This window comes from Thunnus thynnus, chromosome 12, assembly GCF_963924715.1.
Source record: "Thunnus thynnus chromosome 12, fThuThy2.1, whole genome shotgun sequence".
Lineage (NCBI taxonomy): Eukaryota > Metazoa > Chordata > Actinopteri > Scombriformes > Scombridae > Thunnus > Thunnus thynnus.
In genome coordinates, this window is record NC_089528.1 from 2,740,826 (window position 1) to 3,029,183 (window position 288,358).

The 288,358-nt window shown below is 38.4% G+C and overlaps 2 protein-coding genes and 1 long non-coding RNA gene across 4 annotated transcripts in view; all 3 read right to left on the minus strand.

Annotated features, from left to right (window-relative positions):
• Nucleotides 1–22,473, minus strand: part of LOC137193593 (cadherin-18-like) — a 206,713-nt gene extending 184,240 nt beyond the window's left edge. Inside the window, exon 1 of the mRNA XM_067604822.1 lies at nucleotides 22,283–22,473. The gene's annotated coding sequence lies outside the window, so the exon portion shown is untranslated. The remainder of the gene's footprint in view (nucleotides 1–22,282) is intronic.
• Nucleotides 22,474–44,499: 22,026 nt separating this feature from the next.
• On the minus strand, nucleotides 44,500–45,558 carry LOC137193382 (uncharacterized). Its single transcript, XR_010930800.1, has 3 exons — nucleotides 45,403–45,558; nucleotides 44,723–44,802; nucleotides 44,500–44,603 (listed from the first exon to the last, which is right to left on the minus strand). It is a non-coding gene; the product is annotated as an uncharacterized lncRNA (long non-coding RNA).
• Nucleotides 45,559–100,343: 54,785 nt separating this feature from the next.
• On the minus strand, nucleotides 100,344–230,678 carry LOC137193594 (cadherin-12-like). 2 transcript variants are annotated; one of them, XM_067604823.1, is made up of 14 exons: nucleotides 230,565–230,678; nucleotides 218,961–219,008; nucleotides 191,485–192,106; nucleotides 165,961–166,085; nucleotides 162,481–162,650; nucleotides 155,672–155,791; nucleotides 152,538–152,705; nucleotides 152,189–152,376; nucleotides 140,457–140,710; nucleotides 139,360–139,496; nucleotides 131,687–131,808; nucleotides 128,611–128,725; nucleotides 123,139–123,390; nucleotides 100,344–101,232 (listed from the first exon to the last, which is right to left on the minus strand). In XM_067604823.1, exons 3-14 carry the CDS (start codon nucleotides 191,788–191,790, stop codon nucleotides 100,619–100,621), a joined length of 2,571 nt encoding a protein of 856 aa, XP_067460924.1. In that variant the 5' UTR covers nucleotides 191,791–192,106; nucleotides 218,961–219,008; nucleotides 230,565–230,678; the 3' UTR covers nucleotides 100,344–100,618. The 2 variants fall into 2 exon arrangements, with proteins under 2 accessions (XP_067460924.1, XP_067460925.1); XM_067604824.1 differs by lacking the exon at nucleotides 230,565–230,678 and adding an exon at nucleotides 227,138–227,299.
• Nucleotides 230,679–288,358: the final 57,680 nt, after the last annotated feature.

Here is a 288,358-nt window from a genome sequence, read left to right on the forward strand (position 1 = left end):
TTTTTGAACCAAACAATAAATGTGTTCATTGTTTCTAACAATTAAAATTAAAGTATATAAATGAATTAGAACTACATCAAATATTAAAATGTGCTTCTTTATCCCTTGAACAGTGGGTGAACACATTAACTGCAAAAGATAATACTGCTTTCAACATGTTATGTTACTTTACCTTTAATGGCAGCCATTCTGTCCGATCTTATTATACATTCTCTCCTTGTGAACTGCTGTATTACTGCAATTACGTGAATGAATTTGACAGTTCAGGGGCCAAACTGCCTTATCTGTACATGAGGTTCAATGTGAAGCTTCAAGGGTCTAATGAGGTGTAATAAAAGAATAAGCCATGTATACTTAGTGTCCATGGATAATTAATTTAATATGAGAATGGACTGAAAAAATGAGTAACCCTAGTGCTATGAGTACACACAGAGCGCCATAAAAGCACCTTAAAGTCTCTATGGGATTTCAGACATGTTGGATAAGTAAGAGTGGCGGTGTGGATGGGCATTTGGCATGTCATGTTGTATCAGCTCTCAAATGTATGTCACTTTGGATAAAAGCGTGTGCTAAATAAAATTGTAAATTGTAATTGCAAATTGTAAATGTCTCTCCTGCATGCATTAATGGTTGCATTTTGATTAATCATTAGCACAGTACTAATCATTAGCACTACTCCCTAATCCTTAAAATTTTCATGCAATCAAACACCATTTTTAAACTATTATTGGTTGACATTTTTTCATCCATAGTTATTCAATGTTTTTACACATTTGTCATTTCTTCTCTATACAGTAGTTTTTATTGGTAGTTTTTATTCCTGTGCTTATTCCTTTTTACAATAGTTTTTATTCCTGTGCTGGATTCAGATACACAGCAGGGATTCATAGAGTTACTGGAGTTATCCAGTATTACTGTTTGTAATTTTATCTCACTGATATCAGCATCATTGTTTACTGTTCACTCTACTACTGTTGTATTAAGCTACTGCTAATGCCAATCCAGCATCTCCTACTGCTGCTGCCTCACATTAGAAGCATTCAGCTGGTGAAATGCGGGGTGCCTTTTATTGTGTAGCAGTTACAGGAAACACAATGCATTTGTGAGTCAGCACTGGCGGTGGATTCCTCATCAAAATAGCTTCTACAAGACAGAACAGTTATTTTCTGCATTTTTTAATCAGTGGATTTAACAACACATGCTGAATCAAAAATGGAGCTTAGCGCAAATTCAGACAGGAAGACTATCTTTAACCATTCATTCATTTCCCACTCCTCTCTCTCTCCCCTGCTCCTCCCGCTTTCACATCAGCTGTTTAGGAGCGTCACTCCTAGTTATCAAATTTGATTCCTCCATGATCTCTAACCACCAATCATGGCTCAGCTGTCAAACTGTAAAATTTGTTTCCCTCTCTGTCGTTGTCAGCTGTCATTCCAGAGCAATCATCGCAACCCTCTTCCGCCCCATCCACCTCCATGGCTGTGTCCCGGAAGCTCGCTCCTCTCCTCTTCATCGCAGATCACCATCTTGCCTTCTCCACTCTCTTACTTCGGCACCAGGCCCGAGTTCACCAGAAGCCGCTACCACACCATCAAGATCTACGCCTTTTCATCACCACCACCAGTGTCTAGACTCCATCGTGGGGTTATCCTATACTACTCTTGCATTCATCTCCCCCTTTCATATCCAGTGACATCACGATGGGGTCTAATCACCAAAGACTTTTCCACCGTCATCTATCATGCTTGTTCAATAAATATAATTTACTTTATAAAGAAACTGAGTGTCTCCTGATTGAAATATCTGCTACTGTGATGCTGTACTCCATGCACAGTGTGCTCTAAGCAGCACTGAGGGGCCTGGCCTGCTAACCTGTAGGCTTCTGTTTCTTCATAGAGCAAATGTGTGAACACTAGGGATGAAATGAATAGTTGAACAATTGCAGGTGATGTACTCAGCTCAGGCCTAGTTACCTGAAACCCTTCATTCCAACAGTCCAATAGCTGCGGGATCATGGTGTCAAGGGTAAGATTAACAAAAAGTTGCAGTACTCAAGCAGTGCAAGCCTTCCTCTTTCTGTAACTAAAATGTAATTGAAATTAAATAGCATTTTTTGTCTGATACAGCTACACATAAGCTCTGTAAATCACTTGCCCTGTCACCTTTGAGAAAAAAAACTCAGAAACCAAAAGGGAGAAATTTATATTTTATATTTTTTGGTTTCATGATGGTGCTCCCTAGTTTTTCATTGATTCAAAGAATACCGTTTACGTAGATGGAGACCTTGTTTCCATAAAGCCAGTCAAATGTTGCATAAAGCAATTATGTCAGCATTCTATCATAGGCAGGGCAGACGGTCACACTGAGCCTGATTGCATCCTGATACAAAACACAAGAGCCACAGACTGAACAACAATCCACATTTGCTCTCCTGCTAAAGTCTCCTTCTTATCTAACTTTCAAACATGAACATATCTTATCCCGCAGCTTAGCTTGTTGAACTAACATCAGTTAGCAAGTTAGATATTATTATATTCTACTGGATCAGATTATTCTACAGCCTTCTGGACCGGAAACAATTATCACAGCCAAAGAGCTTGGAAATGCCTCGTCCCAAAGTGGAGCTGCAGGGCATGGAAGGGCAATCTGTGTGACTGTGTGTGTCTTTATGCTGTGCATTACAGAGAGAGACAGAGCAAAGGTTTCTCACGGGTACATATTTAGGTATGTCATATTCAGAATTAATATGAAATTACTCAGAAATTAAAAAATTAAACTGGGCATCTGTAGATTTCAGCAAGCTTTAAAACGTTTTTAACAAAGCCTGATGTTCTTTAATGTAATGTTGAAATAGGTTGAATGCCTGAAAACAAATCAATGAACGAATGAAATAATTTTAAACAGATAAAACCATTTAATCAACTGTGACCTCTTGCCATGCACTGTATAGTATTTGAAGGGATGGGTTCCATCGAACTGTTTAAACAGCCAGATACAAAAGTGTAACTAACTGCCCTTCTGCTGCAGTCCAAGGGCAGAGGCTGCACTACAATTTCTTTTGGTTTCTGGAGATCTATCAAAACCAATTAGCCATGGATTAGCATTCAATGTTGCTAATTATAATGCTAATTGGAGGGGAACATAGGGAACACAGCGGACCTCTAAAGGGAGGCTGAGACTATGACTTGGATGCTGACAAGGTTTCTGACTTCCGTTTGTAATATTCTGTTTATATGTTGGTGCATCTATCTATCTATCTGTCTATCTATCTATCTGTCTATCTATCACTGTATTTGTTTCATACACACAGCAAAGGTATAAGGAGGTAAAAAGTTAAAGGAGATGCATTGTTAGTCAAGAACATGTTATGGTTTGATGGTGATAATAGTGGTGCCAGGGATGGTGATCATCATGGTTGTGATGGTAACATCTGTATGATTTCAGCATAAGGCTGAAGGAAAATCTACATGGTAATAACTAATTTTTTCAGGTTTTGACAGTAAACTAACAAGTGGCATGTGAATATGCTGCAGCATGTTTACAAAAATAAACAAATGTTTCATATCTCTGCTCAAAAAATTAAGTTCATTACGAAACCTTATGTAGAATATATCCCACTAAAGGTGTTTTTAGACAGCGAATGGTTGCAGTGGCACGCAGAAGGTGGGACTACTCTCGTGAACACACACAGCTCTTGTATGTGACCATGGCAACTACAGAAGCTACAGTGATGGAAACACATTTGGAAAACGATAAAGGAGCTGATTTTACTGGCAGCTATCTGAGTTTCCTGAGTAATACATCTCTTCACCAAACAGACAGGTCAATAACAGGAATAATGATATGAATAAACATTTATGTTACTATGTTAGCAAAACTTACTGTGTATTGCTCACCATTTTGTCCATTTTAAGTCACAACCCGCTCTATTTAGCAACATTACGACATTGCACTGGGTGGATAGCAGCAGCCTGTGGTGTACAGGCTGGTTGGAGATTCAAAATACAGAACATCAATTTTGCCGGGTGGCGGCTGCGATGGCAACCACTCACTGTCTGAAAGCACCTTAGTTATATATATTAAGACAGAGTTGCCCTCTGAAATTTGAATTCTCAAAAACACATCAATTTAATTTCATAAAGGTAAGTTGGAAGCCAGAAATGTTAACTTCTCAAGCTTATTAGATATAGGAAATATGTATATGTTACTTAAATTGATTTTTTATTGGAGGACTTAATTGGGCGATTTGTATTGTCTTTCTTTTAAATGTATGCTGTATTCTTCTTTATTGACATTTTATGTGCTCACTTACCCAATGTACAATATGAATACTGTGTACTTGTTTTATACATAATAATAATGCAGTGGGTTTCTTAATAAAAGACTTCCATTTTGGGGATCTATGCAGCTGCTTGCAGGTTCTAGCAAATCATAATTGTTGACCATGTATTTTACAAGAGCAATAGGCAATATACTGACTGGCAAGCACATAGATGATTCAAATTCAAAGCTGACAGTAAAACATTGTAGCATATAATGAGCCTTATTCATTTATATTTTGTTTCATGTTTAAGCATATTTCTAAAGTTCAACTAAGCTTTCTTTTCATGAACGTTTACCGAGTAAACTGCTGGTGCTTAAGCACCACATTTACACACCTTCTTGTATTCAAACACTAAACTGCCAATATTTTCACAGCCCTGGTGTCTGTCTGCCTATCTTAAGTCTTTTCAGCTAGCCCTGGGTGTCTCTACTTTCTAGTGATATATTTTAAAGATACAGCATTTAGCTTGTAGGTTTCAATCTTTTTTCTGTGGCTGAATGACAATCCCTGGTGCAGCATGATTCTGGTATCTGTTGTAATTTTAAATTATATAAGTCAGCTAGAAAAGACTGAATAAATGATTTAGTGACAGGGTGGGGGGTAAATCTAAAACAGCTGGCAACCCCACAGTTTCACAGTTAGAGGTACACCCCAACACTGAAGCATCTATAACTGATTTGAAGTCTGATGTTCTGTAGTCCTGCATAGTCTTGCGTTTATATTTTCTGGACTTCAGTTACAGTGGAGAAAAAGTGGTTAACTGTAACAAACAGAGAAAAAATCACAGCTAACACTACACAGTTGTGTGAAACGGAGGAAAAGCCTGCAAACTAACAGGACAAAAAGCCATATATTTGCAGTGTTTTGGATTTTCTAAGCAAAGCGGCTTGCTTCCCCACAGCAGCCTGTCCACTTCCCTGACTCGCGTTGCTGGGTGACTCAAATGCCCAGATAACACAATCAAGGTAACAACTCCACAGTTATGAACTTTACAAAAGTTACAGCGCCAGTTAAAGTTTGAACATAACATTGACTTTAGAAGGTTACAACACCTGCTTAAGGTAAAACACTATAATTTTAAGAAGTTACACTGCCAGCTAAAGTTTAAACACTAACAATAACTTAAACTTGGCTGGCATCATTAAGCAACTCAGACATACATTTTCAAATGCTTCCTTACATCTGTTGGGACGGGCAGTAGTGCGTTTGGTTATTAGCAATAATTCATAATTATCATAGATAATTATGAATTATGAAAATAAGATATTGTTAACCTTAATCAATAATTCGGGCACCAACTCTTGGATCTGTGAGGAACACAGTTGAGTATTTGCTATAATTATCAATTATCAAGGATAATTAAATAATTATGACAATTAATAGAATTATTAATATGAATTAACAAATACGGGGCACCACCCGGAAACCGGGACCAATAACCAAACAAGGTAGTCTCATAAAAGGGAGTTCACCTAGAATGTTAATATCTGAGAGATATCAAAATTCAAGGGTGAACAAAGAAGGGTGAATTCGAGCTCTGACTCCTTCAATCAGCCACTTTTCACAATATTACACACAATAATGACAGAAGAACTTCTCTTTAAAGATATAACAGTGTTTATTAAACTTAGCAAAATTAACAAACAAAACACAAACAGCTATGTACAGGGTTGGACACATGCAGGGGAATGCATGTGCGTGTGTGCATGTGTGCGTGTGTGTGTGTGTGTGTGTGTGTGAGCGTGCGTGTGTGCGACAAGATGGTGACGAGGCCTGACGTTATGACGTCGTCGGTCTGCGAGAACCGGATGGCAGAAATGTGGCGGTGTCTTGGTTAGACAGAAGCAAGACGGCGCCGCCTGGTGGACGGCGTCTCGCACTCACCCACTTCTGTGAAAAACACACGTGTCTGAAGGCGGATAAGGAAAGACAAAGCAAAGCTTTGTCCGACCATCAGATGTGCAAAAAGACGTTGGTGCGTGTATGTGTGTGTGTGCGCGTGTATGTGTTAGTCAGAAGAGAAAGGGAAGAAGGAGAGAAAGCGATCGTAAGGGGAAAAGAAGCGGCTTTGTCCACAGACAGCGTATGTACGGACGGCAGTCTGTAACGCACGTTGTCTGGTTTCTGACCGACAAAGCAACTTACTTTCTCACTCACGATGGCACAAACACAGCGGTGGTCCCGAGCGGGACAAACACAAAAAAGTCTAACGTGGTGAACACAACTAAACATTCAGCAAACTTAAAATACTCCTAAGAGTAAACAGAGAAAACTGGACTCGGCGGTCCGTCAACAACACAACAAACAATAGCAAAAGCTAAGAGCTAAATGCTAATCAACAGCAACTGATGCTGATAAGAACACACAATTAACACTGCCTCTGCCCAGACTTATGCCTCTTACTTGGTCGCTTCAGAAAGCGAGCAGGGTGTGTGTGTAGTCCGTCGTTATGTCCGGCTTTGTCCTGGGCTGGGATGCAGACGGTGGCCGTTCTCGCACGGTTGGCGAAAAGCACGGCAGCTGGCTCTCGGCGGCGTGGCGGAGAGAACAGCAGAGTCAACTCGGTGAAGAAGTTTCTTCCGTCTCGAGGGAATTTGAGGACGCTGGTTGCAGCAGCGGTCTCTCTCGGATCCAGGAATGTATTCGAGTGAACACGGGCGAAGTCTCGTCTCGTCCGGCGAGGGGAGTCTTCGATGAGGGGAAAACACGTGCGTGGGGAACCCCGTTTAGTCAGCTGACTCACAGAGGAACAGAAGTTACCCCTAGCTCAGTGACATGGGAAAGGTGTGTGCTTCAGGGCATGTTCAATTTTTAAAGGGGCAGTGATGTCATGGCTGCGTCATCAGGATGCTCCGCTGTGCAGGAGCGTCTCTGCCAATGAGACTGTATGTTGACTGTTCCCTGCTGAGGTGTGAAAATCGCAAAGCATCCTTGGAAATGGAGTTTGCAATGGACTCCCATTGTCTGTAAGCAGCATTTTGGCGCTATTCCTTTGTCTCGGGGGAAACAAAGGAACAAGCACCTCGTGGTCAGGCCTCACAGGTTACATGTAGGCCCTCGCTGTGTGACCTCATGGTTTGAGGCCCAACACATCTCACGTGTTACCTGTTTTGAAGCATCTAAACTACCTGTGCGCAGTATTGACTCACACAAGTCTGTTACGAGGCTGTTAAATTAATAAAGGGGGCACACTGAATTAGTGCGCCTAGTTAAACACAATGATAAGCAGTACCAGTATTGATACAGGCATTGTTAAAATCAGAAATAGTTTCTTTTTTTCACAACTTAAAACTGCAGGAATGAAAACCATTACCCTAAAGCTGAAAAAGATGTTTAAAATAAACCATGATGTACGCCATAATGACTCTTAATCTAATGGAATTGTGTGACTTGTCTAAAGCCTGATGATAACTAAACCCTGAACCCAACAACACAAACTATACTGCTCAAGCAGTCAAGAAAGGTGGTTGCCTGCATTAAAAACTCTTGAATCACTGCTCTCATCTCATTTTTTTCAGGGAGCCAGTGTTGTGCTCATTGACGACTGTCTCCCTAATTTGAAAAACAACTAAGTCAATGGGGGGAGCTTTGTAGGCAGGGTTAAGAATGGGGAAGTCATCTTATTGTGTGAGAATGCATTCCAAACAAAAAGGCTGACAAGTGTGGATGAGATCAGTGCACCTATCAGTTTGTTGTGAGTCAACTTGTACCGACCATGACAACACTTAAATAGACGGGCTTATTTGATCATCATGACAAACTTGTGCAACAGGGCTGATATGACAGTTACTTAAACAGGAACAGAAAATGGCAAACAAAATGTCAGACTGAATAATGAACCAAAAACAAAAAAACAAAATGGTAATTCAAGCTGAGTACCAGGCAAGAAAAGTGTTGAGGTAGCATTAATTTAAGTCAAGTCAAATACATTTTATTTATATAGCACCAAATCACATCTCAGGGCACTTTTCACATAGAATAGGATCTAGACTGTACTCTTTTACATTTCCAATTTAAATGTTCTCCAGTGTCCTTGAGATGAATTCCTCCCTTCAGAAGTTCTCCTAAAACAAAATGTTTCTCTACTAGTGCTGTTGCCACTTCATTGCTATTCAGTCTTATTGCAATATAAGGGCTTTGATCATCTTTTCTCACACAGAATAGTGTGGATCAGGGTGAGTCACCAAAAACAGGCCTCAGAAAAAAAAGGTAGCCAAGCAGAACCAACACAGAGATGAACCTTTATTTTGTTTTAAGTGACACTTTTTGACAGTGAAAATGTAGCAAATGCTCATTTGCTAAAAAGCTCATATCTGATTCCAGCAGTAGGGCTACATTAGAAAGAGGCTTTCATCTCTATAGCCCTCTATCACAATTAGCTACTGTCTTTGAACTATTTGGTGGTGGAGATTGGTTGTCTCATTTTGTAGAAACCTCTACCATGTTACAGAGGAAATACAGACTGTATAAGACTGTACAAGATCCCCATTCCCTGCTGGAGGATAAGTTCTAAGCTGCTGGACTTTTTTAAAAACTTATCAGGGCAAGTTAATGAGACATGTAGTGCAGAGTAACTTTTCTATCACATTTTCACATATCCTTTGTACATTAAGATGGTAGAATTCCATGCCAAAGGCTAATAAAATAAAAATCAAACACCAAAGACCACCTTTGAACTGAGATAGGGGTTACAGGATAATGGCACATTTCCCAAGATTCTTATAGGTCAGCTTTTTCCCAGGATTCACCATCAGTAGGTAACCTGAGTGAGTGAGTGGAATGGTGAAATTTTCTATAGTTTGCTTTTTGTTTTACTTTTGTTATAAGACCACTGAAATTATGTATGACATGCCTAAAAGTGTACTGAAACTAGAACACAAGTTGAGAAGAGTAATACAGTCGGCAAACTGACTCAGTGATGTCAGTTACACAGTCAACATAAGCCACTGGTCATACAATAGCATGTAAGGTCGTAGCCACAAACCCCTTGGGGTTGGTGGGAAAAAAAATGATTCAGATAAAAATCACGATTCTCATCTTCTATGATGAATCGATAAAATGGACACATTTATCGTCCTGCAGTCAGGTGACCGGTGACCATAGAAACACTACTTTGTGCCAGATACGTTTCTTGCTTGCTCACATTTTACAAGATGTTCTGTTTGGTAGGCGACTTTCCTCAGTTCGGTATGCTCCATGAACCAAACAACTTAGCTGTAGCATGCTAATGGATGTATGCTAGCCAGCTTAGCCAAGTTAGGCTGGTTACCTTGGTTACTCATGCTCATGTAGTGTCACTGCCGTTGAAATGACAAAAAAGAGACTCTAGCTGGATGATCCTCCCATGACAATGACAGAATGTAGCACTATGACTGCCTTTAGGAGAGGCTGTCTTAAAATATGTGCCATTATCCCCATATTTAAATGATGTCAAATCTCCCCTGCCCCCCTCCCCTCTCTGTGACAGTCAGCTTCGCACTCCACCTTTGAGTGAAGTTGTTCAGAATGACTATAAACCCATTTGATTTCCGATGTGGTCAGACAGCACGTCGAAAGAACCAGTTCTGAGTGACCATAAATCAGCATAAAACATCTGTCAGCAGGTGTCGTGACTCCTTGCAGAAAGGTTGTTTTCCTTTTCCATTGCAGCAATTAAACTGTCAGTAATAGTTTCCACTGCAGCAATTAAACTGTTTCAGTAATAGTTTCCACTGCAACACAACTAAACTGTTTCAGTAAAAGTTTTAGTCAATGAGCCATTGTTGGACGTTTACATTTTTCAAAATAAAGGTCCAAAATTTTATTTTTTAGTGTACTGATAATGAACCAAACCATGACCCCAAAACCGAGGTACATTACAAACGTTTGACAGGACATATAGGTCATGTTGCAAAATTCCAATGCTACCCGCTGTACCAAAACAACCACTGGAAAGCTGTAAACACCCAACCAGCACTAATTTACTCAATAGGATCAAATGTGGGCTAGCCAGTACCAGACAAGTATATGAAAGCATTCATTACAGCTAACGCCCAGGGTGAGTATGTGCAGAGACGGGGCTACACATGTTCAGATGCCTTGCTCAAGGGCACATCACAAGTAGTCGTTGCAGTTCGAGGACACGTGTTGCCAGTGGGTTTGCTTACTCAGTTTGGTGAGCTTTCACTCATAACCTCACTCTTAAGCAAAAAAGCTGCTGCAGTCTACACTTCAGAGACTTAAACCTACAGGGGCCTCTAATGCACTACCTCTGCTGTTAGAAGAAGCACGCACTTTCACAGTTAGTGAGCAATTTCAACATCTCTATTTGCTGCTAAGATGTCCCTTAATACTATACTTGCATTTGAGCAGAAGTCATATGTAAACCATTCTATATTCACAGAGAAATTCATACACAAACTGCTGCATCACCCACGTGAAAATAAAGACTCATATATTTTTTAAGATGTCACATGTAAGTACTGTCACATCACAGAAAGATCTGAGTTTGAACCCCACTGGGGCTGGCTGTGGGATATATTGAGAGGACTTTGTATGTTGCATCTATGTCTCTGTGGGTTTCCTCTCACAGCCCAAAGACATGCAGGGCTCCAACCTGCCCAGAGGAGTGAAAGAGACTGTGAACGTGTTTCTCTGTCTATATGTGTCAGCTGTTGCACATATAGATGTGGTGACCTGAGTATACAATGTATACCACCCAATGCATGCTGGGAAACATTACAGCCCCCTTAATCCTGAAAAATGTTTAAAAGATACATGAGATGGATGTTGGAATATGAATGATGTATATCCTTTGTAAACATGCTCTTTGAGTGTGAAAGACCTTGGAATAGTAGTAATTTGACCAAAACAATCTTAACTAAAGGTCCACCTACGGTACTAGCTTCTTCTGTGGCTCTCAACCCCGTCTCATGGTCTTCATCAGCAAATGGAGTTCAGTTGTCATATCATGTCACTTAAAAGTCATTTATTTTGCCTTTTGTCTTCAATAGGTATGACCCCTTTCATATAGACTTTATAATTACACCACCCAGTTTCATACCATATTGCATGTTTTGTGTATGGTGATTTAAAATGAAAGTGTAATAAACTACATGATCACAAACTATGTGGACGCCTGGACAGTACAACACATAACACTGCAATAATTTGCCATTCGATCCAATTCATCCCAGAGGCGTTGGATGGGACTGATGCCAGTCAAGTAACTTCCACACCAAACTGGGATGACCATTTCTTTATGGAGCTGGCTTTGTGTACAGGGGCTTTGTCATGTTGGAAGAACACTATTGTATCATAATATGCTCTAGCAATGAGGTTCCCTTTCATTGGATCTAAGGGTCCTTGGCCAGACTATGGAAAATAGCCCCAAACCAAAATTAGAGAAGGCCACATACTTTTGGTTGTATGGTGTATACAAATTATTTTTTTGACCCACACATAACTTTAAAATTTTCAAAGTAAATTCTTAAAGGGGCCATATTAATAAAAAGTCATTTGGGTCTTTAACATGCCTACTAACACAAACTGTGGAGTAAGATCACCCAGTCAGCTTGGTGTGGGCTGGCTTGCTCTGTAATCTTGTGATTCAACAAGCCATTCAGATTTGATGCCCCTTCTTACATCACATGGGGCTTCATCAAGATTGTACCATCCCCACATCCATGTCTCTAACTCAGTCTCCACCCAATAAATTTCCACCATGTTGTTCTTGTGTGCTGGCCAGGACCCGGCTAAGCTAAACTAAGCTAAACTAATGGTTAAAATTTTGTGTGTATCACGGGGCTGTACCAGGGAACAGAGCTGCTGCTTGCTGACAGACAGCTGCAGAGCACTGGCGAGCTCTGGAGGACAGAGCTGGGGAGCAGAGCTTGAGAGTCCTGCGTTGCTGCTGCTGCTGTCTCTGGAGGAATAAACAGCTGATTCTGCTCTGATACGGAGCAGTTTACCGTCGGGAGGATTTTATTTTTTAAACTTTTGGGATTAAGTTGATTTGTCTTCAAACTGGCTTCCTAGCCAGAGCAAAGTTAACACCGGAGTCACACACCACCTCAGCTGCTGTCATCAATAATAAACGAGTAAATGAGTTTATATAATTTTAAAGTTACACAGTATGTAGATAGCTATGTGTATAAACAGTAACTTGTCTGCCATATTTATCCCTTTAGATGACATTATTTTGAGTGTGGATGGAGCAGCTATAATGTTAGCATAGCTCTGATTGATCTGAACTTAATTCAAAAAACAAGCATTTTAAAATTTAATAATTTAATTTAATTTAATTTTTTAATTTGTTTGCTTGTCGTTTTGCAGACAGACCTGACAAAGGATGAATCCAGGCTTTTTACAAATCTGCATCATGATGTAGTTATTTCCGCATCCATTTGATCTGTTTATTGCAATTAAATCACAGCAAAATCTAAGTTTATTTTGGGTTAATTCAGGCTGAGCTTCAGTAACATCACCATGCTGGTTGGGGATCAGTCGATGCTTGCTGTTGCTCGCTGGCTGTTTGGGGTGAATAAACACAAAAGATCCTGTGGTCAAATTCGCATGAGTAACGTGAGGCATTTGGTGCGTTTGCTGCACCACTCATGTTTTCTCCAGCAGTCATACTTCTCCAGGGTCAACACTCAACAGTTGCCATGGTAGCCGTTTTTTATTGAAAACAAACTATTTACTTTGCACTCAGTATTTTTCACCAGAACACATTGTGTGAGTGTGTCCTTAAAGCCAGCATGTGAAGAATTTGATACGATTAATATGACAGCTCCTGTGACAACTGGTGCAATCTGTGTGTTACTTTCAGCCAGTTCATCTTCATCACCGGAAGGCATTTTAAATGTTACACAGAGTGACTTTAAACACACAATATGTAATTTCAGTCGCTAGGGGTCTCTCAATCAAAACAATAACAAAAGATGGAGTTTGATGACGTTGTAAAGTAGCGTGGGATCATTGGAGTTGTTGTCTTCATTCATTCAGTGTTCATTGTTAAGGAGATTTTTACTGGAAGCCGAATTATCCACAGAGGTCTCCTCTCCAAAACAAACAGATCTGGTGATTAAAACAGGTAAAAACACTGAATGAAGCAGTTTCACGTGAAAAAAAATCATTGTTTCTCCAATGCTGTTCAGTGGACACAGGACGTCCAAGAGGGGCTTTGTGTGTGCTGAGCTGCTGCTAACGCTTGCTCAGCTTGTTTCTCTGATAACTTAAGATCCACATGTCTGATGACTAAAAAGTTTATCATAAAATGTGGCTTAAAACTGAATAAAAGTCAATGTATGACAGTTTCTGGCAGACAGCCACAACGCTGACATATTATCTTGTATGTGTATACTCTTTGGTAGATGCCATTGTGGTGAACAACCACAACGCCAATGCATGTGCTCAAGATGATTATCATCTTGTATGTGTATACTCTTTGGTAGAAGGGTATGATGCTATTGACAGGTGAACAAAAAAACAGACTGGTACCTTGATTAAAATTACAGATTTCTCTGGGTTTGAAAATTGGAAACATTTGGGATAATGTAAGCACATAACTCAACAAAATATATAACATAGGTCTAGTTGTTTTTAGACATTTTAATGCTGAATAGTTATATATTATGCATATTTGAGGCCTAAAAATCATGTTGATTGCATTTTCCTACATCATAAAGTCTTTGCAAAGCCTTTTTGACTGCTGTGAAATCTATTGTTTGCATCAGCCGGCTGTCTTCCTCTTCATTTATAGGCACGCTGCTAACTTTTAGAGCTCATTACTGCAACTAACTGTCATCTCCATCTGCAGTGCATAAAAATATGTATCATATCAAATCATATTTTTGGTTAGCATGTGCACATTTGTGGGAATAAAAAAAAAAGCAAGGACCTGCTCATCAGAACAATGTTATACCACAACAAATAGTGGTCAAAAATCCCACAGGATACTATTGCATGTTGCCAACAGGATCTTATAATAAGAAATGTGTCCATGATTATTCACAACACACACACACATAAACACACACAATCGATTTTCTGATACGTTGAGACCTCATTATTCTAAACCCAGCTCTTCCCACTCACCTTCCATCTTTTTCTGTCCTCACTATTCACTTTTACAGTCAGTGGTGACAAAACAATCATAGATAATAAATGGATTTATAAAAAATGTAATCAAGTAAATGTAAGCAAGAGACAGGGTGCATCTTAAACTGCTCTCTATTTTGTACACATATGATTTGGTTCAATGTTGAGTCAGTGTGCATGATATAGTATTGAAAATTCTAAAAAGCAACAGAAAAAAACTATTATTTATTACTATGCTTGCTAATTGCCACACCTAATAAGAGATATTGATTTTATTTGTTGCAGCTGCTGTGAAAGTGTAGAGAAGAGGCAGTACAGCAGCATCACTTCTGCTCAGTGAACATACTGAAGTGAGTTTTCTGGGGAGCTCTTAGTCCAGTGAACTACAATAGTTTTGGGAGTTGACATATTAGAAAATACTGGACTCTCTGGGCAGATCAGCACCCACTGGAGAAAGGAGCACTTTGAGACACCACCACACTTTTAAATTTACAACCTGTAACTTTCCATATGCTTTCACCCTCTGCACTGATGAGAAATATACAGCAAAGTTTTCACTGTCAGCCGGGACAAAATGTCTTTACAGCAGACATTAATCACAGTGAATGTGTTAGTTTGTTTATTTAACAATCCTTCACAACACATAGGAATATATGAAGGATTAACATTACAGATGCCAGCTTTAAAGCAAGACTGTGACACTTTAGAAACAATGAATTCTTCCTATTACAAATGAATAGTAAAACTTATTAGCAATTAAAAACACCCTTGCTAAATTCCAGGGGTTTTGCTGTTACAACCTTACTTGGTCTGGTATGACCAGTAGCTTGTGGTGGCTTATGTTAGCTAAAGTTAGTAAGCTTTAAATGTTGCTGTGACATTGCTGAGTCATTTTTCTAACTTTATGACTATTTGTGCTACTGCTACACTATGTTATACCACTATAAGCATTTATCGCTATCCTGTATTTTCAAATGGCCACAGTAGCTGCTGGATTACAAAAGGTAAAACAAGTGATAATTTGTTTAAATGCAAGTCTTTGTTATTCCTTATTAATTATTGACAGATAGAGCCCACTGTCAATGGCTTGTAAGCCAAAATCAATTTATGTTCCAATAAGTTAATGAAGCAATAGTGTGGGATAAAGGATAAACTGTTGGGTTAATTTATTAATCTTTTGATTTCAACAGGTTGTTGGGCCTCATGTAATTTCCCCTGTCAGTGGGTTGATTCACTAATTCAACATATGTTATGTTGTGGTCATAAATAGCTTTTCCCTTTACCGAAAAAGCTTTACATGTGGTAAAGTGCAAGTCAGACGCACACAAAATGAATGGTCACATTTTATGTAATTTCTTTATGTTTTTGTTTCGAGAATGTTATTTCTGTGAGAAGAATATTCTAATTTGAGCCATAACGGTCAATTATTGCCTCTTGGAAAAACTACAAGGCTTCCTTATAATACACTCTGAGCATTTCAGTGTTGCCAGCAGGAGGCAGTGTGGTGCTTTGCTTCTCCCATTGACTCTCTCTGTGAACGAACTCTCATTGCTTCCTCATTCTGCTGCCAAGCTGCACTGAACAGAAGCACCTGTCACCTGTCTCAGTCATCGTCCTGTTTTTGCAGATTTGTGAGGTTTTAAAATGTGTATAACTACATACACGTTACTTAACATTTAAATTAAATGTTAGATGGATTTTGTAAGGGTAATAACTACATTTATATGGTTTTGCGAACAAGTAGAGAAAATACGGTTTTCCTTTGTGTCACATGTGACCCAAGATGGCACCGGCTGTAAACTTTTTGTTGCGATCAGAGCATGGATGTATATAAACAGAGCTGGACACAGCGTCGGAGGTGGGGCCCCATTCATTCCTATGAAAGTTGCTCAGTGGTGCATGAAGCTAAAAAAGTTCGACTTCTGCATATAAAATTACCCAGATCTTCTGGGATCATTGGGCCCAAAGAGCAAGCACACTAGTGACTTTCGCTGGCTGAGACGGCTACTTCCGGTTTAGCCCTCTGGCTAACTTGAATGGTGATAAAACAATTCAGTCGTGGGGCTCTTTTAGGCTTTCGAAATGTGATTGGACCAAACGGATCAAATTCTGATAGTGAGACGAGTCATTTCGCGGGGGTTGCTCAAAAAAATGTATCCGCTGATTTACGGAAGTCTCTTTCACAATGTAAGTCTATGGGAAAAAAGTCTTTTTGGGCCCAATAGCGTCACGTGACGTTGTAAGTACACAGTTTGGCCACTATGTCAAATTGGCTTCACAACCCGGCGCTGTTCCTGGGGGCTCGGATCAGAGTAAGATCCAACCATGTTCTAGTTTTTGGCTCCAGCACATTTCATTTTGGGTTAAATACTATTTTTCTTGGGAGAACAGCTTGTTCTAAATAAGAACAAATATATTATTGGTGTTACAGTTTGATGTATACATTGTTGAACATTACAAGCACTTTGAAAAGTTAGACGGTTTAAGTCTCCATGTCTCATGCATTCTTACCGAACTGACATAGTCATTAGTTGCAATGTGCTATTTTTTTGAATTTATTTATTTTTTTAATTTGCACTATGAGTGAGGTTAAAATAACGGAACATGTGAGAACCTAGAAATTCCACATTTATTTGTAATGTTTCCTTTTAGGTAGTTGTGAACTAAATGGAAACACTAGCTCAGTTAATGGACTGAATGAGGATTCATTAATGCGGTAGTACACTGAACTGAGGATTATTTTAATGGTAAATGGAGAAATGGAAAATGTGTTTTATTTGAAAACAAGTTTGTAACTAGCCTATGTATTTTGTTTTATTTTTGATAATATAGATCTAAAAAAACAAAATAATACTGGAATACGGAAAACAAAATACAGAAAGAGATAAAAAAAAGATAAATTTTGCATATTGGAAAATAAATTCTGCTGAGTGAAGCCGCACTAAACAGAAGCACCTGTTGTCTGTCTCATTCTTTCTCCTGTTTTTACAAGGAATCTTATCTGTTTATGGGTTCTCAGTCTGAGACCTGTTACACAAGGTACAAGCTTAATGATATGTTGACATCAGGTGGGATGGAAGATAGCTATTCCCATGTTTATGGCATGAGTGTACAAGTCATTGGACATGTCAAAGATGGCTATATGATTGAAAAGTTGGTGTGAAGTTGTATGTATTTATGTATGTATGTATGCTTCTCCATTAAATTACCGGTTTAAATACATTAAAAATCTGACTTGTTTGTCTTTTGACTTCTGTATTATTAAGCACATTTGAACTTTCACAAAAAATCTGAGACAGTCTGACATGACATGACATGTATATTCCATTAGGTTATGCCTGTACTTGCAGTAACTGACCGCTCTGGCCAGCTTTTAATCATCAGCTGGTTCAAGTCAGTCAGTTAGTTAATTAGTCCATCCACATAAATACATATATATATTTACAACATGAAATAAAGAAACCTTATGTGCCATTATCAGCTCTGACTTTATGTGTCAGAGCTGACACGTTAATTCAGTGCTACTGTGTCCACTGGGCACAGAGTGTGAGCTGGATGGGAGCCACATGACAGTTTTTGTCATTTTTACATGCGTAAGTCAGCTGATGTAAACAGACAAGTCAGTCCACTAGATCTAAATCTGCTCTTAGAAATGTGTGGTACCGAGTTTCATGCATTCTGTTTTACTACCAAAAAGAACAGCAGTGGATTATTTGTCTTCTCAACACTTTAAATGAATCTCAGCACAAAGTGCTGTCATTTAAATGCTGAAGTAGACGCATAATTATTTCATGTTGTAAACCTCTGGTGTCCAGCTTTTGTTCAACCTAATAAACGGTCCTTGTTCCAAGTAATTCCTATCATCTTGAAGCCACAGTAGGGGCCTGGCTCTAGGGAGAGCAATGTTGGTCAGTTGGACAGTCCACCACTTTGAGCAAACTTAATATTTTTGATGAATGCCATGGAATGCTGTAACAAACTTTCATGGTCCTCAGAGAATCCTTATGACTTGCCTCTGACTTTTCATCTAATGGTCTCGGAGGTCAAAGTTTTCACTTGTCCAGTGAAATACTTCCAAATTTACTGGATGAATTGACATGATTGGCAAAGACACTCATATTTGCTAAATTATATATAATAACATTGGCTGACTTCTCATCTAGAACCAGGTGATCATTTGAATTTGTCCAATACTTTGGTTGATGACCAAATACATACAAATATTTTAAAAAATTATTTGTTTTTGGGAAGAAAAAAAAACCATATCAAATACCAGCGTGCAGGTCGGTTAAATTGCTATCTCAGTCTCTCCTCTGCTCCATTGTTACATCTATCAGCAGGTCTCAATGAAGGGAGCCACATCTACCTGCTACATGAAGCACATTTCCTAATTTGGACATCACTCCTGGCGTTGGTGGTGTTCCCTAAGATAAAGCTGAGCTACTGACACACGCTAAGTGCTCCCAAGGAACTCTAAGTGAACACTTATTGTTACACTTTAATTTTCTAAAATTAAAAGCATAATAAAAACAGAAAGCCTCTTTCCACTTTTATTCAAATACAAATACAAATAATTTTCCTGCCTCAACAAATACAAATATTGGGCCCTCTGCACATCCATAATACGTATCTAGTCTATTTTTGATGGAAGCCGTGTCAAGCTGCACAAAGCAGATTGAGCCGGGCAGGAAGTCAGACACAGGAATGGCATAGAGCGTTTGGTCAATTTTCAAAATAATCAGAGGATATTTGTCACCATGGATGACGAGACGTTCATCTTGAAAGTGGATAATCACAAGATTTTATGACACCGCTGCTGCCATGACTGCCCCGGTGCCTTGCTTCCTCTCCAGGTAGAGGGGTGGCTGTCTTCTCTCTGCCTCTGCCGAAGCAAAACACTCCACTTCTAGAATGCTCCTGGTGGGGTACAACACTGCAACCGGAATGAGACACGGTGGAATCAAGGTGTAAAGTGTTGTTAACTGCAGTCCAGTTCACTTTGAGTCACCAGCAGAGCAGCTGAGGGCCCCCACAGGTGGTCTCTCCCTAATGTCCCTCAAAACTCTAGGAAATGCCAGGCCATAACCAGTCACTTTTAAATAAATGTATTAATTAAGTACAACAACTTTTTTCTGACTTCCATTGCTCTACATCTCTCATGTATTAACACTTTAAATACAGAACCTGTAATTATTATGCCTGAACTTATTTCAGATTTCTACATTAAATTTGAAAAAAAAAAAGAAATGAGATAACATGTTCTCAAAATGCCAAGCTGGTCACAGCAAATCATGAATAGCCTGACAACTTGTTCTGCCATCTCCATATTGCGTCATCATTTCATATCACTTGACCTTTACCTTGTTCTGAGGCTTAGTGGATTCTTATTTGAAATTATAATGTTGAAAGTATTTAATTCAATGCAACAATCAAAAATGTTGGTCATGTATCAGTTCGAAGTCATGAGTTTAGTGTCTGCAGCTTGGTGACCAAGAGCTGAACTGGCTGTACCTAGCTTCTTACTTAGTGCATTCTGGGTCCCCATGAACGTCACTGGTCTGTGAGGCATTTTTGCAGCAGTGGCCAAAGTTGGAATTGCAGGCCACATGACACCCACTGGCCCAGGAACACTAATTTCTATATACAATGATTACAAAAACTGCTGTAAAACAACCAAAACATTTTTCTGTGCATTATATTACAAACCATGAGCAGGGCAGAAATGATCTGTAACCTGCTAGGATAGCTCACAAATCAATTCTAGTTGTTTGTTCTTTACAGTTCTTTACAGACTATTATTCTTAGTCAGTGTACTTCTGTTAATCTTGTCTTGAGCTTTTAGGGGAAGTCTTTGTATAAACTTTTAGTTGTCTACCTCTCCCACACAAGCATTTGTTTACTTCAAAGATCCCCTCCAGATTTATTAAGGCATATAAAAATATTTTATTTGCACTAAGAAAGTGTGTCTGAAATGGTTTTTCCACAAGAAAAAGTGTAATTACCACATTAAAATGGCATCATTAAAAATTACAATTAATCTATGAATATGCAAATATTGTTCATTTCCAAAGTGTAAGTGCTGGATATATGTCTCCAACTTCACTGTAAAGTTCATTATCAGTGTATGTGCACTGGAGGCTTTAAGTTTCCACATCACACTTGTGTAAGTTGAATATTGGATCATCACTGGCTCCAAACTAGTTGTGATGTCACAAATCATGCTCATAGGCCCACCGCTTAAAATCAGATTTTTAATGAGCACAGAGAAACTTTCCACTTTCAACAGATGATGTGAAAACAGCCTTCTAGTGTCCAACTCTGCACATACATCATTCTGTACAATGAAGCTCAAACATCCAAGTGAAGTAAGAGAAGAACAAAAACTGAATGGAGGGGGACTTTGCCTGGGTATATGTGGGTTAGGGTAATTAGTGTATGTGGGTGTATGTTTTTTAATGTGCAAATACATATATAAAAAATAAAGCTGATCACCTAGAAATAAAAGAAAGATTAAAAAGAGAAAGAGAGAGAGAGAGCAGAGGTGCTGATGGTATTAAAGCTGTGGACATTTACGTCATAATGAATTTATCAAGACAGCAGGAGGTGTTTGGTTTGCATTTAGCGCAAATTAAAACAGGGGGAGATCAGAAAACATGGAGGCTTCTTAGGAAAATATGAAGAAAGTATATATATATACAGTATAAAAACAGGGGGAATGGAAATATAAAGGCTATATATAAATATATATATATATATATAATATAAATGTCTCTAATGTGTACCTGTTTCAAATAAAGGCCTGATTAATTATACCATTGAGATAAATGGAGAACCTGGCCACTATTTGAGAATTCACAGTAGCAGGTATTGGATGGATGGATATATGGATGTATGGAATACACAGAATAATAACTATCAGTTAAAATAGTAGTTACAAAGACCAAAAACAACTTTAACAGCTGAGCAAACACAGAGAACAGTGCCACCTAGAGAAACTCAAAAACTTTCCCCAACTGCAAATCTAAAAACACGACAGACATGAGCCAAAGATGGAGGGAAAACATAAAGCAAATGGAGATCATGACGTTAACAAGAATATCGCTGCTTAGCTCTATGAAACTTTCTAGTTGCTCTAAATTAGCTGCATTAACATGACAGGCCAAACCAAGGGATTTACACATTTTACTGTTTTGCATCACTGTGAAAGGTCCCATCTCTGTCAAAAAAAGCTGAAAAAAGATCACATTCCAATGGGCTTGTGAACATGTGGAGTTCAGAGTAAATGTTCTAAAAATCTGCATTCATCCAGCCACCTGGTCTACATGCAAGGCTGCAGAGAATTGATCACAGTCCACTGTGCAAATGATTTCCACTAAGCTCTGCTCTGCCTGGAGTCAAACACTACCAATATACTGGCTGATAGGGCTATAGGAGTGTGTGTGAGGGTGTGTGAATGTGTGTGTGTGTGTGTGTTTAACGCCGACCATATGTGCAGTCATATAAAGAATATTCTCCACAGCCCAAACCAGAAGCTTCACATAGGGAGTGTGAAGCTTCTCTTGACACAATTGTTATGCATTTATATACATACACATGTTCTATAATAACACACACACAATCGACATATTATCTCTCTCTCTCTCTCGCACACACACAAACACAAAAGTAGACGACATACTGTACCAATTGCAGACACTTTTTCTATCATACACATACACACAACAGAAACAGCTGCAGAAGCTAAATCGCTATTCCTCAGCAGTGAAGCAGGAGTGAAAGAAAGATAAAAACGGAGAGAGAGAAAGAAAGAAAGAAAGAAAGAAAGAGGGGGGGAAGAAGGGAAAGAGAGGTAGAGATGAATGGAGTGATGGTCTTTACCTCACGCAGATGGATAAGAGGATGTGTTCGGACTCCCCCTCCTCATGCTCTCATCTGTCTGTTTTCCTCTCTCTCTATCCCGCTTGCTTGCTCTACATCTGCCCGCCACTGTGGACAAGCAAGTCTATCTCTCTCTCTCTCTCTCTTTGCTCTCTCCCTCTGGCTCTCTCTCTCTCTCTCTCTCTCTCTCTCTCTCTGTGGCTGTGGCACTGAGGAGAATAAAAGACCGCCTTCACTCTGCCTCTGTTTAGTCCGTCCCCACCTCTCTCTCTTTTCACTCTCTCTCCCCTCCTTCTCTGTTCTGTTTCTTAATATCTCTCTCTCTCTCTGTCTCTCTCTCTCTCTCTCTCTCTCTCTCTCTCTCTCTCTCTCCCTCTCACACACACACTCAGTTCCATCCAGCTCCTTGGTTTGATCTCTCTTTCTCTCTTATGGTCTGTATGTATGGTTCTGCATATGCAAAGTGAGACCACGATTGGCTACTGCACACATGAACATCGTAAACCACTGGCTGCACACAGAAACACATACAGGTGACATTTTGTTTGGCTCCAAGCACTTTTCTACAGCAGTGGTATTGCTCCCACCATGACAAAAAAATTTGCTCAGTTTCGATATAAGGAGAAAGTTATCTTGTTATAATGACAAAGTATTACGTTAAAATGTGGATTTTCTCTTTTTCTCTCATTTGTTAAATGAGATAATTGTTTTCATTATAACACGATGCCTATTCCCGTCAAAACAAGAACATTTTCTCATTAAAATGGGAATAAATACTCGTTATAATGAGTGTTATTATATGACTGTATCTGCATCTCATTAAAAAAAAAACAGCAGTGTTGCTGCTGCTGAAATGGATGTGCATGAATACTTGAATGAATCAAGTCTTACTATCTTTTAGAGCTAAAAGATAATGAAATTCTGCTTTTACTAAGCAACCTAGATGGAGTTGTTATCAGAATGAGGACACTCTGCATTTCATACTGGAGAAAAAAAACAAAGTGATATTCTGGATGGGTTTCAGAAAGCCAATGGGATGTTTGTCACAATAAAAGCACAGATCATGACAAAAGTTTATCATCATAAAGAGGAAGGTATTTCATAATTATGAAATTCATTTTTTCAGTATAACAAGAAAAGTTATCTTGTTAAGATAAGAAAGTTTTCCTAATAAAACGAGGGGTGGCAGTTCTGCACCTACACATTTCTTGTCAAGTTTCAATCCAAAATATGACACGAATGTTTACCAAATTATCAGAAAATCTATCCACTACTTTTGTGTCAGTGTTAGGAGTTGGTTCATCAGGATAAACTTAATGGCCAAGTTCTCCAGTCGGTGCCATTAAACCATTGGTGAAGAAGAGGGCACAATGGGATGACATCATTGAAAGAGCAGCAGTCAAAGCTCAAATGATGTAAAACCATGTGGAAAATATGAAATTTGTTTGTTTCATGTATTCATTTGAGGAATATTACAGTCTCCTCATCGCTCCATACAGATCTGATCTTTTCATCTCTTCAGTGACATTTAAGTCACATGGTTTATATAGGTAATTTATTCACCAAGTCTGTTTACATTTCCTTTTTATCCACACGTCAACTTTTACACCTCACTCCAGCATAACTGTTGTGCAATATTATGACTTTTAAAAATATATGTCTCAGACGTTGTCACTCAGGCTTTTTTATGGGCAAATTGAAAATGTGCATAAAAATCAGTGAATTGTCTCCTCCTCCTTCCTCTTCATTACGGTACGTCAATGCACAAAGCACTTCAGCCATGTTTTTCAGCTGTCCGTCTCATGGAACTGATATGCTTCTATTTAATGAATACAGCTGTCTACATGGGCCAAGTAACACCCAATGCTTCACTTGCACTATACGCATGTAAACCAACCAACCGGGAACACAGCAAGATGACAGGAGACAGGAAAACGCACAAGTGCAATAGGTCAAACCTCATAGTTTAACCTCAAACTCTGTCTTCAAACTCTAATGGATGTTTACAATGGACAACCCTAACCCTTTGTCTTTTTTCCCTTCAAAAGAAGTTTCTTAAAAACAGTAACAGCAACAAAACAAGTGTTCTCAAGACAGGACACAAGCCATAGAGTGCAACAGGGAACAGCAATACAGAAACAACAAACACCATTTTGACAAATATGGCTATGCAAGCAACACAAAGAAACAAAACACAGCCAAGCAATACTGACCACAACCATTAACAGCAGACATAAATAAAATACAATAATAATTAGGCTATGTTGATCTTAATACAAAGTTAAAAGATACAGTTATGGTATGTTATGGTATTATTAGTAAAATGGTACAATACACCTAACACACAAGCCATGCAACAGAGTTGTAAGTTAATGGTAGATATTCCATACATACCCAAGCCATGCAAAGCTGGCCACCTTGTATTGGGTGAAGGACATGGGACAACTTAGTAGCAGGTTAGCCAGTGATAACAACGATAATAATGAAATGAGCAATGTACTATGTAGATTAGAAATGTCTGACTTTTCAAAAGCCAGGCCTTGAGTCTTTGTGTGAAGGTGTGGTAGGTGGTACAGTTTCATTTGGTGGAGTGTTCCACAATTGAGAGACCCTTACAGAAAAGCATGATTGGCTAAAGGAGCTGGACCTGAAATGAACTACACAGTCACCTCTCAGAGCAGATCTTGTAGATCTGTTGTTTGAATTTTTCTGTTTAATAACAGTACTAAGTGGTGGAGGAGTCTTGCCATATAGGATCTTAAACATCAGGCAAGTGTCAGTGTATTTTATTAGATTTTCCCAGCTAATGATGTCATATTTGCCAAGAATACAGCAGTGATGGTAAGTATTGGGTTTTCTGTCTAACACTTTGAGAGCCTGCTTGTACAGAGAGAGAGTGGCTTTCACTGCTGTTGTCATACAGTATGTTAAGTGGGGGGTGATCATTTTTGCTGCTGTAGTCGTTAGGCAGTTTCTTATAAATTGAAGATTAGTCAGGTTGTATTTTGTTATTTGGATTACTTTCTTCACATGTTTTTTGAAGGATAAATGAGGAGTTGAGATACTTAACATAAGAGACTACTTGGATGATCTCTCCAGACACTTAGACTTTGGGATCACTGTCAGTTTCAGAGTGTGTCTTTGTAATAAACAACAGTCTTGTTAACATTAGGAAAAAGTTGTGAATCATCAAGTCATTTGTTTACGTTTACATTTATCATTGTTGCACTGACTTTAGAAGCTGCTTGTTCTTGGATGTTGCATGAACATGAACTGAACTTCACACCCTGTGCAGATCATTAATTTATAAGCTGAACAGGAGAGGTGCTAGGACAGATCCCTGGGGCACACCCATTTCATTGCTCAGGAAGGGTGATGTTTCATGACCCACCCTTACACACTGAACTCTGCCTGCAAGACCCAATTCAGTGCATTTGAGGATATATTACAGTTTGCTATATCACAGATGAGTATTTGGTGGTTGAGAGTATCAAATGCCTTCTTTAAGTCTAAAAATATGGCCCCAACAACACATCCTTTGTCCATTTTTAGTCCAAAAGGAAGCAATTTGTTGTCTCAGTGGAATGGTTGGCTCGAAAGCCAAATTGCACTGAGTGCAGTGTGTAAGGGCTACTGTTGAGATGAGTGGTCAGCTGTTCAGCAACACATTTCACTGCGATTTTGGAGATGACGGGTAAAATGTTGATAAACCTGTACTTGCTCATATCAGTCGGGTCTCCTGATTTATGAACTGGCACAATGATGGCTGACTTCCAGTCCTTTGGAAACTTCCCTTCTTCAATAGAGGAAGGTAATTATCTTTGTCGTTTGTCAAGTGAGTGGATTTTTACAGTATGCCTTTTTAGAAAGAGGGAGTCCAGTCCAAACATGTCTTTGGATTGATAGTTTTAAAAAGAGTTCAGAATTGTATTGACTTTAGGTTCAGAGACCTCCATCAGAGACTGGTTGAGAGATATCTATCGGTGATGGATCTAGAGGTCCAGTTTGATTGATGTGTACTGTCATCTTAATAGAATTCACAAAGTAGGAGTTGAGGAGAGTTGAAGTTTATACTGCCCCTTTAATCAGGGAGCCATTGTCTTTAATCTCTCGCTTTAGCTACTCAGATATGCTTCGTTACCTTGTTTCTTAGAGAAGTGAAAATTTGTCTGTCAGTCAATAGCTTAGTCTTAAGAAATGTTTGCAGGGTATGGTCTCTCTCCTTCATTAGTTTCTGTCAACTCAATCTTACGGCAGTGACAAATAGTCATGAAATTTAATATATACATTTGTGTACATGGACACAAATTTTCCATTATTTCATGACACTCAGCATGACTTTCAAACTAATGTATTTCAAATTGGAAGTATGTTTTGTGCCTGCATCACGTTTTTTTTTTCTTTCAGTCAGGACTCGGTAGCACAGAAGCCATATTGTTTTGTCTCATTTGTTATTCTTTTTTTTTATCTATTACTGCTATATTACTCAACATTTAATAACAAGATTTTATCATTGTTCTTATTTCTTTATTTTAATTTTATCAGTAGCCTACAGTCAATGGTCCGCATCAGTCCAGTGTGCAGACCAGAGTACTCGCTGCCCAGAAGTATTTTCGTCACCATCTTAACGTTTTCTTTTAATGATATCTATAACATTTCTCAACACAAAAACTCAACAGTGTCCTTAATAACTCAACAATACAATTAAAGTTGATGTTAAGGCCATCAGTTTGAATTGTTTCTCCTTCGATTCTGAGAAATAAAGTTTTTTTGTCAGAAGAGCATTGTGTTGTGGGCAAAGTTGTGGGCGCGTTTGACCAATGTAGAGAAGAACTTCAAAGGCAATTCTTGCGATGCACTTTTCATTTATTGCCTATTTTTTACAACTTAACTTTGTGGAAAGGAGAAGTGGAACAACAGGTTATGGAGAGTCCCTTGTAAACACTTTTGTCAGCAGCTCAGCTTTATCTCTGGGGAACACCCCCAACTCCGGGAGCGAAGTACAAATAAGGAAATGTGCATCATGTAGCAGGTTGATGTGACTCCCCTAGTTGAGACCTGCTGATAGACATAACAGCAGAACAGAGGAGAGAGACTGAGATAGAGATTTGACCGACCTGCGCGCTGGTATTTGACATGTTTTTTTTATTCCCGAAAACAAATAATTTTTAAAATATTTGTATGAAATAAATGTTTGTAAAAAAAACACTATTTGTGCTTTTCTAAAATTAAATCAAGTTTATCAAATCAATTGACATTTAATCACTCTATTTTTCAATTCACATACATTTCGTCACTGCCATTATTAATTTGTGAGCATTTTCATCACTTTAATTTTTTTCAATTATTTTTTGTTACTCCCAACCTTGAGGCCACTTTCCTTAAATGATAAATGGCAATTTGGTATTATGAATGGTGAATGATGGATATAAGACAAGGAAATGATGAAACATGGCTCTGTTTTCATCATATCACAACTGTTTTAATCAAATTGGCTTTAAATTAATCAAATCACTTGATAAATTATCACTATTTTTCGGATAATATCCATTTTTACCCCTCTATTTTTCAATTCACATGCATTTTCATCACCTCCATTTTTATCAATTAATTTGTGTTACTTCAACCCCTCATACTACAGAGTTTGCCTAAAGGAAAAGGACAAAACAGAGCAACTCCCAACATTGTTGGGAGTTACAGCTTACTGATACCACCAACAACAACTTATCATAGCTGTCACTAAACTATAGCCCTACCAATGCTGGGCTTTTGAGGTGGATAGTGATATTGATATTTGAGAATAGATCTGATCATGACATATGGGCCAGTATTTGTTATAAAAGATAAACAAACACTTGTCATAAGGGTCCCTTAAATTTGATGATAAATATTAGTAGCAAAAAAATGTTGAGGATATTTTACAGTTTAAAATAGACCTGTAACTATGATCGTCCCTTAACCTTAACCCTGTGGTTATTATTGTTGCCATAACAATGAAGGTGGCCTAAATTTAAGGAAATAGTAACTTTGACCCATAACACGTTTCTCTAACATTAACAAAGTGATCATTTTAACCGAAATCATCATCTTTCCCTCAGCCTAACCAAGTGGGCTAAACCTAACTAGCCCTTAACCGCAGTGTTATCACATCATAAAACATCATTATTTTTTAACAGTAATTTGGAACGGTTTTGGGAAGCACAGACAAATGATGCTATCTTGCTGACAGGTGCGCCAGCTTAGAAAAGTACTCCTGTGTCATTCTGGAGTCATATGGTCAAACCACATATTTGGTCTTTTAATTAGAAGGACTTGTTATACTGATAAATTGTACTTGTGATAAGCTAAAATCATGGCCATGCTGATGTATCAGTCACCTTCTAGTTACTACAAATCCAATTATGACAATTATTTTCTCAATTAAGTGATTAATATTTTGGTATTAAAAAATGTTAGAAAATAGTGAAAAATGCCCATCAGAACTTCCTGAAGCTCAAGGTTACGTCTTCATAATGCTTGTTTTGTCTGACCTAAAACTGTCTAAAACAGTCTTTTATATTTAGAGAAATAGTTTACTTGAAAATGGACTTGAAATGACCTGTCTCATCAATCATGTTCTGTTTTACTTTTTAATGTGTGTCAGTCAAGACTATCTGATGTGTATCTGATACATTTTCAAAATAATGAATATACTGTAGGTAAGGTAATCATTGACCATAGTCCTACTAGTTTCTGTGAGAACCCAAGTCTCTGGAATCGCTACTCTGAAATTGTTTAGTATAAAAGTCAAGTGTGTGGTCCTGCATCTTCACTGAATCATCTGGTGTGTGTGTTCTTACAATTAAAATATTAAAAATTGGTTAAATCTGACGTTATGTCTATGTTCTCCCACATTTTTAAAATCAGTTAAGATTTGAAAATCCTCTATTGTGCACCAGGCATTAAGAACAAATCTGTTCTTACGAGTGGTTCTTGCATGAGGCCCATTGTGAATGTGACTCAGTGGGGGGTATCAAGGCTCCATCAGCTACTAAACAGGAAGATGACAGCACTGGAACTCAGGCCATTCTCCTGTCTATTTCAACAACTCTGTTATCTGTATTATTTTTGCTATTTTTGGTACACACCAAATACATTCTGACCACACACTGAACCATCACAGGAGAGACCAAAATTGAGACCTGATCTTCACTGAAAGTGAACATGGGGTGAATGTCTATTTTAGAAATATACCCTCCCTCTGAAGGTCTAAAATAAATTGGTTTGCATAAGGATACAAGAACTGCAAGAACAAAAACACACACACATGCACGTATGCACACATACACAACTCAAGGATGCAGAGTAATTTATCTCTATCTAAACAGTTATTTATACAGCCACGTTGAATAGACCTGCTGGAAATATAAGTGTGTGTGCTTGTGCATAAATGTGTATGTGTGTGTGTGTGTGTGTTTGTCACACATGTCTGAGTGTCCAAGGTTGTTATATAATAATGCAAATTTGAGAGGTCGTCTGGTAAATTATATCTACTACACTGAACTATTTAGCATTTTCCAGTATCATGGCTGCTTTTAAAAGCACAAAAACCTGCTTGAGCAGTTATTCACAAAAGACTGGAGGATTCACATAGGTTCATTATAATGCACAAAGCAAAACAGAAACACACACAAAAATGCTCCAGTTTCACTATGTTCAAGAAGTTACCCAAAGCTCACCTTTTTTAAAGTGCTTTTAATATTTGATTTTATGTCCTCTGACTCTGAGCTTGTGTTGTTTTAGTTTTCCAGATGATGTAAGTTAAACTGAAAATACATACAGTTGAATCTAATGTCTGCACATAGAAGACGATTACATACAGTATGTATCATATTAACCTGACATATTCCCCTTAAATGTGGCTATTGTGACTCTATGGATCATGCTAACTTTGTAGTTGCTAAACAGCGTATATACCGCGGTAAGTTGCATGAGCCTCCAGCTTTTCAAATACATTTCAAACACAAAGTAAACACAGAAAATAGCCTTCTGGAGATCTAGAACTTGCTGGCTGTCCTAACCACACTGCACGACGGTTTGTTTACATGTATGAGACAGACCTTTACTGTGGTTAGACTATCTTCTAAGGAAATGGCAATCGGCTGGTAAGTCAATCAGTCCACCACTTTGGTCCAGACTGAAATAATGTGACAACTGTTGGATGGATTGCCATGAAGTTTAGTTTTTACTTCCATGGTTCTCAGACAATGAATTCTACTGACTTTGTTGATCCCTTGACTTTTCCTCCAGTGCCAGTGATATTCATGTTTCCCTCAGGATGAATTGCAATCACTTGGTGAGCTAGCAGCATCATCATGACAAATTTTTACTTCTAATCTAATACTTTGGTTATTGAAAAAATACCAGTAAAACTAATGACATCCCATCAGCTTCAGCTGTACTTCGTGTTTAGTGGTAAATAGGAAGTGTTAACATGCTAACATGCTAAACTAAAATGGTGAACATGTTAAAAGTTATCTGCAAAACATCAGCATATCAACATTACGAGCTCACACACAACAGTTTGTAAGTGTAGCCTCACAGAGCCGTTTCATGCATGTCAAACAGAGCAGATATTGTTTGTGCAACCATGACCTGAAATGTCTTTTATAGGCCTCAAGTCTTCATTATAGCCAGATACACAATCAGTGCCAAACTGTGGGTGACCTACACAGTGTACTGCCTTAACACACCCAGTGTAGACACTGACTGAGGAAGCTGCTGCACTGCTGATGTTCAAGGTATACAAGGTATTAGTCTTGTTATTCAAAAAATGACAACCATCATTTAAAAAACATTTATGCCCAAAATCAAAAATCCCTAAGAAGAGAGGGCTTGCAAAAGTCTTGGATAATAATATGCAGATACTCACATTTTCCATTTGCGGAGAGAAGAGAGAAAACTGTTCCATGCGTGCATAACAACCAGCAGCTAAACACAGCTCAGTTCAAAGAAAAGCTAACATTCACAACTACTCTTTCTTGTATTTTGTAACATTTTCAAAACATTGCAGAGTGCTTCATGAATCCTGAGACATGGCCTTAAAAAAGATGTGTAGTCCAAAACTATGGCTCCACTACTACTACTATACTATAAAACTATGCCATGGTCTGCTGACACATCCTTCCGTTATTTGAAATGTTTTTTGTTACTCAGTGTGCACAGTATAGATAGCCACTGTATGTACCCAGGCCGCCTGGCTGCCAAGATCCCTGCATAACATGAGTGTGTGCTCATGCTCCAGGGATTCAAAACAGGAGAATATAATGGACTATATAGTATTGTACTAAGTAATGCCTCGATCGTGCGTCTGCGTCGCGTTCCGGCTCAGATGCAGTTTTCTTCTGTGTGCCACACAGTGTCATACCCCACCGGGAGTGTTTCAGAAGCAGAGCATTTTGACTGTGGTCAAGCCATCTGCCTTTTAAATTCAGTTGTGATGATACAGTAATTACGGCAGTCTAGTCAAAGCCAAATGAGCGCCTTCAGGCTACCTTAATTCCTGCAGTAGCAGTGTAACTTTACTGCCTGATTTTGTTGACTTGCTCATATTTTGTTGATTTGGTCATTTTCCCTGATTTTCATGCTTCTACTATGGGTGAGTAGGCTACGCAGTTAAATGGTTTCTTTATTTGTCTGTTTTAATTGTGTTTATTGCTGATATGTGATCAGTTGTCTGCATGAGTTGTTTTATTTTGAAAATTGACTGGATGTTCTATGCTGTTTCTGTGTCTGACTTCCTGCCCAGCTCAATCTGCTCTGTGCAGCTTGACGCGGCTTTGATGCAGCTTCTGTCAAAAATAGACTGGGCGCATATGTTAAGGAGAGCAGAGCAGAGAGCTGTTTCTGGGACGCTTCAGAAACGCACTGTGGCACGACTGGTGGGATCACAGGCATTGACTAGAGTGGCTGCGATCAGCTCTGGCGGCCGCATCGCAGCCGAAAAGTGACACAGCCACGCCCACCTGGATCAAGCCGTAATCACACAGTGATTATCTGACTGAAAAAGCTGCATTCACAAATTCATTTCCATCTGCTTATTCTATTCATGTCATGGAAGAAGGGCTGGAGTCACCAACATGTATTAAGCAAAGCAGGGTCAATGTAAAATATTTTTACATTGACATATGAAAGTCCCTGACTGTAATCATTCTGCTACCAAAGTACTTCTGGGGAATGTGCCAGTTACTCCTTATGTCCATAGGATCTTGCTGTGCCACTGCTCACTCGTGGCTCCTTCACTGATTTAATGTCCACTGGAAACGTTTCAAGTGGAGCATCTGTTCTTCAGCAGCCACATTTCTAATATGGTTCAGAGCTGTTTTAACGACATTTGTCTTGTTTTACGGCATATTGAATGCACGTTTCCAGCTCATTTAGATGGTAACAGATGCTTTGTGGCTGTATTTGAATATGACAATCCTTCATTGCTTCTAACTTTCTCTGTGATCACTTATTTTATATGTCACTACAACCGATGTCACAGCTGCTGTCATTAACTGGGATTTTGGTTCATTTTGTCAGACGATGTAGTGATCATACAATGATGATTTTATCTGCAGCAACAGCTTGGTAATGACTGCTGGTTAACAGGTAGTATTTATGAGCTGTGGTCAAATTTCACACTACTTCCAATGTTTGAAATATAAAAATATATGAGAGTGATGCGATATTGTGAGGCTGCATTAAAACAGTGTATGTGATCAGAGAGAGGAGACTAAACAGAGGTTTGAACTAAACTTTCTCTCTCTTCCTAATTATAAACATATTTTGTTGTATATGTGATATGACTGACAGTAACAAATGGATGTATAATTAAAAATTTAATTTAACTCAACTGTCAATGAATACAGGCATGTACTGTATAACCATTCACAAGTGAATTTTACACTTCCGTCTGCCCAACAATAGACCCGGTGCTTGAAGATGGCGGAGCAGGGAAAATAGTAAGTGATACAATAAAGTAATATAAGTAAGCAAGTCTGTGAGTGCAAGTCTGAACATTTGAATCCAGCCTTTATGCCAATCATGTAAACAAGGGGAAAAATATGGAGTTGACAGGACCATGGCTGAGGTTTGAACTTCAGACCTTCTTGGTGCAACATAAATGTGCTACCACTAGGCTCCTAATGAGTGGTTTAATTCATAAAAAAAAGAAAAGAAAAAAAAAGGATTGAAATCAAAATATTCTATTCAGTGACTTCCTTGGTTATGTCAACACTGAGTTGAGCATGATTTCTCTGATACTTGCTTTAATGGATGGTACTAGACTGACTTTGTCTCAAACCTTGATTACCCTGAAGTTTCTGATTTGTGTTTTAGTTTTCAATGACAGGATTAAAATGAGGACTGACTAGCAGTATTTCTATGACCACACTCATTAGATGATTCAGATATGTGCATATACAAGTTGCAAAATATGAACATAATATCCACACATCACATAAATAATTCCTGCTAATATTTATATATTCCAGCTCTGGTACTGTGCATGCTTACTCATTGACATGGCTTACTGGGACACTTGCAATGGGGCCAGTGTTGATGTAATTATTTACACTTGTGCTTTCCCTGCTTTGTCAACCCAAAGTGTCTGTGAAAAGGGTCTATTAGCTGAATATTAAAAGATATAGAGAAGTTAATAGGCAAAAAATTACTTATATGTGCACACTTCATATTTACTTATGCTGTCAGGAACAACAGTATAACGATGGCTGAAGAGCAAAACCTCCTATCTAAAAAATGCACTTTTTTGAGAAAACTAAAAAAAACTTGTTTTCTTGCAGAATGCTATTTGTTAAGGACACCCAATACCTAAAACACTGTTTTGGGACTATATTATTATATTATGTGTTAACAATACCGACTAGATATCAGTGCCTCGCAAAGTGCAGATAGGAACTTTTGCACTTGGTGCAAGTTGGAAGAGGTTCTACAAAACGATGCTCTAAATTAAGTTAATAATTAAAATTAAAGGTCCAGTGCGTAATATGTGTATTTAGCGGCCTCTAACAGTGAGGTTTTACATTGAAGCTCACTGCTCACCCCTCCCATCTCTAAGATTTTGGAGAGGTTCCAGAAGCTACGGTGGCCTTCAAGGACAAGAAGCTATTTGCTGAAGATGTCATCGTCCACGACAACTTTGAGCATTTCTAACAAGTCAAGTGATAAGGTGAAGATGTATTTAATTATTTAGTCTATAATACTATAGGTTATAGCTCACAAGTAAGATAGCAATTATGAGTGTTTTATTGTTTTGGTAATACAAGCTAACATTAGCAACGTCATGCTAAACAAAACTTACGTTATTTTATTCTAACGTTAGGCATTATTGATAGCGAGATAGCGTTGGCAGGATAACGTTACATATTTTATTATCCGTTTGTAGAGTCAAGTACCGGAGGTTAGAGGGAGAGGAAGAGGGCGAGAAAGCGGGCGAGTTAGCGGTGCTGCTGTAGACAGGGCCAGGCAAGGGAGGAGAGCAAACACTCGCACCGCAGAAGCAGGGGAAGAGGCTGGAAACCCTCCGAAGGGACTGAAGCGACTGAGGTTTGTGACATTATTTATACAATTATTTTATCATATTCCTACCTGTTCTGCACGATATTAAAAATGCCAATACAACACAAAGTGGTATTTACATAGTAGCTCTGTGCTTTACATTACTGTAGTCTATATAGTTTGATGTGTTATCAGTGTAATGTGAGTCAGTAGCCCCTTTTACAAAGCCCGTTCAAGATGGGAATACTGTGCCTGTAATCCGCCTCGCTGTTCTGTTTAGCCCGTATTCAGACAAAATCAGGCGGCGCAGCGCACAGCTGCAGAGTTGAAGAGGTGTGTGGGTGTGTTTGCTTTAGAAGCTAACCGCTGTGAAACAATCAGAAAATAACGTTTATCGATCTGGTTCACCGGCTTTCTCACTAACATTATTAGCGCTCCCTCTCTTCATTCACCCTCTAGCTCACTCAACCACAGCTGCTCTCTCTCTATTTCTCTCGTCTTTTTAAAATGAGTCGACAGAAAAGTCTAACTTTACTTTTAACGTTATCAAACGAAGAGAAATGTCTTCCCCTTGGATCCTCTTAACAGCTATAATGTGGGTTCTCTGTATAAAGGAGGCAATTGAAAACATCAGCAACACTACTGAATAATTATATAAATATTATATAGGAACAGTATCGAGCAGCAATATTTTGACCCTTTAAAAAAATCATGTTATTGTTGTAGACATGTTTTGGAACACTGGACAGCCTACAATCCATATTCTGCACTACCATTACCATATTTCCAACATATCATGAAACTTATAACCTATTAAGCCTTATCTGTGTTTTTCCTGTGTTTTATTTTTTCAGAAACTTCTTGAAGAGATATACTTGGAGGAGCACAGACAGCTCACCAGTGAACTGCTTCAGAGGCAGCCAGGGTTCATTTTTGATGCCTTGATGATGCATCAGTGCAGGCATGGTGTCCCACCATTTGCTGGAGTGCCAGGAATACCATGGTGTACTTGTAGTAACTGTACAGACATGCCTACGGACTGGGAGAGGGAATGCTGTGGCCAGTACCCTGCAGATTGTGTAATAATAATACCACACTTGTCCCAGTACTGTCTTGAAAATGCTTTTTATGCATTCACAGGCGGTACTGGGAGGACATTATGGTATTAGGCCAAACCAGGAAGCCTGGGAATGACAACCGGGAGTACCGTTATGCTGCCTATAGACATTTCATCTATTGACAGCATGGCTCTTTAGGCCAGGGAAACCGACTTGTCATCCCCAGTTGCTGTGTTTGGAGGATCAGGGACAAGTTCCCTGGTCTTCCGAAGACATCACCCTGGTTTCACACCTGGCCTCTGAGTTTCCCTCCAGGTCCTCTGGAACGTCCACACAGTATCTCAGGTACTCACACACCTGCCTGTTCATCATCAAGGCATCAAATCATCTCATATTTATTTGTTACATTTCTGATATTTTACTTATTTTATACTTGTTCTATACATCAAATCATTACTCTGTTTCAACACTAAACACAGTGTGATTAAACTTATCTGATCCCCTTCCAGCAGTCAAATTGCTGCACATATAATAGCTGACAAGTGTCAGACCAAAACCACACCAAAGGTATTCAATTTACTGCTCTGGATGAAGATGCTCTCATGGCAGGAACAACACCCATGATTCACTGGCACTGCTATTCCTCATCTGTTCCAGGAGCTGTGTGTCGAGCAGCAACTGCATGGAAAACTGCTTCTGTGGAAGACAGTACCATTACACATAGAGATAATTTACTATTTCATACATTTCATACAGTTGTACATGTGAAAATAGTGCTATTTAACCGAGAGTAGGACTCACAGGGTAAGTTAATATGCTACATAGGCAAACAAATGTGTATCACTTACCTAGACCTCTCCTGACTTGGTCTGCAATACTTCTGATATGGCAAGTGTGAATGTCACAGACATGGTGAATAGTGCCAACCCATAGTGCCTGAGAAAAATAAAACAGCACAAATGAATGAACTTACTATTATAAATCATCTATCTATCTATCTATCTATCTATCTATCTATCTATCTATCTATTTATCTAATGTGCTCACCAGAAACTGTTCAACCTTATTCCATGCAGATTTTCATCTCAACAACAGAGTAGATCAGATTATTTAATTGATTAACACACTTTCAGTCAGAGACAAGTAGCTTTTCAGTGAAATCAACTTTTGTTGTCTTTGGTTGTAATGAAAACCAACATACTCCCAGCCATCAATGGCACATGGTGAAATACCCCTGACCTATTACATAGTCACTTTAGGATGAAGATAAAGGCAATACCATGCATCAATGCTACAGGACCTCTCTCATAGCTGGAGAAACAACAGCAACATCAAGAAAATAAGTGCTTTATGACACAATCACAAACCCTTGTAATACATTATGTTACGTCCTAAGATGCTGGGAGCCTTGGCTGGCCTGGATAAACACACCAAAAGAAATAACAGAAAAATTCTACTTCTGACTGATAAATGTAAAATTAAAACTCTGGTAGCAATTACATGTTTTTCAACATTGTGAAACAGGGAAAACGTTACTTGTGTTGGACTATAAGCTAATTTTGCCCCCCAATGTGTACATGTGCTCCTAAATGACAAATTAGGAGCAAACAATGAAATCATGGAGCACTGTGAAAAATATAAATATAAATTCACAGGATGTATTAACTCGGTGATGAGCAGACTTCTCCTCAGTTTATCTTTCACACTAACTCATTACTCTGACTTACTGTCTTTAGCACATCACCAGTGCTAAATATCTTAGTTATCAGTCAATGTGTTGTCTTACTGCCACAGAAAATGAATAAATCTTTGGGTTATTAGCACGACGACGCCTCCCTGTTGTCTCTTATCAGACCGCCAGCTCCATGAGAGGCACAAACTGAGGCTAAAGTGTGCTAATATTTAACGTTACGTGGCAGCGTTTCTTTTCAGGGAAACTAATATACTGCTAATAAACATTGTACATCATCTAGGTTTTGAACCATTACCAGCGGGGCAAAATAAATATACATTACACTCTTGCCTTTCCAGCAGTAAACAGGAAACTTCAGCGTCAGTCTGCAAACATTTCTCTCATCAGGGATTTCCATCTGAGTTTATCCTCGTTTTATGCCGTTGCTTGTCCCGATTTCGTTTAGCTTCTTTGTGTTTTCATTCCTTTGACGACAACAATTCACGCTCCTGTGATTTTCTAAATAAGTATGATCAAAAACTTCTCACAATACAATATATTTCGTCTGTTCTTCTTCTATGTTTTTAAACCGGTGCATTTCTGGTAGTCACCCACTGAATCTAGAACTCGTAAGGCCCTCACTGGAACCAGTGTTAGGTTTGTCCGTTCTGTGCTACTGTAGAAACATGGCGATGCAACATGGCGGCCACCGTGGAGGGGGACCCGCTCCCATGTAGATATAAAGGGCTTATTTCTAAGGTAACCAAAACACAATTATTATTTTCAGCTGATTAGACACTAATTAAGATATACTTATAAATAATCTATTCTATTTTTAACCAAGTCTGTTCTTTTAGATGTTACTAAATACTACACACCCTTTAAATTAAAAATAAAATTAAGTTTGTTTTCAGGTAAAAAGATGTAGTAAATGTAATAGTTACTACTCTGAGCTCTAGTATACTAGGATACTAGGGTCAGAATTCCTTAAATTCAGTGTGTTTGCTTCCTTGTCCACTGGAAATGAATGTTCAGTGATTGTGTAACCCACTCATGCTGTACCCTCTCTACACATCCAGGGACTCTGCGTTGTGTTTTTGTTTTGTTGTGTGACTTTGTCACAAGGAAGGGTGGGATTATCTGTCTATAATCAGACTGAATATGAGCAAAACCTTCCTTGTTTTCATCATCCAAAGTGAAATCCGCCAATCAGAAAATTTTGCAGATAGGAGGTTTTGCGCTTTGGCCATCGTAGTATGATGTTTAAGCTCTGTAAAAGCTTTGTAGAGTGGAGGTCAGGGTGGATGGTGGGGTCAACAAACCAACTGAGATGGGGACAGGTCCTCCAGGCATGTCAGAAGATCACTCTTGTGTCCCAGGTTGTAATCTTCCTCCATCAAAGAGCACTGATGGTCATGCTTGATTCTCATGCTGAAAGACGTCTGTTGTGAGAACAGCTCAACATCACATTTCATTGGTGTCAGCTGTTGCTTCTCCTTACTTGTTGTCTTTCTCATTGGGCCAAAAAACAGTTTCAACCAGTTGCGGTGGAGTGGCATCACTGTCACTGTCTCATTCACCTGCCTTGGTCAGGGTTGCACCAGTGTCATCCAAGAATGCAAGAAGGACATCCTGCCCCTGGCTGTGAGCTTGCAGGTCTGGGATCTGAGCCAAGAGTCTTTCCTTTAATCTTGTAGTGTTGACTCTAGCATCAAGCTTAATGCAAAGCTGCTACATCCTCGATCTTTACAGATGAGCCAGATCAGCCAGCTTGAAGACTGGTGCATTGCTTTCATCAAGGTGTGCTTCCCTCGATTTACATGACAACTTCAGCAAAAGTGATTCCTGATAGCACTTTTTCCTCATCAGTTCCCCACATCTCTCGAGTTTTGTGTTTTCTGGCACGTTTGCAGAGGCCCACCAAGCATTTATTGTGATACATGGATTCAAGTGCAACCATATTTCCTGCACTAAGTCGAGCCAGCAGTTCTGTGTCTTCTAAGAGCTCTGCACATGTCCAATCCTGATTGTCTAGCTGAAACTTTGCTTGCCTCATGTAAACCATCAGTGCCAGCTGGCTTGCAGCAGAACTGGTTTCTCAGTGCTAGAAGTACATCCCCTGGTGCGTTTACTTGGGCCTGCAATGGTGTCATTGTCGCCTGTACTGCTAGATTTCTTCAGAGCTCTCTTCTCGGCCCGTTGAACCTTTGTCTTGTTGAAGGCCAGCCAAAATGATTGATGCCACTGAGCTTTGCTGACAACCAGAGTAGGTTCAAGCCCCTCATGTTCATCTAGTTTCTCTGTATATTTCTGGGTAGTTCATTCACTTTGTCAGCATTAGGTCAGTTAGCATCTCATTACGGTCTTGTTGGCAGATGACAGGCAGTTCCAAGTTTATCTTGTTTGCATGCTGTGAATTGGAAGATGTGAAGGGTGTCAGACACCCTGTGTCTTTTAGCAAAAACCTTTATGACATAGTCAATTAGTCACCACCACCACCACCACCATCTTGATTATTATGTGACCTGCAATAATACAAACACCACAGATCTAGTCCAACATTAATAAGAATGTCTTGTATTTTAGAACTAATATATTCTACTAGAACAACTAGTACTACTCATTCTGGTACAACTTGTACTAGTATTAATACTCTAATACTACTACTACTAGTAGTAGTAGTGGTAGTTCTATTATAATTATCAATGAGACATCAACATTCAACATAATTATAGGTATGTTACGTGCTTCTGTATTTTTCTAAATAAGAAAAAAAGATGCTCTAGTATCCACCATCTGACAAGATAATACTACAAGAACTGTTTTTATTGATTCATGGCACCTTATAATAAAATTATAATAATGCAATGACCAATGCTTTGTAAATCTCCATAGAATTGTGACTGAGCATTTTATTTGGTTCTCAGGGTTACTAGGATCAAGATTATGTCTGTTATTGCATGTAGGTCCAATGAGATAGGAAGGTTTGACCAACTGGCAGCCATGTTGAAAAATGGCTGTCATGGCCACCAGGGGGTGAGTTTGTGATGACCCAATATCCAGTTTCATTCCCAATATGTCTATCAACACATCTGCCAAATTTGGTGCTTTTATCACAAAATAACATTCCCCCTGTTCATACCATGACCATTAGAAGATCTCTTCATAATGCACTTACAATGTAAGTGATGAGGGCCAAAATCTGCAGTCCTCCTCCTGCACAAAAAATGTATTTAAGTTTGTCTAAAGCTAATATGAAGCTTCAGCTGTCCAAATAAGTCAAATCAAGTAATTATCTTTCAACATTACAGTCTTTTCAGTGCTGAAATCCCTCTTTTTGTTACTATGCTTCCACCGCAGCTCATCAGGGAAACACTGTCCGAGGAAACACAAAGAGATAATTTGATGCTAAACAGACTGTAAATGTGGCAGATACCCACTTGATATGGTTAACTCAGACTGCTGAAGCCTCATTTAAGCACTAAATGACTGTGTGGACACACTGGATTTTAGCCCCCATAACTTACATTGAAAACACATTTGAAAGGGATCTTTTAATAGCCAGTATGAACAGGAGGAATGATCACAGTGAGGAAAACCTCTTTCACTGTTCATATGGGCACCTGACTGTTGTTTTTAAGACACACTTTAAAAAAAATTGTGAACCTGTCCTTTAATTATAGTGATGGCAGATCAGAAAATTCTGGCATATATAAGTCTCTTGGAAGGCACAAACAGTGGTGGCCTGCTGAAAGAAGTGTCAGATGAAAACACCTGTGTTCAGTCACAAGGACTTGTTGGATAAGGAACAGATCTGGTAAGGATGAAATCTGAAAATGTGATAGACTACTATTGTTCACCATCAGTAATAGTCTATTTTGTGGAATTTTAAGTCTTCCATTTTTCTTCAACCATTCTCTTTGTAAAGAAATTACATCAGTAGGGAACTGGGCATGCAGATTGGCTGATAATGGCAACGAAGTAAAGTGGATGTCAAGAGCCCTTTAGATTGTGTTGCTCACAGTAGGAACATGCTGTGTATTGTTCACTTATAGCGACAGCCACTCACTGTTAAATCAAACATTAAGTTGCCAGCACAAAATGAAGTTGAGGAGCAGCTTTTGCTGGTGAAAAAAACAAAAGCAAGTGTATTAGCTTTTCCAAATATGAATCTGATGCACTCATCAAACAAAATTATCTTTGACTGCAGAGAGATATTATGTACTCACTTGAGTTTAATAGACCTCAAACTTGCTCCAATTCCTCTTCTAACTTTCATCAAGCACATTTTCTATTTGGTGAGGCAACATTCCTTCCCCTGAACTCTTTTGTTCATGGTCACTGTCACTCCTTCCTTTCCTCTCTTTCTTATCTAAAGCTTTTCTCAGTCCCTGTCATCCCTCTCTCTGCTTTAATGTGCACACATGTCAGTTGCATTAGAAATTGAGACCTAGCTTCTTACACAAACTTGACATCCCTTCTCCACATTTCATTTTCATTCTTCGTTTTTGTGCTTCTCCAGTATTATGTTGTCTTCAAGACTTTACTGAAACTCCAAAATGATTCAGACACCACCCCAAAAATGATTTTATCAGGAGAGCCATTTATTAACTGTGACAATGACTCCAAATGTAGGGGAGAGCAAGGAAGGGAATAAAAGAATGGTTTTAAGAAGAAGTGTATTTCTCTTTCATATCACAGAGCACATCAGACTACATGCATAATTTATTGTAAGAATAAACATGATTGGCATAGATATGTTTAGAAGGCCCCAGGTGGACAGATTTAAAATGTATGCTTTCCACAAAAGAATGAATGACAACTCTCCTTTAGGGTGCCAGCACCAGGAAAATATGACAGCTTCCCTCTCAGTGCTCTCCTTTTACTTTCATCCTGATACTATGGTGTCAGGCGCATTAGGGAATGATGGATGGGATCTTCCTCAAACCTGATAGTCACCCTATTCTTTTCCATCCCTCTGTCCTCATATCTCTCTTATTCTAACTCTGTCATTCCAAGTCCAGCATTGTTGTAGATGCTGCCTGACAACAGCAGTGATGTGATACCATACCATATGCCGGGTCAATACTGGCGTTTTATTAAAACTAGGATATGGTACTATCCAAACTCTAAAATTCAGTATTGTACAAGTTAATTATTTTTTATTGCTGAAACATATTTTCTTAAATTTATAATTAATACATCCTTTACTCCAAAAAATGCTGTTTAGCACCAGTCTTATGTGTAAAGGGGACATATTATGTGCGTTCCCAGGTCTATATTTTTAATTGGGGTTTGGATATCATGTTTAACATAGTTATCCAACATCATAACAGGATATAAGTAACAGAAAATTACAAAAAGCATAATATGTTCCCTTTGAAGGGTAAGACTGGCACTATATGAAATGAAAAGTCTCAATACTAATGAAATGTTCGTGTTTCATAAAAATAAAATAAAATGATTTACAAATGTGTACTGTAACGGTTTGACTCATTTTTTTATTCTTAATACTAGGATGCCAGTCAGAACAGAGCCTGACAATAAACTACTTAAAATAAAAAGAATATTCAGACTGTATGTCCCATGACTACAAGGGATGTATGCAATGAAACACAATCACATGTGAGTTCCACAAGATTTACTCCAGTGGACTCATGGAGTTAAGAGTGAACCGCAAGTCTGGAAGATACTCATCCCAGCACTTGAGGTTTTCCCTCACTTAAGAAGCAATCATAGTCTTAAGTGTGTCGTTTCAGTGAAATAATAATAATAATAGTTAATGGGGATTTAATTATTTAATGCATTTTCTGAGCTGTGCACTTTTGGGTGCACAGGGCCAAAAAATTCTGATGAAATTGAAAACAACAAGCATCAGGTATAAAGGCTGTCTCACTGGAATGTCTTATGGAAATCCTGAGCTGGTTAGTTCAGAGCTTTGGATGTATTTAAGCACAAGAATGTATTGACAAGTTGATCAATCAAGGAGACATCTGGTACAATTCAAAGTGCATTATTCACACTCAAAAATAGGGGTACCAGTATGCACCTAAAAGGGTACAAATGCTTGTCGCTGGGGGGGTACCCTTTTGAGAGACAGTTGTGTACCCTTCATTGGCGGTCCATTTTTGTACCTTATCAAATTGTGCCTGTTAAAGTACAATTGTGTACCCTTCATGACATAAAAGTACCTTTAAACTACAGTACAACAATGTATCCATTGAAAGGGTACAGTGCTGCACTCTGAAAGGGTACTACCCCAGCGACAAGCTATTCTGGACTTTAAGGAGACAAAAATGTACTAGAATTGTCCACACAATAATTGCTTCTTGACTGTTTATTGTCATCAATGAGAAGATCATCTTTCAAATAAACATTACAGCATTTATGGTGTGATAAAAAAATAATTAATTGCAAATATAGTTACAAATAAAATGTATCCATGTCAATGTATAAAACAAGTGTAAAGATTGCCTAAATGAGGATTGTGGGCATGTACAAGTTCAATATGCTGAATCAGTTTCCCAAGGCAAGGCAAAGCAAGGCAAGGCAAGTTTATTTGTATAGCACATTTCAACAACAAGGCAATTCAAAGTGCTTTATGTAGAGCATAAAAGGCATCAAGATAGAATATAAAAGCAACACAAGTAAAAAGACATTTGAATACAATTAAAAAGTGTTAAATTTGGAAATCAAAAAAAGCTAAATAACAATAAGACAGATAAAACAGGAGAATAAAAGTTACAGAGAGTAAAGGTCCTCTTTTTTTGAACGTTGATACAGTCCAGGCAAGAACAGTAAAGAAGGTAAACCACTTAATTTACAGTTACCAGCAGGGGTTTTTCCCCATCCTCAATGATGTTTGCGATGTACCACTGGAGAAAGTTCAGTTTCTTTTTAAAATATGCAGAATATATCTTGTTGAAGACATAGTACATGCAGAGCACATGATTCCTTCAACTTTAACGACAATCTGACACTTTCTGGCAAAGGTAATTTTCCAGTCTTGGTCTTTCAGTTGAACAGCTGGATAGGGAGTTAGAGGATTATTCTACATAAGAGAAAAAAAATGTTAGCATACATAACAAGATGGATCTGATAAGCCATGCACAGTGATCCAAAGGAACACTAACTTATGACTAGTGGCTATGCACAACACCAGGTATTTACCTCTCCAAGAATAATGAATTCCTCAATCTTCTCCTTGAAGATGGATGGCAAGAGGAGGAGTCCACCCCTGAAATCAATTCCTAGGTCATACAGATGGTACAATTTTAAGTGCAAATTCATTTCAACAAATTTTGGCTGATACTAATATGCAAATTCCCATAGACAGGCAATCGCATTAGAGTCGTTATGTTACTTCAGATACAGTAAATTAATGAACTGCTACTTCAAATTAAAACTTATGTAAGAAATAACCTGAATGGCATTAAGATAATGTTGCATGGTGTGCATAGGTGTAACAAACAGATAAATGCACTGGACAGGTAATACAGCCATCTAGCAGTGTCTATGGTGTGGAAGGGGTTAAGCAAATATTTCATGTGTGAGAAAATGGTGCCTAATTTGAACTATTTTTTAAACCTGAGAGACTAAGCCCATACAAGCCATTGTTTGTTAACACAAAATCCAGGCTGTGGAAGAATGTGGATGCAATAGTTAAATTAAACTGAAACTTAAATTTAACATGGTAACATCTCAAAAATGAAATAAATATATATGTATCATGCCAATACCAGTTCTACCATAGTTCAATGCAACTGTGCCCATTCTCTTTAGAAGGGACTGCACACAAATGGCACAATTGTGTAGCAAAATTGACTATTTGTATGCGCTCAAATCAGTACCTGTAATATCCTCAGGCAAGGTGTCCTCTCTTGTCTCCATATAGAGTTTTTTCAGTGGCAGTGAAGTTCTCACTGAAGCGGCAGCGTATGTTGACTGCAGAGGGGTGCACAGCATCAACCTCATCACACAATTAAGATTTCAAAAAGAAAAACAGGAGAAAGAAAGACATATTTTATTTGAAGTATTTTAACAACCTTTAACATTAGTTAGGTTAATCAGGTAATCATCAACATTAATCAGGTTTAGGCATCATTTAGGACAGCAGTGTGTGATAGAGGGTATGCCACCTTATCCCAGCTGACATTGCTACAACACTTGGGTGTTTCTGAAGAAAACTGTAGTGGTAGCCAAGACAGTTGCGGTAAAAATCTAAAAAAATAAAAGGGAGTTAATTACAACTGTAATAGAAGTCTATATGAACCCTTTTCAAAGTTTCTGTTAGGTGTTAATATATAGACTGGAGACCAATTTAAAGTGCTTTAATTTGTCCCCTGTCTGTAGCTCAACTTGGCATCAGCTTTACTGTTCTTACCCCCTGAGGATGTTCTTAGGAATAGGGTCATTTTGTTGCAGTCTGGAGCCCTGAGATACAAATGAAACTATATACATTTAAAGTCTGTGTAAAGCAATAATAAATATGTGTTCTGAGTTTTTCCACACCACATAAAAATGTGTTATTAACCAAACCAGCCAAATTTGACTGATTAAAAAAGTTGCCAAGTATATAAATTAGGTTTCAAAATCATGGAAAAACAACCATTACTCTCCGCTCTGAAACGCTTGGGGCAAGTCCGCTGAGGGCGTTGATAATATTATTCAATAAATAATAATAGCTCTAAATACCTTAACTATAACTATACTAACACTACTACTGCTACTACTACTACTACTAATAATAATAGTTATAACGATAATAATAATAACGATTATAATTATTATCTATCTATGAGCTACATTTGTATTTCAATGCTCCAGGTACAAATGGTACAAATTTGTTCTTTCTTTTGTTTTAAATTACTTTGTACCCTTTCTGTTAGTTAAAAGGTGCACTTCTGGCCTCTTAAAGACCAATATTATACTTTTGAGTGTATCTGTGAGTACAGAACTGTTCTTGTCTCTTACCTCCATTTTTGAGTGTGTATAAGAGAGTTTACTATAGCGCCTTGGTTCTCATAGCAACGACCACAAGGAGATGTTGGCCTGACCCAAGAGGAGACAGTTGGACTTATAGAAAATTCCTTCACAGCATGTCCTATGTAATATTTAAATTTATTAATGTATTTCTTATACATTGAAAAGCCATATATTATATATTCATAATGCCTTCATATAGCCCAACAATGTTAAAAATAATTTCAACATACCAGCTGCCAGTTTCAGTCCAACCACTGCTCCTGAAAATCCATTTCAGCCTGACTCTAATGTAGCTTCTGTCATTGAGACACCTCATCTTACTGCTGTTGACAACTAGCGACCAGACATTTATAAAGTGGTGGAAAGAGACACTAACTGTCAGCACACATCAACATCTATCCTCCATGTTGTTGTTGACTGGGCTCACATGGGGACAACGGTACCTGAGCCAACTATTGTAAAATGAATGGCATAATTGAATACAAATTTAAAAAGGGCTCCATAAATAAAGCAGACATATTATAAAGAATGCTCAACACGCATAGTCACTGTGAAGCTATGTAGAATCAAAAGAAATAGCAAACTACAGTACGATCTCTTCTGATCACTTCTAAGCAATAACCATTTATGCAGATCAATAGACAATGGTACTGATATTCAAGACAGCCTGTGTTGTCCACATATACCTAAAGGCTTTTTACCTTTTGGAGGCTGTCAATTAACTGTTAACAGAGCTCAAAGCTGAACATATTTGAGACAAAAAAAGGGAAAAAAACATACAGAAACATACTGTCCTTTGCTTAAAAAAGGCAATATATTCTTTGTTCTCTGGAGATAACGACACAGCTGTGAAAGTTGAACTGAGGGCACAATAGTTGGCCCCCAGAAAGCGTTCAAAAAGATTTAACAGGGATGAAAAAGCCTTCCACAGTTTAGGAAGAACTCTGTGTTACATGTGTTGATTGAGGCCATAGAGAATCTTTGGCACTTCAATCACAGTTACACTGGAACAGCTTCTACAAAAAAGTGTGGAAAAAAGACCAACATTTGGATGAGAGTGAAAAGCACTACAAATGTGACATGAAGAGGCTTAAAGTATAAATTTCAAAAAAATGTGATGTGAAGACTGCAGTAATGAAATCAGTGGAGCCTCCGCAGGGTTCAGCAATGTAAAAACCATCTTTGAAATGTTTATGTCGCTAAGCTCATCAGCTGAGGCTGGAAAAAGCTTTTATGGCTTTAATAACTACCTTTGTAATTTCTTGTCACAGCAAATCCTGAATCCCTGAAGGCCAGACTGACCTGAACAACATCATCAAAGTGTGTCAAAGTGCCGGTTGACATCTTGGTAAGGTCGGTCTGAATAACCGTAAAATACTTAGCTCTTTAGCTCTACTTGTCGCATTATGCATGGTCATGGTCGTTTAATCTTTTGTAAATGAAAACAAAACAAAAAAAACCTCAGTTGAAGGTTTAAAATAAATCTTTCCAAGACCAAAATCTCAAGCATTTTTCTTGGGTTTCCTTTTCATTTCCCTTCCCTTCACCCTCTCACCACCAATGGACATTACCCAGACAATAACTGTATACATCCAAGCACTTAAACAAGGTATTGGCAAAGGGGAGTCTGAATGATCCAGAGGGCTCTCAGATGGACAAAGATCCCAGAGCATCAGAATCAACTTTATTGGCCAAGTACAGTATGTTTCATATAAATATATAAGGAATTTTAATCTGGGTTTCACTAGCTGTGAGTGTACTAAAGACATCAATATTTCTCAAACAAAGTGCTTGTTGGATTGATTAACAGCGTATGAAACCCCAGAATTGGGAGGGATGCATCCAACATTTTTTGTAATGTTCCTAAACAGGAAATTCGAAAAGCCAACACACGTAACACAGTGATCGGCTAGGTGTGTGGAGGTGAGAATGGCTTGAACTCTCTGAAGCCCTCTCTGTCTTTTTTTTTTTGTTCTTTATACAACTACTCTCCTCACTTTCCGTGTGAACAACTGAATGCCTTCAAGGAGAGACTGTCTGAATGAGTGCTCTGTTATCCCTGTTTGTGGAATTCAATGTGTCAAGACTATAAAGACATGCAAAATACAGTACACGCAAAAGAGTTATTGGAGAGAGCTTGGGGAGGCAACCAGGAGGAGGCTACAAAACAATGTGATCATTACATAACATTATAGTACATAAGAACAGTAAGATGTTGAGCTAATACAGGGTTATGGTGCAGGAGTAGTTTTTAAACATCACATGGATTAATTGCTCTTTGAATGTGATACTGTGTGGAAAGAAACAGTTGTTGTGCCTGGTTATTTTGGCATACAGTAGTCTATAGTGCCTACCAGAGGTCAGGTGCTGAAATTGGTTAGCCTGGTTCCAGACCTTGCAATCATCAAACACATCTGATTTGCTCAGTGATTCAAACAGGTGTAGTGTTGTGCATGCTGATTGTTTATTCCAAACATTGGAGAAACAACTGACTAATCAGAGCTCTGTAAGTAAGTTTAAAAATAGGGACATCATCATTCAAAAAAACACTCCAAAATTATTTGCGACTGGACTGCGACCACTTCCTCTAAAGGGTCTCAGTGCGGGTGATTTGGTGCGCATCCGAGTATGACTGCACTGTTCAGATCTAACCAAATTAATCATACCAAGAGGGAAATGAGTCCAACACTGTATATAAAAATTAAAAAATTGTAAATGGTAAAAAGTCCAGCATCAAAAGTTGCCAAGCACTGACTATGAAATGACAGTAAAAAACCTTTAGTTATTCTACAGAGATTTTTTTTAAATACAGATATTTACTGTAGATATTCTCTGTGTTTCTATAGTCCAACTATTGTAGAATTTAAAAAAAAAATCTCATTATAAAACATATCTAGAATGTTAAAGCTGGAGTGCAGGACTTTTGTCTCCCCCTTCTGGTAGTGAGAGTAATTACAAAAGCACAGTCGACATGTGCTTACGTCATAGCAAGCAAAGCAAGACAAGTAAGTCATCGCTCAGGTCAAGCAAGTCACCAGTCAAGTCACCATGAAAGAAGTGCTTAAAACAAGAGAGAAGCCAACACTGGGCCTGTCCCCTCCTTTGCTGTCTCCCTTTTAGCTTCCAGGGCAGCAGCTTTGGCCTATGCTTGGGTGTTGGCCTTATTATTATGGCCCCTAGCTCCTTCTTGCTCTGAGCTATCCTGTTCTCAGCCATCTGCTGCACCAGTGGAGGAAACTATACCCTCTTTCTGAAGCCAGGCTATTCAGGCTGTAGAGCAGGTTCTGAAGCTGTCTGTGAGAGAGCTGTCTGGTCTGTTGGTTCAGCCTTCAAAACCTGGTCTTTGTCCTCTTGATCCTTGCCAAACTGGACACAGAATGAGAGTGATGACATCGGAGACAAACATGTGGTAAGGTACAGTTGATTAGGTATGATATTGTATGGTAGACATCTCCTTACTTTAGCTTTCATTATCTCCTTGATCTTTTTATTCTTGGTATCCTCTTTTCTTCAGTCTTGCCTAAATAGGAATTATAAAATTAGGGTGAGATTTGAACATAACAGTATAGTGTTTCCCATACATTGATTTATTTGTGACAGCCCGCCACAATGTCAGCACTGACCACCACATTTTTTGAATTTGCAGCCAAATTGAAACTTCAAATACATATGCAATAACAGGCTGAGTACCATTTTCTGGAGGAAGAAACGTTCATAGGTAGACCAGGTATATCTTACATTTCTGAGTTTGTTTGTTTCCCTGTGTCTGTTGATTTTATGTGGAAAGCAAGAATGGAAATGTTCTCTCTGGAAAGTGAGAATGGTAACGTTATGTTTAATTTATACTCACATGTGAGTCGCCCTGATGTAGGCCAAGGAGCCTACTGGTGGAGCCTATTGGCGGAGCCTATGTGCATCTCTCCCAAAATGTAAGGTGACATAGGGCGATGCAGCACCACAAGTGCTGTGATTGGCCCACTTGCCTTGAGTTGCACATTTCTGCATATATCTTGCTCTCATGTGGAGGACAGATTAGCAAAATAAATGCTCATAACCCCATAACCACCGCAGAACCTAAGACAGACTTTCCACTGAAGTTTTAACAGATTGGACCATTTCAACAACTTCAGGGTGAGTGTTTGACAAATAATTGGCCTGAATTTAATATTTAGGTACTATATAATGCGTCTGAGTAAGAAAAATTAAATTATATCATATACCGTCACCCAAGGGGTCTGAAGTTCATCTCACTACCTGTTCATTTGACTGGCTATGATATAGTGTTATAGACATTACATATTACTATCAGGGACCAGCAAGTCTCCTCCAGTCGGAATCCACTCACCCTTCACCTCCAGTCACTCCAGTTTGGCATCAGCCCTCCTGAGCAGGTCAACCACCTTAGGCTGGGAGGGCTGCCAGGGTGGAGAATCCTCTCCTTCAGGCCATGGACTCTTCATGTCTTCTCTATTTGCTTTTGAAGATTGACCGTGCCAACTGGTGATGGCCATGATCCACTGCTGAGGATTCTGTGGACTGGATGAATTGGGAACCTGTGCCTTTAGAGAGGAACAACACCTAGGAAAGTGTAATCAATATTTGGGGACATGAGCTACTCTCTCCCAAACTAGAAACTAGAGAAATAAAACTCAAACTTGTGATGTCACCAGGTATAACGTCTGGAGCTCCTCCATTGACAATGAATGGGAGAGTGATTTTGTGGACTCACAGAATGTTTGTTTTCTTTTTAATACTCAAATGAGCTTTATTCTATTGTAGTGTTCTCAGTTCTGAAAATATACCCATATGCTCAGAACATTCCCCCGGGTACTCAGTGTCACCTTTAACAGTGACACAGTTTTAGCAACACATTGTTTGGACATCTTCTTCCTTCATTAATTGAATCATTACCATTGCTTTGGATTTCTGTTCCCTCTTTTTGTGGAGTATTGTTTTGGCATGATATATCAAGGCAGGATTATCAAAGACCCCAGCAACCCCAAACACAGATTGTTTCAGCTGCTGCTGTCTGGCAAACAGTGCAGCCTCAAAGCCTGGACCAGCAGGCTCCAAGACAGTTTTTTTCCACCAGACAACCAGGCTTATGAACAGTGAACACTAATTGCCTGTCTGCACATCCCAAACACACACTCACACAGTCGCAACCAAGCACACATAAACACACACAAACATATATCCACAACATCCACATGTACATCTACTTGACTGGTGGTTGAATTTCTACTCATAACTTATTATACTCAATACAATAAGTTGTGTCATAAGTTTGATTTTCACTACTGCCCTGACCTTATGTTGTGCCAACTAATCTATGCTGCTGATTATATAGTCTACTGTTTTACTGTCATGTTGTACATTTGCAAATCCTATAACTCAAGCTGGGGTAAATTTGTTTCTTACACACTGCCCAGTCTGGTTCATTGTTCATAAAGGAGAACAAACTTAGAAAGCTGAGATAGTTAAAATGGAGCCATATATAGATTGTGTCTAACTAGTTGGTAGGCGGCAGGTTATAGTAACGTATTTAACTTCTAGCAGTTAGAAGGAGCAATGGAGCATTCTAACGTTTCTTTAATTAGTAGTATTAGTATCGAGCTAACTGGCTAAACTTGCTAACGCTAGTATACTAGCTGCCAGGACTGATATGTTGATAAATCCGCAGCTTCTGATCAATGCTAGAGTGCAGTGCTGTTACACACAGCCGTTCAATGTGTTTACCATCATTAAACCATCTGATGACACCAGACTGCTATAGTAAAACCACACACACACATCAGACTTGTTGGTTATAATGCGATATTCTGCTTTTTATGAGGGAGATGTCCGGTTAGCAGGGCTCATCAGCCTCTTTTCCAACTTTCTTTTTAGTAAAAGTAGCATCTCCTGTTTTATACTTGAGTCACTCAACAATACGATAGGTTAATGTTAAGGCCATCAGTTTAAATTATTTCTCCTTCGATTCTGAGAAATATAGGTTTTTTTGTCAGGTTTGGATAGCGGAAGGCTAGGGAAGAGCATGTTGACTATTTTTTTGGGTTGTCTGGAGGGGAGTGGGCTTCATTCCATTTTCAATTGCCACCGGTCGGCTGCAGTAGTCACAACTAGTAGTGACTACTAGTAGTCACAACTATCTAACGCCACTATCTCTGTAAAGAAAAGGCATTTTAGAGCATGTGATTTTAAAATGTGAAGTTGCTCATTTAATTTTATATTTCCAAGAATATGTGAGGATGTTGAGGATATTTAATATGAAGTTATCTTACTTAAAACATAGTCTTCCTCAATTAATATTGAGCCACGTCATCCAGTACAGCACTCCAACATTGTGTGTGTGTGTGTGCGCGCATCAAATCTTGTACCATGGCCACATAAACAGGATGAGACCTAGTTATCAAACTGGACTTTACATTTCACATCCCTGACTTAAATCCCTGCACTCGTCACTTTCATATGTTTCATCAAACTGGACTTTACATTTTGCAATGCCTGCAACCTGTTGAATAATCTAATTATTTATGCACTTATCACATTTAATTTTTTTTAGTTTTTTGTCACCTTCATATATTTCATACACTTCATTTCTTTGTCCATAGCACAGTCCATATTTTCTTTGTACAGTCAATATTTCATTTTAAGTTTTATATCCCATTTCCAAAATATTACTATTCAGTTCTGTAAATAGATTTTAAAATTTTAATTTTAATAATACTTTGTTTATTTAATTATTATTATTATTACCTTACTTATGTCTGTGTTTATTTTTCTGTGTTTCATTTTTGGGGAGAAAATGCCAAGACACATTCTTTCTACGCTTGCATTGGCTAATAAAACAGATTCTGATTGAATGGGCAACTGTAGGTCATGCTGACATAAAATCCCAAAACCAAGAATCATATAGATACAGAAAAATCTCCAGGGTTGTGTAAATAGTAGCCTATGCATGTATCAGTATTTGACAACCTGAGAATGAAAATGGGTTGGTCTTTTCAGCCCTAACCCTAACCCTAACCCTAACCCTAACCCAAGAACTTCAGGCTTTCCTCCAAGCCTGTACTAATGCCCTCAATTGTCAGCAGTATTATAATTTCTGAAGGTGAGTCATTTTGCTCAGATATAATAGTAAATAAAAGTTTTGTAGTGTAAAGCAAAGTGGACTGTTTTCGTCTCCATAGTAACGGTCTATGAGGCTCATGGGTAATGTAGCAGCTACCGCAATCAACAACTGACAAAAACAACTTTTTTTCTAAGAATTGAAGGTGAAATACTTAAAACTGATGGCCTTGACCTCAACTTATCATATTATTGAGTTATCAAGTTTTTGTGTTTTTGTGTTGATAAATGTTGAGGATATCATTAAAAGAAAACCTTCATGAGAAACCCTAAGAAAACACAGGAATTGACAGTGAGGAAAATACTTTGGGCAGTAGGTCATCTGGTCCACCCACCAGACTGATGCTCACAGCTTCATATAGTGCAGCCAGAGGGTTAATATTAAGGTGAATGGACGGCTTTGCATATAGAAAAATTATGCTAAAGGTGTACTAAGTGCATTAAAAATTGACGCCAAGAGGTCCCGACAAATCATCTGTATGTTGACAAGTTGGGAGTGAGAACGTGTTGGTGTTTGTGTATGCACAGCTATGTCTGTGTGAGCATGTGTGTGTAGCGGGCAGGAGGGCAACAGTCCGTTAGTGTCTATTATTCATGAGCCTGGGTGTCTTGTGGAAAAAGTGTCCTGGAGTCTGCTGGTTTGGGCTTTGAGGCTGCTTTACCACTTGCCAGACAGCAGCAGCTGGAACAGTCCGTGGTTGGAGTGACTGGGGTGGCTCGGGTCTTTGATAATCCTATGGGCCTTGCTGACACTCTGTCCATTGTAAATATCCTGGATGGAAGGAAGCTCACATCCACTGATGCTCTGGGCTGTCTGCACGACATAGCCGGGAACAGACATAGCCAGAGTGGACACAGTATAAGACATGATAGCAGACACCAGCAAAGTAGGCAGTCACTGGAAAAAGATCCCTGGGCAAGCATCTGGAATAGGCTGCAGACTCAGGGGCTCATGGGCCCATGGCCTCGAAGAAAGTAGATGAAGCTCGACAAGTAGGGTAAATGAAAATGCATGTTTCATCAGTGATGGTGATTATTGTTGTGATCATCAGTTGGACTTCATAGTTTCCCTAACTTTCATTTTATCACTGCATCACTGGCTTATTGGGGAAACTGGGCTTGAAGTGATATAGTGACATTTTCACTAGGAAGTCATATTTTCTTATTTAGAAAAATCTGTGCACATTAAAATTCAAAGTGGTTCAAAGAATCTGTCTTATGTTGTGATGTGTTCATTTTTCGTCGTCCACATGCAGTTTGCTTAAGATGTTTTTTAAGCATCTGTGCTGCCAAGTTGTTTTAACTGTCAACTTTCTGTGCCATTTTGAAAGGGTTAGGTGTTTACCCTTGTTTTTGAAAACCATAATAATAGCCATGATTGGAACAGTGCCTGACATCTGGTAACATATCAACCAAAAAGTGAGTTTTGGGAGGTGTATGTTAGAAATATTATGCAAGAGTCCAGGACTCGCAGGAAGGTTCTGTTCTGGGAAAAATGTTTTGGGAGCTCTCCATTTCTATGAGGAAATTAGTCCAATCAGTCCAGGTGTTCTAGTTTGTTGTTGTATTTTTTTTGGTGGGGGGGGGGGGTTCCTGAATGTTTATGTGCTCGTTAACTGGTTAATAGGAATGTGAACTATAGTAGGTGACCTAATAGAAGCACCAGATTCTTGTGTGCAGTTTATAATTATGTGAGGTGATTTTAAAATACATTTAGGTGTAAATGTGATCTTTTTTTGCACCATTTTATTTAAATGTCTGAACATTTCAAAATAAAAAATGTGTCATTGTGCAAAAACTGTTCTTGTGAAAGAGGCACTTAGTTTTCAAAGGAAATGTTTGCTGTGCCTTAAAAAAAAGATTCTACAGCATTTTTTTAAAATGTTGTATGTTTTATCCTTTTATGCATTCATACCTTCAATCATGCATTCATTCCTAATGTTTTGTATTCTTTTATGCATTCATACTATTGGAATATTGTTATTATTACTATAAATATACTTGCAAAAGATTCCAGTATTGTAGTTTTTACTAGAATGTGTTTTTGTACACACAACACTTTTAAGACATTAACTGTACTAGTACATGATATTTTTAAAGGTATATCAACTTTGTATAAACTATCACAATTATTACATTGACTGATCCAACTGTACGTAGAAGAGCACTTGCTTGTGGGTTGTCTAGTTAAGCTGTGGAGTGGCTGAGGACATGCAGTGAGGGTTCATGTTCAGGCTAGTTGAAAGGCTCATACAGCGCTTTTACGGATATGGGTGGTCTACTTTATATATTCATATAAAGTAAACCCCAGACATTAATGGGAAGTCTGTAGATATATTGGATAGTTGCTTGTAATTACTGTCAAATAATGTTTATATAAAGTAAACCCTATACATCAATGGAAAAAGTATGCAGCTATCTTGGTTTTCTGTTAACCGGTAATTACTTTTTTCCCCCAACATATTTAAATCTCTCCTGTCAAAATGTCCCGTGACAATAATTCCCTCTAAGCACAATTTGAATTGTATAATACAACAGTTAATTCAATTCGACCGTTTAATTTGGTCGCCTGTCAGTGGTGTCATACCCCTCTACCAAAGAGTATACGTGCACAACGTGCATGCCTCAGTGTTGTGTTTGTCCACTACAATTTCTTCTACCAAAGAGTAACTTACACACATACGAGATAATACATCGGCGTAGTGGCTGTTTTCCACAGTGGTGTCTACCGAAGAGTAACTTACGCACATACAAGATAATACATCAGCATTGTGGCTGTTTGCCACAAAGCCAAAGAGTAACTTACACACATTGGCGTTGTGGTTGTTCGACAGAAACTGTTATAAATTGACTTTTATTCAGTTTTAAGCCACATTTTTATGATAAAGTTTGGTCGTTTTTAACTATATCTTTTAACTGGATGAAGGAATTTAGTCATTGGACGTCTGGATCTTAAGTTATCAGTGAAATAAACTGGAAAAATGTTAGCAGCAGCCCAGCTAACAGCCCCTGCAGGAAGTCCGGTGCTCATCTAACATCGTCTGAGAAACATTGATTTTTTACGTGAAACTGGTTTATTCAGTATTTTTACGGTTTAAATCGCTGTGTACTTTTGTTTTAGGAGAGGAAGAGACCTCTGCAGATAATTCGGATGCAGGTAAAAACCTGCTCAACGTCTGGATCTTAAGTTATCAAGAAAAACAATGTGTGCAAATATTAGCAGCAGCTCAGGTAACAGCCCCTACCGGATGTCCTGTGCCCACTGGACAGCGTCAGAGAAACTGACGGGCGTCATGAAACTGTTTTATTCAGCGTTTTTACCAGTAATCACTGGGTCTGTTTGTTTTGGAGAGGAAGAGACCTCTGCGGATAATTTGGCTCCCGGTAACAACATCCTGAACGATGAACACTGGAGTAATCCGATCCCGGAGAAGCCGGTTGTTTAACAATGAAGACAACAACTCCCATGATCCCATGGTACTTCACTGCGTCATCACACTCCGTCTTTTGTTATTGTTTTGATTGAGAGACCCCTTGCAGCTGAAATTACATATTGTGCATTTCAATATTTATATTAAGTAATCACTGTTAAAATTATGTTCCTGTTAGGTATTATCACATGATCTTATTTTTCTGTACAGTATAAAACCAATATTTTAGAATAATTTACTGTAAGTATATTGGATAATCACATAAAATAAAAGCCTAAAGCTGTCAACACACTGTTAATGGGCTTTAAAGGAGGGTCATTTAAATGTAATTTCACATATTTTTTTGTGTTTTACATCCAGAAATCTGTACCTTGATGGGGAGTCCTTATGGATGGATTGGGTAATCCTATGAATTTACCAAAGAATATTGTATGAAAGCAACAGTCTTCATTTAAATTAAGTAATTTTAAGGTATTTCTGCAATATTTTTCATTTTTTGTGCAGATTCATACATTTGTTTAATATTCTAGAGATGTTTTATACTGAGAATTCTTTTTTATTCTACAGTGGTTGGACTGTAAAAACGCAGAAAATTTATACAGTAAATATCTGTATTTAAAAAAAAGTCTCTGTAGAATAAAGGTTTTTTTTGCTGTCATTTGACAGTAAGTGTTTGGCAACTTTTGCTGCCAGACTTTTATCCATTTCTTTAATAGTATTTGATCTTTTCTTTTCACTCTTTTTTTTTTTTTTTTTTTACATTTTTTATATTAAATATAAAATTTTACTGTAAAAAAGCAGAAATTTGGCTTAATTTTACATTTAGCAATAGGATGTATTTTTTTAATTTTTACATAGAACTCAATGTGATTTTAACATTGAAGACCATCATGCAATAGAATAATCATTTTAAAAATCTATAATTTCCCATTATATTAATTTACAGATTACCTCTTTATTTTATGTTTAATCTTTTTAATAAAAGTATTTTACTGTATTTTTATGGCATTTACACTTACCGTAGAAAAACAAAAGAAAGTGAAATAATACGCTGAATTTCTGTGAAATATCTTTTTTTGTTGTTGTTGTTGTTTTTGTTTACAGTGTTTACAACCGGACTAAACACTGCAGGTTTGAAAACGCCCTTAAATAGACATTTCCCTGAATAATGTGAAAAACATGAACTGGTCCTTGCAAAAGTTAGCCCTGCTTTTGTGTTGACTGAAAATAAGATTGGTGGGACAGATATGCCAAATCATGAACACGATGTGAAGCTGAATAATGATGTGAAACAAAATGGAAATTCAATCTGATTAACAGGTTAGAAGTGTCCAGGATGTGAGGGCTCTGCAATGATTCAACGCTGTAAATAGTAAGTGCAGGAATTATTTTCATATCGGAGGATTCTTCAGTGCACAATGTACATCAAATGGCAATGTTCAGTGCTGATGCAGGAAGTAGTAGTAGTGCCTTAACTAGTGGAGTAAGGGCGCGAAGGTCGGGGTGGTGGTTTTCACAAACCTTAAATACTGTGTATGTTGAATACTTTATACAGGAGAAATAAATAATTAATTAAATGTAATCATTGTATTTAATGCAGGGTTTTGCAGAATTGTCCTACATCAACATTCTGCCTTCTGATAGGTTTGATATATTTTGTGTTTCAAGGCCTTAAGTGAGCTGTTTTCAGTCTGCCTGTAATTTCTGGCAGCATTACCGGCGGACTGCATTTATATTCAAGCAGACACACACAATCCACCTTAGCTCTGTGTAAATGCTACAAATACCATCAAATGCCTCTTTTGTAATCAGCGAGGAGTGCTGAACATTATTTCCCATCACAACTGCTGTTAACCATCCTCCCAAATCATTGCAAATATCATGCCAAACACCATTTTTCCTGCTGTTGCTGAAGCAGCAAGATACTGTAAGTCTGCACAAGATTCAATATATAGAGGTGCTCTGTGGATTCAGATTTTATGCTGAGTGCACTGTCACAGTAATTGGCCGAGTGACTCCTGAGACAGAAAGAAAAACTTATAAATAAATAAATAAAGAAACCGATAAATAAATAAATAACTGCCAACAGTGGTGCCAAGACATGCTCAGAGGGCAGATGCAGTGCTGCTAGGGACAGAAGCAGCTCTGTGTAGACATTCTCTCATGCTGTATCATTATTTCAAATAAGCACACACTCTAACAGATTACATGATGTGGACACGAATCTGTAAATATTACATTTGCTTTGTATATATCAGGAAATTTCACAACACCATAAATTAGACATCATCTTCATATCATATCTAATTACCACTAACTGTTTTTGTTTTTTGTTCTACGAGGGCTGTATCACTTTCACTCATTAAAACCATCCTAAATCTGCAACAGTTACATTATACTGCAGTAACACCAGTTCCGAGTAACTTGCTACTCAACATTCCCAACAAAACTATTATCAAAAGATCTGTTCTAATATTAGTATATTTGACATGTGGCTAAAACCATAGTCTCATGGACACTGGAGACAGATCATTGCCTGCATCTTCCAGCCATCCGTGGTTCCAATTTTTTTCACTTTTTCCTCTGTTCATAGTAGAATTGCACAAAGTAACGCTGCCTTTTTCTCTTTTTTTCAACATTGTTGAGGACATGGTCATCGTGTTTGCATAAACTTTTTTAGAATTGTCACTGGACAAAAGCGACCAGGATTTCTGTGCTTATGTTCAGTGTGAGTGCCACATCATGGACGCTTAACCGTTCTGTACAGTGTGAGCATAAAAGTTGCAGGTTCTGGCTCTGCAGGCAGGAATATTAAAACATGTAGTGTAAATTAACACAACATACAATACAAACACATTATCTGCCTTGCTTGGCCCATCTTTGCATGCTTCTTAAGCACCCTGTTAACCTAATTATTTATCAACCATTAACAATATTTGGGAATTTAGCAACGAAATGAGCCACATTGTATATTATTTTAATGAAAAATTATCAAGAAAATGAACTCCATGTTTCCTTTTACCTTTACATGAGTTACTGTTGCACAAATGAAAACTGATGGAATTTTAGACATAAAATACACAAGGCTTGTGGTCTTTACTGTCCCCAGAGTCAAAACTTGAAGTAGCACATTCAAAAGTAGCATTCGGTTAGGGTTAGGAATTGGACTTGCAGTTCTTTTACATTGAGTCTTAAAATGTTTCTGTTTACCCTTGCCTTTTATTACATTTTATTATCAATTTTCTCACAGCACTGTAGTTGCTATTTGTCTTGTGTTTCTTTTACATATTGTCTTAATGCCTTTTCATATCTTTTAAATAACTTTAAAATGCCTTGTTGTTGAAAGGTGCAGTACAAATAAACTCGTCCTGCTGTTTAAAATAACTTGTGCCAACCTGAATCTTGAAAGCCTCTGGATAGCCTATAGATTCTAGCATGGAAGCACTCTTGTGTTTTTCATTCAATTTTAGTTCCACTCCACAGTTTCTCCCCAGTCATTCATGGCCCCTCTGCAATGCCTCTATGCTTCCCTAGAGGGGACCACTCCTCTGTTTAAGAACTACAGCAGTTAAGTGAAGGAATACTCAAACTGTGTATGTAGCAAATAACGGGTGTTAAATAAAAACATTTAACCTATGTAAACACTTGATTCTTTTTACTCAGTCTTTACTCCCTTTGCTTACATGCCAATTAGAGCTGAAACAAATAGTCAATTAATGGATTAGTCTTTCATTCATCATTAATTGCCAACAATCTTGAAAGTCATTTTCTGGTTTGAGTTTCTCAAATGTGAGGATTTGTTCCTTTTCTCTGTCTTCTATCATTGTAAATGATGTCTTTGGGTTAGGGATGTGCAGAGAGCCCAGTATATGTATTTGCATATATTTGCTGAGGCAGTAAATTTATTTACATTTCTATTTGTATTCGAATAAAAGTGGGAAAAGCATAAAAATCCAGTTTTTGTTTTTATTATGCTTTTAATTTTAGGATATTAAAGTGTGAAAATAAGTGTTCATGAATAAACTGTCTTACGTAGAAGGTCCCCACACCAGGTCTCAAACCCAAGTCTCCCGTATCATAGATGACTGCGCTGACTACTGAGCTAAACCGAGTGCATTGCCAACAGACAGATAGACCGCTACTTATTTATATACCCATAGCACAGAGATAGCACAGCGTGTAACATGTAGAGAAGAATGTCAAAGGCGATATTACTTTGGGTATTATTGTTATTCTCAGAATAAGTTAGACAACTCAGTAAAGTGGGCACCTGTAGTAATTTGAGAGCCCTAGGCAAGATCCCTAGGCTTATTCCCTTGTGTTTTTCCTCTGCTTCTCTTGCATGAAGTGCTTTATGTTTACTCGTAAAACATAGCCATTTCCATTACATTCGCAAGATAATTTTAAGCAAACTTTTGTAATGTTGCAAAAAGGAAAATGTGAATTAGGTGTGCCTCCATCAACTGGTTTTAAGTGAATAAGCTAAGCTACATAACACATAAACTTAGCACAAAAAGTAAGGAAATTTGTGTTTGGTAGATTATTTCTTTGTTGTAACAATGCTTCTTGGCAATAAATCTTAAACCATTGGAAAGCCTGTTTATTTCTTTTTTAAATGGTGCCACATTTGTAAGGAACATGCATTTGTGGGATGAGCAGCATCCATTGACTGCCATTGACTCGTGTGGTGTTTGGTGGATTTGATGATTGAAGTTTGAAGAAACAAGACATATCGGCAATTTAACAATTTATTCATTTAACAAACAGGAGCCTCAGTAGCATGTGGAAGAACCATACACAGCCACAACAGCCTGGCTCCTCCTCCTGCTGTGGGGTGGCATCCCATTCTTCAATCAGCATTTGTCGCAAGTCAGCCAACGTGGTTGTGTTGGTCACTCTGGCACGAAGAGCACGCCCAAGCTGATAACACAAGTGCTCAATGGGGTTGAGGTCAGGACTACTGGCAGGCCACTCCATCCTCTCCACTCCCTAATTCTGGAGGTAGTCTCTGATAAACTCCACAAACCGACAAATGCTGGTATATAATGTAAGAAAATTAACTCTTAACTATTCATCAGGTTTGACCCTATGTATGTTGGAGGCCTTGTGATTTGTGGTGTTTTTTCCATTATTTTTGGGGTAGGGCTGTGCGATATGATGATATATATCGTGTGATGATAGAAAAATGTCTATCGTTTCGTATTATGCTCTATCGTTCATGTCGTTGTATCACAAATCACTCTTTATGACAATAGTTTTTGTCATTTGGACTCTGTCCATCTTTTGTGCAGATTACATTAATTAATTACTCTTCTTGGCTTTTTACTCATGAAGCTTTCATTTAACATACAGAGAACAAGGTGAAGTACTCGAGTTGACAACAACACTTGATACGTTACTGTAAGTGCAATAATAGCTTTGTGAGTAAAAAGCCAAGAAGAGTAATCTAATGTAATCAGCACAAAGGGTGGACAGACTGGGGAGGTGTATCGTTATCAGGATATGAACTGACCTATATTGTGACGATGATGATGATGAGATTTTGGTCATATCGCACAGCCCTATTTTTGGGTAGTCACGCCTAGCCATGCTGGAAGTACTCGAGCTGGCACACTGCCAGTGTTTTTCCTTTACACAGCATGATGAGGTAAAAGAAGTTTTTTTACCTGTTGGATGTGTGCTGCTTGCAGAAAATGCAGTAAGAGTCTGTTGTCTGCAGCTCTTCATCAAACATCTCAATTTGGCTGTTTGTGCTTGTACTGTTCCTGATAACATTTATAAACTGATTCGCTGAACAAATAGTTTCAAATATTTCCCCATCTTGTTGTGTTGACCTGTTTTTATTGTAGAATAACACCACTAACAAAGCTCTGCCAGCTCGGTGATATACACATTTCATTTCATATAAATTCTTCACAATAAAATCATGACATGGGGTATGTCTGACAGAAGCTCTGTCATAAATTGTCATTTCATTTAAGCCAAAATTATATATGTTTTTTAGATCCTTGTCATTTCATCTACATGTTTTAACCGGGCCAGAGGTTTTAGCCCGATGCCGTTCCTGAAGCTTTGATTGTGGATTTTGGGGTTTCCAGTCCTGGGGTTTTCATCCATTGCCACTGCCCAAGCCAAACATTTCTCCACATTGGGCCCCTCCTGCGTCAGCAATGGAGGCGCCAGTCCTGTCACACAGATACCAGCCCCTGTCACACCCAAATATGCTGCTCATCCCTAGTTCGGCTCTGTCACCACCGGATGAGAGCCAATCCTTTCAACTGGCTCTGAATGATGACATGTGGCTTATCCTTCCCTTCACTGGCTGGCTTTCTGTTTTAGAGTTGATCTTAAAATTTTAGTCTTGACTTTTAAGGCCTGCATGGCATCGAGGTACCTGGCTGAGCTTCTAAATCATTACTCACCAGCCTGTAGCTTGAGATCCTCTGATAAGGCCCTGTGAGCTATTTCCAGGTCAAGGCTGAAGATGAAGGGTGACACGGCTTTTGTTCTTAGGGCTCCAACCATTTGGAATAGCTTCAAAATTCACTGTGAAGCACTTTGTAATGGTAGTTTTTAAAGGTGCTATATAAATTATTATTATTGTTATTATTATTATTATTATTATTATTATTATTATTATTATTATTAAAAGTCTCAAGTAGCCAATGAGTAGGACTGCAGCAGCTCAGCTCACCACGGTTCGTCACTGCTGTGAGACTGTAGTGGAGATGTGTTTCATTGTGGGTTGCAAGGCTCAGCACAGCTAAAGTAGACTAACCTGGGCTAATGGGAAAAACCGTGTTAGTGGGCCTGAGCTCCAAGTGGGTGGTATCCACCCCTGGCTAATGCTGTGTTTATGTCATGTGGGACTAATGGTGTTGATGAGAAAGATTCCTGTCGTCCGACCAAATAACATTAAATTTGGCTATTCAGTCAAGGTCAGAAAATCATAATTATAACTCCAATATGACATGAATGCATAAACATATGGTTATGATTCTGGAAAGAAGGAGTGTGATTTCTCATGCAGAATGTGTCGGTAAGGGTTCTTTTTTTCAGATTGTTTTCTTTTTTGGTTGGAATGTTTTATGTAAAATAGTTCTTTATTATAAGGCCTGAATCGGCAGCCTTAAGGACAAACCACAAAACAACAATTGTCCAGGACAGCATGAAACAGATATTCCTTTTTGTGCAATATCTGTATAAGCATCAGACTTTAGGAGGAAACTTGATTGACCCTACATAAACCTGACTAGCTGGCCGCTGTATGGATCTAAGCTCTGTAGGGCTTGATCTCAGTTCAGATAAAACACTGAAGAGGGCTCCAGCTTCTGCTTGAAATCCTTTTATACTTGAATTCTGCAAGTCAGACTGGCCCAGATACAAAGAGGATCAAATCAAAAGAAAGGCTCAAACATTTACAGCTTTTTCACCCCCCCCCCCCCCCCCCCAAAAAAAAAAAAAAAAAAATACAGGAAGAAGGAGCAAGAAGTGGATAAAAGATGAAGAAGGAGAGCAGAGCAAGAGGCAGGAGAGTAGTGGAGAAAAAGAAGAGGGAGAAAAGATGCCCCACTGAGAGAGAGAAGAGAGGTTGGGAAATGAGTGAGAAATGAGAGAGAGATGAGTGATGAGAGCAAAATGCAGAGAGATGGAGGCAGAGAGAGAGAGATGAAAGAAACTCGAAGAGAGAGAGAGCCAGGCAGTGAGAGAAAGAGAGAGGGAAGGTGACTGGGATTGAGAAACAGGAAGTGAAATGCAGGCATGTTCTAAAACTCAAACTGTTATTAATTAAATTATCTTGGTTCTGTCTGCATTGAGATCATATCTCAATGTGCAAATTAGGCAGGCAGAGCTTGTCAACAAACATGGTACATATCAGGGCAAAAGACTCAATGTGGGTTACTGCTACTACTTACTACAACGACGAAGGCAAGAGTCTTGTGACATCAGCTCAGTATTCCAGAAATTACATACATATTGGACAATTCTGCACTTTGAGATTTACGCCCAGTGCCAACTTTCAGTGTCAGTGCAGGACGTATTGTGTCCTTCATGTAGCGAGGTGGAGAGTAAGGATGTGAAGGTTAGTGTGATGGATGAGCATGGGCCACATCTAACTTTCACAGAAGATAAAGTTTGTGTCCCGTCACAGACCTGCAATTAACATTTGTTTTTATTACCATTAATTCTCCAACAGTAGCTGGGGCCTTTATTTACCTCATTGGCAGAGAGAACCAGGGGCCTCATTTATCTCCTCTGTGTGTGCACAGTTTTGTGTCTAAACCATGTATACACTCATTTCTACACATAGGACCCAAGTAATCATTTTCTTCTCGTGCTTGAAAATGTGCACATATTTACAACCACTCCTTACCAACAAACCCACAGTGGCACACGGTTATAATTGTGGGAAAAACCTGATTCCTAAATCAGAGAAACACAAACCAACTCTACATTGAATCACGTATTAATGGATAGATTGTAAACCTCCAAACTAACTGTCAGGAGGGAAACTGACAACAAATAATTAAAATAACAACACTAAATCTCCATCTAGAAGCAGATGAAACAACAGACAGGAATCCCAGTTTTAACTAATATCACAGAAAGCGAGCAGGAGTGGAGAAAATAAGTTCTGTGTGTCACCGACTCTCTGTGCTGGAGTTCCCCATCAGAGAGGCTCCCTGCCCTGGTGTGCACCACGCAGACTGAGCTGCAGTGGTGACTGTATTTTTTTCATGTCTGTGATATATTCTACAGATATAGACATTCAAACTATAGTGAAAAGTGTAATGTTGCTGATATTTTGTCAATATGTCTATCAACAGATCACATCTATTTTTGCTGAGAACTGTGTGCGTCAAAAATAGGCTAGACCCTGAATCTCTAGATGATGTGTCGCAGCAGACACTGTCATGACTCATCCTGTCTTTAGGTTATGTTTTGTTTTTTCTCTTTCCCATTTAGTTCTGCATTTCCTGTTTTATTTTGGTTGCTAATTCTCCTCTCGTTTCAGATCCACTTCCTGCCCTTGTGTGTTTCCCGCTCCTGTCCTTGTCATCATCCCCTAATGTCCTCCACCTGTGTCTCATTACCCTCACTCCTCTTGTGTATTTAGTCTGTGTGATCCCTGCTCCCTGTGCCAGTTTGTCTTAGCTCTTAGTCGCAAGTGTTCCAGCATTATCTTCTTTGTTATAGTCTCTAGTGTTTTTTTACCCAGGATCTGCTTTTTTGACTCTGCCTCTGCCTAGCCCTTTTGGTCTTGTTGCCTTCTCTGACTGCCTGCCCATGTACCAAACCTGCAATTAAAAGACTTTGTTTTCTGGAACTGTTGTTCGAGTTGTGCGTTTGGGTCTAGCCCTGGTGTACCAGACAACCTTGTCCTACACGTGGCCCACGTGAGCTGTGTGGATGTTCTAACCTGTTAACATGGGCACTGAAATGAAATGCAAGAGATTCCGCAATTCACACGTGCTGCTCACGCAGGCTGCGTGTCCCAACCATTAAAGTAAAGCATCTGTCAGTCACCTGTCTCCATACTGTATCTTTATTTATCTTTGCATGGTAGAAAGATACTAATGAATCACTTGCAGTTTGACTGCATTCACTTGTAAAAACTAAACATATGAAAATAGATGAAATGTGTAGATAGTGAAAATGTTCCAGAGTGCACCTGGCTTTTAAAGGGAATGTGAGATGACACTCTGATTGGTTTATTGCATGTTATGCCCAAAACACACCCATGATTAATTAACAGACTAAGGACAACCCCTTTGAACCATGCGACTGGTGCTGTGACCATTTTTTCCTCCGTTGAACTAGACAAAGTGGATTTGGACATGCCTTAAATGCATTTACGCCATGCACTTCAGACCATGCGCTTTAAATTGTTAAAATAGGGCCCTATGTTCATTAATGTTATTTACCTAATTTATGTGTACTTGTTTCATTTCAGCAGTGTGAGGCTCTCTACTGTGTTTTGCTGTCAGTTATGGTCGTGCTGAGTTTCTGCTATCTCCTCTGTTTCACCATGGGCGGGGCTGCCACTCCACACACGTGGAGCTCTGCGGAGCAGAGGAGAAACAGTGAAGTAGCCACTTTGTTCAAGACGATCATTGTATCTCTCCATCTTTCAGGCCCTTGGCACTTTTGGCTAATTGTGAGGGACGGTGGCTCACCTCAGTCAGGAGGGGAGCACTCGTTTTACAGATTTTTAGCATCATCTGTTGTTGTGAATGAAAATCAACATTTAAAACTCTAGATCCCAAATATAAGACAACCTCACTTTTCAAGGGAAAAAAAACGTATATATATAACTGGTCTTATAATCAGACCAATACAGTAATAGCCAGAGCCCTGTCACATGGAAGTTCAGCATATTAAATAATTTCTTCAAAGGTGATTCTGGAAAACCAGTCACACAACCCTGCCCATCATGATGTTACTAAATTTAAATGACTAGTCCTGTATTATTTTATGAAAAAAGAATGAAACAAGAAGATCACATTGCCTTTTTTCATATATTTGTTTAGCTGGAATTAAAGTAAAATATCTCGAATAATCATTAGCTACTGTTCAACAACTAAAGATGGGTCCAATGCTAATCCAATGTTTATGTGTTTATTTGAGCATAAACATACTTGAATTTCCATGTAGATTTAATATCTCTCTGCTAGAAGTAAAGGCAGCAATGCCATACAAACAAGTTCAATGTAGATATCACATGTGTCATACTGACCAGCCAACACCTCCTGAGGTGAAATGAGAAAAAGCACAAGCTCTTTGTAAACTATGTTCAGCTTTTTTTCACTGGCCTTACTTAAGCCATTTATAACCATTGCATGTCAATTGCATTAAAACTAGAGATGAAAATTGTAGGTTTACAGTATACTTCTTATAACTTGACTTCTTCCCCAGAGTTCTTTGTGCTTTCTCATCTGCAGGAACCCCAAAGGACTAGGCTCTGGCCCGTGGCCGTGGGGACGTCCTTCTCCTGCTGTCACTGCTGTTTGTCACTGCCGTTTGTTGTTGCTAGTCATGTATCTATTGTTGTTCTCTTTCTTTCTCTCTGAACCCAACTGGTCAAAGCAGATGGCCGCCCACCAAGAGCTGGGTTCTGCTTGAGGTTTCTTCCTGTTAAAGGTGCTGCTCACGGGGGAAATGTTGGGTCTCTGTAAATTAAAGAGTATGGTCTATATCTACTCTATGTGAAAAGTGCCCTGAGATGACTTTTGTTGTGATTTGGCACTATATAAATAAAATTGAATTGAATTGAATTGAATAACTTGCATAGAAAACTGTGACTATCAAATGATAAAAATTAATGATAAATTTATCCATTTCATACTGACTTCTGTGCCTGAACACTGCAATACCCAACATCAATTCAAACACAGCAAAAGTCAAGACACAAAATTGAACAAAAGTCAACCTAAAATTAGATTTACAGTTTTAACTATACAAATGCTCACAGACTGACAATGCTCACAATGAGACAAGTTAACAACCAGCAACTTATGAAGCAATCAAAAACGACTTTCTGTTTCCTAATGGTAAGTGAAGCCATCATGGAAAGTTTGGAGTTTGGAGCATATATTTTCAGAAACATCTTCAACCAAATATAGTGCGGTTTTCTTGTCAAATTTTGCCCTTAATAGGGCAACAAGTAAATTAATGTTTCTTGTTCAGCAGAGAAATGGAACTGGGAATTACTGGGTTAGTGAGTTACCGATCCTTGTCGTTCTGTCATCGCTTTTTTCCCTCGCTCACTCATTGACTACTTTCATGGGTTGCTTATCCACTAAGTATTGTCCCGCCCACAACTCAACAAAATGTGATTGGCTAAGACAACTGTCAAAATCAAATTCATGCCCACATTAACTTGAATTACACAGACATTTGTAACAGCTACTGAAGGTCCTGAAGGTGGGAGTCGCTGATTCACCCAGATACCATCGGAAGAAAGATTGTGATTGGTCCATTTCCCGTTAACCCACTGTTTGCCAAGACATATTAGTCCAAGTTTATACCAATGATGTAGAAATTAGTACTATTATTTCAGTGAATACAAATAATTAAAAAGTAATAATTAAAATACTTCGAAGGCCCAAAGGGTTCCCCTCTGATAATACAATAACACAAGTAACAAAGCATGAAAACATAAAACAGGACTAAGCGCTGTTGCCATGGTGCGTGCTTAGAAGCTTTTCTTCATGTCTGCTCCCAGGATGTTACAGCATATTGAACCCGTTTTCATCTTTATCTCACGTTCTGCTTTTGTCCACTATAAGTAATTCTGCATTAATGCAACTGGGACTTTCAGCAGGAAATGCTGACCATATTTGGAAACACTTCACACACATGGTTTACATTTAGAAATCATTTTAAATAGGCTTTGATTATGAGGCCCCACAACCCAGAACCTTCCCTATATTTCCACCTTTGCACGCCCGGCCCTATATGCTTTAAATATTAATTGATATTCTCTGGACAGGTGAGACAGCTACAGTTGCAATGAACTTTGTAGACTGGGATCATAATCAATTTATTGTAGGCTATACTAATGTGACTGTGAAAGTGCTCACTCAAAAAAGTATATTTAGTTATACTCTAGGGTTATATTCTAATCAAGGCTCAGGTACATGATGCAAAATGATATGGCCTCATGGATGGATTCATTGGTTTATCATTGACCTACTGTTAATCTCTCCACTGTACTGCAGTGACTTCACCACAAATACAAATACAACTACCACTAAATGCATCATCAAAACTGACTTAAGCATTATTTGAGATTTTCATGAGTCTAGCTAAACTATAGTGAGTTGAGTTAAAAGCTGGAAAATGTGCTGTAACTTCTTGCTGACAACTTTACACTCTCTTTGATTCTGTGCCCAGTGGGTTCATTGACATTTCAATAAACACTATGACATACCAAAAATACCCACTGGAGACAAGTGTCCTGCTCCTTCTTAGTTCTATACATCACAGAAGAACAATACATACCTTTCAAAACTGTACGTTTATAGTCAGTCAGAGTAGATGACAGTCCTTTAGACCTGTCTTGGTGAATTCTTACCAGTGGCCCAGTGGAGAAACTGAAAGCCTGATCAGTGGTAGAACAGAGAACAGTCTGTTTCATCATAATCAGTCTGTCAGTCGCTTGAGATATGTGAGTATGAGCCAGAGCTGTGGTACATTTGCTTTTTTCGTTTCAGTGCACTCTCTTTATTTTTAAGACTTTGGAGATGCCTCTTACACCAAAGCTTTCAAAACAATCTGATTTTAATAAAACCTTAGGAAACTGTATACCATGATTCTGGTTTATTACACCTTGGTTCTTGTATGTTTGGCTATTACATGATGAAAATTGCTAGAAACACATGCACAAACTTTACACAGTTTTCCTCTGCACTCTAGTTTCTACAACTCTATAACACACTCCATCAAGCTAGCAATGTAGGGTTGTTATCATTACTGCACCATTGCATTGTGTAGCCCAGATCCTCTTAGGCCAAGTTATGATAGCTTGAGTCAACAATAGAGCACATGGGTTTTAGCATACTAATATAGCTAACAATTGTACATGTCTGGTATTTTCAGAATGCATGCTGACATCATGTGCATCTGCTAATGAAGTCACTACATATTTGATACACACACATTCATTTATTGCTTATATTTAAAGTTACCCATTAAACCCACCAGGTTAAAGGTCCAGACTTCCAAACAGGAAAAGTTATGTTTAGACATTTCTCTTTTTGTTTCTACATGGAAATGTTGGTTATATGGATTAATCAACTTTGGTTTGCAGAGCACAGTAACATCTTGTGGTTTGCAGAATTTATAGGAGCTCTTCTATACTACAGCTAAAGCACTACAACACAGCTGAGTTGTCACTGAGTTTAAAATTTCAGTCTCATATATGTGTATAATAAAAGTCCAAGAAGTGTACATGTTATTCATGAAATCTGTAATGTTCTTGTTCAGAAGCGCTACATAATATTGTGCATCATATCTATCTTTTTTTTTGTTGATCTGTATGTTAATAGGCGTGGGGTGTGTTCCAGAAACCAGGTTTAGTGAAAACACAGTTTGTTAGGCCTGACATTAGGGGAAATTCTGAGTTTTCCAGGAAGAGAGGTAACTTAAACTCTGGGTCAGTTACCATGGTAACTGATTCTGTGAACCTAACCCGCTCGCGGGCAGGTTTTCTCTCTGTCTCCTCCTGCAGAGCCTGAAGCAGCTGTCAGACACAATGTTTAATTTCCTCATTCATTAAGTCCTTATCAATGCATGTATCAAAGGTTTATATCAGATTCAATCAATCAATTCATTTGTTACACAAGGATTATCTAAAGTTACTGCTTTTATGCATATTATCAGTAGGCACGTACATAGATAGACCTCAAAGGGGGCTTGAGCACCTTCCCATTTAACCTCCTCGGGAGAAAGTGCCCTATTATGGGGTGTTTTCTTAAGTAAATAAATAAATTCCTGTTATTCCTGCTACATCCAGCATGACACAATACACTCAGTACCTCATCTTGTTTCTGAGTGTAGCTGACAAAGAATTTATATTAGTATATGTTAGTGTTAATAGTGAAGTGACTGTAGTTGATGGAACTAATTGACATGGAAATAACGTTTGGGGGGACTATTATTATCATGGCACATCACATGCAAAGCGAGTATGGATACTGTCACGTAACATGTTTCTCCAAGTTGTTTAAGTTAGATATAAAGTTGTGAAAAAGGTTTGCATCCTTACCCCCAAAAACTACAAGACTATATGATGCATTTAAGAAACACAATGAAATTAAGGACGTTTTCCTTCCTTCTGTAACCAAGTAGCCAATGAGGTGCGTTCAGTGTTAGCTAAGTTAATCTGAGTTTTTAGCGTCAAATTGATCTGCATTAACTAGAGTCAGGAGTAATGCTGTCATTGTGTTTGTGTTATTAGTGTCAGACATTAAAGTAATGCCTAACATATGCTTATATGTACAGTAAGCATACATATTTCCTTTCTTTGTATTTTATGTTGTGTTTGCTCAACAGGTGAATATGTGTATAAGAACAATGAATGCAGCTACATTTACATGAATGTTGAATATTAACTGTTTATTAAATGTCATTAATAAACAGGGAGGGAGAGATGGAAGGGGTAAAGGAATATAACTCTTAAAATCTTTTATAAACCAGTGTCTAATACACCTTATCTAAAGCTTATGTGTTGCTTTTTAGAATTTTGGCTTAAATGCATGCCTCAGTATTATGGATATGTGAATTATATTAAACTAATTTGTTAGCACATAGTAATAGTGTCTTAGCCATACAGTATCAGTATCTTCTTATTGCCCGTTATTACTGAAGCAATTATTCCTTCTATGGAGAGGTGGTAAGAGACAAATATGGAGGAAAGAGAGGCAGCTATGCAGCCAGAGGAAGTGCATCTTTGTCAGCATTATTAAGCTGAGCTTCTGAAAGTGAGTATGTCAGTCAGAGGGCTACAGTAGGTAAGACTTGGGCTGGTTAACATGTGAGGAGAATTTATTGAAATACACTTCATTTTTTGCATGTATCATTAATTAATTGTCATGTAGCAGTGTTTGAACCAACCTCAGTCACATTTTAATGTCCCTTTAACAGTGTCGCAAAAGTAGTCATTCCAGGCATATATTTATTTAATTTTTTGTAAAAATTGGCTTTTATGAATTTGGGCCCCTGCCCCTCTAACATCCTCTGCATGTCCCTGGCAATCAGTCATTACTTTGAACAGTGATTTTTGCCCTCATATTCAAATGTGACACAGCATGAGTTCACCCTCAGCTCAGAATGAAAAGTCCTTTGCGAGTGGAAGTTTTTTTTAACAACAGTGCACATAATCTGATAATCTTTTTTTTTTTTTTTTTTTTTAAATAGATACATAGGATAAATGATTAATCATCTCATATATCTGATGGTGTGATTGGCATCAACGATGGAACACTCCGATCACAGTTTTCATTTCACATTGGAAATTATATGTTAATATTTCTGAATGAGCAGGATTGTGGTGCAGCTGCAGACTTCAAGATTTTAAAACTAAATGTAGTCTCAAAGTGAGTTTTTTTTAGGTTGCATATAGTCTGAACATATTTCAACAGCATTTCAGTGACTTAAATTTACTATATTTCTTGAAATACTTGAAATACCATCACTGAATGCTGTTGGGCCAAGATCCAAACAGACATCTAAAAAACAATGCTCAGTTTGAACCTCGACACCTTTTCAAGTGCAAATCACCAAACTCATTATTACTGGATCAGACTGTGGGCTTACAATCACATGTCTCTCTGTAAAATAGGCTTATGTATTATATGGTTGATCGGTATATTTTCAAAAGATAAATTCTATATTTTTCTACAATATTTTATTTTTAACTATATTTTTTAACTGTTTTGTCCCTGTTAAAGCTGAATTTAAAGTGTAATATAAAGCCTATATATAATACATAGCCTAATATATAGCCAGTAAGACACACTTACAGTAACATTCCACCACTTTATCATCCATTAAGGAAATTCAAGTCTGGTAAATGATGAAATAATGGACTACGCTGAATAAAACTTTATTGTGTTAACTTATTATCTCTTTTCCCTGCTCTCAGCCTACTCAGCCTCTTACATGCTTAAAGATAAAACAGACAGACGTTAATGTTTCTACCTCCACTGGATTCAAATGGAGGTTCTGCCTTTTATTTACCTGTTGCCATGGTGAATCAGTAATCAGATAAGTATTGTCTGTTGTGTCCTTCCTCCACCAAATGGCCAATCCTTACAGGGTTTGTTATTGATATTTCAGGTGTGCTCACACTTACAGTTTGACCTCCAAATAAAGTGGTTTAGATAATCTGGTAAAGAAGCCTATCCAGAGTGTTAAGAAAGGTGGTAGGAGGCAGACTAGACTTGCTCAATGACTAAAAAAGGTGATTTATTTAAACCATAAATCTCCCATGACTGACAAAGCACAACTCACTTAAATATGTCCTTCAATCCACTGAATAATCAGACACATTAATGTCAGTCTCTCACACCTAAACAAGGTCAATGAAAATGTTACTTATTTCAGTAAACATCTACAGAGCAAACACGACTTGAAACATCCCTCTCCATTTTGCAAGTAAACTCTATTCAAACAAATTCTAATCAGCATAAAATTGCCTCCAATGACATTGACCCCTATACTTAATATAACCCATGACATCATTGATGACATCAGCAAGAGCATAAAAGCAAGAAGTGTTTGGTTGCCACCCCCTTAACAGCTGTGTGTCAGACAGAGTGGGGAAATAAAAAGAAGGGCCATGATTACTTCTCCATACAGAAGAGATTAAAGAAAGAACACTGTTATTTAGACATAACAGACGCTGGAATAGGCAAGAATAGGCAAACATGAGAATGGACTGTGTGGAACTGTGAAACCCCTTCTCATGGAATGAAACCTTTACATAGAACAAAGAGCAAGGTCATACGCTGCATGATCACTCATGATCACAAAGACAGTCATAATGAAGAGACTGCTCAATCCCACCAAGAACCAGTCAAAGATTGTGAGCGCAGTCCTTGAATTCATCACCATGACAGGATTTTTTCTTTAGCAATAGACACACACCAAACAGAGACCTCATTTCAACCTGTGAGTGGCAGCAATGTGCCACAAGATCTAGTCTGCTGAAAATCCATAAAGGAGAAAAAGGATGCCACCCCCTTTAACTCCTGGAAAGCACGGTGATGTTCAAACTCAGATTATGTCAATAAGCAATAACTGAGTTTAAAAGGGCCATATTATGCTTTTTGTGATTTTCTGTTATTTATATATTTATATCTATGCTAAATGTTCAAAGTTCCAAAACTTGAGGTGAACAGTCTTGACTTTTCTTGCTCTCTGCAAGTCAAGTCAAAAGCCAGGGCTTCAACCTGCTCTGAACACTTCGTTTGCAATGGTTTTTTCTATCTCGCTGATGAGCTGACATCAGATTGGCGCACATGCCCAAAAATGGTCATCTGTTCTGTAGCCTCTGTTGCTAAGGTTCTTGCTAAGGTTTTTCCATGTGTTGTTTGCGTTGTCCACTCTCATATTTCAGATCCAATTTTGGTTTTCATTTTCAGTAAAGAACCAGAAGAAGTAGTGAAATCCTGCTGCTATAGTTTGTTTCATGGTTTCATGGTCCCAATCAGCCGGAAGTCCGCTGTGATGCAGCTTCTAGCTAACCAATTAGAACAGAGTGGGCTCATTGGGTTGAGAGGAGGGCCTTAAAGAGACAGGAGCTAAAACAGCCCGTTTCAGACATTGTGCAGTTTGCAACTGTAGGCTGTCCATTGCCAGGAAAAATGGAATGATGATCTACAACAGTCAGAAACACTGTTACAAACATTGAGTAAAAATACCTTATTCATAAGTATATTACTTTCAATCCAAATTATATAACCTCCTTACAGCATGTAAGGTCTTAACAGGTCATTTACAAGTGATAACAATGTGTGCACACCACATTGGTGGTCTTGCATCAATTTAGTATAAATCTCCATTGTTGGATGTTGTTACCCTGTACAGGCTCCCAACGGTTCGGTGTAAAACACGGTATCTATAAACAGCTAGTTAGCTATCCAGAGATAAAAGCCAAACCTACCATAAAACTTTGTGAGCTACAGCTAATGCTACCCACCACTGGTGTACCTTTCAGATAGCCTAGAATAGTTAAGGTGATTTAGATTTAGGCAAACTGATAACCTCAGCTATTTCAACAATACAACCAGTAATGAGCAACCTACTGTTGTCACCATGTGCAGACTCTGAACATGCATCCCGTCTTCTTCTACACTTTTTGTAAAGAGTGTAAAGAGCACAGCCTCCACCAGAAGGGTCTCCACAGCGGAGGCTTTCAGGCCCTGCTCTCTGGCAAGTATTCAAACCGGCCCTGACCATGTTGGTGCCCTAGGTGAGATTTCAGATTTTTCCTTGCTTTTCAATTAAGCTTGAATTTAATAAATACGATAATTAGAGATTCAGTTAAATAAGTAAATGTAATAATTACACAATTATGCTTACAACAACAAGAGCAACAAGAAATAGTTTACCAAATTAACTATAATTATCAGGGAAACTGACATGGCATTTTTAAGATGAAAAATAGTCAAATTGACAAGAACTGCACTCAAGGATTCAACAAAATGTGACAATAGTAACTCCAGTCCCAGAACTTCAAATGTGGATTCACACTAAAATGAAGTGCATCAATGGTACCTCCTTGTAGGGCTGCATGATAATAGCCAAAATGATAAATTATTTTAGATTATTTTAGATTATTTAAATAGATTATCGCCCCACCCCACCCCACCCACTCCTACCCACTCCAAAAGAAAATCGGATTGTCAGACCTAAATATTGACAGATATGGTTTAAAAATGAATAAAAAGAAGAAGAAGAAGTCCCACTCATTTGGCGCCATTCCCCTCATTTGGCATCCTAGGCAATTGCTTATGTGGCCTATGCTACAGGCCGCCCCTGCCAAACAGTAACATTTCCTGAGAGGGTGGCTTGGTTTTAGTTCTATCCTCAGCACACAAACTACACAAAACACTGAATACGCCCAGCACACATGGTGATGCAAATTTGACAGGATCTGCCAATCAGCCAGATGGAGATGAATTCCACAGTGTGTACATCCACCCACGGGGTAGGAATGTCATTGTCATAAAAATATTGGCAGTTAGAAATGCTGCTGTTAGTGCTGGTAGGAAATTCATAATTATGGACGTAGATGTCATCACCTCAGCGTTTACTTTTAGATGAATGTAGTATTTTGTTAATGGTGAATTGTTGTGGATTGGTTTTCCTAATGCACCTCAATGCTACCATGCTTTCACTGTAACAGACCTGTAACCTCTCTAGTTGAGAGTTGGAAACATTCATCTGTAGTGAATGATAACCAAGCACCCAGAGATCACACCCTATTATAGTGTACATCTTGATGTATGTTTTAGCTCATATGCTTACATATACTTTATGAAACCATCTCAGTGTCGCTTTACCTCAACACCAGTGTTCTCTTCAATCCCTGAGGTTGACTGCCATGCAGAGAAACATCCTATGGAGTGATTGTGTCTTAATTTTTTCACTCTCCTGATCTTGTGAGCTTATGACTACAACTATCATGTAGCATTGCCTCATTTGACATTGTTAGCACACACCAGACAAGCCTTACTGACAGAAATAGGCAGGTATGGTATCTGGGATGTGCCAATCAGGTGAATGAATGTGATAAAAGTCCAAAATCTCCTATAGGTGTTCAGTTCGGTAGAGATTTCGGGATAGAAATGCTTCATCATAGGATAAAGGTGATGACTAAGAACAACTTTGTATCGATTTGCAGTGACCCTTCCCTCTAAGGGGACAAGTTGACCCAGCCCATGTCAGCAAAATGCACCCCATGCTTGACCTCAGTGTAGAGGTCAAGCATTCAGACCTGTACCGGTTTTTCCTTTAATTTGTCACCCATCTGTATGACCGGGGTGTATACTGGCACCATTGGTATGTGGGTTTACATAGAAAACAATGGGTGCAAGTGCTTTTATGTGTTTTTATGGTGTGTGTGTGTTGCCCTTAACTTGGGTTGGGTCTGGTGATTTGGGATTGACATTGTAAATTGTTACTTCATGCAAATCAAATCATTCAGTAATCACTAAATCTTGATTTATGGTTATATGGTGTAGCTATGGTGACTATGAGTATAGGCTCTGTAGCCATGCAGTAGGCCAAGACATAGCTAGTCTACATCTCTGTTGTGGTGGTGATATCAGGTGAAATCTGTGTGACTGTGGCAGCTCCCTCCTTACCAGAGCTCCTATGTCTGCCAGCAGTTCCCTGAAGCTTTCTGAGAATGCTGCTGCCAATCTGGTGTTGTTTAACCATGCCAAGTTTCCCCACACCACTCTGATTCTCTATTGCAGCTCACATCCAGATCAAGCTCTGGTGCTGGCACAGAGCTTGAGCTTGATAGTAATGTAAGACAATGTGGCCCTTTGGTCTTCGTCCTTTATTCTGCAGAAAAGAGGTAGCTCTTTAACACCAGTGCAGTGGGACAGCAGAGAGAAAGAGAAGTTAAGTGACTGTGGGTTTTATTGATAAATTTACATCATGGATCACTGTGTTACTATACCAATGGCATACTGTAAAGGCTGAGTCTGTGGGATGTTCAGGCAGGAAGTTGAGGAATAATAAGAATTATGGGAATGCATGTTGAGGTACGTGAATCCCATCTCATCAGAACGGTGCAACCATTGTGCTCTTCTACCTCTGGATGATTGGCCACCTTGTCACTCTGAAGACCGTGTGGTCACTCATCTTGGCATCATGTAACACTATGCTGTTAGTTGTTTATTTGGGAGGGATGTGCTTCCATTTTTGATTCCACGCAGCTCTTGTTGAGTTTGAATGCACTTATTCTAAGTCATGTTGGACAGTCAAAGTGTCTGCTGAATGACTGCACTGTAATGTAATGCCTGTGAGTTTTTATAGCTGATACACTTCAATTAAGGACTAAAATGCTTTAAGATACATTTTATCACTCAGAATATTGCACAATAATTTGTACAGACCCTGCCATCTAAAGGGCGTCAACAGAATATTGAAATCTTCACTATGGGAAACACACTCTTAAGACCTATATATTATATATATTTTCACTTTCCCCAAATAGCCTACATGCAGCATATGCAAACTGCACATATATGTTGTTTGATTTGCTTCAAAGACTTTTTGAGTTATGTAAGCCTTCATACAGACATGAGAGGAGCCATCTTTTGGCCTCATCAGAGTTATATTGCGTGCTTCACTTCACTGGAGTGACTGTTGTTTGATGCAGAGCTGCATACTGTCAGCTGAATCTGTTTAAATATGAAAATTATCCCTCAGTCTTTTTCCACAATCCTTTGAGAATTGCCTGTGTTAAAGAGCCAAATCCATGAACCAAATACATATCCTGATCTTAAATCCTTAATAAATATATCTTGTTAATATTCAATACAGTATTTCCTGTTAATATTCATAAAACAATACTGATGTAACCAATATTGCATTGCATAGATACTGTACATCTCATGCAACCAACCTTGCAGACAAGCACAGAGATACATTCTCACATAAAGGTTCTGAAATGGTTCTTTGTTGAACTGCGGCCCTGGTTTTCTTCAAGAGAGGCTCTTAGAAAGGAATAAGGAATATTTTTATTGCAAAAATCAAACAAAATAAAGAACTTACTGTCTTTTTTGAACATGTGGATTGCGTCTTTAATTAGTGCATACACACAGAGATCTCCACAATCACAAACCAACTTTCATGTATTTTGCTTCTTTTACTTTTCTAGTATTTCACATCTACAACATAATCAACTGAAATGTCCATCAAAATAAGCTACAGCTATTAATGTGACTCAGGCAAACGTGTTAGATTAATGTCTGAATTTTACAATAATGTTGTTCAGGTGTCACTGAATGTATCCGGGATTTCACAGAAACATCAGTACCAATGTTCTGTTTGTTGCCCACAGCTGGCTGTGTGTCACAGCTGGCTGCAGCTGGAATGATGAATGCATCTCCAAACTGAGAGAGTGGCTGTGTGCATTTACGCACACAGCACAGCAGCAGTTACTTCATTAACACTAGATTGGTCAGGATCTGATGGTAATTAAAGCTCACACAGATTTCAGGTTTATACAGTGGAATTCTTTGTAGTGAAGCAGCACTTATGGATGAATCCTGAGCTCCATCAGAGCTGTCAGGACATTCTTATTTTTAAGTAGCTGAAAGTCCGAGATAAGCCTGCCACCCCATACTCACCTGATCCCCTCAATGTATGACTGAAGATTTTGTCCTTGATATCATTCAATATCAATCCAATATCATTCAAGCCTCACAAGCTTAAAGATTTGAAGAGAGAGAGAGTGAGTGAGGAGTGAGTGTGTGTGCGGTTAACACCAACTATCTGAAGACACTAATAACTCCACCCTAATTGCATGTGTCAATTAGCGCTGGTCTTTGCGAATTAGACTGTTTTTGCACAAGGCTTATTTGCATAGAAAAGGGCCAATTTTGAATGATGCTATTTGCTTGACAGCACAGTTTGTGGTGCATTTCACCCTTTGTGGCTGCTTTGTGAATTACACACTATCTTTTTATCTCATTTGCACAGGTTTAGTGTTTGCAAAAGCTGCACAATCCTTTTGTGGATTTGGCCCTTACCGTATTTCAAAACTCCTGTCCCAGCCCTTTGAATCCCTCACGGTTTAGCCAGGTGTTTCCTTGCAACACAAAAGGCAGGAATTCTGACACCCAGGAACTATTTTTTATGATATTTACAACAGCAAAGGGAGATCAAAGTTAGTTAACAAATATATGAGCAAATTCTATTACTAATTTAATGGTAAAATGGTATGGATACGTTCCCTGACTGTAATTGATTCCTCATAGGCACCACTCCGCCATCAATTATATGCTTGAAATTTTCATCTTGTCGGGTGTTAACCCTTACATAATGTCTTCATTAGCAAGTTTTAGTTTTTTGTGCCATGGCTTGGTGTGGGACTAGGACTAAGACTGTCATCAGGCAAGAATCAGAACAAAATCAAATCAAGAGCCTTTGCAAGGGGGTTTACTCTGGCCTAGTTGTCTAATACTAAACAATCCTCACCAGAAATGACAGCATTGGTTGTTTATTCAAACACTTATAATAACCTACATGTTTCCTGACAAGTGACCTCTTTTGGTTGTTTTCTTCACTGAGGTGGGAGTAAAACACACACAACGTATCTTACATAGGAAGTCGGGGTGGATGGTTTGGCAGTGAAAATATTTGACAGTGGAGAACACTGTTGCAGTCAGTGTTGATTTCTTTTAAACATGACAACCATTTTTCCATAACCTTAACCAAGTATGGCATTCTATTCTTGACCTTGGAAATAGGAGTTTGATAAAATAACCTTAACCTAAGGGCCATTTAAAAGGTTTTTATGGGGCTTTCAGCCCCATTTCATGGTCTTCGTCAGTGGACAGAGTTGGACCAGTTGTCATCACATTATTATTATAAGTTCCAAGATAACAGGTGGTCATATAACTCTAACTTCCACTTAGAACATCAATATCAGAGGTGAGGACTCTTCTATTACTGAGGAGAAGGATAGACAGAGGAAGTGAAGCAGATCTAAAGGGCACTGTGCCCAGGACAGGCACTGCTAATTCAGCTGGGTCCACCAGAAGCATCTCAATGGCACTGTCTGATGTGGCTGGGCTTACAGAGCATCTAGTCCATAACCATTCAACACCTTGACGTATCTGCTGGTACATGTTGTCGTAATTGCCTGCAAACACTCAACACTCATAAAATAACACACAAAACACATTAGTGTAGTTGATTATATATTGTGACAATATATGGAGGCATTACCATCAACACAGTGGTAATAAATTAATTGTCTCCAAGGAGGGAGGGGTACAGTAGTTTGTTTTATAGTTTTCAGCAGAACAAAGAAGTCTTACAGCATTGGCTTCCTGGTGCTTATCTAAAGACAATCATCCTATAGAAAACTCATGCATACAGAAATATCTAAATTCCAACAAAGGTTAGAGTTCGACACAGGCATTCCTCTTATAGAAACACAGGAAATTGGAAGCACCAGACACAGGGCCCATTGAAGACTCCCCCAGGCTATGAATCTCATGACTGCACATGACTTTCTCTCGAGGCATTTATGATCAACGTTACAACAAAGGCATATGGTAATAAAGAAACATCTACATAAATGAGTAATAAATGAATAAATGATAAGTCTTAGTGTTTCATGGTAATTTACTTTCACATACACTCAAAAGACATAATCCACCCTGACAGGAATACTGGAGTGGTGTATTACATCATCATGACATCACATGTAACAGTGGGGATATGCTGCACCAGTAAAACAGCAAGGACACCTAAACAAGACTGAACAAATATCAGCTGTCTGTGAACACCAGACCAAACCCACTCACAGCATCTACAGGGAAAAAGTCAAAGGTCACCCACTAGAACTCAGTGTAAATTGTATAAAAGCTCAAGGAGGACACCACAGACCATCTTTAAGAAATAGGGGTTACCATCTCCCCCATGCAAGCTTTTACTTCTTAGGATGGTGACGGAATGTTCTGTGAAGACCCATGCCTACTCTACCTCTGACTGGCTCTGATCCTGACATTTTTGCCCTAACCCTAATCATCTCACTCCTCATGCCTAAACCTAACCAACCTAACACCGAAGGCAACAAGAACTAGGCAATCAGAGGCAGAGTAGGGTGGATCTTCGCAGATCATTCCGTCACCATCCTAAGAAACAAAAATCTGCCTGCCCCATGTGCAACCTGTTATCAGGTGACTCAAATTCCATATTTGACAACTGAACCACACTAAGGACAATTGAGAAAACTCCATCCCCTGATGAAAAGCATGAGATGCAGTTAAAAGCTCTTGAGAAAGTTAGAAAACTTTGAGTTAATATTATCTTATCAAACTAAATCAAGAGCTTTTACTGTGGCAAAATACTCTATGAGACATTTTTGAAACTGTCATGTTTGCTTTTTTGGAAGGCAGCAACCTAATTTGTCCTTTAGGTGCAAACCTCTTTTCTGATAAACATACTCACTTAACTAATGTTCCCAGTTAAATCTCAGCTATGTCTTAGCCAAGTCTGAATTAATGTCAATCAAGTAAATTAATGAAATTGAAGTGAATTGAAACGAAATTGAAATAATGTTACTCAGCATATGTTTTCCTGAAGAATGGTCTATCTTTGATACCTGTACGATGAACAATGGATGAATTACTTAAATCCAGAGGTAACACATTCTGCACCACATGGCAACACTGCCATCTATTGACTATGGATAGCGAAATCTAAAATATGAAAGTAAGTTCTATGAGAGACTATATTCTATATTTCATATATTGTGTGATCACCTCACTGTTGCTTTAAGCTTTTGTGCATTTATCATAGTATTAGACATTTATATTTTTGGTGCTTAAAATGGTGTTTAATGCTAGGCCACTAATTTGGTGATGTTTGAGACATTAATGTTCACGCCATATGTTTTCCTGAATGTTTTATAGAATACACAGCATCGTCTACAATTTTTTGTTTAAAATCACCACTGACCGACCATAGTGATGTTTGAAGTGTGTGACTTGTTGCGTGTAAAAGCCACTGGATTAACTCAATAGTTTCAAAAATTATGAAACGCCATCTTAAGTCACAGAAAATCTGCTGCCATCTTATCAACACCACATTTTTCCCTTGAGAACAAAGACAATTAATATGCATTTGAGGTTGTGGTGCAAAACACCTTATCCACACCCAAAACATGCCCAAAACTTTGCAAATTGATAAAGCCTGATGGGACCTCTTTCCGCTAGGCTGGCCCTCACTGATCTGAGGAAACATTGCCTATCTTATCTCAGTTTTCTAGACATCTTTATTTAATATTCTTTTGTTCTTAGCCTAAAGTATGCACACATTTTAACCTTTCTCTGAAACAAGCCTCAGAGTACCTCAGTATCAACCGAAGAACTGTTTTCATTTAGTCTTTTTAGCCCTCAGCAAGTGACGCCTTGGCCAGGACCTCTGTCAGTCAGCCCATGAAGGGAAGCTGCCAGACCGACTGGTAGGCCTCACTGTCGGGCCCTCATCCGTTCACTGCATCTGGAATCACCTGGGAGCTGAGCCAGCAGCAAAGGCTCCTTCATGACGGAGCCATGCAGGCAGACCGGCCTGCACCTCACTGCAAGCCTGCTCACCAACTTCAGAACCAGCTGAAACAGATTCATCCCTGTGCAAACAGGTCTTCTTCAAGTAGGTGTAATCTGCACCTTTCTGTGATGAGTTGATGTCAAATAAGAAATAGTTTCCTTAGGGAAGTTCATTTTCCCCTAGTTTCCTGCTGTTTTCTTTGATAATTCTGAGTCACATACTCCACTTCACCATTGCCCACTGAGTTAAGGATCACCTTATCATTTAAATCACTTATTCCTTTATTTGATTGTTTTCTTCATCATGTATTCTTCAGACATTTAGCTATAAATAAAATGTCATCATTTATTAGTAAGAAGTTGTCTGTTTGTGTTCTTTGGAAGCTTAAGACAGATAACTTCAATTCTTGGATATGAGACTGATTAATTTAACAATATTTGTTTCCTCCTAATGGAGGTGGTGCCCCATCAATAGATGCAAGATTTAATTTCTAAAAGTAAATGTTACTCCTACAACAAGAATAATAAAAAATAAAAGCTAAATCAAGTGCTTTATAAACATTGTATCTGCTGTTTCTGACCATGAAAACAAAAAATACTTTCTATTTACATTTTTCATTTTGGGATTTTGAAATGAAAATTAAATCGTTAAATCATTTCTCATTTGTTGATTTCTGCTTCTGAAAAGAAAATAGAATGAGCAAAGTTCAAATATTTTAAATTCTAATCATTGTCTTTATCATTTGGTGCCCCCGGGCACTCGCCTGATGCCATATATGGTTAATCTGGTCCAGTCTACCACCATCCTCTGTTCAGTATTTAAATTTGTCGAATAATTTGCTGAACTATCACATGACGTTTTTGCCAGAAAAGATTCTAAAAAAAGAATCTTTGAAAAGTCAAAATAATGAGCCTAAGATTTTTACAAATGACTTTTTCTGTACATTTCTTTGCATATTGCAGCTGGCATAATAATAATGTTGAGAACTTGTGCAAATGTAGGCAAACATTGACTTTAACTGAAGTTAAATATGTATGGTGCATTGCTTTTATCCTGAGCTACAGTATAGAAACACTTTGACATAAAGCTGTAATTGTCTCAGCCATTTAAGCTTCAAAAGTATAAGAAAACTCAAGGCCCTGCCTTTGCTCACTTTGGCAAAGCAGCTTTTCAGAATGCAGCCTTCAGTCTGCTTTTGTCGTGTCAAATGAATTCCAGCTTTGTAGTATCTTATCATCTCCCACCTCTTGTTAGAATAACACTGAGAAGTATGGGCATCTATTATAGATAATCTTATAGCTAAGATTCTCACTGTGTCACAAAGCAGATTGTGGATCTGGGGCTCGACAGTTTAATATAATTATTCCACATGAGAATTAAACCCATAACCCTGCAACCATACAGCTAGATTATTGGTTTAAATGGCTCCTATATTGCATTTTTTCCTATAACTGATGCTTTTGAAGTCTGCTTCAGAGTTTTGGATGCGGTGCTCAAGAGAGCGATAGAAAGGAAATATACATGCAATATACCAGGAGGACTCAGGTCAGGGTAGTGCAGCTCCTGTGTAGTCAACTTCCACCAAATGTCTGTACTGCTGTACAGACATAGTGCTGGTCTGAGTGTTGATCAGTTATCACCTAAAAAAATCTACATTTTTCAAAAATGCAATTTTCGGTAACAGTTTAAAATAAAGTACACCAAATTTTGAGTAGTTATCAGGGAATAAATGAGGAATGAATGAGGAACTAAGTGCTCATGAACCATTGGTTAACAGGCTTGAGTAACTCCTAACCAAAGTTAGTTAGTTAAGAGTAATGATGAGTTAATGATGTAAGTAATGATGGATTACTAGTAAAAATGCTGTACGTGAGGGTAAAATGATAACCTATGAAATGATCAATCATTAAGTATTGATGAATTTCTTGTAATACATAAGTAGTTATTTGTCAGTAAGGATGATGCAGCACTACACTTAGAGGGAGGAAAGGGAGACTAATGGAGGTAAGTAATGGACAGGTACTCATGAAGTAAAGATTTAGTCCTCAGTTAACACTCACTTTACTTGAGGGGGCACAAATCTGGTAACTAATGGACAGGTAATCATGAAGTAATGGTTCAGTACTTAGTTACAATTCAGTATGATGCACCACTCTAGTGGACACAAACTTGGTAAGTAACAAGTAATGATTCAGGGCACAATAACAACACTGTGTGGTACACACACTTTACTTGAGGAGACACAAACATAGAAACTAAAAGGCAGGTAATAAAGAAGTAATAATTTGTTATTGGTTAAGTGCTGTTTAGCACATCATTTGAAAGTAATCATACACTATGCATTAAGTAAAGAACCATTATAAGGATTAATAGATACCTGTCACAATTAATTACATATTGGTTCATTAACATAATATCTAACAGTCGTTCTCAATTAACTAATCATTGACTAATTATTAGCTACTCTATAAAATTTGATCAGGATTTACTCAGGAACTGCCTGTGAACTAATGTTTTATTAGCAGTTACTTCCTCATTCGGTCCTCATTTGTTCCCTGCAAACTACTCAAAATTTTGAGTACCTTATTGTAAAGTGTAACTTAATTTTCTCCTGAGTTCTATATTCCCAAGCATCCCTAATTAATTTTGTTCCAAGCAGTAAGGGAGAACTGAATTCTTACAATGAGGACGGAAATAAATGCTTGTGGCTGTAAAAAGAGAAAAGTAGATGCACCAGAGTCTCTTTGAATAATTAAAAGAAACAATAACCTTAGCACATGGAACTTTAAAAATCAGATTTTTTTCAGTGTTTTGTACTATTGTAGAAAAAGCTCTGGCAGTCCACTGATAGCATGCCAATTAATTACCATAGCAACAGCAGCCCTGGCAGGTTCCAGAAATCCCCTGTGCCATGCAGCAGGCAGTCTTTCTCTTTTGATTTACTCAGATTTACTCAGTTTGAGTGAAATTTCACAACTGATAACTACTGACAGTGTGCTTATTCCCTTATCACTATTTGTATTTATTGCAAGTCCCCCTTCACTCAAAAGTGTGTTTTTCTTCTCGTTCCTTAATTTGGATGTTTGTTTCATCTGCTGAAGGAGGAAAGTTTCACTGTACTCATCAAAAGTATGTATCTACGAGCATGATTTGTGAAATCGCAGCTAGTTTGGAGCCAATCATGGTTGTGGTCTGGAAACTTGAAGCATCCAGCACACATACACCAAGAATGGACTTGTGAGGTCGGAGACATCTTGAATTTTTAAATGATGCAATTTTAAGGATTTTAACAAGGCAATTAAAATCTTTCGTAAAAAGTAGATATTTTTTATATATCTTAAATCATGACATTAACTGCATTAGTAATGGCGTTTGCTCTCCTGTTTTAGTCCACACATAAACACACACATACACAAAACAAATAAAATTTCTGGATTCTTCTTATTCTTCATGATGGTGGATATACAGTAGCCTTTACAGCCCTTTATGCTCTGCTTTTATTATGCTGATAATCTTTCACCTATAATGAGAAAGTACATGTAATTGACACAGTCTGAGTTTGAACCTGACACATATACATTAATCCCCTGTGCTGAAGGTCGCATACAGCTGGAGGCATTCAACATTTTATTATACATATTATCTGAGTGGCAAATACCTGATCAGAGCTGAAATATTTCCTGCTGTGTAGGTGTAGCTGGACAGCTTTGAACACCCTGGCTGCTTGTGCAAAAATCTAGTGGATATATATTAAGTTTAAATTGCTCTTCAAGTTCTTTTATTTTTCTTTCTTTCACTGTTAGATTTTATTTTTCCTGTTGGATATTTATGTTTTGAATCGAAATGTATTCTGCCATTTAAAAATCTTCCCATAAATTGAAAATTATTATTTGTAAACATAAAAGAAATATTAGTAAATCACAAGTATAGGCAAGTGTAGATTCATATTTGTATGTCCTCTTATCAGATTTTCAACCACATCTCACTATTTTAAATTGGATTTATTTTGGTTGGCATTCATTGAGGAACGTCCTCAGTTGTTATTATTTTGGAATGATCAGAAAAACAGAAGAACAGAAAACTGACCTAACATTTTTTGATGAACTCTTGAATAATTTCTTTCTATAACAGGTATGTAAAATAAAAACATGGTAGTTATCGCTTAGAAGAAGAGTTTTTTTTTAAAGAAAATATTTATTTTCAGAAAAGGAAAGAACTTTTTATGCAAAATCATGATTTGACTAAATTTGAGAATAAAGTGAGACATTCTGTTAAGGCAGGGATACACATTATGAAACAATATTCTCATGACCATATCATACGTATGTTGGAAGAATAATTTTTCGCTGTGATTATTCCTTCACTCTATACAGACCGTGAAGCAACCTCTTCTTGATGTGATCCCAAAGTTAGATGGGGGACAAAATCTGCAGTCTTCATTCTGTGAATTTCAACTGGAGATAATATGAGGCTTCAGCAGACTGAGTTTGACAAATCTAGTAGGTATCTTCCAAGGTTAATCTTTTTACTACAAAGTTCCCTCTTACATTGCCAATGTGAGAATTTGTAAATATAAAGTTCCCTCTCTCTTACATTGTATTCATGGGGAAACAATCTCTTAATGGAAGGAGAAACAATTCCAGTGACCAATATCTTCATGCATATGTTTAAAAATGTGAACCTGTCCTTTAAACATGGGAAAAAGTAGGCTTTCCTCAGTAAACATAACATAACATATACACAGTATTGTCTTTCTTTGAATATCTGCCTATCTGTCTATCTTTGAATAGAGTAGTACATGGGAGTGTGGGTGCAGAGAGGAGGCTGATTTGTAAAGAAATTTAGATCACCCCATCAGATACCACCTGGTTCTGTCACTAAATGAAGTTTCTGAACTTGATGAGCTGGAGGAATTCAAGCATATGTGACTTGTTTAATGCAAAGAAATGCTGCATCTCAGTGTTCTCCAGTTACACACTTGATTAAGGGATACATTATGGAAGCAGCTGTCCCTGACAGTTAGAAAACTGCTCTTATCAAACCAATTTATAAGGCTGGGGATCATGCAGAGTTCACTAAATATAGACCTATTAAAGTCCTCCCTATAATATTTAAAATGCCAGAGGCTGTGGTTGCAGTTTCAACGAAAAAACCACTTGAATTCTGGTCACCACCCTCTACATCAGTGCAATTCAGAGCTCATCAGTCAAGAGGACACACATACACACATCAATTTTCTTTCTTTTGTAGAAGAAATGGTAATCATGCTGTTCACAGGGAGGTTGTTGCTGCCATAGTCATATATTAGGGAAAAAATAGACAAAAAAATTTGACATAGTCAGTCACAACGTACTAAGATGGTGCTTTGCGGTATGCAGAGGGGAACCCTCTGGGTATTCAGTGAAGGCCTAAGAAAAAAAAACAATTTTTGTACTCCTAATATTTTTTTTTAAATGAACTCTAATCACTGAAATAATTGTAATAATTTCTGGATCATCATTATAAACTTGGACTAATATGTCTTGAACGGTAAATGGACCAATCACAATATTTCTTCTGATGGTATCTGAGTGAATCAGCGACTCCCCCCTCCAGGACCTTCAGTAGCTGTAACAAATGTCTGTGTAGTTCAAGTCAATGTGGGCATGAATTTGATTTTGACAGTTGTCATAGCCAATCACATTTTGTTGAGATGTGGGCGGGACAATGTCCCAACATCTTCCGTATTTTACTTAGTGGATAAGCAACCCATGGAAGAAAAAAATGAGTGAGTGAGGGAAAAAAGTGATGACAGAACGACAAGGAATGGTAACTCGCTAACCCAGTAATTCCCAGTTCCATTTCTCTGCTGAATGAGAAACATGAGCTCACTTTTTGCCTTATTCCAGGCAAAATTTGACAAGAAAACCGCATTATATTTGGTTGAAGATGTTTCTGAAAATATATGCTAACTCCAAACTTTCCATGACGGCTTCAATTAATACACCACAACTTTGTTGTGGTGTATTAAGTTCTAGGACAGTGTTGTGGTTGTTTGCTGCCTTCACATACATCACATGCATTCCGTTTTAATTATGCTGAGAGCTGACCGCACCGCTATTTTTGACTTTTCACTCACATCACCACCAGCTCTTCCAATTATACCCTGATGCTAACTCATGTAGCATCAGTTTTTACATTCACCTTTGACACAAGATGCTTTTACATATCTACCATAGTAACTCCACTTTGCTCTGCCTTTTAATTAGTGTTGCATACATTGTAATCTATGCATCTGTGATTTTCTTTTGAGTTGGTTTAATGACCCCTATCACAATAAAAACACTGTAGGGTAAAGTCCCCTCATGTTTTGAATGCAGACAGCACAAACCCTCAAACAACAGGACCAGCTCCTTCTTCAGCCCCTCAGGAATGCTGGCCAACAAGACAGCAGTGAGATTTTCAAACTTCTGTCACTAGACCATACACAACATCCTGCAAACAGCAATGATTGAGATAAGAAAACTTCATCTCCTGCATGGCCACTAAACCAGACCACTGACCCTGCCACCTTTGACTCTTCAAGATCTCCAAGAGCTCGCAACATGAAAGGAGCAATTCACACCCCAGTGTGAGCTGATAGCACAACTTGGATAAACATCCCCCACCACTGGCTCCATCATAACTCACCTCTAAGAACCAGTCATCCACAGAGACTAGGCACCAACTTTAATCTTACTGTGAACTCTGATTCACAGTAACCAACCTCTGATAACCAACCAACCAGCTGATCACCGGGCAAACCGGCATAAGCGCACCAGACAGCTTGCAAGTCATCACCACCAACAACAAGGACAACCATGACTTGCTGCCAAGTCATTGTCTTTGTGTATTCCTTTAAAGCAGAAATTAGAGGTCCCTATATCAAGAGTGCACAACTTCCGATTATAAGACTAATTCATTTGGTTTATTTTCCTTCAATTGAAGGTGTTCCCCAATTATTAGCAAGTGCAAAATTTAGATTCAAATGTAGTGATCACTTTATAATTTAATTTACGTATTTAATTTACGTCTATCAGCAGGTCTCAACGACCTCTCCACCTCCTGGGTTTTTTATTCATGAACACTTATTGTACACTTTGATTTTCTAAACTTAAAAGTGTAATAAAAAACAAAAACAGGATTTTTAAGCCTCTTTTGACTTTTCTTTGAATACAAATACAAATAATTTTGCTGCCTCAACAAATACAGATACAAATACAAATACTGGGCTCTCTGCACATCCCTGCTGTTTACAACAGTGATATGCAGACCATAAATGAAATATGTAGTTACAGCTTATAGTTTTCTAAAATACACTTGAAACTAAATTGAAATGTAGCAGCTGTTAAATATGCATGTGGGTTCAAGTGTACAATACTTAAAATTAAATGTGAAGTAGCTGAAGCTCCCTGTGTAATAATACTTTTGAATTTTGTTACATTCTCTAATAACAGCTCAGTACATGCATTAAGAGTGAAAGGGGAAAATGCATCTGTCGTTTTTTTTCTGTTTGCTTTCTCCCTCAAAGCTCCCCTCTCTTTCTCCCTCAGGCACTATCATCTTTGTATGTGTGTCCTACATTTGTTATTCATCCATTGTTCATTGGCCCAAATTCCTCCAGAGTAGTCTTCCTTCCTTCCTTGTAGTCGTCTCCTAACAAGCTCTCTAGCTCCCTTCTGCAGCATAACACCCCCCCCTCAATCACACTCACACACGTTTATCAATCCCTCTCTACTTTTCCAGCAGCAAACCCCCGAAGCATTTGTTTAATAATCTTATCTTATTGTTAGCAGTTGCCTCCAAGGCTGAAAAAGTAAACCACATGCAAGCTGAAGGGTGAATAAAGACAGGAAGAAAGGGCTTTAATCACAGAAGGGAGGAGAGAGAGAGAGAGAGAGACAGAGAGAGAGAGAGAGTGAGTGAATGAAGATGCAGTGTGGCAGCAGCTGGAAATGCATTCAGGCTTCTCCAGTGATAAGTGTGTATCCAGAGACAGGAGCAGTGTTAGCAATGGCCTTCAGTCACCCAGCAGACATGGGGAAGTGGTATGTCCTCATTTGGACAGACACAGACCAGCTGCAAGGAAACAATGTCCAACTGAAAAGAAAAAAGGGATCAACACTACCAAAAAAAAAAAAAAAAAAGACAAAAGCAGATCATCCTCTCTTCCCATTTGGAAAACAAGCAGGTGTTTGTGTCCTCTGCTGGGCCTTTGTCCTGTCTACTGCCATGTGATCAATGAGGGGAGAGAACTGCCCTGTGAGACCTCTTCTATCTGGAAATGCCATGGCTGCTGCTATTAATTGGAATGCACTACAGCCCTATCACACATTTAGAAATAGATGCTGTTGTCTTCTATAAGCTACAGTAATCATATACACTCAAAGCTGGCCAAACATATGTGAAAACACATGCTCACACACATTCAGTGGTATGAAATTACACTGTGGTACTCTCTTGGTCTTCAGTATGTTGCTGGCTGACCTACATTTCACTGGACAGCCACAGTTTCAGTCTGTGTGGATCCATCAAGCCAAATGACAAAAACTATGCAACATACCCCTCTTTTCTTTAATAGGATTACATGTTCATATATCTAAACGGCAAAAGAGGCAATGCCTTCTAAAAGCCATATTTGTGATCACATTTAAAGTCATTGAGGCTACAAATGACTGAAATCAAACTTGTAAATGTCCACTAAGTGCGGGTGTTAATTATAGAATATAAACTATACCACCAGATTGCTTAAAAGAACCCACATTCCCAGTAAAATATTGAGGATGTGTCATCAGTGGTAGCTACAGCCCTGCTCAACAAGATAAGATTCAGAATCAGAAAATCTTTATTGTCCATCACTAGGCAATGAAAATATTGTGTTGTGTCATTTAGCTCTTTATACTCTTGGGTTTGGTTGTCGAGGAGTTTATAGCTTGCATCATGATGCTGTTTTCCAATGAAATATTGTCCAGTTTGGTTCATTTTGTTACCAATTATTAATGGTGGATGAAAATGGATGGTGGTCAAGTTTCCATCCCAATGTAGCACAAAACTGTAAAAGTAATTTCCAGAAATCTGGCGAAGGAAAATGTGAATTAATGCATGTTTCCATACATCACTGTTGGTGGCGCTAATTCTCCAATCAGTGCCATTAAACCGTTTCAGACACAACAAGATGACTTTATTGAAAGCACAGCAGTCATGGATGGAAATATGACATTTTCATTTGTTTCATGTATTAATTTGAGGAACATTAGTCTCCTCATCACTCCACACAGATCCGATGTTTTCATCTCTTCAGTGGAAGCCTGAGTAACGTTTAAGTCACATACTTCTGTAAGTTTCCATTTTCTTTTTATCCAGACACCAGTTTTCCTACCTAAAATCCTTTTTGTGATCTTTCATCTTTTTTTTCTTATATTCCCATACAGATATAAAGAAGACCTTTGTTCAGTGGATCAGTTAGAAATAATGCAGGGAGGAAGAGTACAAGCAGCCACAGTGAGATGTTTTATGAAGAGCTGCAGACAACCAGCACACCTCCAACAGGTAAGATATTTTTACTTTTATTTTACTTTGCTGTGCTGTGGCTACTCCTGGAACGGAGAGCGAACTTGCACGCTGTGCACGTAGCAGATGTCCATATAAAGAAATCCGTCACGAACTGACGTCAGCTTGGGCTGAAAGCAGAAAAAACCGTTGGAAACTTAGAGCAGTCTGAAGCTGCTGCTTTTTGCTCACAGGGATTACTACTACATACATTATTTGACACATTGGCCACTTTTAACATGAACATATGACATTGTGACATTATATGTATATGTCTGAAAATAATGAAAAGCATAATACCTCCCCTTTAAGGGCATACAGTATTTAAGTGTTTATTAATGTCTTTGTTAACAGCTCCTAATTTGTTATATTGGGCTATGTAAATAAAACTGACTTGACTTGTGATGTTCCTGTGGCAGTAGGTTGGTGTGACTCCTCAGAGGGTTTGCTTGTCTTGCAGTTTATGCAGAGCTGAGGCTTTTTTTTTTTAATAAGCTCTGCAGCAGCATCTCACTTCATGAAAGACATCTTCAATAAGCCGCATATTAAATGCTTTGGAACTTTTTTTAATGTAGTTTTTTTTTTTTTTTTACAGAACAGAAGAATCAACATTGTAAAACATGTTGATCTCCTGGTAAACCCCCGCACAGCATTGATAACAATGCAGTAGTTTTGCTCTGCTGTCCCCCTCTTCATCAAATTGTGCCTTGTGCTTCATCTACCTCTTAATTAAGTGAGCTGGGGAATAGATTTTCCTTTTTCAACATATATCCAAAGGCATTTCACATTCCATATATCAATCTTTCCCCCATCCTGGCATGTTCTGATTGGAACGATCATACCACAGCTGTAATTTACCTTCTAAATCAAAATGAACTCGGGGTGAATTGACCCTGTCCTGCCGAGCCGAGTGTTATCCATTGTCACAGCTGAGATCAAGGCTTGATAAAGTGAAGGTCATCCCCACTGTCTGAGGCTATCTGTTACGCCGTAGCAATCAACAAAATCTATTTTCCATCACAGGCGCTGCACAGGAGAAGATGGATTTGATGCACATAGACGGGTATTGATTTGGCAATTTCCGAGGGACAAACAAAATGGTCTCCCAACTGTTTAACTGTTTTTATTTGCCTGAGAGAAACGTCTGGGCCCCGGCGGGAGTTCCACACACTCTTTAAGCACAAATGAATCCTCCTGACAGTCTTTTCACACTTTTTAGATAAATAACAGCATCTAAAGACTGTAAGCTGGAGTATTAGTGTGAGAAAGTAGAGGACATATTTTTCTGGAATTGCAATTCAAATGATTTAAAGGTTAGACAAGTGTAAGCCAGCTGTCTACTCAGACTAATCCACAACAGGCAACACAGGAAATTTCCATTTCATTATCACTGTAGTGCTGTTTGTTCCTGTTCTTTGTTAAATATCATATGTAATGTACAGCTCTTTATTTAGTTTACCTTGATATCATAATGAGATAGAGCAGGGGCAGGTGTACTTCTGTCTATAAGTTCAACAATGAGAGATCAATTGAAAATGAATAACAATATTTATTGTGAATTTCAACACAGAGATTTTGGCGATTAGATTCCATCGATGTGAGACATCTCATAAGTGTAGGCACTTATCAAGATAGGAGACAGGACAGGATCCCCTGGAGACACTGGTGGTGGTGGAATGAGCCAGCAGGAGGTTGATGGACCTTTAGTTGGGTCCCTCTGGACAGCATGGAGGACATGGTGGTGATGGGGAGGAAGTGGGTTGCACAATAGTAGTTCTGAAAGACAGAGTGCAGAATTGCAACGATATTTAAAGAGCAGCACTAAGGGTCTGACTGATTAGAGGAACGCGGGTAGAAAGCCTGGTTAGGTATGGTGTCATCAGAATTGAGAATGAAAGAATATTGACAATGTGGGAAAGTGGAAGTGACAGAGAAATAGAACGGAAGGAAATAGCAATGTTCACACACGATATTTAAAGGAAGAGTGTGATGACAGAGATCTTCCTTGTTGAACTTTGTGCCAAATCTTCATTACATGCAGTGGTTAGCATGTCAAACATGTTGCATAAATGCTACAGTCATACACAGCTAATCTGCAAGAGCAAATACATTTTGTAATGCCAGACAACTATGATTTTATGAACATTATGAGGTTCAGTATGAATATTAATATCTGCTGCTGGCAACAAAGGCATGATTGATGTTTTAAGGTCATGTTTAGGTAATTCTAAGCAAAAGTGTGCTGATCTATGAGACCCACACACACTGTAACACTACACACTCATAAAACATTATCTTCTTTTAAGAAACACTTAAGTTCACACAAAACTCATGAGATAAAATTATGCACAATTTGTTATATTGCCAAGATCATTAAAATGATCAACACAGCGTGAAAGATAAAAGAACCATCAGAGAAAATTATAATATAATTATCACATAATTTAGAGTGTAAAAGAACATGAGAATTATTCTCAGTGAATTCATTAATACATGTATGAGCTGCATCAGAACATGCACCCTGCAGGGTTCTTATTCAGCAGTCATTTTCAGAAATTCTGTTCATAGATACATGTTTAGTATGTATAATGTATATATTAGGGATGTGCAGAGAGCCCAGTATTTGTATTTGTATCTGTATTTGTATTTGTATTCGAATAAAAGTGGAAAGAGGTTTAAAAATCCTGTTTTTGTTTTTATTACACTTTTAATTTTAGAAAATTAATTAAAAGTGTTACAGTAAGTGTTCATAAAAAAACTACCTTATGAAGGAGGTCCCCACACTGGGTCTTGAACTGGAGTCTCCCAGATCATAGACAACTGTGCTGACTACTGAGTCAGAACCCACTAAAGTTCATTGAATAAAGAGGTAACAAAGTACTTTAAGGATAGGTTCAAGTTTTTTTTTTCTCAAAACTTTCTTAATACAATACTGATGCGCCGTTATGTACATGCAAGTGGGTATCAGTGACTCTAACAATTTCTCTCCGTACTGACCCTGAAGCTAATCTCAAAACTTAAAAAACATGGAAAAACAGTGGACAAAATCCACAGCCCTCACTTTGTGCAATAATGCATTCCAAAGTTCATCTGACACTGATATGAGGCTACAGCAGCATCAATTAGCTAAATCCAGTTAATACACGTATTCCAAAGTTACAGCTTGTTTAGAATGAAATGCTGTTTTGTTTTCATTTTTTTCCACAGACTGAAGTTCCTCGCTGAGCTGTAGCACAAGCAGGGCTGGAGCAGCGATTTTAAAAGTGTGGGAGTTCTAGGAGTGGGACATAAGCACTGCAACCCCCCCTGCCTTTGGTTCCCGTCCAGTCTCCACAACATGCGAAATCAAAATAAATGCCTTTCTAATAAATTTCTACATTTTCTTTACCACCATGTGCAAATAATGAGTTTAAATTGTTTATTAGAGCACCACGCCCTCTACCCCAAGTCTGTTAAAAAAACATACTTTTCACAAAAATATAAAGAGTAAAACTTTAATTCTCTTTTTTCTCATTTCATCCATGATACACAACAAGATGAAAACTGAGCTACATTGTCCAACTTGACCATACCCATAACTCAAAACCAGTGTCAGTGGGTGAAACTGGCAAGAACACAGCAGCTTTCATGTTACAAAATCAGAACTCTACTCAAAACCCGTGTCAGAAATAACAGAGGGCAAAATTGTCCTTATTCCCTGGTATTAGAGAGCTGTTTCATACCTCTGGCTGGTTATTCGCTAATCTGTTATCACAGCCAGTGGCGAGTGACAGAAGCACCGTTTCTGAGTGCACACATGTAACTTAACTTTATTTCAACACCCACGGCTGCTACGTGCCTGGGCAGAGGGATACTGGTTGCCAACCGCCAATAAAACTCAAAGATGAAGATTTTGAAGTGTTTTTTTTTCTTTGTAGATTTGATAGCTGGAGTATTTTTGGAATGGAATATGGTTCACATCTGTGTTCATCTGATGTCCTGTGAAAGAAACAAGCATGCAGAAAATGCTTACCAGTGATTTCTTTTGAGAGATCCTGAAACGAACAAGTTATGGCTAATAGCTGGCAAAATGAACATAAATACATGAAAATCTTAAAGATTCCCCTCAGACATTTTTAAGATACATATAAATACTCTGCTTTGAATAAAAATTTCTGTCTAATATTTTTTTTTCCACAAAGAAAGGTTCAATTAAAAGCCTTAAAATGACATCCATTCCTTTTCCCTCATTTCATATCTATGAATATGCAAAAATGATTTGTTTCAAAAGTGGAGCTGCTGGACACAAGATGTCTCCTACTGAGAATAGACTTTTCAGTGTTTGTGCACTTGAGGCTTCAAGTTTCCACATTATGTTAGTTGCATACTCACCCATAATTGGCTCCAAACATCATTCTACACATTGAGGAGAACAACATCCATCTGAAGGAACAATAAGAAACACATGTTTTTGAGTGGAGGAGGACTTTAAAATGAATTATCAAATCTGCTTTTCTCCTTCATTGAAAAATCCAGAATGTATGAAAATGCAAACATTGTTCAGTTCAAAAGTTCTCCATTCAGACCATTCTCAGTGTTTGTGCACTGGAGGCTTCAAGTTTCCACATCACACTTGTGTTGGACCAAGATTGGCCCCAAACTAGTTGTAATGGCACAAATCCTGCTCATGTTAAATTTAGATTTAAGGTTTTTGCACAGTGCAGTTCAAACATCCAATGGAAGGAACAAGAAGCAAAACTCATTTTTGGACTGGAGGAGGAAAATTAAAGAATTGTAATTTTTATCACTGTGCATCATAGCAGCTGGATGGCACATCAGTCATGTCTTCTTTCTGCAGTCTGCAATGGCAGACATAACTATTTCCAGTAAGGCTTTGACTGACTTTATTTATATACACAAGCAAGCAGTGTTGCTGATGGTTGAAGCCACACAGCAGGGTTAGACCCACAACGTTAACATTTAACCGTTCACATGAAAAACAATATAGTTCACACTCCAGTTTTACGAGTTGTTATGTCAAATATAGAGCATCGCTAGATGATCCAGATTAAACTGTCGGCTCAGATTGCTGAATCAATATGGATGTTATGAATGACTGCAGCTCTACATCACGTCTTACAGGACAGAAAAAAACAATGTCAGCAAGCTATTCAAATGTGTTTGAGACATGAAAGATAACTGAATAAATGCTCAATGGGCTTGTGATAGTGAACTGATATTGCTCTATTCATTTCTAATCAAATGTCTGTGAAGACGTGATAGCCATGAGTGCCTTGCCAGCGAGGTGACGCTCAGTGCTGTTGTGAAAATCTCTACTCTATGTTGCTGACATACAGACACAGGCATGTGACACAATCCAGTGAAGCTGATATTTTCATCAGTCTCACCTGAAGTTGAGCAGTGAGTTAAAGAGGTCACTTTCCCAGCGTAATATTTTCATTTTCATGGTCTATTTACAAAGATTTGCATGTTTTCATGGTCATAAAGCACCTAGTTACAGCTGTACAGGCCATGGATGCAGCCTCTGTCTCACTCAGCCTGAAACAGGCTGTTTTGTGTCTGCTCAGTGCCCCTCTCTTCTGATTTATCTGGTGACAATTTGGAGGGAGCCTGACCCCTAGGTTGGGAACCACTGGACTAAACTAGCTAACTGTATATAAAGTAGTTGAAACTAGCTCCACGTCCAGTAGCTACAACAGTAGCATGCTGCTCTAACACTGATGCTTCAGTAATTTCATTTAATGATATAATAATGTAATTTAATTACAATATTAAAATATAATATTTAGCATACAGTACCAGTCAAACGTTTGGACACACCTTCCCATTCACTCAAATAAGAAAGTGTGTCCAAACGTTTGACTGGTACTGTATATAGGGACTGATTTTGTGGAAAATGGGTTACTTTTAGTACTTAAATTTTACTTAAGTAAATTTAGCTGATAATACTTACATACTTTTACTTAGGACTTTTGCTTGTAATGGAGTATCTTTATACAGTAGTATTGGTACTTTTACTTTACTAAAGGATCTGAATTCTTCTTCCACCATTGTCCAGTTTAAAATCAGTTCAAATGAACATATTTGGAAGGTGAATGGAGGTATGATGAAGGGGCATTTGAGTTCATCTGACAGGGCTGTGGGGTACATCAGACAAACAAGGTCAGGAACCACTGGCCTAGTGGTTAAGAGGCCTTGCTGTATATTTCAGTAATGTTTTGTAGTTGACCTTGTAATATTAATGTAATGTGGTAACTTATCTGTGATAGAAAGAGTCATTTGGTCTCTCATATCTTTCTCTTTAGCTACTGAATGCTTCGTTATGTTCACCAGCTAGTCTCTAACTATGTGTTTGGTGCTGAGCAAATAAAGTGTAGTGAGAGTATTAAGTGTATATATCAGTTTTTGAAAAGATAATTTTATCTCTAAATGTCTTTGAGTTAGTTTTTGTTTGTGTCCTCCGCTGGTGTGAAATAAGACACAAGTCTAAGCCAGGCTAGCAGCTCTGTGAGGCTAAAGCCAGCATGCTAATATTCTCATGATGACAATGCTAACATGCTGATGTTTAGTGGGTTTAATGCTAAGATTACTAATTAGCACTAAACACAAAGTAAAGCTGGTGGGAATGTTATTCGTTTATCAGATATCTAGTAAAATTTTGACCTGATGATGACATTTAAGGCCATGACAATCCATCCAATGGTTGTAAAGAACTGAACTAAAAAAGTGACACATCTAAAGAGATGAACCAACAGACAACATTGCCAACACAAGTGTAGCTAAAAAGAATGATTGAATCTTCTGGTTGAATCGCTGTCAGGAGAAATGCTTTGATAAAAAAAGAATATGATATCAAAATCAAACTGTCAGTTGAAGATGTTTTTATTAAGTAACATGAATTAAAACACATGTAAACATATAGTACCTCAGGCACTTTGAGGAGCTATCGAGTTTACCTTTCTTGGTTCTGTAGCTAGATTCTATGCTCTCCAGCTAACCAGTCCACAGCTCTACCTCACTTTCCTAAAAAAGTCCTCACATCATTCTAGCCAGTGCCTGTCACAGTAAAAACAGGTCTAGAAATATAAACTACGTTCCACGTGGCCACCCAAAGTCTCTCTGCTGTCTGTCCAACTTCCTCTCAGCTCTGCTCAGACAGATTAGGCGGCTGTCTGTCAAGGATGCTAGCCAGTGTTTTGAATGGCTGTCCCCAATCTCCAAGGGAACTAAAATCCCCTGTATTGTCAATTACCCATGACTCCTCTATAGAGCTGAGCGAGCCAGCCACTGAGCCGTCGCCTTCGTAGGCGTACGTGGCCAGCGAATCATAGGGCGGCACCGTGTAACCCTGCTGGCTCTCCTCCAGCCGCTGTTCGATGAACTCCCTGATCATTTCAGCATCACCTTCAGTCACCCTGTGACGGTGAGCAGGTGGCAGCTCGTTTTTCACGGTGGCAATGACACTGGCTGTTTGACGATGGATGTCAGGTGACCTGATGTCATCATAGCGACTGTTGAGATGCAACAGAACCCCATCGCCGTAGCCGTTTTTCTCCTTCTTGGAGGTGCTGCTGTGAATGCTGGTGCGCTGTGAATGTGTGTTGCGCAGGGTGCCCATGTCGAAGGCGTGAGTGTCCTCCTCGCCGCCGCCCTCATCATCATAGTGAATGACATTATCACGGATGTCCTCTTTCGATGTCATCAGAGTCTCTTTCTCTTTGTGGCGCCTCTGGCTCATGTATAATGCAGCCATAACTGTAAGACATAAAGATAATAAGGTGATGGATTAGTCCAGTCTCTTTCTCTTCTTTCTTATTTTCACTCTGACTTGTCTTTGTGTCAGATCCAACTGGATGTTTATCAAAGCTATGTAAAATTTGTTATGTAATGATATCATATTTTAAAAGGTTCTGATTACAACAAGGACAATTAGCACATGGACTGCTTGGGCGTCTCCAAGCGCTCCTGCTATTTAGGTCCATGCATGCGTGGCAGTGCAAAGTGCAAAAGGGCTGTGTGAAGGTGAATATAGATCAGAGGGTGTGGTGATTAATAAATACACTCTCAGCCAATCATGTCATTTTTCTAAAAATTCTGAAACAGCTGAGCCAATCACACTGAAGAATGACCACAATCGTTCAACAAATGGAAACAATTCTTCACAAAATCATATTGTTGTCTGGAGATGCAGAGTACACAATGTGAACACGCAGCAGCACACATTTGCAGCCAGAGGCAGATAGTGGGGTTTTTATTTTACTTTTTTATTAAAACAATGGTGATAAAAAAAACAAAAAAACATTGTGTAAATTGTCATTTTAAAAATGTGGTGAATTGATATGATTGCATTGATCTCACGCTATTTCAGCACCAATTCTATTGTATTTCACATCATTTAACACTAATTGATGTTATACAAGAGTGTTTGCGCCCAAATATATTTCAAGAATAATGATTTTCTGATGTTCTTTTTTGACATGACTACTGTGGGACACTGGTGTCATTAATATTTAAATCCTATAAACAGTGACTCTAAAATTCTCCCTCCCTGTAATGAGTTTTGCATTAATCTCAACCTTGTTCACCTTTCTTTTTTGTTCTCCCCACAGCTCTACAAGTTTATTAATAATGTTAGTAAGCCTGTCTTAATAAAACACTCACTCATATGTAAGCTGAAAGATTTATTGGTTGCTGTTATCATTCCTTCTCTCCCTGCTATCTGTGCAGTGATCCCTTTCTAACAGAGCTTCTCTGATGGGGGACAGAATCCACAATTATCTCAAAAGGTGAACAGTGACTGTGGATTTTGTTGGTAACAAAATTGTGTAACATCACAGTGGAATAGTAAATGTTTGCAAGCTAGTGAGTAGCGTGTTCTTTGGCAAACATTGTGTAAACAAGTAACCGACCACTTTCTCAATAAATATGTACCTTTTGTGATCAGTATGACAGCACACAGGGAAAGGTTCCGGAGTGCAAAAGCAGAAAACAACACTTGATTTTGTGTGTCAAACAGTGCTCTCAGTTTTCTCAAGTTCTTTTGGCAGGCTGAGGACTTGACACTGAGAATGTTGGTTCGCTAACAATGTTGGGTTAACACTTTCTGATTGAAAAGGAACACCTGGTTAAATCCAGTGGTTGTATAATGTGTTTTATGTCAGTAGACAAATGAAAAAGCTGATGTCGTGAAGTATCCTGATGCCAGGGTCTAACAGGATGACACCTCACTCCCAGGTCAGATGCAGGGTAATTTGCTCTGCTCTCAGTTGAAGTCTGCATGTGAGAGATATAAACTGCCAAAACTGAGTGATAGCAGCTTTGAAGATGGTGAGCAGAGGAAACCCTGCTGTTCTCTCAAATCTACAGACACAAAACATTGAGAACACTCACACTCCTGTCCTGGTTTGCTCACCAAAGGCCTGCTGTGTTTAGTTACCTGTCAATGCATGCTCATTCTGACATTAATACACAGCAGATAGCTAAATCTTCATATTTCTGAACAGTTTAATTCTTAGCAGAATTCTTGTAGTCATGCTATTTTCCCACAGACACCATATACACAAACATATCCTGTCATCAAGCGACTGGGTTATGTAATGTAAAGTGATGAAGTTAGCTGCTGGCATTTTCCACCAAACAGATGTGACAAAACTCTCTAAAATATACATATGGAGAGGTTGAATGAGTATAATGAATATAATGATGATTCATTTATTTAAACACATTACCAAACTTAGCTTTGAAGAAAAAATGTTTTTTGTTTTTACTCTCCAGTATAATTATGTGCACATAAATGATCGAGAAAAAGCATCTGCAGGAATAATAGTAAAAAATAATAATTTTGAAAAATCAAAGGGATTCAAGTATAGTTTGTTAGGTCAAATAATAAATTAAACAACAGAAACCCTTGTTTTTTTTAGTTTAGTTTTGTCTTTTAATGTGTTTAATTAAATGCAGTGTAATTTTGCTTTGGGCTTTACTTGTCAGTGGAACAGTGGCTGCCAGCCCATACAGCCCTGGCATGGGTGGTGCTCCACCAGCCACAGGGCTATATTCACATTCAACAAGCTTAATAAATTATTTCTGAATATTTCAAATGAGGAAATAAATTTGTTTTTATTTTTTAAGTCTGATATTGCTTCATATGAAGTCATAGAGTCATGCAACACATATTGATTCAACACAGTAGTTCCTCCTCCCCTAGATGAATATACAAATCACCCCCAAACCAATAAAAGAATGGAACTGATGAGTAATCATGATTGGCTACTGAACCTGATTCATGATTTTAGTCAATTAAAGGTTTTCAGATATTTTTCTCTCATTATGTTCATTAGCTAGTGTCTAACTGTGCCTGTCAGATGCTTGGTGCTTCAGGTAGTGTGGGTACAGCGGGGTTTATCAGAGCTTTTTCTGGTGAAAATTGCTGGAGATGAGGCAAATGAGAGCTGTGAGTATAAATCAAACTGTAAAGTTTCTTGAGTTTAAGAAACTCAATGAGTTTAAGGACATTAAAACACTTGAGCTGAGGGGAGTTGGTAATAATTATCTGTGGGTTCATCACTACAAGTGAATCAATTAATCTATTATTCATATAAAAGTATTGATTAGTGCAGCTTTAAATTGTTAGGAAATGGCAAGTAACATGTTCTCATCATAAAATGTAGTAAAAGAAAATCAATAGTAACTGGAAGTCAGTAGTAAGGTCTAAAACAATCTTATTATCCACTGATCTCTTAGAACACTTTGGTACTTAAAGGGGATGTATTCTGCACATTCCCAGGTCTTTATTTATATTCTGGGGCTCAACTGGAATATCTTTGCATGATTTACAGTTCAAAAACTCTTATATTTATCTTATACTGACCCCTTATGCAGCCTCTCAGTTCAGCCTCTGTCTGAAACAGGCCATTTTAGCTCCTGTGTGTTTAAGGCCCACCTCCCAATGAGCCCACTCTATTCTGATAGGCCAGCTCTTGGAAGCTGCCCCCCAGAGACTACATCAACAAACAAAGAAATAAACTATAGTAGTAGGATTTCAAAACCTTTTCTCGTTCTTTACCCAAAATGTCAACTTCTCAAATCTATCCATACATGTTCAAGCAGAAATCCGATCCAACATATGGGAGTAGACAATGCAAACATTACATGGAAAAACCTTAGCAACAACCAAGGCTATGGAACGGACAGCTGTTAATAGGCATGCATGACGAGCTAACGTCAGCTTGTCAGCAAGATAGAAAAAAGGTTGCAAATGAAGTGTTCAGAGCAGATGGAGGCTTTTGACTCACAAGAAGCATTTCTACATATGTTCACCTCACATTTTGGAACTTTGACCATGTTTAACATCTGACATCATAACAGGATATGAAAACAGAATTTTTTGGGGCATTTTTGCCCTTGTTGGATAGAGGATTGTGAAGAGGCAGACAGGAAACAAGGGCAGAGAGATGGGTATGACATGCCACAAGGGTCATTGCCTGGAACTGAACCAGGGACATTATGGTTAGGGGGCATGCACAGTAACCATTTGGCTAACAGGCGCTCCCTTGAGTAAAGGATCTGTATACTTCTTCCACCAGTGCATTTGGATGAATACAATTGGTTGTGTTTATTGGTGGGAAGATAGTTGTGGAGTTTGTTCTTGCTACACTAGTGACATCTAGTTGTTCACCCTGGCAAAGATGGCCAAACATGTCACTTAGCAAATGTTGGACCAAACCTCCCCTTTGGTCAATAGTAGGTTAGGTGTCTAGGGAATTAGATTTTCCATATTGTGTGCAAAAGGGGTCAAAATTGCGTAAAACAAACAAACAAAAAAAAGTTCCTGTGCAATGTGAATGTTTCTGCTTTGCTTTACTGAACTTTTCTGTTCCCCTCGCAGGACAACACAAACCAGCTTCTGTGTTGTGTCTCAGGCCGATTTTTGAACCAGCCATCAAAGAAAAGGCACACAAATGGATTAGCGAGAACAGAGGGCTGCTTTAGAGACTGCTGTGTGTGTCAGATGCAGAGTGCAGAGCAACACACAACACACAGAGCTGTGGATTAGTTTCAAAACTACCACATCAGTGAACTGCTCATCTTCTTCTCATCAAGCCTGTGCTGCATGGATTTAAAGGTCAGTATATAAACCAATACACAGCAAGTCTATATGACAAAAGTAGGCTTTTCATTCAGCTACCAGGAATGTATAAGGACAACGTTGTGAGAATAAAAGTATATATACTGCATGTTGGTCACATATTAAACTATTGTAGAAATATAGTTGTCTTTAATAATGGTGGGGATTAGTCACAGAAATTAGAATGTTTTTATACCACTGCAAAAATACACCTGCTCCACAAATAAAGGAGTGGATAACATTAATGACAAACAAATTATGTTTTTGGTTCTGTCAGTTTGGTATGACAAAAAGCTCTTCATATTACAATACCCATGAGTCTCAGTTGCTGCATCTATGGAGAAAAAGCCGGTCTCGAATCAAAACTAGCAAAGTCAAAATGTTCTGTCTTGTGTACAACCCACTCTACAGTAGCAGAATACATCTTAAATGGACCCAAACTTCAAAGTGAACTGATTTAAGCTGCTGAATGTTTTACTGAGGGTTTTGCCTTCAGTTCACTGTTAATAGTGCACACAACTACAGCTTGATGATTTGACATTTTGTACCAAAATGAAATTGGAAGTCGTTTTCTCTGCAAGTTTTTAAGTCCGCAAGTTTTATTAAACCAAACCAGACATTTTATGATGCATTTGCTTATTTTCTGTACTGATGAATCAACCAGGAGAAACTCCAACTGTCAGTCACCTGACATTGTCATCAAGTCCTCCAAATTAAAAGACAATATAAGTTGTTGGTCCACGCACTCCAGAATGACACATAGAAGTGTTTTCTGATTTGACACACCCATCAGCAGGACTACATCATTTGTCTCTGCCTTCCAAAAGCCTTACAAATTGTACTGTAGATTGCACTGAAGAAAAATAGTATTGTTTTATGATGTGACAACATTATGGTTAAACGTACAATATGTAATTTCTGCCGCCAGGGGTCTCTCAATCAAAACAATAACAAACGATGGAGTTTAATGATGCTGTGAAGTAACGTGGGATCATGGGAGTTGTTGTCTTTATTGTTAAACAACCAGCTTCTCCGGGTTAGGATTACTCCAGTGTTCATCGCTACTGCTCACCTTTCTCAGCTTCTTTCTCTGAAAACTTAAAATACAGACGTCCAAGTCCAAAAGTTCTAGAATCTAAAAAGTTCATCATAAAAATGTGGCTTAAAACTGAATAAAATTCATTCAATTCATAACAGTATCTGGTGGAAAACCACAAAACTGACACATGCATCTTGTGCACATATACTCTTTGGTAGAGATTAAAATTACAGATTTCTGGGGGTTTGAAAATTATTGGGAACATTTGGCATAATGTAAGTACACAACTCAACAAAACATATAACATAGGTCTAGTTGTTTTAAGACATTTTAATGTGGAATAATTACATATTATAGCTTTAAAGGGGACGTATTCTGCACATTTCGAGGTCTATATTCATATTCTGGGGCTCTACTGGAATATCTTTGCATGATTTACAGTGCAAAAACTCTAATATTTATCTTATTTATCTTATTTATCTTATGCAGCCTCTCAGTTCACCCTCTGTCTGAAACAGGCCATTTTAGCTCCTGTGTGTTTAAGGCCCCCCTCCCAATGAGCTCACTCTGTTCTGATAGGCCAGCTCTTGGAAGCTGCCCACCGGCGACTTCGGCTGACTCCAGACACTACATCAACAAACAAAGAAATAAACTATAGTAGTAGGATTTCAAAACCTTTTGGGAATGAGTCACAGTAGTAGTACATTTTCTGCCAGGCCTTTACAGTATAGTTATTTTAATGTAACAGAGCGGGGAATGGAGTGTTGGAGGAAAGGGAAGAAATATGGTGCTGCACATAACAAGACACATACAGGCAATGGATGTATTATGAGATCAGTAGTTATTTTTACAGTGAGTGGAGCAGTTTCTGTGGCTGTCTCCAGTGTTTATAATGATAAGTGCATCTTTAAATTGAGAGTGATGTGCACCACCCGTGTAGCCATGGGTGTGCCCGGATGTGCCTGTGCCATCTAAATCTCAAGCTGGCACACCCAGCATAACCATAGAAGCCTGTCACAGGCTGTCAGACAGGCTGTGTTGCTCAAGTGATCATTGTGATGTGACTCAGCCAACGCACTTTCTATGTTAACGCTACAGCCATGACTACACAAAGTTTTTCCTTTAATTTGTCACCACAAATAGTGGGTTTTTTTTACAAATATTTGTTTCATACAAATTTTTTTAAAAATATTTGTTAGTTACAGGTCTGTCTGCAATGAGGTGGTGAGTAAAGTTGTAGCTCAGTAGTCAGCATAGTTGTCTATGATCTGGGAGAATCCAGTTCAAGACCTGATGTGGGGACCTTCTTCGTAAGGTATATATATATATAAGGTTTATTTATGAACACTTATTGTAACACTTTAATTTTCTAAAATTAAAAGCGTAATCAAAGCAAAAATAGGATTTTTAAGCCTCTTTCCATTTTTATTCAAATACAAATACAAATACAAATAATTGTGCTGCCTCAACAAATACAGATACAAATACAAATACCGGGCTTTCTGCACATCCCTATTGTGTATATATGAGCAACTGATCCTGATGTTTTTCTTGGGAGGACAGTCTAGTTATTGCTTTTTTGCCACTTTTTGTAGATTCTTTAAACTTTTGTGGCCCAAATTGGTAGTATCAAAACAGCCATTGTTGCAGACAGAAAAAAATGCAAATACTGCACCAATTTCACCAAGACAAAAACCTCTGCCTTCAACATAATTTGAATAATCACTTACAAATTTTACACATGGGGATTTAATTATGTCCACCCAGACCACAAAGGCTGCTGGAGGTGTATTAAGTCTACATCCTTTTGTCTGTCCTGATTTATTTCTTCACCTTTAATTTGTTCACTCACTCATCCTCTCTTCCACTTTTGATAACAACCAAATTTATTTGTACACTGCTTATCCTGTCTCCTGCTATATAATCAATAGCAGCAGGAAAACAAAGGCAGCTGCTTTAACCAGATAATCAATGAGTTTAAACTGCCCTGCGAGGCCTCCTCTGTTCCACATGGCTGACACCACCACTGCTGTTGCTGACTGGAATACACATCAGCCCTATCAGACATTTAAAAACAGAGAAACTGCATTTGATATGCTAACCTGATATTCTGTTGTAACCTCCTGCATTTTTAAGAGTAGATGTATCTTGAGTAATTACATAGTTTGTGCTTTCTTGGTCATTTTAGTCAATATTTTTAGCACACAGCGTTTTCTCCTTGTTGATATGCATAATTTCTATCTTCTTCCTGTCATAAGAAATGCAGAGAGCAGAGGAATACTCAGAAAAAAAAGAATCTGCAAGTGGGTGCAGAAGTTGAAGGCTGGCAGTGCTAAATCATTAAATGAGAAATTCTTAAATCTTGACCTCATTCAATCAAACTAACGGCCGACAAACATATGAGCTGATTGAGGGCTAATAACTGCTCACCAGTTGCAGTTACAGTGGTGAAACATGCATCAGACATGAGTGTAACATCTTATGTCTATTAAACAGCAAACAAAGAACTTCTGTCTCTTTTCTGTCCAAAGCTTTACAAATTCCTAAAACACAATTCAAATCTTTAGTGATCATCCAAGTAGGGGAACTTATCAGAAATGAAAGAAAACGTACATCCCTTGAATTATCATGAGCAATTTAACTTCAATCACTCAACAAACACACAAAGCCTTTTCTCTTTAGGGAGACCTGAACATTGAACTTGCCTGTTTCTATTTGGACTTTTGATGAAATTCTGCTTTACATAAGGCTCTACTCTGTATTTACTCTGCACCAAATGTCAACAGACCAACTTTCCCTATACACCAGCAAGCATTTGCAACAGGCATAATGAATATTACAATTAACATGTTCTGCTTTGAGTTGCTAATAAGATGTTCACATGTCTGGAGGTTCCTGTTCCATATCATGACGGGTGAAAGCTTATGAACTCCCACAATCCACTGAATAGCTGTGTAATGGACTGTGTTACAATTCACATGTTCATGGACAGGACAGGACACACACATGACTTATATAGTTGTATGTAAGTGTGGAATCCTACATTCTGACATAGTCTGACTTTGCTCAGCTCTGATCCAAACTAAAACACTAATACTTTCCTTAAAAGTTACATGCTTATCTAATATAAAATCTAACCACTTAGATTGGTCAGTACATGACAACATTTACAAGTCTTGAGCACATTGGAGATCTCTAAAAAGCTCAGAGTAAATGCATCAGAGAAGCATTCAAGCCAGATTGAAATCTGCTCTGGGGATGGTTTGAAAACATTCTAACCAGATGTTAAAAAGGTGTAAATGCATTCATCTGCCCTAGATACATACGTAATCTTTACTCCTTCCAACTATAACATCATCAGCGCTCTTTGAAAGTAGCCTGTAAAGGATCTTTCCCCTGTGATAATGGCAGCTGAGGTCACATTGAAATTACACTTGAATCCTCCACTGTTCCTCTTCTCTTCTTAAAGCAACAAGAGAAAAGCAGCTCCAGTGATTTCAACTACACAGTCATAGCTAACTGTTGAAACTAAAATGCAAAGTGCAGAAGTTATTCTTCTTTGGATGTTTTGGCAGTTACCAAACAGCTTCAGGTACATTACCACCCTCCTCTGGACTGGAGTAGAACTGACCCTGATTTACACAGTCCAGGGAAAACGAGATGGATTGCAATCAGGTTTGTGATCTGGCCAACAGAGACATATACATATGTGTCTGAGTTAATAAAAGTGTCTAAACTCTTTATGTAAATGTTGTAAATGGGGCAACAAGTCCTCCAAATTAAACAACCAAATATGTCATTTGACCATGTGACTCCAGAACATGAAGAAGACACATAGGAGCGTTTTCTAATCTGGTGCCTTTATGACCATCAAATCTGTTACACAAAATGATGTTTTATGGTGTGACAACTATGCTTATGGTCCGGTAGGTTTATGCAGAAAAAACACCTGGCTAGGTTTAGGGAAAGATAGCCGCAGGATTTGGTTTCAAATGATCACTTTGTTAAGGTTAGACAAGCAGGTGTGGTGTGGGTTAAAGTTACTACTTCCTTAAAGTTAGGCCATCTTCACCTTCATGGCTACAGTAATACCAAAGAGCCAAGGTTAGGGGACGATAGTAGTTATGTTTTTTGACTGGACTGCAACAGCAGGGCCAGCTCTACACACGCGAAAGTCTGGCACTGATTGAATGAGTGAGTCAATGACTGAGTGATGAAGTTAGATCATTAATCAGCTGAAGGCTGCTGAAGCTAAGTATTCCAGAATGTATTTCGCACCAACCAACGGCAAGCAGCAATAGCAGAGATTAAGCTGTTGTATTTTTTGCTGTATCCCTGGACTGTTAATATGTCACTTTATTAAGTTTTAATATTTTTCTTCACATGAGAATAGTGCCACCATTACTTACTGAAGGAGACTGTTGTGTGACATTTACATGCTGTTGCCAGGGTTACATACTGTCAATGTCCATGTTACATGCATCTAGTATCTTTTCAAAATAAAACACTTCCGTGTTTATGGTAAATAAAATAAAACCAATATAACAAATACATTTACGAATGCAAACTTTACACATATCAAACACAGTGTGTTGGGGTCAATTACACTCAGCATTAATGATTAACTTGATAGTTCCTAGTTACTGCATTACAGGACTGGACTGGGACAAAAATTCAGGCCGGGAATCTTATCTAGACCAGGGATACTTGATAGGCAGACTCCGGTCCGGATCCGGACTCAAACAGAAATGAATCTGGACCAAGACATAAATCTGCATGATTATTATTTATCTTCATAATATGTATAATATGACTGTTTTTTTAAATAAATGCACACAATTAAGTTTCTGCACAGCTTCACAAAGGTGCCCTCATTTCATCTCCCATTCACAGCAGCATTAACACCACAACTACAGCATTAAACTGACTGAAATCATCAAATTAGGTTACAAGCAGAATAATAGTCAGCAATACAGCAAGAGAAAATTTGATTTGACTAAAAATTATGCATTTTCTCATCATTTTGGACTATTATTTCAATATTTATAAAAGAATTAAATTTTATGGTGCACTGTGTGCCTGACACCTATAGTCAGTGTGAAGTCACTAACCAGCTGTAGGAACACGTATGGTTATCTTATCTATACTCTTATCGGTCCAGTTCTTTATCAATACTCTTTTTCATTACTAATCACTTGAGTTTTTAAAAAATGATTTAAAAATATGTTTTAAATATAACAAAACATTGTTTCTAGAGCAGCAACAGTAACATTTACAACAGTCACTATGTTAACTCAATAATATCTCAATGGAAAGAAATCAAACATGTCAGTAGAATAAATAATATCACTGACAGCAAAATACTGAGTGAAGTTGAGAGAGAATGAAGAACATCCTGTCTGTTCTCCTCCCTCTTCTGCTGATGTGATTCACTGCATGCAGGTACAGCTGGTAGAGGGAGGAGGGGCTGGTTTGTCTCAGCCAATAGCTCAGTTTACAAGAATTTGACTAGTTTTAATATAACATTAAGTTACAAACTGCTCAGTTCGGGTTCATACAGACAGCTTTTGTTTTAGCTTGTTCTTAACAATTCACTATTTGCCTAACCAGTGCACTGTTGTTGTGTAAAACATACCAGTGGTAGATGGGAGTCTGAGAGCAAAGCAGATGAAAATAAGTTCTTATTGGCTTTTTAATCGCAAAGGTTTTATTGCATTTGTCAAGTGTCAAGTTATAATTAACTTGAGTTACACGTTATCTTCACTTCACCTAGTTCACTGCATCCACCTCTCTGCTGTCCGCTGTGTATGTGTGTGTGTGTGTGTGTGTTTGTGTGTGTTTGTGTGTGTCTGTGTGTGTGTGTGTGTGAGGAGCTGAGCCCCAGGGAGCAGAGAAGAGGACAGAGAAGCTAATGGGACCGTAAATGACACCAAAACGTGTGGTAGAGATGCATAGTGTTTTTTTCTGTTCATTCAGCTTAGGTGCTGCGTCTTATAATGACAGGAAAACCCTGCATAATTGTGTGTTGTGCATAGACTTATTGATGCAGGAGGGTAAGTGCTTTGGACCAATCAGATGTCACGATAGGCACGGATCTTACCATCAGGTCAAAAGCAATGAAAGGGAAGGAGGGACTGCATTCCTACAGATCTGAATGGATGTGGCTGTGCTGTGTTGTTTTTGCTGTGATTTACCTAAATAATTTTGCATTTTGACACTGGCCTGACACCACTGGCCAATCAGCAGACGAATCAGGCAAGCCACCGGGAATTGTCCCAGTATCCCAATGGCCAGTCCAGGCCTGCTGCATTAAAACTATATTAGGGTTGTGTGTAAGTGAAATAATATGTAAAACATATAAAAAATACCCTAAATCTTAACCCAAACCTTCTTACAACAGCACCATATAGTCTACATCCAAAATGTTATTTTAAGTATTTGTTTTTCTTATGTGTACCACACCTTGAGTTACAACTACTATATGAGAAGTGCTATACAAATAAATAAACATAAACTTACATAAAGACAAACATCTTAAAAATGCTGCGATGTTAATGTCTGATGTTAATCAGGCAACATACAAATTAAAAGTGCTCTAGTGTTTAATACACAGTCCAGCCATATTCTAAATTTTGACCTGGTCTTGTTAAAAAACTGCCCCAACTAGCAGTTGGAAACAGGAAACGAACAGTGGTGTCCACTGGCAAGGTCCACTGTTGGGTAAATGCCTCCATCCACCTCTCCTCCTCCTCTGAATGAAGAAAATGATCAACTTTTATATAAGTCATCTGAACTGCACCACTGCTCTGGCTCATAATTAGAATGTTGTTTTTGGGCGACTGACATTATGACCTATTGTGTCATTTTTCTTGGGAGGACAGTCTCAAATGGGGCCTTTGACAGCACTGTTAAACAAAAATTAACAGTAAAAGTTGTAGTAATTAAATCGTACTGTTTGTGTTTTATCCTGGTTAACACTTACCATTCACCAAAGATATTGAGCATATTTAAAAGATCTTTTTCATGCTTCACAAGTAAGATTATGTCATGTGAGTATGACAAGGTTGCTATAGTGAATTGAGTACCCTAGAATACATTTTGCTTCCATCTTAAAGTATGACTATGGCAACACAAATTGAAGAAGAATGTGTATTGGACTGAAGCCAGATGGTCAATAATCAAAGATTCTTACAATCCGTATACGATATCTTCCCCCATCTGCTGCTGAAAGTCCTTATTGGAAGCTCTGCATGCAGATGTGGTGTAATGGCGACCACATACCAGAACTGCCACCCTCCCTCCCCCCACCCGCACTCCATTAGAAAACCAATCGTCTGATCTGTGAAGCAGATCAGTGCACAGAGAAGGAAAAACAACATCCCCTGGGGTATGTGCTATAGAAACTAAACAAGGTCATAGTGTAGGCTAGGGGCCGGGTTAATGGGGGCTGCTGGTATGTACTGCAGTGCATTGATGTTTCAGCATGTTCAGCTCTTTGGGAGACTTAATAGAAAACCATCTTGTGTCTGCATCAGGGTTTTTTTTTGTGTGTGAAATGCTCGCTGCTGGAGGAGAGAAAAACTTACAGTATGGTACAACTGAGGATAGTGAAAAGGAAAGAACATGGTTCCAGAAATAATAACAGAGGCGCTACAGTGGGTCAGAGGGGAATTCAAAGGGAGAGAGGACACACGGTCTGCAATCTGTCAGTGAAAAATCCATGCTCTGAAAACCTGTGCTGTTTATTGGCTTCCTTTGTGACTCAGGTTAAAGCCAGCATTCAGTTTGTTGGAGCGTGTCACTAAATAGTTTTACAAGTGCAAGACATTTACACAAAAGGGACAATATAGACAAACTTGCCAAAATCATATATTTGGTTGCGATTTAGCAGGATCAGCAGCAATACTGTACCCTAGTGCAGGTGGGAGAATAACGCTGTGTAAGCATTAGAGGAGGATTTATTTAGAGTTGAGAGAAGAGGAGTAGGAGGTGGAGTTGTTGGCTTGGTAAATTACTGAAATCTCTCCAGGCTGTAATGTAGCAGAGAACTACTTTTTGACACAAGAGACAAACATACAGCACCTTCCTTCCTAGCCAAATTGAAGTGAGAAATAGGGCAGACTATGAAACAGAACTGATCTGCAGCTTACCGTGAATCAAATGCAGCAATGTTGAAACACTTCCAGCATTGCCCAAAATACAGTTTATCAAGTAAAGCCTCCTGTTTTTGTGAAGTAGTAACGGGTTAAATCAATTTTCTATATATAATTCTTGGATTCATGCTGGGACCATAGAGAGTAGAATCTGCACCTCCCACTCACCCTTTTCACAGCTCCACTCAGGTCTTGACTTGACCTGGGACTCAAGTCTGGCAGGTCCCAAAATATATGCACTCTAATTGGTTCCAGTACAGTATGTCTGCTACCTGAGTGGATCCAGATGAACTCTCAAGAAAAATGACATGATTGCTGCTCTTCTCTTCTGCAGCACCGGGTCTATTTGGACCAACTCTGTCTCCTAGAAATTATGTTTATATACTACTAAATTGTTTTCCTAATTACGTTGCGTTAGCAAATGTAATTGCTGCCTGGATTATGTTTACAGGCCGAATGTTTTGAATGAATGTAATGCTACATTTATATACTGCGGTAAGTTGCAAGGAGAAGGTCAAGATGGATAGCGGGCGTACAAAACACTGCACCTTGAGGACTGAAGACCAAGGTTCACATCTTGAGTCCTGTGTGTGCTTGGTTTGGGCAACAAAAAAACTTTTTTTTTTGTATTAAACCCTAACCACGTTAAAACTTAAAGGACGGGTTCAAAGTTTTTCAAGTCCGTCTTAAAACAATAGTCAGATGCCCAAATGAACATTGAAATAGGATTTTCTTGCCGAAATAAACACATTTGTGTAATCAGACTTTACTAGTTGTTAAATAGGTGAAAATTAATTGTAACCATATTTTACCCATATCTGACAGCGCACCCCATTGTTTACTATACTCACATGATAGCTGAGGTCAAGAGCTCTCTACAACAGTTGGTCCCATGTCTGTAGCCCCTTTTGTTATGAAGAGTTATTAAGGACACTTTCATGTTTTTGTGTTGAGAAATGTTAAAGATATCACAAAAAAAAACCTTAACATGGTGACAGTGACGGGTCCTCCAGTCAGCTAATTGCAAAGCTTCAAATTCTGGATTTCAAATTCAATTCATCCCTGGGGCTCTAAAATCTATGTTTTTATTGAAAGAGCATCATCAAACAGCTACATAAAATAACACAAATAACATAGCAGCTCAGATAACTACACAATGCAAAAACAGCCGTTCAAACAACATGCAAGTACATGGTTTCAAGGATATTAGCGTCCTTACCAACCACAGAAACGATAGAAAGCTTGAAAAAATATTTGTAATAACTGACAAACTAAACATCATATACATTCACTGAGCGAAGCTTATGAAAATAAAATGCACATTTCTCGCTAGAAATGTTATCAAAATACATTTTAATGCAGAAACTTTCTTAAAATATTGCATTTTCCACTGAGCATAGTCACATGATGTGGATGCAGGCTAGTAGAAAAAAATAGTCCAAAAAAATGTTGGCATCTCACTATTTTAGAGCCGTTATTGTGAAACTAATATGCTTTGCGCTGTGCGCTGAACAGGGAAACACTGTCCGAGGAAACACAAAGAGGGAATTTGATGCTAAAAAGCAGAGCTGTGCAGAGACGTTTAGACGGGCAGGTGCTCAAAGTTAAAAAGGAGCACGTGGACCAAGATTTTAAAACACTATACGCCAACATAACCTGGTGAATTATAGCAACCCACATTCAAACAGAATGTAACATGGAATCTTAGAACACACCACATTATATTGTTTCATTGTCCCCCATGTGATGAAATTGGAGGGAGACATTGTGTGTGTGTGTGTGTGTGCTCTGTTGGCACCTATTAAACATCACACAGCCAAAGGCAACATTCTCTGCAGGCTGGATGAGGCACACTGAGAGCTGAGAACCATAATGGCCACAGTATGGACTACAAACTGTAAGGACTGAGGTTTTTTCATTGTAAGGGTTAATGAATGGCAGCATCACCTCAAGGCTTCAAGTATTTTTGGCTGAAGGACTCAGTTCATAATGTTTGACTGAACAGCATATAAAACAACTTGCGTTCAAAAACAAACAAACCCAGAGTGGTGAAAAGGCTGCTCCTTTAAAAGACATGTAGCTCTTCAAATCCCATAATTACAAAGAAATTTGGTAGAACTACAAGGCATACAACAACTGGGATGGGAAGGGGAGAATCTCTAAAGACTATAAAATACGGCTAAAAATAATGAAGAGGCAGAGTTCAAAAGTAGTGCAAGAGACAGTTTGAGAAAACCACACAGCTATATAGTCTTGTCTTAAAAGAAACCACACAAGTTAGGTGCAAGCAGCACATGGCTGCCATTTCTTCATTTATTCTAATTTAGATCTTTGTTTCTGCAAAAGTAAGAAAACATTCTGAGATCTATATTTAATGGCTCCAAGCAACACAGTAGCATAATATGTATAAATCCTTGGACACCATTTGTTATATTTTAGATCATGTTTTGGCTGAAATACTTTATTGGATGTTGGATTTTTAAATTGATTCTTTAATATACACTTCCCCAACCAAAATGAGAACAAAATGAATTGTGATTATTTCCCACTGGATTTTTACTGATATATACAGGATTTTTCTGTTACTTCTACTTTTCCTTAAAAGAAGATGTTCTTCAAGGTTTTAAACAACAAGAAACATCCACTGAGCTGGGATGTGTCATTTTCACTTGTTTCCAAACATACTTTTTTATCAGGAATGGGAAAATAATAGAAATAGATTTAGGTTTTTTTGTTGGTGTCTCATGTATTTTGTGAAGGTACAGTTATTGAGGTCAACAGCCTTTTAACAGCTGAAGAAAACATTGTGTCACATCTTGCCTGGACTTTGGGTGTTTTTTGGTCTTATGTTGTGTTCTGTGGGGTCTCCTGGTTTTGCACGTCTGTTTAGTCCCTCGGTTCATAAGGGTTTTCTTGTATGATTTGGGTGGTGGGTTTTAGAGGACTGCATCATTAGTTTGTTGGGTTGTGTGCTTGGGTTTGTGTTTGTGGTTGGTTTTGGATGGGTTAGTGTAGATGGCATTGAGTTTGTTTTCTGGGTTTTTGTTCTGTTTCCCTTGTGTGTTCATGTACCCCTCCACACCTGCCCTGCATTTGGACTCGTTAGCCCTGCCCTGCTGTCTTCCCCACACCTGCCCTGTGTTAGCCTCGTCAGCCCTGCCCCACTCCCTGTGTGTCCTCCGCCAATCAGCTCCCTGTATGTTCATTCCCCTCTCGAGTTCTCCACCCATCTCCCCACCTGCACCTCATCTCCTTGTTAGTTCAGTTTCTTTAAGTTCTGGTTTTCTGTTCAGTCCTTGTTGGATCATTTTGTGTTGTTTCTTCTGCCAGTTCTGTTCAGCTCTGTTTGCCTGTCCATGACCATCCACAATTAAAGGAGTTTTTCATCATATCTGCATTCTGGCCTCTGCGTTTGGGTCCACTCCTGCTTCCCGAAGCAGGAGTGGACCCAAAGTCCAGGCAAGATGTGACAACATTGTGTCAATAGAGTCGTTGTATAGTGTTAGTACCTGTATTAACATAGATCAAGTCTAAACCGTACTCTTTAATTTCTTCCTTAAACTTTTTCTTTCAATCTTGAATCAGTTCTTTACTTCTCCTTGTTTTTCTTTCAACGTCATTACATCTTGCGATTCTTCCTCACTTCTGTCTCCTCTCTCCTGATTCCTTCACTCACTGAAAATATAAAAAGCCTTCCTTTAAAAAGTCTGACAGAGCATGAAGCAGAACTTGAACTTGTATAGTGTTCATTACAGCAGTTGTGGACAAACAACACAGTGAGAATGCATCAGCAGTCAAGCTATCCAAACTATCAAGTTACATTAACATAACTGTGAAGTAAAGCAGCAGCAGATGAACTGGACAGTTAAAACAACACTTATGTCAATTTAATAAACTTTAGCTCCACTGAAGAGTTTTTTAGCTAATTACTTTGTTGTCTCTTGTCAAACACATTATTATTTGATGCCGCACATGTCAGTTAATGTCATATATGATCCTCTGAACTCTGATTCGTCCGTCTGTCTCATGAAAGCGGCTCCAGTCTGCCTGCTGGCTTCAGCATGGACGATTCATTTCTTTTAACACCAGTGTAGCAGCAGCTGATGGTGGATTGTTGGTCGCACGTTGTTAACAGTAACAGCTGTCTCCGTGTCTCATACAAGGATACAATGTTCAAACAGAAAACAAAAAGAGCGCTCCTAGAAGATACGACAGATAGTGCAATAGGAAGTGAGTCTGAGCCACTAACAGCTGTAAAGGGATGGACAGTCTGCGTGAAACTAAACATAAAATACAAAAGGGCACGTTAGACATCAAGGGGCAAAGGACAGGTGCTCGGGCACCCTCAGCAACCCCACCGCTATACAGACTATAAATGTGTCAGATATCCACTTGATATGACTAACTCAGACTGCTGAAGCCTCATATAAGCTTCACATCAACTTTTAAATGACTGTGTGGACACACTGTGGATTTTGGCCTCCATCACTCACATTGAAAGCACAGTGTGCATATGGACAGTGAAAGAGGTTTTCACTGTCCATATGGACACTTGACTGTTGCTTTAGGACAGGCTTTTTTGTGAACCTATCCTTTAACCTTTAACCTTAAGTACTGCTAGCAAGCAAACATAACCATGAAAACATTTAATGATGTTCTATGAATAGATATATTACCATATCGGATATTTTGCTAAAAAATTTTTTTTGAAGTCTGTCTGATTTACATTTTCTCCTTATTTTGAGAGAGCTACATTTTCTTTCCTTCAAAATGTATTTGCCGTTGCTATTTAGAAGTATGTAAACATGATTCTAAAAGAAAGGCTTGATTTGGAACTAGTCTGACTGTCTTCAGGTCATTTTTGGATTAGGTCAGTTTTGATTCAGATCAAAAACTTTTATCTTTAAGATTGTGTGTAACCATTCATATTGTATTTCTACTCTATATGACTGCCTGAATGTGTATCCAAAAACCCAGGTAACTTCTTTACCATCAATGTCTGGCATCCATAAAGGTTTAATGTTATTGTTCATTTCACTTTATGTATCACTATTGACCATCATTCCTCAGTAAAAGTAAGATTTGTTGTAGTTAATTCCTGATATCAGGAAACCAAAATGCAACAACAAACAAAACAGGAGCACTCAGACAATCAGACTTATTTAGAAGAAAGGTGAAAAGTGAAGTTATGACCCAAACGGTTGTAAAACATTCATCACCATTCACTTCCTGCCTTACATTTGACTTTCTATCATTGCTGTATTGTTGTGTATGCACAGTTTTACTGCCTTATTACTGACTTTCAGCTTTAGCTGTCTTAAATGAGGGCCAACGCTATTAAAATATGACCCAAGCTGTAGTGAACCAAGTATAAAAAGTCATGTTACCTCAAGCTAATAAAGACCATCGAAAATTCAACTTCGCCTCATCTCTGTTGATCTGGAAAAGGTCATGTATGCCTCAGTTCTTTACTCTTGGATTATTGTAACTCCAACAGCTGTCACTGAAGGAGCTGCAGCCATTTTAACCAACATTATTAGACAGAAACAGAAAGTTACCAACGCTTTCCTGATAACTTTGCCATTGCTTATAATACCATGCTGCTAGTCCTTGAGGGTCTGCAAATTTTGGCCCCAAAGACCTTTTGAGCCTTTATAAGCCTGAGATTCTTGGAGAGCACCTTTCTAAATCCAGGCAAAAAACAAAGGTGACTTAATCGGCTTTTATCCTCAGCTTTAACTGCCAGCCTGAGGAGTTTCTTAAATCCTTCCTTTAAACATTATTTTCAATTCTTTTATGTCATTTTTGACCAAGTTAAATCTTTTGTGTTCAACAGTTGTGGATTTTAGCACATATAACAATAATTCCACTCTTATGGAGACACTGAGCATGTCAAAACTTTATTCTAGTGCTGACATAATTAGTTGATTAATAGATTAATTGAGTGCCAGAAAATAAGTCAACAACAATTATCAAACAAGTTTGATAATTGGATTATTGTAACTTCAACAGCTGTCACTGAAAAAGCTGCAGCCATTTTAACCAGCATTATACGACAGAAACATTTATCAAATTAGTTTGATAATTGTTGTTGTTAATCATCTTTTTAGGTCTGTTGTATATCACTGCAAACTGAATATATTTTTGTTTTGGACTATTGGAACAAGCAATTTGAATATATTATTGTGGGCTCTGGGAATTGGGATGGCATTTGTCTCTGTTTTCTGACATTTTCTTGACTAAACAATTAATTAGTCATAAAAAAAAAACATTCAACAGATTAAAGGGGATCTCCAATGATTTTACACATCAAAGTCAGTTTGAGTACTACTGCATGAAAGTTGCAGAATATAAAGCCTTTTATGTCTCCTGAGGGAGCTGTATGAAATCTGATATATTGCCTCAAGTGATGTCACTTGCATCAGCATCAGTTGGGGCTGAAGACTACAAGTTTGAAAATGAATAAAATCTGTGTGGAGTTAGAAAGGAGTGAGGTTACCAGACCTCGATAGGTCGCTCCTAACACATAACATAAGCATAACACACCCTAATCTGTACATTTGAGTTAATTTAGTCAGGCTCCATTGTAGGTAATAATCTTTGACAAAACATACTCATTTTAAACATGCAATTTTTACACACAACGTGAGATTAGATAGTAATATTAGATTAATTAATAACATGTCAGGATGCCTTCACAGCTGCGTCCAAGCCTCTACAGCAAAGTGCTACATTGCCATCATGACGTATATGTGGAAGTCTCTCTCTGGCATGAGAAAAAGGTGGATGTTATGTGTTAGCAGCTATTAGCCCATCCTCCCAGCTTTTCCTTTATGTCTTCTTTCAGCTATCCTCCCTCTTTACAGAGGACACCAATAAAGAAGGCACAATGCCCTCAGGAGGCTGCGATTCTTCCCTGACATGCTATCAGTCACACAAACACACACACACACACACACACACACACATAGACAAAGACCTACATGCATCTCTCTTGATTGGGGATGAGTCAGTTCTGAGGGCAGGATAAACAGCTCCTTTCATACAGCTTTCATTTCATTTCTGCTTTATCTGTAATGTTACACACGTACACACGTGCCTTATGAGATACACACACACACTCAGACACACAATGAGATCTGTATGCATGTTGCATTGCTTGTTTTCTCCATGCATGGACAGGTGGTTATGTAACTATAATTCTCTGTAAAAGGAGCAGAAATGAAATGAAATGATAGGAGGGGGGAAAAAGAAGTAAGCGAGGACCAGCCTCTCTGAGTGTACTTCAGCACCTCCCTGTGAGAATTCGACTCTTGTCATAGGTTGCTGGTGCCCTCTAGTGTTGCATCACAAACACTCATTCATTGACAAAGTGCATCTCCTTATCATCATCAGCTGCAGGCTTATATTAAGAGTGTATTACATTTATGACTGACTGTGGGAGACAATATCAGGCTTGTGCATGTGTGCACAAGTTCACAATCATTGATCGTTGTCATAAGAAGTGTGCTGTTTTGCACCTGTAACATCCAACAGTGATGTCATGGTGTACTGACACATAATGGAGTACACGGAAGCAAGGTGAGAAGTTAAACCTTCAAAGTCAGCAAAAACAAGATGTTCAGAAGGTGTTTTGAGAAGCTGGGTTCTGGGTTGAAGCAGTGATTTGTGGGATTATGAGTGAAGTTTAAATATGTCTCAACTTGTGTTGAAGATGTGCCTTTGAAAGCAGGCATGAACCACAAGCCTGGTAGAACCCAGATACAGTGCTGAAATGATGAAGTTGATAATCAAAAGAAATTTTTTAACAATTTTATAATCAATTAGGCTTTTTTTGTTGTGGTTGTTTTTGTAATTTTTTTTTTGTTTGTTGTTTGATATCATTTAAAACTGAATATCTTTGGGTTTTAAAGTGTTGGTCAGACAAAACAAGACATTTGATGACACCACCTTGTGCTGTGGGAAACTCTGACAGGCATTTTTCACCATTTTTGAGAGATTAATCATCGATGGAAAATTGCTATTGAAAACATGTTGTTAGTTGCATCCCTAACAGGCTTTTTCTAAAGCTTTTTAGTGGGTCTCCATAACCAGAAGATGATTTTATTAGCACAGACATGACCAGAATGCTTTATGACCCATTCACAGCCAGGCTAGCAGTCTGCAGGGAAATATACTCATTAATACTATAGAAATCACTATTATGCTTGTTGGAATAAAGCTCAGTTGTTATTTCGAAATGTGCAAAACTGCCAAATGTATAAAATACTGGGCTGGCTGTGAGAGTGTTTTGGTTGTTTCTATATATCACTATGTTGCAGCCATGTCATATATGGAAGACGTACCTATCAGCAGAGCTACACAGAGCAGAATAGCCATCAAGGCTCCAGTGCTGAGACCCACAGGCAGGAAGATGGCCTCGGCAGAGCAGGTGAGCAGCGAGCCTCCAGCCTCGCAGGAACACACTCGGATGGTGAGGGTAGCTGTGCTGCTCTGGGCGGGATAACCACTGTCTTCAACCAGAACAGGAAGAACATAGATGTCCTGCAGCCGTCGCTGGAAGCCTGAGCGCCGGGTCACTATGCCGGCGGTGTTGTCTGGAAAGCGACAGAAAATGGCATCACATCAATGACAATATACTAAATACATTCAGTGACTGGCTGCCATCATGCCAACATTTGAGAAACCTGATCAAACCTCAAATATTTTCCAACAAAATGCATACACAGAATGCTGAATGCAAGTAACAGAGACATAAATGAAGTCTTTTCACCTTCAAAAATACATTACAAATTGCATTGGAAGAAACTGAAGGACAAGGCTGGCATTATTCTATTTTTTTCTTACTGTTAACACACCCCATTAAAAGATCAACAGTTAGTGTTAGTCCATCCCATGGATGTATTATAAGAGTTGGATACAAGACTAAAAATGGCGCATATGCCAAAAACGTTTCTAACTTCTGAGTTTGCTTCTGCGTTGTGCAGCCCACTGAATATGCACAGTAGTGTTTCCCCCCGCCTGCGAGTTCCTGCTCGGCCCCTAGACTTTACATTGTGATGATGTTACGGATGTTTAAATTGCTTTTCTCGGCTTGAGGAAAATTTTATAAATGTAAAACCTCCATGGATCAAAAGTTCATAATAGAAAGAGTCATAATTGACATTGTTTGCAGTTTGAGGTGTCCTGTCAACAGTTTTACAGACGTCCCTTTTACAATGGTTGTCTATGGGGAAAATGCTTTTTTGGTCGCAGGGGGATTTTTCGCTGCAATACTGTGCGTGACCACTGGGAAAAATTGGCTATATGGGATATCACCTGCCTTGTCCTTTAAAATGAATTAATGCTACAGTAACACTGACTCTAAATGAAGATCCAGGAGTTAGACACATGTAGCATAAGACAGAAGTTTAAAAGGCATTTAGAACTAGAAAATGGGATCACCAAGAAGGAATGCCAATTCTAGCAAAATTCTTATACACTGTTTTAATGCAAAATAATTACCAGAAATTGCACAAAAAATACCACAAATTGCATCACAATATTTTTTAAATTTTATGTCAATGTAGGATTTTTATATAATAGTAGCATCATTTCATGGCATCAGGTTTTGTTTGTAGTAAAATGACTCTGGTCAAAACTGGTGCAGTTTGTGTGCTGCTTTCAGCCCATCCATCAGATCCATCATTCAGTGGATTGGTGTGCATTGCTGTCTGGCACTGTGGCTTTTTTGATACAACCAAAGTTGGAAATTGTAAAATGCTAGAGGCTTTAATCCTTATACAGTAGCAGGGAGCATAACATGTTAAACATCCTATGACAAGATGAAATGTTGCACATTCCAAAGAACAGCAGTCAGGTTTCAAATATATTTCCTGTTTGAGGGCATATATAGTTATACATATAGTTTTACATATGTGTTGACTTGTGCATGGGTTAGTCCATGTCCAAAAGATGCAGTTAAGCTCATGGACCATGGAAGCAATATGTCAGGATATCAGGAGCTGCTTCATGGCCCTGATCTGCCCCCTTGTGAATATACCTTTCAATCCTTCAAACACACAAAGTATGCATGACCTTTAACTGTGCTCAGGTTATTTCTCTTTTGTAGTGTGACTAGATGGATGGCAGTGTTGGCTGCTTTATTAGTCCAGTCCAGCAGTTTGCTCTAGACTGAAATATCTCAAAAAATATTGGATAAACTCACCAAGATGTTAATATGTTTTTGTTCAGAGTGAACTATTGGAAGTGTTGCCATAAAATTTTGGCATTTGCGTTCCCTGCAGATTGAATCTTATCGGTGATTCCCTGACTTTTCCTCTAGCATCAACACAAGGTTGACATTTTTAGTTCAGAGTGAAATTTCTGGATGAATTGACATGAAATTTGGTTCACACATTCATGTTCCCCTCAAGATGAATTGTAAAACATTAACTTGTCATCTAGTGCCATCATCTGGTAAAAATTTCATTTTGTCTAATACTTTGGTCTATGACCAAATACCTGCAAAACTAATGACATTCCAATTACTTTGTATTTTGTGCTAATTAGCAAATGTGAGCACAGCCTCACAGAGCTGCTAGCATGGTTGTAGACTGTTAGTATTGTTTGTTGGGTTTTTTTTCCCCCGAAGGACTTAAAAACATTCATTCCTGAAAAAAAGATAATTAAGCAAAATGCTGTCCTCCAAAATATCAGAGATGAAGCAGCGTATCAGAAACTGGTGTCTTTGAGTGTGATATAAAAGAGCTTCCTTCCTGTGGTACACTTCTTGTTACACAACACACAGGAGCCTGTATGATGTCTTTAATATTTTATACTGGAGCAAAATGAGGAACTGCACCTTATACAGAGAGCAAAATGTTTAAAAAGAAAAAGATGTTCCTTTCCCCCAAACTACAGCTTTAGACACTTTTTCAGCATGACGTGTGTGTGCGTGCATGTGTTTGTCAGAAAAGATCCATTCTCACCCAGCTGGATGGAGATGTAGCCTGACAAGGTAGAGACCATTAAGGCACCTTGTTCCTGTTACACACACACACACACACACACATACACACACACATATACACACACACACATACGCTCCAGTTCCCCTTGGTGGCTGCAGGCTTCTGTGTCTGTCTCAATCAGACGTGATGCTGACTGTACAGGTACGAACATACAAAAATATAACAGTGTTTGTTGGTGAGGTGTTGCAGGGGAAAGCAGGAAATGTCAGGGGAGGATATGTTGAAGCTGATCATCCCACAGCAACGGATGGACAGAGGCACACACTCTTCATTCAGTGAGGGGGGGGGGTGTAGGAGAAGTGTTTTCTTATTGCTAAAACAATAAGAACTTGTTAATGATGTAACCACTGAAAAATCAGCATTATTTCTCTGTGTGTAGGTATGTTCTAGAAATGTGTGACTTAATGGATGCATATGTAAGAAGACCCACCCAGGGTTTGAGCTTATTTGTGCATATTAACATTAAATGCTCATTAAACATTGAACAACAACATTAAACATGTATCTGGAGATGACAGGGAAGAATGTATCTCATCACAGGGAAGAATGTATCTCATCTGGACCATTTTCCTCATGTGTTCTTTTTCCCTAGTTCCGTAGAGTTAAACTGCATTTGAAGGACAACCCTGTCACCAGAAAGACTGCTGATATTGAAAGATTCTGCAAAACATCAGATTATTTTCAAATCAAATCAAATCAATCAAACAGAGCACACACAACTTCAAGCACTGGAACTGAACCATTATATTTAAATTGTGGACAAAAACTGTCCAATATTAAAATATTTCTAAATACATTAAGACACTGCATTAAAACAGAATGAAGCAATAAGTCCAAATTCATGGTGGTCGTTCACCAATGAAGTAAATCAGTGTGTATATATATGTATAGACAGAGAGAGAGAGCTAGAGAGAGAGACACTTTATATTGTCTCTAGCAGCATGTTAAGAATGAGAACTGACACGGTGCTCACTCAGGTAATTATTCGAAAATGATGATGATTTTTATCGGTTGGTTTTGTCTGTTAAGAATAGCATCTTTATATTGCTTCAAAAATGTCTTTGCATGAGCATTATAATGATGTTAGGTGATGATGTTAATCCAGTCTCCCACTAATGTCTGATTAAAGGCTCTGCTGATACAGTGGAAACCACTTATAATGATCACTTCCATCCAGGTCAAATTGATCACTATAAGCGGATGATTATTACAACCGATTTTTTTTCTTTTTCATCATTTTTCATGCAGATTACCATCTAATTGACATTTGTATATTTATTACATGAATATAAAGTAATGAAACGGACAGCTTTGCCATTTACTGAATTTTATTGACTGTTTCAAAATACAGAACAGCTGTTTAAACGATTGTTGTTTCACTGCTGCATCTCGTTGGCTCGTTTTTGGCTGTTTGCCATAAGCTTCAAGGAGACTATGTTTTTCATTGAGAAAAAATGACTTTTCCTTTTCTTTTTACCGTCATGATTTCAATGTGCATGCAGCACCAGCCTCTCAGCCCGAAGCAGACGGGTTGTGCATTGTGTGTTGAGGCTGCGGGGGTGAGGGCCGCAGGGGCGCCGCAGCGAGAAAGTTGAACCAGAATCAACTTTTGGAGAAACGCAACCTGTAACGCTGTACAACCCTGACATGAGGGGAGACTAAAACATTACTAGGAAGAGGGGAGGACATTTCTCTTTCTTTGATAATGTTAATAATGTTCCATATGTTTTCATGTATAAAAAGACACAAAATTAACACTGTAAGCAGACTACTTGATTACTATAAGCAAATTATTTAAGCAGCATTTGTACAGGAATGATTCTGTCCCACGCTTTTTGATCCATATAAGTGGTTGATCACTGTAACCGTGATCACTATAAGCAGTTTCCATGTTAGTCTGGTAGGTTGTGCTACTTTGTGATGGAGACACAAAACATGTCATTTTCAATGGCTTTGTTGTCATCACTAATGATTTCTTATTCACTTCAGTCTAAGCTAAGTCAAAAGCTAACTTTATTCTGTGTATTTGAGAAAAAACACAATTTCAATCAGCATCAATCTTTTATTTAATCTTTTCATTTCTTTTATTTGTTAGCAAAAAGTCATGTAAGACTGAGACTCTACAACCATGCTAGCAGCTCTAAAGGCTGTTTTTTGTGTGTTAGCTAAATGCTAACACCAGCATGCTAACATGCACACAGTGATAATGTTAATAGCCTTTCTCATTATAAAGTGTGCAAATTTTGAACCCGCATTCTCGAGTGAGCTCAGGAATCCAACCACCTCATCATCACCAGCTCAGCTGGGCTCAGAAGACTCAACTTCAATGTTTTCACTCTGAAACCAAATATTATCACCTCTGATTATTATTATTATTATTATTATTATTATTATTATTATTATTATTATTATTATTATTATTATTATTATTATTATCACACACTAACAATAGAAATGCTGTTAAAAATGAATATTAATAATCAGCACTGTGATGATAGGAGCCAAGACAGAAGGCAGGCAAATGGTCAAATACTGTGGTAAACTCAGAAAACTGACTGTAACATTATAGCCAGAAGAGAGAGGACAGAGAACTGTGTCAACCACCAGGACTGGGCAGTATTTGTTACCATGGTGATCCCAAAGTTCGCCTGTTAACCCACTGATCTAATTTAGTGAGACAGGATAAATTATTACTGCACACATCAAGGCTCAGCAGCCGACACATGCTTTGATGGGACAATGATGAAATAAATACTTAAAAATTCAAAAACATCCGTCTCACTCACACCCCGTCCCCTTTCTTACTTCCAAAATCTCGAACAGTGAAGTTTCTGTTGCGGAGCTCTTTGGGGGACTTAAAGAAGAACCTCTGGCCAACAGGAGGAAGGTCTTTGTCCACAGCACTGACCGTCTGGATCACCTGGTAAGGGACCGAACAGAGAACCTGCTTAGTGCATGTAATCAGCGAACAGCAACAGAACCGACAGATGTATCATTACAAACAGTTAGAATGTATGCTTGAGAAAAAAAGTTGCTGGCTTAAACCTGCAGAGCAGAACTTTTGTCTCCCCCTTCAGGCAGTGAGAGTAAATAGTTATATAGTCAAGTTAGCGGAGGGCTAAACTGGAAGTTAGTTAGCTTGGCTGACAGAAGTCTCTGGTGTGCATGCTCTATGGGCTCCCTTCAGCTCTGGCAAACCAATCAATGCTGACGTAAAACGCAACACTACAGGAGTGCCAGCATGGGAATGTCGCCACAGGCACCAGATTTTTAAAACTGTATACTGTGACATACAGAGACATTGGCCTGGCAGTGATAGGCTTAATCAGCATTGTTAACTCATTTGGCAAGGACGTTCATTTATGTATAAAAGTCTCACACTCTAGCTTTAAGTTGTGACTAAAAAGCTGCTAGTTCAAATCCCTTATGGCTTGGAAAATGTCAGGAAGGAAAGTTAAAGAGTAACATTTTCCCTTCCTCACTACTCTGGTGGTGGCATTGAGCGAGACACTGACTCTCCCAGGCTGCATAGTAGCCACTAGTAGAAGACTGTGATGGTACTGTGCAGCCTGACTTTCTTTAAATCCAATTCAAAAACATATCATTCTCCACTCTTTTGACTGAACTTTAAGCAGTCATCATTATCCATCTCACATCCACATTTAATATGTATATCAGACTTCATTTACCTAATGTTTTTGTGCATTATGTTGGACAATTTGAATTGTCTCAGTCAATGAAATGTGCCATTAGCTTGACTTGCCTTCTAAATCCACCAGCTGGCTGAACAGGAAGTTCCATCTCTGACTGACATGTTTTAGAGTCATCTTTTTGGGTACAAAAAGTACACTGTAGTGTCAGATATGTAGACTACACAGTTGGGGAATCTCACAACGGAGAGTTTGGAATAAGAAAAATCATCTTTTATGATTGTATTGGAAAGAAAAATAGAATGTGTCCATTTGCTTTGTTAGTATATTGTAAGATGAAATGCTATCACAGACCATTCAGATAATTCAGACTGACTGATTCCCAACATTTTAAGACTATGTTGATCATAAAACCCATCTAGCTTCTTGGAGTTGTGGGATGATCATAAAGACTATTTACTTGTGTATTTAAAAATGTCCTGTCCAGTAATTATATATTCATTTATATATTTTAATATATACTATATGTTTATTTTATAGTCATATCCTTTTAATAACCACATTTAAAGGACCTTTATCGCAAATCTTTTTTTCTTATGTATGAAAAATAAAAACCTCAAGTATCAATAATGGTATTGGCCTCAAAAATATATTGAAAAGAAAAATCATAAATAAGAGCTTTGTGCATGAAAGTGGTATCTGATGCAACATCACTGACAATCTTATTGGAGCTGTAACAATACTCAATTGATCAATTAGTCAATCCACAGAAAATTAATCACCAGCAATTCTGATAATTGATTTTTCAAGAAGAAATTTTCAAATTCTCTGATTCCAGCTTCTTGAATGTGAATAATTTCTGGTTTCTTTAGTTCTCTATGACAGTAAACTGAATATCGTTGGATTGTGGACAAAACAAGACGTTTTAGAATGTCAACTTGGGCTTTGGGAAACACTGTTTAACAGTTTTAACCATTTTCTGACATTTTATAGACCAAACAACTAATTAATTCATCAAGACAATAACTGATTAATCAATAATTAAGGCAATCATTAGTTGCAACCTCAAATATAAATTATAAAATCACCTTAACACAATAACATAAACATTAAAAAAAACATAAACATAAAAACATGAAACATAAAATCTATAAATGGTGTTGCAGAGATGGTTAATTTCAGGAGAAGGTAAACCATAAGTGGGAAAATATTTTTCTAATCTTTCAATCTTTTTTTCAGTTATTGGTTTCATACTATGTAAGAGCATTGCATGCACCAAAGAAAAAAAATGGAGGGCTTATCTGGAAGTTATGACTTCCCTTTCTCAATTAGGATTTACTAGCATATAATTACCAGAAAAGTCCCATAATTACAAGAATTATTAGACTACATAATTATGAATAAATCATAATTATGAGAAACAATCCTCTTCTGTCATCTCAAATAATGAGATGACAGAGGAAAGATGGATTTAATTTGCTTTTCACTATTATTAGTATTAGTATTAGTATTAGTATTAGTATTAGTATTAGTATTAGTATTAGTATTGGTATTAGTATTGGTATTAGTATTAGTATTAGTATTAGTTGTAGTAGTAGTAGTAGTAGTATGTCAACATTGCGCAGGCCTCTAAACTAGTACCAGATGCTTCATGGATACACAGTCATACATCTGAAATGTATCCAAGCTGACTTTCATTGTATTCTGACCTGAACAGGAACTTCAGTTGTATTGTCACTGTAAACATTTTTATCATAGCTTAACATGTAATTTATTTTGATGGTGCCCCCATAGTATTGGGAAAAGGCTGCACATTTGAATAGTTATTACCAAAAATTGTGGCGCTATATATTTAGATATTGGATCTGAATATTTTGACTTGAAAACGGGTATGTGTTCTAAAGACTGACTGTGCACTAAAACCTCACCTGACAACATTTAGTTGACACTTGTCCATTCCATTAACATACATTGGGGAGCAAAATATTAGGAACATTTTTTCAATATAATGCACTCCAGTACACCACCAGCACCCACTACAACCTCAAGAATAAATATAAAGTAGAATTATCACCTTTCTGACAATGTCAACCAAAACTGAAAATTTATAAACTTTGTAAAAGTAGAGCTGTTGTATTGGATTGCATTATATTGCACAGGTGTTCCTAATAAAGTGGCCGGAGAGTGTAGATCAGCTGATGTGAATGTGAAGCAGATACAGCTCAGTTTACCTGTCCGATTCTGGAGTTTTCACAGACGAAGGTGTCTGAAGGAAATGCCAGCTCAGGAGGGAACTCATTCACATCCAGCACGTTGACTGTCACTGACACTTTGGTGGACAGCAGAGGGTTGTCTGTAAGGGTTAACATGAAGACATGAATGATTATACACTCAGTGACATCGCCCAATGTGTTTATCAAACATACTGACAGTCTGTCAGTGTGACATCAGCAGAGATGATGGCTACAGTGTACGCAATGGGAACTATGTTGCATAAAAGCCCCTGAAAACTAAGTTTCATCTAACCATGCAAACTATAGACATCAGAGGTCACTGTAGCTGTAACCATGGTAACTATATACATCAGAGGTTCCTGTAGCTGTAAAGGGTAACTTAACAGCAGGCTGAAAATCAGTCTTTCATTGCCCTCACTAATAAAATGACTGATAAAATGACTAAAATGTGACTTAACATACATTTTAGTCAAAATTAGGTGTCACAATGAACACTCATTTGGGACATGATGCCTTTACATATTATTACTATGAAATAAATGAAACACCAAAGAATACAAGGAATAGACCTCTCTGTATGAACCCCTTTATAAACTGCATAAATCACACAAAGTCATCAAGATGTTTGCCTTCAGTTGAAGACATTTCATAAACTGAAATCCATAGTTGGAAAAAAAAGCTGCTGTTCTTCCAGCACAAATGGAGCTGAAGATGTCAGACTGTGTGGCAATGGCAGATGGGAAAAAAGAAAGTTTGTATTCTTCAGTGAAACCAATAATTGGTCTGTCCTTTTAGTCAAAATATCTGAACAACTACTGGACTGATTTCCTTTACTATCATTTTGTTTCCTGCACTGAAACTGTTTCACATTGTTATTTTAGTAGACATGGTAAATATTACATCCCACCCACTAATTATTTTTTTGTCGCCTGATGGGTCAACAGTGTTTTTCAATTTTCTTTCCATCAGGCAACAAGTAATAATTAAATCTGTCAACACTTTTAATCTTTTTACCATTGGTTTCTCCTGAAGTGTTTTTACCTGACAGTTCTTTTATCTTGTCTCATCCTGTTGTTTTAATTTAATTTAATCTTACTTTTTATTTTCTGTGTTTTTATTGTTTTATCATAAATGCCATTATTCTCTGCATTTAAGTTAAGCACTTTGTGTTGTATTTTATGCATGAATTATATAAATTAAGTTTATTATTATCATTGAGGACACTGAAGTCATGTACTTGGTTATTTTTTCAAGATTTTTGTTGGTTTTAGCAACCTGGGGAAATTTACATTCTACGATTAACAACATACTGTATGGGTGAGTCTCTGAAACAACTAAAATTAAATGTTGTCAATATATTTTCTGAAAATATAATTAGTTTGACAGAAAATATCTTAACTCATGGTCCACTTACTAACTTTTTCAGACCTTTCAAAAGCATCCCCTGGTTTACATCAGTGGACAAGTTTGCTCATCACACTCCAGACATGTCTATAAAATACTCCAGTTTGAGTAATCATTTGTGTCTAATGTTGTATTGCCACACAAAAAAGTTCAGTTATCTTGTTAAAATCCTTAAAATGACTACTACTGTAAAGTCCATTCTCAGTGTTTGTGCACTGGAGGCTTTTCCACATCACACTTGTGTAAGTTGAATATTGGACAAACTAGTTTTGATGTCACAAATCATGCTCTCATAGACAGGCCTTCAACTCAGATTTAAGGCGAGCACGGCAGATGAATGTGAAAACAAACTCTGCACATACATCAATCTGCAAAGTGAAGAGAACAACATCCAACTGAAGAATCAAGAAGGAAAACACATTTTTGCTTGAAGGGGAGACCCTAGTGTTTGACAGGGAAGTTGGAAAACATGGACTCATGACTTTAGTATTTGTCTAGCTTTTCTGGCTACAGCTGTGAAATGTGTGATTGTCAAATATGAACTTCAAATTTACCAACAGACAGATAAAAGACAGATAAATGCACTCAAACACTAAGATGTACAAGAGTATTTATTACAAGTGTCAAGAAAAGAATTTTCTTTTAGGAACTTTTAGATGACCTGAGCTAAAAGTAGTTTACTCACTTCTTATCAAAATTACGTTTGATAAACAAACAAAAAGTACAGTTCCTAATCTGACATCTTATGTCATATTAAAGTGAGGCTGCTGTTTTGTCTCAATGTATCACCAGTTTTGACCACTAGATGGAGTCGGATACTCACCAAACGTTTACATAATCCCCAGCTGTGTGTCTTTTCTTTACCCTAATCTCAGGCACCTGTCAGATAATCCTTTCCAATCATTTCGGATCATCCTACTATTTAACAGGCGAAATCTTGTTTTTCACTTTATAAATGACTGTGACAGAGTTAGAGGATTTATATTGTTGCTCTATCTAATGAGGAGACTTGGCAGATTTGTGACGGCAGCCCTTTGCCTCCTCAAGAAGCTTACAGGAGGAAATCATATGGTGCACAGACAGTCTGCATGGCTTAAGCTGCTTGCTCAAATGTGCTAAATTTAGTTTCCACCACAGTAAATACAGCTGCAGCTGCACTCCAACCAAACGTGTGGAGAGAGGGGAACAGTGACAGGATTCAAATAGTTGCAATGGTTTGTCATTACAGGTTTTTAACTATATGTATGGATATGTACAGACGGGTGACAAATTAAAGGAAAAACCAACATAAAGTGTCTTAGTAAGGTGTTGGGTCACCATGGGTTGTCAGAACAGCTTTAATACACCTTGGCATTGATTCTACAAGTCTCTGAACTCTTCTGGAGGGATGAACACCATTCTTCAAAAAGATATTCCCTCATCTGGTGTTTTGATGATGGTGGTGGAGAGCGCTGTCTAACACGTCAGTCCAAAATCTCCCATAGGTGTCTCAACTGGGTTGAGATCTGGTGATTGTGAAGGTCATAGCATATGATTCATATCATTTTCATACTCATCAAACCATTCAGTGACCCCTCATGCCCTGTGAATTGGGGCATTGTCATCCTGGAAGAGACCACTCCCATCAGGATAGAAATGTTTCATCATAGGATAAAGGTGATCACTCAGAACAACTATGTATTGATTTGCAGTGGCCCTTCCCTCTAAGGGGACCCAAATCATGCCAGCAAAATGCCTCCCACAGCATAACAGAGCCACCAGATCCCCTCACTGTAGGGGTCAAGCATTAAGACCTGGACCGGTTTCCCCTTTAATTTGTCACCCGTATGTTTGTATGAATTATCTACCTGTTTTTAATCAACGCTGTTCAGTGCACAAATTGTTAAACTGTGTATTCACTTCAGATATTGAGTTTTACTGCATTTACTACAAATTACATTTACTTTATATCACCACCATTGGTGAATCTACCATTCCAGAGCACCACTGGTCCAATCCAGTGCTGTGAACATCAAGTCAACATTAGCTTTAGACCCAAGTTCCACCTGTGACCTGTATCTGGACATGTTTTCTCAACAATGACATCTAAATTATATATTCCACATTCCACAGTTATACTACTTATAAAATAATGCAGACTTGATGCAAGTTTCAAGAGTGTGATCATTGATTGATGCACCTTGTGGAAACCAGTGGCTACCTGTAATGGTAAGAAAAACACATTTGTGAAACTCTATCTGGAATTTTAAAATGATCAGGAAAGCATGATTCATATCCCGGGACCAAACTGCCAACCCTGCAGTTAATGGATGACCTATCCTTGACGTGAGTTAAGGAACCTTACAACCTTACAAACACACTAATGTGGTCCTTTAATATTTCCAAATCAAAGTTACATGTTGAATATATTTAAGTGAGATGACAGAACTGGCTCCAGGTTACAAATGCTCTTTAATTCAGCAAGGAGCAGCAGCTCTGTGAATGATAATAGAAACAACAAATCCTCAGACTGTGAGACATTAATATACACCAAATTACTGGATTAAAAGTGATCTAACTGCACAAATAAGGAGAGCAAACCACAGTAACTATATAATTGAACATTTACATAATCAGAAGTATGTGAAAGGAGGGCTAGGGCATGTAGGTCCAGAATTTCAGACTTAAGCTCATTTTGGGAAGTGTGTCTAAAAGGGACATATACTGCACATTTAAAGGTCCACATTTTTTTTTTTTTGGGGGGGGGGGGGGGCTCTACTGGAATATCTTTGATTTATAGTTAAAAAAAACTTCTTATTTAACTCTTGTTCAGCTGCTGTCTGACACAAGCTGTTTTAGATCCTGTTTATTTCATAATAATAATAATAAGAAGAAGAAGAAGAAGAAGAAGAATGAACAACTTCATTTATATAGCACAATTCATGCATAAAATGCAACACAAAGCGCTTAACTTGAAAGCAGAGCAGACCTAAGGTCCCTCTTCCTGATGAGCCCACTCTGCTCTGATTGGTTAGCCCAGTGGTTCTCAAATGGGGGTTCATATACCTAGAGGGTACATTGGAGTGCTGCAGGGGGTACATGATGTACATGGGTACATGTTAATTTAAAAAAATATCAGTCATTCATAATTGAGTGTGTGTGAAGAAGGAACATCCTGAACTGGGAAAGAAAGCTTCGGAGCAGCTATTACCCTTTGGATCCATATATTTGTGTGAGGCCTCCTTTTCTGCAATAACTGATCAAAACAAAGCAAATAAACAGACTGTGCCTGGAAAAGAGTTTGATCACTGCAGGTGCCTCCCTGCCCCTGAGAATGACAAAGATCCTCAGTGAAGCATAGGCCCAAGTTTCTCACTAAATTGTAAGTGTAACTTATCAAATAGACGCAGTTCAATGCAACTACAATGCCACCAAATTACTCTTAGTGTTATTGCATGATGACAGAAAATTGGTTTGGTATGAATCTAGTGATGGATTCTAAACAATTGAAATGTAGCATTGAAGTGTTTTTCAGTTGCAAGGTTGTTGTTTAATAAATCAATCAGACACTGATGGTGCTGTATTGTACCTCTTTATATAGGCATTTTTTATACCAAAAATGTTTCATGCTGGTTAGGGTGTCCTTGGCTGATAAAATATTTGAAAGGGAATACATTATTGAAAAAAGTTTGAGAACCACTGGGTTAGCCCCCGGAAGCTGCCAAGCTCAGCCAACTTCTGACGGCTACATAAGCAAACAGTAGTAGTAGGATTTCACTTCTTTTGCTTGTTTTTTACTTGAGATGGAAACTTTTCAAATACATCCGCATGTTTGAGCAGAAATCTGATCTGAAATATGAGAGAAGACAACATGAGCAACAAATGGAAAAACCTTAGCAACAATCTTAACAACCAAGGCTACGGAATGGACAGATGTTGTAGGCATGTGCGACGAGACGACATCAGCATGGGGTGAAAAGTATTTGCTTTTACTGCTTTTACGCTTTCTAAGTTTGGAGGTGATATTCTGTAGAACTAGAACATTACTGATAAATGCTGTAATACTGAGCTGCTGTACATATCATAGAGACTTTTTCCTATCATTTTGACCAATGATGGGTCAGCCACTTCCTTCAGGCCCCTACATTTCTTGGGAAATTCCCAGATCTCCACACCCTCCTGCAGATCTACCTCTCATTCCTCATTAGCCACAACCCGTATATATACCTGCCAAGTGGCAACTGCCATGATATTGAGGCTGAAGCCTGAGTGCAATGCCACAAATGGCCACTAGATGCTCCAACTGACTCCTATTCATAATTTCAACTTCTCTCTAGATATACAAAGTCGATCATTTTTTTCAACATGTCATTAGGGCCCTGTAATAAGTGTGGTAAGTAAATAAGGTCATTTAGGAAATTATTGCTCCATCAATAAGATTTGAAGACTTATAGTAGCTTTGATGTCAATGTGTGTGGGTGTTTATTGACAGCTGTGATTGACAGTTGGCTCACCCGCTGCTTTCCTCAGCTCCGGGACTCACACTGAGTTCCATGTTCCTTGTAAGCTAACATAGTTGGGTCTGAAGTAGCAGGGCGTGTGACCAGAGGATCAAAGGCAACACCACGTACTCCTTATTTGGAAGCTCCTGGTTCCATATGGAAAAGACTGCACTAAACATAATCAATAACTCTGGGCAAACCAACAGGTGACGTCACACCTCGCTACATTCATCTTTATATATACACTCCATGATATCTGCCCACTATCATGTGCTCTCTGGCAGATCACTCATGTTGCCTTGGTTGTCACTGTACCTTAGCTATCCTGCCTGCTGCTTGTTACATGTGTTTGGACCTGCTGCCTGTTTGTGACCTGCTGCCAGCCTTGTCTGACTACTATTTAATGTTGCTGCATTTAAGCCTGAGCACTAACCATCACCTCCAAGTCTGTACTCAAACCCTGACAGGCTCATTGGTGTGTTTTTAATCATTTTTGGACAGTAACATGGCTCTACTGTACAGAGGAAGAAGATATATCAGGCTTTGGATACACACACAATACTTGTTAGTAGATCAATTAATTGTTGGTATGCGCCTGCACTTCCCATAAATTAACTAACTAGTAACTATGGGACTTTAAATTTAGCTGCTATTCTTCATAATGTGTGATTGTTTGAAGTAGTGTCTGTGAGTGTGTCTGATGATTGTTTTGTGATTGTGATGTGAATAAACTGTGTAATTGTGATCATGCGTATATGTAACCTGTTCTTAGGTCTCTCTTACAAAGAGATCTTGATCTCAATGAGATTTTCTGAATAAATAAAAGTAAAGCTTAATAAATAAAATTGTCCACATCTGTCCAACTGTCCCCAGTTTTTAATACAAGCCCAAACTGAGATATGTGGTTTACTATTCATACTGAGAAATCAGTTGTGTCTTCTGTGGCTCTGTAGAAGCTTTGTTGAGTCTCCAGTGATATCATCTGAATGACTGTGAAAGGTAAATCAGGGGATCTCTACTATTTGTGTGTATTAGGGATGTGCAGAGAGCCCAGTATTTGTATTTGTATCTGTATTTGTTGAGGCAGCAAAATTATTTGTATATGTATTTGTATTTGAATAAAGTGGAAAGAGGCTTAAAAATCCTGTTTTTGTATTTATTACGCTTTTAATTTTAGAAAATTAAAGTGTTACAATAAGCGTTCATGAATAAACTACCTTACGAAGGAGGTCCCCACACCAGGTCTCGAACTGGAGTCTCCCAGATCATAGACGACTGCACTGACTACTGACCTAAAACTTTACTCATCGACTCATTGCAGACAGACCTCTACCTATTTATACACCCATAACACAGAGACAGTGCACCATGTAACATATAGAAGAACTTCAGAGATGATTCTTGCTTTGCACTTTTCATTTATTGCCTATTTTTTACAACCTAACTTTGTGGAGAGGAGAAGGGGAACAACACGTTATGGAGACCCCTGATAGATGTAACAGTGGAGCAGAGGAGAGAGACTGAGATAACGATGTAACCGACCTGCGAATTGGTATTTAACATGTTTTTTTTTCTTCCCAAAAACAAATAATTTTTAAAATATTTGTATGAAACAAATATTCATATAAAACCCACTATTTGCGCTTTGCCGAATAATGTATTTGTATTCAGGCACATCCCTAGTGTGTATGTATGTATTTGTAAAAAAACAAACACAAGACAATCAGTTCTGGGCTGTGTATGCTTTGTTATAGATGCAGGATGTTCTTGCTGTGGAATACTTACTGACTTTGGTTGCCACCACAGTGATATTGTGCTGAACAGCTGCTTCTCTGTCCAGGTATTCATTAGTGGAAATGGTTCCCTCCACGGTGTCAATGTCAAAACAGCTGTCAGCCTCTGTCTGCCATTCCAATGAATACCTGCAAAGAAAAGAGTCCACATGAGATGGAAACAAGTTACAGTGGTATCATCAAAGGACCCAGATATGTAAAATGCACTCACTTAATCTGTACAGCACAGCACTGATGTAGCAAAGCAGTGACTACACATCCTGTAGTCTGTGTAGACAACCAACAACAATCTCACCATGAGGTCCATTTGTAGTAGCTGTTTTGGAGCTTTTGTATCACATGATCTTCGTCAGAAAATTCTAAGTCGTCATGGAATTGTAGAAGTTTTATTTGCCTATCTTGTTCTTGATCAAAAGCTCAAGAACAGCTACTAATTGGACAGTGTGGTGAGATTCTTTTGTCATATGCTCTGTCCAATGTCAAGAATGAACTTTCAATCGGGTTCAGTATGAAGGTTTGGTTTGGTCTGTGTACTGATTCACAGAATAATCGCAACCATAGTAATTGCATAATTTTACTTTAACAGGTGTGTTTGTAAAAGGAAGTGATTATAGTAACACAGAGATTCTGTGATTTTCAGCTCAGATACCGGAGCATGTTTAAATACAACCAATCACAGCAGAGCTATGGGACTATTCTTTTTATATCTACACATATGTGTTGTTAAATTATTGACAGGATGGTCACATCTGTCCACTTACAAAGATACTTCACAGCAGCACAAGTTAAATCCACGCTCATAAGAGCAGAATAATTGAGCTGGTGGGAAAATGAACTCATTTTGCATTATTCAAGGCCACATCTAAAATTCCCAACCCTACAGGACTGGAAATTAAAAGATGGCCTCCTGGACTGTAATCAGTACCTTCTGAGAGGTTATTTTATAAAGCAAGGAGTAATTATTGTTAAATATTAAAACTAAAACCACAAATCTTAATAAAACAATGTTCATGTTCTTTTGCATATTTTGACAATGCTTAGATGCAAACCAGGGTGTTAATATTGTTGCCACAGACTTGTTGGTTTTACCTGACGGCGCTGCTGCTGGCGTCCAGGTCGTGAGCCGTCACAGAGCCTATGATGGTTCCCGGAGGAGTGTCCTCATACACGTCCATAGAGTAGGAGGGTCTGGTGAAGACGGGAGGCTCGTCCACATCTAGAACATTCACCTTGACTGTAGCTGAGTCCTTAAAGGGCCCCAGGTGTAGGAAACGAGGATCCAGCTGTGCATTTGATGCTTCGACCTTGAAGATGTATGACTTCTTGGTTTCATAGTCGAGAGTCTGCAGAAACACAATGATAAAGAAATTCTGTGACATGGAGGAATGAAATGGAAGAACATGTGCAGTAATTACATCCTAAATGCATTCTGAATATCTGAAAACTCTAAACTATGTAAGCCTGTGAATGACTGTTTAAAATGACAGTTTGCTCTAGGTCAGTGGTTCTCAAATGGGGGTACATGTACCTCTAGGGGTACATTGGAGTACTGAAGAGGGTACGTGAGATTTTTTTAAAATGTTAATTTAAAAAATATCAGTCATGCATAATTCCTAAAATAATTATAATATAATAAGTTCAATAAAAATGTAAATGTAAGTTTGATAAACCACACTTTATATACAATATTCCTATTTTCAATGCAGTTGTTTCCCAAAGCAACAAATGCAATCACGTTCACAATGACGTTTGTTCACTGTGAGCGGGAAGCTAGTTTTGATTTGACAGACGAAAATCAAGAAAATGGATTTGTGGTTAAAACATAGCAACAATACAACTGAAAACAAGGAGAAAGAGGTGAAAAAGAAAGAAAAAACAGAGCCAACAAAATAATTTTTTAAGAGAAAACTTTCTGACATCAGAAAGTCAAGAAAGATCCCAAGACATCCCAAGAAAGATGCAAAAAGTCTTCACACAACATCAGCCAAAGCACTCGAGACTTCTTATGCAGCGTCTTTGCTCGTAGCTAAAGCCATTCACCATAGCTGGAGGCCCACTACTTCCAGCCACTGCTGTGTTGAATGAGACTATGCTGGACAAAAACGCAGTGGATAAATTAAAAACTGTGCCTTTGTCAAATGACACTGTTTGCTGCAGAATAGATACGATGGGAACATACATTGTTAATCAAGTTGTCGGAAAACTCCAGCTTGATCAATCCACAGATGTCAGTGGAAAGGCACAGCTTATTAATTTCGTGAGATACATTGATACTGACGACATTTGTGAACATATACTTTTCTGCAAGAGTTTGGAGGAGAAAAACAACCAGAAAGGACATGTTTAATGTTGTTAATGCGTTCTTCTGTGAAAACGGTCAAAACTGGAAATCCTGCACCAGTCTCAGTACTGACGCAGCTCTTCGAAATGAAATTATTAATAAATTAATTAATTAATTAAGTGCAGTGGACTCACTGTGTCATACGTAGGGAATCACTGGCGTACAAGAAAATGAGTCCTGTGTTGCATGGTGTTTTGAACGACAGCTCCAAAGTAATAAACTTCATTAAGCCAGAGCCACTTAATGCGCAACTGTTTCACCGCCTCTGTGAAAACAATGGAGCTGAACACACACAACTGCTATTCCACACAGAAGTGTGCTGGCTCTCTCGAGGGAGAATATTGAACAGGCTGTTAGAAATACGATGTGAAGTGTGCGCCTTTCAGTCAGAGCACGGATCTCCCCATGCCACCTTGTTTGAGGACACAGACTGGTTTGCAAAGCTATGTTATCTGGTAGATATATTCAGTAAACTGAACAAACTGGAAGTGTGTCTGCAGGGCAAGGACACCAGCATCCTGAACCTGTATGACAAGGTGGATGGTTTCCTGAAGAAAGCAGAGTAAAGGGCATGTGCAGAGGGATATGTCACCTACTTTCCTATCCAGTGAGGATGTGGAGAGAACACCAGTGAAGTCAATCATAGAGGGACATTTGGCCAACTTGATTGGTGGTTTTTATTCTTACTTCCCTCACATGGAAGAGAAATATGCACAGCTGGATTGGGTGAGAAACCCATTTGTCTTGTCTGAAGGAAACAGAAGAAAGCTTCCTGTCAGTCATCAGGAAAAACTCTTTGATGTGTCATCTGACCGTGGCCTAAAGATGAGGTTTGACACATCCACTCACACAGTTTTGGGTGTGCGTGAAGAAGGAACACCCTGAACTGGAAAAAAAAAGCTTGGAGCAGCTATTACCCTTTAGATCCATATATTTGTGTGAGGCCTCCTTTTCTGCAATGACTCTGATCAAAACAAAGCAAATAAACAGACTGTGCCTGGAAGAGAATTTGATCACTGCAGGTACCTCCCTGCCCCCGAGAATGACAAAGATCCTCAGTGAAGCACAGGCCCAAGTTTCTCACTAAATCATCAATCAAAGAGACACAGTTCAATGCAACTACAATGCCAGTGCTATGAATTTAGTGATGAATTCTAAACATTTGAAATGTAGCATTGAAGTGTTTTTCAGTTACAAGGTTGTTGTTTAATAAATCAATCAGACACTGATGGTGCTGTATTGTACCTCTTTATGTAGGGTGTACATTAGTGAAAAAGTTTAAGAACCACTGGTCTAGGTTATTATGCTAAAAGTATATACATTTTGAAACCCATTTAAGTACAAAGTTATTCATGTTCCAAGCATTTAGAGTGCTTTTCATCAAAAGATGGTGTACTAAAGCAGTTTTGAGGATTGTGGTAAAATGACCAGTCTGTAAATGTACATTTACATTTATGTAGTAGTCTTGTACAAGTCTTTCAGTGCTAGCCAACTTGAATGCTTGCAGTTCACAGGGTATAGGCTAGAAAGTAGGATATTAATGCAATTTGAATAGCTGACTATGAGACACAATGTATTCCTCAGGTCCACAAAAGAAAATAAAAGAAAGACTGCTTATAAAAAAAATACATGTGGGTCACATATTGTACAAATTGCTGTAGACAAAGATTTTTTGGAAATGCTTTTGAATACTGAATTAAGGATCGGCCTTCACTTAATTTGAAAACGCAGGAAAGAATTGGAACTGACCTCTCTATCACCAACAATCCTTGACCCAAGAAATCATACTGTACATGCAAACATGAAGTTCAATATTTTCATTTCTGCATTTCAAGCATGATGCCAGGATAACCTGCCTTATTGTTGCATAGCAACCACGACTGCATCTTGATATATTAATTCCTCACACTAGAGACTTCAAAGGGCAGAATATTTGGTTATTGATGTCCAATCACTCTGATGAATGCACTGCTCGCTGATTGATTTGGACACAAAGGAGGGTCGATTTCCATTCTTCTCCACGCTTATCTGTTTGTGAATGTGCAGGAGGAAGATGCAGGAGACAGCCACTTTGATATGGAAATGTGGCCACGAACTGTACCAAGACACATTCATATACATATCAAACTCAGTTTGTCTCATGCTGCTGAAGCCAATTCACATTCCTAAGCCCGACCGGTACGCTGCACTGTACGTCTGCAATGAGACCACGTTGATGTTTTGGCTTCAAGCAGGGGACTTGACTTCAAGATGAGCACCTGGCCATCGGCAACAAATACTACTGGGTAATATTTTGAAAACTGAGTGAAGGGATTCACCACACACACACACATGCCCACATAATTTCCAGCATACGCAGACACACATATGACTCTACCTTTCATCCACTAACTCCATATGGCCTTGTGGGAAACAAAGCTATTGTCGTTTCCCACAAACTGCCTGTCAATCAGCTCCACTGATGGCTGCAATGTAAAGGAGATGACAAGTATGTGTGTATGTGTTTGTTTGTATGCAGCTAAGCCTGTATGCATGTGTGTAACATACTGGGACATACATGAAGAGGAAATAATTTCTGGAAAAGGACCACATGGTTTTACTTTAGTTATTATATTTTTAGGTGTCTTTTGCCTTTAACGACTAATTAAAGACACTAAAATATTTAGATGTTAACACCACACGTCATAGCGAGAGTTCTATCAATAAAACTGACAGCATTGCAGACAGTTATTGGAGGCACCCTCTCTTGGTTTACATATGTAACCGCTGCTGCAAAAATTACTCAGTTGAGTTTGATGATGTCATATTGAACATTTCAAGATCTGCCAACACTTAATATTTACTAATTGGTTACAAATTACCATCAGGGGCACAAAAATTTTGCATCACTGCAATTTTTTTAAATTTATTGGGGTATTTACTAAGACTGCAGATGTAAATGAGTTCAGCTGCAGTTCATATGATTTGCATTAAGTACTGCTAAATTAGATCTGATACCAGGCTCTTTTAAGGCGTGTTGATGTCTGGAAAGTAATAAAGTGCAGAAGAAAGTGTTGTATGCTGGCTGTTGAACTTTGAATATTGTGCATTCATCCCACAAAAAGGAGAATTAATATTAAATTATTAAATGAATTATTAAATAGCCTGATATCAGCTCAACAGAAAGGTCGGTGATTTAATGAATTTTGCTAAAATTCTATACTCCTTTGACTACATAAGTTCTGTAAATGGATTAAAAAAAAAAATCAGCGTACTTAATTACTGGCTGCTACAATCACATCACACTGGACCAGAGCTGCTAGAAGGCATTAAAAGTCAACAAAATAAGGAGGCCACTGAGAGAAACAGAAAGGTAACGTTGCATGAATAATGGTTATTTTATTGTTGCTCTTTTGTTTTGTGCCATAGTGCTAAGCAGAGAGTAAAGTAACTTTAAAATGCATCTTTTAATTTGTGTTTCTCTCCCTATATCTGCTATAGTCTCTCTCCCTCTGTGTGTGTCCACTAAAACATGCTAATCTTACACCTGTTTTTTCCCAGATGCTGGTTTCCTCCTTTAGTCAGTCTAAGGTGATAAATCAGGTGCTGAAGATATGGATATGAATTTCAGTGGTTCTACTTTTCTTCTAAGCAACCAGCGTTAAACCTCAGTGCGGTCGGCCATTCAGTAAATATGGAAAAATGCAATTTGACTGTTTTGTGCATAAAAATGGGCCACAAATCCTTAATAAATATCCCCCAAAGTCTGAAAAGGCACCTGAGAAAGTTTATTCAAAGGTTTTGCAATCGTTATCTGATGTGCAGAACTAGCAAACAATAGCCCTTATTTTGATTTCAGTGGGCAACTAATCTATTATTCTAATTAAACTGGTACAGTGCCCGTTCAAAACCTGCCTGTTCAGAACAGGCTGATATCTACCTAGAGAGAACACTGCCCATCCCCTAAACACCTCACACACAGGCTGTCAGTAGATGCTACAATTTACCGATGCTCCTTAAATGCCTCACATGCGGGATATCTGGAGACTACAATTTTGAGTTGAGCTGAAGATTGGATGAACTGTAGCCATTGCCAACCAGGGTATTTACTGCAATGGAAAACACACATGTTTTGCTTTTGTGTGGCTCATTGGTCTATGAGGTATGATTTTCACTTTGAGTGTGAGGGTTAGTGATGATTTAAATATCCCCTCCAGACATGCTTTTTAAAAATATAGCTCTTTACCTTAGATTTACAGTGTGCACAGAGAAACTTTCCCTCTTCAGCAGATGTTTCAAACTCTGCATATACTGTACCTCATTTGAGTGTGAATTCAATGTTTAGCAAGTATGAAACAGTATTGTGTTGAAACTGTGGTACCTTCATTGTCTCTTGATGCCACAGAAATGAATTGTTCAGGTAAATAACCTCCAGCAGGTTACTTTGAATTTAAAAGTAAGTTTACTTTGAATTCCAGTGTGGAATAAAAATGTGTTAAATATAAAAAAATAAGGGAGCTTGATAAAAGCCTAAAACCTTATCTAAGTCTAAAAACAGAGGGCCGGGCATTGACTTTTTTTTTTTTTTTTTTTTTTTACTGTTTTTCAGTGCGATGTTATATGTTTTACGAGGATGTGTAGCCTACCGCCTGCACACAAGAAGTCAGGTCCACTCTGCTGTCTGAATCCAGTGATCCAAGAGTCTTGGTGGAAACTACAACATTAATTTCACTAACAATCCATGTGGAAATTCTTATAACTTCAGCCAATTCATGAAAGAGTCCAACATTCATGAAGAGTTGTGCTGTTTGTTTCCATTGTTCTCACCTTTGGCTTGTTTGAAATAAAAAAAGGCACAACTCCACCACTTTGATGTGCTGGAGATGATGATGATGAAGCTGATTCTGTTGACTTTCTGAAGACTCTGTTTCTTTAAAGGGTATTGGTAGTTGGTTTGTATGTCATAATCTAAACAGTTTGTTTCTCATGCTTCCATCTTACAAGAGTAGGACTAGTTGTCACTTATTTAAATATGTGTAAAATATGAAAAAGAAGAAAAGAAATTTTTATAAGCACTCAAAGTCAGCAAAATATGCAGTCTATTAGGGATCCTTCACCTGTCTCATTTCTAATTTTTCATTTTGTCCAGTGTTTATCCCTCTGAACTCATTACAGGGAGCAAATCCTCTTAGAGAAGAAGAATACCTTAACATAATGGTGGAGACAATGAGGAGAGGGCATGGATGTATTATAACAGGGCACAGCCAGTTTTTCCAGTGGTCACTCACGGTATTGCAGCCCAAATAGCATTTTCCCCATAGACCACCATTGTAAGAGACGTCTGTAAAACTGTTGACAGGACACTTACAACTGCAGACAAGGTCAATTATGACTCTTTCTATTATGAACTTTTGATCCATGGAGGTTTTGAATTTTTAAAACTTCACTAAGAAAAGTGATTTAAAAAACTGTGACATCACCACAGTGTAAAGTCTATGGGCCAAGTGGGAACTCGTGGACAGGGCCAGCAGGTGAAAACCACTGCACATATGCAGTGGGCCGCACAACACGGACACAGACCTGGAAGCTAGAAACTTTTTTTTGGCATATGCGCCTGCTGAGCAATTATTTATTGTTTTAATTTATTGTTTTAATGTTTTAATTATTAGACTGAATGGGCATGTCGGTCTGGTACCCAGCTCTTATAATACATCCATTGGAGAGGGTAGAAAACAATCTCAGTATAATGAAGTTTCAAATAGTCTAGCTCTGGAGAAATTAAGTGTCTCCTGACAGACCTGATTTTTGTCTGGTGAAGACCACAGCGACATGATTAAAAAAGGGGCAGAGCTTAAACCTCTCCTGGATCGATAAAATTCAATCGCGTTTCACTTGGCTGACACATAGACTTGTAGGGTTAAGTGAGGGGAAAGGGAAAAGGAAAAGGGCTGATTGGCAGCGAGGGAGCCAGGAAGGATTTAACTGATTGGCATCTTGCCACAGACAGAAGAGAGGAACAGCGAGAGTGGAGAGGGAAGGTGTGTAGTGGATTCAGGGATTAGTTTCTGTTAAAGCTGCACTCTGCTACTTTTCACATGACAATAGGAGGTGACAAAAAAAATTGATATTTTAATAGCCTGTGTCTGTAACATGTCTGCTCATGTCTAAATAATTCCCCAATTGCCTGGAATTGACTTGTCAGTGATGTTGGGAATGTTTTCTTTGCATATGTCATGTGGATGAGGCCAGGAGAATAACAAAAGAAAAGAACAAGAGCTGGTGGCTCTGTTATGCTTTTGGGGGCATTTTGCTGGCATGGTTTGGGTCCACTTGTCTCCTTAGAGGGAAGGATCACTGCAAATCAATACAAAGTTGTTCTGAGAGATCACCTTTATCCTATGATGAAATATTTCTATCCTGATGGGAGTGGTCTCTTCCAGGATGACAATGGCCCAATTCACAGGGCGTGAGGGGTCACTGAATGGTTTGATGAGTATGAAAATGATGTGAATCATATGCTATGACCTTCATAGTCATCAGATGTCAACCCAGTTGAACACCTATGGGAGATTTTGGACTGACATGTTAGACAGCACTCTCCACCACCATCATCAACACCAAATGATGGAATATCTTTATGAAGAACAGTGTTCATCCCTCCAGAAGCTGTAGAATCAATGCCAAGGCTGAGGAAACCATTCTTCTAAAAGATATTCCCCTGTTCGGAGGTGGCGGGTTGGGTAGCTGGTTTGATCCTAACTTGCAAAAAGTGGACTGGGGACTTAACAGGTTAGGACACCTCAGGACACATTTCCTGACTTAAGAAAGTTTATAAATTGCTTTTACTGCTTTTCCTAGTTATAAAAGTAGTAGAAGAAAACTGAGAATTTCTGTCCAGTTAGGACTGTTTTTCTACATTGAGACACTTGATAAATACAGGTCCTGATACTGGGCTGTTTCAGACACATTTTGTAGCACCCTGGTGCAAAAGAAAGTGTTCTCTGCTACTGAACCTGGAATAATACTTATAGAATGGTAATTCATCCATCAATAGGAAGGCTGTATTTAGGAGACATATTTCATAAAAGCCCAAAGTTGAATTATAAGTTGAAAAATAAATGTGAGAGTTTTGGTGGTTATCAAAACTCAGTAGACCACTACTGATTCTGCTTCAATCATATCAGAGACATCATCACTGCATAAACAGGCATGAACATCAGTCCAGTGTGTGATCACACTCTTTCATCATGACAAGCAGTCTGATGTATCCTGGACGATGCTGTCTTCTTGTTCACAAGTCAAGTTAAATGAGGGGCAGATATTATAAAAAAAAACATAGAGAAGACTCACCTAAAAGTGTAAGATTCACATAACATTCAAATAAAGCTCTTAACCACTGAATCACAAACCCTGCCTGTACACCTCGGCAGTCTCCCTGCTCACTGAATTGCTTTCAACAGTGACTAATGTTCCCTTTTCAACTATGAATCATTTTACAAATAACAAGTTCCTCAAGAGTTCAGCACACTTGAAAAAGCTTCATGTCCTCATTCTGTAAGTCTCTTGAATTTTTTTCAATAAAGTGTTCCAGGGACAAAATGCATCAGGTATCTTCTCAGTGATGTAAGTCTGTCTTTATGTGGTGGCTTGAGAGAGAGGATAGCTGCACCAAAAATTAGCTCCTGAATACGTCTTGAGCTTGGACCTAAAAAGTGGGTCATTTTGCAAAATAACCTTCAAGTAATCTTCAGAAAAGCCTCTCAACAAGAGGTAACAACATCAATCCACAAGAGCAGAAGAGAGAATATCATCTTTGGATATATTTCTTTAAATCAACTAGCTATCTAGCTATATCTTCAAGATATCTGAAGCTAATATCAGGCTTCAAATTCAAATGAGTCAAATCAAGTAGATATCTTTCAACATTGCAGTCTTTTTAGTGCCAAAGTCCCTCTTTTTATTACTATACTTCCACCACAGCTCAACAGGGAAACACTGTCTGAGGAAACACAAAGAGGAAATTTGATGCTAAAAAGACTGTAAATGTGGCAGATATCCACTTGATATGACTAACTCAGACTGCTGAAGCCTCATATAAGCTTCACATCAACTTTTAAATGACTGAGTGGACACACTGTGGATTTTGGCCTCCATCACTTACATTGAAAGCACATTTGAAGGATCTTTTAGTAGCCAGTATGAACAGGAGGAATGATTACAGCGAGGAAAACTGTTCATATGAACACCTGACTGTTATTTTAAGACACACTTGAAAAATTGTTGACATACCCTTTAATGCTCCAGGAATGTATGTACAGTGTTTTGTAGACCAATTTGGTCAAATATTTCATAATGGTGAGCCAACTTCTGTTTAATGTTCAATAACTGTCTCTTTGTTTTTAAGCAGGGGACAGGGACACAATGTCAGCACTGAGGGCCATGAATTTATGGCTTATCTCATTTCTAAAATAAGAGACCTAGCTGGCAAAGTTTCGTGCTCAAAAAGTAGCTGCCGTGTCTGTTCTGATTTGGAGGACAGTCTGAAATAAAAGCCTCCGCAGCCCTCTGATGCTAAACTGTCTGATGTGATGTGACGTGTATTGTGCTTTCCAGTGTGCATGGTTTCTCTCCGGGTGTGTATGTGAGTGTGATAGGAGGTGGTATCCATCTAGACGAAGCATTTAACAGAGTTTAAGTTTCGTCAAGTCCTCGGATGACTTCTTTTGGAGGAGCTCTACTCTAAGATCTGATTTCCTGTTGAAACCTTTATGAGGAGTTAAAACCAGGCTGACTTAGTGAAACTGGATGCTGTGGTTCACCAGGAGCAAGTGTCATGTTCAAGTTTACCCTTGAAGTGAAAGAAATGCAAGACTTCAGTTTTCCATTGGGGACGAATGAATAACTTAGCAAAAAACAAGAAAATCCAAGAAAATGGAATAATAAAACAGGCCTTGAACATTTTTCCTTTCTTTTCCCATTCCTCTCTGTCTTCTCTCTTCCAATCCTTTGTTCCTTCTGCATCTTTCTACACCTTCCTTAATTTTTTTTCTCTTTCCCGTTCCTCCAATATATACCATAGATGTTCCATCATCAGGGGGGTTTCAACGGCTGACGCTGCAAAAAGAAGGCTATTTTGTGTGCATGAGGGTGTGTTTGAATGCTTTAGTGTGTAGAGCATTATCTTGTCTAATCGCTTGGGTCAATGGAAGGTTAAGAGGCAGAATGATTGGGATCACAGCCACATCAGCACATTCCACCCACACTTGGATCACTGACAGCACATCACATGAAAAATGCTGGTGTTTGCAAAACTTGCCTTTGGTTTTTTTGTTTTTTGTTTTGTTATTCATTGTATCATGGGATATTACAGATAGGAATGCTAAAAATCTAAGGGTATACTGCTCTTTTTTAATATTTAACATACAGTATTGTTGGGCCTGATACTCAAGTATAGTAAGATACAACAAGGAAGGACACCAAGTCAAACAAAAGGAGTCCAAAACGGACTCCATCTCCCAGCATGCTTTGCTCAGTTCGCACCTTGGTGTGAAATCATCTCTCATTAGCAGAGACACACCAACACCACCGGCAGTCATGGTAACGCAGCTGTGATGTCACCGCACCTTTAAGAAGCGGCTGCATGAATTGAAGGTCGTCTGTCCATTGTAACTTCGCCCGGAGGAAGCTTTGCTTTCTCTGTGAGCCAGTTTACTAAAGGTTACCTCCTAAAGGAGCACGTTTACTTTTTCCCCACCGACTGGAAGACACTCCCTTGCTGGACAAGCTGAGACTTCCCCTGTGTTCGCCCGAACACAATCACCTGATCCAAGAGATACTGTTGTTGCAACACAGTGCTCTAAATTTGCCTGCAGAGGGGAGAAAGGACCTCCTCATCTTTAACTGAGTTGACTCCGCTGTTATCTCTACAATGCCTGCCAAGGATTAGCTGCCGTCAAACGTGCCGATAGAGTGAGAGGATAGCCCCTTCAGCATCTGAGCCGGACCCGAAAGGTGGACTGAAACATACATTATACTTGCTTTCTGAAGTGACCAACTAAGAGGTGTCTGGGCAGAGACCGTGTTATATTGTGTGTTGTTAGCTTTTAGCTTTTTAAGTTTTATTGCTTGTGTTTTTCAGCTTTAGTGCTGTTGTTTGTTGTGTGAATTGATGGAGCGCCGAGTCCCTTTGTTCCCTAACCTTGTTTAGTTGTGTTCACCACACTATACAGTCTTGTGTTTGTCCCACTTGGGACTGATGTTTGTGCCACCATGAGTGAGAAAGTAAGTTGCTTGTCAATCAGAAATCAGACAACATGCTTTATAGACTGCTGTCCATATGCTCTGTGGACAAAGCAACCGCCCCCCCCCCCACAGTCACTTTCCCTCCTCTTTCTTTCCCTCTCTTGCTACTAACCCACACAGAGTGTAAGAGTGCACATATGCTGTAAATTTGAGATTTCAAAGTATGCATGTGTTAAAAGCTCATAATGACTGAATGTACCTTTTTCAAGACTACAACTCCCTCTTGACTTTGGCCATTAGAGACGATGTCAAACATGTTGCCTTCATCTCCTGGAACAATGGAATAATCCACCTCTGCGTTGTTGCCAGCGTCTAGATCGTGGGCTCGAATCCGACCCACTGCCGAACCCACTGACGCCGACTCTGGCACCCGGAGGTGAAAAATACCTGAGAGAGTGACAGAAGTAAAAGGAGAGAAAATTAAATACAGTTTAAAAAAGAAAGTGCAGAATGATTTGACTCAATCCATCCTAACAGATAAACCAATCAAGCATTCATTCATCATTCTACATCAACCATCAGACAGCATTGTTCAAAGTTCCACTCACTCTTGGCGAAGCGCGGTGGGTTGTCATTGACATCACTGAGGGTGATGTTGATGGTGGTGGTAGAGGCTAGGCCTCCCAGCTGACCTCCCATGTCTTTGGCCTGGACGAGAACCTGGTACTCCTCTTTCACCTCGCGGTCCATGTTGGCTAGAGCTGTCCTGATCACTCCTGCAGGGGGAGAGGGGGAGGGGTGGAGAGGGATGGTTCATTGTGATATTTAGATTTCTACAGACAGACAGATATAGACTCTGGATCTAGCCTTCATTAGGCAAGCATAGCAGTACTTTACCAGCTGAAGCCTTCTATCATTGCTCATATGACTAATTAGTACCTCTCTGTGTTAGGAGCCTTTAATCAGCACTAGGGATATGCAGAGAGCCCAGCATTTGTATTTGTATCTATAGCCTATTTGTTGAGGCAGCAAAATCATTTATACTTGTATTTGTAGTCTAATAAAAGTGGAAAAAGGCGTAAACATCCAGTTTTTGTTTTTATTACACTTTTAATTTTAGGATATTAAAGTGTTAAAGTAAGTGTTTATGAATATACTATCTTATGAAGGAGTTCCCCACACCAGGTCTCCCAGATCATAGACGAGTGCACGGACTACTGAGCTAAACCAAGTGTATTCCCATTGTGCAGACAGACCATGACACAGAGACAGCACAGTGTGTAACATGTAGAGAACTTCAAAGGTGATTCTTGCTTTGCACTTTTAATTTACTGCATATTTTTTATAACCTAACTTTGTGGAAAGGAGAAAGGGAACAGGTTATCGTGAGTCCCTTTGGAGCCATTTGCACGTGTCAATAGCTCAGATTTATCTCTGGGGAACACCCCCAACTCAGGGACTGATGTCCAGATAAGGAAATGTGCATCATGTAGCGGGTGGATGTGACTCCTCTCGCTGAGACCTGCTGATAGACGTAGCAGCGGAGCAGAAGAGAGAGACTGAGATAGCGATGTAACCGACCTGCATGCTGGTATTTGACATGTTTTATTTTTTCTTCCCGAAAACAAATCATTTTTAAAATATTTTATGAAATCAATGTATTGTTATGTATTTGAATTCAGGCACACACCTTATCAGGACTGAACTAGCATGGAGTTTGAAAATCCACTAACACACTGGAGCTGGGTTGCACCAACAAGGATTCATTTTTAAACCCAATTAAACCATGGTTTAACTTTAAGTTATGCTGCACCAAACTTTAAAACTAGCTTAAAATCAAGAAGGATTCATTTTAAACCCCTCTCTAAATGACAGTTGATTTTTTACTCTAAACCTAGATTAAATTTAATTCTGTTGCACCAAAACTTTAAACTCCAATTTAAAATGTGATCTAGCATTAACTTTAAACTTGCACTTGAGGAGGTTTAACTTTTACAATAGCTGCCTTAATTTTAATTCTGGATTTACTCATTTTAAACCTAGTTTTGCTTTGCTAAACTCTGATTAGAACTAATCTTAGATTAAATTCATTTTTGTTAGTGCAACCCAGTCTAGAGGAAAGAGCAGAACTGAATCAGGCAGACACACAGCCACAAATTCAGCGCACCAAGAAACACAACTAAAAACATTTTCTACTTATTCAAGTAGAGTAGTTTCCCTCATTTGATAGAGCACCTTCCTTCTATTGAAGGGAAAACGTTTTCAAGTTAATCAATTAATCAGTCTCAAAATGATAAATTAACAATAATTTTTTAATTTATTTAAGGGTTATTCATGCTCTTAGGCGAGTTGTTCATTTAATCAGCCATCTGGCTTTCAAAGAGTTTTGACACAGTGTCTGATTCAGGTCCGTGTCATGCTGTCAGACCCCCACTTGGGTGGAAGAAGTGAAGAGGGGGTCAGTTCACTCTCCTCCATGTCTTAAAAATAATTCAAGGTTTTGATGCAGTTGAACTCAAGGGGTCTTCTTCAGGGTTTAGATACAGGAGTAACAATCTCTATCAAAATTCAAGATCAAAGTCCTGTGCTGACACTTGTAAATTCCATTCGCTGAAGAGGGCTGCTGGAAATTGTCGAAAGGGCCCGAAAAATCTAGTAAGTGAACCTTGAGTTTAGAGTATTTTATCACAGACAGAAAAGATCTGTGTGAATTATATTTTCATTTTGAAGTCAGGGTGTCTGGGCTCGACCTTAGAGAGAGGGTGAGCAGCTCAGGCATGTGGAAGCAGCTCAGAGTAGAACTGCTGCTCCATTGTGTTGAAATGTGGTTTGCCTCCAAGATATCCCCTTGTGGAGGTATTTTTGGCACATCCACATGGGAAGAGACCCTGAAGCAGGCTCAGAACTTGCTGGAGGGATTCTATATGTATCACATCTGACCTGGGAATGCCCAAGAGGAGGTGGAGGATGTGGTAAGCGAGAGGGCTGTCTAGGCTACCTTTATGTTACATACCTAAAGCTTTGTTCAAGAATTGCTTTGCACTGGCAAAGTGATGTTTTCCTGTGGCTATTGTTAGTTTCATCACAGAATTGCATCAAAATACACCACAAAAAAAAAAACAACAACCCAAAAATGGCTTTTATTGATGTCATGCTTGTCTGATAAACTTAGATTTTTCAGAACTTATAAACAGGAACACCAAGGTTCAAGAGGTCACAGACTTTTCCAGTGACTTATTTCTCTCTCTCTTATCTCTTATTTGTTCCCAACTTTGAAAGGCAACTGGTCATAGTTGTTTATGGCTTCCAAAACTCTTCTGCCAGTTTGACATTTTCACCAGAACAAAATAAAATCTTTGATGTATACCTTAATATTTGGTGAGGTCTTTCCTCACAGTGAAAGAGTCTGGATGGTGATGCATACTCTGCCTCAGAGGAAAAATGAAACATGACACCCCATGTTCAAAGTGATTACTGCTCAGTTGAGATGTCTGTTAGAGGACTGCAAAATCTTTAAGTCCCTTTTAGTGCTGGCTTTATCATTCAGGTGCCGGACTGAAGAGAAACTCACTCCCAGAACCACTCACTGTGTCATGACTGGTTTAATTTCACACTTTTTAGGAGGGAGTGGAGATAGCTGGGAATGTGAGTTGTGGGTTCACTCAAAAGTCACAGATCTGTCATACAATAGTAAGAATAACTTTTGGTTTGTTATAGAAGTTGTAATGTGCTGTCCTCTCACCTGTCTTGGGGTCCACAGAGAAGTATGGTTGGCCATGAAGAATGCTGTAGACGATTCGTGCGCTGTTGCCATATGTGGGGTCATCTGCATCAGTGGCAGTCACCTGTGTCACATAGGTTCCTGGACAAACACACACACACTCACAGGTTATGTAATTATAATTATATAACCTGTAAATATAATTATTTTTTTCTCTTCTCAGCAAAACAATGCATCCTTGTTAAAGTGTTGTGTCTAAAATGCCTGAGTACTGAACATAATGTGCCATTCAGACTTGTTTTGCCATTTTTTAACTTCTTCCACTCCCCCTCTCCTTACCATAGACCCATGTTAGTCTTTTTTGGGGGAAGTGGTGGGGGTGGGGGGTGAAAGCTAAGAACCTGAATATTAGTTCAAGATGCAGCTCAGCACTGTGGGTCAAGTTTTTCTAGTCGTAAATCTATGATAAACATTGTGTTTTGAAAGTTTAGAGTGTACAAGAGCTTAGAACATTAAGATGGAAGTATATAATGGCCATCCCCATGCACGATTGTGCCTTAGTATTGTTGGGCCTCAAACCACGAGGTCACACAGAGTGATATCTATGATAATTATGAATTATTGCTAATAACCAAACGCACTACTGCCCGTCCCAACATTATCTTCACTCTAGCTTTAAAACTGAGCCTGCTTCTGCCTCTGAACAACAGTAATGTTGGCTGAGGATGCCAGCGTCCTTGTGGAATTTATGAAGTTAAATGGTATTCTCTGGATTATTCTAGGATCTGTTTTTTTTTTTTTTTTTGCTTTTTACTATTGTTTTACTACTCTAGCAAAATAGTATTGCACTTCCATAAAGCTGGGGGATTTATGACAGACAGATAGTATAGAAGAACAGTCAAAATCAAAACAGCAGAGGTCGATATATCCTGACTTTTAGATCTTAGTGTAGGCCAAGCAAAAACAAGGCATCCTACAGCTCCCATAATGAAGCTTGATAGGGTCTTTCATTAGACCCTCCTTGCATTTGTAAATGCTCTCATTTTTCAAAGTACACACCACCAGTTTATGATTCCTAGTTAAAAATGTGAAATCTCTAAAACCAAGCTAAGAAAACCCTGATGACATAATCAGGGCAATCTCTCCTTAAAACTGGCTTTAAGATATCTGTTGCATAATGCTGAGGTGTCCACATGGGTTAGATGTCAGCTGGTGTTTAATGCCAACACTGCTTTAGAGACAATCTGATTATTTGCCATGTGTTGCAGATGGTTCAAGGATGAATGAGCAATAAATACAAACTCACAACAAAGAATTAACATCAAATCTAACTTGAAATAATAAAAGTCACTTCCTTTGTCCTCTGGGAAACCTGAACTAACAGTACACGCATATATTACACTTACATTAACACACACTAAAGGTAAGGATGTATGGGTTTTCAGTTGATTGAGGTCAGATGTGTCAAGGTTACTCAGTAAGACACTGGAAGTAGTGTTTACATGTGTTAGCATTTTATTGTCATGGCAACATCTGCACCATCTCCACTCCATCCTCTTCTTGTTGTGTTCACTATTCTGTTGTGTTAATCTCTAGTGGTTACTATTATATCCCGTGTAGAAGATTCAAATAGCCCTGTAATGCAACATATGAACTACCATTCAATTGCATTCAGACAGAACAAAAAAAAATAATACATGGCCCACTATTTACACAGAATGCCCTCTTTATTTAGTGTTAAATAGTGACTGCATGAATAGATTTAGAATAACTTGTATTTTCCTGACAAAATGATCTCTTGCAACACCTGCAAAAGGGTGTGACTTTGCTTTGTACTCCACAGTAGATGAAGGTACACAGAAATGTCGCATTCTTCATGATCTAGGTTTGAATACATTTTTTTTAACATACATTACATTTATTTCCTGAAACTCTTAACAAATCATTGCCAATACCAAATATGCAAATAAAGACAAGAGAAAAGAAATATCAAGATGACTATTACTGCTGTGTCACACTTCACACCACACAGGCACACATATCGCCAGTTTCCACCGAGAAATGTCACAATCATTAGCTGCAAGCACAAGCCAGCAGGAGTGGACAGTGTTGCTGTGGGTCCAGTGATATATATTCTATTTTATGTCAGTAGGCAGTAAATTTGCTCAAATAGGATCAATTAAAAGCAGTGAAAGTCTGGCAACTGTTTTTTCTGGACATGGTTGCAGTCCTAGGCACTGATAAATTATGAAAATTCCAATAAATAAGTATACATGGATTGATTTATTATAAATAAATAAATGGTCTCAAATTGCCACCACTGACATAAAAATATATATATAAATAAATATAAAAATATATAAATAAAGATAAGACGGGTTTTATTTTCCATCTCATGTCACATTAATTATGTTAATTATGGCATTTTATACCTGTTTTTATGTTAATTTTATGCCTATTTTTATGAATGTACTTTCTTTATTGTAAAGCACTTTGAGCTGCATTCTTGTATGAAAGATGCATATAAATAAAGTCTGTTATTATCATTATTATTATTATTATTATTATTGTTATTAAATTTTGTATAGATATTCATGGTCCCCAGACACTTAATTCTTGAAAAGCTTGACAACTACTGTATAGGATGGATTTATGTCATTTAATATTGATGGAGTCATGAAGTTTGGTATCAAATTTTTAATAACTGAGACAATGAGCTTCCTAGCTACTGTGGCCAGCTGTAGTGACAGTGTTTGCTACAGGTCTGAAACAGTAAGGGGGCATCTCTACAAAGTTTCACAGTGAATAGCTAGTATGCTCGTAGGACTCAACATCAAAATGAATGTCAAATGTAATTTATAGTATCATAGGTTATCCTACATGTAAATGTAACACAGAGGCATCACAAACCCAAAGTCAAAGCATCAACCGTCATTGACTTTCATTTGAAAGTAGAGGATGTCTGATGTTTTTGATTATATATCTGTTTATTTTAGGTGAAGGTTAAATGCTTTTACCTGCATGGTAAGTAAGAGAAGACCAACTAGCACCTGCAAAAATGATCTATCCTGAGTAATCTATTCTTAGGAAATAGCACAGAGCTCTGCAGACAAAATTCAACTGCATATATTCTGGTAAATATAATTGGCCTTGACACAAACAAAATAGGTGAATATGTGCAGTATGAAGCACTGATTCCAAGCATATCAAAAACTCTTTGAAAAGTCTGTTACTCCACAGAAAATAGTGCAGCTACAATGTTTGAAAGGGAAAAAAAAAATGTCAGCACCTATTCTTAGCAATCAACTTCTCACGGATAGGATTATGTTTTTATCATATGGATACTTGTGCTGTTTGCTACCATAGCTAATCCGCTATACAGTTTGTTGCTGTATTTCACTGCAACACAGACATACTGGGGTCAAGCTTGTGTTCTCTCAGAGTACTTCGGGCCTCAGCTGAAGCATTAACAGCTTAAGGTCTAAAGACCTTGACTGTTAAATTACCTCTCAGTAATGGTATTTAGCAGACAGATGGGCCACTAAGTCTGGCTTAGTGCACTGTGTGTGTGTGTGTGTGCGCGCTGACAAATACAACTTAATATGTCCAAGCACACAGCAAAGTGAATCTTAATAACCAAGCTGAGCCAAAAAAGCTTAGTAAATAAAATTTTGTTTATGAATTTCAATTAATGTTTCATTTAGTCCGACAAACAGTAAACACATGACAAATCATTTTACTAGCTCCTCTCACTTTTAAACACGTGTTTGGAGGACAAATGGTTGCAGGGAATCATTTCTTTACACAACTACTACATTTATTTATACTCTTTATACAACAAAATGTATTCTAAAAATGAATAATGTCTCAAATATTCTTCTTTTTGATAGGTTTTTCATTTTTTCCTGCTGCATGATGTCAAGATGTCATTTAATCCAGCTGTCCCAACACATATCAAAGCAGGATCTCAACAAATACTGGCCAGATGACATTTATTTTGAAACAGATATTCATGTTCCAAGGGATAAAATCTAATGTTTTTGTTGACTTCACCATTCATCTAACACCAACACTTTAGTAAACAAACATATAATGCTAACTGATTTCCATGACATGTTCTGAGAATTCCCAGAAGATAATGCTCAGGTCAAATTTTCAACTTTGTACAAGATACAGTACATACAAGAAATTTCCATTAAATTTCCATAAAATTAAGTTGTGAAATGGGAGGGGCTGCTCGTTCTCGAAGTGTTTTTCCCCATTCTGTATTCCCATTCCAATTTATTTCTTTAAAGGACGTTGTCAATAAACTCAGGACTCTTCTGGATAATGTAACAATCCTATAGGTTTATATTATCACCACCAGTTTCAATTATTTCAACTTTGTTTTTGAGAAATCAGGTTCTGTCCTTCATTTTGGAGGACGGCTAAGAATACGTCAATACCCATGAGCCTCAGCCGCTGTTGTTATAGAGAAGAAACCATGGGTGTGAATCAGAGCATAATGAATTCAAAGCATGTTGTTGCTGAAGTTGAAGTTGCTGAAAAATAGCCATAGTTATATATATATTCATGGCCCTCAGGGGATGAATGCTGATGTTTTCAGTGACTCTCTGATCTTTCCTTTAGCTCAGCCAGGCCTTTCGTTTTTGAATTTTCAACTTTCAAGAAATATCAAAATATAACGAGCTAACATCTGTAAACTATTGACCCCATTTCCACCTGGTATCAACATGTGATCAATATGCAAATTAGACAAATGGAGCTGTCAGACTTATCAACAAACATGATGGCTCTAAGTTCAGGTGAAGTGATGTTGCTGAATGTATTTTTTTCTGAACAGAGGAAGGACTTGTCTGTAACTTTTTGATGGCTGGATTTTTTTTGATCACACTGTACAGGTGTCATTTACAACTCCCTGAGATCTGATCATAATGTGAGCCAAACCAAATCCAGATGTGGTCTGGCCGATGCATAATGATAAAGAGTTACACTCCTTGTCCAGATTGTGCTTTCTCATCTGCAGGATGGGCCATGTTGACGTGTTGACATCCTTCTGTCCTTCAGCAGCTGTTCCTGCTGTGGGTGCTGCTAGTCATGTATCTATTGTTGTTGTTGTTGTTGTTGTTGCTGTTGCTGTTCTGCTTCTCTGTGTCCCCCCCTCCAACCTCTTCTCTCTTTCTCAACCCAACCAGTCAGGGCAGATGGCTGCCTACCCAGAGCCGGGTTCTGCTTGAGGTTTCTTCCTGTTAAAGGGGAGTTTTTCCTTACCGCTGTAGCTAAGTGCTTGCTCATGGGGGAATGTTGGGTCTCCCTCTCTGTAAATTAAAGAGTATGGTCTAGACCTGCTCCGCGTGAAAAGTGTCCTGAGATGACTTTTGTTGTGATTTGATGCTATATAAATAAATTGAATTGAATTGAATAAGATATCCAGATAGAGATCACATGTCAATACCAGGTGGATATGGGGTATTACAAAGATTATTTATGCTCCTTAGCAGAACCCTTTTTCATTTTCAAAACCTATTAGTTCTCTGTGAATTCTAGTTTAAAATCATAATTTATTATTATTTAATCATCATTTATTTTTTCAAGACTGGGGTCGATTCACAATTCTTGCAAAATGCAGGATGAAATGAGATATGTTTTAAGACACCATGTGCAAAAGTTGAACAAGAATAATAAATGAGCTGCACCACCTGCGTGTCACTGTTAAAGCTGTACAAAATACAGGTTGTCCCACGCAGCTACTGACTCTCAGCACCAGATGCTTCAGACATCCAGTTTATTAATCAGTTTCAGCACGGAGCAAGGTCTGTTCACTAATTCATCTGCTCCTGCTATTTGAGTTTCTTGACAAAACATCAGCCTGATATCTGCAGACTGCTGGCGAGATACCACTCTACTCTGACTGAACAAAGTTGAGTCTGCACACTGTTCAGTCAAATCCCTGTGCTTTTGTAACTCTCATAACCAGAGATAAGTCTTTTTTCAGTTCCCCATCACTTACCTTTTAAGTGCATTATGAAGGGGTCTTCTAATGGTCAGTATGAACAGGAGGAATGATTGTGGCACCGGTTTCAGTATTCATTTGAGCACCTGACTGTTGTGTTAAGACAGAGTTGAAATGTCTTTTAATGAATTAAGAACTATCAGCAATCAATCATTACTTTGTGGCTTATGAACATTGACCTCTTTCTACTGATATTCTCCATTGAAATGGCATTTCCGGAATGACAAAACCAAACAAGTTCATATATAATGCTTGATGGATTCTAGTGTTGTCCATTTCAGTTTTGATTATGATATCTAATAGGGATGTGCAGAAAGCTCAGTATTTGTATTTGTATCTGTATTTGTTGAGGCAGCAAAATTATTTGTATTTGTATTTGTATTTGAATAAAAGTGGAAAGAGGCTTAAAAATCCTGTTTTTGTTTTTATTATGCTTTTAATTTTAGAAAATTAAAGAGTTACAATAAGTGTTCATAAATAAACTACCTTATGAAGGAGGTCCCCACACTGGGTCTTGAACTGGAGTCTCCCAGATCATAAACAACTGCACTGACTACTGAGCTAAAACTTTACTCATCGCCTCATTGCAGACAGACCTCTAACTAACATTTTTCTTTTTTTAAATATTTGTATGAAACAAATATTTGGAAAAAAAACCCAATATTTGTACTTTGCCGAATAATGTTTTTGTATTCGGGCACACCCCTAGTATCTAATACCCACACTGTGATTATATATAGAATGTAAAGGTATGTATATTAAGGGAGGCTTCATGTAAGCACAGTGAGAACTCTGGTCCTCTTGTCTCCTGTTTTACCTGTTGGAGACATCTCAGGAACACTGGCGCTGTAGGGTCCATCTAGAAACCGAGGTTCATTGTCATTGATGTCTTGCACCTTGATGATGAACTCAGACTCTGGCTCCAGAGGAAGACCTGTGTCGATGTCCACAGCCTGGGCTTTCAATGTGTAGTAGGACTTTTCCTCCCTACAACACACCAAGGATTACATAATGTACACATAAAATGCACTGTTTTAAATATTTACAAGCAACACAAACAACATGATGATTACTTAGTCAGGCTTTAGGATATCTGTTACATGATATGTAAGTGTCAGTATGGGTTAGATGACAGCTTGTGTTAATGCCAACACACGCAGCTTTAGAGAAAATCTGATTATTTGCCCTGTGTTACAGATGGGACACGTAATCCAGGATGAATGAGCAATAAATACAAACTAAAGACAAAGAATCAACATCAAATTTTACAACTTAAACTCTCCAACTCAGGAAAACCTGAATTAATAATACTCACACATATTACACTTGCATTAACATACACACTAAAGCTAATGATTTATTGGTTTTCAGTGGATTAGGGTCAAAGGTGTCAAGATTAGTCAGTAGGACACTGGAAGTTGAGACTATGTGTGTTAGCATCTTATCGTCATGGGAACACCATCTCCACTCCTTCCTATTCTACCTTTGACTGTGTGTTCACACAGAATGTGAAGTGAAATTTAGATGGGGCAATTGCATACAAAGTCAGTGCAAAGACATGAGTAGAAGCTAATTTGTGCAGGCCAGTGTAAATCGACACGAATAAGCAACTGTGTGAGTCGAAAAGTTTGCGTGTATCACATGGCTGCAAGAACTGGAGTCTCTGGTGAGTTCTGAGTTCAGTCAGAGGTTGAACTGAACACAAACACACAGACACTCTCCCTTAGACACGGTCGGTGCCTTCCACTGCTAGCAAGCTTACAGCAAATGTACAGCTGGTATTTTGGCTGTTTGGGGTGAATAAACACAAATGGACCAGTGGTCAAATATGCATGAATGACGTGAGGTGAAAATTTGCTTTATGTTGTCTGAACACACCTTGACTCTGTCCATCTCTGTGGCTGTGTATGACACTATTCACTATTACCTATGTTATTATTATTATCAATATAGGGAATTCAAATGGTCCTGCAATGCTGCATAAAACACCATACATCCATGGTGACTAAGAGCTAACTAACATCATGTAGACAAAAAAAAAATCCATTGAATTCAATTTTTCTGTAAATTTTGCTGCTTTAAATGCTGATGTGTCCACTAGGAGTGTGCAGAGAACCCAGTATTTGTATTTGTATCTGTATTTGTTGAGGCAGCAAAATTATTTGTATCTGTATTTTTATTTGAATAAAAGTGGAAAGAAGCTTAAAAATCCTGTTTTTGTTTTTATTGCACTTTAAATTTTAGAAAATTATTATGATTACTGAGCTAAAACTTTACTCATCGCCTCATTGCAGCCAGACCTATCTATTTGTACACCCATAACACAGAGACAGCACACCGTGTAACATGTAGGGAGGAACTTCAAAGGCGATTATTACTTTGCACTTTTCATTTATTGCCCATTTTTTACAACCTAACTTTGTGGACAGGAGAAGGGGAACAACAGTTCATGGAGAGTCTTTAAGAGCACTTTGCTTGTGTCAGTAGCTCAACTTTATCTCTGGGGAACACCCCCAACAAATAATTTTTTAAAATATTTGTATGATACAAATGTTCGTATAAAACCCACTATTTGTGCTTTGCGGAATAATGTATTTGTATTCAGGCACACACCTAGTGTCCACACATTTAGGCACTTTTCACTGGTGTTCAAACTGTTAAAATGACCCATGTGTACAATTTCCAGCTTCTTTGTCTGTTACTGTCTGACATTATATCATCACAAGAGGTAAGAACAGGTGGCCGGCTTGTTCAGTAGAGCATGTGACTTTGACACCAGATACTTTGATTCATTTTACATTTTGTCAGTTAACATTATTTATATATCTTTTTATATATGTTTTCCTGATCATAACCATGACTGTGATCTAGAGCTAAATCTTAACCATATAGTTGCCTCAACTTAACCAAACCATAGAAGATTGAGATTAGAAAAAAGGCGTTGGAACAATCCTTTTGGAAGACACTGATCAGGGAGCTATTTGGTCATTTAGATATGACTATGTGTTGTGAGTTTCCTGCCTGCATTCCTCCCTGGTGACAACTTGTCATCTGCCTTCACCTGCTTCCCATTAGCTCATTGTTTTAGCTAATTAGCTTGCTAACTTGCAAATCATACAACAGCTGTCCACAGGAATCATATCAACTGACATTAACATTCACAACTAGCCATGTTAGCTTTGTCGTACCAGCTGGTGAAATAACTTGATAATGGTGTAACTTAGTCACAGTTAGGTGTAGAACATACTTGCTCATTATTAAGCTAAAACCTGCATTACTGTGGTTAAAAGGATACAAAAAGTGAGCAAAGATGGGCAACTACAAAAAAATAATTCAGTGTTTGTTTAGATGTATAAGGCTTTTAATGCTTTAAATATGACTCCTGTTGCTTCAGTGGACTGTTAATGGGCATTCAGACTGTATTCTGCATTGTTGGGGGCATGTTTACATCAGGCACTGGTGAGATGATGAAATAAAGTCCAGGAATTGAATAATGGATCTAAGATTTTGAAGTCTTATCAGATGCCAACACTGCACACAATTTTATAATACTGTAAGACAGAATTTTACAACTCTGGAAATTATCACACAACAATCTTGAGGTAAATTATGCCTTTACATTACAAGGGCATCTACCATGATTTTGTGATTGCTCACAGTATTTGATTGGCCAGTGCAGTGTGTTGCTGGATGACGTGCAGCAAAAGTTAGAGGGTTTTTTTTTGTTTTGTTTTGCTTTTTTGCTGGATGGTACAGATGACTATGCTAGCATGAATGGCAGTTCTGTACTGGACCAATTTTAAATCTTCATTTACTCCCATTACATCCAAGCCTAAATTCTGTACACTGATGACTAAGAGTGCTTGAATATGAATACCCTACTGTATATCATTCACACTGAAATGTCTTTTTTCTTCCTTAATCAATGTTCTAAAAGAATCCTCATAGCTGGAAGGCTGCTGGTAGGAGCTGTTAGCACTGTAGGATATAGATTCTATTTGTTAACAAAGCAAAGTAACAGCTATTCTAATGTTGACGCAGATAGTGCAAAACTAGACATTCTGGTTTAACTTAAACTATAAATGTATACTTTGACATGCAGTCATTGTATCGGAAAATGTAATAAATAGGGTGCATCACGGATACTGTAATTCCTTTATCAGTCACTTCAGTGAGTCATATTTCAGCATTGTAGACCAATCTGAGGTTATAGTTGCCAGTAATTTTTCTATTTCTCTATCAGAAGCCACAGAATGCACTTTTAGACATTATTACAAGATTATTGATGAGTACTGACCTGTCAAGGCCCACCAATGCATGTATATCACCAGTAATTTGATCAATGGTGAAGATGGACCCAGCTCCTTCTCCTGACAGAGTGTACTTCACAGCACTGTCTCCATGGTCCATGTCTGAGTGGAGCTGCAGGAAGAAAATACACACAAAGTGGCACAGAACATTAAGTTACATAGCTCATAGATTTCTTCTACTGTATGTTTGCTGCAGCAATCAGTCACAATAAATCTTGATTCATCGCAGGTCAGCGTCAGTAATAATGTGTAAACCACTTAAAGCTCTAGTCACTGAAAATAGGTTAAATATGCAGATATAAATAATCACCATATGTTATGGTGTTGGTGCACACATGATGTATGCAGAGAAAAGAACTAAAAACATATACTTTTATGAGAAAACACTGATTTGATATGATCATCTATAGTAAAATAATAATTATAACAATTAATATTTTTAAATAAGTATGTTTTAGTCATGGAGAGTGTGTGAATATGAAAAATAATTAATGCAGCATTTCTTGTCTATAATAAAGCCTCTTAAAACATGGCTGATAAGGCTGATAATTAATGAACACCTACAATGAATGAGTTAGCAGCTTTTAGATGAATGAGAGATCTAAGAGAGGAAACTAGAGTAGAACTCTTTCACGATCAGTGATATGTTAATCAACTTCCCTTCATAGTGAAGAATGTCATTTAGCAATATTTACATATTTACATATTATGACTCATGTGCTTTTCTTTTTTTTTTAATCGAGGCAGAAACCCATTTTTATGGTATATTTCATAACCTAGTCAAAGAAGGACGCCTTTAGTACAATTTTCTAGTTTTAGTGTCACATTCTTTTTAACCTTTAGCCAGACTCCTGAATATTAACATGAAAGGGTTTTTTTGTTTGTTTGTTTGTTTGTTTGTTTTATATGTATGTTTGTTTGTTTTTGATAGTATATCTTCAAGCAGAGCTGAGTCCATACTAGGGGTGTGCCCGAATACAAATACATTATTTGGCAAAGCACAAATAGTGGGTTTTATACAAATATTTGTTTCATGCAAATATTTTAAAAATTATTTGTTGGGGGTATTCCTCAGAGATAAAGCTGAGCTACTGACACAAGCAAAGTGCTCCCAAGGGACTTTCCATAACCTGTTGTTCCCCTTCTCCTTTCCACAAAGTTAGGTTGTAAAAAATAGGCAATGATGAAAAGTTCATAGCAATAATTGCCTTTGAAGTTCCTCCTTACACATTACACAGTGTGCTGTCGCTGTGTTATGGGTTTATAAATAGGTGGAGGTCTGTCTGCATGAGGTGATGAGTAAAGATTTAGTTCAGTAATCAGCGCAGTTGTGTTTTCTCAAAATTAAAAGTGTCATAAAAACAAAAACAGGATTTTTAAGCCTCTTTCCACTTTTATTCAAATACAAATACAGATACAAATAATTTTGCTGCCTCAACAAATACAGATACAAATACAAATACTGGGCTCTCTGCACATCCCTAGTCCATACTATTATAAAAGTACTCCAGTTACTTTGTATTGTAAGTTTGGGCACCAGAGACATTAAGAGGAATGGTCAAAATTGGAGCAGCGGAGGCCAACATATCCTGATTTTTAGTCTCTAGTATGAGTCAAGCTCCAAAAACCCTAGATCCTACACTTACCACAATACAACATGATATACCTTCTGGTTCAACTGAAATGCCTTTCATTTTAAGTGACATCCTCTCATACAATAACTGAAATGCCATCCTAGAAAATAATTTTTTTCAATAGTAATTGTGAACACTTTCCAATAGTTTATATAAAACAATTTTACAATACTATATGAGAGCATTTTAACTGTGTATATGAACACTCGTTACTAGTATGTGTGACAGCTTTTCAATAGTTTTAATGAGAGCGTTTCAGTTGTGTATGTAAAAGCATTTCACTTTTATGTGTGTGTAGTTTTCAGTATAGTATGTGAATAAGTTTGGTTTCATATGTGTATGTTAGAGGTCCAAGTACATAAACATAATATCCCTAACAGCCTCTCATAGTCTGCATCATATTTGCAAAATTTCAAAGTGAAGATTTAATGACAGCTCAGATGTGTTCTGTCTTGTAGTGCCTGCGTCTTTCCTGAGAGGTATTACAGTAATAATACTGACTATATAAATCAATGTGCCCTTACCACAGCAAGCTGCTGAATCCTCAAATGCAGAGTAAAAATCATGAGCAGGTCAGCACTCCAATTACATGATTTATTAATGTAATGTTCCAGGCTGACGTCCTTCCTCAGCATGCAAACCGGCCAATTCCATTTTCATCAATGTGTGTGCAGACGCTTCACATCCCTTCAGCACCTAACTTTATGCATCCCTCAGCTGTAGTAGCAAATAGACAGATGACGGGTTTCTGGTAGGTGTCGAAAACCAACTTTGCCCCTCCTATGTGATAACTTCAGCATCCCCGCTGAGCTGGAGACATTTCTAAAGGAGTTTCTCTCCATGTTGTGGCAGGTTTGCAAGATTTCAACTTGAGCTACAGTAACTGACATTCAGTCATCAGATGACCTAAAATAGTCACTGAAGCTGTCAAGATCTGAGAAGAGAAGTTTCCACATGCAAGGAGATTTGCACTTCATTTTATATCTGTGCAATGTTGGGAAAGTAAATGTATACAAAATATGTACATATGTTGTAGATGATAAGACTGAGCACAGAGACAGAGCCCTTAAAGAAATGGAAGGATGATTTAAACCAGAGAGTCCATGGTTTCATATTTACACTAACATCTTACCCAGCTCATGTCCCTAATAGTCCCATCTAGACTAAACAATTTCCAGGCTAAACAGTGCAATTTGTAGACTAAATAATAACATTCATAAAGTAAACAACATATTTAGACTAAACAGTAAAATGTTTAGGCGAAATATAGCTATAGCTATATCATAGAGTACACTTTCTGGACTACACAATGCCATTCCCCATGTAATGAACTAATTAAATGCCTACATCTACAAAAATACCTTAACCAGACGCAGTAAGTTGATCAAAAACATTTTCATTTTTAGAGTGAGATGATGCTTCCCAACATTGAATTCATTATGTTTCTCCAAAAGGGGTCCAGACATTGCTATGAAAGTTAACAACTAACTGACCAAGACCCAGTGGGCTCGAAACACAGATGTGAAAGGACCTGAATATTGATGTAATTTAATGAAGATCCAGTGGAGCTGAAATGTCGGTGTGCAAGTTAATAAGGACCTGAGGAAGACTGACTGTGATCCAAACACACAATATAAAGGGGCTGAACATTACAGAGTCTCTGTAGAACTGCTGGTAAATCAAAGTGACACAGCCTGTCATTAGCTCATATTAATGATGAAATATTAATTGCTTAATATATATTTGAAAGGGGAAAGCATGTGCTTCGTACATGCAGCAGTGGGGTTCGGAGGACACAGTGAAAAGTTTGTTACAGATGATTTTAGCTGCAGTTAGGTCAGCATGAGATTTGTCCTGTGCATGGAATGTATCCATTTCCAGGGCTGGCTGGCTTCTATATATACTTCTGCAGAAATCTCTTTACTGTTAAAGGAAGACTTAAGTTTGTATAGTCACCAGCCTGACAAAGAGCTTTGGTGAATATTGAAAATCATCTTGTTGCCTCAGCTTGACCAACCATTCAAACTCCAGGTTAATGTGCTGTAGACTATCCAGCTACCTTCACTCCCATCAACTCATTTACAATTGAAAAAGAAACGTTCTTGTTAAAACACTCTGACATTTACCCTGAGTCATCTTCAACCAATTTGTTAAGGTATATACTCACCACTATTCTTTAACTTCATTGTGTTCCATCCCAAATAGTGACTAATTTGCTAGTATGTCACTATAGTGCTTTTACTATAGTGCTATGACATTCTTTTTTTAAAGAATGGAACTTGCATCATCCATCTACATCACTCTCACATTTTGAAAATGTAGCAAAATGCAAAACAAAAGAGCTTTTACCATAATGCTGGCACTTTATTTATTTTATTCAGAACTGGTGCTTACAATGTTTCCTAAGCCAGTATGATCTGGCTGCATTATAGCAGCAGTTGCATTGTAAGAATTTGGTCCCAAATCTCTGACATTGTCAGAATTTTGACACAGCTTTGGGTTGACAACCAAAGATTTCACAGTGGTTTTCTCACACTTGTCAACTTTCAAACAAACCAAAAGCATCTTAAAAGCTAAGATGACAATAAAATCATAGAAGTGTAAAACATACATGCACACAATTTATTGCACAGTTGATTTGCACAATTGATCTGCCATTTCTATTGTCGCTGGTCTCCTCTCCCTCCTCTCGTCTTGCATTTTCATCTCTTCTGGCCAAAATGCTATTTTCCTGATGTTTCCAGTTTCCATACGTTTTTTTTTGTGTTTGTTTTTCTAATTTAAGGTGCATATGTTGTTTACCACAAGCTTGTAGGTCTTGTACAGAAATGATGACGCTCACAATAGGTGACGTGCATATTCATGTAACTTGATACTGCTTGATTTCAGATTTAACTTGTTCTGAAGTGTAATGTCTGACTCAAGCAGCAGCTAAATCGATCAGTTTACCTTCTTAAACTAATGTCCATCCCCTTAACAACAGGCTGAACACTGCAGAATGACTTTTTACCAGCTCTGACTTCCTATTCACTGTGTAATATACTATGCGTTCTGTTTCTAGATCCCTGCAGCACACAGATGAGCACTGAATGATTTGGTCTAAGAAGAAACCTGTGGGCATGTGGGCAAGCCTTAAAAGCTTCCATAACTGCTCACTTTCTGTCCTCCCTCCTGTTCAGGTAAATCTCCCTGCCCATTTAGGACAAATGTTACTTGTATCCCCACATTTTCTCATGGCAGTTGTCAACACTTTCGACAACTGCACCATAGGGATGTGCAGAAAGCCCAGTATTTGTATTTGTATCTGTATTTGTTGAGGCAGCAAAATTATTTGTATTTGTATTCGAATAAAAGTGGAAAGAGGCTTAAAAATCTTGTTTTTGTTTTTATTACGCTTTTACTTTTAGAAAATTAATGTGTACAAAAGTGTTCATGAATAAACTACTTTATGAAGGAGGTCCCCACACTGGGTCTTGAACTAGAGTCTCCCAGATCATAGACGACTGCGCTGAGACCTGAGCTAAAACTTTACTCATCACCTCATTGCAGACAGACCTCTAACTAACAAATATTTTTTAATATTTGTATGAAACAAATATTCATAAAAAACCTATTATTTGCGCTTTGCCGAATAATGTATTTGTATTCGGGCACACCCCTACAAGTGCACCAATGCAATATCTTGTATTTAGGCTGAAGGGCCATGTTACATTTCAGTTACAAAACTGAAAGCCATCTGTGTATGGCATATTTTTTATACAATAGACATATTATACTGTTAGCCACATTGTGTATGCATCTAAACTATTCATATCCTTGTTTTATATTAATATATAACAACTAATTAATAACTAATTAAGATAACAGTAAACCTTAATTTGACTGCCATCTGTCACAGGTTTTTCTATATTGCCAACAGACCTTAATTATGAATGGCCTCATTACCTATCCATAAGGCACATCCGAGTCATAAGTGGATTACCACTGGTGCATCTAACTAGAATATGTGAGAATTATTTGAAGACTGTTTTATCTGGAATTACAAATTGCAGACATCAGTAAAAAAGAAAGTGCCTTTACAAGAAATGTGTAACCACAGTTTGAGTGTTACTGTATTAAAATTACCTGTTTATTTAGCTGTGACTGTAACTGAGACAAGCAGCACTCCCTGTGACTTGGTGCTTTAGATGTGCAGTGATGAAACTTTAAACTCAATCAAATGAAACAATTTAAATAAAATGAAAAAAACAAGATCAATGATGAAAAAATATGTGTAAAATGTCCTTAATGAGTTGGAATTTTGTCAAGTCTAAATAAACTGAGCTTAGTTGCCATGGAGCTGACAGGTCAGCTCGATGTTGGCGCAATAAGGGGGCCTTGAATTTAGATGATTCTGTCAACTTATGTTTCCATTAATAAAGAACGACCTGTCAAGGTCAACCCAGATGATGTCATCAGGATTATCTTGGCTTGTGTTAAACCTGTGTTATAAACTGGGGTTGTGAAGTTTGGGCAGGGTCTAAAATAAGATGCTGTTCGTTGCAGTATTAAAATTGTAGTGTTTTGGGGAGCCTAACCCATACCAGGGACTAATACCCCGTTTACACCTGGCATAAAATGCAATCCGTGTGATTGGATCTCAGTCAGGTGTAAATGCAATCTATACAGCATGACCACATTCATTAGAAAAAAAAAAAAAAACTGTCGCAGTAAGTTTAAAGGTCTCCTAGCTCTGCCTCTTCCTGCCAGCTAAAGCAAGACCCACAAAAGCTACAAGTAGTAGCAGTAGCTAGAAGTCTTGAAAGAGTGATTTAGAAATGAATGATGCCCACTCGTGGCAGCAGTTTCCTTGACCTGGAATGCACCATGTTTGTTGACAAGTCCACCACCTCTGCCTGGCTAATTTGCATATTGAAATCTGATCACAATTAAGACAGCAAGAAAACGTTTTAATACCAGGCGTAAATGCAAATACCCATAGATCAGATGTCATTATCCAGAGGATTTATCCAGATACAGATCACATGTTAATACCAGATGTAAATGGGGCCTAAAAGTCAGGATATCTTGACCTCTGCTGATATAGTTATATTGTGGTATGTTAAATCCTGCACTGTTTCATCTATGTTTGCTAACATACAGTCTTCTTCATCACTGCCTTTGTGGTCACATTACTATACATTACTATGAAGTAGCGTGAAACCAGCAGCAGAAATGTGTGTATCATGGCCTCCTTGCTCATGCATGTGCAAGATATAAACATGGAAACATTGCTCTATAGTGCTAATAGTGGTCCAAAACTCCACAGGCTACCTTTAATCTGTCACTACTAAGTCTCCCAACTTTATAATTGCAATAAAAAAACAATGGAGTGTCACTTAAGAGAAAACATGATATTTGTAATTAAAAATGATAAGACAGTACTAGAAATATGTGATTAAACAATATATTGGATATTATTTTAGGGTAATAAAAGTGTAAACTACTCTAATATCATCTTACCTCTTCATGTGATGAACATTTGGCATTACTTTCAGTATTTGACCCAGCTCTGACTGGAATCCATCACTCCATTAATAAATCATAACACATCAACACAGAAAGCAGCTCTGATGCTCATCTAATTAGAGCACCAGTATCATTCTTACACTAACTTACATCACTTTATCTCATTCTTTAATCACTCTGTTATATTTATCTATTCTTCATTACAGTCATTCATAATGGGAGGTGACACCACTGATTAGGAGGCTTGTGTGGAAGGATTTGAGAAATGAGGTCTGATATTCTGACATAGTGTGTAACTAAGCTGGAATAAAGACAGCTGTTTGTCTATAAATTCATCAAGTTGCCTTTGGATTGATGTCCCATCCAGGGGCGGAGCTAGACTCTCAGCACGGGGGAGCGGAGCATTCTCAAGGGGCCTTTCTGATAAAGTTGTTTTAAAATTCACAACTGTAAAATAGTTGATATATCCTATCCTAACACAAGCAAGCCTGTCTAAGAAAACATACAGTGAAGCCACTTTGTGAGACATGTTTGTTCTGAAGAACAAAAAAGAAAACAGGTTGCCAGTCGTGTTCAAATGTTTCAGCACTGAGTACAGCACACAGTGCTCTATGTGCATCGATTGACAAACAGTTCAGCACCACTGATAGACAGCATCTGTCTCAGTATCATGTCTTTCTTACACAGGAATAACTTAAACAAAAAATAGACAATGACTTAGACAGTGACTTTGACAGTGGAAGTATTGTTGGTGCCAGATGGGCTAGTTTGAGTATCTCCTGGGATTTTCAAACACAACAGTCTCTACAGTTTACAGAGAATGGTGCAAAAAACATGAAAAAATCCAGTGAGCAGCAGTGCTGTGGGCTACAATGCCTCATTAATAAGAGAGGTCAAAGAAAAATGGCCATGATAGGTCAAGCTGACAGAAAGGCAACACTAACTAAACACTAACACTAAACTGATCAGCATCTCTGAATGCACAACATGTCCAAACTTGAAGTAGACAGGTACCAGTCCTGTCAGCTAAGAACAGGAAACTGAGGCTATAGTGGGAACAGTGGACAGTTGAAATTTGAAAAACATCAACTGGTCCAACAAATCTCAATTTCTGCTGCCACATGCAGATGGTTGGGCCAGAATCTGGAGTAAGCAAAATAAATCAATGGATCCATGCTGCCTTGTGTTAAGAGTTCAGGCTGGCAGTGGTGGTGTAATTGTGTGGGGAATATTTTCTTAATTGACCATGGTTTAAATGTCACAGCCTACCTAGATATTGTTGCTGACTATGTACCTCTTAATGGCTACATTCTACCCACCTCAAGTTGGTTTCACCAACATGACATTGAGTTCATGGTACTCCAGTGGCCTCCACAGTCACCAGATGTCATGGACCCAAATCTCTAAGGGATGTTTCCGGCACCTTGTTTAATCCACACCACAAGTAATTCAGGCTGTTCTTGGGGCAAAGGGGGGCCCTGACGAGTATTAGAAAGGTGTATCTAATAAAGCAGCCACTGAGTGTATGATGCAATAGGAATATGGAGGAATATTAGATTGGAGACAAAACAGCCAATCCGAAATTACCTACTCCAATTTTTCTATTGGATGTAATTGTGATACAAAATGCTTGCAAAAAATCTTATTCTGTGCTTGAACTGTCCAATCATGTGCTAAATGAGGCACAAATATACTGTAATTCCACTGCTGGGATATTTAAAATGAAAATCACATTTATTGAGTTTTGAATAGCTACAGGTATTTTCTACCTCCTTGATAGATGTTGCCATTGTCAATTCTGAACCTACTGAACATGACTTTGCTGTAAGAGTCATGCATATTTTGTGATGAACGCTGATGTCTGTACAATATGCTCTGGAGTGGTCATTTTGTTTAGCAGTCATGCCCCACAGTGACAGATGGATGTGCCGCTGCAAAGGTCAGGCAGACATATGTAATGAGGGCAATGAGGTGATATATCTCTGCCTCAAAAGCCCACAAGAGTTTCACACTGGGAGACAAACATGCCAGGTCTCCATGCTAACTGCAGACACGCAGCTAAGTCTGCAGTGTTCTGAGGGGGATGTTAGTATGAAGACTTAAGTAGAGACATGGATACTTGTTAGTTTACTGACTTGTCCTTGTTATCACTTTCCGAACATTCCTACACTATACTATATCTTCAAAGAGATTGTCACATAAAGCTCATTTAAAATCAGAGGTAAATAAAGGTGACAGATGTGAAGACAATCAACATGCAAGAGCCAGGGTAAATCAAAATATTTATGATTCATCTTTCATTTGTGCTGATTTTGCTAGAATTTTAACAAAGGTCCAGTATAGGGTCAGTCTAATAGTGTTGTATTTTGTGTCATTTTGACAGTCATCCTGCATAATTAGGGCTGCAAGGACTCCAAGAGGAAAACCAAAATTTATTCTGAGACTGATAGCAAGTCATACAATACTTTACTCTTTTTTTATTTATCTTTATCTTCTCTAGTGTCCTAATGAGCTCATGAGGAAATTGGTGGTTATTGACATTCTCAGCTGAAACTGCAACAGGAAACAAAGAAACAGGATGAACACGCAATTTTCAGAACTACAAACTACATTATAAATTTCTCAAAGAACTTCAGTAAAAAGTCAAGAGGTTGTGTTATATAGCACAACAAGCTAGCAAAGCTCTGTAAACAGAACCGCATTTCCACTAGGGGTGTTACACAATACACCCCTAGTGGAAATGGGGTGTTATACAAATACGTTATTCAGCAAAGCACATATAGTGGGGGGTTTTTACGAATATTAGTTTCACACAAATATTTTAAAATTTTTTGTTTTTCGTAAGAAAAAGAAAACACGTCAAATACCAGTGTACAGATCAGTTACATGAGGAAGACATGCTACCTTCAGTTAGCTGAAGAGAAGAAGGAGCATAATGCACAGCTCAGCTGGCTATGGAAGCTAGTTTAATCCAAAAAATGAGCAATGTTTCCTGCTGTTGGGTTGGATCTAGGTCGGATCATGTTCATATGACCGACAAACCGTCCCAGAGTTTGTAACCGGACCGAGACCACCTCTTCAACAAGGTCTCGGTCCCGCACCAAGGGGACAAACACTCCAGGGTTCGACTGAACCAAACTAAACAAGGTAAGAGGTACACAGTACATGAAACCAGTTCTGCTAAGATTAGTGTGTATGTATGCAATATTTATCTGCTCACTCAAGTCAGAGGGTGCAGGGTCATTTATTATTTTCTCCTTTAAATTGTGATGTGAGTTCTAACCTTCAGATACCTCTCATTGCTTTTTGAGTCACTTACATATGAGATTGACTAATGAAGTTTTAATCCTATATTACTAAATCAGATTTAAGTATTATCCTGCATGCTAACTGTGAGCAGTGTTCCTAAATAACGACTGACCTGAGATTTATCATACATTAATTATAGCTTGTCTACATGCACCACCAAACTATTGATTTGTGATGCCTAGTGTTGTAAAGCCACCACCACACACAAACACATTAACTTTAAACCTCTCTCAGAAGTGTGGCACTAATACCTACCCTTGTCAATAATGATGCCTTGAAAAGGTGCATGAGCTACTCTTGAGCAGGAGAACACACATTACACACCCTCATTATGACATACACAGGCACACATACAGTTCTGCTGGGCTTGCAGTCTGGAAGATACAACCTTATTTGTCACAGATGACCGGTTAAAAGAGAAATCCAGGGAGCTTTTACCTCAACCTGTGCCCACGTGGTTATTCAGTAGTGTCAGTGTGTGTGTGTGTGTGCGTGTATGGCACATGACTTCCCCATGGTGTGTATCCTGTCACAGTGCATCTGTTCTGCCCATAGTAAAGTAACCCCTCCCGTAGAAGTGTGTATGCGATGGAAGAACAACTCTGTGAGTTTTACATTTTACTCGTCACAGCGTTCTTCACCCCTTCACTCCTTTTCATTCCTCTCCTGCAAGATCTCGCCTGCCCATAATTCAAAACATGTCCTCACTTAAAAAATAAATATTATTTTCCATTTTTGAAATACTGTACCATCACTCTTAGCCAGTAAACGTTATACCCTAGCGATCAATGTCCAAATGAGATTGTCCCCATCGCTACATGCCTGCACCTGAGCATACATTACTCTGACTGATGGTGTGAGTGATTGATTAAATTATATATGCTATGTGACAGCAAAGCATGTCCATTGTAAAATTCAAGATTAAGATCTTATCTGCTACATGCTTAAACAGCATATGCAGTGAAATGCAGGGTGGCATATTAAGGCTGGGCTAAAACACAAGTGTGCAATAAATAACAGTAACAATAACAATAATAGTAAGAAAAATGGGGAAAAAAATAAAGGATAAAAATAATGTATGCAATATAAGTATTAAAATGTAAAAAAAAAATGTATATGCAGGTGTTCTTATATTGGGCAATATTTCAGTATATAAAAATGTAAACTGTCACACCTTTAAGGGAAACAATACACTAGAGTTTTGTAAAGACTGGATCACATTTGCAGGGCAAAGTGTTCACAGAGGAAAATATACTAGACAAATGCGAGGATGTACAGAGGTCAGAGGTGACCATCAGAGGACCAGCAGAGTCTGACTGCAAATCACGGAAATTTTTTCTCGACATTTTAAAATTCAAGCTGTTGAGATTTAGATTTCTGGGGTGTGTTTTTCCTTCCATTCCAGGCAGCCAGAGCTTTGTGGTATGAAAGTAAGTTCATGTATGTCAGTGTTACATTACTATTATTATATTATTGTGTGGAAATGCAGTTTAAGCGCAAATTTATTTATATTTATAGTGAACACAACTCCCCATGCACAGCCAGCATTTTCAATCAGGTGCTGGTCGGTCACAGGACCATCTTAGGTGAAGATCAAAATTAACCACCACACACTGAAATGACTTTACTGTGACTTTATTAGGAAGGAACAACATGTTTCACCTGTAGCTTCTTCAGGCTGAGCTAACCTGAAGAAGCTACAGGCAAAATGCATTGTTCGCTCCTAATAAAGTCACAGTAAAGTCATTTATATTTATTTTTTATTTTAAGTCAAAAATGCATTACATTGACATCATAGTAATAGCTGCAGGTATTACCCTCTTAAAGAATGTTACCTGTACTTTATTAAAGGAAGGGAAAATATGATTTCAAAAATGTTTCTGAGGTAGAAAGCTATTTTTGTCCTGAGTGAAGGAGGTAGGAAATGGAAGAGTGTGTACATTTAAAAGATCAATAGTTGCTTATCTGAAACAGTTCCACAGAAACTGGTTGTATCAGCTCATGATGCATTTAAGTTTTGAGTTTTCAAGATATAAAAAAGACATAATAAGAGGCATGAGGTGCTCAAATAAGCTGTGTATGTTCAGTCATCAGGTTTTTCCCTCCACACAGCTGGGCCATCAAAACAGCAAATCATCTCAAGCAGTCATGCAGATGCTTGTGTATAGATTGTAATGCTTGAGATGTTAAAGGCCCCATGAACTGAAAAATTCATTTTCGCAGTTTTAATCCTGTGTCCCTGTGTTAATTGTTCATTTATCTCTTGTTATATTCCAAATATATGTCAAAAAATCAGTATCATGGTATTTTTACATCAGAATTCCTGTCTTTTCCTGTAAAACAATTTCAAATGTTTGATGATTCATCCTGCACTCAGGGGTGTTTACAACAGTTCATCCAATCAAATGGGACTTTGGGCAAATAGCTAGCCACACTGGTCATATTAAACCACCCTTCACCATTTGTGGGCTGTAGTAGCTAACAGAGCAATATGGAGAGAGATTTATAGAAGACATGTGTGTTTGGATATCAGTAGGCAAAAACTTTCTTTTAATTTCCAAAACAATATGGCTGAGGCCTAATTCATTCATCTCTCCCTCGTCCTCATCTTGTTCTAACAACAGGTGAAGAAGGTGTGTGGAGCCGACAGTCCGTTTCTCCCTGCAGCTCCGTATCGCGCTTAACTCTGTAAGCCCCACACACCTTTTAACAGCCCAATCAAATGCAAAGGATTTGATTTAAATCCCTCTTGTAACTGTACTCTGCTCAAATATTCCGATTCACTGGGAAATACATCAAAGTACAGAGGCTAAAGACCCCTAACTTCACTAGGACTTTAATATTACATCAGCATTGAGTTGTTACCTCTCAATACTAATGAGGTGTCTGAGCTGCTACGCCTAAACTTCTGCCTGTCTTATTATCAGCACCAATATTAGGTGCAGGCATAGTCGGTGATTGCCCAGAGCCCCATCAGCTGGATGGGTGTCAAAGAAAGAGAATGTTAAATCTGTCACAGCTCTGTCCAATATATGCATTTCTATTGTAAATACAAACACTGCTTGCACTGCCTCACACACCTCACAATTCAGCTTAGTGCTCAGCCACTTGAAGTTACTATAAAGTCTGTAGGAGCACAGTGTAGAAAACTGATGAAAGAGAAGGAGGGGAAACGTATATATAGATGTATGTTCATTTTTGTCATAAGATGATGATGAACTAACTCATTTGAATGTCTATAAGGAGCTAATGGTTAACTGTTCATTGGAATGATTAAGTACTAGTGAAGCTGGATCACTGCTATGAGTCTTTGGAGCCGTTTCTAAACAAACTAACATGACCGTAATCTTCATGATGAAGGAACATGTCACCAGTGCAGCTTTGCGACTCACTGACGTGTTTTCAATAGTTTTATTGGAAAATAACAGAGGTCTACAGCAAAGAGGAATAAGATATATCAGGCTTTGGATACACACACAATACTTGTTAGTAGATCAGTTCATTGTTGGTTTGGCTCCAAACATGAGATTTACAGAGAATAAGAAAAATATAGAAAATTGCCAGCCTTATCCTTCAACACTGCAGGTTAACATCATATGTTACTGTAAGTTGAAGCTATTAAAACACTTGGTTAAAGGGGACATATGTTTTTTGTGATTTTCTGTTATTTATATCATGTTATGATGTCAGATGTTAAACATGGTTAAAGTTCCAAAACTTGAGGTTAACATATGTAAAATTGCTGCCTGTATGACAAAGTCCAGGTTTCAGTTGCCCTGAACACTTTGTTTGCAATGTTTTTATTTTACATTCCAGACAAGATGTCGTCAGCTCATCAAACATGACCATCAAAGCCCATCTGTTCTGTAATCTTTTTTGTTAAGATTGTTTGTTGGATGTATTTTAGAAGTTGCCATTGTGAGTAATGAAGTAAAATCCTACTACTACCGTTTGTTTACATAGCCTCCAGCTTCTAAGAGCAGGCCAATAAGAACAGAGTGGGCTCCTCAGGAGGCGGGCCCTAAAGAGACAGGAGCTAAAACAGTCTGTTTCAGACAGAGGCTGAACTGAGGTGCTGCATAAAGCAACTATGTTGACAATAATGTTTTTTACTATGTTCAGTTTAAACATGTCATAGAAATGTTGATCACCAAAAATATACCCAAAATAAAACACAATCCAGATGGTGTTACCTTTTCTACAAAACATATCAGTAGTACTTTATATATGAATGTAACTTAGATATAGAGAAGCTTGCAGACTGTATGTTGGAGGACTTCAGTTTTTACCATGACCATGGGTGCTAACATTAGCTGCCTTATTATATTTATGAACCGCGTTGGGCAGTAACGTATAACTTAATAACTTGTTACAGTGAAGTTATGCCTTATTTCATTAATGAGTAATATAAGGGATTACAATTCAATTTAGTTAGTAATCCCAGTGACGCTCCATTACTTGGAGCTGTTTGCTGTCTTACTGGTAGTTTGGTGGAGAGTTGATATCAGTTTGGTCTATGTGCATTCACTGGACAGACTGGGACAGTACCTGCTAGCTTGGTGTGGGGGCTGGAGGTGTGTTGACATGGTTAGCTGCCATCAAAAGAGGAGAAATGCATCTCCAGGTAACTTATTTGCATGCTGTGTCTTCTTAGCTGGCTTGCTACATGCATGCAGTCACTGCGGCTCAGGTTAAGCTAGCTGTTGATGGTCAGTAAATACCTCCAAACTGTCGACTGGCTGCTTGTTAAACCACAATGTCTCCTTTTCTTCTTCTACATGTGTTTAACACAGAGGCTGGAACATGCGAGTGTGTTTGTTTAGTGGACAACTTTGACAGAGATGATGACTGAGTATCAGAAGTAAAATAACAAGTAATGTAGCTACTTGATGATGAGTAATTAGTAATCTAATTACTTTTTAATGAGTAATATGTAATGTGTAAGTGATCATATTTTTCAAGTAATGTGCCCAACATTGTTTACAAATTCAATTCAGTCTTTGACTAAGATTGAGCAAGATGCACTCAGTGTTTTTTATTACAAGTTGAAAATTACTGACACAACAACAAAGTGAACAGTTTAGGGCCTAATGTAAAACTGTGTTCAGCTTTTCTCTATACATTATTCATTTTTAGGAAATCTTAGGTCAAAAATGAAGCCATAGCAACCTCTGGACCAACTCTGAACACACAGGCCTTTATATAACTTCATACTATCCATTGATTTAGCCACACAAATGTCTGTAGACATTCTGGCTTGATGCAGTGTTTAAGGGAGTTGTGGGGATAAGTAGTATGCTGGAGGTCGCAAGAAAACAGGTGCCTTTATTTGTTCCCATTGTTTACCAGCTAGGAGTAATTAATCAGACATGCATGTGTTTAGTTGGAGCTCCTTTGGTCCCAGCAGGACTCCTGCTCAGCCGTAAGCTTCTAAACCTGCCTGCCTCCACGGATCCAAACCAAGGTTTTAGCTCTGAAAGCTCTGACTGAAACTACAAGTGGCATGAGGTCATCTGATTCCCTCTGCCCCCCCTCCTTCCACACAGCCCTGCCTCCTCTGGTGATAATCAAGCTGTGACCCTGCTATTAGCACCAACAGCAGATTAATCAGGGGCCCCTGGGCACAAGTCCTCTCTGGCTGGGCATGATTGGAGCCTGGCTTACGCAGTCTGACTGCCTCCTCAGACCTCTCACGTGTTCTCTCTACAGCCTGTAGTTAGGCCAACAAAGGACTATAGAGCTTAGAGAAGCCAGAGTATAAACAAAAGTACTCTCTCCTTTCCAACTACCACCAATGTATCCTTGAGCAAAATAATAACAGTGTAAAAATCCTGCATATTCATTAGCATTAAAATTTGATGTTTGTGTATTTAGATGCATGTATTTATGTTTTCTGGAGTGCATTATATTGAAAAGTGTTCCTAATATTTTGCCTCCCTCATGCATTTTAATGAGGTGGACAAAGTATTAGGAACGTTTTTCAATATAATGCACTCCAGTACACCACCAGCACCCACTATAAGCTCAGTAATAAACATAAATGAGAATTATCACCTTTCTGACAATGTCAACAAAAACTGTGTAAGCTTTGTAAATATAGAATTTATGTCAGAGCTGTTGTGTTGGATTGCATTAGATTGCACAGGTGTTCCTCGTAAAGTGCTCACTGAGTGTACATGAAATATATACAGTATATGAACAAAGATCATATGGGCACCTGATTATTGTTTTAAGGCAGACCTGAAAAATTGTGAACCTATCCTTTAAATTTACAGGTGGACTGTTATCTAAAAAAGGTATCAGTTGGTCTTGTTGTTGAAGTGGGGTTATGAGGTTTTACTGCAGCATTTTAAACATTTTATCCATTAAAATTTCCTATGTGGCCTTAAACTCCACTGATTTTACACACCAAGGTCACTTTACTAGTCGTGAAGTTGTATTGTGGGAAATGTTGGATCCTGTGTTGTTGGAGTTTAACCCATATTAGAGACTAAAGTTTAGGATATCTCAGCCAGTTTAATATTTTTTATGACTGTTTTATATTTGAATGATGTTTTATTTAAAGAAATGAACACTCCCTCCATGTTTTTTTGCCTTTTTTTTACTGTGTCAAGAAAATGAGAATTAATAACCAGGATGAGTTACAGCAGCAGCTGATCACATCTAACAACTGAACTCATGCACATGTCACAGTGAATTCAGCTTTTGTGCCCCCTCATTTTGGTAATGGCCTCATTATGAAATAAAGTGGAGCTAAGTATTTGTAGAGTCTGAATTCGTTATTGATTCATAGTGATATATCTGTGAGCCATCTGACTAATTTGCCATGACAGAGAAGCTAGTGGAGGTATACATAACATTTGTGGTGAATTAATCAGAGATGACACAGGAAGCAACACGTACAAATGTGACAACGCAGCTGCGTTACATCATGATTTAAAATTGGGAGGTCAGAGTGGTACAGCCTTTATTCACATAAGTCGCATCCCATCACCTCAGCCATCATATCATGTGTGAGTGAGTGGTTTAAGGTATCAGAATCAGTTATCTTCAAAGGATACATAATGGATAAAACGGTTCAAGAAATAAAGCCTCACTCAAACTGTCCCAACAACTAGGGGATACAGTCATTAAAAAGGCATCCATTAACAAACACATCAGTATCTTTCACTTAGCAACCTCATTATCAGCCGGTTGTGACGTGGAGTTCCAGATCTCTACCTCATTCTTTTCAGATGGAGCTTCTCTAAGTTTCAGCACTACGGACAGCTCCCAACTAGCCAGGGTGTGAGATATTTTCTATCTCAGAACCATCTTTACAGTTCAGACTCAAACTGAAATAAGAATCCTTCTCACTTTTGTTCAAAGAAATAAAAACTATAATGATGCTGCTATAATGTTTGTATTTCCATTTTTCAAAGGAGAATAAAACTGTTTTTGTAACATTGTTGTAACAGTGTAAGCTTCAAGACTCTGGGTGGGCGTTTCTCACAGCATCAATAGGCCTTTATCACAGACACATCACATTATAAAAAACACAGGTGTAAATAATACAATTAATAATGGTTGACTTCTGTTTAACTGCCTCAGTGCCAGGGTGCTAGTATTGTGCAAGCTGGCTCAAGGGGACACATGGATAGAACAGAGCATTTGTCAGTGTTATTAGTAACACCTGTGTGTTTCCTAACTGTCTGCCGTGAAAAAGGCCTGTTGACAACTGAGGGAAAGTATTACCAAAAGACACACTGTCAACTTCTGTGGTGTCCTACTAACTAAAGAAAGTCAGACTGTAGCCTACAGACTACAAATGTTGATACAAGGCCTTTTTTTCTCTTTTTCAACTAGTAGCAATTTAAGCTGCCCATTCTTTTACAATACTGATAGATTTCAATTCCACTTGGAAAGTGGAGGCTCATAAGCCTAACTTGCTAAGCTCAGAACTTGCTAACATCAAAACGTTAATTCACACTAGATGTTAGTTCATGTTTTCAGCACCTATTTACCTCTTGTTCATAGTTCCAGTTTCTGTGATGGAAAATAACCAGATTTTCAAAGCTCACACAACATGTAGACTGAACTGTCATAAAAACTAATGTGTTCCCTCTTGCATTAAAATTTTAAAAAGTTAAATGCTATGTTGGTGGAACATTGTGACAGAGCCCTTTAAACATCAGCATGTACCTTGGTAAAACATGTAATACTTGTGCAATATTCTGGTTTCACTGATTTTATCAGTTTTATTAGTCTCAGTGGTTTTGCTGAGTGTATAAAATTTGGCATTGTAAATGTATTTTAATGTATGAATGATTGTAAGGATGCTGCTGGAGTATGTCTGGAGATCAGATCAGAGAACCAAATGTTGCTAAAAGTTTCACAGTCCAGGCTTAAAACAAAGAGATTGTGCTTTTATTGTTTTAGCTCCAACACTGTGGAGTAACTTCCCCCTCAGCATCAGATCAGCTGCCTAAGTTTAAAAAGCTTTAAAACTACACCTGTACAGACTGACATTTGTATAACATTTGTATATTGTATACTCAATGGTTTTATGTTGTTCTTTTTATATATCTTTTTATGTTTGACCACTCCTTGAAATCCCTGTTTCTATTGCATTTTGTTGTGTATGTTGTTCTTTTTATGTTTGCTATCTCTATTTAATTTCTCTATGTTGATATATGTATGCCGAAATTGTACATATATTTTATGGTATTGTATTTTGTGAAGCGCCTTGTAATTCTAGTTTTGAAAGTCACTGTAGAAATAAATTTTACTTTCTTAACTGACTGTATGTCTTGTCTTGTGACCTCAGTCACAGAGTAACTGCTGAGTTTACAGATGGAGCCAGGCAGGTTGCCCTCCAGGCGGGTACAAACTGATAGAGTAGTGTGCTCTAAACAGCCTGTGTGACTGTTGTAATGAAGTGATATACTGTAACCAGCTGTTTTAGTGCCCGCCCCCACTATTGCACCAATCACATTACAGTGCCAACATCATTTGGTAGCAAAAATTGATGCCCCTTAGAGAACACCAATATAGTGGCACTGTCATTGTAGGAAAATAAATAAAAAGTAGTGTCACCAAAGATATAGATATATGTCGATTATATATTTATTTCTTTGTTAAAAAAAAAAAAAAAAACTTCAAAAAAGTTTTGAGTTGGACTTTTAAATTTGAGCTGAAATACTTGTATGTGAATTAAACAAGATAAATGCTGCCAGGGCACAGGGCTGTCTCAGATGCACATTCAATTTTCATACAAATAAATTATTAAAGTTTTTGGAGAATTTATGTTTATGTTAGAATCATTTCTCAAAAGCAGACAGCAGCACTGGAGGTATTGATACTTCAGTATTGATCTGCTGAACACGGCTCTGTGGACAGTAAGCACACTGAGTGCCTGCAGTGATCATTATGCTGTGCTTGACCTGCACCTGGCAGACTGTTTCTTGATTGTGAGAGCAGAAACTGACCTGTTGCTGAGTGGTCTGATTGGATCGCAGATGGATATGGATTGTCAGCCAAGCTTTTTTTTCTAATGAGTCTGTCTCTCAGTTACTCACTGTGCTCTGGTTGCACCTCTAACTACTAAACGAGACCTCCTTCCATGAAAACTCTGTATTTCTGCCACCTGAATGTGACAACCATTCTCTGATTCTGTGATGAGAAAGAAAACATAATACTATAACAGGATGAAGTAGGTTACTCTGCATGCAAGATAGTATTGTTAATTGAAAATTGACAAAAGATCACCACACTCAATATTATGAAATAAAGCCAATAACATCTTGTAGAAGGAAAGCCCTGCACAATTAAGTGCAATGCAAGGATTCAACCAAACAGCTTAGCTTCTGTGGAACTTTCAATCTCTTTGGGCTTTAGGAACTGCAACTGTGAACTGAGATTTTCAAACATTTGCCCTGAAGGTCTAAAAGGCTAAAGTCTAGTCTTTACATGTGTTTGAAATCAATGTGCACAGCCGTGCTTTGACAAGTAAACATTCCAGGAAGAAAAAAATCTCCGAAATAAGAGAAACTGTGATTAGCTTCTATAATTTAGAATAAACCTAAACAACCTTCATCATCATCTTTATGCTCATGTTCTGTTTGTTGGACAGTCTGGTTACCATGCCTGCCTCAGTACCAAACAACTGACAAATTCCTTCTTTTCCATTTTTGTAGCATGGAAATTAATATTTGAAGATGTATGAATGAATTTTTCCATTGCAGCCTGTGAAGCTCTTTCTTAAGCCATTATAGCAACTTAGATTAACATGAAAAATGCCAAATGGTCTCAGTTATCAGGAACAGTTTATAAGTTCTGGATACCAAAATTACACATTTATATTGAACGTATACAAATATGTTATCCAGGCTGATGCAAAAATGATCTTGTTAATTTTCATTGAGCTAAATTGTAGTATTGGATAGTTATAAAAGTGCATATTTATTTTCATTTCTTTATTTTCTCTTTTGCTGCAGCTTCACAGTAGAAATTAACCTAAAGCTGATAAACCACATTTAACATGTTTGTATGAGCCATGACAACCTTCCAAAATGGTACCTTGTATTTTATGAAACAGACTCATGGTTGACAAAAAATAAAGAATTGTATTAACTGCATGCAGTGAATATTTCGTACATTTTAGTTAAACTGACAAATTTCCATGAAATGACCATGTTTTCTGAGACTGTCCTCCCAATTAAAATGACAAATCAGTCGTTTCACCAAATGTCCCAAAACAAATATTTACATTCAAGTGACAGCGCCCTCTATCAGCCGTAGTAATTATGACTAGGTGACATTATTACAGAATGATTCTATGTGTCATTCTGGAGTGCACAGACAAACAAGCTATTCTGTTGTTTAATTTGATTGTCTTGTTGTGTTTTTGGTTCCACTAGTCTAATAGTATAGAATTGAAACATTGTGTACCAAAATATTGGTAAAGCCTATTTTATTTTAAGTGAACTGATTTGATTCACCTGTATATTCCATTTTATGATGTAGGCATTTACCTATTTATCATTAAAACTAAATTGTGACAAATACATCAAAAGGTCTTGACCAAGTCCCCATAGCTTCGTAGTATATTGTATAAGACAGAAGTCATTTGTCAATACGTTATTCGGCAAAGCTCAAATAGCGGGTTTTTTTACGAATATTTGTTTCATACAAATATTTTAAAAATTATTTGTTTTCGGGAAGAAAAAAAGAAAACATGTTAAATACCAGCGTGCAGGTCAGTTACATCACTATCACAGTCTCTCTCCTCTGCTCATCTGTTACGTCTATCAGCAGGTCTCAACGAGGGGAGTCACATCCACCTGCTACATGATGCACATTTCCTAATTTGGACATCACTCCCAGAGTTGGGGGTGTTCCCCAGAGATAAAGCTGAACTACTGACACAAATGAAGTACTCCCAAGGGAACACTTCATGAACACTTATTGTAACACTTTAATTTTCTAAAAAGCGTAATAAAAACAAAAACAGAAACAGGATTTTTAAACCTCTTTCCACTTTTATTCGAATATAAATACAAATAATTTTGCTGCCTCAACAAATACAAATACTGGGCTCTCTGCACATCCCTAGTATGGGGTTCACCTTGTGAAGTTATCATGATCCAGGTGAGTAAATATTACTGAATGTATTTTGCAGGTTTGAGCAGCAACAGTTACTCAGTTTTAGTCAGGTTTGAAGAACTGAAGAATCCAGGCTTATATCAAATCACCAGCAATCAAATCAAGCTAACTCAGTTATCCACAGATGAAGAACAGGGCCCAGGTTTTTCAGTATCACAGTATTCGCTTATCATGGGGGTCTCTGTGTGTTGTTTTGCCTGAGCCACATCTGATGCTGACATCTTTTGACACAGATCCAGGTTATTTGATTTACCAGCAGAAATGCAGGTCTCTCTGTGCCTCCATCCCCCTCTTTACCTCTCTCTTTCACACTCACATATACTCTCTCCTTCTCTGCCTGCCAGCTGGAGGTCTCAGGCCCCCTGCAGAGAAAAAGCTGCTGCCAAACTACCAATGCAGGCAGGCTGGGGGAGAGCTGCTGGCACCTCAGTCTGCTGAACTGATGACATCCTGAGATCCTCTTAATGCTCTCAGGAACATCATTCGGAGTTGGCGTGGGAAAGCACTTCTCACAACTGAATCCTTTGTGATTGGATGATTAGAAAGGACAGAGGTGAGAAAACACTATTTTCTGCTTCTGAGAGATATTAAAGATCTCAACAAGATATCAAACATGGTGCTGATCATATAAATATTTATTTCAAGAAGTTGGTTTCTAACAAAAGCCAGGAAAGGCAGTGATTTTAAATTCTGTTGCTACTCAATGCCAACTCCAGCTCTTTTAGGCTGTACATGTCTCTGTTTCCACCAAGAAATCAATTACCAAACAATGCTCACTCATGGATGAGTTATTGTGCTTTCATTTCAGTGATTTATTACTGTGATATTATAACAAAACATTAATCTGAAGGCATTATCACCAAAACTTGTTTTTTTAAGAATGCAAATATACAATCAGTTGTAATTGAGATTGATTCATTCTATTCCTACCGTCCCTGCAGTCTGTTTTCCATCTACATCTACTGTTGCTGCTGTCTTATGCGTGACCCTGCTTTCACACCAAACACACAAGTGTGACACTGTGCAGAGCATTTTTCATTGTTTTCACTGCAGAATATACCTGTTATATCCGGGGCAGTCAAAATGAACCATCACCCTGATTACTCGACAGGTTTTGCAGCTAAAGGTTAACTAAATTGACATCTAGTGATATTACAGCATTGACTGGAGGTGGAAGTAATGATCGTGCCAATTCATTCTCCTCTATACTCCACTTCCCTATCCTACCAAGCTGAGCAGCTGGGTGCACCACCACCTGGCATAATTTACATTGCAGGTGAGGAGGGCAGATGTTGTTTCTATTTGTATAAACAGTTCCAGTTTGATTTACTCACCATCATCTCTATAAACACTGATGCTGATACGCTCATCGTGTTGGAACTTCTTGGGTTTCATTTCTGAGGTCACAACAACCCTCTGATTGGTGGAGCTTGTTGGGGAAAAATCTTTATTAATTTTGATATTAAGGTGATAATGTGTAATTTTATTTTTTCACTCAAAAGATGCCAGTACTGAACACCAATCTTAGCTAATTCAGCCAAAGACAGTGTTCCTGAGATAAGGATTTATTTACAGAGACTTAAACTACAAAACTAGATTTCAGTATATATTGTTTTTTATATATATATTAGGGATGTAGATGTGAGCAGAGAGCCCGGTATATGTATTTGTATCTATATTTGTTGAGGCAGCAAAATTATTTATATTTGTATTTGTATTCAAATAAAAGTGGAAAGAAGCTCAAAAATCCTGATTTTGTTTTTATTACGCTTTTAATTTTAGAAAATTTAGAAAAAAAAGGTTCATTGCAGGTAGCCTGAAATGTGAAAAGTTTACACACAACAACACAACACATTAAGCATAGCAGGTATTCTTACATTAAGCCATATTATTATATTATTGCTATCCCTATGCATGTGGTGGCTGGCAGTGCACACTCGACACCCTTTTTTCAATTGTTAAAGTGATTGTGGATGTACTCTTATCTAAACTTTGCCCTAAGTGAGTCCCTTTTGGCAGTTATTTCATCTCCAAGACTTCCTCACTTCCTCCCTGTGGATGCTGTCTTCAGTTACTGAACAGTGTATCCATCGAGTCTTCAGAACCGAGACTCAGACAACAAAGACTGACCCCTCAGCTTGACCCTCACCCCTCAAACACTGTCACTCAAAAACTGTCCAAAGTAATGGGAGATTAAAAAGGTTTGAAAACAGTCAGGATTCCCTGTCTGAATGTCAATAATTATGGAAGCATTTGAAAAAACTGAACAAGTAAGGAGTGCAAGAAATGATCTACAGCTCCACTTATGCTGAACTACACAATTTAGCCCTACAATGTGGAGATTTTATGGTTATTATTTTTTTCAGTTGAAGGTCAGTTCACTGGTCATGGTTACTACAACTCATCCTGAGAAAACACTTGTATTGTTTCAAGTCTGAGAAAATAACTTGAGTGACAGTGATGTGGGTGTTTACCAGGCAGGGAGGATTTGACAAAAACATGCTCCAAGGATCCAGTGTTTTTGGAGCTGACCCGTATGAGAAACTAAAAGTCAGGATATATTGGCGTCTGTTATATCAGTTGTTGCCCATTTTGTTTTTAATCTGTCTCTCTAACTTTGTGGAATTACCAGCCCACATGACTGGGATACTCTAGCAGCTAGAGAGGTAGAAAGAAAAGTGGGATTACTGTGAAAAGACTGAGTTCATTTAAAAAAGGTTTAAGCCATTCCACGAAGCCAACTGAGTTGTTAGTTATTTTTTACTTCTGGCAGTATAATCAAATATTGTCAAGCAGTTTTGTTCCCATTTTACAACAAAATTGTCACTTCAGTTAGAGACACATCAAGAAACTGACCATTTATAGAAAATGGTTTGACTGTTAGATTTAGTGGAAAAGATGTGTTTCTGCTGAGAGAGCTAATCCCCCCTAAATAAACACATAAATATGAAATCTTAATTACATCAGCAATACTAAAAATATAGAAGAGTTATGTGTTTACAATCAGTGAGTAGCAGCCACCCCCACACATGAACCATCAATTCTCTGTGCTTAATATTACTTTATTTATCAGTATATATTAGTAGTCAAGCCGTTGCTTTTTGATTGTTTCACCTTGTTGTTGGATCCTTATTAACTTGACTGCCAATTAAATCTACTTTTAAAAGTTTATCATGGTGCTTTTTCAAAGCTGACATGATGAGACTTACTGTGACTAATTGTGAGCAGGTCTTAGTGACTGTTCTTTGCTGCTATACATACCCTTTATCTTTTCTACCTACCTTTTAAATGGGCGCTTGATACTTTATAATATAGCGCAGAATAGTACTTTGCATTAAAACTAAAACTGGTAGAAAAGCTGACAGATTTCAAACCTGTAGAATATCAAAAGGAGAGATGTGAATATTGTATACGTACCTTTCCAACATACTGTGGTTCAGAGCCCATGTACTCCTCCAGGACAAAGAACTGGTTCCACACCCATCCTCTTTTAATTCTCTGAACCCTCGACCTCCCATGTCTTCTTAGCCTCATCTTGCCCTCTAATGATATCACTTCCCCCAAAGACGTCCTCACACTCTTACTTCCTGTCCCTCCCCTGGCTGACGGCACCCCGCCCTTAGTTCTGCTCTGCAGCTGAGCCTGCAGAGGAATTTGGGAGCTGTAGTCCAACAGGAAACAGGAGCCCACCAAAAGTATAGTGACATATTCCCTTGTGATCATCAGGGAGTATCGTTAAAAAAAGGTAGTGAAAAGTGCAAGTAAACGGCTATTTCCAGGTTGGAAACTGAAATGCATCCAAAGCTGGCTTTGCCCTGGAGGCAAGCATCAGGGAAAGTGTTGTAAATTCAATATGGTCCAAGTCAATGTAGTGTCCTCACTGAAGTGTGAGAGATACTGAAGAGCATTATATTCCTGAAGGAGTCATTGAATGTCTTGGTTTGATATTGGCTGAGGTTTCCTTAAAGTATTTGGAGTAAAAAGTCTTTATTCTGGTTCTGTTTTCACCTTCGCGTCAGGTCTTCTCTGTTGATCACACCTGGAGGAAAAGATACAAATAAAGATGGATTACAAGACAGAAAAATAAACCACTGGTGATAAGAGCGACGTGTTTTGATCAGCATCAGGCTAATGAAAAAGTACAATGTCCCAAAAGCTTAAAAAGGTGTACAGTTTAGAAAAACTGATCGTCTTAGTCCAACTGTACAGGGACATTTGCATTCACCACATGCAGCGGCTATACAGCTTACAGGACAGGTTCACAATTTCTCAAATGTGTCTTAAAACAGCAGTCAGGTGTCCATATGAACAGTGAAAGAGGTTTTCCTCGCTGTAATCATTCCTCCTGTTCATACTGGCTATTAAAAGATCCCCTTCAAATATGCTTTCAATGTAAGTGATGGAGGACAAAATCCACACAGTCATTCTGTGCAAAATAATTTAAAAGTTGATGTGAAGCTTATATGAGTCTTCAGCAGTCTGAACTGAAGTCATATCAAGTGGATATCTGCCACATTTACAGTCTTTTTAGCATCAAATTCCCTCTTTGTGTTTCCTCGGACAGTGTTTCCCTGTTGAGCTGCGGTGGAAGTATAATAACAAAAAGAGGGACTTTGGTACCATGACGACGACGACTGAAGCTTCATATTAGCTTGATCAGTGATCAGAGTCATCAGTGATAGACCAGTGTTCATATACTGTATTAAAAATAATACATATACATATAATAAAATCTTATTGCATTTATTTAACAGGTACAATAAGCAACACACTTCTTGTACCATATTACAGCTTAAAGCTGATTTCCATCTGGGTGGAAGCCACCAGTGATTCGTAAGTTGCCAAAGTAAAAATAACAGTAGTGATGAATTAAAACATTACTTGAAAACAGAAAACATCAGAAAAAAAAAAAAAAAAGAAACACAATACTAGTTCCCAACTAGGGACCAACCATCAGTAATCTCAACATCATTAAAAACAAGCAAACAGTACAAGAAATTTCCAGCCAGACAAATATTGATGCTGGCCACATTATCAGTGTATATGAGCTAAGTGACTGCAGATCTGATAATCTTTCAGCCATGATTCCAAATTAGATTTAAAATGTTTAAAAGTCAGGGGTAAAGGATTCCACATCCCGACTGTCTTAACTGAAAAAGACTTTTGACCGACCTTTGTTGACTGGAATCCAACATAATATAACAATGCCTTTTGTGGAGGCTCTTGTTAACCTTGAGCCAGCACCACAGGTTGTTACAAACTGTTTAAGAGGTTGTGGTGCAAGATTGTGAATGATGACACGTCACTGGCAGTTGGATTCATATTTTCTAATTGTTTCAGTTCCTCTAATATGCCAACTGCTAATGATACATTTGTTATGTTTTTATCTGTTGATTTCTGACAGCAGAACTTGAAGCTCAGCAGTGTGAAATTCTTGTTTTTGCTCTTTGGCAACATTTTTGCGAATGAAACTTGCCCAGAAACAAAGCAGAACATTTAGTCTTATATGGTAAATTCAAAGGCATCTGTTATGCCAATAATAAAATCTCATGAACATTCACATCCTCATGAACAGGTGACATTCATCAGGCTCAAACAAGCTAATTATGACAAATTTGTGTTAATTTTGCAGTTAAGAGAGTTTGTTGTATCTGACTTGGAAGTGTTATATGAGCAAAAAAGTTGGAGATTTCTGTGAAGAATACAAAAATATTTCATATTCCTATGTTCTCCATTGGTGAATGAAATACAAACTGTTGCATCTAAATGTCACAGTTTACACATCAAGGCTTTGACTCATCGACTGGAAGAGGCAGCAGGCCCTGACCATTTGCTGCTGCAGGCTGTAGTTGTACTGGACTCTAGTCAGAGATGCACTCATTGCAAGTGTTCACAAACAGCAGCTGTGTACAGCACAGCATGTTTGCTACAGTCCAGAGGAGGTGAGTGTTGTGTAGCTGGTCCACTTCCTCTATTCAGCCATCCTAAACTGATCTCAGTGTTGTTGTTGTACTGTTGATTGTCAGGTGGTACACAAAATGAACCTGCATTGACTAAACAAAATCAGTGATGAATACAGAAAATCAGGTACATCCCCAGAGTTGTCATGAGGAATAGTACTACTGTATGTTTCCCAAAATCCACATTCTTCTTCAGGTCATGAGGGACATTTCTGTGCTCTGCTGCCCCACACACCATCGCACAACCGGGCTGTCATGGATCAGTGCTTCCTAAAACAAGAGATGGTGTAAATGCCTCTTGGGGGAGGCTTCTGCATGTGCAACATGGGTGTTGCCTGGCCTGGGCATTCAGCACTGTAGCCCTGAAGATTTTTTCTTTAGCCACAAATAATTCTCCACTTTGAGCAGTTTGTCACTAAAGAAGATGGCAGTGTTGTAAATTCACACAGTACCAGCTCACACAGTCAGACAGTGTGAGGAAAAAATGGATATACAAATATTTGAAGCTGAAGCACTGGCACAAACATCCTCTCATGCTGAGCCAGGAAGACAAGGTGTGTAAATGTCTGTATGAGTTCCAAGTTACGTGAACATGACATGAGCAGAGCATAGGTTCTATACAGCTGATGTACCTTGCAGTGCACTGTGGCTGGCTAAACCGTTAGCAATGATAGCTTAGTTGCACCCCTCCTTGGCTAGTGAAACCAAACTAGCCTAGTCTTGTGTTAGCCATTGAGGTGGGAATGGTGGTTTATATCAAGTAGGTCCATCAGCAATGATTTTGCAACCAAATATGAAAGTCTACTCAATCACTTTGAGTAGCTGTGTTTTGAGTATTTCTTATCATGTAGGCCTAGTAATAAAGATAGTCAGTATCTAATGCTCATTTTGGTTTGAGACATCCTCGTGGCTGGAATACTTGTGTAGATTACAGGGTAAATCAAATCTAAACCCTTCCTTCCTCCTCCAATTTTCACATTTTAAGCAATGTGTAGCCCTCACATGCAAGAAAAAAAACGTTTTTTTTTTGATGGAGAAGAATCTGGGCTCAGCTCCTGATGGTTAAAAGTCCAGCCAGCGCCCCTGGTGTGCAAGTGTATGTGGGTGTGTGTATGTGTATGTGTGTGTATGAGTTCTCCTGAGAGCCTTTCGCCCAGTCAGGCACATAACCTAAACTCTCACTGAGTATTAGAATAATATTTAAAGGAAAATGGAAGTGGAGTGGTACTTCAAAGTAGATAACCCAGTTGCAGAGTTCTATGACCTGGAACCTTCAAGCATGTTGCACTTCTGGCCACAACAAAAAGACTGATGTCATAGGAAATGTTCCTTTGGTCAAAAATTTGTAATTTATCATGTGTTTGTCATGTGGAGATCCTTACATCCTTAAATTGTAGCTTTTGTCGTCAAAACACATCATAAGTTGCTGTCTTAAGACATTAAAACTAGTGATGTACTTTAAAGTGTGAGAATATTCAATATCATTCTTATGTGCAGACACAAACCATCAATGATTTGATCTACTAACAAGTATTGTGTGTGTGTATCAAAATCTGATATATCTTATTCCTCTGTGCCATAGAGCTCCATTGTTGTCCAAAAACTATTAAAACACATCAATGAGCCACACTGCTGCACTGGGTGACATGTTCCTTCATCACCATGAACACAAACTTCTTCTGCCTTCATTCACACTTTGAATAAGTGCAAGTTTTAAGTGCTTTTTCAGTTTTCTGTCTTCCAGCATTCACTGAGTGTAATGCACAGTTCTAGATAGACTATTTTTTTATTTATTATATTACTAATATAATACTAATTTGTAACATCAAAATAGTAATACAAATTAGCATTTGTAACAGCAAATACATTTGGAAAAGCTGAGATTTTTTTTCAACATAATTGAATAATATGTCAGTGACATATATTCCATATTCCCCTGCAACATCTGCTGGTAAAAATTGAAGCACGTTCATCTTATCGATTAATCGACTAATCACTGCAGATCTAAATATAACCAATCCATTATCTTTCCCTAACTAAGGTGTTTTAGTAGACTAAAACCTGCAGGAACGTGAACCCTGGTCTACGGTGTCTAAATCCTGCATCTTGTATATTCACCATTCATGCAAACTACCTCTATAAAGCTGGTACAGTAGGACAAGGCAAGTATATTTGTATGACACCTTCAAACAACAAGTTAATTCAAAGGGCTTTACAGACATTAAAGACAAATAGGATTCTAAAAGAAATGCTTTTGCAATTAAGTTTATTCCAAAACATATTTGGCAAAATCATTTAGTAGTGTATAATGTATTATTTGGTTCAGTCACTACTTCACCTGCTCACAGTTTCTGGACTCGGGGGGAAAAAAACCCTCCTGTAGTCCAAGATCTGTAGACAGTTTCCTGGTGGACTCCCAGTGGATCTGAATCTTTATGTTGTGAGGCAACAGTGCTCTGCTGCCCCAATTGATTCAGCTATTCTTGGATGCTATTGATTTCTGTGCCCTGTGGTCTCTATTCTGAAATACACTGGTACACTTTGTTTCATCTCCTTCAGGGGTGAACATTACAAAAATCACAACTACAAAAATAGTAAGCTACAAAGTTTTGAGAGCCACCTTTCAAGCCTAAAGGGGGTGTCACAGTGCAGACCCGTGCCCTCTAGAGAGCAGGCTGCACTCTGACCAAACATACACTACACTGTCACATTCTTTAGTCCATTCGATCAAGACGACACTATAGTTTGCTCTTAGGCTAACTTACCATTGCTCCACTCTTATTTGCATTTTAGTCAGGTCTCTATGCTGTATTCATTTATGTTTCAGTACACAAATGTTTGCTGTGCTCCATGTGCTCCACTTCATATCCAAACTGCCAAACAGGAAGTAGGAGGCAGGGGAACCTTGACCTGCACGTAGAATAACATGTATACATAGTCCACCTTGTTTTAATTAAAAAGGTTATTCAGATGACTTAATTGATTGTAATCTAAGCAGAGTGCAGTAGTGCAAAAGGATCAGGTGATCCAGTAATTGTTACTTGAAATCTTGAAACTCTACTCCTCTACCACTCAGCCAATCCTTTCAGGGGGTATTTCATACCTACAAGACCCATTATTGTTATTTGTTTATCTCTATATGTATCCTTAACTTAACTTTTCAATCACCAACCTCACTTGGATCTCTTACATGCCTGACTATGCTTGAACTTAAATAAAGTTCATTTAGCACTTGGAAACATTTTAATCAGTCTTATCAATTTGCCAATCTGTCACAAATTTAGACATGAAGTTGAGTTCTTTTCAACTCATCAACCAAGCTACGTATCATCTTGTAAGACCAAAATTATATGTTTCAGTTTTATCAAAGGAAAAGACTTGCCAGACCACCAATAAAGAGCTATGCATAGCTGCTTTTATAGTTGCTCAATGACCATGTTCCATGCATCAGTTATGTGTTATATGAAAAATTTGGGATATACAGAACTTGAATGACAATTCTTTCCACATCTATATGTTAGTAAAAATGTCATGAATAAGGCAAAATTATATGCAAATCCTATTTAAACAGACCATGTATAAATATTGCAAACAACCTAAATACATCACACAAACCTAATAAACAGTGTGGAGGAGCTGATGAAGATACTGGAGTAGCCTGTGGATAGTTTGTTTACTGACGTGTGCTGCCAGAGCATGAATGCTTGTAAGAAATGCCTCTTTGAATAAGTTCCTTGGACTTTTTATGTTGAAAACTCACAGCCAAGTGGACAGGTGTCTCCTGTAATATTCTATGCACCACTTAACACTAACTAGCTAATTAATGACCCTGTCAATCACACATCAGAGGCGACGCCCAGGGAAGAGCAAAGCACTATCCCATATTTGGATGTTTGAACCAGGGAGGGAAATATTAGAGGAACGGCAGGGAGGCCATGAACAGTGGTTGATAATAATTTCTAAAAGTTGATGTCCTTAACACCAATACAATCTAAAGAGATTTAGATTTAATTTTCTAAAATGACAACAAAAGGAAGGAAATATCACAAAACCATACTAAGGTTTATTAAATCATTTCATAAATGACTTTAATGTAGTAATGATTTATTGATGTTATCATGATTTATATAGCACCTATGAAGTCAATGACTCTCATTATACAGTTCATATTGTAGATTACACTGTGGTTACTTGTGTGTGTAAGTGATGAATGACTATTGTCAATCCTCATCTCTCCCATCACTCATTCCTCCTTACACCTGCAGCCACACACTTTTTTAGTGTCATGTACATGTTATCACTCTTTTGTTCTGCTGTGATGACCTTTACACCACAGATTCATCTGAAGAGTGACTGTTGCTCCTGGGTAATATATTGTGCATCACAGTGGAAAATAAGAAGCAAGTCCAACACAAATATTCAATACATTTTGAAACAAAAGTGAGAATATCATCAGGTGACACTGGGATTCAAATGTGGGCTAAATATTATGCAAAGTTACTGTGAAAACCTACTGACAGTTCATTTCATTTCACAGTCGCGTTCATGATTTCTCTTTGTCCTAACCAATCAGAAGCAAGTGGTCTGCCATCATTGTTTTCAGTTGACACGGACGCTGCTATTTCTATAAGTCGACATCCAACCACCTGTACAGCTGCGACAAATTCATCCATGCTTGTCACCATTTTTCTGGCAATTATTTTGACCCCATATTTCAGGGATGGAGCTATTTATCTAGCTAACCGTGTAGGAAGATGATGATCCCATCCTCACCCCACCTACAATGATTGGTTTTTCAACCAGGGAAACAGCAAGCACAACACCAGACCTATGTAATAAACTGAATAAATCAAAGTCATAGATATACATTAATTGTGCATCATACTGGAAACTAAGAACGTAGTCAACACCTGCTAACACACTCTTCAATCCTTTAGCTCACTAGATACAAATAAGGTCAAACTACATCAGAGATGGGAACTAGAGAACAAGGTGATGACTTCATAACAGCGGGAGGGGACTTCCTTTGTTTTATCTGGCAGAACAGCAAGAAAAAGTTGAAAAAGAAAATTGTGTGCGACCGCTTAATGAGACTAGGACCAAAAATGGTGAATACAGTGCATATAGTTTGCATGGTCACAAATTTTGGGTTGCATGTACCCCTATGCGGACATCCATGTGGACCTTCTCATATATGGCCATATGATGAAATCAGTATCAACATGTTTGTGACTTCCCAGGTACATTTAAGGACAGGTTCACAATGTTTTAAGTCTCTCCTAAAAAAAATAGTCAGGTGCCTAAATGAACACTGAAATATGATTTTCTTGCTGTAATCATCCCTCCTGTTCATACTGACCATTAGAAGATGGGGGACAAATTCACAGTACTCCTTATGTGCAATGTATTTAAAAGTTTATCTGAAGCTAATATGAAGCTTCAGTCATCCAAATGAGCCAAATCAAGTAGATATCTTTCAACATCACAGTCTTTTTAGTGCCAAAGTCCCTCTTTTTGTTACTATACTTCCACCGCAGCTCAACAGGGAAACACTATAAATGTGGCAGATATCCACTTGATATGACTAACTCAGACTGCTGAAGCCCCATATAAGCTTCAGATCAACTTTTAAATGATTTTTGCACTACATGACTGTGTGGACACACTGTGGATTTTGGCCCCCATCACTTACACTGAAAGCACATTTGAACATCCATTTTCTCATGCAATGAAAAACAAATTCATAACTGATAACGTCGCTGCACGAAAAGAGGACACTGACAGTGCACAGACAGATAAGACAGAGCAGCACAACAAAACAGCAGCAAGTTATTCAAACCATCAGGGAGAAATGAGAAATATACACAAATCTATGATCTATATTGTAATTTATATACACGTTATCTCTAGGAGACAGGGTTTCGTCCACTTTGTGGACACTCCCTCTCTGAAACAAGAATCTCCAAAACAACAAATGATAGGGCCAAAGTGAAAGTGAATCTCAAGTGCTCTCCAGAGATACTTCCAGGGGTTAAAAACTCTGTGGAACCTTTCTAATCAGACTGATCTGACTCACTGGAGGTGGACTGCTGCAATAAGCCGCCTGCTGGCCTTTTATTTCAATCTGTTCTAGTTTCTTGTCTCAATGTTTTGTCATTCTCTTGCTCTCTAAACAACAGCCACGAGTGCTCAAACGGATCATGGAAAATGCTGACAAAGATCTGGACTGTTCAATAGATTCTGAGGGGGGAAAAAATATTCAAAGAATTTGCCGAGAGTGTTTGCTGTCTAAAAGGACTTTCTTGCAGGTTTATTGAGCAGCTGTGGTTGTAAGTTTAATTGGCCATGTGCTAAGTGGTCCATAATGACATACCTGCCCACACACACACTCACTAACTCTACACACCCTACACACAAGTATATAACCAGTAGGCTATATAAAGATGATATGAAGTGTGAGGATTATTTGAATGTATGAAAGTGATCCCAATAAAATGTGTGAGAAAACCCCAAGAAATTTATGTATGTCACATTTTCAGTGTAAACACAATGGCTTTCTTCACCAAATGTTACCCTTTGGGATGTACCTTCACTGAATATTCTTAAAGACAGAAGACAGGCACAGGTTGTGTGCAAAGCCCGACTACTTATCCCAAGAGGCTGCAATGTTCACACCCCTTAATACTGCAAAGAGTTGGAAAGAAAAACATACTGAATATTTTGTTATTTTGAGGGTGCTTTCAAACCTAGAGTTGCTTTGCTCTGGTCTGAATCAGTGGATGAGTTGGTAAATCTGGTTTGGTTTCTTTTCACACAGAAAAAGGTTCAAGTGAACCAAAATGCATCACTAAAAGCCATGTGAGAACATTCTCTCATTTGTGTCTGATCAAGAAGGCAACATACATTGTTAGTTGTTCATCCACATCCCAGCATGCAAAGCGCACCTGGCTGTTTAGCTCAGACTTGCATCTGAGTACATCTGGCAGTTGTGTCAGATCGAGGTTGGATCACACTCACACCACAAAGAGATTCTTTGTGACCAGACTGAGACTGCTTCCTATAAAACTTCTCAGTCAAGCAGCAGCTACCACGACTTTGATGTACCTTAAAGTGCAACGCTACTGCTAGATGTTGGCTCCAAAAAATTTGTGTCAAGTCTTTTTCAACAAGTCATTGTGGTCTCAATCTCTAAATTCAGGCCCTCTCAAAAGTGTGCTGGTGGTCATTTTGGAAATTGCTCCATTAATAAGATTTGAAACCAAATAGTAGCTTTGATGTCTGCTGTGTGGGCGTTGATTGACAGCTGTGATTGACAGTTGCCTCACCTGCTGCTCTCCTCAGCTCCGGGACCTGCACTGAGTCGGACTATTGTCGCAATATTTCACTAAGTCTAATGTAATTTGATGACATTACCTGCCTGGTTAGCACAATTTAGCTAAAGTAGCTAATGTTAGCCCAGGTGTGCAGTGCTCGGGTCCGAGGTTGTGGGACGTGTTTCCAAAGCATGAAAGGCAACGACCCACACTCCTTATTTGAAGAAGCTGCAACTCTGGGCTTCAAACCAGCTCCAATTAAATAACAGGTGACGTCACACTTCGCCACATCCATCTGCATATACAGCCATGGTCTCAGTGAGGAATCATACCAAGGGGAAAAACCAACCAGAGTTTGATTAGACCAGATTAAAGATCAGATTAAGATTACCAGCTGTGGGGTTAACATGTAAAATTTGTCCTGAGGTTGGCGGCAGGAGAAAGGTCACTGGGCCATTAAATAGAAAGGAGTTATTTTGCCGGGAGCAATGTGCCAGTTAGATTATGTCTTGTGTGCCAAAATGACATATAGGCCTGTCGCTGACACTAGAGTGAAGCTCCTGGAGTGTCAATAATTACATAAAAATCTGGTCAACAGAGAACTTGTAATTTTTTCTTTTTTGAAAAGAAATTAATATACATACCACCATTCACATCACCAGCAGAATTCTTAAAAATAGTCATCTAAATCCATATTACAATCAAATACATTGGACAATTTTATGATTGACACAAAAAAGTTATTTATGATAAAATATCAACTTTAGGGGATGTAATGCATACACACATACACAATCTCAATCATATTAACACTTTCAGAAGGGGAAAATATATTCTCTAATAACTGAACGTAATTATTTCTATACCACCTTTTTCTGTTTTTTTTTTTTAATATGATCTATAAGATTAAATAACACAGTTTTCATACATACATAGTTTGTATATTTTACCTACCACTTCACAACTGATTGTAAAACACTCAAAGAGAAATACTTGTGTGCTCCAGTGGAGCATCAGTTTGTGCATGTGTGTGTGTGTGTGTATGTGTGTATGTGTGTGTGTGTGTGTGTGTGTGTGTGTGTGTGTGTGTGAGCAGTGTTTTAGAAACTGGGGTATCCAGGCCCAGTTCCACTGAAATGATCTTTAAAGACCCAGACAGCGTCACAGTGATTCAAGCTCAGCAGCCGCCTACCAGGCCACAGCAGCAATTTATAACTTTTTAGCTAAAACAAAGCAGAGAGAAGTGCTATGTGTGTGTTTGTGTGTATGTGTATTTGAACAGACAAACTGCAAATTCTCCCCAGAATTTGCACATACACTGATTTTCTCTGCATATTTCATTCCATTCTATATTTAGATTCTGTTCAGGCTTCTCCACACCATCACATACTGCAAAACACTCCTACACAACAGCATGAAAGACAAAGCAACTATTTTCCAACAAAAATAGATTTCATCACATATAACAGCTGTTGTCATAATACAGACACTGATGGACAGAGTACCTCTAGGACACGAGTGAGTGCCATGTCTTTAGTACAGCTAAATACCTGCTTTAACATGACAGACTGCAGCAGCATTCAGACTGAGGCCAGCTGGAGGAGCCAGTTATTCCCTTGCTGTAAATTCCCCTTTTAATTCTTTTACATGATCCTCAATATTCCTCAACACAGGTAACTGATGGATAGTTAGGCACTTCATGTTTGTGTTTTTGATATGCAGTCTAATCATCTACTGTAGCAGGGATGCTGGAAGTCAGTCAGAGTTGGGGGTAACGATGTCAGTTTCGGTTAATTTTGCTTTCGATAGACCAACACCCATTAATTAGTAATTAAATGGTTTATTTTTAAGAAAAGTTGTGATGTAGCTTTTGTTTGTGAGAGCTGTCCAGCAGTTGGTGATCAGAGATAACTTGTCTGCCCTGATTAGCTTGACTTTTAGCTCATCCTTCTTCACCTCAAAGTGTTTTCAATGCGTTTAGTCACAGTAGCTCTTGATGTCATAACATACTCAGGCTTGAGGTACTGAACTAGCTCTTTCAATCCCTCACCTTCTACCACACTGATTGGCAGCATATTGGTCTCAATCATTTGGCACACCAACTTGGTGATGGTCTAATAACAAAGTAACACCCACGTTACAGATAGATCATAGGATTAGCATGCTAGGCTAACAGTCCGTCAGCTGTGTGACTTTATATCCACTCCGTGAAGTCTTTCACACTGAAAACACACCTGTGACCTGTTTAAACTGGAGACATTGCAGCTACAGCTTATTTTTATACAGTCTATGGCAGTGGTTCCCAACCAGGGGTACACGTAACCCTAGGGGTACTTCAGCAGCTTGCAGGGGGTACATGGGAAGATTGGGGATTACAATTTATTTCCAAAATGATAAGAAAACATATAGTCACTTTACAAGCTTATTCCTACAATGATACGTGCACGCCATTCCCCTAGTCCCCCCCCAGCAGGTGTCAACTGTTACACTACTCTGTGAAGAGGTCACATTCACACGCATATCAAAACTGCACCCAGTTGCTGTCGCTCTAGATTCAGATTTAGGGGAGCCCGGTGACAAAAGGGAAAAAAAGGCCAAACCCAACAGTTCAGTGAAAAATATATTTTGTACGGATTTACTTGTACGCCCGCGGATCCACCACAGCCACAGTGTTTTCTTTGCGGCAAAATCCTGACAAATAATTAAATGAAGCCAGCCCATTTACAGCGGCACCAGACAACCAAACACTCAGAAAGTCTTGGTAAAACAGATGATTTCTTCAGTCAAAAACTGTCAGAATTCAAGTCAAGTCAGACTACACTGAGGAAAGCGACAAGTGTCAAGCAAAGCATTGGAGGCGTCTTATGCTGTGTTGCTACTTGTGACTAAGTCAAAAAAGCCTCACTCTATCGTCGAAGATCTCATTCTCCCTGCAGCCATAGTTTTAGCTGAAACTATGATTTACAAGAAAGCAGCCGACGCACTCAAGACAGTTCCATTATCAAACAACACAGTGTCCTGTCAGATTGATAACATGTCCATTAATATCGTTGGACAAGTGATGAATAAAATGAAACAAGCAGGTCAGTTTGCTTTGCAGTTGGATGAATGTTAGTGGAGAGGCTCAGCTCCTGGCCTTTGTGCATTATAAAGATGTGTCGGAAATAAACCAACATCTTTGTTTTGCAAGAAGCTTACAGGAAAGACGACTGGCGAGGAAATTTTTCAGGTTATAGACAGCTTTTTCAAAGATAACAAACTGGAGTGGAAATTCTGCAGTCACATTTGCACCAATGGTGCAGCAGCAATGACAGAGAGAGTGAATGGGGTACTGACATAAAGTGGATGCATTGTCTTATTCACCGGGAGGCACTCACCAGCAAGACAATGAGCCTGGAGTTAAGTGCTGTTTAGATGATGCAGTTAAGGTGGTTAATTTCATTCAGTCCAGGCCAATGAATCACAGGCTGTTTCAAAATCTTTGTTATGACAGCGGGTCAGAGTACGAGCAGCTACTACTGCATACTGACGTCCACTGGTTGTCTCATGGCAAAACGCTACTGAGACTGTTTGAACTTCCCACCGAAGTTCGTTGCGCGTCTGGTATACCTTGCTGATGTGTTCACCAAATTGAATGACCTCAACCTATCACTTCAAGGCAAGGACTCACATATCATTAACATGGATGACAAAGTGAATGGATTCATAAAGAAGGTCAAATTGTGGGGGAGGAAATGTGAGGATGGAGATGTGAGCTGTTTCCCACTGCTTGAGACCCATCTTGCTACCACTGATGTTGACAGAAGCCCTGTGGTGAAAATGGTAAAAGCACATCTGTCCAAACTCGACACTGATTTCAACCAGTACTTCCATGACACTGACGCAAAGTCAGAAAAACTGGACTGGGTGAGGAACCCATTCAGTGTGAATGAAAACAGCAGCAGCCTTCCTGCAAGACTGCAGGAAAATCTGATGGATTTGTCCTCCAACTGTGGGCTAAAGATGGTACATGCTGACAAAGCTTTGGTGTGATGTTGAAAAGGAATATCCTGAGTTGGGAAAATGTGCTTTGAATGAACTTTTGCCTTTTGGATCTACTTATATGTGTGAAGTGACCTTCTCAGCTTTGGGTCTCATCAGAGCCAAGCAGAGGAACAGACTGAATGTGGAGAACAGCCTGGTAACAGCTGTTGCCACACTGCCTCCAGACCTATCAAAACTTACGGAAGACAAACAAGCTCAAGTGTCTCATTAAGGCACAGGTGACTGATGATAAGGAGTTGAAACTGCTACTGAGTGAGTCTCAATATTATTTTTTTCACTCACAGTAAGTGTTAATGTCTTTGTAGAATCATTCAAATGATTTTCATTTAATCAGTTGTTAAGTTTAATATGAGTGTAATAGAACTAGTTTAGCAGAAACATCAACACGCATGAGTGAGGGGGTACTATCGGCGTGGCATAACAGCCCAAGAGATACATACGCTAAAAAGGTTGGGTACCACTGGTCTGTGGGCTATACATAGCACAGCGTGGCTTTGCTAATGACATTAGCCATGCAAACTAGCTGCCAGCCACCGTGCAGGTTGGTAAAATGGATCAATCATATTTCTTTGTATCTGTGGGTTGAGACGTATGAATGTCTTTTTAAAACTTATTTCGGTGCTACGCTCACTCTCAGTCCTACAAGGTCCCAAAATTTGGCACCAATTGATCCAACATGTTTAATGTGAATTAACAAGATCAGTACCCAACCCTAGTATGCAAATTAATCTATAGACCGACATGTGTATCCGGTCAAAAATATTCTTGGTGGTTAACCGATTAATGGTTGACCATTGACATCCCTAGTTGGGGGTGATGAGAGAAAGTTTATATAGTGATAGTCATATTAAATGCTGTGCAATATTATGCTGTGCAATAATATGATTTTTGTATTACTTAAAATGGCCATCAAGAATTTTACACCACAACAGACAGTGATTTACTGTTGACTGAGCCACAGCCACGCTATATGGGTAACAATAGAACAAGGCATTTGAACTTTATAGCACACACTCACACACACAGCAACCATAAACATTAACGAGTAACTCTGAACAGGCCGTAGGCAGTGATTTACAAACAGGCTTTCATTAAAGACTGCACTCCAAAACCTCGCACACACAGAGACATCCTCTTGCTCTCATTCGCAGCATGTCACACTACCAGGTCTGTGACAAAAACAAGAAATAATGTAACTTGCTAAATGATAGGCTATAATCAATTTGTACGCCCTGTAACCCGTGAGACATGAAATTGAGAGACAGGGAGCAAGCTACATAACTAATTGTCCAGCACCACCACCACCATCACACCAAGTTTAAAACAGTAAACACACAAAAGATCTGAAATTTACAGTAAACATGTACATGACATAAATATTGAAACCAAGACCAAAGTGAGCCTGAACAGCAATGAGAAACATAATCCAAAAAACATTTCAATCAGAATCAACAGAGTAATTGGCTAGGATTTGCCCATTAGCTGATATAGGACCATCTGGGGGGGGGTGGCATTGATGTTAGCACTGATGTTAGCAAGCAACTGCCACTGCTCTGATCTCTCCTCCTCAGGGCTGCTTGAGTGGCAGGGGTCCGCCTGTAAGGAGTTGACTGTGTTCTGGCAGGGTAAGGGTTTTTGCTGTTTGGCTTTGGGGCCATTATTAAAGAAATCAGAGATTCTTTCTTGAGATGTGGTGAAGTGCAATAGTGATGCCTGACAAACCATTACCGGTCACTAATAGCTGTGATCCTTTGTGCCTAGCTACATGCTCTGCGTTTGTGCATTAGATACACAGAAAATACATTGAATGTTCTAAAATGAACCCATTATTATAAAAAAATATTTTAAAAGGGGTAGATTTCAACCATTTAATGAACAACCACATTTGATAGACTGCTTATGCTAAAATGCGTTCCTGTACTGTAGGGACATCCATTGACCTTTCTTGCAGGCATTGGCTACTTTCTATTGAAAATAGTTGGCAACACGGCATGCTCTATAGGGGCCTGTATACTCCATCAGAAGTGCTTGTCGGATTGTTGAATAGCTTCGGAAACGTCCTCCCCACACACCTGAACACTGGATTAGGGGTGTGTCTGACCATTTCTGTAACTTCCCAACATTCACATCCACCTCACGCAGTGATTGGTCAGCTGTGTGGAGGTAAGAAAGTCGCCAGCGTTTAAAATTGTCTCTCTAGCACTCTTTTTACATTCTTGACATAATCATTGAAAGGTGTTTGTGGCCAACACATCGTACAAACTAGTTCTGATTGACCATGAATTGACTCTAATGCTGATGCTCTAAGGGAACCTAAGCATGGAGAGAGAAATGTTTTCAGCATGTGCTCCCAGAGAGGGGCACCATCTTGGAACATGGTATCTAGTTATTTTTAATCCATCCATGGTTAAATATAGTGACAGAAAAACAGCCACAACAATTGTGACAGGCAATGATGAGATATTCGCAACTAAACAGGTTGCTATAAGTCAACTTACAAGAAAAGCAATTTCTTAAACCCCCTAGATTGTCCTAGCAGCTGAAAATGACCCACGATGGGACAGGTCCGTCACTCTTGGTTAGGTCAAAACAAACAGCCATTAGAGGTGCATGCCAGGGAATCTTAAGTTAGGTGATTGAATGTTTTATAAAATACTCTTTGGGAGTTTTTGTTGACTTCTTTCCCAATGGGCTTTACAGCTTATTACTCTGACCGGATCAATACACCATTTTTCGATGGTCATTTTGAATAATGTACAGCAACTTGACTGACTAAATGTAAACAGTATGACGGTAGATGAAATTGGAATTTAAATTACAATATGAGTTTTTTTTTTCTGTTAGATAAAAAAGATAAAGCAGGGGATAGAGAAGTGGGAGGCTGTCGAGTATGAGAGGGGCTTGAAGCCTTCTTCAAGGAGAAGCTGAGGCTATTTTCAAACCCTCAGCCACCTAAAGGACCAAGAAGAGGTTGAGTCAGAGGGTTGTTGGGGAGAAGTCAGCCTCCTCCAAAATAAGAAATGAAGCTAAGTATGTCCTTGAACTCTCACACACCTGAGCCTAAATTTGGAAGGAGCTTGTTTTCTAAACGCTCAGCAAGATATCTGAGGACCCAGCAGAAACTGAAGCAAAGGGGAAAAATGAAAATAAAAACATGTCACAATGTCCTCAACTGCTGTTCCATAAAGAGGAAAAAAGTATCCTCGGTGGTGTAAAAAGTGTCATGAACAGGCTGACTTCTGGGACACATCAGGTGTTGAAGGCACAGCTGGTGGAGCAGAAGAAAGACAAAAAGGAGAGGCTGAAGGGCATCATCGACTTTGTCTTTGTCTTAGGTTATAAACAGCATGTGCCACAACAGCATTTTTCTTTTAAACTTTATTTATTACGTTTTAAGGTACAATAATTATGCAAAAAATTAATTATCGAAAAGTTGTCAAGTTTTAAGATTTACCCAGCAAACTGTGTACCAGCAGATAGTTTGCAATGTCTTTATTTGATCACTTAGCCTAGCTTTCATTTAGTTTTTATATGGCAAAACGAGGTTGTAACCTATTCAATGTAGTAAGGGAAATGAGCTTGTTTTTATTGTTTCGCATACAAATGTGTTTCCAAATGGTTGTGAGTTGAAATTGCCTTAAAAAGACTTTCTTATTGTTGTCCAGCTACGGTTTTACCTCCTCAGATGAAAGTCCCACTAAGGCCAAGCATGAATTAACTGACCCTGACCTACTGTAAGGATGCCTGTGAGGAGATGAAGCAACATTTGGACAGCTAATAATATAAGACATACAGGATATGCTTTTTACAAAATCTTCACGCATGTTGGACATATAATAAAATATGCCTATTTTTTACACCCAATTTGACTGACAGTTCGGTGATGGTGACAACCAATAACAAATTTGATTTCTTTACAGCAGGAAGTGGCTCTTTTGGCTTCACAGGATATCACACATAATCCAACAATGTGGTCCAGTTCAAAAATTAATGAACAAAAGATATGAGTAAACACATTGACTTGATGACATTTACTGTTGCTCAGTGACTGGATGCACTGAGACTTGACGGCTGTGGCCTTTTGAAAAGGATTATTGTGGTCTGTGTTGGGGCTCAAATTGATTCATTCCAAACTGAAACACTAAATCCAGTCACCAGTCAGAGCAGCTTGGGGAAAGCTCATGTCCAGGTAGATGCTATAGTATGTCCAACTACTGTAAAAGGACAGCCCAGCACAGGCCGGGAGAATACCTGGTATCCTGGCCAGCTCACTGACCCAGAGTAGCAGGTGTTAAAAATGCAGAATGAAATGGTTAACCAAAGCAAAAACAGCACAGGGCAGCTACAGTCACTCAGAGTTGTAGACCACCAGGTCCCCTCCCTGCTTTTAATCTAATAGTATGATTTCTGCCTTTCATCAGGTGCATGTATACATCAACACGACATTCAGTGCGGAGAAAAAACAGACAGTGCAACTGAAAAAGAGAATGAGGAAAAATGGAGCTGAGAGAAAATACATTAAAAGGAGAAAAGCCCAGCAGGAATATGCAGCTAAATTCTGCAAAATCACACATACCGTATGTTGGATATGGTCAGATAGTGTTTAAAAAAAACAAAAAAAACCCCATTCTAATAGGGCCATCTTCAGCACGTCATAATATCACGGCTTCCCTTCCCATTTGAGTCTTTGTTTTAAAAACTAATAAATGGCATCAACTCCTAATCCTGCTGGGAAAGCAGGAGATGTGTATGCTTGAAAATAAGACTTGTATACTCTTTTCTGTCAGGTGGAAGCATGCAGTAACTCAGGGCTACCAGAGCTTCATGATGATCAACAGTGGTCCACTAAAAATCTGAATATTTATGCCCGTAGCCGTCATTATTGAAGTGCAATTAATTAACTCTTGAAAATGAAGACACTTGGCTGTTTTTAACTATTTTGGATAATTTGAAAGCAGTTTTTATGTGTTATAATTAAACTAAAAAGATACGGTATGTTACTGGCATGGACAGAAAAACTATTTTTCATAGTGTATCCGTGCTAGGAGTAGTAGAGGAAAAAGAAAGAAAGTGTTCAGAACATGCACGCTGAGTTGCATGGTTTGCCTTTGAGACATTATTAGTACAGATAAAAACAGCAGTGACAGTTCATTTCTATTGCTAAAGTAATAAAAATTTGAGAATGTTTTAATATAAAATCACCATACAGCACAAGCATGAGTGCAGGAGCCTTTGGAGGGACAGAGAGGTTCAAGGTCTCACAAACAGCTGTGTGTAGTATTCTTTTTTTAGGCATAAATATTTGGCAGAGCATTTGCCCTTGATTATTATACATAATATAAAACTGAGAAAGCTGTCAACAAAACAGGTACAGGATGCTGTACATGGCCTGTTGGCCTGGGCTGATGTTAGATTCCTCACTCAGCGGAACTTAGAGCTCTACAGGTCAGAAGTGTCAACAAAGAAAACTGACAGAGAAAGACTCACAGGCATAACCTGCAGATAAAAACAGACAAGGTGTAGACCAAGATGCCACTACAAGAACCTGTGTGAGATGTTCACTCTCATTTCCAATTGTGATTTCAGAAATGTCCATGTAAAGGATTTTGTGATATCTGGCTAGTACAGGCTGATTTCTTCTGAAGAAAGCTGATTATTTCTCCATGTATACCATATCCTGGTCCTCATTACAGTATGAAAAAGGCCTGGAGAAGTATCACCGTTCTATCATTAACTGATTAGCGAATGTCAAAGTAAACATTATTATACACGACATAATTAAATGGGACATATCATGTTTTTTCTTGTTTTCTGTTATTTATGTACTGTTATGATGCCGGGTATCTATGCCAAACATGGTCAAAGTTACAAAACTTGAGGTTAACATATGCAGAAATGCTCCCTGCAATCAACCTGTTCTGAACGCTTCATTTGTGACAGTTTTTGACAGTTTTGTCTGTTCCGTAGCCTTGGTTGCTAAGGTTGTTGCTAAGGTCCTTCCATGTGTTGTTTGCCTAATCTGCTCTCATATTTCAGATCAGATGTCGGCTTGAACATGTACAGATAGATTTGAGAAGTTGACATTTCAAGTAACGAACAAGAAAAAGTAACGAAATCCTACTACTATAGTTTGTTTCATGGTTTGTTAATGTAGCCTTCTGATCGGCAGGAAGTCTGCTGTGACACAGCTTCAGGAAGCTAACCAATCAGAGCAGAATGGGTTCATCAGGAGGCGGGCCTTAAAGAGACAGTGGCTAAAACGGCCTATTTCAGACTGAGGCTGAACTGAGGGGCTGCATAAAGGGTCAATATAAGATAAATAAGGAGTTTTGAATTGTAAATCATGCAAAGATATTCCATTAGAGCCCCAGAATATAAATATAGACCTGGAAATATGCGTAATATGTCCCCTTTAATCTAAACTCCAACTGAAGAAAACTTGTTAAAACCACACCACACACATACTGGGCCTACATAGATATTAACACAGAGAGTGTAACAAAGATTGCATGTATTAAAATGGGGTGGAGTGAAGGTTCACTGAATATCAACTCAGTTAAAACTGATTGTATATGACAGTGACTGTGTTCAAGGACAAGTCAGTCATGGTCATAAAGCCTGATATGACCCAGCATAGCCTTCAACCAGACATTTTGGTTTGACATTAGAGAAGCTCTGGACTTTGTGTGCATGTGATCAGGGACAGGTGTCTAATTGGGTACAAAATTGGCAACCCCATTGTTTTTCACTGGCATTGCATTCAACAGAAGCTAATCTCGTCATCACTGGCGTCATGTTAAGCCACCGGGGAATGAAAGTAAGTCAGTTAAATGGTCTAGCATGTGTGTGACGTTTTCATATAAACTGCTCTCTTACTGAAAGCTTCTGCATTTGTTATACTGAATAGCCCAGTGTTGGGTGTTTTGTCCACAGACAGCCACAATAAGAACAAGACATTTTCAGCACTACTGCTAACATGAATTTATTCCTCATGGCAACTCTGGTGATGTAACTGATTTTATCCCTGAAAGCACAGGCCATGTTAGGAATAAATTCCATTTCCATTTTGCTGATGATCTACATGACTTTGTTTAAAAAGGTGCCTGTGAGACTAAAAGACTGCAAGATGTTCATGGAAAATCTTCAAGCAAATATTTATTAGGAAATACAGTCACCATGGTTAGACATGAAACATATAAATATGATGAAATGGGAACAAACAACTTCACATAACAGCAATCCAGTGACTATATTGCAAGAACAAACACACATTGCACAGTGAGAGGATGGTGTGCAACAGAGAGACAGAGAGAAAGAAAGCATGGAGTGTAGTGGAGTAATTACAGAGAGTGTTGAAACAAAGAAAAAATACTAGTTACTATGATCATGTGCATGTATAGCACATGTTTTAAATGGATTCAGTGCTTTATTTTCAGCTTTTGGCTTGTGAGATCACACACACGCAGGTGAAGTGGTTAGATGTAGGGCTGTTTTGTTTCTCAACAAACTCAAACTTTTAAAAGTATTGGAGATGAGATCTCATGTACCTGTCCAGTGGACATGCAGGGGACAGCAGGTTCCTGCAGACTCGGGTATGTTCAGTATTGTTAACATGATTGTCATCCCACACGAAAATCAAAATTTGAGCATATACTGCCAAATGAGTGAAGCCTGTCATGATGTAGCGACAGCTCCTGGTAAGCCATCCTACCCTTGATGGTGCTGCACTCAAATTTATCCCAACGGCTTTGCTGACCCGCTTTGTCCATAAATATGCCAAAAGAAGGGATTCTGGCAAGGCGAAAAGATGCAAAGCAACAGAATGATTGTTATATTCTACATATAAGCTTTTTACCGTAAAGAATATTTGGATGTAACCCGTTTGTAATCACCAACATTTTGATTAGTAACTGTTGTTTAATTATATTTTTTCTGAGTAACTGTAATGGATTACAATAACATTTTATTTTGTAATTTAATTACGTAATGCCATTACATGTTACTAGTTACTCTCCAACACTGGGTCTTCCATACAAAGCTACCCACCACCCCCCCAGGGGAAGATTATCCTCTCCCATCGCAGGCACAACTGTTGCTCTGTTTTATATGTTGCAGACATTTTCACACATCCATACATGCTAACATTACTGACTGCTGACTTCCACTTTTGCTTCGTTCCTTATTATTCTTTTTATACATAAATATGCTTGTTCATAGCTTGTAAATTCATCTGGTCTTCCATCTTTTTCACAGCCTAGGAGCCAGGCTTTGACAACAGTTATTTCTATGTTGTAATGTAATAATAATAATAATAATAACAATAAGGAGAGTTTTACTTAACAAATACATAAGTAGTTTAATATATATAGTTAAATATCATACCTGCATACCTATTCAAATATTGGCCAACAGCTGACATAAACAAATAAAGGTTGGTCCCTAATAAAGGCCCAGTAGAAACATTGAAGTGTGGTGGTACTGTAATAGTCTACATGGTGATATCAACATAATGTACATCACTAATACCAACAGTCATTCTGCTGTTTCTTTTTAACACGTATACTGATTTTATTTACTGATTAATTCAGAGCGCTTCTACTTTGCCATTTTTGTGTTACCAGTTTTACAACACTTCATATGGATGTTTCACATTAAAAGCATATCAGGAAAAGTAAGAATTATGCCATCTGTGCTGCTGGAATTCTTTTAATATGAAAGATCTATGCAGGAAGTTTTGAATTTTGCTGATGGCAGCTTAACAGCGACTGTAAAAACAGCAAAGGAGAAGCAGCTGGATATACTTCTTAAGTGAAAACAACATTACTTTTAGAGAAGAGTGGTGAGTATGTTGTGACTAACTGCACTGATGCAATTAGTGCTGTGGACAAAATTCTCAAGACAACAAGGAGGAAGTGGTGAGTTTGCATTGAACAACGTCAACAGCAAATTAGAATGGAATCAGATCAGAAAACAGGGAAAGTTTTACAACAATATGATAAAAAATACAAAAGAATAAAGACTTTGGCCAGATCGACAAAAGGATCACACGGCTTTTGCAGCTGCTAAACCTGTGCAAATGTGACAAAACGTAATTCACAAAGCAGCCGCAAAGGGTGAAATGCACTGCAAACTGCACTGCCAAGCAAATAGCATCATGGTGCGCCTGTTTCATTTGTATGTATGTAAATTAGGTAATATAAATACATGCAAATAATCCTTGCTGCAAAAACAGTCTAATTCACTAAGACCAGCGCTAATTGCCACACGCAATTAGGGTGGAGTTATTAGCATCTTGTCTTGATAGTTGGTGTTAACCGCACACACACTCACTCCTCACTCTCTCTCTCTCTCTCTCTCTCTCTCTCTCTTCACATCTTCAAGCTTGTGAGGCTTGACTGATATCAAATTGATATTGAATGATATCAAGGGCAAAATCTTCAGTCATACATTGGGGGGATCAGGTGAGTATGGGGTGGCAGGCTTATCTCAGACTTTCAGCTACTTAAAAATAAAAATGTCCTGACAGCTCTGATGGAGCTCAGGATTCATCCATAAGTGCTGCTTTATTACAAACCATTACACTGTATAAACCTGAAATCTGTCTGTAACAGCTGATTTGTGTAGCACAACACTGAACATTAATTACTGTCAGATCCCCATTGATCCAATGTCAATGAAGTTACTGCTGCTGTGCCACGTGCGTAAAATGCGCACAGCCTCTTTCTCGGTTAAGAGACGCACTTATTGTTTCAGCTGCTGTACGATGCTGCAGCCAGCTGTGACACACAGCCAGCTGTGGACAACAAACAGAACATCAGTACTGATGTTTCTGCAAAATCTCAGATACATTCAATGACACCTGAACAACATTATTGCAAGATTCAGACATTAATCTAACAAGTTTCAGACACTGCCTGAGTCACATTACTATTTCCCATCTATAACATAAAAAGAGGCAAAACACATAAGTACAAGTTGTTTTGTGATTGTGGAGCTCTGTGTGTGCACACCTCTGCTAATTAAAGGTCCTGCTCTGTCTGAGAATTGGATATAAACTGCTTATAAATGCTACATGGGGGTGTAATGCAAAAGGTACACACACGTGTTTTTGAATGTTAAAACTTACTTACATTCCTGTGTGTTCATGAAAACTGCATTTCAGTGCACTGATGACATACTTATGTGGATAATATTTTCAGACAATACAATTCCTGAGCAGAAGACAGTCAAGAGAAAGGAGAGAGAGAGCATGCAGAGGGAAGGACAGGAGGGGAGAGATGGGGGGAGACAGTGGGGGGGTGGTGTCGGTGGGGCAGAGGAGTGAAAACAGGTGCAAATCCCAGAAAACCCAGAAGTCATCAATCTTCCACTGAGGTGGAACAAGGCGAGCTGCCCCAGTTGGAGCCACACAGAAACTCTCCATGCTGCCAATATATTACTCTCATTCATTTCCATCTATCACCAGCACTTCCTGCACGACCGCAAGAGCAATTTGACTGGAAATATAGATAGATTTTTTTTTTATTTATTTATTTATTCATGCTTTGCTTTTTTTCACATAAATTGTGTCAAAACATTGATATAAAATTGATTTTTTTTGGGCCTTCAGTCTACGCAGTAGCCTAGAAAGATCATCACATTTAGAGGACAAAAATACTTCCTCTACATCCAGTAATTCAGAATCATTAGTATGATGCTCAGTTAGGATTTTAATCCATTCTGCTTTCTTTTAATGGTAAAGAGGATGTCTCCAGAATTTGACTGGAGTCCACCTGAGGCAAATTCATTTCTGGAGACATCAACAGAAATGTGTCCTTTCGAGGGCAGAGTGGGTCTCACTTTTACCTTGGAATTAAACAAAGGTTGCTGATGATGCAATAAAAACCTTTATTTTGCTCTGAATCAAACAAACACATGAAATAATTACTTTTTCACCCCCAGTATTGATTCTGATAGCTAAACTCAGCTGATAACAAGTACTTTATTTTCTTCATTTTTAAAACCAGTGCAGTGCCTGTTCAAAACATGCCGGGTCGATTGCTTGCCCTCCAGCCACTACTTAATACGGTAGATGTGAGGTGTGAATGAGTATATACACCAACAATATGAAAGAAACTAACATTCTATTATACACAGATGTTATGAATAATACGTACTCTAATAGTAAATAAATGTTCTTTACTCATTTCAAGTAAAATAAAATAATGTGCATCCTAAAATAAAGTGGATTAATCATATTGGGCTCTTAGATCGTTCCTATTCTCTGTTCCTTCAGTTTGGATTTGAGTGGGTATGTTTGCTCCAAAGATTTGTGCTTTGTCTGTAGTGGCGCTTCAGTCATCACGGTCTCAGTGTGTATGAAACAAACTGGTTTTGAACTGCCCATGGAAGTATTTGTTTCTTTTTATGCGTGTAACTACAGTCATTGTGTATTGAGCTCTGAGCGCTTCCAAAACACAAGTGACCTACACTCAACAATGTACCTGAACGCATCCTGTGTAGTCACTTGCTGCTGATCTGTTAAACGTGCTGCTAACGCTTTCTGCTGCTTTCTGCCTGGACACAGGATAAGAGTGTCCATTCTTAACACAGCAAAACTGACCTGCTCAACAGTACGTTTGTAGTGTTTTATGATTCCAATTACAAAAACTATACTAAGCTAAACTTTAATTAGGTAACATTAGTCCTCATTTTCTGAGCTCTTCTCCTTTATCAAACTTTGTTAATCATGTAATAAAATCTATTGAATAATGCTTTGAAACAACCTCTTGTCAAAACGTGTTGAAAATGTCAAAATCTAGTTTTATAAAAAAAAAAAAAAAAAACCAAACACACATTGAATAAAGCCTGGTTAATGTTGACTAACGAGGAATGTCAGTGTCAAAACTTCCTGCTTCACAGTAAAGTTGTTCCACTGCTTTCATATTAAAATGCATTTATTGTGAAGGCCATGAAAGTGTAAAAGGAAGGCAATGTCAGTTGATCAGTCCACCACTTTGGTACAGATTAAAACATGAACTAAACTATTGGATGGATGGACTTTGGTACAGACAGTCATGTTCCCCTCAAGATGAATATCTCTCTATGGTTTATAACCAAATACCTGCAAAACTAACTTCCCATTAGCACAGCTGTACTTTGTGTTTAGTGCTAATTATCAACTATTATCATACTAACATGCTAAACTAAGATGGTGAATATGGTAGACTTAGGTTTTGATTTATTTTTAAAGCGTACTTTCTCATCCTTTTGCTTTCTGTATCTTGTGTACAGCACCGTCAAAATTTGGCAGATGCTCGCTATCTCTCCACAGTCAAAGTAGAACTGTATCAATCTGGGAAGCGCCCACTCTTTTAACCTGCTACTGTAGACTTTGTTGCCACTTAAATAGAGTTTGTGTTTTAATGTGTCTGCCCAAAATGATGTCATCCCACTGTGATTTTTCCTGAACCTCTGGGCTTTTTTTGGTCGAGGTCATCTGCCTTTTCTGTTCATTTTATACAATACAAATAAGGCAACAGGCTTCTGTCTCCAAAATTATCACCTAGTGTGTCAAATCTTGCTTCATTTTATATCATGAACGCTTTAAATAGTTATTGATGTGGTTCAGGGATTTGAGACGTGGCAAGGACATCATCATACAAATGGTTCACTGATTTGTCCGGCTTCCAGCTGGCAGGTAGAATTGATTCTCTGTGAGGGCGAAGATTCACATTTCAATGATGACGTGATGCACACGGCCAAGAAAAAACCCGTAACAAATTCAACTGCAAATTTAACACATATCAAAACCCATCACAAATAGACTAGTTTACTGAAAAAAAGAAAGATAAAAAAGAAAATGCATGAACAGAAAACATGAGGTAGAGACCTTTACAGGGAGCGGTGATTGGAACGTTTGGAATAAGTCAGGACTTGACTTGGAGAAATATGTAATATGTATGTAATATGTATGTATGTATGTAATATTTTCTCGGACAATATCAGGTGTTCAGCTTCTATAAACAAGCACAGGTAACATTGACAACGGACCCAACATGCACATTAATAGCGATAAGCTGTCACGTCTCACCAACTAACTTAGAAACATCTCAAATGATATTCAAACAACATTTGAAGCATTTTCATTTGACAGTATGATGTTAAACAGGCACAGAGATGAAAACATTTTCAGGTGATCCACTATATTGCTATAAATAACAGAAATCCAGAGATCCCCTTGCATGCATTCCACCTTAAACTAATGGGACATTTGTGTCAGGTGGGACGTGGAACTGCATGTCAAGGCACTTATTCTCAGTAGTTTCTCCTTGATCTACACAAGCTTGGATTCTACCTCATTTGTACATTGCTTTGGACAAAAGCGTCCGCCAAATGAATACATTTAAAATATAAATGTGAAAATCAGACAATGTTACACAATCAAACATGGAGACAGTATGAGATAAACTTTTTGCTGATGGTGACTGCAAGTCATATGTGCGGTGGTATAAAAATATTTCAGTTATTATGTTGGGATCATCTTGTGCAACATAAAGGATTGTAGTCTGTAAAGGGAAGAATAAATAAAACTCACCCAAAGGACGGTGAACTTCTTTATGACCTACCAAGAGTAGGCAGGACGCTGAAAAGCAACAAAAATACAATTTACTTCAATGGAGTCCAGCTTAATTTCATTATTCAAAATAGAAATAAAATCCACGCTAAATCCAAACATCTGCACTTCAGATGTGACAAGACTTCTTGAGAACGCACACTTAAAGTCAGCAAGAGCTGAGGGCTGTCCACATCCACTATTTCAAAAGGGGCCTCAACTAGACTTTGCTCAGAAAATTACCCATAATCCACAGCAATAAGGAAGTGGCAATGTTTTATCAATATTATATCATCATTATAATGATATTTATCATATTATATCATATCATATATGTGAGGCCCTGCACCTGACAGTGATGTAGTCGCATAGGCTATAGTGATATTAAGAGAGAATCAGAACAAATATTCATATTGATACAGTTTTCAACATACTGAGCACACTGATGGGGGGCAGTAGAGAAGTGAATAATGAATCATTTGGAAAGTTTTTATCCTTTTTTTGCTGTGTGTTATGTTGTTTATTGAAATGAAAGCATGTGAGACATTTAGAGGGAAAAATCACTATTTGGTGGAGCTGTTAACAACTCATAGACATGTGAAATGTGACCCCGACTACACACTGCTTTTTGTAAGACATCAAAAGCCAAAAAGATTGGAAACCACTGGTTTCATCTTTAACAATGTGTTGTATTTTAAAAGCTTGTTTTATTATCCATTGTGTCAAATCTTCATCTGAAAAGTAACTAAAGCTGTAACTTAAGCAAATAAATGTAGTGGAGTGGAAGTATAAAGTAGCATCACATGGAAATACTCAAGTAAAGAACAAGTACCTCAAAATTGCACTTAAGTACAGTACTTGAGTAAATGTACTTAGTTACATTCTACCACTGGTGCTTAGATTCTTCCAGGCTGTGTTCTTTGAAAGGAGGTTAGCTAAGATGCAAGCCACCTCTTTATGCCAGGCTTAGTTTTTCCCTGGAGGTGCCCCAATTGAAGCTCCAGTCAACCAGCAGAGCTTTAGGAGATAACCAGTGAGGATTTGACTCTTTCCTGTGACAGGGCCAAGCACTCAGAGGATGATGCTGCTGCCGAAGTTGAATAACACTGTTAGGTTGCACTCTGTTATCATTAGTGATGCTCTACTGTCTTTATCTAACACCAGTAATCCCATTATGAATAACCAACTGTGTGTTCATCTGTTGCTGTGGGCAAACACTGCTGAATTAGCAGTGACATCACTGCTGTTCACATCTGGCTGCTCCAGTGGGGCATGAAGTCAGGACCAGAATCTTTACATTAAAATGCAACGCAGGTCAAACTGTACTGACTGATGTATTGCATGTTAGTACTATGTGCATTATGGGTTAGCGGCCCTAGCCTCTCTCCCACTATTTCTTACTACTACTTCCTTATTTTCTTAATCATGTGGCATCATTCAATTATGTTCATATCAATCCTTATAACATTGAGTTCATTTAAATCAAATCAGATACAGTATAGACAAAATGATAAACTTAGAAGAAGGGAAAAAAAAAAAAAAAAAAACTTTTATAGTTGACTTTTGTATTTTCAGAGCAGTTTCAAGCCACATTTATGTTTGGATGTCTGCAAATGCAACTTTCATCTGAACACACAGATCTGATGTTTCTGGTCATTGCACCATGCATCCTCACCAGGATCCACACAACCCTCTGAACTGAGTAGCAGTAGCAGCAATAACAGTAGGAGCAATTTTAAAGCCCCTGCTGAAACCAGGGCTCCTCTCGTTTCTTCTTCACCTTTATAATGTGATTTATTCATTGCGGGCTTCTACATATGCATCAATAAGCAATAACTTTAGTCATTATTTCTGCTGCTATGTGTCCGGTGCAGATGGTGATTTGACTGTGTGGGCTGTGGTTGTTGCTTAGTTATGTGGTTGTTTACTCTTGCACAGCATTAGAAATGGGCAACTTTTATAATAAGATGTCAACAAGTGTTTAAATAATCTGACATTAGACCTGTGGTGTAAACAGCCACAGACTAACACAGTGGAGGAAATGCATAAATTTAGTAAAACCAACAACATTAAACTGTACTTCACAGTGTTAAGAGGCAGTGATTAATGTTAATATGCATAAGTAGGCTTTATTTAGCTTTAATGTTATATTACATAGCCAGTAGTGGACATTGCTGTCCACATACTTTTGGTCTAGGTCTGTTTTTTATGGTTTCGCTAGACCCCTCAGTTCCAGTGAAGGGGCATCTGATTGTTACAGCATATAATGATATTTTAGACAAGTGTGTGCTTTCAGCTGTGGCAGCACTTTATGTTTGGGTCTTTACAGAAATGGTCTCCCTAGTTTTTCCCACTTTTTTATTCAACATATTTGGGATGAACTGGAACACAGCCAGGCCTTATCACAGTGACACACCTATAGCATGTTTAGCAATTCTCATTTATTTAAGGATCTAAATTCATTCTTGACCTCAGAAATGGTAGCAATCCCAACTCAAGGTCCACTTACTAGCTTTGTCTGGAGCTTTCAACAGCTTTTTAAGCCAGCACAAATGAAAAGTCCAAAGAGTGCTTTAGATGAAGCTATTGAGCTCCCATGTGTCGACCAGACCACCAGACAAGAACATTAGTATTGGGTGATTCCACAAACCCCTGATTGTGTTTGGCGACAGTGCATCCAAAGCCACTGTTTTGTTAAATTATTTCTTTCTACGATGTCTGTGCATGGAAACTATGTTGTGATTAAGGCTAGAGAAAGGCTGTGGCAAATAAAGTGTCATTAAGGTATGGTTAGATTTGGACAGCAAAAACACTTTGCTAAGTTAAGGAAAGATTGTGGTTACGGCTTTTTTCTAAAAAATTTTAAAAAGGCACATGTTATGTGCAGGTTTGTAAACAGGAGGCAAATTCTGGTCTTCGTGCATGGAGGACAGATGTGCTACCTGGCCATCCATCTACTTTACTTTAAAGGGCACACATCTTCCTGCACTGGCACTAAATGTTATAAATAAATTGTGGGGTGCAAAATAATTGTACAGTATGGATGTAATTCCAAAGATACTGGGTTGCATGCCAACAGATCCATCTCCAAGACAACTGAGCAACCTCCGTCCACTGATGAAGACTGTGTGAGTGAGCTTGAAGCTCTGGAAAAAGCTAGTCAGTGGACCTTAAATTGGGATAATCTGGTCAAACTAATATTTCCAAGGTCGAGAATGAATTTTGATGCTTCAATCACAAATGCTCTGTGTCTGAATGGGAGCAAATCAATGCAGCCAGGTCCCAAAATCTGGTGCAAAGCCTTCTCAGAAGAGACATAAAGGACCATATGATAAGAATGCATCTGGTATTCATAATGTCTCTTTTAGACCAAGTCCATCCGTTGACACCAACTTTTACACTGGAATCAAAATCTCATAGCAGGTTGATCTTATGTAGAGGTAAGTCAGTATAAGTCCTCAAATTCTTAAATCCTACAAACAAGACCCAGATGTTATCCACCAGAGATCAGAGCCACTTATTATATTCTAACTTTACCCAGGCAAAAGGCATATCCATCTCTCTAACAAAAAATGAGCTCAGTCCAAGACTGTACTCCACTTCTGATATTTTATTTAGCACATGCAGACATTTCAGACAAGACGCCATCCTTCAGTGTGCTGCTGTCAACCCTGTTTGTCATAGGTGTTCATGTAGTTACAGTATAATCAGGCTGAGGCGTATAAAAAAGCCTTCCAGTATAAGTCTAATTTAATGTGTGTTCCTGCATTATTGCTATAATTTTATCTTGTGTTGTGTTCTACAAGTTTTCGTCTGTTTCTGAAATTATTACACAACTACTTATTACAAACAAATATGGTGATGGTGAGTGATGTTGTAGGCACAATTGCTGTCATTCCCCCTGAATGGGAGTATATCATTAGTTTATTTCAGTGTTGCCTCCTGCTGCTGTCAAAGTCAAATCTGCTGTCCATTGAGCTGCTCCCATCTTCAAACCCTAGCTTACCACAATATATATATATAATACACCAATGCAAAGAAATATACTACAAATGTATCTAACATGCAAACAAAAGTACAGTATACCAGTACAATTCATACATTAACAATAAAAGAAATCAAATCAATAAATCAAATAATTGTTCCGTCTGTGAAATTATAGAAAATAGAGAAAACTGCCCCAAGATGTTCTGATCTGAACAAACACTTTACATTAATCAATACATGCAAATGGCTAAACTCAGATGTATAACAATTCAAAGATTTGTTTCATGAAAAATTGCAATGAAAGTCCTTCATTGATTTAAGAACAGAGTGTTGCATTCCTAACTCGGGATGTTGTCCCTTCACTTATCAAAGAACATATGTTGTCTCCTGGATTCTCTGAAGTAGAGGAAATATCAATGTATTCAATTACAATTAAAGGTAAAATTAGTGAATTTTTTGATATTCTATCTAAAGGAGGTCATTCATCTTTCCTAACTCTATTAAAGATTTGGGAAAAAGATCTAGGGATGGCTTTAGATGAAAATACCTGGCTAAACATTTGTGAAAGATTTACAAGATCATTTACAAGTAACAAAATCAAGGAAGTTCATTTTTAGATTTATCCATAAATTCTATCTCACTCCTGTAAAGATGCACCAAATTTCCAAAAATAATTCATCAAACTGTCCTAGATGTTAAACTAAAGACAGAACATTTATACATCTGTTGTGGCAATGCCATCTGTTCTCGAATTCAATTCATTCCTTTATTAAATCGGTTTTGGAAACAGAATTTGATTTAAACCCTTGTTTCTATTTATTAAATGATATGCCAGATTTTCAATTAGATCTTTTCTGAGGGTATACGTGGAATGTATTTGGTCCTTCATTACATGTATAGTGTTGTGGTCATTGATATGCTGTAAGTGTAATCTAAATATACTTAAGTACACACCTCAGACTTTTACAAACATAGGTTGTACTTTAGGGAATTTCTTAAAAATATACTATTTTGGTAGAAAAAAGTAACCAAGAACACATCAATAGTATAATTTCATTATATTTAAGCACATCTTGAATACAACTTGTAACAACTTGAGTGGTTTCAATTTAACACAACTTTAGTATAATTTATATATATATATATATATATATATATATATATGTATATATATACACACACACATATATATATATATATACACTAAGGTACACTAAGGTATATAAAGTGCGATTTCAAAAAATATACTTCAGTATACTTTTTGTTTGTTTGTTTGTTTTTATTTTGTTTTGTTTACTTGGGCATATGGGGGTGGAGGGAAGGGATGGGGGATATGAGGATACTCAGTGTACAGTTATGCTGTATATTTATCCATTGATGCTGGTTATTGTACACTCTGTGGAAGTAAAAAAGATGTTGAAAAAAAAATGACATAAAATAAAGAACTGAAGCAAATCATCACATTTAAGAAGCTACAACCAGAGAATGTTTGCCATTTGTACTTGGTAATTAATCAATTATCAGATTATCAGTTAATGACAAATGTTCTGTTGGTTACCTAATTATATCAGCTCTATTTAAACAAGTGACAGTCCCTGATTTAATCCTGCTGGCATGAACATATCCAAAAACATTCTTTATTGTTGATTTAGTTCTCTTGTGGAGTTTTTGTTGCTTCATTGCCCATTTATTCAAATTACTTACAGTGTGGTTGTAGCTGTTCAAGTGTCTCATGACTGCTTTTTCATCACAGTTGCTAAGTGAACATTTCTCACTCACACAGTGGCCTTTTAGAAAATATACTACACGAGTTTGTGACACAATTTCGTGTCCCTATTATCTCAACATCAACTCAAGTAATCTCTCATCACAAGAGTCTTTCAGAGGAATATTCACTGTTATTCAATAACGAGAGTAGCTGTTTGTCTCTTCCAAAGCTTCCATTTTATTTACTTTAGCTCATTTCTGCAGTAAATATATTTTTTGCTTGAAACATCAGAGAGATGTCTGTAGAGTGACCTACGTAAGTGTAGAGTAGTCTTGGATATTTCATTATTTGTTGTCTGACTTTTGAAGATTTATTGAAGATCTGAGGAATACTTGTATCCTGCTACAATGAATGAATGCTAAGTTGAACACATTTTATGTCCCAACTTAAAGCTGCACCAATCGATATTTTATATTAAAACAGGTAAAAGAAATACTACATATATTGTGAAAGGGGTTTGTCGTAGTGACAGAAAATTATCACCATACTGCAGTTCACCTCAGCTCTATGAATGTTTTAGCGTCTTTTAGCTCATTGTTTTGGTTTTAAAGCAACTTTACTGTTTTGATTCATTCTCACGGCTCTCATCAACCTCATTTCCAGCAGGCAGCCACTGTACACTTCCTGTCCACACCAAACTGCAGACAGACAAAGTTAGAGACATACTGGAGCATTTAACTGCAATAGAGATATTTCCCTCAGGAGTTGGTGGAGAACAGTACAGAAGTAAAAGCAGAATAACAAACATGACCTCAAATGAATGCTAATATTAACTGTGTCTGCTGGATGGTTACTAACACATTCAGCTTTTAAGCCTTTACAGCTTTTTGCACTGCAAACAAGTGCCAGAAAAATCCAGTTAATGCAGTTTTAAGTGCGACATCAAAAACAAAGCAAACATAATATAAGAATTATCATCAAATGTTTTGTGATTTTACTGTCATCTGTTTTTTCCTGTATGATTTGTTTGTTTCCAGTTAGGTCCCAACCAGCTTCCAATCCATTTATTTTGTTCCATCTAGTGCTGCAGCTAACGATTATTTTCATTATTGATTGGTCTGTCGATTATTTTCTCAATCAATTAGTTGTTTGGTCTATAAAATTGTGAAAAATGTCAATCAATATTTCCTGAAGCCTAACGTGATGCCCTCAAAATATCTTGTTTTGTCCCGACCAACAGTCCACAATCCAAAGATATTTAGTTTACTGTCACAGAAGACTAAAGAAACCAGAAAATATTCACATTTGAGAAGCTGAAATCAGAGAATTTGCAGCTCTAGTTCCTTCTTATATGAAGAAATTCATACTTACTGCATATCCATAAATGCAGCCTCACATTGTACATGTTTATTATTATCTTCTCATAAATATCGTGAATGTACAACAAATATTCTAACAGTATCATAATTATTTGACAGGTTAGCCATTTTCCAATGTATGTAATGATTATAGTATCCTTCCATAAATAACTTTTTTTTGATGTAATGATTATTAATACATGTTATACAATCAGATAAGTGACACATTATTCTCCACAGTAAGGTATCAACATAGATAATGTAACAATATCATCATGTACATTTATTCTGACATTACTAGGACTATACTTTATCACATATGTAAGGGATTTTGTATTACATCATTGGGAAATGTCTTTATTCATGAAGACTGTATGAGCTTAAAGATGCATTCCGTAATTTTCCTCTCAGCCCACCGTTACCATAAGAAGCTCACCACGGCTCACAGTTGAGCTTTAAAAGATCAACACCGAGCTAGGAGGTTGTATCGGAGTTTTGTATGGTCCTATAACAAAATAAGGAAATGTGTCTTTAAGGGGACGTTATTGCGAGAACAGGTAATGTTGACTTTCATTTAACGCTGCTAGAGTTTCACCTTTGTGTGCTCACCAACAAATCTGCTACATTGCATTCTAACTTCTCCTGCCTACTAACCCTATTATCAAGCCCTACAGCCGGCGAAACGAAGGCTGCACTTCCTGAGAACAAACTGCTTTCAAGCTTCATATCACACAATCATAAACTGGTCATCAGGATTAAAACACAGGCATGTTCTTCCACAGTGAGTGAACAGGCTTTCCTGTTTAGGAATGCGCAACATGTCCTGATTGCAGCGCCTCTACTGTAGCTGTCACTTCTTTAATTGATTTAAGAGAACCCTGAAGCTCCCCAACCCCCCTCCCCCCCGGCTTACTGTCCCACCTCTCATGTTAAATACTTCAGGAATAACCTCGATACTTGGCAACACATGAAATAAACCATCATTAAGAGAGAGAAGTGTACCAAAGAGACTTGGTTTTTATAAATGTGGAGTGTTAGAGTCAGTGCCCTTTGGTACATTTTCTCATCAACATGCTGTGTTAGGAGTGAAAAGAAGAGCCAGTTACCTCACACAAGCCTCTCAGTGTCCCTCCGTACTGCTGCTGAGTATATTAAGTCCAAATATTTCATCTAACTCTGTCTGCGCTGAGTCCGCTCTCTCCGCTCACCCTGTTGAACTAAAAAGCACGCTCTATCTGCCCCTCGCCCTCTCTTCTCTTCTCTGCGTATCCTCTAAGCTCTCTCTCTCTCTTTCCCTCTAAGTCCCTCCCTCTCTCTGCCTCTTTCTCTATCATACATCCCTTGACCCCCCCCTCCCTCCCATCCTCTCTCTCTCTTTCTTTCTCTCTCTCTCTCTCTCTCTCTGTCCCTTGATGTACTTCCATCCAATCCCTCCCTGCTGTTTACTCTCTAGATTTCTCTCTCAAATAGCAATTTGCTTCAATGGCAGAAATGTAATTAAGGAAACCGTTGTCATAACAAATTGTACAAGACTTACTATGTAAGTATAACAATTCAGAATTTTTAAGATAATACTTTAGCATTATGGGAAAAGAGTAGAAGATCAATATCTATTTCATTTCTATACATTAAAGCTGCATTCACACCATGTCCGCACAATGGCAAGTTCTGAAAACCACTTTGGGAGTGTTCATACATTAGTTCAAGATGGATGCCCCATTGCTAGTTTTGTATCTGTATCTGTATCTGTCACAACAGATAAATATGTAAGGGATAATGTACAGCGAGCAGGTCATTATTGTGAAATTAACCCCGACAGGGTGACGCAGGTGCTCGCTTTACATTATCCCGCTTATTACATGGCTATTTACTAAAGAAATCAATAATCTGACACAAAATATTGATTTAAAAATGATTTTATTTATTTAAAAAATGAGATTAGATTCTATGAATGGAACTGTGTGCATAGCAACATAAATATCTATGAAAACTTTGTAGCCTTCTTAAGATCAGGACGTTTCTGTCGTTCTTCTATATGTTTCCCTCTTGCTGGGGCTTTGCAGTTGACACACCTGGAAACACAATTGTTACTAATATTACAACTGGTAACAATAATACTATTATCACTACTGCCTATCGCTTAAGTTAGGATTGGAGGACAGGATCTTGCTCCACTTTGCCCTCTGTGTGATAGTAGGGTGTCGTGAATGAGATGCAGTTGGTGTTTTTACTTCTTTCTGTGGATTGATATAACTGGACATTGTCCTCCAGAGTCTATGATCACAACTGCGTCCATAGCAATGATCAGTTATTCATAGCAGCGGTCTGCTATTCAGAAAATAATAGACTGTAAAATGGCGTAATTGACCAACAGAATTGAGTATTCAACAAAGCAGTGCAATAAGCTATATTAGCTATTTGTGTAGCAGTTCATTAAAAAGTGAAACCAGATACAGAAAACAGTGTAGAGATCATTTTTATTCAGCTGAACTGATTCAATTAGCGTTAATATTGGATTTTCTGAAGATGTAACTGCTGGCAATGGCAGCTTTGCAGCCAAATTGTCACCAGTTTGTTGACACTTCTGTAGTTCTTGTCAACAAGATGTCATAGCTGTTAGGAATTCCTGATATCTCCAAATCTAAATGGGAGGCTTACATAAATGTTTTTTTCCATAATGGTCAGTATGATATACTAATTACTGAGCTGCTGTCAGGGAGAGTTTAGCTTAGGATAAAGACTGGAGCCAAGGGGGTACAGTTAGCTTGTTGTGTTGTTAGCATGTATAGCATGTAGACTGTATATAAAGATGGACGAATGGCAAAGGAAAGCCAAAATATTGCATTTATGAGAGCCGTCAACTTGCTTGAGTGACATCATTTGCAACCAGAGTCTGCGCAGTAGAGTCGAGGGGGCAGGTCGATGGCCCGAAGGACACGTCCCTTTAACTTGACTGACAGCTGCCGAGAGCCAAGTGAACCCAGAGCCACGATGAAGATAAACCAACAAAACCGGCCAGTAACCACCAGCTATAGCTAGTAGTGAATCACCAATGAAAATGTAGATTAATGTCTTCCATCAGAAACTGCTGTGGTCACTCAGCTCATCTACTGCGTCTGACGGAGCTTTGTGAGTGGCTGTCAATCACCGCTGTCAATCATGACGTCACACCCCCTTTTCATAGCATCGCTAACTAATTAAAAACAAACCTATCAGAAAATGAGCACTTGAACATACATCAGCGTGATAAGAACTACCTAAAATGACAGACATCATCTTTGGGAAAAATGTATTTGACATGCACTTTGATTTTCTTGTCTGGTCCATGTCCCGTTTATGACCTATACTGAAACCAGCCACCAGGGGGCGAAAGAGATATTTTGGCTTCACTGGGGAGCTGTCTTGTTGTACATCTTTATATACAGCCTATGGTTGTTATCAACAACTCTAAAGATGTGTTCAGACTTGTAGAAAGTTTTTGTAGAAAATGTTCAATTTCAACTGTCAACATACAAAGACAAAGGAAAAGGCAGTGTCGAGAGGGTAACAGAAGAAAATGGAGTTCCAGGATCAGTCACACAAACTGAATGAGCTGCCACACAAACACAGCACACCCAATATTGGTGCATACGTTGCTATCTAGCTACAGTTAGTGCATGTACAGTCATTACACTGTGGCAAATAATCACAGACTACATAAAAGACCGGGTCAAAATTGCACAAATAATTTCTGAAAACACCATAAACTGCCCTTTTACAATGTATCTTGTACTGTAACAGTATTACAGAGTAGTCATTAAGTCAGAAACATGACTTAATGACTACTACTGAAGTCAGTGTTACATTTTTAAGAGGGAAAATGCCATATTTCTTCTTTCAAAGTTGCATAGTCTTGTTTAAACCTGTGCATGAAGAAAAATTTAAAAAGACTATTTGGGATTTTGCAGGGAGTTGTGCATTAAAAGTATAATATGTAATTATTCCACATTAAAATGTCTAAAAACAACTAAACCTGTGTTATAGATTTTGTTGAGTTCTGTACTTACTTTATCCCAAATGTTTCCAACAATTTTCAAACCCAGAGAAATCTGTAATTTAATCAAAGTAACGGACCGTTTCATTTGGTCGCATGTCAATGGCATCATACCTCCTCTACCAAAGATTAAACACGCACAAGACGCATACAGCTGTGTTTGTCCGCTACAATGGCGTCTACCAAAGAGTTACTTACACACACACAAGATGATACATCGGCGTTGTGGTTGTTCCACAGAAACTGTTACTGTTGACTTTTATTTAGTTTTAAGCCACATTTTCATGATAAATTTAGGTTTCTTTTAACTATATCTTTTAGCCGAAAGAAGGATTTTAGTCATTGGACGTCTAGATCTTAAGTTACCAGAGAAATAAACTGGGCAAACGTTAGCAGCAGCTCGGCTAACAGCCCCTCCAGGAAGTCCGGTGGTCGCCGTACATCGTCAGAGAAACGCTGATTTTTTTTTTTGGTAAAACGGCTTTAATTAGTGTTTTTACCTGTAATCTCCGGGTCCGTTTGTTCTGGAGAGGAGGAGACCTCTGCGGGTAATTCGGCTCCCGCTAAAAACATTTTGAATGATTAATACTGGAGTAATCCTATCCCAGTGAAGCTGATTATTTAACAACGAACAACTCCCATTGCTACTTCACACCGTCATCACACGTCTTTTGTTATTGTTTTGATTGATAGACCCCTAGTGGCTGAAATTACATATTGTGCATTTAAGCATTATCGCTCTGCCAGCTGTTTTGCTGTATTGTAGCTAAGATGCTATTAGCTGCATAGAAGTGCTAGGTAAATGGCACGATACTTCTACTAAAACCACAAAGTATTGCTTTTATATTACTGTTTATGTCTGACTTAGCCAAAGGAAATAAAACGTATTAGTCAGTCAGCTTTAGAATTGCTGGTAGAAGCAATTTAAAACTTTGAACAGAGCCAGGCTAGCTGTTTCCCACTGCTTCTGGTTTTTATACCAAGCTATGCTAACTACATCCTAAATACAGATCTATACTTAACAGACAGACAGGACATGGATATTTATCTTCTCATCTCACTCTTTGAAAGAAAGTGCAAAAGCATATGTCTCAAATGAAAGACATTACAACATTGTGAACAATTATAAAAGAAAAAATAAATTGTTGAAAGCAAATCATTCAAAAATAATGATGATAATCAAATAAATAAATAATATATATGATAGGATGAGATATAATTTAAATGTAATGTATTCTCTTTGTCTCTCTGTTTGGCTGTTACTCTTTTACCTCAGTCTGTTGCTGAAAATGTCACTAAACTTATTTTTCTCTCTTCCTCTGGCAGAGCCTCTCACTCTGATTCTCCCTCTCTTTTCATTTTATCTTATTCCCTTGTTCCCTCCCCCTCCTCCTCCACACAACCCCCACCCACCCCCCACCCCCAGTCCCCCTCATCCAACCCTCCCGGTAAAGATAGTTCAGAGTTGTTGACAGAGTATCAGTCGTGAAGATTCCAGGCAAACGGTCTGTTTCTCTGCCGGCTGTTTTCGCTGTATTGTAGCTGAGACGCTATCTGACTGCATTTCCCCTGAGCTTCTCAAGAAGGGCTCTCTCCTAGCACTTAATCACACACACACACACACACGCACGCACACACACACGCTCTTACAAGTATGCCTGTTATGACAGCCAAGTACACAAACACTGACTGAGCACAATATGAGCACAAACAGAGGATGACTTTACCCGCAAGTGTGGTTTTGTATGAGTAAAGACAAAAGAAAAAAAAAAGACAAAAGAAAAAAAAAAAGATGGCATTTATGCACACAAATAAACATAACCCCGCACACACACACACAAACACACACATTGTAGACCAAATCAACATATATGTGTGACATGTATGAAGACACTGGCACACACTGAAACACTTCTGACGTGACATGCATTCGCTGCCACACAAGCAGCAGGTGAACACACACACACACACACACATACGAACAAATACACACAAAGACTAGCTTGTGGATTAGCACCGCCCTCCCACTCCCTCATCTTAAAGCTTGACACTGCAGGGGTCTCCAATGCCACAAAGACCCTCATCTGGCTCCCATCTTAACCAATTAAAGACTTAACATGTGATGAGATGCTGTGTTGGTGTGTGTGTGTGTTTACAAGGAGGCCTGGCAGTCACTGCTTATATATTCATTTTTATATTTATATTTTTATTTATGTTTTTACATATTTTTTTTTCATATTTATAAATGTGTGTGTGTTGTGGCGAATGACATGCAGCCTCATTACTTGACAGTATGCAGCTCAGTCTCTCCGGCTGGGTAGTTTGACAAATGATCAGAGCTTTTCTATATGTGTCTTTAATCTAACTGCTAATCAGAAAAAAGCTGCAGCTCTTGCATTTTTGATAGAGTCTTGATGGATGAATGTCCCTCACTGCTGACTGACCTATATACACACAACTCTCCAACCTCTCTCTTGTGTTGCTCCTGCTATTTTCCTCTGTGCTTTTATCTCATTGACAGACTACCGTGGTGTCCCTGCCTCTGCCCGTGTTACCTCCACTTTGTCTCTCTCTTATCTCACTCTGCCATTTTTTCAACTCAAGGGCCAAGTCAAAAAAAAAGGGCAGAGGGACACTTATACATATCAACCTGTACATTTGCTCTCACCAGAATGGATATTAATTATCAGACAGCTTGAAACTTTGTTCAATCTCCTCCACAATAAATCAAACGAACCAAGTGCGTATGTGTTTACACTTACGGAATATGTCCAAATTATTGTTATTGATACATTATTCATTAGTTATTTACTACTAAGATATTATTCAAACTACTAACACAGACACACACACACGCAAATCCCTTTTCATAAAACGGAACTCCTCAAAAAGAAATAAAACACTACATTGAAACACTACTATATTTAGACGGCCTTTTACTATTTTAATGTTACCTCACATTGTACTATATCCGGAGTCATCTGCAGAAATTGTTACAGACTGCTGAAAATATACAAAAAACATAACAATACACTGGTTTTCCAAATTGTATTTCAATTAGGCCTACTATACATACAAAACAAAGTACTGAAGGACAAATGCACAGTAGGTTTCATTCAATAAAAGCATTGTATGGCTTTAAAGTAATATTAGACATAAACAATAGAAGACAATACAGTGGTATTGGTATGGTGTAGTCAACAAACTTCTTCTCAAATGCCAACCTGTCCAGCTGGTTCACACATATTGTAGGATATGGGATCATGTTAATAAACCAACCTGGTTTACTGAATACTGGATTGTCAGCTATTAAATTATATGATTTTAATATAATCTGGATCAGCTGTGAATAGCTGTTGTCTTTGACCTCCAGCAGGTCAACTAGAAGATCCAAGATCCAAAAATATGACCTGAATGGTTGGAGAGCTAGAAAAAAAAACAGTTTTGTTTTCCAATATGAAATATAGGCTAGTCATTATTTGATGATTTAGTGGTTCTCAACCTTTTTTTCATTACTAGACACACTGTGATAAGATGACATGCCTAAAGAATCCCCCAATCTGAGTGAAACTACTAGCATTCACAGCTACTGTCATATTTATGACTCACCTGAAACAACATAGAAACAGTCAAGTCTACGTCTATGTTCAAGTCCTGTTGAATTTGTCTGGAATATAAACTAAGCAGGCAGTCAGTTGTGGTTGTTTATTCTAGAGAAATACAACAAAACCACCAAATCTGGCTGCTGAGGTTCAGTCAGCTTGAAGATGCATAATTTGTGAAACTGTTCCAGAGCACATTGGTGCAGCTGGGGTGCAACATACAGTATCTGTGTCCAGTGGCCACATTTTTTACTCGTCCATGCATCTGATGTCACATGTCTGATGGGATAAATATATAGTTTTCAATAAACATATCTGCCAAGTCACAAAATGTTCATCCAGATCATACCTGCACATTGTTAACTGTCAATGTATTTTATTAGGTTTTTCCTACAATATCCACTCATGCCAAACAAAATCTGTTCCTAGCAAAAACCATGGACCACCAGTTTAGAAAAGGTGGTATAGACTTACTGACACCTTAAAATGCAAAAGCCGAAGATTCCAGCTTCCTTCATTCTCTAAACAATGCTTGACCACATTGGGTGGAGCAGAATTACTATTTTAAACAGGATGCATAGCTGAACACAGGCATTTTCCACCTATGCATTTTCCTGTTTGACTGAAACAAGCCACAATCCCTTTGCATTGAAATTAGGAGATATACTTAGCTTACAAATTGCCTCTGACTTAGAAAACTATCTGTCCACCTCCCTCTGGGTTTGGAGATCTTAAGGGCTTTCATGACTAATGAAAAAGGTTTGCAGGGGACATCTACAGTATATTGGAGCTATACTGCTCCAGTCTGATTTAATTCTCTTCTTTGCACTGAGGCCCCACTCACAGGCAGCAGATCCCAATTGTCATCAGGAGGCTTATAAATTAATGTTGCTGCTGGTTGTTTAAGAAGAAGTCCCTCTTGGCAAGTTTTGTAGACCCTATATAAAGCACCATGATGACTGCTTAACCAGTGTCCCACTCATGGTAAGGATCCTTTGGGCAGTCACAGTTCATGTGTGCAGGCCTTTCTTCAGCAAGGTGATCCATCACTATCAGGAGATCACTAGGTGTTCCTGAGCTTTGAGTCATTCCTCTGAGTCTAAAAAGCTCCATGCTGCATTGAAAGCCCTCTGGAATTCAATGCCTTAAAAAAAAAAACGTGCATACAAAACAGGCGTATTCCCTCACATTATCACTTTTAACACCGCCATATTTTTGGTAGGCACAAGTCCATCATTTTGTATTTGTGTAAATATGGCTAAAATATACTGATGAAAAATAATAATTATATTAATTTAAGATGTTGTTCACCATTTTTATTAGGAATATCTGCAATATTATGGGTTCATCACTATCTCTGGTTTTGTGCCCTAGCATTTACAAATTCTTGGCATAACTATTTGCCTAAATATATAATGACATTTAATAAACAGTTAACATTCATGTTAATGTAGCTGCATTCACTGTCCTTATACACATATTCACCTGTTGAGCATACATAACACATAAAATACAAAGAAAGGAAATATGTATGCTCACTGTACATATAATCTTACATTAGGTGTCACTTTAATGTCTGACATTAATAACACAATGGCAACATCCCTGTTGACTCTAGTTAATGCAGATCAATTTGATGCTAGAAACTCAGATTAATTTAGCGAACACTGAATACATCTCATTGGCTCAAATCATGCTACTTTCTTTCGAAATATTAAGTGTCTGTCATACAGTTGCTTTTACATTTTCTTAAGCAAACTGATGTGTAATGACAAAATATCATTTGATGAAGGCATTACAAAAATGCCTACCTTAACACGAACCAATACCTGTATACCTTAAGGCCCCCTCCCGATGAGCCCAATCTGTTCTGATTGGCCAGATTTCTGGAAGCCTGCCAATGGGCAGCCATATCAGAGTCATGTTAAAATACTGCCGATGAAAACCCAACATTTCCTGATTTACTGCTTTATATTAAAAGTGTGTAAATGACTGTGAAGAATTTACAGGAAATGAATTGTGTTCCTACCGAATTAGCAGAGGTTTGTTAGCGGCGCTAACACAACAAGATATGAGAGATATTTTCAGATCTAAGTTCAGCTGATATGTTAGAAATAATGCAGGGAGGAATAGTACAGGCAGAAACAACCACAGTGATGATAATGTTTGATGAAGAGCTGCAGACGACCAGCACACCTCCAACAAGTAAACTACTTATTTTACTTTGCCCTGCTGTGTAATGGAAAACAGTTACTGCATGCCAGCTGGACTCCAGTCATAGCTCAGCGTGACTACCCCCAAAACAATGGAAAAATACCATAATGTTAGTGGAGTGGAGCAGTGAACTCCCACTGTTCGTGGAGCAGATGACCATATAAAGAAATCGATCACGGCCAATGTTGCTGAAAGTAGAAAAATACATTGGACATTGAGTGTCCAGAGCAGTCTGAAGCTGCTGCTATTTGCTCAAAGGAATTACTTCTATATACATTTACCTCATTGGCCATGTTTGATATGAACATCCGACATCGTAACAATATATATTTGACTGAAAATAAGGAAGTGCATAATAGGTCCCCTTTAAGGTTTGAAAAATGTGGTGTGGGTCAAAGTTACTACTTCCTTAAAGTTACTTAGTGACCTTCATCGTCAGAGCAACAATAAACACCATCGGGTTAAGGTTAGGGGATGTTCATTGTTACCATTTTTAAAAAACAGTCCTGACTCACATTTGGAAACAGGAAATGAACAGCGGTTTCCTGTGGCAAAGTCCACCTTTTGCAAGTTGTGGTTAAGCCATCCACCCAACATACTACCTCCAAATGAGGAAATTTGTGAATTTATATAGACATCATCTAAACTATGCCACTTCTCTGGTCATAATTACTACAGCTGCTAGATGGCATAAGTCAGTCAAACATAACTATAGGTTGTTTTTGGGTGACTGACATTATGACCTGTTGTGTCATTTTTCTTGGGAGGACAGTCTCTTTCAGACAGAAGCATCCTGGGGTTGGCTGTGCCTGCTGGATATTATCCTTCAAATGCTCTTTTTGTTGAATAAAGTTTTATTCTATGCAATTCTGATGTGGTGATTGTTCCTTCATATTGTACACTACCTGCAGAGAACATGAATTTAATTAAATTATTTGTAACAGTAACAGTTTACTGAAAATGATCTAATGCTCTCTGTATTATCAAGTCTACACATTAACCAAAAATGTAATAATAATCCATAATGACAAGTCTACTGAACTTGTATTACATTGGCTTTAATGTTGTTACTGTACATTACATTCAAACAGTTAGATGTGTAATTTGGGGTTAACTTGTCACATTAATACTGAGAAAAAAGAAGAGAGGAATCACAGCCAGGTCTGCTCAGTTAACAAGTACATTAATAAAATATAAATGTTTATGATTTATCTGAATGTTCAAACCTTTGTTCATCTTTACATTTCTTTCAAAGACCGTGACAGAGTGGACAGTAGACGGTCCCGCTGTTGTTGTGGAAATTTTTTCTCGAGAAAGAGGCACATGGAGACATAAAGAAAGCATTAAACATTGTTACTTGTTGAAGCAGTTGTAAACACTGTACAATCCATCACATCATCAGTTACAATTATACAAATATCCAAACACAAACAAAAATACAATCATCTTGTATTTTTGGAGAGAAAACATGTTGTTCAGCTGGCCCTTTCCCTAAAGCCAGCCCTTTCTCTAAAGATTGTGAACTCAAACTAGTCAGCTTTATACCTCTCCAGAAGCAAAGCTAAAAACAGTCTGGTACCTAAATGGACACTTCCACAAACTGTTACACCTTCTTACAAACACGTATGGTCTCTAAAACAGCAGGCTTAAGACAAAGATATCTCTAGCTAACCCCAGAGGTCAGCAAGCAACCCTCAGATAGAAACAGGTTCAAGAGTTCAACTAGCCTAGGAGTAGGATTTCTTCACCAACATGTATCCCCAAAATGACAATGACATTACATCACATTCAGTTGATAACAAACATTGACTCCTTAGTTTGAAAACATTTGTAACATATATACAAAAGATTTATAAAATGATAACCTACTATTCAATTTTCTTTCACACTGTCCAGACTGGAGGTGTCTTCATCTTCTGTACTGCACAATACAATCAAACGAGTAAATTAAACTCATAGATCAGTTCGAGCTCAACATGGAACCACGGAGACACAAAAGATATCTCATGTTCCTCCTTTGTTCTGTATGATTATAAATGTTACTTCACAATAAACTTAGCTAAAGTTCATAAAATTATTGTTCTTCACATACAGTGTATCACTAGATACATGACTGAGAGCAAATAATGCCAAAGGAGGTGTGGGCCAGCTGTCTGGTTCTCAGTAGCCCACCGTGACCAAATCATGTGAACTCACCTGTCTGGTAAGTTAGCTAGAAAGTGAAGATGTCACACAGCAGCCTGCATAGTCACTGTCTGTCCTTTGACTGTCTAGTTTATATGTTAATTCCAAAGATTTTTCTAAAACAGTATTACCCCACTGACTGGTCATTTTAATATTTTCATTAAAATATGACTCTGTAGGTTGAATACCTATTGAGTATGGTCTTGCCAACTCAAACTCAAATTTATAAACAAAAAACTGTTGCCCCACCAGGTTGTGAGTTTTACAGTAGGCTAAGGTTAGTTAGCTAGCTAACACGAGTTAGCTGATGAAAAATGATAAACTTACTGAAGTAAATGAAAAGAAGACCCTTCAGTATCTGTAAGAACTGTCAACAGCAGCTCCATGTCGGTTTAAAAATGATAGTCAATCACAGATGAAAACATACGTTAGTGTCTTCCATCAGAAACTGCTGCAGTCACTTGGCTCGTCTGCCACTCCAGACAGAGGTTTGAGAACGGCTGTCAATCAGAGATGTCAATGATGACATCAAACCCCCTTCTTATATCATTAAATAACAACAAACTTATCAAAAAATGAGCACTTGAACATGCATCAGCATGATAAGAACTACCTAAAATTGCAGAAACCATCTTTGGGAAAAATGTTCTTGATGCACATTTTGATTTTTTAGTTTGACCCATGTCCATCTGCTAACATGGAAGGAACCAGCCATCAGGGGACGATAGATATATTTTGACTCCCTTTTGGGGAGCTGTCATGTCGGCTATCTTTATATACAGTCTATGGTTCCTCTAGTACATCCATATCTTCACTGCTTCATTTCAATTACAATTAGGCAAATTACACCAATGACGGACTGATGAGTTACAGCTTCATTTGAGCATTTTTTGTATGCAACATGAAAACAAATTGTACTGTGATGTTTAAATCAGTGTTGGAAAAGATGTGAAGGGGTAAACACTGAAACTGAACATGGCAGAAAGGCAAGACATTTCTCTTCAAAGCAGCAATTATCTATTAAGTGATTATTTTCAGCTTATTTTTCTACTTTGGTACATAAAGTACTCGGACAACTGGCAAATTAGAACACACTGACGACAGCCCTAAGGCTGCAGAGTCCTGTGATGTTATTTTTATAAATAAACATTTTAGAGAATTTTAATCTGTGTCTGGATCTAGATCTTTAACAAAATATATAATGATATTCAAATTTTTTTTTTGAGAAAACCTAAATCCTATATGTATAAAGCCTTCCCACAAGGATGAGTCAACTGATATGTATTATATAGCTGGTATATATTTTAAATAACCACACTGCTGTAGTGCCACTTATTGGTGAAGGTTTTTCAAACTGTGCATACATTTGGTGGCACTATACATATCAGAACCTGATCAGTTGTTTGTTTGTTTTGTTTTGTTTACTGACAACCGGCCAAATTTACACTAAAGTTTAAATACAAATAACTACAAACAAATAAACATTCCTGAAACATAACCTCTCTTGTGGAAGTAACAAAGTCAAAGGATACATCAGGTGAAATTTCTATTTTTCTTATTGTGAACAAACCCCATGTGCAGACACAAACAAACAATGAATTGGTCTACTTGCAAGTATTGTGAGTGTATCCAAACTTGATATATCGAAGGCTCTGATATTGTAACCCTAATTCTGTAAACACTGGACCCACTGAAATTCGCATGTCCATAGCCAGCCAATCAAGAGGCATCTATCAATTACTCTTGTCTCACACAGTATATAAGGCAGTGTCTCATCCATCCAGAAAACCATAAAGGAAGCAAAATTAACAGCTGACACTCCCCTGTCATTCATTCTACAGCTGGCCGAACCCCCTCAGCCACCCGACTCCCCATTACTGACTAACCGCACCTGGATACACAGAATACTATTCCACCACTGCTGCTTAACATTACCCACATGCACACACATACATCAATGTAAGTGACACACACCAAACACAAAGTTTTTTTTTTTTCTTTATTATTTTTGTGTCTTGGCTCACATGCGTCCTCCAACCTCACGAGTCCTTCCAGCTCCTTCTGCCTCTCTTTCTGCCAACCATCCAAACAGGATAAAAGACCACCTGCTATGGATAGAAAAGGGCACAAGCACTGAGCTTTCCTTCCAGGCCCATGATCTCCTAGTCTAGTTTAGTCACTCTCATCCATAAACCACCTCAGCAGACAGCGTAGGAGCAGCAGGGTCCATAGGTAGAGGGCTCCGCCTGTGCTTATAGACCAAGGGTTACAATATCGTAACCTTCGTTCTATTTCACACTACCCTCTACTGGACATTCATCGGGCAGAGCATGATGAATGTTGCCTGGTTGAACCTGTTCCAGCAATCCTGATGGTTAATGTCTTTCAGGCGATGCACTGGTTCAAGATGCAGAGATCCAAAATGGGTCTGAAATCTCCCATATTCTTGAGAAGCAGGAAGTATGCGGAGTAAAACCCCTTCTGTCTGTCGTAAATGGGAACAACCGAGACAGCCTGTTTCAGCAACAGGTCCTGGATCTCCCCGGAGAGAGAATCTGTCTCCTCTTAGGAGGATAGATTTATGTCCCTGATGCCCAAGAATAGAGGAGGAACATGGCGGAACTGGAAAGAATAAACCAGTCTCAGTGTTTTGTCCATCCACTCTGTTAACGTGCAGCACAAAGTGAACATGAACATGAACAGTGGTGGGAGGGGGCGGTGAACTCCGCTGGCACATCCGGGGTGGGGGTGTTGAACCTAGCCCTCACTGATGTGACGCTTCCTCCCACTGTCAGTCATTTGGGCACCGCAGACTTTCCCAGCTTCTGCAGGGGTCTATCGGTGTTTTTCGCCCCAGCATGGGCTGCTCCGTGGCCACGGGATGGCTAGTGCTGCAATGTGTCTGCTGAGGTGGTCTGGGAGGTGGCTGATGCAGCAGGGGCTGTCACTCAACACTTTTGATAAGTGTCACTTGACAGAAATGACATATTTTCAACAGAAAAAAGTGTTGCTTGACACTTAACTTTCATGTCGTGCACCTGGAGAATTTTGACATATTTCGTCGCACAATGTGATTGGATAGTGTTAATAACATCGCCATGGAGACTGTAATTTTCACTGAACTGATATTTTGGTCTTTAACTTAAGATAACTTGTAACATCCTTGTTTAATTAGTCCCAGTTGGGATGATATAATGTAAATAAACAAGCCGGCTGGAGGATAGCATCTGGCACTTATCAAAAGTGTTGAGCAACCTACCACTCATCAGCCTTTCTTTTTAGAGTATTTTGTCACATCTATTTCAGGAGTGACATTTTCCAAATAAACTTTCATTAATCTAAAATCTATAATTTAATCTGATCATCATAATAATTTGGAACCAGGACCTTCAGTATTTGGATTAAGTACCTCATGAAAAGAAGTGTCAGAAATGGTTATTACAATGTGCCAGATACATATTAAATCATTGTGAATCTTGTGCTGCTATGTAAATATAATCTTCTGATTGGATTTAGAAGATACCCAATGTTACTGCAAATGACTCAGATTAGGTCCAGAAAAGTTTGACATAACCTTTTTTGAAGACAGGAGCTTAAACTGGAACTAGGTGCCAGTGGTACAGACAAAAATTGTTAGTTGCCAGAAAGATTCCCTGGATATGTTCCTGTGAACGACCTTATCTCAGAATAAATGAATAAAGAAATACCATGCTGGCTTTTAAAGTGGCTAACTTTTTCTCCAGTTTGCAAAACAACATTTGCAAGAGGTGCAACCTAGTAAGCTGATGTGATAAAGGAAGCATCAAAACTCTCTCAAGGCCAAAAACAGACTTTTACACAAATGCAAGCATTGTGATAAGCACTATGTTTTTTTGCACAAAACTCACACACCAAATGAGCAGTAAGCAAATGGGAAGGTCAGAGGTCAGGTTTTAAAAAGCCTCTGTTTTCTAAGTTAATAGTGTAGCTGTCTGTCTGTAACATACTTGTTACTGTGTGTTGTTTTTTTCTAATTAAGCGTAATCCTTTCTCTTACTTGGGTCCAGACTCAGTTGGAGATGGAGGCTAGTGTTGTACAGTAGTTGTCTGGGAATGATATACTGGCTTTTAATTAAAACACACCCATATTAACATACAGACACACACACACACACACACAGTGAAGCACAAAAACAGCTCATCTGTCATAGACTGTATATATTAATTCATGCTACAGAACAGTTGGTTCAGAGGTATTATGAATCTCTCAAAGGCATTAGTAAATCAAATACATGCTCTCCTCCATCAGCACAAATGAAGTCAAAGCAGCCTGGAGCTCACACTTAAGCCATGCTACTGGGTCCCTGCTGCTGTGTATGTGTTTTTTAAGCACTTTTAACCACATGTCTGGATACAGAGCAGCAGTGATGTGAGCATTTCGCATGCAATCATGACAAAGAAATGTTTTTGTTGTTTTGTCTTTCCTGCAAAGTCAATTACAGTGTTCTACAACCAAATGATTATGAGTAGACTTAACAGTGCATGTGTGTATGTGTTCTGTGGTCAGCCCCTGCACAGATGGTATGTCATGCCCCTTTAGGGATGCACAACCTAATCCCTGAAACACATGGTGGGCTTAATCTGAGCAAGTGTGTGTATGTGTATGTGTGTGTGTGTGTGTGTGTATCAGTGAGAGGGTTGAATGACACAAGAAAATGTCAGTGTGTGTGTGTGTGTGTGTGTGTGTGTGTGTGTGTGTGTGTGTGTGTGTGTGTGTACATGCATGTGGGTTGGGGGGAGACAGCAGACTGCATGCAGTCAGATAGTACTGTCTGTGAATACAAAATGTTAACTTTAGTATTGTGTGACATGACTGCAGACAAACTTATTAACAAACAAGCTTGCCCTAATAAATTATGCACTTTCAAAAGATAAAAAAGAGTTTGTTTCTCGGTAGTATTCAATAGACTAAAAGCCCCTCACTTAGCAAACAACTGGAGCAACAGCACCCCCTCCCCACAGACAACAGGTCCTGAATTTCACAGCTTGGAAACTCAGCATTTACACAGTTTACACAGTTTCAATTGTAACAATTGGATTGTCGATATCTGAAATGGGAGATATCTAGAATGTTCATTCTGGATATCAAAAATGTAATCGTTGATATCTGAAATTGAAAGCCCAATGCACATGAATGGCAAAAGTGACATCATTTGTCCTTGGAAGAATATCATTGTGGATATCTGAAATGTTCATTTTGACTTGGAAGAATTGAATTGCAGACATCTGCAATACATATCCAGTCTAGCTATTAAATGTTTAAACTGCCACTTATACTTTTTAAGGATTTATAGATATCTTAAATGTATTTTTGACTAGTACAATTAAAGTTGTAGATATCTTGAAATGCAATTTCTACTAGTAAGAGTTACTAGTGGTTATTTTGGATATTTTTAATTACCATTCTGACTAGTGAAAATACAATTTTGACTAAGAGAAATGCTATTCTGGATATCTAAAATGTAATTACAGATAGGAGTGTGGTTCAATTAAATGTTTAAATGACTTGCCATAGGAGCAAGTAGGTTTTCTCTGAAGACCGTATATGTTGGGTTCATCAGGGCAGTTCTAGATTATGGCTACATAATCAGTCTGCATCAAAAACATTACTAAAGAAGTTGGATACAATTCAATATCAGGCCTTGAGACTCTGCTGTGCCATAAAAACAACCCCAGTTTCAGCCTTGCAGGTGGAAATGAATGAAACACTGTTGAAAACAGAAGAACTCAATTAGCATTAACATACCGGGTAAACTTAAAGGGCCATAAGGAAAATCATCCTTCTCAGAAAACATTACAGCCTTACCAAGAGAAAGAAAAATGACAGATCAAGAGCTTTGGTTGGATAATAGAAACACAGTAAATGGAACTGGGATAGGGATATGATGTTAGGTTCCACTGTGGCTGGGGCGGCTGTGGCTCAGGAGGTAGAGCGGGTCGTCCACTAATTGGAAGATCGGAGGTTCGATTCCCGGCTCCTCCAGTCCACGTGCCGATGTGTCCTTGGGCAAGACACTTAACCCCAAATTGCCCCTGATGGCTGTGGTAGCCCCTGTACCCATTCGGTGTATGAATGTGTGTGAATAGGTGAATGTGATTCGTAGTGTAAAAAGCGCTTTGAGTGGTTGGAAGACTAGAAAGGCGCTATACAAGTACAGTCCACTGTACCGTTCTCTGTTGTCCTGCCTTGATTATTAGAGGAGGTTGTGGTTGACCTGCACCTTTTAGGATGAAATAAAGAGAAAAAGATAGATACGAACCAAGTCAGCAGATACATAGAAGGACATTATTCATATATCTTGAAATATACACTGATGCCTCAAAAGCAGTCAATAATGGAGTATTGGTTGCATTCATCATTCCAGATTGAAATGTAATGTCGAATAAAAGAGTGAGCAACAACCTGTCAGTATTTACAGGGGAACTGTTGGCTATGCTTTTAGCACTCAGTTGGACAGAAAACGTCAAACCAAGCAAAGTTTTAATAGGTTCAGACTCTAAGTGGTGCATTAACCAGTGTCAAGAATATGCACTCAGAAGCAAGACAGGGAATTGTGCTGGAAATACCTCAAACTGTTTTCAGAGTTAACAAAGCAGGAATAATCATGAAATTCATCTGGATTCCAGTACATAGAGGGGTCGAGGGAAACGAACTGGCAGATAAATATGCAAAAGACACAACTGATAAATTAGAAGTAAATATGACAGTAAAGTATATTAAGGCTGGAATTAAAAGCATAATCAAATCAGGAGGAATAGAATAGGCATTACTACAGTATCCAAAAGACAGTAGGAGAAATGAGAGAAACTAGCAGAACTGAAAAAGAAGACGTGATCTCAAGGATGAGATTTGGGCACACTAGTCTTAACAGTACACTTGTGATAATTGCCAAAGATGCAACTGGTATGTGTGAGTACTGTGACATACAGGAAACAGTAGAACATGTTGTTATTTATTGTCCTCAGTACCAGCAGAAAAGATTCTCAAAAACAGACTGGAAAAAGATTGCATCAAACTTGAAATTCAAATGTCTTTTTTTTTGTCAACAGTTCAGAATCTAAAGATATTCAATTTGCTATCATGTACTATATAATGAAAAGCTTCAAATTATCACAATCGTGAAGCTACAACACGTTCATTTTTTTGGACATTTTTGTTAGAATAAAATGACCAAAACAATTAATCGATTTTCTGTCAATGGACTAACCAATTGATGGATTAATGTTACAGCTCTAGTCAGCACATGGAGATGATAACAGTGTTTTTGTCCTGCAGCACTTGTTTCTCCTCCTATGAGTCACAGATGAGCTGGTTCTGATGCTCTGTTACTCCCTATACTCTATTTCCCAGGCATCTTTGTCTTGACTTCAGCAGGTTCAGAATATTGCAGCAAGACTGTTCAAAAGGGAGACCATGTTATTCCAGCTCTCACCTGACATTTTAATTTGTTTTCATAATTCTACTTTTTGTCTTGAGCACCGCATGGACTTCTGATCTCCTGTCCTTGAATTGTACTGAAACGTGAAGTTCCTGCAAGATGAGGATTCTGTATGTCCTTTATTTAAAGAAACAATGGTGATGCTTTCTCAGTGGCCACATGAAAATTGTGAAACAAAATGTCCACCATGAAGAAGGTGTATAGCACACTAATGCCATTGTCAGCTTCTTTGATTCAGTTTATAATGTGCTTTAGTGGCACATACAGTATCAGCAAACTTATTGCCACATGGTGAACCAGGAGACTCTGGGGGCCCCTGAGCGTGTGGCACCCCTGGGGCAGCTGTCTACTGTGCTCAGTTGGTAATCCAGCCATGCTCTCAGGTCTGGTCTTCCACCACACTGACCTGTGTTTCTGTATTATTTGACACTGTGACAAGTTTATATGAGAAGGCTGCCACCAACTGTTACTTAGCAACAAGAATGGTGATTGACTGTTGTCGGGATTGTAAGCTTTATTCCGCAGCTTTGAGTCTGTAATAAGATCTTCATAGAGCCTTGGTTCACAGAACTCTGGTTACAAGGCATGACTCTTGATGTCTTAGCTGAAGATCAGTTAGATTTTTCCCATTTAGTCAAAACCAAAATCCAGAGGAATTATAGCTAATAAGAGTGGTAAAATTTCCACAGGTGGATTAACAGTAAATCTAAAACATTTCATTACATTCAAGATCCATCCATCCAAAATCACATTGACATTGTATTAATCAGGATATCTGCAGGTTTTGGAACGTCTTCAAAGGCACTGAATTCAGTTCCATCAAAAAGGATTAGCTGTAGGGGTGCACGATTCAGGAAATCTCACCATTCGATTCGATTCAATTTCTTGGGTTGGAGATTTGATTCACAATCGATTCGCTATTCAAAACGATTCGCGATTCAAAATCAATTTGATTCGCGATTCAAAATCAATTCTCGATTCAATACATTCATAGATTTGATTCTAGATTGCTGTAACTCTTTCCATTTGACTGTGGTAGACACTTTTATAGGTCTCAAAGAAAAAAAAAAATCACACTGAATCAAATGTTACCATTTGCTACTCAATGTCAACCTGAGTAAGTTTTATTTTTCCTTCAGTCCACTCAGTCAATAGGACACTAAGGCAGCCCTGAGACAAAGGGTAAAATGAATACTTAATACAAAATTAAAAATGATTGCAAAGATAAAATTAGTGCAAAACTTCAAATAATAACTTGAATTCTTTAACTTTGTAATTCATACTTAAATAACAAAATTAAACAAACAATAGCTGCCTGCTTCATTTAGCTGTAAATTGCTGTAACTAGTGGTTGACTTTTAAAATGTGAACTTAACTTCCCTGGAGTATGGACTCAAATAAAGGCCAGAGGTCTCCATCTGAAATACTGCATTATAATTGCTAACATCAGAGGTAGCCGAATAATATAACAGGCAAGTTAACTTTACTTCACTTCCTCGATTACACATTCAACACATGGCTTTTTTTCATTACTTCACATTTTTAAAAGTACACTGCACTTTGACTTAAGAGTGCAATAGATGGTGTACAACTGCGAAATGGAATTGGGAAAACAATTATCATAACCACAAGAGGCCACAACCACTGCCTCTAAATTGAGTTGTTAATCTTCTTTGAATGTGTTTAACCTGTCAAGGTAAGAGGAGTAGACAAATGCACATCCCCAACAAATGTTTTAGTAGGTGCTGGAGTTGAAACAAAAACAACTTAAAAACACTGAAAATGTACTGTAATGTATTTCTATTTAAGCTGTTAATTTCAGCAGACAACAGTTTTTGGAACCGTGACAGTCTGGTATGGTCAACACCAGACCATTTATAAGTCTCTTTTGGCACGTCTGGTCACATGCTTTAGAATCAGACAGGACGTGGACAAACATACATTCAGACATGTGTGTGCACAGTTGTCACAAGTTCATAGTTCATTTCTCTGCCTGATTGATTGTTACTGCAGCCACAAGTCCACCACTGTCTGCAATGTCTAGGTTCTTCTGTAGAAACAGAAGCTGCTCTACATGTTCTGGAGTGAGCATGCTCCACTGTGCAGTTACTATGTCCCCAGCAGATGAGAATACCCTCTCTGCCGCAATGCTAGTACCAGGGATGCATAGATAGTGCTTAGCCAATTTGGCCATTAGGGGAAAGACAATCTCGTGGGACCTCCACCAGCTGAGGGGATCTTCTGACAGTGATAGTGGGGGGACCTCCAGATATTGTTTCATCTCCTCCTCAGCTCTGGTGTGGGCAGATTTAGGGAAAACAATTCTGACTTCAGCAAATGTCTTGCCCAATAGATTCACCAGTGAAGAAGATGATGTTCTTCTTTTGGAGGCAGGGCCTTCTGCTTCATCATCATCTAGGCCTTTGCCTGGACCATCTGGCTCTTCAGCATGGTCCTCAGGCTCCTCCTGCTACAGTGAAAAGACCACAAGAAAAGGAAAAACACAGTCAACATATAAGTCTCATCCTGTATTACAAATTCAGTGTCTTATCTCTTATATATATAAACTAGTGGCCCACTACATGACATTATATATGGTTGTGCTTGTGAAACCTGTATTATAAGTTATTAAGCATAAGCACACACAATTATGATGTAGCACAGATATTTTTTTACACTTATTTGTATGGAAGAATTACCTCAAGTGCTGCAGCCTCAGCAATCACCTTGGAGCGTATGTCCTGTTGTTCATCTTGGGAGAGGAAAGGCAGTGCTTTAAATCTGGGATCCAGGGTAGAAGCAGTGTGGAGCATATTCTTCTCCACAACACTTGGCCAGATCTTCGTGGATCGCCTGTTTGATTTCCCAGACGATTGGTGTGTCACCACAGAAGCCTGCTTCTGTGTCGTGGAGTAGCTGTGCATGCAGTGGAGCTATCACCGACAACGTTGGTGTACTATCCTCAGACATTATGTTTGTTGCCTCTTTCATTGGCTTTAGGGCCATAGCTACTTCTTCTGTGTTGGTGACATCTGTTTCGTTAAGTGTGCAGAGGTGTGCTTCACATTTCCTCACCTGAGGAGAGAGGAGAGGAGCGCAAATGGCTGGCTGCTGCTTGAGGAACCTTTCTATCATCTCGAACACGCTATTCCATCTTGTAGCCACATCCGTCTTCAACTTATGGGCTGGCAGCTCCAAAAGCTTCTGTTTCTGCTCAAGGGCATGATTTGCAGTGGCGCTGTGGTGGAAAAATCCTGTGATTCTCTGAATCCTCCCCAGCAGTCATAACACAGGCAGCAGCTTTAGAGCTCTCTGCGCGGCAAGGTTGATGGTGTGTGCAAAACACTTGTTTAAAGTTGCCCAACTGTGTTGCAGCTACCATGTTAGCAGCGTTATCAGTAACTAGTACTATGTCGGTGGTTGGGAGCCCCCATTCTTGTGCAACAGTCTGAAACGTCTCATTCATGTTCGCTCCGGTGTGGCTCTCATGCATCACTCTGGTTTGTAAAACACGAGACTCCAGCTGCCAACCATCAGTGATATAGTGAGCAGTAAATCTGACATATGATTGAGTTGGTAGTTGTTAGAGCTACTCTTGGTGCTTTCTTCAAGGCTTCCATTTCTTTTGTCTCTTGGTAAAGCTGAGGTATCGCTTTCTCAGTAAAAAGGCGACGAGATGGTATAGTATACCTGGGCTCAGTTGTGTGCATCATGTACCGAAAGCCTTCATTGTCAACAACGCCACAGATCTTTTGAAATGAAATATGCTATGGAGTTATTTTCTTTGCCCGTTCGGAGTTGGCTGGAAGTTTAGAACATTGTTGCAGAGTGCGTTGGTTCACCGGAATGCTTGCTGCCACTGAGGGTTGCTGCTCCAAAGCTATCTCTGGGTGATGGCGTACAACGTGAGTCCTTTAGTTTGTAGTGTTTCTGAAATACTTCACCTTCGCTTTGCAAAGCTTGCATATTGCATTCGTCTTGTCAAGCTCCTTCTGCCCTTCGAGAAAATAAAAACCAAAATGTGTCCAAATTAATGCCTTCATTGTCAATGGGGCAGGTTGTATTTGTCTTTCCGTCAGTGTTGCTCGTAGCCTCTCTATGACACCCTTCGATTCCTTCTTGCCCCCAGATTTGGGTCTGGGTGGAAACCGATGTGGCGTCTTTGCGCCATCTATGGGATTTAGCAGCTAACTCATGTCAGGAAAAAAATGGAAAACAGCATTGCGGCAAGACTGAAAAATGTGAATCGATTCTTGGAATTTCTGAATCAATTCTGAATCGGCAGACATAGAATCGCGATTCTTATGTGAATCAATTTTTTTGCGCACCCCTAATTAGCAGGTATGAAAAACTCTTGAACTTCCTTAATATTTCCTCTTGCTTTTAAAACTAACATTACTGCTTATGCAGTAATGTTAGTTTTAAAATTGTGTCCAATCACGGGCTGTAAGGAGTTGTTGCACATCTATGGTATAAACTACAAGTAGGATTGTTTAGATTGAGGATTGTTTCAGCCATCACCATCAGACCTGTAACACACATTGTCACTACTGCAGCTACAGTAGCTAGGAAGCTCATCCACTGAGTGGTGTTGGTTTTAGCAAAAACTTCATCTATCCATTTGTGCCCCTTATCTGGTCCAGGTCACATGAATTTAATTATATCCTTAGGGATTATTTTTACATACTGCTGGGAGGTTCTGGTAAAATGTATGTATGTAATAATAAATCATTGTAGGTCATATTGTCCTTTCTGGTTTTTCATCATACGTTGGTTGATATGATAGTGACACACATTATTGGTATGTGCTATTAAAAAGGTCTTAAAACATCTTAAATTTCATTTGGTGAACCCTACAAAACCTTAAATTAATGCAAATGACTAGATATTCAGCTTTGATACATAACTTTACTTAACAGTCAACCCAATCGCCAGAACAAAACATTGGCAATAAATGTTTCTGCAAATACGTTTCAACACGTGCAGTATATATTATATCAACATTTCTACAAAGGTAGCATATTAATACTTCTATTCCTTGCAAATGTCCTGACGTCTTGCTAAAAACACCCGCTTTTGTCACTTGAAACGGGAAGCAGGCATTGGTTTCGAGGTGGTCTCGAACCATGCTCTGCTGTTTTTCAACATGCTGCCAAGAAACTTACTAACCATCCACCAACCCCTCCTCCTCCTAATAGGAAAGTCAGTTCATATAGATCGCATGTGAACTACGTCACTTTAGAAATGTTGAGATGATACGTGTTTTGGACATGTTAATATACTGCGTATCACACATGTTGAAACGTAGATATTCAACGTTTCTGTGGTTTGCAGAAACGTACAATGCCAATGTTTTATTCTGGCGACCAGGCTGGTTTTACTCCACACATCTAGCATAGTAATTTAAAAATAACAAGCTAATTATTGTGGCTTATTAAAAATCCCTTTCACTCAAAAAATGTGTCTTTCCTCTTGTTCCTACAGTTGGATGTTTGAATATTTGCATATTCGTACAGTAGATTCTGGGATTTTTAATAAGGCCATTTTAACTATTTCGATGTGGTAATATGTTTTAATAAATGTCTAGAGGGGGTCTTTAATATTTATGTATTTAGTGGCCTTTAACAGACACCATTTCCTACAAGCCCAAGGCCTTTGCAGGTCTTGACATATGAGGCCAGATGAGTGGTTAGTCCAGACAACAGCAGTAACAGCAGCAGGGCAGAACAGTGTATTTTATAGACAACAGAGATTATAGCCAAGAAGTTGGAAAAATGACAATAAAGAAGAACATAGATGGATATAATGGATAAAGGAGAAACCAACAGTTACAATGATGTAAATATACATGTTATAACACTAGTTAAGATAGTAGGTTTTTTGTACAACAATTCAATCATGGCTTAACATTCATCACAAAGAATTCAAAATCTAATAATAAGTGCTGTAAGCCAGCTTTACCAACTTTGTATGCACTAGTAACTCCCACATATGCCTGGTAGTGCTTATTGAGTTGTGTGTCCTTTTATGCCACAGTGAAATGAGTGCTATTTAGTCCCCAGGAAGGAGAGAAAATACTCCTTTTCTCAGGCTAGAACACCATTTCCTCCTTCTTCCCTTTCATGTTTGGTAAATCCTCAAGAGAGTCATCATTCTGTGTTTTCTGCTGTCTGTCTCTCTGTTGTTTGTCTCTCTCGTGTCTGTCCAAATATCGCTATTTCTCTGCATCTACCTCTCCAAGCTTGCTTTCCACTTGTTTTGCTCTTTATTTGTATCTGTGCTTCTTGACCTGAAGTGGCCTGCTTTATCCCAGCAGACACAGTGACATCCTGATGGAAGAGCTCTCTCAGCTCAGTTATTGTGCTGTGTGGTGCAGTCAGTCAAAGAGTGGGAATAAACACACACTTTTAAACTGTTATGATTCAGTTGCTCATCACACCAGACAGAGTTATGTCTTATTTTCTTGATCTTGTAGCCCTGCTGAGGTTCACATTTCATCAGTCTTGCTTGTTCCCAAAAGCCTTTTCAAGTAGAGAAAAAAGTTGCTTGACTTTTACCTTTGATGCTCGTGTATTTTTGATGCAGTGTCTTTTTATACAGAGAGAAAATGTCTGGAAATGAAATGAGTATTGTCATGTAATCCCATGTGGTGCAAAGGAAGGCAGCTAAAGCAACATTAGAATTTTTAAAATTCCTTGTTTTCCAACTGTGACAACTTTGGATACAGCTTTCATTATACTTTCAGATCAATACACTTTGCTACCCAGACTATATCCAATATGTACTTCATTTATAGTACATACCAAATTGTTACCCATAGACTGAGGCAACCATTTCCCCTAGAAATTGCATTTAATAATAATCATAATACATTTATAATGCCTCCCAAATTATTTTTACTCCCAAAACAATGAAAGTTGTGAAAAATGTCTATACTGAACATATGAGTAAAATGTTTACTGACAACATATTTATTTATTTTTTCAGCCAAAATATCCAATCTTGCATGACAATATCCACTGGTAGTATTATTTTAATGGTTATGTTTAGGCACTGGCAGTACTTAAGGTTAGGGAAAAAAAATCTGCAATGACTGGAAGCACAGTGTTCATTAACATTTAACTAAAACCAGGATCTTTCACTAACCTTAACCAAAGTGCTGTTATTGCCTAAACCTGACCACAGTTAGGAGCCAGATGTGAAATTCGGTCTCTGGCGACAAACCCCCGCTTCTTGTACACCTGCCATCCACCCCGACCTCCCACCTCTAACTTCAGTTTGATATAAAAATATGTTTCATTCATACTAAAAAATAAAATAAAATACAGTAAAACCTTATGGATATAATCCAGGCAACAAAAACCATTTAGTAGTATATAAATGTAATTTCTTGGAGACAGAGTTGGCTAAAGAGACCACTTCAGTGCTTGCCAGATTCGTTCATATACCAGTGTCAGATACAGTTACAGTCCTCCCTTGGCTCACTTACTACCAACATTAAGTCCGTGGCAAAGAACCTTGGGTAACTTTTGATAGCCACTTATCCTTTGAGCAGCATACCAGAATTACCATCCAAGCTTGTTTTAATCAATGAAGAAACATCTCCAAGAAAAGACACTCAATTTCAATGATGCAGAAAAAGTCATACATGCTGTTATATCATCACAACTGGACTACTGTTTAACTCACAATTGCAATTTATTCAGAACTCAGCAGCCAGATTATTAACTAAATCTAGAAGGTCCTGTCATATCACTCCAATTTTAGGATCACTGCACCAGTTGTCCATTACTTTTAGAATACGTTTTAAAATTTTATTAATTACCTGCAAGGCCGTCCATGGTCTGGCTTCAGATTATATTAAAGAATATTTAATTCCTTACAGCCCAGGCAGGACTCTAAGATCAGCCGATCAAATACTTTCAGCTGTTCCACTGACCAGACTGAAAACCAAGGGTGACTGTGCGTTTTTGGTACGGCCCCTTGGCTTTGGAACAGCCTCCCCCTCAAACTGAAATTATACTTTCCACATCTGCGAGTATGCAAGGGTCCGCTAGGGTCCATGTGATGTAAATTTCGTCATCAGAGGGTGTATGCATAGGCTCACTGTGCAAAAACCTCAATAATCCAGAGATATTATTGCCTGAATAAAACATGATCCAAATACGATGATATACATAGTGGGTACTCTCCAATCATGAGAGTCACAGATTTCATGTTCGGAGCATGTCCAACTGTATAGATATGACCAGTAACCATGTTTGAAGTCCGAACATGAGTAATTTCTGCTGTCTGGATATTTCAATATATTACCAAAGTGATTTTAAGTCATATCTGACGATATCTGTCATATCCAATATCAGGAAATTGTATAAATATGTATAAATATTCCAGTAATCATACTTTAAAACCAGTCAGATTTGTTTTCTGAATTTTTTAGACAGGATTCAGTGATCTTGTCTGTTAACAATAGAAATACACCTACATGTGTTCTGTTTTGAAGAAATCCAAAGAATATTCAGCTAAAAATGACCGTATTGAAAACCTCTTGACTGCAAATAAGCCACTTTAATTGTATTAAATAAAGGTACAAAACAGAAATTGTGCAAAGGCTAACAAAAAAGAGCCAACAGATTAGTGAAGAATTTTGCACAAAATAAAACAAGGCAGTGGGCACTAAATAAACAAGATTTAAGAAATTTGACTAACACAATGGCCAAATGCGCAGCTACAGACGTAAAAGAACTAAAACTGCTAAAATGCCTTACATTTTTCCTTTCCCCTACGCTTCATCCTCCTCCCCGCTGCTCTCTTTCTCTTTCACATATAAACATTTGCCCTCTGCGGCAGAGGGGTTTCATTTTGAGAAGTGTCCCGCATTACTTCATATGTGGGTGGATCTGGGCTCCACTGCCTTCTTTAGGTTTCTGTCAATGGCCTTTTGGCAGGCAGACATGACCCTAGTCAGCCACGTTGCCCGCCACTTTGGGGATGCAAATTTAAACACCGTCTTGTCTTCGTCACTTTCCTCATCACTAACAAAGTTGGTGTCAACGCCTTTTAAGTAAGTCAGGTCGTCTGCTGTGAGCAGTTTCTCCCCAAACTTGACCCGCTTTTTGAAGAGCTGTAACACAGGGAAAAAAGTGATCAACAAAACATTATAAACAAGTTAATTTCAGCCTTTTCCAAACCTAAATCCCATCTAGAATCTAAAAAAAAAAATAAGATAAAAAAATAATTCCATCAGACATTTTTATGCATGAAAAAAACAAACAAACAATGTTAACTTTTCAGTTAAGTAGGGATAATTGTGGTTCAGTTTAGGCATTTATTCAAGGTCAGGTATAAATTATGAATACACATCACAATGGCAGAATTTCCAAATTAGGGATCCATCCAGGTTTGACATTTTTCGGTCATCCTGGTTTAACTCATACTGCAAAGTTATGTGACACATGTTTCTAGTTCCTTTAGCTCAGTAGCTTTTACATAAGGTATTTAGTTGCAGAGTTTAGGCTAACTATGCACTCACACCAAAAGCTTTGTGAGTAGCACTAGGCGCTCGCTGCCAGCCCATCACTGGGGGCAAGTTATTCAAATGGCCCTGGAGATATCAAGTTTGTTTGTGCCCAATATCAAATTTGTAGCAGGGCTACTTGACATGCCAGACATTAACTGTGACAAACATTACTGATTTAACAATTTTCCATTTATTATTTAGCAAGCAAAATTCTGCCTGGAGCACAGCAGTTGTGACCTCCTCATTATGAGGTGTTCAGAAGCTGAAGAAACACACACACAAACTTTTGTAAAGCTGAAGTTGCCTGTCCATTCAGCATAACATACATGATACAAATTGGCTTATGTGTTTTGTAGTATTACTTCACAGATAGCGGCGTATTTGTCAGTTGGCCAGACCTGCCATTGCAGCTGCTCTCCCAGGCTTCTATGGGTTTGTTGGACCACTGGCATCACTGTTGCCTTTACTCTCCACATCTTTTCTAGCTCCTCTTTCAGCCCTTGGTATTTTTCGATCTTCGCGTGTTCCCTCTTCTTGATGTTGCTGTCACTTGGGATTGCACTGGGAAGTTCTGGACAGCCTGTGTTTTCTCTTGTTCCACCTGAACCCAACGGGAAGACACAACATGTCCAAGGAATGTCAGGAAGGTACAGAAGAATTTATTCTTCTTCACATTGACAGTGAGCTCTGCCCCCCAGAGCTTGTCAGTGATGGCTTGGACATCCTTGAAATGTTGTTGCCAGGAGTCGGAATAGATGATTATGTCATCCAGGTACACAAAACAAGTGTCTCCCTTGAGTTCACCAAAGACCATGTCCATGAGCCTTTGGAGGGTGGCTGGTGCATTTTTCAGACCAAAAGGCATTACCTTAAACTGGTACAGTCCATATGGACAGATAAAAGTGGTCTTGGCTCTGGAGTTTGGATCCATCTCCACTTGCCAGTATCCACTATTAAGGTCTAGAGCTGTGAATATGGTAGCTCCAGCAAGGGACTCAAAGATTTCCTGGATGGTAGGAAGGGGATAGGCATCAGTAAAAGTTCTGGCATTGGGTTTTCTGTAATCCACACAGAACCTTCACTTGCCAACATTTCATCCAGAAGCTCCTTTAACAACTTCTGCTTTGGTGGAGAGAGACGGTAAGGTTTCTGTTTTAAAGGCAAATCCTCAGTCAGGAATATTTGATGCTTAAGCAAGTCAGCGCACCCAACCTTGGTGGTACAGACATTGTTGTTATATTGCAGCATCTCTATAAGCCTCTCTCTCCTTTCCCCTTCCAAGTGCAAGCCTTGAACTGCCTTTTCAAAAAGGTCTGATACTTCTGGCAAGAGAGGTTGCATGATCTCTGGGGTATTTGCCAAGAAGAGAGCAACATGGTTGCCAGCTCCCTCCCCCTCCGGTGTGCCGGAGTGACAGGCTTGGAAAAAGTACCTCCCCGTCTCCCCACAAAACCAGTAAGAGCCACCTACCACATCAATTTGCATCCCACTGAAGAATGCAAAGTCCAATCCCAGCACTACTGAGAATGCCAGCGTCTGAGGAGACAGCACAACCATGGGTATTAACCACATCTTCCTGTGCAGACATATCTCCACATCAGTCCATCCAAGAGGATGCTCCTGCTCCCCGTTCGCCAGGTACAAGGGAACACCTGACCATGACTTCAGGGGTGGACTCCTCCTCTTGCCATTCATCTTCAAGGAGAAGATTAAGGAATTCATGATTCTTGGGGAGGTAAATCCCTGGTGTTGTGGTTTAACGGATCAGTGTGACTGATCCACCACCACCACTCTTACTCTGAGCGACTTGAAAGTTAAGGTGTGTGTTCACCAATTTTGATAATACTATTGTGGTGTTATATTATTTATTTTATACTTAACAATGTTTAACAATTACCAGCCATGCTGGTTGCTCTTGCAGAGGAGGTTAGTACAAGGAAGTGCCTAATGGCCAAATGGCTGAAGAGTGAAGCTGATGCGGAAGTGCCAAAAACTGCAGTTCCTTGAATGGCCACTTGAGGCTGGCTCCAAGGGCGAGTCAGTCCCCATATACCCCCATGCTAAAATGCCCAACAGCCTTGTACAAAAAACAGTTTTGGTTTCCATAGCTAATTTACCCTTTCATGACAACTGTACAGGGGGTTAACTTTTATATAACTCCCCTGTTTAGATTTTATTATTAATTCATTTTACTATGCGTAATTAAGGGTGTGGCTGCTTTGAGTGAAAGGTGTTGCTGTCATGGGTGGCTAGATTGCTGCTAGCTGTCTGCTAGGCATCACCTCAGCTAATTCGAGTCCATGTTTGAGTCACTGAACCTGACTTGTGGTGTTGGGGCCTTTTGGAGAATTTTCCATGCAAATATTGCGCAAACAATATGGCTTGCTATACGGTGGATTGTACTAATGTACTGTCCCAGAAGTATGTGCTCCAGTTTTTTTCAGTGAGTGAAATTCTAGCATTATTTGTTTAATTCATTAATTTCAGGTATCAGTGCCTGAGGTCACCATACCTGGCTTGTTAGCTTAGCTCATTCACTAGCCAACTAACCAGCTAATTAATTAGCCTTGGGTTAGCCCCCTGGGCGTTACCATTTATTTGCAATGTTGTGACTTCCGATAAGGTCTTGTGGGTATTGCACAGGTATTGCAAGGCTTATATAGTGAGGCTAAAAAAACCAAAATAAAAAACATGCACAATCGGCTGACAGAATGCACCTGTTTGCCACAAGTGCATTTGATCAGCTGATGTGGCGACATGATGGTTCAGTGGGTGGCGGCATGGTGGCTCGGTGGCTAGCACTGTTGCGTCACAGCAAGAAGGTCCAGGGTTTGATTCCTGGCCGGGAAAGGCCCTTTCTATGTGGAGTTTGTAAGTTCTCCCTGTATTTGTGTGGGTTTCCTTTGGGTGCTCCGGTTTCCTCCCACCATTAAAAACATGTAGGTTCGGTTAATTATCCTGTCAGTGCCCCTGACCAAAGGCACTGGCATAGAACTGGAGTTGGTACCTGGGCACTGTACAGTGGCTGCCCTCTGCTCCTAATACTTAGGATGGGTTAAATGCAGACATCTAGTTTCACTGTTTCACGCCATTCATTACTGTGCCTGGGTATTTGCCTGTGGAACACCTTCTCAGAGTTTGCAATATCGCAAATAAATAATACCTTCTAAGGGGCCTCAAAACTATTCAGTCTGCAGGTAATTCTTTGTTTTTTTGTACTTTGAGCCCTTCTATCCAGCACCTGACCCACTGGTTTGTTTGGACGTGTCACATTGTTCTGTGTTTAAACTAGACTTCTAACAGAGCAGCAAACAAAAGGCACTCTTCAAATCCTTCTCAGGCCCTGCTGCTAGGTGTAAGTCGCCTTAGTTATCTCGAAGTAGAAAGTGAAAGTACTCCTGCACACACAGAAATGGACTCTGCATAATTATTTGTCGTTTTGGTCTTCTGACCTTTCTCAAGATATTTCAAGACAATGTCTTGAGTCAATTTTCAGTCAGTATTAAAGACAAAAGGAGTGCAAATATAAATAGAATTTACTGAAATGTGAACTAGAAGTTATCATAGAGTAACTCTCAAATAAATGTTTTAATAATACACTAAAAGGTGGACAATATTTAAAACTAAAAAATAGACTCAACATTAGCGATGACAGTCAGGGCTATGTTTACGTCTAACAAAATGGGTCCTAAAGGCCAAATTCAAAAGCAGTAATATTGCCAACTGTAAGCAGTTCACTGATAACACTAAACTCCATCTTTCAAAAATAGCCCGGGATGGTCATGTCTAATGTTAGGGGCATCTGGCACACTTCTTCCCATAGTCTCTGCATCTCTCTTGGCACTACACCGGACATAGCTGTCACCAAAGCCAATGAACACTGTGAATATGAGAGGAAAATAAATGAGTGTAATACATTCTTCAGGTAATGAAAAATATATAAATAAGTTAACTATAAAGGGTGGCTCAGTTTTTTTATGTTGACAATACTATTATGTCACTTCTGTAGGATAATGGAATAATATAATGAAACAAGGGCCCAACACCTCAAAATATAGATGACAGTCTTTAAATACGTTTTTTGGTCCTTTTTGTCACACATGCTACTCTGAGGAGTATTCTGGAAGCAGGCAAGACTCCACTCTCCAGATCATTCCTTGCTTGCCATCACCAGGACCTGGATGACCCAGAAGGACTTGGGAACTTCATCATTGTAAATGAGGAGGACAACAGGAGCTGGAGGGGACCAAAAAACAGGAGTGCTCCCAGGAAGAGCTGTGATATCTATGATATACTGGCCAATATAAATCCTCAGCCTGTGGCCAGCCTTAGAACCCTCTGGGAACAAGATCTTGGCACAACTCTCTCAATCTGGGAAAGGCAGTTTTAGAACAAGTGCACTTCTTTTCATGCAGGAGATATGGGCATATACAATTTGAGATTGTTCACCCTGTCCACCTTACCAAAGCTAAACTGGCCAAGATTTAGCCCAGCATCAACCCCACATGTGGCTGGTGCAAACAGGCGCCAGCTACCTTTTTACACATGTTGTGGACATGCCCTACTCTTCGTGCATTTTGGCCAGTAATATTCAACTCCTTGAGTGAAGTTTTCAGTACAACTATTGACCCACATATTTTATTTACTATATTTGGTGTGAGACCAAAATTCACTTTAAGGGGCAATAATGGTAAGTTCAAGAAAGTCTGGATGCCTTTTCTGATTTACGTTAATAATAACTAATGTAACCATAAACTGTAAAAAATAATGGACGTAATAATGAAAAAGACTTTTTCAGGCGACCAAAATGTTACAATTAACTTTCATGAACTGAAAAGACGCTGAAATAGTGACTGCTATGGCTACACCTATTCTGTGAATCTGTGGTTACCCCATGGTTACATTACCTAACCAGTGTTGTCGCTGTGGTAAAGACTTGTCAATCACAATGTAGCCACACCCTAAAGCATATGCTGCTTTATCATCTGTTTTACTCTAAATGGGACCATAATTTACAAAACAAACATCATGATGTATTGAAGAAGACTTGAAACTAGCGATTGAGACCATAAACTCATTAGGAAACTGTTTACTGAGGTAATAAATCAAGTGAGAATTAGGGTCATTTTCTCATAGACTTCCATACAATTGTACTTCTTTGCTATGTAAAAGTATTCAATATATATTTGTACATGTTAAAACTGGAAGTGCCAATAAACAGATTAATAAAAAAGAAGGAGAAGAAAGAAATATACCCCAACTAGGCTGTTTCAGGAAGTCTTACCTTTAGCACTTCTTTACTAGATATAATCAATCTGTCTTTAGTAATAGGCTTTTCCTTGCTGGCAGCAGCAGGGCTGGTCATCCCTGTCTCCAGTGTAAACCGCAACAGATTTTTCAACCATGTACAGGGTAAGTGAATTTTATCTTTCTCTCAGCACTAAATATATTTTACATCTAATTTCTGTATAGTTAATTTAAGGCCAAGTGTTTGTTTTTCTTCTGTTTTTCAGATCAAAACTGACCTGAGAAACAAATTGGAAGGGGAGCACCTGGCTGCATGTCCTTGAATATCGATAAATGGACCAGTACCAGAACCATTTCCATATGCACAGGCACTGGAGCTCTTCTTTTACAACCCTTGATAGATTAAGTGCTCTGACAAACATTGCCATCTTTGTACACACTAAAGAGAGTTTTATGTCTTAATTATGTGGGGAGGTTGGGGGGGAATATTAATCAAAATCAATAAATCAAAATATTGTGTTAAAGGTCACATGTATTTGTGATTTGTCACATGTAGTAGACCATTTTTGTGCCAGCAGGTCAGCCCTTTCTGCTGGCTACCACCACAAGTATATTTCAGACCTGTGGGAAACACTGACAAGACATCTTTGCATGTGCTGTATCTGCACAGGCCTGGTGATTTCATTGTGCCTTTGCCTAATTGCATTATTTTCTATGTAAAAAGCTTAACAATAAAACCTGCTCTCTGATCATCTGTTTCATTAAACTGTGATCAGACCTGCTTAGTATTGGACAGCTGCTGGGATCAGGCCAGGTGTTGATGCAGTCAAAACATCAATCCATTATCAGAGTCAACAGGTGGTTTGACGTGCCGTAACACCTGCCAAGTGTGACTGACAATAGAAAACAGTGGGTGTGTTTGGAAATTAAATATGATTCACATTCAGTTCCCTGTCACTGCCTCTGTTACCTTGTGATAATAATTTCATATTTCAAGGTTAATTATTGGCCTCAAGCTAGACACCTTCAAAAGGTTAACAGAAGAGGTAGGGGAAAGCACTGTAATTTCCACAAAAAAGAGAAAGATGGAATTGTATAAAATGAATTAAATTATTAAATTAAAGTAAATGAATCTTGACATTTGCAGATGTTCTTAGTTTCTTGGATGCACATGAAAATTAAATGTAGTAATATACTGTATACTGTATATCAAAGTGTATGCATTTATATACTGAGGAATAACAACTTCATACATGTGAAAATCAATCTGATTATGTAAATCTGCTATTCCCCTTAATGCACATGTCCTGAACTATGAACATGCTCTTTGTAAACCAGTGCAACTTATTTTGGATGTTGTACATTATTCTTCAAGCATGTCCACTTTCTCCTGCTTATTATTTTGTTAATTTTTATTCATTTTGACTATATAGTGGGACTGCTGAATGTTAGTTTGATGAAAAGGTACGTGTTAAGCCAACACATAACAGTACCCTCATTCTTTACATAATACACAGCTGCCTAAGAAACATTTAGTAGTGAGAGCAAATGCCAGTAGATACTGCTACTTTGCGAATGCAGGCACCAAAAACAGGTGCTCTTTGGATCCAAGAACATATCATGAGACCAAAAAAAGGAGTTACAGTTGTACTTTGCTTTGTGATCAGTAAGTCATTACCAAAAAATACCAATCCCAGGGGTCATCCTAGGGGTAATCCCATCACAACAAATATATTTACAGATATGGAATATAATCCAGCTCTTCATTCAGGCCTGGACTCGTAATGGCCCTTAACTTGAAGATCCAAAATGTTTCTATTTGTAACGGTTTCTTTAGTTTATCTCCTCCCCTCTTAGACATTTCCATGGCCTCTATACCCACTGCTTTGAGTGAGTCTGGGTTACATCCATGATACTGTTTATAATGCTTGGCCAAAAAAAAAAAAAGCCCAGCTAGATTAACACTGATCAATCATGTATTCACCACATCTCTTTAAAGCAGCTGGTGAGCTGGACACAAGAAGACAAAAAAGACTGTTTCCCTTTGTTTAATAATTTGATGAATAATTACCCCCACCACGCACAAATAGAGAAAAACATTATTTTAAAAAGAGTGATTTAATGAAAAATTACCACCAATGTACAGAGTAAAAAATATTACAAAAATAATGATTTGATGAATAATTACCACCACTGCACACAATCTCCTTGAGCGAGACTTGGTTAGACACAATAACCAACAGACTGGATCAAGCAAAAGGTAAATAAAAACATTTTATTTCTCTGTATGGTCCTTTCCATAATGTTGTCCGTCACTTATAATAACAATCTGAGCCTGTCAGTGGCAAAAACAAGCACTTTTAGTGGATGTACATTGACAGACACAATTGAGTCAGGCAGGAGTATGTGTTTTGTCCAAGTAGTGTTGCCATACTGAGATGTCCAAGATGGCAGATCCACTTGCACACGCGTAACTCACATCCCCAGTGAACAGGCAGAATATGTTTCTCATGCTGGTTTTGTTTCCTGGCTGCTTACGGATTTTAGACCACGGCCGCAGTGCTGTAACTATTTAGGCTACACAATAACATTGTTATTAAAAAATAATTTTTATAAAATAGAATTACAATTAAAATATTAAAATTGCTATTAAAATAGCGTATTTAATTCAAGCTTGCTGGGCCACTCAGAGGTTTCTTCTGGGCCAGATGTGGACCACCGGCTGCCAATTGAATAGGCTGCCCTTAGAGGGTCTTTTAGTACAACCAAACACTGACCAAGACTTTTCTAGGTGACCAAAACATTAAAATTAATTTTCATGAACTGAAAACACACTGAAATAGTCATGGCTATGCCTATACCCTGTGAATCTGGGGTTACGCCATGGTTATGTTACCTAACCAACATTGTCGCGGCTTGGTAGCGACTTGTCAATCACAAGGTAGTCGTGCCCTAAAGCATACGCTGCTTTATCATCTATTTTACTCTAAATGGGACAATTTTTCAGTATGATGTTACTGACCTTTTTGTCAAGAAAAGGAGGGTGAACGATGACTGAATATGGATTGTTGCACGTAGCCTACTCTATTACTATTGCCAAATTGAAAATACTGCATTGTGCCGTCAAATGTTACAGCAGCCTGCTGTTAAGGGTCATTCTTGTTTTTTCAGACTTTCTAGTACTTTACTGTATTTTGTAGAAACGGTACATTACTGTTCATTATATCGTGAGTGATTGTCAAACATTATCAATGATTCTACTAATGGCAACTCAGTGAAAAAATCTCAGTTTTTTGGGATGTACTATATGACAGAACAATAAACAAACTGACTGATGTGTTTGTAATCTGAGCCTCCTTGTCACAAATGTACCACCTTGAACACTGACTGACAGTTTCATCAAGTTCACAATAGAGTCCAGCTGTCAAACACCTGAACAGATCTGAACACTGTTTTCTTTCTTCCTGTTCACTCTGCCTGCTGCTGTGGCTGGTGGGCAGCTCAGGTCAACAGTCGTCTCTTGGCACTTATTGTGCACTGTGCTGTGGACGGATGGAACTGAGCAAATACACTCTGTCTTAACACATGACTTTCATTACTTGACCTGCATTCAAATCCATTCAACCTGGACTGTCAGCACATCTAAAGGCCAAAATACACTTGTTGCTCAGAGTGATAACAGTGTGAATTTCATTTTAGTTTTGTTCCATTAACAACAGAAAAAGTAACAATTTATCATAAAGCTCACCTTAGTGAAAAAAAAAAGATTGGCTGACATTTATCTATTCTTTACTGAAACCATGTTGTGTTACCACATATAAACAGTTTCTAAATTAATGCACCAGGTGTATTGAGCTGCAAGTAACCATGGCAACAGTACTTAACTCACACTGGTGTAATTAGCCTAACCGTAGGGTAACAACGCACAAACACACACACACACACACACACACACACAGACACTGCATCTGTGATGCAAGTAATAACAAATAATAGCTTGGTCTGTGATCCTACTAAACAAAAGGATGATTAATATGTTCAGTCATGTTTAGGCAACTCAAAGCACATGGTTAAGGTTGGAAAAACTGTCATCTTGAGGAAACACTGCTTCCTTAAAACAGAGTGCCAGTCAGATTATTATTGTTGAGGGTTTTTGAATCTCTCTTCCCCCGGTTGCACAGTGAGGGAAAAATATTTTTTATAGACTGATCTGATGTGAGAAGAATCTGCTCTCTTTCTCTTTTATAGTCTAGTGAACAGATTTTTATTGTCTTTGTGCGTAAAAGATGAAGAATGAGAAGTTTAAATATTACTTAGAATGTGAAACAAGATGCACATTCTCTCTGCATGTTTTATTTTGCGCTGCTGCAGCCTTTACGTTCATCTCGCAGCCTTCAGTTCAGACTTGTCGTGTTGAAAGTGACATAAAAATGTTACCAGGTCTGACTTCATAAGATTGCTGTACTGACTTTAACAAAAAAGTCCATCCATCCACCCGTTTTCTTTACTGCTTACCCTCAAGAGGGTCACTGATGCCAGAGGAAGCTGGAGCCAATCTCAGCTGACACTGGGTGAGAGGCAGGTACACCCTGGACAGGTCACCAGTCAATATGCTGCTGTGCAGTACAGCAGTGCACTGCACTGAAAATAAACTGTCCTTCTTCCATCCATTAGCTTTTACCGCTTACACCTTAAAGGGCCATGGGGCCCTAATAAACAGAAAATTGGGTTTGGTGTATTTTAGCTCTGTAGGGTAGCTCATTTTTACACCATGCACAAGAGCGAACAACATCACCACCGCAATGAGGTACATTTCACCACCTCAACCAGCACCCACATAAATTAATAGCCTGACATTTCATATAGAATTAACAATAGACACACATATTAAAGCAACAGAGAGACTGCAGTTTTTATACACCACATATTGCACACAAACACACACACAAAACAATATGTTACTAGGCAAACACAGTGGTTGTTGTAGTTCTCCTCTGGCAAGAGTTACAGTAAGTGAGCTTGTTATTGTTCTCACCTGTCTGAACATCATTCTGTGTCTCATGCACTGCAATGTCCTCAATAATCTGGGTACAACTCATTCATTCTCAATGCATCATATAACCTGTCCACTCAGCCTTACTGTCCCACTGCGCTCCTCAAAGTTTTTTAACACTTAGAGATAAATGAGGCTCTGCAGTCACATCAGGGATTATTGTCACAAACAGCAGAAAGTTTTCAGACAGCTCACTGAAGGCCCAGACCCAGCATGCACCTGTTAGTCACCAGACATTGTGGGTGTGTTTGATTTGTGTCACTTAGCATGCTCGCTGGGTGGTGTATTAAATCAGAGATCAATTAAGCTAGATGCAACCTGTTTTTAAAGTAACAATCTCGAGGACCTTCACTCCATTCTGTTTGGTGGCACCATATGGTGATAAGTAGTAACTGCAGGTGTGTTTTTGGACCTCACTCGACCTCACTCCCAGAGATCCAAACAGATCAAAATAGTGTGACATCATGCTAGCAGAGACTAGAAAAAACTGAACGCAGTACACAACAGCACACAAGCGAACTGAAGAGTGAGTCTGTTGTGTTAGCCTAGCTCTCCCTCTCTGGTGGATCAACCAGTGGGTGATGGAAAACGCATCGCTTATGATTTGAATGCATTGCAGGGAAACATTAGGAGGCGCCTCAAACTGCCTTGACGCCCCTATTCTGACCTTGTTTAGATTTTGGAGCATCAAATGAGGACCCAGCAACCAATGCTGTTATTTCAGCAACTGAAAAAGAGAGAAATAGCACAAGCGAGCTGAGAGCATGAGCAAGAGAGAGAGAGAGAGAGATAGCACAAGGTGGTCAAGCAAGGAGAAGGAGCTGCGGTAGACTGAATGAGAGAAATAAAACGTTATTTTCTGATTGTTTCATGGCGGTTACGTCCTAAAGCACAAATGAATAAACATAAAACATTCAACAGATGATTTACTGTGGACACAGATGCTCTTAGTTTCATTTTGCTCATCTGCGTTTCTTCTTTTCATTCATTCATTACATTCAACTAATGCAGCAGCAGGCTAAATACAAAGAACAGGACATAGATTTCTGTAAAATAAGGTAACAGACTAATTGCCTTCACTGTACGCGGCGGACCGATCATGATTACTGCTGCGCATAGTCACCCCCCAAAGGCCCATTCTGAGCCAGGAAAAACCCTGTAGAATGATGAAAACAGTTCAGAAATTTTACTCACACACACATACAGCATATAGAAGGACAAGGTAGGAGTCGTCACATGCTGCAATCTATTATTTATTTACTATCTGTTTTTACCATTTTTACCTGCTCATACCTACAATTTCTGCACTTTCATTACCCTCAGGTCTAGTGGACCCTTACACTTGATTAAATATAAATGTGTGGTGGGGTACACAGTATGCCCTCAATGAAATGTTTTTTAACATGTTTGTCTCAGATTCAGAACCATTTTCCTTTTACTAAACATTGAAAATGGGCCCCATTGTTAATGATGTTAATGAAGTTTGCCCTGCTGTAGCAAATAAACTTATGTGCAGCCCCTCTCTGACTGTAGATGAACATGGAAAAGATCCGACATTCTACAAGTTGTTGGAAACATCAGTACAGACGTTTCCTCTGAACTCCAGGTCGGCATCACAGATGGATATTATATTCCTTAATCGCATTTACAATTGAATTTAAATGATTACACATGTCAATCTGCTGTTATGGTTCTGTCCCAGTTTGGCTCTGCGTTCCTTAGCTGCCATTATCCACCACTCTACCGGAGACCCTCAGTTTTTTTCCTTGTAATGTTAAGTCTGGACTGAGTAGGAGAAGGATAGATACTATTGGGATGAACTGACTGTTTCATCCTGTGTTGTGATCTTATATTGCCATAGATGCCCTTTGTGTTTATTGATCTGTCCTCTATCAATATTCATGGATAGATTGAAAGGGAATCTGTAGGTGGAGAGAACGTGTAAGTTCTGAAAATATCTAACATGCTAAAATAATTCAACAGTATCCGTCTGTCAGATTTTTTGTTGTTCTTTACGTCGGTTTCAGTTGTATGTTTGAAAGTTTAAAATGTCCCCAGCCTTTCTCTTCAAACTTTTCCTCCACACCTGCCCTGCATTAGGCTCGTTAGCCCTGCCCTGCTCCCTGTGTCTTTCCCAGTCTAGCAGTGTCTTTCCTGTTTTCCTGTTCCATCTGCACCTCATCCCCTGGTCAGTTTAGTTTGTATTTAAGTCCTGGGCTGAGGTCGAATAGTCTTTTTTGCTTAAGAATGTTCCTAAGTGAAATGACCCGGAAGTATCTAAGTGGCAGCCATGATAAGAGCTGATCGAATTCTCTAAATTTTAAGGAAAGGTGCTTTAATGCTTCCTTTGTAATCTCCTTTAGCATAAGGTACACTCGACCATCCTTTACAAAAGGAAAGGAGATAATTCCGTCCAACAATTCCTTGCAGTGGCAATATTTAAAGCGACCAAGCGATGCACCATTTACAAACTCAAATGATTAGGAAAGAAAAAGATCAACATGATCAAGAAAGGAAGGAGATCACCATGTAAGTTACTGTTGTTTATGAAGCAATATACATCTCATGCCATAACTTGTTCATATGCTGTATGTTTTGAACTTTCAACATTATGTTAAACTTAGATACGAACTATGAACGTTTCACCACTGTTGGTGTACCCTCCGTCCACAGCTTTGTTTAACTTGTTTTATAACAGGATAAACAAATATACAATGCATTATTTTAATTTTCCGATTTTCCTGTGAATGAGAAAAACGGAAATCCACATGCTTTTCCTGTTTTCGTCTTCGAATGGCTAATTGGAATAGAAATTAAACGAAAATCAGAAACCAACTTGTTTTTCACATTTATTGTTATATCTATATTTTCTGCCCCTACTGCATCTCAAAACATTGGCATTGGCTATGCTTATGGCCTAGATAGACAGATAGATAGATGTTCTGCTTCTCTGTGTGCCCCCCATCTCTCTCAACCCCACCGGTCAAGGCAGATGGTCGCCCACCTACAGCCAGGTTCTGCTTGAGGTTTCTTCCCATTAAAGGGGGCTGTCGCCAAGTGCTGCTCACGGGGTAATTGTTGGGTCTCTGTAAAATAAAGTGAAAAGTGCCCTGAGATGACCTTTGTTGTGATTTGGCGCTATATAAATAAAATTGAATTGAATTGAAAAAAAATAGATAGATAGATAATCAATGAAGTGACGTTGCTGTGCCTCATGTGTAAATGCGCACAGCATCTGTCTTAATGGGGAAACGTGCTTATTGTTTCTGCTGGGGATGTTTACTGCAGGTATTTAATAACTCCAAGCAGATATCTTTTAATATTACAGTGCCCAAGTCTCTCTTTTTGTTATGATCCTTCTACTGTAGCTCAACAGAGAAACACTGTCAATTATGACTAATTAACATTAGATCTTGACCAGTCCTGTTGGCGTATCTGAAGATTTAAATAATCAATGAAGTTACTGCTTCCCACATTTTATTCCCCTGTACAGTGTTTCCCTGTAGAGCTACAGTGGAAGGATCATGACAAAAAGAGAGAATTGGGCACTACACAAAAGACTGTTACATTAAAAGATATCTGCTTGAGGTTATTAAATACTTGCAGCGAGCCCCCCACCCCACCCCGCACCTCGCAGCAGAAACAATTGCCTTGGTGGTGTTGTGGCATGCAACAGTCTTAAATATACACAAAAAATACAGAAAAATAAGTAATCCAAAAATAATATAAAAAAGAATGAATTTACAAAAGAATAAAATGTAAAAATATATTATGTGTGAGAGGAGCAGCTAACAGGTTTAAATTTTAAATATTAAATAGAAGGGAATGGGATAGATGTGCAAGATATTGATTAGGAGTAGGATACACAGTATATAGTGTGCAGTTATAAATAGTAAAATGACAAATGTTTAAATAAATGTTTAAACATAACTTGAATGCATTTGGTTTACTCTATTTTAAAACAAGGGAATACAAATTACATACATACAGTGCGTCTTGCATATATGTGTCTCCCTCCATCTATGTCACTACTCAGGAGGGATTCCCCGATAATTCCTGCAAGTCGCTCATAAGTGGGGTGAGCTCCGGTGTACCCTTTACCCTATCCATGGCACAAACACTCTGCTTTTATATCAGATCACTTCTTTTTTTTATTTGGGAGAGGATCTGACCTTCTGAACCAGCAGCATTCACTGCGTCCACCACATGCTGCCACTCTAAAGCCTGTTTGGTATTTCTAATGCCCACACTGACTGCACCAAACAATATATTTTTTCTTGCCTCAACCTCCCCAACAACAACTTTGATTTCACATTCTGTGAAATGTCTTATTTTAGCCATTCTGTCAGTGTTTGCCTTGTTTGTCTTCATTCAGTCGGTATGAATGAATATTAATTTGGGGCATTTCACTGATTATTTATAGGCAACTATGGGCGTTACAAGGGTGGGACACTTGGAGTTGATTGTGATTTATAAAGGGAAACTGGCGAAGGACGTGCGCATGCACTGTGTTATAAACCAGAAAATTTTTGTGTGTATGCACCTTCTGTTTCGTCCATGTGCAAACCATTCAGTGACCCTCGTGTCCTATGGATGGGGGCATTGTCATCCTGGAAGACACCACTCCCATCAGGATAGAAATGTTTCATCATAGGTTAAAGGTGATCACTCAGAACAACTTTGTCTTGATTTGCAATGACCCTTCCCTCTAATGGAACAAGTGGACCCAAACCATGCCAGCAAAATGCCCCCCACAGCATAACAGAGCCACCAGATCCCCTCACTGTAGGGGTCAAGAGGAGTTGCTCTCCTGTTTTTCCTTACATATCACACCAATGCACGAGCATCACGGTCAACAAATGTGCACTGTTGACCACAATTTCTGACCCTGTTTACTGATGTCTTTCCCATCGATCTAAATGCAGATGTCACTTTAGTCACTGTTCCTGTTGAAATACTAGCCAGTTGAGCAGTCTTTGTGACTGAAGCTCCTGCCCCAACAATGAACCCTCTTTCAAAGTCACTTAGATCTTTTTCCTCTTGCCTTCTTCAGAATCAACTGGGCCTGCTCAGCATTTTTATACATACCACAGAGCATGATTGGATGTTAAACGCTTAATTGTACCATGCAGTGCATCTGAGTGGAAGCATTTACTTTTGTTATGTTTCTCCACTCATTTATTCAAGTTTTTTACTTAATTTGTCACCATCTGTAGCATATGCTGATTGCTATGGGGATGCTATACATTTGCAGTTATGCACTAAATGTACTGCTCATCAATGGCTGAATGAGCAAGGCATCTATCAGTATCCATGGTGATGGATGTCTCCTGCTCATGGTACAGAATGTGTAAGGAGGACAGTATAAAATAACAGCTTAACCGAGTTCCACAAAGGCTGAGTCACTCTATATTAAGTCATACTTGTGTAGAGACAGGCTAACATATAGGGATCATTCTGGTTAAGAGTCTTTGTTTCTGCCAGATATTGAATGATTGCTTGTTTCTATAGCAGGCTACACTTTTCGTTTTGCTTGCATGTATGTGTTCATATGACATCTGCTGCCTGTCAAGCCTTTTGAGTTGTTTGCCTGATCTTTCTATTGCTGACAGCAAACTTGCATATTGACCAAGTTACAACTTTTTGTTATTTATATCACCTCTCCTGTCCTTCACTTGCCTACACTTTAGTCTGCTTTTGGGTCCAAAATGAGATCCAGTGTGTTGCGAAAAATGGACTAGTTTTTAAACTACTGCAGTGCAGTGTATACAGTATTCATGCTGGTGCAAAATGATCTTTCATGTCAACTTGACACTGTATACTGTATGATTCATAAAGTATATTTATATGTTGCCTTTTAATAAATGACTGTTTCAAATTTAAAGAATATAAATATTATTGTCTTTTACGGCTTTAAAGGGCTGCACTCATTTTCAAGTTTAATTATTTTATTCAATCAGTGAAGTCCTTCTAATGTCCAAAACCTCTTTTGCAAGGGAGGTATGACCAGGACAGTAGCATAAACAGTTGTAGACAGGACAACACAAGATCAGGGATACAAAACAATAATAAAAACAAGGTAACAGTGTTAGTATGCAGACAGGCTAAAGTATGCCAAGAGTTGCAGAGAAAATCACAAACACAAATAAGATTAAAATGAGCTAAAAACAAATACAAGGCTGGCATTCCCTCTGCAGACTATTTCTATGTCTGGAGCATAAAACATCTTTCCTGTCTCTGTCTGTTCATTAGGGGCAGACAGCAGACAATGATTTGAAGATGTCCTTGTTTACAGTACTAGTTTTTGTATAAAGGTTTTATAAATAAAAATATACCAACGACTCAGTCAGCACATGGACACAGAGTTGAAGAGTGGTGTTCTTCAGCCTTGGCATTGATTCTACAAGTCTGTGGAACACTTCTGGAGGGGTGAACACATTTCTTCATCAAGATATTCTCTCATTTGGTGTTTTGATGATGGTGGTGGAGAGTGTTGTCTAACATGTCAGTCTAAAATCTCCCATAGGTGTTCAACTGGGTTGAGATCTGGTGACTCTGAAGGCTATAACATATGATTCACATAATTTTCATACTCATCAAACCATTCAGTGACCCCTCATGCCTTGTGCATTGGGCCATTGTCATCCTGGAAGAGACAACTCCCATCAGGATAGAAATGTTTCATCATAGGATAAAGGTGATCACTCAGAACAACTTTGTATTGATTAGCAGTGACTCTTCCCTCTAAGGGGACAAGTGGACCCAAACCATGTCAGCAAAATGCCCCCCACAGCATAACAGAGCCACCAGATCCCCTTAATGTAGGGGTCAAGCATTCAGACCTGCACCAGTTTTTCCTTTCATTTGTCACCTGTCTGTATATCATGATTGTATTAAAAGTATGGAGTATTTTCAAGTACAGCATCAATGTAGTATCTTGATAAATGTGAGCTATACTGTCTGATTTTTCAATAGATATATAGCCAAGTTAGCTTAAAAATCAATATCAAAATCAAGAACAAGCAACTACATCATTATGTTCATGCAGAAATAAAAGTTTTCATTGACTACCAATACATCATTCAACCCTACACGGTCCTTTTCACACCCACACATGTTTTCACTCATTAAATTAAACACCTGTTCAGGTTAAAAGAAGATGAGATAGAAGAGCTATGTTGTAATTATATGAGGTCACCAAACTTCATGAGCCAATGAGAGTAATCAAATAAATAACCTCACAGGTGCAACAAAACTAATCAAGGTCAGACAATCAGGCATAGTGTGTACATGCCCACTCAGTCCTAAGAAGAGGTGTAATCAGTCTCATGGTACACAGGCTTCATTGCATATGTATTTTATTTATTTTGGTGTGTCAAAAATAGACAGGATATCAGATTCTGAACGTGTCCTGTCACATCTTATTCAAAAATAGAAGAGAACAGACTGCTGCATCATGCAATAGCTTAGATGGGCACAGGTGCAAAAGTGCACATCCGGTATATCCTTCACACACAAGTACACACTCCCTCACTCCCTGGATGCCAAGAGGAGAACGGCTAACCTCAAAGTACAGAAGGGGGGGTCAGATATCTGAAAGTCTCATTGGTAAAAATGTTCATGCATGCCTAAGGAAAGAAAATCTAAGTGTTTCTTTGGTATGATGTATTTGTCAGTTGGATATTTTAAGATGTACTTTGGTGGATTTGGCTGACGTCGGGTGGGCAAAGAGGATACACATTTTCTTTCATCACTGCTGGCAGAGCAAAAAGAAAAGGAAACTGACAAACATAAACATGTAAAACCAGATTCAGTGCATTATAGTAAAAATAGATATTGCTACTGAACCATCATTAAATCCAAACACAACAGGCTTTGTTCTGTCTTGTGAGGATTAAACAGAATCTGACAGTCTGCTGACCTAAGTGGCTTGTTCATGAAGTGTAGTGAGTGTGCCAACTCACAGATGCAAACATGAACAAATCAGGAAATAATGTCTACACTCCTATGCATGATCAGTGGTTGCTCCATAGATAATGAATGGTGCAGAAGATGATAAACTTATAGTGAAATAGCAATGCCAAAATATAATCACCTCTAATGGGAATGGTCCACAAGTTAAATCACATTTCATTGCAATTCACCAAGAAAAATAAAAGCTATGGCTTAAAGGATAGTTCTGGTTTATTACAACTTAGGTGGTATTTTTTTAGTTTTGGCTATTGAGACTGGTGAAAGGGAGCTGGATAGTTTGGTTTGTGTAATGGATATGCTTATTCATGTGTAGTGATCAGGGGGCCTCCTTTATAAAACAGTTCATAGGATCCAAACCAAAAGTGTACGTGACCACAAAGTGGTCAGACATGAAGGTAGATGCCAAGAAGTGCATTGCTGCACACTTTCAGGTTATAGACTAGCGGGTTGACACTGAAGCTCACTGCTTGGTATTTTGTTAAGCAGCTACTGTATATAGACACAACACTCGGGGTTGGGAATTCGATGGTGATGGTGAGACAGCGCACTTCAATAATAAACTACAGATGTAATAGATTGAGATTTGAGTTAGCTGCTATCTTTTAAAATTGAAAGGCGCTTATGGAATAGTTATGGCTCACTAGCACAAGCACGAGTAACACCACTGACTTGAATGTTTATGATAAAGTGGATCAATAATTGACATCACATATGAAGTGAAATTAAATGTGTGAGAGGAATCATTATACAACCTGGCTTCAGTTCACCACCTAACCATCTACATCACCAATTCCCTTGTCTCCAAAATGTTGGCACGCAACGGTTATAAATGAGGCCACAGGTTTGAGACAGTCTGTCTGAGGAATTCCATACCACCATATCCAGTTCTGCTTCTGTGAGGCTGGCCCTCCTGGAGCTTGTTTCATCTCAGTTTTGTACCTTCGACCTTTTATCAAAGTACCAGATATTTCCTTACTCAGATGTTCATCTTTTGTACTCATCAAGCGGTAGAAGAGTTCCAGTGTTGTCCATGGGGAAAATGAACTGGATTTTTACTTCCAGAACCAGGGACGCCCGAAATAGCTCCTCCCACTCCCCCACGCTATATGTGTGCATTTTTTAATATCAAGAAAGATTTAAATCAAATCAGATTTACTGGAACGCTAAAAAGTGCATGTGGCTTAGTGCAATATAGAGCTGTGGTGGACCTCAGCCACATTCCTTAAGATATGAAAAGAAAGCTCTTACCACCTGATATCCAAACACAAACCTCTCCCTATGATGCCACTCGGCTACCTGCTATAATTATGGGGACTATGATGCACAAAATGGTCAAATGTGGTTTTATATGATGGGTGCATTTAGCTACTTGCCCAAAATCACATTTGATTAGATCAATTTTTTAAACGCCTCTAATTTTGAGATGAGTCATCAAACATATGACAATATTTTAAAGGAAGGGAAAATACAGGGATTTCTATATATATAAATCAATTATCTCTTGTCATATGCCAAATATAAATTAAATAAATAATAATTTAATTGTGAAAATGTGTTTGTCATTGCACCTTGTCTATAAATGGGACCAGAACCAAGTTACTTTTTAGGCCATGTCAACTTAAACCTTTTTTTTCCCTTCACAAATACCATTGGGTAGGGGAGAAAGACGTAATTATCATTGTAACAAATGTTCACAATGCAGCAACTTCAAAATTTCCTTTTTTTAAATGTTCATACTGGAAAATGTTATTTTGACTATCTTGTTACTGTGTACAATAATGATGCCAGACACTGAAAGAGCTTTATAATAATTGTTAACTGTCAGTAATATTAACATGGACCATTTTTTGTAGTTTGTTTGTTGATCTTATCTTAACTATCTTTTACACTGCAAGAAACAAGCAAGGGCAGACAGATTTTAAATGAATCTCCAGGTAAGACAGACTTTTTTTGGGGGGAAAAAAGAACAGTAAAATGATTACCCAAACTTTCCATATTAACAATCATTACAGTTTACAGATCCACTTCCTGCTTCATTTTTGACCTACTGTACTTCTTGTAACTGAACAAACTGTTGTCCTGTGCAATAAGTGATTACTGTTGACATTTCATGTGTGCTCATTTTCAGTTTACTTCCGAAATAATGTCTTAAATCATCTGGATAAACTGTCTGATCTGTATATTGTAAATATATTGTTTCAAAACAGCTCCCTGACAAAAAGGCCAGACATTGCTGGAAACTGTGTGCTTGCAGACTTTGGAGATACTCTCTGCTGCAGTTTGGTTGATATGATAGTTACACGACTTTAGTTACACGTGCCTGTTAATAATTGTTTTGTAGTTTGGCTGAAATGTATATATTATCTCCAGGTCATTTCTTATTTTTTCCTGTAAGTATATAAGGTAGATATTTCTTTATTTACTGTAAAAATAATACTTAATAATAAATCATTGTGTTGGTGCTATGTGTAAGTAAATAAAACAAAATGATTTAATAAAATATCAGCTGTATTTAGCATACAGCCTAATATTTTGAGAGGATAATGAAGCATAAATGTATTTACTACCACTTTATACACTTTATACACACACATCTGGTTAGAGTAACCTACAATATAGTAGCCTGAGAAGTGCAACATCCAGCACTGGAAGACTTGAAATATTTGATACATTGGGTTGTTTCAGTATACTCGAGTCTGGACTTCTAAAACACCCAAACTTCCTTGCACTACATGATGGTGTGTCTGCCCTCAGGTCTAGATAAGGCAAAATGTGAAATTATAACACAGTTTCACAAGGTTTGGGAGGGAAAAAGTTAATGCATGCAAGATGACCACCACTCTATGACCTCAGTTTGAAGTGAATCCAATTCAGTTCTATTCAAATCAAATTACTATATATGTCCCTGAGGGGCAATTGCAGAGGCGCCTAGAGTAGTACAATTAACAAGTAACAATACAGGGGAAATTTAAAAAATACATAAAAAAAAAAACTAAACACATAAAGGACAGTGGAGATCTAGAGTTATGCATTGTATGACATACAGTGCAAAAATAATACTAATAGTTAATTAATAGTACATTACCTTTTACCCAGTATATGTATTCACAGGTAATTCTATAATATATAAGTGCATACATACTGCTTACATTATGTGGATGTATGCATTAAATGTCAAAACCAACACCTCCAACAAACCTTCATGTGGTGTGTAAAATTGGTATATTTCCTTTTTTAGTATTCAGATTAGAAGTTAGACTCATAGTGATAAAATTAGAATTATTTTGATGATATTAAAGTCCAGTCATCAATCTTAGCCAATCAAATCACTGTCTTTTTTTTCTTTTACAATGTTGCACTCCCACTGTGGTGCTCTGACAGTTTTGTAATGGATGAAGAGACCAGGCAGGCTTCAGCGGAAAAGCTTTTCCCAAGAGGGAACTGATGTCCTTGGATACAGATGGCATGCCGCCAAGGGCAGATGATGTTCCTTTTGAGTTGAATTCATATTTCCATATTTCTGCAGGCACTGTATTTCCTGTAATGTTTAGCATTATTTTGTCATTTCTCCCTTGTTTCTTTTACTTGAGTGATTAAAAAGCAACCCAGTCTAACATCAAAATGTGTAATAGCTACGTTGGTTCACAGCGCAAAACTTATTACTTTCACAATAACGTCTCTAAAATTGTGAGATGCCTACAGCTTTTTGGCCTTTTCTTTTATATTGGCCTGTGTCCATGTCATGTGACTGTCAAGTTTCTGCCTGCTCAACAAAATGGCAGCCATTCATTTTATTCTTAGTGGAAAATGCAATACTTCAAGGTAGTTTCTGCATTAAAATTCTTTTTTATAACATTTCTAGCAAGTAATGTGCATTTTATTTTCATAATCTTTGTTCAGTGAATGTATATGATGTTTAGTTTGTTAGTTCGATCGTTACTATGGTGGTTGCTATGGACACTGCTATCCCTGAAATGTAAAGTCCAGTTTGATGAAATATGTGAAAGAGACAAGTGTAGGGATTAAATGAGGGATGTGAAATGTTAAGTCCAGTTTGATAACCCCGTCTTCATTCCTTTTATATGGCCATGGTACAAGACTTGATGCAGCATGCACATTATTTTATATATCTTGGAAATATAAAAGTAGATTAGCAACTTCTCATTTTACAATTGCAGACTATATAACGCCTTTTTTTTACAGAGATAGTGGTGTATGGATTCGGGTTGCAGCAATTTGAAATGGAATGAAGCCCACTAATGGCAGATAACCCAAAACAGTAGTGGAATGTGTCACATCTGCCCACAACATAATGCTCTTCCTTAGCATTCTGCTAATAAAAACTGACAAAATAAACTTTATTTCTCAGAATCAAAGGAGACATGATTAAAACTGATGGCCTTAACATCAACCTATCATATTGTTGAGTTATCAAGGACATTTTCCTGTTTTTGTGTTGAGAAATGTTAAAGATATGATTAAAAGAAAACCTTATCGTGGTGACAGTGATGAAAACACTTCCAAGTGGGTCCTCCGGTCAGCTAGTCGCAAAGCTTCAAATTCTGGATTTCAAATTCAATCCATCCCCAGGGCACTCTAAAATCACAAAGACAATGATTCAAACAACATGCAACTATGTGGTTTCAGTGATAACAGCGTCTAAAGCAACCACCATAGCAACAAATGAAGATTATGAAAATAAAATGCACATTTCTTGCTAGCAATGTTATCAAAAAGGATTAAAATAATAAAAATGAATATTAGAATATTCCATTTTCCACTGAGAATAAAAGGAATGGCAGTCATTTTGTTTGTTTGAGCAGACAGAAACTTGACAGTCACATGATGTGGAGTAGGCCAATGGAAAAGAACAGGCCAAAAGAAATCGCAATTTTAGAGCAGATATTGTGAAAGGTAGGCTCAGTAAACTGTGGTCGGGGAGCAACATGCTGCGGTTTTGTTGTGAAATGTGTGCTTATTACGACCTTTGGACTACCAACGGGAAAAACAAAAGGGGTAAGCTATGTTCTGCTGTTTCTCTGGAGCTTGTTTTCTGCTCCTTCGTTGAGGACATAATGTTTTAGAGGTGTGTGCACGCGAGTGGGCGACTTGTCATTGCAGGGGAGTTTTGTTATGAAATGTGTAGTGGTTGACGGAGGCAGCTAGCTGTTTCATTAGCTGGAGTGCTATCTGCAGGGTGTTTCTAGTTGGATAGCACCGTTTTTGTTGTGTTGTTGTCTCGTTATGCTGGTCATTTGTTGATGTTAGCGGAAGAGATGCAAGACACTTGGGAGCGCGCAAAAACGTCACTTCCATTGGATTTTTGCAGAAAAGCCCAAGTCCTTTATATAGAAATCAGTCCAAAGGCTGTTTCAGACAACTGAGAAAGTACATTACCTTATTACCTGTTCACTTATTGGCAATAAAAAAACAATTAATTCCTGTACATTTTCACAATTTGTTTTATACATATATATATATATATATATATATATATATATATATATATATAAAACATCTTTTAAAGTGTGAAGTGTGAGATATTCTGTGTCATCTACATCATCTAGACCCCCCACTCTCCCACCCCCCGCCTACATCCCTATACAGACATATATTCCAAATTTATCCCCTTCTTATGTAAGAGGCACATATCCCCAGAGGCTCTTATAGTGTTGAGGCTATGGTAAGAATCCTGTACATGGTCATCACATTCATACAGTATAGAATTCCCTTACATGGTCAATACATTATATGCATACAGTATATCCATTAATGTTAAAGTTTCTCTGATTGTATGTCCTACCAGTTTTAATAATCGAGAAATATTCTTGTTTCAGTTACATTTGAGCAATGATTACATTGGAGGCGTTTGACAGTACCTGTAGGCTTCTTCAGCCACATATTATCTCTGGATTTTGGGCAAAGTTATCTTCCTGCACGCAGACTCCAGTCTTTATTAGTACAGTTACCTGCCATGCCCATGTTGTGATCAAGACATGATTTATGAGGTTGCTTCTTTGCCTTGTACCATATTATTCAATGCTTTTCCCAAATGTGATTCTGTAGCTGACAGGTTATCCCAAATTACATACTATGTTCCATTCTCTGTTTTGCTTTTTCTCCTTTTTGTTTTGTTTTTTCCTTTCTGCCATATTTCTGTTTGTTCTGACATTTAAATTTTTGTCCATTTCCTGCACTGTTGAGTTTCTTGGATTGTGTCTCTCCTCCCTGTCTCTGAACGGTGTAGCTGTTCAGTATGTGTGAGTGCTCTCCCACTTCACTACCAACCTAATCCACCACATCCCTTTGATCATGCAGCACTTTGTTCTTATGAGAGAGATCGACAACGCGATCTGTGACGATCACATTTAGGTTGCCATTGTTGCTTTTTTTTTCTTGCTCGCACATGTGTGATGTGTGTAACAAAAAAAGTACAAGGCTCCTTTTTTCGTTTTATGAAGATGGAGCTTTTATGTAGCACAGCTCATCAACACATATCAATTGTTCCAGCTCTAACATTTCATTCAGAGGACAAATTGCCTTCATGTTTCCAGCCTTTTGGGTGGTATGTTCATCTGTTAACAAAGATAGCAAACTTTGCTCTCTGTTTCTTCCTCTTTTCTTCTTTTAATGACCAAAAAGGCTCCTTTCTCGCTGTCACCAGTGCCCAATTAGGGTTTCTTTACACATTACCTCTGTGCCTAACAAGATCTGCAGGTTCCTCTTAAAGAGGAGTCTGCATCATAGCCCTCAGCGTTTTTCAATTTGTCACAGCATAGCCAGGGTCATTTGTGACGACACTTCCTCTTCACACTGTGCATCTGAAATACCAGGTACATTTTTAAATCCAGTCCACAATCAGTTTATTCAACTAAATGGTCCACAGCGGAACCCAGGAAGATATTGGAGTGTTTGAGGAATAAGCCCAAAAAAGAGGCTGCTGCTTTTTAACAGTTGGCCTCATATGCCCCATGGGACAAAGGCAGGCTTGCATGCAATCATAAATCTGACTGAAACTGTCTCACACAACCTGATAACTATGAGACGGTGCCAAGTCGAACAATAGTAGTCCATAACGGACTTCACTTCCCACCATGCTATGCTCAACTCACACCCAGGTGTGAAATCTAGCAGAGTCAAACTCTCAGCTCGCATTGGATGAGACCCATAGGAAGTAACCTCCACACTATCTCCACCTCGTTGGACAAGTAGAGATTTTCTTTAGCACATTGTTGGATCTGAAGAAGACTGCTGTGCAACTCATTATACTCTCATCCTTTCCTGAAAAAGAAGGATAAACCCTTCAACTGAGTCGACTCCACTGTTTCTTCCGCAACTCCGCTGAGGATCAGCTGCTGTGAAAAACAGAGTGAGAAGACGACCCCCATCAGTATCTGAGCCCAAGGAACGCAACCTGACCCGAAAGACAGACTGAAACACACTTTACTCGATTCCTTAAGCAACACAAGTAAGAGGCTTAATTCTGGGCAGAGATAGGTTGTGTATGTTATTTTAAGCTTTATTGCTGTTGTTGTGAAGTTGACCGTGAGTCTGGTTATTGCTGCTGTTAATACCATGGAAGTGTTATTGTTTCCTGCTTGTTTTTGGTTGTGTTTATCACGCTAAGCTGATTTGTGTTTTGCCCAGCTTTGTGGACCTGCTTTGTGTTAGTTTGACACCATGTGCAAAGCCAGTAAATTGTATTTTATCTGTTAAAAGGCTAGCAACCACAGCGGATGGATCACAGTCCATTCAACACGTCTCTGAGTGATAAAAAGCAATTATTGTGTCTCCCCACAGCTGCTAGGATCTCTCTCTGCTCTTGGTGTTTCCACCCCTTTCTCCTTTTATTAACCACATACATACATGCACCTACACACACACCTACACACACACATTTGGTGAGCAGATAACAAGGTAGCAGAACTTAGCTCTGTCCCCAAGCTATCTTATTGTCAGAGATGTGTTAAGCTAGTAGACACCATTAGCCATTGTCTCCGTTCAAATCCCGCGGTCACATCCTCTGACCGGACCTCTCATGTGACGCCCCCCCCCCCCCCCCCCTCTCTCTCTCTCTCTGTTATACCTTAAAGAGAAGTTGTTGGTGTTGGCTGTTGGTATTATTTGTATACATATTGTGGTAAAGGCTGGTTAAGAGGGTCAGTCCTCAGATTCAAACTTTCACTGTTCACCTTATGAATGTTAATGTCTCTCAGATATTGACATTTTTTAAAGTTAACACCCCTTTTTGAGACTGTATCCACTGCAATTCTTATTAATAATTTGTATTGATTTTAATAATTAATAATTAGCTTTGGTAATCATTAATTATTGCTGACAACCAAACCTGCTCCTAACCAAGCCCCAACAGAATGGTGCCCATGTGAGGCTCCCCAAATACCAGCTTTATTGCAATATGTATGCATAATCATTTGAATTATTAATTTAGAAATTTAGATTTTTGAAAATTGATTTTCTCATGACTTGCCATACATATACGCAGTTGTGATTTGAGAATTGCTTTCAGTGTGTACTAGTGCTTAGTAAGTTTATTATGGTTTCATTGCAAATATGCTAATTTTAGATTCCTAACACTCTCATATAGCTGTTACTCATAGAGGTGCTGAGTCACCTAATTAACATTTGAATAGGATAGGTTGCAGTGAAGAGTAACTCGCATAACATTTCAACTTGTAAGCCACAGGTCAAAGCCTCTCACCTGTGCATTCTGTCAGCATTATAGCACTTTTTATTTGTATCACAAAAAATGATTAGAGCCACTGTGTATTGCACATTTACTGTACGAGTAAAATGAGTCACCAGACATCCCATGACTGAGCCAAAGATCCTCAGAGACCAAATGACCCAGTCCTGCAGGATATGGTTGCTGCCGTCCTCCACCTCTCCGTAAGGGAGAAAGATAACCTCAATAGCTCCTTTGTCTCTTTATTGAAACAACACATACATACAAAAACATACACAATGCAATGAACAAAGACAAAGTACATATGATATATGTTATATACTAAACTTAACTTTTTTAAGCTTGAGGGGGAGGGTTCACACAAAGTTTGGATTTTTACTCGTAAACTTGCACTTATGAATATAAAATTGTGCCATTAGAATGAAAAGATTAGTCATGTAGAGGTGGAAATCAGAAATCCCTTGATATTTTTTTTTTCCACCCGAACAGCTCCAGTTAAGGGTCTTGTTCAAAGGCACCTCAGTGGTGGTGATGAGGGAGGGGCAAGTGCTCTTTCATCCAGATTTATCCTGCCTCCAAAAGATCAAACCTCTCTAACTGCAGTTTGTATCTGCAACATCATTCTTTTGGTTAACTGTTAAATCAAGAGCTTCTACTCCAGACTGAGCTCAATCTTCTCTGCATGAATCCAGTACAGTGCCTGCATTACTGCTGATTAGGGGTGTGCCCCAATACAAATACATTATTCGGCAAAGCACAAATAGTGGGTTTTATACGAATATTTGTTTCATACAAATATTTTAAAAATTATTTGTTTTTGGGAAGAAAAAAAAAAACATGTCAAATACCAGTTTGCAGGTCGGTTACATCATTATCTCTCTCCTCTGCTTCACTATTACATCTATCAGGAGTAAGTCCCAAGGGACTCTCCATAACCTGTTGTTCACCTTCTCCTTTCCACAGAGTTAGGTTGTAAAAAATAGGCAATAAATGAAAAGTGCAAAGCAAGAATCACCTTTGAAGTTCTACTACATGTTACATGGTGTGTTGTCTCTGTGTTATGAGTGTATAAATAGGTAGAGGTCTGCCTGCAATGAATCGATGAGTAAAGTTTTAGCTCAGTAGTCAGTGCAGTCGTCTATGATCTGGGAGACTCCAGTTCAAGATCTGGTGTGGGGACCTCCTTTGTAGGGTAGTTTATTCATGAACACTTATTGTAACACTTTAATTTTCTAAGATTAAAAGCGTAATAAATACAAAAAATAGAATTTTTAAGCCTCTTTTCACTTTTATTCGGATACAAATACAAATAAAAATAATTTTGCTGCCTCAACAAACACAAATACAAATACTGAGATCTCTGCACATCCCTACTGCTGATGCCACGTCAATCCACCTGTTGATCAAGAGTGAGACTGAGATGGAGGTTGAGATCAAGACCCAGATATGCTTGAAATCACCAAGCATAGCAACTCACTCCCAACCCGGGTTGAGCTATTCATTTATGTTGTCATTGTGTTTTAATTCATAACCTTGAACCCTCAATGTATAATGTGTAATAACTTTTGAGGAAGTCTTTAGTTTAGTTTTTAGTGGTATTGTTTCTTTAGAAATGTTCATGCAGACTGAATATTACTATATTTCTCCTCGTTGCTAAACACTATAATGGGCAAACTGACGACTGTGGTCATCTAGAGTAAACAGATTTACATTGAGAAGAGGTTGGCAGTATTGTCATTGATAAGAAACTGGGTAATCATAATGTGCCCTACAGTTGAGCAACAGAAGGGGGCCACCCTTTTTATTTGCACGCACTGCCCATCAAAGTGTGTGCTTTTCCCTGGTGAGGAAACACTTTATCCTGTATTGAGATGCAAAAACAGAATTGGTCTCAGTGAGTGTGATGCATACCCCCACTGTTTTTCAGTTTATGACTTATCATCATATTGTTTTTCAATTACATTTTCATCACTTCACATTCTCTTTTATCAACAACTCTCTGGAGCAGGAGACTGCTGCCAGTTAATAAAAACTTTATAAATGATCAGTTGAAAAGTCAATAAATTACCTTTAAATAACTCTACTGGAAAGTCATCCTAACTTCTCCATTTACATATACTTTCATCAGTTAAAAAACCCCAAATAAACAAATATATTGACTCCTTTGAAAAGGTGGTTCCTTAGTGTTCACAGCATTTGTTTGTCACTGGCAGAGTCGATACAAAACTATATCACATAAAAGAAGCAGATGTGGAAACCAAAAGGTGGGGAGAGATTAAGGAACGTTCATCAGTCTGATGCAAACAGCCAGTATAATAAAAACAGAAAGAATAGAATCAAATGGTTAGACCTGATGACATGTAATCTCATGCTTGCTGTGAGGAAACTGGGCCATTGCACCAGCAAATAGTAATGGACAAATATCAACATGCAAAGAAAATGTGGGTATGACTAATTCACCCAGTGGGAATTACATAAATATATTTAACCACATATTTAACAATGAGGCCTGGATTTAATGTTTGCACAGAAGAGAACATCACCAAAATGACATTAGAATGCTGTGAGTTGTGCAATGAGAAGAAGCTGTCGAATAGCACTGGTTAAAAAAAAAAAAAAAGGATTATTTGTGGTTTACATGTTTATGCATATATGTAGATTTTATGTAAATCTTAATATGTTGCCTACATTTCTTTTTTAATTGAGGCTGTGCAAATTAAGATTCTCTCCAGGTCACTGAACTCCTTCCAAATTCAGCCTCACCAAAGTACTGTAGCGCAAATAAAATCCTCTAAAAGGTGACATAAAGGCTACACAAAGATTCTACATCATTATCACCCAGTCGGGCAAGTGAAGGAGACAGTTTCCATACTAGAATCTCATATCACATCAGAGAACACCCTAATTACAAAGGGGCTTAAGGGCGTGAGGATGCCGAGCCTTGGTGGATTACACTTACAGCTGAGGCAATTTGTGCTTGCAATAGGTGATGAAGGGGCTATTTGCCTGCACGCTGATCACTTAGACAGCTCACTTGCAAGAAAACTTGATGTGCATTAATATGCATATCAAGTTGTCATACTTGATGCTCAGCAAGTAAACTAAAAAAAAGCTTGGTCTTTGCTCAAAATATGTGGACTGCCTTCTTAACAATCTCCCTGATTAAACACACAAGATTAAAGCTGGAGTTTGACATGCAGATACTCTCCAATTCTGAGCAGGTTAGTTAGGATGCACCTGTCTGAATATGTTATTCCTGTCTAAATTCATCACTTCAGTTAATAATGTCAGTATGGCATTGACTGAATATATTTTTACTGTGTACTAACAACATCATGATGAAGAAGCAGAGGTGTGTAAATGTGGCAGTGCAAAGAAACAATGCATTCCAGATTTAACAGCATGTATGAAATAGGAGCTACCCAGTGGGAGGCTAAGTGTCAACAGTCACGCTAACGGCAGCTCTGTGAGGGTTGAATGCTAATGTCAGCATGCAACATGCTCACAAGTACAATGCTATAATATGTATAATTATAATATTTACAATGATCAACATGTCAGTTTAGCGTGTTAACATACTAACATTTGTGTTTGGTTTATGACCAAATACCTGCAAAACTGTGAGGTTACAAAAGTTATTACAATTTATCCTGAAGGGGACATGAGTGTTTGTAGCAAGTTTCATGGCAATTTTTTCTAATTACACATCCAGTAGATACAGCAACATTGCACACAATTACAAATGAATGTTAAGTTCAACATGTTTTGGTCTTCACCAACTCCCCCCAAAAAATATCTGATGATCCACTTTCTTCACCAGCTTGTCCCTAACTTTGCTGCAGGGCAGGTAGTGTAAGTGTAGTGTTGTCTTGTTTAAAACAGCTGGAAATGAGTTGAATGAAAGCAAAGTTGTGGGTTGAAAAAACAAAACGATGATACGGCATAGTCTAAAAAGCTTCACAGAGCCGAGGTGGACTGTATTGATCATTCTTTGTGGGTTTGTCACATTTTCATTTAATCCATTGTTTGCATTCATTTAAACCTGCACTATATATATTTTTTAATTTTCTGCTGTTACTGATATCAGTTGCTCTCAGATGGATAGAAGGTATGACGGACTATGTACACTGTAAAAGAAATATGAATTTAAAATTCAAACATCAATATATAGCTGATGCAATATGATAAAGGGAAGGAATGAAGGACTGAGAGCAATGAAATATTGTCAAGATTACATCACTCTGTACATATGGGGTATTCTCTTGATATTCATAATTCATAAGCATGTAGTCTTATGTAGCTCAAAGAGGACAACGCAGCTGTAATCCTGCCAGGAGGCTTAGATTCCCAGTGGAAACTCCAACACTAAAAATATAAGCACTCACAGTGTGTATAAAAGGGTCTACCAAATGGCATATGTTTCAGTACACAGAGGGGAATAAGGGCAGACATGAAGAGATTAAGGACTGCTGAACAATGAAAAGTACAGTCAAGCTTGAAGGACAAAGAAACAAGAATGTATCATGTTTATTTCACATTCACATCTTGCATACATGTATACAGCTATACATTCACCTATCTTCTTTACTAACACTTAATGTGCTGCATATACTGATAATATATACCACAGTGCATGTAATGTAATGATCTTTGCCTCTTATTAAATCTCAATAAAAAGGTACTGAGGTACAAATGGACAAGGTGGGCAACTGCCCTAAGGACCCAAAACCCACAGGGGCCCCCAGAGTCCTAGGTTCCCTGTATAACAATAAGATTTACTCATTTCATTAATTTAATCTCTTTAGGGAATTTGTACCACTAAAGTATAAAATCAACCAAGTCTTTTACTTAAAGCTCCCCTCCATACATGTTTTAAGATATATAAAAATACTCCATATTAGGCAATTTTATTCAAAGCATTTACCTCGTTAAAATCCTTAAAATTAGATCTCCTCCTTAAAAATCCAGAATCTATCAATATGTAAATTAATTTTAAAGGTTTACAGTGTTGTTTATTTCAAAAGTTTACAGTTAAGTAGGAGACATCTTGTGTCCAGCAGTTAATGTGTATACTACACCATGATTGGCTTCCAAACTAACTGTGATGTCACATAAATGCACATAAATGATGTAGGTATGCTAAATCAGATGATTAAAATGAGACCAGATGAATGCGAAAACAAATTCTGCACAGTGACGCTCAAACATAAGCAACAACACACTTTTTGACTGGAGGGGGGACTTTAATTTTGTGGATGGTCCTTGTCAAAATCTAGTTTTATGATCTTTACAATTTGGGTTATATTGCGTTTACATAGTATCCCTTCATAACAATGTGTCTGACAAAGTTTGTGGTAATTTGATTAGTCACTGACATTGACACTGGGGTTGGTTAGTATTCTGGCATAGCACTGATTGGTCACAGAGGGCAGGAGGTTGGGCGTAAATAGGAGCCCTCTAACAGCTTAATCTGACCCTAGATACACACAAAGCCTTTAGTAACGAGACTGTGAAGTATCATCTTCAAAGAATGCAGGACCATGATAGGATTTAAGTCTCAATCCCCCTTGAAGTCTTGGGACTGGTGATGGTAAAGAGACTGCATGTGGATGCCGAACCTATGAATATCCCAGGACAATCTGGAGATCACTCTGATGATGCATGAGGGGGAGGATTGAGCAATAGTCAGCCTGAATGACAGATGCTCATCTTTATACAGTATATGATTACTACTCTACCAACAAATTTTTGTAGAACGTGACCAGAAAGTTGGACAGAAAGGGGGATATTTTAACCTAACACTGTCTATCCTTTCAGTTGTGGTCCACCTACATTTAAACGGTCACACCCCGGCTCCTGGACGACAACAGATATGGGAGACCAGACAAGTTTATCAGCGTGGACAAGTATATTTATTTTTGAATAACAAATGGAAAACGGAAAAAACGTGGGATTCAGTAATCAGTGATGTATGCATGTATGGATGTGTGTGTATGTGTGTCAGCAAACAAAAGCCACGCCACGGTGCTTTATACAGAAATCACACCGGGCCCAGGTGTGGCTCATGAAGCAGATGACGACCCTCCGCCCTGCCCCGGATCCTGCAGAACAAAGAGAAACCAGCAAACGAACCAAAGAACACAGGAACACCTAGTGGAGCAGAGGGGTAGGTTTGAAGGTTTGGAGCCACTGTATTTTTAAGTTTTCAGTTCAGCCCAAAATCCATAGGACACATACTGGATGATTTTGCAGTTCATGATTTATGTCCTTTGCTAACATTCAGCACCAATGTGACAAGTAATGTGGCCTTTATGTAGT

Coding starts and splice junctions, on each gene's coding strand:
- LOC137193594 (XM_067604823.1), bottom strand. CDS start 191,790: ATGATCACAAGGGAATATGTCACTATACTTTTGGTGGGCTCCTGTTTC. Junction 152,706..155,671: donor CTCTGTGGACCCCAAGACAG/GTGAGAGGACAG, acceptor CTCCCCCTGCAG/GAGTGATCAGGACAGCTCTA. Junction 123,391..128,610: donor CACTGTTCGAGATTTTGGAA/GTAAGAAAGGGG, acceptor GTCGCTTTCCAG/ACAACACCGCCGGCATAGTG.